Below are 288358 nucleotides of genomic sequence, written 5' to 3'. Positions count from 1 at the left end.
TTCTTCATTCAAATCTTGTGGGTGACATGCGTTTGAGCCCTTTGATTTGATTCCTGGGGGACACACACACTAAAAGGGTTGTCATTATCTAGGATTTTGTTTCATTTTCTGTGAATTTAAGGCATCACTGAAATAGACTGTGTTTCTAGCCATGGGATGATGTCATCACATGCACACAGCATTGGATGAAGTAGACTTGGAGAGATATAAAAGGCTCAAGAAAATGACTTTCTTGATCCCCATCCAGTTGAGTGTTTTGGGCTGAGCCCTGAAGGTTGATAATTTCTTGTCTAAGTGATTTGAGAAAAAATAACAAGAAATTGCCACAAGCCACAGGCAAATTTTATTGGTCTTTCCTTTTGGAAATTAAGTTTGCTACTTCAGATCTACAGCTGCATACAAGAAGAAGTTATGGCAAGGACTAAAAACCCAGGAAATTCTTTTAAAAGCCCACATCCAATTCCCGACTCTTTCTCTTACACCCTACTACAAGTTATTGAAATCCCTGAACCTGGATTTCCACATCTATATAATGGGAATAAAAACACCATTCTTGATGAAAAGATAAACATTATTTTCCATTTGAACAAGTGAAATTGAGCTGTGTCTCAGAATGCACCATTGCTTTCCATATTCCATGTTAATGCTTGGGACCCATCTACTGCTTAGGGCTACTTTAGACTACAGTAGATGAATACTTGGTCATGTCCTGTCACACCTTCACAATCCAGTGTGCTGCTGTAGTCACATAGTCCTTTTGTTCCAATCCCTCTTTCTGAACCCAAATTTGGAAGCCTCAGGACTGAGAATTCAGGAATTTAATGTGGGGAAATCATGGCATAGGAAAGGTAAATTTCTTTGATGTATTACCTAATTATCTCACATGTCTGCTATGAAAACATAACTATTACAAGTACTTCAAAGCATAAGTCCCATAGCAAATATTAAGTGAACTCATTTGGGGCTAAGGGAAAGACTCAAAATATATTTACAGTAAATATAAAATAAAATTTATAGTTAATTAAAAACATTTCATCATGGTTAAGTAGAATCAATTTTTTTCGTCACAGTGGTAACTTTTTAAAAGTATATTTGTAATCTAAGACATGCTAGATTCAATGAAATTTGGCACTTGCAGCAGGGTTAGATGAAAAAAAATTAAAAGTCAATACAAATGAAGAAGATGATAAATGACTCTGTAAGGAATCAGTTGAACATAAGAAAACCACACTAGGTATTTTAACCAGAAAGGGATTTACTGGGATATGGAGAGGAAGCTCTAAAGAGTGACTCTCAGAACACCCTGTAGCACTGGACTGTGGAGATATGTGCTACCTCTGTAACAGTCAGAAGGCTTGGAAATCAAGATGTCATCTCTGCAACCACTAACTCCAAAAATATTCTGGTTTTTTTTTTTAATGGAAGTTTGTTTTTTTTTTACGATTTATTTATTTATGCATACAAGAGTTGGAGTACAGGTCGGAGATGCAGGGGGTGAGAGGATTCACAAGAGACAGAGTGGAGAACAGAACAGGCAGACTGACTGAAATACACTGTTGAGGGGAGCAGCGGGCTAGACAGGAGAAGTCTGCTGCACCATGTGGGTTGCTCCCTGGCAGGACAGGGATTGAACTTGCGCTGCAGAGGCTAAGGGTTCCTTCATAGTGCGGTGCTTAACCGCTTGCGCCACCAGGGAGGCCCCCCACCCAAATATACTGTTTTAATGACAATCCAGGGATCAGAAAACTACCATTAAAATCACTCACTTTAGAGGTGGTCACATACCAGATAAACAGAAGGTTCATACCCCATGACCTGCTTCTGCACAACCCCACAGCTAATAGAGGGTCATAGAAATTTGTACTAACATTAAAATCAAAACTACATTTAAAGGCATTTTTGCAGCCAAGGATGCAAGTGTGGTTTAGGCTTGGCTGGCTGGGTGTACTCCCATGAAATATAAAGGGAGAAAGTAACAGCAGTCACTGCCTCTATGACCACGCTTACTAGCAAAACTCCAGAGAAGCAGTGGAAAGCCAACCTCAGATTCATTTTCTCCCTTTGTATTCCGCGGGAGTACAACTAACTAGCCAAACCTAAGGCACACTTAGATTCTTGACTGCAAAAAAGTCTTTAAATGTAGTTTTTATTTTTCCAATATCTGAATATAGGAGGTATCCTAAGATAAGGGAGGAACAAATGGAAAGGGACAATTCAGAGGATTTAGTGAGTAGCAAGACACTTTGTCTCCCTCTCAGCCTTAAAATGAGAAAAGCTACACAACAGTATTCTTAAATCCAACTAAGAAGTGAAATATAAAGGATATTTATCACGTACATGTTCAAGGTGACAGCCCATCTCCAGAGAAAAGAGACCAATGACTGTTTTAATTTGGACATCGTGGTGAGACAAGAAGTATAGAATAGATGGAATAAAGAGACATTTTCCAAATTCTAGGAAACCATTAGCAACCACAGGGTGGCTAGACTCCCCAGAACAAATCTAGAACTACATTTCAACACTTTCCTACAAATGTTCACTGATGAACAGAGTGGCATATCAGAGAGGAGAGGTGGGAAGAGAGAGTTCGAAGAAATTCCTCTGAGGCACTCTGCCCACACCTAGTTCAGCTTGAAGCCTGTTAAAAGCTGGATGATAGTCAGGAGTAATATCTCCAAAGCACTCCAGGTCTTACTATGAAAGACTTTGTCAAAGTGCAGAGTGTCAGGGTGGAGAGAGATCTCCCATAACACATAAAGCCAAGGGCGGAACTATAGAACAAATAGCATTCCCAGTGACTCACAAGCAACACTGGATTATAACAGAGAGAAAAATTCCCATGTCTGGTAAAGCCAACTATTCTTAAGCACAGAAAAATATAGAAAGCATGACTGTGGCTCAAGTCTTAAGCTCTACAGAATGAGAAGTGTAATCTCTCCGTCAAAATATTTGAAGCTAGTGGTGAACTGGTGAATTTCCAATTCAATTGGAATTAAGTTGACGGCCCCACCCTTTCCCAGTAAGGGCATGCCATTTCCTAGTGGTAAATTTAATTGACTTTAATTTCTGCTTTTGTATACAATTCCCAGCATACAATAAAAAATTTACAGGTGGGAGAAAAATGCAGCCCATGATCCAGAGAGGAAAAAGACAACAGAAGCAAACCTAGAGATAGCCTGAAATTTTCCATTATCAGAGATTTTAAAATAAGTATGATAAATATGAGAGAATAAAGAAGGAAAAGTAGTCGATGTAGATCAGCAGATGGAGAATGTCTGTGGAGTCCTGGAAACAAAAAGATAGAAATACTAGATATAGAAAAATATGTCAAAAATGAAGAAATATTTAGTGGTAGACTTAGAAGCAGATTGAACATAGTAGGCAAAAGGGTCAGTAAACTTGAAAACAAACAAATAAAAAAGACAGTCCATAAATCATAGAAACAATAGTAGAAAATTCAGGTGAGAAGAGGTCCACATTGGAGATAGAGTTTTGAATGACTGAGTCAGCACTGTGAGCATAGGTGGGTCCATGTAGTCACAGCTGGAACACAAGGAAGACAACAGTCACCTGACAGAAGACGTAAAGATGTCAGTGAAGGGGACTGAGAAAGAGTGATGAAAATAAGAAATAACCAGAACAAAATGGTGCCGCAAAATTGTGTCATCGAAACCATGAGCTAAGAGTCTTCATGGTGCCAAGTGCTGCAGAACAATCAAGAAAGTGGAGACTGGGCCTCCCTAGTGGCACAAGGGATTAAGCATCAGCACTATGAAGCAATCTGCAGCTACTGAAGCATGAGTTCAATCCCTGGCTAGGGAGGTGACCCACATGAGACAGTAGGCCTCTCCTGTCTTGCCAGTTGCTCCCCTAAGCAGTGTATTTCAGTTAATCCATCTGTTCTGCTCCCCATTCTGTCTCTGATGAATCCTCTCACCACCACCCCCCCCCACACCACCGGCCTGCACCCCAGCTCTTGTTGCATAAATAAATCTTTAAAAAAAAAAAAAAGAACAGCTAAGATTGACAATGTCATTGTGTTGTCTACGAGACAGCATCAGGAGAAGGCCGCTGGCACGTACTGTCTTGTCAGAAAATTCTGTTAAGAGGTGGGTAAATTCAGAAAGTTCTGGCTTTAAATCCTGGTTGAGGTCCTTATTTTCTGGGTGACCTAATTCACTTAACCTGTTTAGATGGCAGTTTCCCCACCTGTGAAATAAAAACACACCAATTACACATAACTCTTAAGAGACATTTGTAAAATGACGGGTGTTAAAGTGCTTATATTTTATGATCAATATAAATTAGTGGTAGTAGTATTCTCAGAATTATGGCTTTATAAGACAAGTAGCATTACAGCTACCAAAGAGCTCACAGTACAAAAACCTTCGTCTTAATTTTAAAAAGTGGGCATGTTTTTAGCCCTGATGTTTGTAGAATAGGTTATAACTGATAAAGTATAGTCCTAGAAGATATAGAAAAGATGAAATCAAGAGCATAGGCAACAAATTCAATTCTATTTTTAAAGAGTAAAATTGACAAATGTGTTTATATGAGAGAGATATGGGGTGGGAGTAGCGTCCAAAAGAAGAGATAATGGAAGGCAAGTGAGTTCTCATCCAGTCAGTGAAAATATAGAGAATGTCAGCTTAAAGTTTCCCATGGAACCAATCTATATGAGGTATTAAAATGTCACTGGAGAAAATTACTTTTACTTGAAAATTCTCTCAAAGAGAGACTGAAGTATTATATTGTATATTGTAGATGATAGAGGGCAAATTTGATTGCTTCTTGAGGTGGGGAAAAGTGAGATCCTCCCTTCAACTAGCAAGACTCATGCTCAAGTAATAACAATAAAAGATTACCAAGCTACTTTTAAGAAGGGAGGCAGGCTCTGATTACCTCCAAAGTTGCTGCTTGGCTAAGTGGGGTGTGCAACTCTGAGGTCATATCTGAACTGACTGGATTATCAAGGAAAACTGGGCTTGACACCAACTTCTCCTTCCTCTTTAAAAATTATCTAAACAACACTGGTTTGAAGGCACCAACCTACCAGCCTGGGTGGGCTTTTCAAATCTTGGCCTCCCTTAGGAACGTAAATGATCTAGTGAGGATCCAGCTGATGGGGAGTGGGCTAGGGTGCTTGAAGAGATTGGTGGGGGTGATGATCGTTTCTATGAAAAAACTGACACAAATAGGTAGGGCAGATAGAAACTGTACAGGGGCCTGATGGAATGAGATGAAAGGGAAGGATAGCGTGATTAGACTTCTCAACATCTGTCCATACCTCCTACCTTTTCTTTAATGTCTCCCATTTTGCCAACTCTTTTTGCTTACTTTCTTTAAAACTTCTCTGCCTTTCCTCTTTCTTGATTCTTTCCCCATCTTGCTCACAGTTAGCCTTTACCTTAGTGCTCACTGTTCCCCCATAGTAGGGCTTCACTGAGCTCTGCAGGGGAAGTCCCGCTTCATGACCATGTGGGGGGGATGGACACTGCACTTTCCATTGCATAGCAGGAGCATTTGAGGGGCGGAGGATCAGGGATGACATATACATTCCAATTTAAAACCAAAAAGTGGAATCCAAAGTATTCAAATATGAGTCCTTTTCATGCATACTTAATTTTGCAGTAGAGAACTATAATCAGTCCTCTAATAGACTTCCCTTATCATAGCCTCCTCAGCTCGTCCACATACTAAGGAAAGCAGTTTGCTTTAAATATGCATATTCAAGCCAGAGTATTAACTTCAAAATAAGATGTTTCCCAGGAATAATAACTGTTGGAGTTAATGACCGGTAGCATCGTTTGGTCCATCAGCTCCTCCTGACTGGATAATGCTCCCTTAGGAAATGCCTAGTGTCTCAATCATTATTGACTAATTACTCCAGCTTTCTTGGATTCTTCTGTGTTTTGTGACATCACACCTTCAACAGCTGTGTTTGGTTATCCACTAACCAAATGCTGTTGTCTAATTTCAGAACCTTCTAGACTAATATTGAATGATGCTCTAGTTTACTTTCACATAATTACCAACAAAAAATGGAATGAGAATATATCTTAAAGTGCCACTTCCCACACAATGCTGGCTTGCTTTCTAAGATAACTATTTACCGGCTCTGGGATATGAAACAAGTCAATTAACTTCTTTGGAGCTTCATCTCCTCATCTGTAAAATAAGGATAATAATAGCAGCTGCTAACATTGGAATTGTGTAAGAATTAAAAGACAATGCAGAGAAGGCATACAGGATGTGCACAATAAACAAGCAGTCAGTAATTGGTAACTCCTATTTACTGTTTTCTTTGCAGCAAAAGCAGAGGGATGCATATCATTTGTAGAGAAAACATTGTGCTATTTACATGCTTACATTAAGACCACCATTTGGGGTTCTTTTTCCTACAACAAATCCTAAAGATGTTTTTAAAGCACTCATGGCTCCTTAGTTTGCACTGGGAATATAAAAAAGGAAGTGGAGGAGAGTCAGAACAGACAGCTTTTCTCAATCATTTTTTGTATATACGAGCTCTCAGCCAGCTGTGAATGTTATGGCCTCTATTATAATAATGATACTAGAAATGGATGACAGATTCCACTTGATTATGGCCTTTACTATTTTGCTTCCACGAATTATTCCATGCTCTTATCCAAAACACATTAGAACATAAGTAAGATATTGTTGCCCCATTTAGCAGAAAAGAGAAGAGAAACCAAGACTTGGTTTACCTAAACTCAGACTGCAATGAGATCATATGACCTTGAACTCTTTTCTCGTCCTTGCTCCACCCTTGCTTCCAATATAAGCAGGCCCATGGGAACTGTCAGAACCCCAGCCCATTTGCATGTTAAAAAGACATTGAAGTAAAGGAGCAAAGAAAAGAGAGTGAAGATATGCAAAATTGGGTACCTCTACCAAATTATTCCTCTTTTCTTTTTCAATAACCACCAAATGAGGCCACTGAAAATAGCGACCCACGCAAATGAGAAACCGTGAGGTCAAGTGTCCGATATGTTTTCAGATACCAATTTTCAGATGAAAGAATTTAAATTGACTGATGTTGACTTAGAGGTAGCAAGCCCATTAGGATTTGTGCTGGCAGAGAAACCAGCTACCTGAGGGCCTCTGTGCCAGCCCAGGGATGGCATTCCACTGAGTGGATATAAGTTATATAGCAATGGCTCTGTGGGGATGCAGCCTTGAGAGTGATGGTGTCCTTCAGAGTGGAGGGTTGTCATCTGTTCAGGTGCTTCCAGAATCCCTCTCCTCCCCATCTCTCATGCCACTCACTTTTCCTCCCTGAATTAGTGCCTAGAAGCTGAAAAGTAAGAGTTAATCTTACCTTATTTAATGTGATCTGTTATGTGACCATGGTCTGTTATGTGACCATTATAAGTCCATGGTCCGTGCATTTTTTTTTAATTTTCAAAATCTTAAACACTCTAATAGGGTTCTTTTTTGGATAAGAATGATCCAATGCTTTTAAGCAAAAGATCCTTGCTGCTTATAAATGCTAGCTGAAATCACACAAGGGTAGTGAGTTATAAATGTGAAAATGTGAAAGTAATAGACTTTTGATGGAACCACAGAGCTGTTTATACTTTTTTGAAATCAGTGGAACAAAAATATACAGCTCCCAGTTGTTATAAATAAACCCACGATAATTTACCCTTAGGATATCATTTCAACATTTTTAAGCCAATGCATTGAGGGAAAACATATTATGAAATTTTTATGTGTTAATAACAAAATAGTGGCATTATTAGTTTCACTGAAATATATGAATATAGCTGTTCATTTAGAGTTTACTCCATCTCTAAGTATCAGGTAGGGTCACAAAAGAAATATTTGGTAGTAAGAGCCTTGATTCCCATTTCAATTTCTGTATGGAACTCCTGATGACTTGAAAGAAAAGTGCAATTGAAATGGGAAAATGAGGTTTGGTCCCAATAATGTCTGGAGAATTGTGCAGCATGAAATTTCAAAAAGTTAAAAGCATATCATTTCTACCATAAATATTTGGGAAAATCAGGATCCAGCTTACTTGCCTTAGAAAGAAAGAAGGCCTTGAAAAGATGTGCTGTCAGGAGGAGTTTTGTATTGCTTATCAAAGTGATTTCATAGTTAGCCTTGCCACGCTGAACATGCCCTTCACTGAGAAATACCAGCCCAGGAACAAACTCATTTCCGATAAAGCTGATGCAGCTGTTTGATGCACAGAAGAGCTCATAAGGATTCCAGAAGCAGGAGTAGTGTTTATTCAGTGTACTGGCAGAAAAAAACCTTTCCTTTGAAAGCTCAGATCACACAATGAGATTTACTAACAAGCCATGGTGACACCAGAAGCTGGAAAGATCAAAATACAGAGATGTGACTATAACAGGCCCAACAAACCAGATTGTGGCACACACAGGATGTGTACATTTCTACCATGCATCCATCTTGTGGCCCACTGAACTCAGCCTTTTCCATTTGACAATAATGGATAAATATTCTGTGAGGAAATGGCTGCTTCCCTGTCATGAAAAGGAAACAATTGTGTATTCACCACCTCAACTGTGACTTTTTTCCATGCCTTGACAAAAAATCCAAACAAAGCCAAGGAATTAACTTAGAGGAACATGTTCTAGTCCACATAGCAGTCATGAGATGAAAGTTCTGGATCCGGGCCCTCTCCGAGTGAATTGACCATCTGCCTTGAATGACCACACCAACTATCTCCCTGGAGCTTGAAATTTAGCACCGTCAACCTGATTTTTCAAATTAACCATTGGGCTGCAGTTCCCTAAATAACAGTGTGCTTTGTACAGAATCGACATTTGGGATTGAGATGAGGAAGCAGACATCTCTCTCAAGTAGCAAGTCCTTTCTCTTTCTGGCAATATAGCACAAGTTGAAAGGAAGTCGTAAGAGTTGCCTTCCTTGGCTGGTGCACAGAACTCGGAGGAGCAGATGCCAAACTGGGGGCCAACCTTTATGGACCAAGCCCTGCTTATCCCTAATCTGTGCCTGCAGGCCCCTGCAACAAAGAATTGGACGCTTTCTAAGTAGAAGACTGTCCTAGCTGGCAGAAAGCAGGCTGGCAGCATTGGGGAGCAGAAGCTGCATCCTATCTGCTCTCAAAAGCAGTGACTTATTGCCAATTAACTCCCTATCCAGCAATGTAAGATGTGAACCAGAACTGCAAAACGTAGAAAGAGACACAAAGCACATTGTTGGGAGGACATTTGAAGACATTAACCTTTACAAAACAAGAAGAAAAAAAAGAAAGAAAGAAAGGGGAGAAAAGCTTCCTTGACTGTAAGCCCTGGAAAACTAATTTACTCTGGAAAATTAGTCACTTTGGAAAGAGAGTCCTTTTTCAAATCAGCCTAAATACCACCTCTCTGGGGCCAATTTAAACTTCATTTTTACCATGACTGAGACTGTGACTTTGATTCTGGCTGTGAAAATTTTGCTTAAAATCTAAGGCAGAGGATGTGAATGGATACAACAGTATGGGATTTAATACTAAGATTTAAACCCTTGAACAAAAACTCTCCCCACGGGGAGAGAAATTAATTGGCTAGTTATTTGAGGACTCCACAAAAGTATTAAGAAGGGAGGATCAAAAGAAAGGAAAAGAGAGCATCTTAACAAAGCAATATCCCAAAAGCTAGAATAAATACTAGAAAAAATAAGAACAAAAACAGAAATAAAAGTAATTCACATTTAAAAATGTTTTACCTAAGAGTCACCTTCAGCAATCACTTCTGTACACTTGGTCATCTTCAGGCCTTTCTTGCCTGGAGTTCCCCAGAGATTTAAGTCCTAAAGCATCTTAGGGGATGTTATTGGAGAATTAACTTTTCTCCTTGGCATCTGTAATACTATTTATATGTCATTCTTTGAAAAAGGAAGTATTGACTCAAGTGATTTTCTAATTTTCCTAGGTTCAAATGAGGAACTCTTTCTAAACTGTAACAGTCCTCTGTGTGTGTGTGTGTGTGCAGCCAATATATGTATATCATATACTTGTATATAATACATATAGGATAAATATATATATATATCCTCCCCAGTAACAATAAACAAACAAACAAAAAAAGCCACACTCTCTTTCAACCCATTGTCTTGAACTCCCCTCTATTCCTGTCTCTCCTCCCCTTTAAGGTTCCCTCTTCCCCTGACCCGGGCAGTCTGTCCATCCAGGGTTGTCTCTCTGTTCCTCCATTGCCTGCAACACCCTTGGCTTATCTGTACTTTTTGCTCTCATCATTGCATTGTAATCAGCTCTTGATGGTCCCTTTTCCTTCTTCCTTGAGTTCACTGAAAGTACATTAGTTTTTTTAACTCCCAGTGAACTGATTTGGTTTCTAAAATCAATGGTGCTCCAAAGCATCTACTGCTTGATTTAAAACAATTTCATTGATGTCCCCAACCTAAAAATGTCAATGAAACCAAAGTCGTAATCTCTCTCAATATTCCAAACATTTAATTATCTTTATTATCTGTAAAATAGCTGTGGAATTGTACTCCACATACTCTTGAAATTCCTTGAGAGACTTTCTGGTACACAGTGAATGAATGAATGAAAAATTAAATGAAAGGAGAAAATATATAGAAGGAAATATGAAAAATATTAGATAAATATATTGTGTCCTAAGTATTTCAAAGCCATTTCAGTAAAATCTGAGACTATGAACAAAGCTTCTTTGCTTCATATTTTTGTAATTTCTTTTCTTTATAATTTTTCTTTATAAATTTTTAGTTTATAATTTTTTAGAAATATTTCTGTCTGATAAGACATCAAGTTCCTTTATAGCTTGGGCATGTAATAGATTAATTAGTATCCCCAGAATTCTGTGCACATATTTGTAAAGACCTTTTGTCTTCTGGATTCAGTAAGTATATCACTAAATTGAAATGAATATAAATTCTCTTTTAGAAACAATGTATTGAATAACTTCACACATAAAGAGTCTTTACCACCAAAGATATCCTCAAATAATACTTGCTGTTTTGGTCATTATAACTAATGTTACATCTACAAAATATAAATTAGTTCTAATTTTTTTTAAACTATAACTCCAGTACATTATACATTTAAAAATCCTTCCAATGCTTTTTTAAATAGAGGAGACAAAATTAACAGAAAATGAATGGAAAGATAATAAGGAAGGCAAAATGACTCCTAATAGGAAATGTTTCAAATGACACGTTAAGAAATTTTGCCTTAATTTAATAGAAAGCAGGGAGCAGGAGGGGTGAAGGACTGTATTAAAAGACTTCTTAACTGTGGTTTGCATTATATATGTGCCTACATGCAAGAGAACTAGAAAAGTTCACCTATAATATCTTAAGAATATCATTTGGTTCTGCAGAAATCACAGAGTCTATCTGGAAACACAGACATGGAAATAGGCTAATTTGAGGCCCCAGCACACCCACTGGCTAGCTAACTTCAAAAGTCATTCTTCTCTCTGCCACTATAGTCTCCCATCTCTATGACAGGGGTAATAATAAAATCTGCCTCAGGGGATTATTGTGGGCATTAACTGAGATAATACATGTAAAACACTGCCCAGTGACTAGTATATATAGAAGCAGGCAAATGGTAGCAATGAATATCATTGCAGGGACATGATATTTGAAAACTATATTTATATCAAATAGAGGATTAAATTCAGAGGAAATCAGGATGTTTATTGTAGGAGGTTCACTGTTAATTTCCCCCCAAATGTTCATTTCTCGCTTCCTGTCCCCTCAAAGTCTGTCTCTTCTATGAGCCAGCAAAACTTGAGAGAATAAAACTTGGAATGGAAGGCTTTATTTCATGAAATCCCAACCAAAAATTAGCTCTAAGCATTCCTAAAAGGGAAAATGATGGGAAAGCAAAACAAAACAAAAATCAAAATGGCAGACCTGCCCAGAACACAGGATGTTTGCATAAAAGTGAAGCCCAGCAAAGTCCACACCACCTTCCATTGGGCCCTGGCCCTTGTGCTCTAGGGTTGGCACCCAGGGATGTGTGCCCCTCACCACCCAGCAGGGAGACCAGATGGCACAGCAGGAGACTTCATTTCTGAGCACAAATGATTTTGTAAATCAGCAGATGAAAGCTTGGAAGCAAGCACAGCTTCCTAACAGGATTACACCACCGATCTCTGATCCACAGGTCAAAATAAATATCTACAAAAAGCTACTACCCCACGTGTACCCACAGAAACATCGTCTCGTTTGCAGAACACACCGGGGAAGCATTAGAAAGGAAAACTGCAGATTAAAAGAGAGAGTGTGCGCAGGAAATGGGGAGCACATATAGAAATGGTGTTGGCGTTATGTCTCACTCCGTGCTGAAAGCGCTGGAGGAAGGAATTCTTTAAGGAAATATTTACTGAGCGTTCATCACAAGGTACACAGGTTTCCTTAGGTAGCCTGCAGAGGTGAACAGACACCTCTGCCTTCATGGCACCTGAATTCTGGATGAGGGATGGAACAACTCCAAGGCAAATAAGCAAATGTATAAATAATATCAGATGGGGAGATCTCTGAAGATTATGGGAAATGAAAATAGTACACTCACTTTGGAAGACAATCTGGCGGTTTCTTACAAAACTAAACATAATCTTATCACACAACACAGCAATTGTGTGCCTTGATATTTTCCCAAAGGAGCTGAAAATGTGTGCTCACACAAAACCTGCACACAGATGTTTATAACAGTTTTATTCCTAGTTGCCAGAAATTGGGAACAACCAAGGTATCATTTAGCAGGTGAATGGATAAAGAAACAGCAGTACATCCAGATAATAGAATACTCTTTGGTGCAAATAAGAAATGAGCTAGCAAGCTATAGAAAGATTTGGAGGAAACTTGAAGTCAAGTTACTAAGTGAAAGATGACACTTTGAAAGGGCTACATACTCTAAGATTCCAATTATATGACATTCTGGAAAAGGAAAACTCTCGAGACAATAAAACAAACAAACAATAACAACAACAACAACAAAAGCAGTGGTAGCTGGGGAGCTTACACAGGGAAAGAGATGCATGTAATTGAATGGGTGGAGCACAGAGGAATTTTAGGGCTGTGCCAGCCCTCTGTATGTGCTGCATAATGGTGAATACAAATCATTAGTATGTACAGTAAGAGTTAACCCTAATGTAAACTATGCATTTTGGGTAATTATGAGTTTTAACTTAGGTTCTTTATTAGTAATAAATGTCCCCCTCTTTAGCACGGGGCATGTCGAAATCTCTACACCTTTGTCTTGATTTTGCTGTGAACATACATTGTTTGGGAAATTAAAGTCTTTCCAAAAAAGTAAGATTAAGGGGAGAGGTGTGGGAATCATCAGTACTTGCTCAGTAGTCAGTGCTTAGAATTGAGACCATCTAGTGTGTTGATAAAGAAACATCAAAGAAAGGATTGTGGTGAGGAAGAAGGGAGATAAGAAGGGTGTGTCACAAAGATGAGCAGAAGTCTTTTAGAAGGAGGGGCTCCCCTATTCCTCAGGCCTGAGCCTAAGGGCCTGGCCAGGCACACAGCTGCCTACAGGCTGTGTTGCTGGATGAGTCAATTTCATGAACCCCATCCAAATCAGAATCCTCTTCTACATCCCCTTCTCACCCAACACTTAAAAGCTTTGAATACAGTTTTAAGTAATGGTAGCTGCAGCACCTTTTGGTCATCAAATCTACAGGCAAAAGAAAACAGAAGAAGTGGGGAAGTGAGAGGTCAAAAATTCGATTTCTAGAAGTTCAGGTATCCAAGCACTTTCTCTCTATCAGGACACCTGTTACTTATATTAGTGGTATGTTCTCTATATTTGGAGTCATGGCTTTTCTTATATAATATATATTATATATAATATGTGTATAATATAATATATAATACCATATATTATTTTATTACTGTATTACTAGGTATTATATAGTAATATAATAATATTACATTGTTATATTTATTATAACTATAATATGTTATATAATATTAAATTATATATTAAATATTATAATTATTATAATAATTATAATAATAACGGTAATTATAATAATAAAGGTAATAGCGTATTTACTACATGCCATGTTCTCTGATAAGCACTTCCTAAGGATTTTTTAAAATTTCATCTCTGACCCCAAAACCTCATTTACCTTCTCATGTTACAGATAAAAATATTGAAATATAAAGAGATGAAGTAATTTATACAAGATGAAAAAACTAGTAAGAAAGGGAAGTGAGCTTCTAAGCTAGGTTCCAGAAGTACCACTTAGTCAAGTAATATTGCAAGGAGGTATCCAAGAGAAACCAGTGCTTCAAAAGTTAAAAAAAAAAATAAGCATACAGCCCCACTAAATCAACCAGCTCCTTGATAAGTTTTGTCCCTGAGCATAATGGATATGTGTCAGGAAGTGGATTAGAGATGAATGTATTTAATAATTAGATGTAAAAACTCTCTACAGCTTGAAGTAAATGATACTGTGTAGACATTAGACTCCTGCTTAACTAAAAAGGAAAATGTCTTAATTTGTAAAGATGTGAAAAATATTAAAGTTAAAGCAGACAACAGCAGATTTAAAGACAATGTTACGGGACCTCCTCAATCGTGCAGTTCAATTGAGCACAGCGCTGTGAGGCTGTCCGCAGCTTCTGCAGCGCAGGTATGATCCCAGCCAGCAGGGGAGATACCCACATGGCACAGCAGACCTCTCCTGTCTCACCTGCTGCTCCCCTCAGCAGTGTATTTCAGTTAGTCTATCTATTCTGTTCCCCACTCTGTCTCTGGTGAATCCTCTCACCCTCCTTCACATCTGGCCTGTACCCCACTCAATTCTTGTATGCATGAGTAAATAAATCTTTTTTAAAAAATAAAGACATCATTATGACTTGAGAAGCAGCTGGCTGGCAGGTGAACGCTGGCACAGAAGTCAGCTGAAAGCAGGTCAGGGGCTAATAGGCTGCCTTTCACCTCCACTGCTGAGCTATCAGTGTGCCCAGCACACACCTGGCAAGGGAGCCCTATGCTTCACAGGCAGGTAGGAATCCCAGAAAAGAGAAATATGGTATAAACACTGCAGGAACTCCAGTTGTCCCCAGACTTCTAAAAAGAATGCTTTAAAAGGAAACTGATGTGTCTGTAAAGATGTCTTTGATGTGCAAATCACGTAGTGTTTCGCCTATACACATCACCCAAAGCAGTGATAGTGAAGGCAAAGATAAACAGCTGGGACTATATCAAATTAAAGAGCTTTTGCACAGCAAAAGAGACAATAACAAAAACAAAGAGAAACCCCACCAACTGGGAGAACATTTTTGCACCCAACACTAATGATAAAGGACTGATCACAAAAATCTGCAAAGAGCTGATGAGACTCAACAACAACAAAGAAAATAATCCAGTCAAAAAATGGGCAGAAGAGCTTAAAAGAAACTTCTCTGAAGAGGAAATGCAAATGGCCAACAGGCATATGAAAAAATGTTCACCATCACTTGTCATCAGGGAAATGCAAATCAAAACTACCATGAGATACCATCTTACACCAGTGAGAATGGCACATATTAAAAAAACTAGCAACAACAAATGTTGGCGAGGGTGTGGAGAAAAAGGAACTCTTCTGCACTGTTGGTGGGAGTGCAAACTGGTCCAACCACTGTGGAAAGCTGTGTGGAGATTTCTGGACCTACTAAACATAGAGCTTCCATATGACCCAACAATTCCACTCCTAGGTATTTACCCAAAGGACACAGAAACATCAATTCCAAAGAACACCTGCACCCCTATGTTTATAGCAGCACTGTTTACAATAGCTAAGCTTTGGAAACAACCCAAATGCCCAAAAATAGATGACTGGATCAAGAAGATGTGGTACATATATACCATGGAATATTACTCAGCATTCAAAAAAGATAAACACATGCAATTTGCTACAACATGGATGGCGCTGGAAGGGATCATGCTCAGCGAAATAAGCCAAAAAGAAAAAGAAAAATACCGGATGGTCTCACTCATAGCAGGAATCTAGAAAACTTAAATAAGGGACCAGGAAAATGAATAACTATAAGAAAGTGAAAATCAAAATCAACAAAAAACTATGAACCAGAGACACTTTTAGGGGGGCGGGGGCGGGAGGGGAGGGATTGGGGTCAGAATGGGGGGCTGCAATTGTATGGGGAATATAACAATAAAATTTATAAAAAAAAAAATAAAAAAAAAATAAAAGTTAAAAAAAAAATAAAAAAATAAAAGGAAACTGAGCAAGTGCATTCAGGAAACCAGATCAGTGGGTGATAAACTGTAAAGTCTCTGTATCTTGACCTACTGGAACAGGAGAAACTGGTGGAGGGCAGGTTTTCTTAACAACAAACCAGCTTGCCCTGGAGAGATAGCTCTGGGATTCCATTTGAACCAGTATGATCTGTCTTATTTAAAAGATGTTTCCACAACCTGAGATGTTTTCTCATGTGCCGGAAAACAGAGAGTAGGTCAGGAAGCCGTGGTGTATATACACAATGGAATACTACTCAGCTATAAAAAAAGAGAAAAACTCATGCCATTTGTGACAACTTGGATGGAACTGAAGGGGAGAAAGACAAATACAGCATGGTGTCACTGGCATGTGGAGTATAGAGAAAGAAAACAAAGGATCAGACTAAACCAAGCCAATAATGACACTAGAAATCTAATTGCAGAATTGAGGCAACCAGAGGACAGGGAGGGGCGAGTCACAGGGGCAAGAAGGGAGCACAATGGACTATGGCAGAGGACTGACTGTGGGTGGTTTGATGGTGGGTGGGGTGTGGTAACAACAGCTGAAGGGAGGGATCCTATACCTCTAAATCATGTGTGCTACTGCAAACCAATGTTACCTCAATTAAAAAAAAAATAAAGTAAAAGGTATTTCCAGAAAATCCCTTTATACTTCCTCTCATGTAAATCTTAAAACCCAGAGGTACTGTCTGGCTTCCTCTTTCCAAGCAAAGTCTACCTGTAACTGCTAAACCTGCCTGCTTTGACAGGTTACATACAATGTTTTATTAAGCACTTGATAGTATACAATGCATTTTCCCAGACATTAGGATGTTTAATCCTCTCCATTACCTTGTGAGTTAATCCTTGCCCTACTTTATAGATAAAGAAACTAAGGCCTGAGATCATCTGACTCTAGACCAGAACTCAGACCAAAGCTTCCTCTAGCTACAGGTAACTCTGGTCTTATTAAGGAAAAATTACCATTTAACGATGCATGCCAGTTTTCAGTCCTTGTAGGAAAAATGATCTGATTAGATAGTTCTTTCCACAAGTAACATGAGGCTGCCACAGAGAAGCAGATCACGGAGAGAGAAAAGAGATAAAGCCTGACAAATGTACAAAGAACAGGGCAGGAAAAGAGACAATTTGGAAGCTAAGAGAAATTGGAACAAACTTTCTCAACATGAATTTGATTTGGCATGAGGCCTCTGACCCTTTCACATTCAATCTCTTAAGGCTCTCTTTGTATTTTTCCGTTGTACTGACTGCTCACTCCTTCCCCATCTGAGTCCCTGATGCTTGATTTTAGTGATTTACCAAAAACTGGCAATAAAAGGTGTTTGTGCGCTATGTCGTTTAGAATATAAGGAATGGTTGATTATTAGAATTACAGGAGCAGAGAGCACTGATTGCAGCAGCAGCAGCAAGCATTGACCCCTGCAGAGAGCTGCTCTCTGGGTCATTGGACCACACTTTGAGGAGGGGATAGGGGTGGGAGATAGCCACTAACCTCTTGAGAAAAATAACACGTTATGAGCTCTCAGTGAAAAACCAGGAGTGATTTTACTGCAATAAAACATCTCAAAATTGGAATAAACCTGCACAAATTCAAAGTTGCAGCCATGAAATAGAATCAGACCACAGTGCATTTACTTTCTCAGAGACAACTAATGAATATAGGGTGGACTTTCACGGTTTAAAATTCTATCACTGTTTTGCAAATGGTAGTAGAACACCATTTTCAGAGGAGCATGTGGGGTGGGGTGGGGTGAGGAAACAGCCATGATTAATGCTTTAGTAAATGTGGAATTCCACCTGCGGGCATGCTGTGTTGTAAACCATGAATTCATGTTCATGGAAAAATGTAGCAAAAGTTAGCAATGGCTGAATGAAGTTAGGGCTTTTTTAAAAGCTGGATCTGTATGGCAATATTTTCATCAATCAAAAGGTATATGCTAATAGCTGTAAGATTTAAAATCACCAAGTGATACCGATTCTTGACAACTCCATTAATTGTTTCAAATGACATCTAATTTGATAACAAGTCTTGGCAATAAAAATAATCAATACTCAAACATAGCAGTTATAGTTTTGTTACTAATATGCAAAATTGTTAATATTTCAGCAAACTCTAGCAGGTCCTTGACTAAGGTCATTTCACTATAACTATGATTGGAATAAATGGTTTCCCAGTTGGGGCCACTGTCTGGATGGCGTTGCCCCACTCTCCCCACAGTGGGGGAAACTCGGGGGCCATTTCCTCCTATGTGTGCATCGTCCCAATCTGAGTGAGTATGGCGGGGTGTGTGCCCGTGATGGAGGGGCATCCTCCTTGTACACTGGGATTCTGGAATAATCTGGCTACCTGAGATCCTGAACTGGAGTTGGAAAATGAATAAATGAATGGGATGGAGGGAAATGAATGAATGAATACAAATTATTACTTAATATTAGAAGTGTTTTAGGTCTTTCTTTAGAAGGTTGGTGATGATTTTATGAACAGAAATATACCACAAGAGTTCAACTCTCATTTATCTGGATTAGCCTGTGGTAAACTGATCTCATCTGTTGTTTGTCTTAAAGTGGCGGCTTCCAAGACTCTACTGAAGATATTAAGTGAGGACTTACTATACTGGAGAAATGAGGCTAGGAGTTCCCCCTTGCTTTAGCACTATATGCTCAGCTCCCGCATGTTAAAATCCCACTTATACTGTCGCTGCCACCCCTCAGCCTCTGGCTATAATGGTGGGGCTATAGGCACCTACCTAGTCATTTGAATTAACTCATTCATTCTATTTTTTTAAAAAAGATGTATTTATTTATGCATACAATAGCTGGGGTACAGGACAGAGAGGCAGGGGGTGAGAGAATTCACCAGAGACAGAGTGGGGAGCAGAACAGCAGATTGACTGAAATCCACTGCTGAGGGGAGCAGTGGGTGAGACAGGAGAGGTCTGCTGCGCCATGTGGGTCACCTCCCTGGCCAGGGATCCAACTTGTGCTGCAGTAGCTGTAGATAGCTTCATAGTGCTGTGCTTAACCCCTTGCACCTCCAGGGAGACCCCTTTATTTTCTTAAGTTCTTTTTTTTTTACTTCATTATTAATTTTTGGACGGTCTATGATTTCTCCCTTCAAGTGTAGTCCCCATAGTTCCCCCATCACCACAGCTCCTGTGATCATCACCAAAATCCCTTGTGCTCTTCCCTCCCCTGTTTTGACTGCTTCACCTCCTATATGCTTAAGATCGATGGACAACTTGAGAGTTTGTCTTTTTCCTAACCCTTTACTTGATTTCTCTCTATTCTGAATGTAAGTGAAACCCATCCAATAATTATCTTTTTCCTTCTGACTTATTTTGCTTCACATAATTCCTTCCAGCTCCACCCATATTGCAAAAATGGCATGAATTTATCTTTTATGATTGCTGAGTAGTATTCCATTGTTTATATATACCACATCTTCTTGATCTAGTCATCTGCTCTGGGGCATTTATAATAGGCTGTTTCCCTATCTTGGCTATTGTAAATAGAGCTGCAATAAACATAGGAGTTTGGAATTACTTTCAAATTAGTGTTTGTTTTTTGTGTTCTCTGGGTAGATTCCTAGGAGTGGCATCCCTGAGTCATGTGATAGATACAGATATAGTGTGTTGAGTGTCCTCCTCACTTATTTCCATAGTGACTGAATAGTTTACATTCCCACTAGTGCTGTAAGAGCTCCTTTTTCAGCACATACTTGCCAGTACTTGTTTCTGGTTTTGTTTTGCCTTTTTAAGTCATTCTCACAATTGTGAGGTGCTATCTCATTGCGGTTTTGATTTGTATTTCCCTCTCAATATGTGATGCTGAACATTATTTCATATGCCTGTTGGCTGTTTGCATTTCTTCCTTAGAGAAGTATCTGTTTAACTCTTCTGCTCATTTTTTGATTGGGTTGTTTGCTTTGCTTTGTTGAGTTGAGTGAGTTCTTCCCAGGTCTACAATGTCAGTCCCTTATCAGATGTATGGTGTGTAAATATTGACTCCCATTCGGTAGTGTGTCTCTTTGTTCTGGTTGCTGTGTCTTTAGCTGTTAGAAGCTTTATAGTTTGATGGAGTCCCAGCTGTTGACATTCTCCTTTGGGTAAACTATAGCATAGCAGTTTAGAGGATGCAAAACACTTTTACCCTCATGAACACTGAGAATGGTAGGTAGAACATGTAATGTCAGGGAAATTTCACAGGGAAGGAAAACAATAAGACATTCAGTGATTTTTCCAGTATTCAATATCCAACAGATAAGTGATGCAAGAGGACCCGCCTCTAAACCCTGATGCATTCCGTTTGTCTCTAGAAGTCTCATTTTTTCGGTAAATCCTTAATATTCCAAGTGATTGTATTACACAATTCTAGCAATTTTAGCATTTTCACCTCAAAAACACTTGATTTGATATTTTACAGCGATGTCATCACTTATGGATGCCTCACTTAATACTTCTTAGGCCTATTGTGCAGCTGTTTGACAACCCTGCTTTATCGCTTTCCCTGGCCTGTCACACATCCTGCAGACCTACTTCTTGCAATGTACATGCGTGAATGGTTGATTGGACTCTGTGTTCAAAAGAAGCTAAATAATGAAATATGACATACAAAGGAGGTCAAGATAACCAAACAAACTCACATTGCATCGTTTGCAGATTGTTGCCTGTGTTAATTTTCCTGCATAAAGGTACAGCATGAAGGTCATTGGGAACAGGAATCATGCTCAGCCATGTCAGCTCACTCTGCTTGCTTTCCTCAAAAATGACAGCTACATGAAAGCTGTCAATCTGGGGGTAGAGCGAGCCTCTGAAAAGGGACAAGTGGGTGAATGATGTGAAAGAATATATGAGGGCGGGGTAGCTTTTAACTCTTCAGGTTTTAATTTTCCCTTAACTGTTGATTCACTCCTTGGCACACAGTCGGCAACTTCCTCCTTTTATGATTTGCTCAAAGGTTCAAGAATCATATTGAGTTGTTTGAAAATATCACATATTTTTTCTGCTTTTCAAACAAAAATGGGTCATGACTTTTCCAACAACCCAATAAAATTCCTTCAGTGGACTTTGGGTTTCAATTTCTGAGTCTGGCAAAAGAAAAAAAATTGTTTTAAGTACAGACTATTTTTGAAAAAAAGACTCATTAAAGATTGTCATTAATTATCTATTTCCTTGTTAGGGATTACCATTAAATGTTCCTAATTTCTGCATGATAGGGGAAATGGTTTTATTTTGAGGTATCTATAAATATTTAACACTTTTCTGATTTCCCATTGCCTTACTCTAATTAGTAAATTTAGATTATAATGGATACAAAACATTTCCATAAGTATTACATATATTTTACCAGCAGATGCTATCCACCATACCACAAGATAGTCTTTGTTTTCTTTTTCACCTTTTGACTTTATGCTGAGAGGCCAAACTATTGTTAAAACAATGAGACAAGTACTGGTTCCACTGGAAATAAAATTAACATAATACTTGTAAGACAAATGAGTCACTAAATGTTCTGCTACAGAGACAACTCAAGAGTACTTGTATTAAGCAAATAGTCAAATTATATAAAATACCTGTATTACCTAAAACTCTGTTTTCTCCTATAAGCCTAGAAGGTGAGTGCTAATACTCTGGCTACTCAGGCTGTTAAGCAGAGAGTGCTTTACCAGGTCACTGACCAGAAGGTGAGTCACCCCTTAGACACGCACTCTCTCACACACACACACACACACACACACACACACACATGCACACCCCAGCTTGATGAAGTGAAGCCAGCCAGCAAACTGCGAGGACTGGCTGGCACCTGAGTGTACTTGGGGTCATCCTGCACTCACTGATGGTACATTTCTTCTCACCTCCTCTTAAAGTGATTGGTAGCAGCAGCCCTCCTGCCCGCCTGTGCCAATGCAGGTGTGTGTGTCTCTTCACCCAACCTCCCTTTGCAAAGCAGCAGAGGTAGCTCTCCTCCCAAGACTGCCCTCCTGCCACCATGCAGGCCTCTCTTTTAACAAACCTGTCCCTTTTTGGAGGCAGCTCTTTCTGCCTATGTCTGTGCAAGTGTCCCTTATTCTTCTCTCCCTTTTTATAATAAAACTGCCCTTTTGGATATTAAAAAATAAAAAAATAAAGTGATTGGTAAACACATTTTAGGTCTCATTCTGGCTTACAAGAGCCAGGAAGGCAGGACCCAAGTCTAAATCATATCTGTGACCCCATACCAAAGCTTAATGTCTTGTCCCCGGTCTATGATGAGCAAATATCTGTGGACTGACAAGCTTCACATAAAGAACTCCTCTTTCAGGGTGACTCCTCTGTACCCACATTTGCCAGTGGGAAGTTTGGGGAGTCACTGTAGTGTTATCTCACTTGGAAAAACCCTTGTGAATAGGAGATGCAACATCCTTAAATAAAGGGAGACGGTGTCTGTTTTTATCTCCATATTTCTCCCTTTCCCTTACAGGGAGACAGTGAGGGTAAGTTTTTTTTCCTGTGATCTGGGTTACTTGTTGACATCAAGAAAGCCAAGAACACTGGCGCACAAAGGAGGAGACTTACACATTTCCCAGGAGATCTGCTGGATTCGCAGTGACTTAGCCAATGTTAAGTGTGGAGCTCATTTGTTTTCTATTTTAAATCTACTAAAAATAAGGTTTCATATTTTATCCATGTTGTTTCCTCAAAATCATAGATACAAGAGGTCAAATTCCAGTCTTTAATGCACACGCACAGTTACTGTTAGATTCATCAGGAGTTGTGTGTACGCATATAACAACTGAATTTGCTACCACAGAATATTTCTTGACTTTATGCTACCTTTGTGCATGTCTTAAATATTACTCAAGGAGAACAAATGGTTCGAATATAAAACATGAAGAAAAGGAACTAAAAATATAAATCCACGGTCAAGTATTTGTAGAACAAATTTACCGCTCAGTCACAGATAAAGTTGAATATCCCTTTTGTTTTGCAGTCTTCTTAGAGCCTAGGAAATCTTTTTATTGCATTGCTTTTCATGGATGTAACATTGGTTTACAACACTGTTATGATTTAGAGGCACACAGTCATACCTGTTTAGATATGTTACCACATCTACCACCACAGCCCTCATGATCTTCCACCACGGAACTCCTCCCCCTTTGCTTCCTGCCTCCATTCTCTCCTTCAGTTAGCTCCAATTCTACAGTCAGATTTTTATAGTTTGTTTTGGTGTGCTTTTGTCAGTTCTTTTGCATTGTTTGCTTTTTTTTAACATTCCACATATGAGTGAGATAATCCAGAATTAGTCTTCATTCTTTTGACTTATTTAGCTTAATATAATCTCCTCTAGCTAGTCCCATCCATATTGTTATAAATGAAAAGAGTTTATCTTTTTTATAGCTGAGTAGTATTCCATCCAGAAATACACACACACACACACACATTTACCACATCTTCTTAATTCACTCACCAGTCATTGGGCACTTAGGTTATTTCTATAGTTTGGCTCTTATAATGCTGCAGTGAATATAGAAGTTATATATTCCTTCAAATTAGTGTTTCTACATTCTTCAGATAGATATCTGGGAGTGGAGTTTTTAGATCACATAGTAGATAAGTTTTTAGCATTTTGAGATATTGTCTTACTGTTTTCTATAGGGGTTGGACCAGTCTACATTATCACTAACAGTGTAAGAGTTTTCCTTTTTCAACAGCACTTCTTGTTTCTGGTATTTTAACATGGGCCATTTTCACAGGTGAGATGAGAATGATATCTCATTTTGATTTTGATTTGCATTTAGGAAATTAATCGTATATAATCTTGTTAAAAAGCAAAGGATTTGCTGAGACTTCTGGGGAAAAATTACTTTAAGTTAGGAATAAAAAATACTCCCTCTATAGCATGTACACTTGACACATAATACCAGTCTTTTCTGTTGAACCTTAGAATCCTAACATAGCGCTCTAAGAAATCACTAGTTAAACATTTACCTGGGTTGGGCCTCCCCAGTGGCACAGTGGTTGAGCACTGGGCTGTGAAGCTGTTCGCAGCCTCTGCAGTGCTGGTTCGATCCCTGGCCACTGGTGAGGGTCCCACATGGTGTGCAGACCTCTCCTGCTGTGCCCGCTGCTCCCCTCAGCAGTGTACTTCATCAGTCTGCCTGTTCTGCTCCCTGCTCTGGCTCTGGTGAATTCTCTCACCCTCCCGCGCTTCTGACTGTACCCAGTGCTGGTATAAACAAATAAATAAATCTTAAAAAAAATTATCTGAATGCTTAAGATAAAACCTATGGAAACCCTATACTGTCAAAGTATTAACAAATAAATTAATAAATAAAAATATGAAACCTATTTGCTATTTTTGTTCTAAACCAACCTTTAGTCTCTTTGAATCAGAAACACTTGTGAAAATTCAAGAAAAAATCAACTTATCCAGAAAAATTCATATAAACAAAACAGGTTCTGTACCCCTTCAGGAAGTTTGGGCTTCCTTCCCAGCTAATTTATTAATCTTTTTGAGATACATTAAATCACGGGAATAATGCCCTAGACCCTGAATTTTCTACGAAAATTCAGGAAATAATGGACAGCCTGCATCATGACAAGGACTTGACTGTTCACTTTCTTCCTCAAATCCCCTCTCTTCCCCCCCTTCCAAAATATATATGTACAGACAGTATATTTATATTATTTAATATTTAATGAGTATTCATCTATTTATTATTATGTAGTATTTATCTTATGTATTTGCCTAAATACCTAAAATTTACAACAGTTTCTTTCTAAGTCATGACCAGTCAAAGTATGAGTCAAATTCTCCAAAATGGGAGTATCTGAGCATTGATATTTTCTGAACCTCCTCCAGAGTCTCATCGGGGTGGAGGAAACTATGTGGGTGGAACATACAGTGTGTTTGTGACTTTAGAACGGTAATTGTAAATGATTAGTAATTGTAAATTACCATTCTGATCTGTAAATGATCAGAACTGTAATTGTAAATACTCTTCATGGATATTAAAGATCTAATTTCTCATTGTTTAAAATGCTATTTAGTGTTGTTTCTTCAAAAATGCAAAGTAAGTGTTACCTGGATTCAGTTTTGTCATTTAAAAGTATCACATGTGCTCTGAGAAAATTCAACTGTTTGCATCTTGAGACTTTCATAAGACCTCAGACCATGTCCTTGATACAGAGGTGCTAATTAAGCCATTGGTAATTTATAGACTAACAAGCAAGCTGAGAGTCTATAACAAGCAGATGCAATAGCGTTAGATTATTAGAATATGAATTCTGCCCTGCTGGTTCAATCAAATACTGATGTTCTTCCTTATTACTAGTTTCTTGACCAAAGTACCCTGGTAAGTTTCATCTCTATTAAATTTTATATGATGTGCAAATATACTAAGTTTTTAGGTTCCTATTAAAAACCTGACCTTGTTATTTATTGGGTATCCCCCAAAATATTCAGTCTCAGTCATATATTCTATTTTTATTTCTTTTTCAGTGTCTTTCTTTATCCTTCCTCACTCCAATTATTCTTTGTAATCCCTCTTTCTGTTCTAAGGAGAGTCTCTCTCTCTCTCTTTTTTCCATAAGTTTTGTTCTTCCACGAAAGCAAGACAAATGACAATATGGCAGGACAAAATTCACTATGATTATTGAAATCCCCTTTCCCACTTCCAACTCCCTGTACGTTTCTTTTGACCTCTTCAACCCTTTGAAATTGTTTCCATTTCCTGACAGGTAATCCCTTTGGCATGAGGAAGGAACAACACAAGAGAATCCAGAGATTCTTAAATCCAGAGATGTTTTAAAATTAATATTTGATCCCAGATAAATTTTTAAACAATTCTAGTGGAGAGCATAGTATTAAAAACCAAAGCATATGTGATTTAAGAGCCAGATATTTTTTTCCTTTGGAAAGAGAGAGAAGAAGTTTACTGAATTATAAATATTTGACTTTGCAAATCCAAGGACAAAGATTTAAGTTGCCAGGCTAAATTTTATATTAAAACAATGCAGAAAGATTTAAGAGCAACTTCCCTCTACAAAAATAAGATAAAATTGGGAGGACGTGAAATAAAGATAGACATATGGACCAATGGATTAGAATTGAGTCCAAAAATAAATCCATAAATCCATAACCAACTGATGTGGGACAGAAGTGCCAAGTCCATTGGAAGTAGTCTCCTTAACAAATGGTGCTGGAACAACTCACTTTTAACTTGTAAAAGATTGATATTGACCCTCTGTCATGCCATATGCAAAAATTAACACACATTGAGTTGATGACTAAATGTCAAGCTAAAAATAATAAAATTATTTCAGGAAAATATAGGGTAAATCTATGACTTTGAATTTGGCGAAGTATTTCTGTGATTGTAACAGAGAAGACAGGTATGAGAATTTGTCCATCATGTCTGGCATGCTATCTTGGATGGGTATCAGTGACCAAAAGCCAATGGACATTGCAATTCTCTATGGAAGCCAGCATGCACATATGCCTACCCATTGAATCAGACCCCTTTCCCGATGCCAAGTCCTTCTCCCTTTATCTAATGACAATGCACAAACATTTTTCTTCTATTTTTGGAAGAGGAGTAGAACAGAGTGGGTAAGGAGACACCTGAATTTAACCAAACATCCAAAATGCTTGAAATGGTAAAATAAACTAATCTCCTCCTGGAAAAGACAATTTCAACCATAGCACTGAGAAAAGCCTAGGCTTGCCAGATAAATGTTGTTGTTGAAGAACAGTTAAGAGTTTTATTTTGAAAATATATTTTTGTACGATTTTTTTAATTGAGATAATGTTGGTTTACAACACTGTGTATGACTGCGAGGTACAGGTTCACACCGCTTCAGATATGTGTTACCGCACCACATCTACCACCAAAACACTCATAATCCTCCACCACAGTCCATTAGGCATCATCCTCTCCTTTCACTTCCTTTTCCTCTGCTGGCTTCAATTCTACAGTCAGATTTGCAATACGTTCCTCTCTTTTTGTTTTACCTGTGGAAATATTGTGAGATGTGACACAGATCTTTGCAGGATTATGAGATTTCAGAAATCAGAGGGGGACAGATGGGCAAATTGTTCCGAGGCTTGATTGTCTCTCATTTCCAATTGGACCTGCATGACTGGGACTCAGCACCTAGGGCTACAATTCGGCAGAGAGGAAGGCTTTTGGCCAGAGAGCCAGGAGAACCATGTACCACCTTTCTAAAAAGGCTGCTGTTATTCCTTTCTCCTTTCCTTCTCATAGGGAAGCTCTTCCTACTTTCATGCCTTAGCCAACTAGGAAAAATACTGAATCAAAGGAGACCTTCAGGAAAACAGTGCTTCCAGCTTAGAGAGGTAAGAACGTCACCAAACTGGCTTCCCACATGACAGTCTCATGCTGCGGACAGAAGATGATACAGATCACACGTTGCCCCGTGTGTGGCGGTACACATCTAGAAATGGAGATTCTGGCCAGGTATTCCCAACCCCAGTTTCTTGAGGGGATAATATCTGGAATTTTGGGGGGAGGGAAAAGAGAAGAGCTTGCTTTGCAGGGGGAAGAAGGTTAGCAGAGTTAAATGTGGAGAGAGAAAAATCTGTGAAAACCGTGACATTCCTATCTAGCATTTGGCTGATTGTCCTACAAACTTTTGCCCATTGAAACACTTGGCACCCGTTTCCTTGGTGGAGAGATAGAGCTGAGAACTTAATTGTCCACTGAGTTTGTAAAGAGATTTTGGAACTCAGAGCAAAAACAATCATTCTGAAAGTCGAGATGTTTTTAATTTGCAAAAATCAAGCATTTCTAAAAAAAGAAATGGTCTTTAATTATCCAGAGCTTGGCTAGAAATAAATACATACATAAATAAGCAAACAAACATAAAGAACCACAATCTTAAATGACCCATAAAATAAAGGTTGGAAAGACATTTGTCTCTTCTGTTTTCCAAGCTCCAAAAAGGAAAAAGATTTCTGGGTGAGTGGAGGAAAATGTTCAGAAATGAAGGGGAAAAAAATTAAGTTTTGTATGGTTCTCTAAGAAGAGAGTCCGGGCCTCCCTGGTGGCGCAGCGGTTGAGCGCTGGGTTGCGAAGCTTCCCGCAGACTCTATGGCGCCGGTTCGATCCCCGGCTGCTCCCCGGCCACTGGAGGAGGGTCCCACATGGCGCGAGACCTCTCCTGCCGCCCGCTGCTCCCCTCAGCAGTGTACTTCTGTCCTTCTGCCTGTTCTGCTCCCCGCTCTGGCTCTGGTGAATTCTCTCACCCTCCCGCGCTTCTGACTGTACCCAGTGCTTGTATAAATAAATAAATAAAAATAAATCTTAAATAAATAAAGTTGAATTGATTATATCTATAAAAAAAAAAAAAAAAAAAAAGAAGAGAGTCCTTCCCAGGACCTCAAAAAAGCTTAGCTTATGAGAGGGGCAAAAGAACTGTCAGATACGTTTGCTAGTATGGTAGAAATAAGAAGGCGTGTGCCTCGTATCCCCAAAATGTAACCTAGAGAGGCTTCAGAATCCACGAAGGAGACACCATCTATCCAACATGGCTCCAGAGCAGTAAAATGGCCACTGCTGACTAAGCCAAATAGATGGAAGAGACTACAAGCTGGCTGAACACGTCTTGACACCCCTTGAGTATAGTCAGGAACAGTTAGCAAGCCCACAAGGAGGAAGAAGGGAATGGGTCTTGCAGTTTAAGAGAGGAAACTTTCAGGGCATGTGGACTGGAAACCAGGAAGTGGGCACATCATGAGCAGCAAGAGGACCATATGACCGGGACATTGACAGAGCATACGTCCCTCAGCATTTAAGTCCATGTCCTGCTGAGCAGCTCCATTAATAATCTTGATGGATTAAACACAGTACATTAAGAAAAAGTAAGAAAAACCCTGATTTGACTGTGTATATGAATAGAATATTCATTAATTATCATTAATTAGTACTTTGACCAAATTTACCTGCATGTGAACAAATTTACTTCCAGCTGACAGCAATGTACCTCATGAAAACAGTCAGACTTTGTAGAATTCTTGTTTTTCCCTACAAAATTTCCACCCATTGCATGTGACTTCTAACCCTAATTATATTTCAGCTGAGATCATGCTTGGATGATTTTGCTCAGCATTTTGTGTAGGCCTCCACTTGCATAGTCAAACTTGCAATCTCTTGGCCTACTTCCCCAAGTGGCTAAATATGTCGATTGTGTTTGAATTCCACTCATTCAATTTTATGAGCTACAAACTAAAAGAGTTAGCCAGGGCATTGCAGTTGGGTTTAGATTTTTTTGAGTAAAGATATCACACTGTGGCTAAGAAAGTGTATGTGGTGGGTAGGGCAAAGTCCTTCCCAGGCAAGCTTAGGAGACAAGCACCGTGTTTCTTTTTGCTGTTTTTCAAACATTGCTATATTGTCTAACACAATAAAATTGTATATTTTAGCTGCTCAATTAATAGTTATATATGGAATTGGATTGAAAGAAATAGAATTTACATGAATTGGTACAATTCATTTTATAAATTGGTATAAATATGGCTTGTTTTTATTTTTTGTCATACAACTAGTTTTGGTGAATAATTTATCTTCCACAAGCTCGTCAAATGAGTAAATGATATGTAGGAAGTAAAATACTGAATATAACTACAGTGTGGGGGAGGGGAGCTTCACTTGACTCCCCCTAACAATCTATGAATGACTGCTATATTGTCTAAGCAGGTTGGTTCATTGACATTCTTTCCTTCTTTGAGCACTCAGATTTTTGAGTTTCTTGAGATGTGCTTAACATTCAGACATGGCTGTGGTAGTAGGCAAAAGAATATAGCTTTGGAGCCCCTGTGTTGAAGGTCTGCTTCATTCATAGCAAGGGATCCAGAAAGTTGCTCAATGTCTTCACGTTTTGGGCTCTTTATGTATAAAACAGGAATAATAGTACTACCTCATTAGGTTGTTGAAGATATTTAATTAGAGTAAATTTTTTTAAAGATGTATTTATTTATGCATATAAGAGCTGGGGTGTAGGCCAGAGATGCAGGGGGTGAGAGGATTCACCAGAGACAGAGTGGGGAAAAGAACAGGCAGACTGACTGAAATACACTGCTGAGGGGAGTAGCGGGCAAGACAGGAGAGGCCTGCTGCACCATGTGGGTATTTCCCTGGACAGGAATCGAATTGTGCTGCAGTGGCTGCAGATTGCTTCATAGTGCTGAGACTTAACCCTCGCGCCACCAGGGAGGCCTAAGGTAAATTTTTTTTTTCATTCTTATCTCTTTCAAGCAAGGTAGCCATTCAATAGCTGCAGGCTCTTAATGATTTAAATATGCAAAAATACAATGATCAGCTGTTATTCTTTAAATGCCTTGGGCATAAAGGTTTGACTCCCATACCATTTCTTGAATCCATGATGTGAAAAAAAAGGCATCTTTTCCTCTTATTATATATGATATTCTATAATATATTTCTACACCTACAGTGTACTATAGCTAAAAGGGATGTGTTGATATTTCCGGTAATTACTAGGCATTCCCAAAGGCATACAGAAATCATTATTCATCACATTGTCATCAAGCAGTCATTCATCCAGCATGTCTCTGTCTGTCTGGGTGCCATGCTGTGCCTCAGAAGCGAACAGATGGGCTCCCTGTCCTCCAGTGGCTTCAAATGAAAACGCCCAGCACCGCACAACTGCACACAGAAACAACTGAACAAACACTGAAGGAATAAACAAATTTAAAAACAAAATTAGTGGGAAGCGTATTAGCAACATGTGAGCATAGGGCTCTGCAAAGGGAGGTTATCTTGTAAGTAGGTCAGCTTGTAAGAAATAAAACATCTTAGTATTCCTTCCATTGGTTTAGAAAATATACGAGGAACAAAACCTGTGTGATTTGACTCTACTGAACTCCCTTTAATCTCTACATTTCAGTTCCAAATACATTATGGATATTTAAGAAACACATAAAGAAATATTAAAGAGTCAGCCATACTGCTCGATCACGAATCATTTAGGAATGCATCTTGGGTTTTATATCTTTTTTTCTGGGAAAGTGTTGAAAACTATGTAAAGCATTATACCAATATAAAACATTATTATTTTTATTATTTCATGAAATTCAGCAATCTAAATGCACATGCCAGGGGCTAAGAAAGGTTTTACAATCCAGAAACAGCCACAGATGCTATTATTGCCTGCTTCTTTGCATGCATATCTCTGAGGCTGGCCTCATTTCTTGAATGTGGCAGCTATATAATGGCAAAGAGACTATATTAAATGTAAAGCTCATTCAGTTCTCCAGATGTTCTTGTTACATGACCTCAAACAATGGAGTAATCGATTGATTAACTGAACTTCCCTTTGTATTTGAATTTTTTCATTATGTGTCACAGATTTACATTCAATCTGGCAGTTGCATCAGCACTTTACTCTTTGCAGGAATTTGATGTTGTCCACTTATGCTGAAATGGTAGTGTGACAATGTCACATTTGGCTAGATGCCTGTTTGGAACATAAAGATCACCAAAAACTGCATTTTTCTCATTGGTTTATTTCCTTTGATAGCTGTCCACCATTTTTCAGGCAACCTAAAACTAGAAATGGATTCATTGATTCATCTTTCTCCCACAGTTCCTGTGATGGATTAGGGTTCCATCCCCAGGTAACCATTGTGTATACATTGTCCTCTTTTAAATCACATCATCTCTACACTTTTCTTTGGCTTTATAATTTTAAGAAGTAGTTTCTTGTAGCATTTTAAAGTATAAACTATAAAGTCAGATCAATCAATGGCTTCTAACTGGACTCCACCACTGATTTACTATGGAATAAGTAGTATTCTCATCTATAAAAAGGGGGTTAGCATTGTTGTAGTAATTAATGTATGTTTAAGGGTTAGAATGTATCGAGCCCAAAATAAGCACTACATATGGGTTAGCCCTTAAATTCTCTTTTATTGCCATCCTCCTTCCTGAATTCAATTGCATCTCCAAAACAAATCTGACCGTGCTTTCCAGCTGAGAAACCCGTGAAGGCTACTTCTGTCTATAATGCCATTCAAACTTTTTACCTTCCCACCCCAAGGTACATTCTTGTCTTCTCCCAACACATCCCCTTTGCTTCAGTCCTTCACCATATTTTATATTCCCATGCACTTCGTGTCTCCTAGGGTTGCTCACATTATTCCACTTGATTAAAACACCCTTTCTTATTCTCTCCCCAGCCATAGTTAATGCTTCTTCAAGGCTCTAATCAAATGGCAAGTTATTAGTGAAATCTCTTGAAACAACCCAAGGGGAAAGAATTGTTCCCACGTGCGCTCTGCATAGGATCTTCTTCTAGCCAGTGTGGGACCATCCTTTTATAGAATCCTGTCATTTAGTTTGTGAAACTTTTTACCATTAGGTTAGTAGTTCTTGGTGACAAGGATTATGCCTCGTGATCTTTCTAGATGGACAGTCTAGAATAGTACCTACAAATTTTAGAAGTCGAATAAATACATTCACTATCACATGGAGTAGGCATTTGGTGAATGAGTAACAATGCCTATCAGAAATTCCCTTCTTTCACGAGATTCAAGGTGAACTGTAATTCCTTAAAAAAAAAAAAAACCTTTCCATCTTCCTCAGCTCAAATGACTTCACCCACTTTGAATTTCTCTATTATTTATTCTATCTGTCATTCACCTGACATTTATAATATATTTCATTGTGATTTTGATTGCTTTTTTTCATGTATCTCTAACTCAGATGTCAGATAGAGACTCTCTACCATTAGATCCATCTAACTGTATCTCAAACCCCACCCCTGCCAGTCTTTAATATCACATGAGTGTGGTAAAACATTGGGGGTGAGGGACAAAGGGAGAACTTTTATGTCCATAGCCATTTCAGCTCTGAAAATTTCCTCTGTGCAATTAATTCAGTGTAAAGATCATCTTTCACTCCTATATTTGCTGTTCCTGTTCTGACCCTGGTCAATCTAGAAGTGGAACTCAGCCCTTCCCCTGATGTCTACAAAATAAAACCAGCCAATGATAATAAGCAAGTAAACCCCACTGATATAAAATTTTAAGTAAATCATAGACTTAACCAAAAGTTTGGAAAACAGAAGAGATTTCTATTACAATCACAGAAATATCTAGCAAGTTGCTACTTTTTATACCATATTTGTTTTTTAAACACACACATAGAGGATGTATATACCAGATCTGCATTGAACAGTCATCACTAAAATAACTGGGGAATCAGAGCAGCGGTCTCTATCACAACAATCCAACAAAACCAATGCAATTAAAATTAAAATGCAGGGGTACATTTTAGGGTTTCCCTGGCCACTTCATCCTGTGTAACATCCTAGATTTCCTTCACTTCATTGACTTCTTTCTCTCTCCTTTCACGCAATATCTCTATCATCCTCAGTTCCTCACACCTTCCTTTTGGAAAACCTGCTATAAACTCCTTCTTTCTTTCTTTTTTTCATTCTTTCTTTTTTTTAATAGAACAATTCAAATGCTCCTCATCCTTATTCTTAAAATCCCTATCAGGCCTACATTTGCAGATGCAAATCTACCAAATAAGATGGCCTCTCATTTAATAGGATTTATTTTCCTTAGGAAACTACTGGGTTTTAGCCCAAGATTTGGTTTTCTTCCTATATCAGTGCTCTTTGTTCTGATTAGGTTGTAAATCCTTTCAAGATCAAGACAAACTTAATATACTCTGATCATTCAAAATTTAGTATCTGTAAAATTATTCATTCATCTAGTCAGCAAATGTTTACTGAGCAGCTGCTATGTGCAAGGCATTATGAAAGAAACAATCATCACTCTTGGCCTCAAGATGTTCCCAGGAAGAGAGTAGACACATTTGAACAGACTCACATTGTACCTTGGAAAATGCAATCAATTTCAGTGCAGACTTGATTCTGTGGCACCACGAAGGGGAGTCTCCTAGTTCTCAGCCTTGTCTCCTCTCCCACGTTTCTGAGTGTCTTTCTATCCTCCACACAAAAACAGTCTTTCTTCGCACTGGAAATGCTTTCATTCCATGGAAGTGAGAGGGTGAGACGCCCCATTCTCCCTTGAAAGGTAAAGCAGAATAGAAGTGTGGTGGAACATGGGAATTTTCCAAAAGACCTTTAAACACAAGTAATTTTCATCAACCTGCTCAGGAGTGTGCCCTTTGAGAATCAAGGGTGTAAAACTTTTAAGACAATTAGAGAACAATTTTTCAAAATCGCATTAATTCTACACACTGAGGTGAGCTGGGCATCTCTGTAAGTTCCAGCAATGAGTGAATGCATCTGCATGGCTATTCCCATGCCACTTGCTTAGCTCCCTAGCAGAAAGGCATAAACAACTCACTGCAGGTCTGTTTGTAATGGCAGTGTAATGAGGTCCCTGGGGGTCCTGAGCCGAAAATGACTTGAGATATCTCTTGGAGAATATACTCCAGTTGCTGTGAGTTGGTTTGCCTTTATGCAATGCTCAGATGAGAAGACAAAATCATTTCATAGTGATTTTTTTTTTCCAAATGGGAGTATAGTCATTTGGCTATTTTTAGATCAGTGTTCTAAATTCTAATTACCGTTTTATTATATCTTTTTCAAATAGAACCAGGCATATGTTGCAAGTTATTTGTTAAATCCTGTCTCAAACAAACAGTAACAACAACAAAAAACAACCCTGCAGCAATAAGCATATATTCTCCAGAGAACACTTTACCTTCAGTCTGAAATTACCTGATAAAACCATCCAACTCATCCAAGCAGAGATTTGTTTCTTTTTAGAATATATTCCTCTGCTTTATGGAGTAGAGATCAGAAGAGAGACTAGAGTAGAAATTGCCACCGAAACCCAGAAACCCTTTTGACCATTAAAAGAGGAAACAAGATACAAATAGCAAAAATTCTTTTCCTTGAAAGAATGTAAGAAGCTGCAGGTCCTCTTTACATACATTAATCTGTGCTGGAGACATCTCAGGCCCTCTGCTAGGTTTTCTAACTGACCATCTACATGTACTAGCTCAAAGAACAAGAAGCACCAAGATAAATTTAGTGGTACATATATGTATGGACAGTTACTCATTAATGCATACCCAATTCTTATACAGCCAAAGCTACACTTAAATTTTATTATAAATATTAATAATTGCTCTAAAATATGCAGCCCCTTCAGTCTATGCTATACGTAGACACTGAAGTGAAGAAGTGAATCAATTTTGTGAGCAGCCCAGCCATTGAAGGACTTTTATCTGCTATAACCAGATGAAAGGAAGAGAAAAACATATCTTACTGTTTGCTCTCCCTGGAATGTTTACCCAACTCTCTGCCCTGAGTTTCACCTATTTTTTGGAAGTAGGTGAAAATTAGCATTTAGGGAGAAGTAGGTGAAATAAGGTATAGCTTGTTTCTAAGCAAAGAACACTTTGCAAGCTCCACCCTAATTTGAGTATCTCTGGACCTTGGTCATGACCTCACATATTGCAGTGAATTCTAGGCAGAGCTTCAGACCAAGCTGAAATAGTAAAAAGCAGAGTCCAGGTCCCCAAACATAACTTCCCACTAGTCTAAATAAGCTGTTTTCCTCTGCCTGCCCTGCCCACAACAGAAAACAAACACAATGCATATCACCCAGTTCCCATGAGGGGCTCCATTCTTCAAGGGAACAAGCTGTCACCCAGTTACTGTGCTACAAGATACAAACAGGTCTCGGAGGGGGGCGGAGCAACATGGCGGCGAGGAGACGCTGCGAGTAAGATCTCCCATTAAAAAAAGTTAATAGGGAGGAAAAGCGGCAGGTCCCAGTGAGAACTGGGACACGGAAGATAAACGGACGACTCCAGCAAACTGCCCGAAGAAGAAAGTTGCCATAAAAGAGGACGAGAAGGGAGGGAAGCGCAGAACCCTGCTCCCCTCCCCCGCCCACAGAGGCGGCACTCTCCGACCGGCAGAGACGAGGGAAACAACAAACCAAAACGCCCAACAAGAAAAACGGATGCAGCAGGCGGGACTGTGAGTGGAAAGGAACTATTTCAGCCACCACACCCCGTGAACGGGAGCTGAGGCGAACCCTGCAGGATCCGCCGCGGAGGTGAGCTCCACGCGCCATTAAAGAGAGCCCCGCCCACCAGGAGGAGACCAGCACCAGCACACAGCCCCGGCCGCCCGGTAAGCTTGCGCGAAAGCGGCGCTCGGATTGCAGCTGCCCAGGCCCCTGCGCCTGCGACCTAGGCTTGCGGGGAGACGGCGGAGGCCCTCCCTGAGTGAGCAGGAACAAGGTGCCCAGGCAGGGGAGCGGGATTCAAAAGGCGCCATTCCCGCGCCACTGATTTGGGCTACAGCCCGCGTCCTGGAACTGAGGGCTTTGGAACTGAGACCGGGGCGGAGGCCCTCCCTGAGTGAGCAGGAACAAGGCGCCCAGGCAGGGGAGCGGGATTCAAAAGGCGCCATTCCCGCGCCACTGATCTGGGCTACAGCCCACGTCCTGGAACTGAGGGCTTTGGAACTGAGACCGGGGCGGAGGCCCTCCCTGAGTGAGCAGGAACAAGGCGCCCAGGCAGGGGAGCTGGATTCAAAAGGCGCCATTCCCGCGCCACTGATCTGGGCTACAGCCCACGTCCTGGAACTGAGGGCTTTGGAACTGAGACCCGGGGCACGAAATTAGGGGCGTGGGTTCCCCACGACGGTGGGGCACAAGGCAGACACAGCACCCCAAAGCCGTTGAGGTGTACCCTACCATCCCCGCTCTGCTCCCTGTCCCACGGGGTGGAAAATCAGCTCCCCAAGGGCTCTAGGAGAGATCTCTGGTGCCACCTAGCGACTTGACCCCAGCACAGGCTGCCCAGGCCCCTGCCCAGGCCCCTTCAGTAGCCAGCACAGGCTACTGAAGGAGCTAGTGGCCAGCTGGGGAGTTAGCCCACACCGGGCCCCTTCTGAACAAGTAGTCTGAGCCCACAGGGAGAGCGAGCACCCACAGCCGGGGCAGACCAGGCGCGCAGAATAGTGTGCCTGAGACCAGAAGCGCAGGGAGTGTGTCCCACATCACCATTTTAGAACAGGGACATTTCTTCAGTAAAGACTACCTGCAGAAGGCTTCCTCAGGAGCCAGAGGTGAGCGGGGGAAGTTCGCCCACGCCAGACCCCCTCTGGCCTGCAGTCCAAGCCCAGAGGGGAGCAGGAACCCACCGCCGGGGCAGACCAGGCGCACAGGGGAGTGTGTCCCCACATCGGCATTTTAGAACAGGGACCTTTCTCCAGTAAAGGCTGCTTGAAACTGACAGATGACTCCTGGAAGAACCAGAGGGGAACAGAGAAGCCCACCCAAGATGCCGGCCAGTCCCAACAACACAGTGTCCCAACGCATACGGCAAATTAGAAAACAGACAGTAGGGAGGAGAAGAACCACACGCAACCTAGCAACTCTCCAGAGAAAAAGCACACCACAAAAAGAAAGCCAGCCCCCAGATTGCAACGACAATAACTTGGAAGAATTTCTGAGCCTTCCAGAAAGAGAATTTAAAATTGCCGTGATTAAAAAACTGACAGAAGTCATAAAGGAAAACAATGATAAGGGAAAAATAATCAACGATCAGAAGAATGCAATTGAGTCCCTAGAGAGGGAAAACAATGGTCAGAAGAAAGAAATTGAGTCCCTAAAGAGGGAAGTAAAAGAAATGCAGGAGATCAAAGAATTAATGGAAGAACTAAAGAATTCTGGGAAAAGCAATGAAAGCAGAATAGATGAAATGGAAGAACGAATAAGTAATCTTGAAGACACAGAAATAAAAAGAACCAAAACAGAAAAGGAAAGAGAAGTACGAAGGAAAAAGAACGAAGAAAGACTTCGGGAACTATCTGACTCCATGAGGAAAGGAAATATAAGAGTTATAGGAATACCAGAAGGAGAGGAGAGAGATGTAGGAACAGAGAAAATATTCAAAGAGATAATTGAAGAGAACTTCCCAAATGTGAAGAAGGAGCTGAAAATTGATATACAAGAAGCAAGAAGAACACCAAACTTCCACGACGAAAGGAAAAATACAGCAAGACACATAATAGTAAAGCTCCCAAGAATCCAGGACAAGGAAAAAATAATGAAGCTGGCAAGAGGGAAGAAACAGATAACATTCAAAGGAAAACCAATCAGGCTGACATCAGACTTCTCCGAAGAAACACTTCGGGCAAGGAGAGAGTGGAGGGACATAGTCAACAGACTCCAAGAAAACAGATGCCAACCAAGAATACTCTATCCCGCAAAGCTCTCCTTCCTCTTTGAAGAAAGAATATGGACCTTCCCAGACAAACAGAAACTCCGGAATTTCATTGCAACTAAACCCCCACTCCAAAAAATACTACAAGGAGTCCTAAAGCCAGAACCTCAGAGCGACGAATAACAATGAAAGAAGGCCAAAAAAAAAAAAGTTATTAAAAGAATAAATAAATAAAATCAAAGGAAAGACAAACACAATGGCAAATACAGATGTTAACATATCAATATTAACTCTAAATGTAAATGGACTAAACTCTTCAATAAAAAGACACAGAGTTTCAGCCTGGATTAAGAAACAAAACCCAACCTTTTGCTGTCTCCAGGAAACACATTTAGCTACAAAAGATAAAAATAGGCTCAAAGTTAAAGGATGGAAAACAATCCTACAAGCAAATGGACCAAAAAAGAAAGCAGGAACAGCTATACTTATATCAGATAAAACAGATTTCAAACTCAAAAAGATAAAAAGAGACCCCAATGGTCACTACATTATGATCAAGGGGACAATACTTCAAGAAGAAATAACACTCATTAACATATACTCACCAAACGAAGGAGCACCAAAATATATCAGACAACTGTTGTCCTCTCTGAAAACAGACATCAGAGAAAACACATACGTAGTGGGAGACTTCAACACACCACTATCAACAATGGATAGATCAACAAGACAAAAAATAAGTAAAGAAACCAAAGCTCTAAATAAAGACCTAGAGCAATTGGGCTTAACAGACATCTATAGAACACTAAACCCCAAAAAAACGGAGTACACATTTTTCTCAAGCGCACACGGATCATTCTCCAGGATCGATCACATACTGGGGCACAAGACAAACATCAACAGATACACCAAGATTGAAATCATATCAACCATCTTTTCTGACCATGAAGGCATCAAACTAGAAATAAACCATAAAAAGAAGGCAAGGAACTTTCCTACCTCATGGAGATTAAAAACCACACTACTGGAAGACCATTGGACTAATGAGGAGATCAAAGAAGAAATTAAAAAATTTTTTGAATTGAACGACAAGGAGGACACCAATATCCTAAATGTATGGGATGCAGCAAAAGCAGTAATAAGAGGAAAATATATAGCAATAGAAGCTCACATCAAGAAACAAGAAAGAACACAAAGAAACAACCTAATCTCGAAGCTCAAAGATCTAGAAAAAGAACAACAAAAAAACCCCAAAACCAGTAGAAGAAAAGAAATAATAAAAACCAAAGCAGAAATAAATGAAATTGAAACTAAAAAAACAATCCAAAAGATCAATGAAACCAAGAGCTGGTTCTTTGAAAAAATCAATAAAATAGACAAACCCCTAGCCAGGCTCACAAAGGAAAAAAGGGAGAAAGCACAAATAAACAGGATCATCAATGAAAGAGGAGAAATCACAACGGACACAGCAGAAATCAAAAGAATAATCAGTAACTACTATGAACAGTTATATGGAAACAAGTTCAACAATCTAGAGGAGATGGACAAATTCCTACAACTCTACAATCACCCAAAGCTAGATAAAGAAGAAATAGAACACCTAAACAGACCAATTACAATTAGCGAAATTGAAATGGTAATCAAAAACCTCCCCAAAAACAAAAGCCCAGGACCTGATGGATTTACAAATGAATTCTACCAAACATTCAGAGACGAATTAGTGCCTATCCTTCACAAACTCTTCCAAAAAATTGAGAAGGAAGGGACAATACCAAACACGTTCTATGAAGCCAACATTACACTAATACCAAAACCGAACAAGGACAACACAAAAAAGGAAAACTACAGGCCAATCTCCCTAATGAACACTGATGCAAAAATCCTCAATAAAATTTTAGCCATCAGAATCCAACAATGTATCCATAAGATAATTCACCACGACCAAGTTGGATTCATTCCAGGGGCACAAGGATGGTTTAACATCCGAAAATCAATCAACGTTATCCAACACATCAACAAAAAGAAATATAAAAACCATATGATAATATCAATAGATGCTGAGAAAGCTTTCGACAAAGTGCAACACCCATTCATGATAAAAGCCCTTGAAATTCTTGGGATACAAGGAACATACCTCAACATCATAAAGGCCATCTATGACAAGCCAACAGCCAGTATCATTCTCAATGGTGAAAAGCTGAAAGCAATTCCATTAAGATCTGGAACAAGACAAGGATGTCCACTCTCACCATTGCTTTTCAATATAATACTGGAAGTCCTAGCCAGGGCAATAAGACAAGAGAAAGACATCCAAGGAATCCAAATCAGAAAAGAAGAAGTCAAACTATCACTATTTGCAGACGATATGATATTATACATAGAGAACCCCAAAAACTCCACAGAAAAGCTAATTCAACTCATCAATCAGTTCAGTAAAGTGGCAGGATACAAAATCAACACGCAAAAGTCAGTAGCCTTCCTATACACAAACAATAAATCTGAAGAAGAAGAAATCAAAAAGACCATCCCTTTTGTTATTGAAACAAAAAAAATCAAATATTTGGGAATAAATCTAACAAAAGAGGTAAAGGACCTATACAAAGAAAACTATAAAACACTGTTAAAAGAAATAGAAGAAGACACAAAGAAATGGAGAGACATCCCCTGCTCATGGATTGGAAGAATAAACATTATTAAAATGGCCATCCTTCCAAAAGCAATATACAGATTCAATGCTATTCCAATCAAAATTTCAATGGCATTCTTCAAAGAAATAGAACAATTATTGATGAAATTCATATGGAATCACAAAAAACCCCGAATAGCCAAAGCTCTCCTGAAAAAAAAAGAAGGGAATGGAGGCATCAGACTCCCAGACTTCAAACTATACTACAAAGCCATAATCATCAAAACTGCATGGTATTGGAACAAGAACAGACATACAGACCAATGGAATCGAATAGAAAATCCAGAAATAAACCCACAGATTTATGGTCAACTAATCTTTGACAAAGGAGCAAAGACTATGCATTGGAGCAAAGAAAGTTTGTTCAATAAATGGTGCTGGGAAAACTGGGTCGCTACATGCAAAAGAATGAAGCTTGACCACCACCTCACACCATACACAAAAATCAACTCAAAATGGATTAAAGAACTAGACATAAGACCTGAAACCATAAAATATATAGAAGGAAATATAGGCGAAACACTACGTGATTTGCACATCAAAGACATCTTTACAGACACATCACCCAAAGCAGTGATAGTGAAGGCAAAGATAAACAGCTGGGACTATATCAAATTAAAGAGCTTTTGCACAGCAAAAGAGACAATAACAAAAACAAAGAGAAACCCCACCAACTGGGAGAACATTTTTGCACCCAACACTAATGATAAAGGACTGATCACAAAAATCTGCAAAGAGCTGATGAGACTCAACAACAACAAAGAAAATAATCCAGTCAAAAAATGGGCAGAAGAGCTTAAAAGAAACTTCTCTGAAGAGGAAATGCGAATGGCCAACAGGCATATGAAAAAATGTTCAACATCACTTGTCATCAGAGAAATGCAAATCAAAACTACCATGAGATACCATCTTACACCAGTGAGAATGGCACATATTAAAAAAACTAGCAACAACAAATGTTGGCGAGGGTGTGGAGAAAAAGGAACTCTTCTGCACTGTTGGTGGGAGTGCAAACTGGTCCAACCACTGTGGAAAGCTGTGTGGAGATTTCTGGACCTACTAAACATAGAGCTTCCATATGACCCAGCAATTCCACTCCTAGGTATTTACCCAAAGGACACAGAAACATCAATTCCAAAGAACACCTGCACCCCTATGTTTATAGCAGCACTGTTTACAATAGCTAAGCTTTGGAAACAACCCAAATGCCCAAAAATAGATGACTGGATCAAGAAGATGTGGTACATATATACCATGGAATATTACTCAGCATTCAAAAAAGATAAACACATGCAATTTGCTGCAACATGGATGGCACTGGAAGGGATCATGCTCAGCGAAATAAGCCAAAAAGAAAAAGAAAAATACCGGATGGTCTCACTCATAGCAGGAATCTAGAAAACTTAAATAAGGGACCAGGAAAATGAATAACTATAAGAAAGTGAAAATCAAAATCAACAAAAAACTATGAACCAGAGACACTTGTAGGGGGGCGGGGGCGGGAGGGGAGGGATTGGGGTCAGAATGGGGAGCTGCAATTGTATGGGGAATATAACAATAAAATTTATAAAAAAAAAAAAATAAAAAAAAAAAAAAACAGGTCTCAAATATGATAGGATGGGGGTGAGAGTTCTCATTCCTATAATATCAGAGAAAATAAAACATCTTCCAGTACTAATGACAGCTTAAATTTATTTTCTGCTATATGACTGGCACTTAGCACTTATTTTGTTAGTTTATTGAAACCATAAAACAACCCCATAAGGGAGGTACTATTGTTGGTATTCAATTCCATGTTCAAAAATCATGGAGCTAAATGTGTCTTGAAATTGGATTTTTTTTTTTCAAATTTTAGAAAGGGATATATAAGGCACAGAATTCACAGGTCATGGAGAAGCAACCCTGTATTCAAAAAGTTAATGACTTATAGTGACTCCAAATATTCATGTAAGTTTGAAAAATAGATTCCATAAATAGCTCATCATAATACAAATCAGGTCCGATTTTCCAGCCCATGAGTTCATATTAAATTTACAAAATCTTAAAATTTTCAAAGCCTTTGGATTTTTGAGTTTGTGGGTAAGAGACTAGCCATGTAGGAATCACCCCTGCATAAGTATGGAAGCCAAAGCAGGGGAAGGTTAAGGTCTCAAGTTCTCCTTGGTCCAACAAGAAAAGAGCAGTGGATCCTAGATACGAACTCACAGACACCAGACACTAAAATTTTAACTCCCAGTTGATAGAGTCACCAGCGAGTAGCCATTCACTCAGTTTATTTATTAAACTACTACTAAACTACAGAGACCAGCAATATAGCAATGAGCAAGAGGACAAGACCCACTTTTCTGGAACTCATACTTCAGTAAGGACAAATACAAATATGTAGTATCTTTCAGAGGTGAGCACTAGAGGCCCATGGTGACTACACTTCAGGCCTGGTGTTTCTATCCCCAGGTATAAACTATAACCCAGTTATCCTCAGGCAATAGGGATCAAACAGCATGGTTTGCTCCTCAGTACCCTAGAAAAACTAAAATGGTCAAAGGGCATTCTCTGCAATTTATAAAGCAAAGCTAAGGATGAATCCTTCTCCTGGGCAATGACTTCCAGTGCACCAGACCAAGGTTGCAAACCATGGAAGCAGATGCTGTTGATAAGATGCAATAGTGAGACAAGTCACTCACCATGCCTTGATTCCCAGAGTGTATATTCTAGCTATAGAGAAATGGCACAAACATTATTAAGTATGAGGTATACTTAGCTTCCAATGGGATAGCACTAAACATCACAGAATGTCGTTTTCCCGCTGACACTGTAACTCAACTTTCAGTAGGTCTTTCTACTGTTCTGTCGGTTTAGCTACTTTTACAAGTGTGAAGACCAGTGAATTTCATGGACCAGTGCTCATTGTGGTACTTCTTTAACTATAAACTAAGTTTCTTGCTTCAAGGTGATATAAGGAGCACTATGCATGTTGTGACTTTTCAATGGTAGATGGTAGTCCTGAAAGAAGAAATGTGGGAAGGGAAGGCAAATCTGTAAGCAGAATATGACTCCTGTGAATGTGGCTTCCCCCTCCATGATGGTAGGAAACTAACAAATTATCAACTTAACGCTGAGTTGCTAACTGCTCCCCACCCCCACCCCCCAAGAACGGGATGATATTGAGGACAAAGTGTTGGCCTATGCTGTAGACAGGGCGGACATTCAGCAATAGAAGTAATCAAATTTGAGTTGGTAAGGGGGAAGGAAGTTCTCCTGTTGGGCTTATACATAACATCTATCCCTAGTGCCTTGTCCATTTTGTAAATGAGTCTTTTGAGCAAGGACCATGTTGGCTGGTAAATGAAGCTGATATTTATATCCTAAGTATCTTGCCACCTCAGTACTCAGAACCTATGCTGCTTGGTTGTTTACTCTTTTCCGTATATTCTTGACACAAACCTTCTAATTCTCTCTTTCTAAGACCCTGATCAGTCTTTCAACCTGTTTGCAAGCCCAGGACAATGCAGATTTACACTTCAGGCTGCCTTTCCCTCCAAGGGGAGGCGACCACCAGACATGCTGTAAACTTCTGCCTATTAGGGTGTTTCCCTTCACCACTGATTGTAAAAACATTTTAGCTCTCCACTACCAGCTGGTACCCATATATTGTTATATATAATCACAGGAAAACCAGGCTTTCTATTTCTCCTCCACTGTTAATTGGTCCTAGGGAACTCCCCAATAGAACATGTGAATGAGTTGAAGAAGGTTGGTAAAAAAGAAAATGATGATACCACGAGAGCTGGAGCCCCCTTTTCATTAAATCTCTGTGTCTTCTGGATCTGCTCAGACCCAGATCCACTTTTATGTACTGATGGACTGTTGCATGCAATTTATATGGTAGATCAGAAAACACCTAGACCATGAGGCTTCCTTAGTTTTTATGGTCACTTGTATTATCAGAGTCAGCTAGTCCATTTCTTTTGAGAATTCCGAAGCAAAACAATTGACTTCTCACACAGAGAATATTGACAATGGAAAAGGTCATAGCTTCATTCTAAAATCCCAGGGTTTGAGATCCAATATACACTGATCCTACTATTGAAGTTTACAAAGGCCATATATGCATCAATGATCATTAAGTCCAATTGATAAGGCAGTTCACAACTTAAAACCACTACAGAGATCTCTTTAGATTTCTGCTCAAAAATTGCAGCCTTCTGAGCAAAGCAAAGTGCCATTGGATAAATAAATCACAGTGACATGCACAAAGGTAGTCCACATTGCCTCAAAAATCCAAAGAGACCTATCTAACATGATTTTTTTATGGCAGGTAGTTCTTTGTTTCTATGCTCCAGAGCATTAGAATTCTAGCAACTCATCAAATGGCAGAACCTCAGAACCTTGAGTTTTCTGTGGATTTACCTCCCACCAACAGGTTCCCATATGTCTTATTAAGATGTATAAGTCATTTGCTACTTTTCCTTCACCAGACCTAATTATCAAAATGCCATCACTGGAATGAATTGGTATAATGTCCTGTAGGACATCAAAATGATAAAAGTGCCTCCAGTATATTATAATACAGAGCAAGAGAGTTGACATAGTCCATTGAGAGTGTACTCTAGGCCCTGCCATAAAAATAAAAATCATTCTGATCTTATCATTGGTTGTAGGATTTTTTTTTTTGATAGATCAGTAGCTGTAAACCAAGATGGGGATTATGTTTACTTGCTCCTGGAAACATACTATATAACTGAATTGCAGCTACACTGGTGTAAGTATTTAAATTTGTGATCACCCACTGACATTTTCCAACCAGCTTTCAGTTCAACCACATTGGTCAAATAATTTGGACTATAACTCCAATCTTTACAGTTATGCCTAGGGAGTTTGCATTGCTCTTTGTTTACTATTTTGGTCTGGTTAGAGGACTGGAGATCTCCCTGGTTAGGGAGAAGGAAACTAAGTTAAATTATAGGAAGAAAATGCAATCAACCTAATTTGGAATGAGGGAAATTCTACAAGACCAGTTTTTCACCAGATGTTATAAAAAGTAGGGAGGGATATCATTTATAGATTAAAAAAAAGACTTGAAATATATCAACTAAATAGAATGTAGGGAGTTTAGGCACCAATTCAAATAAATCATCAAAAAAAATTGTTCTGAGTGTAATTGGGGAAATCTGAACATGGAGTGTGTAGTAGGTAATTTTAAGGAATTATTTTTAATTTTTTAGCTGTGATAATGCTGCAGTAATGTTAAAAAGAAAAAAGCCCTTATCTATTGGATGTACAACATGAGATATTTATAGATGACACCTATGGGCACCCCATTTTCAGGGATGGGGAAAAGTACTTTTGTGGTTACATAAAACAATACAGGCAGAATATAGATAATTGTTGAAGGTGGAGGATAAGTACCTGGGTTTTAATATAACCATTCTCTCTACTGCTCTATGTGTTTGAAATTCTCACATAACTTGTTAAAATAAAAAACACAGAAGACTCCATCTACCTTACCTACTCAAGCCCCCATACAGACCAGCAGGTCACAATGGTATATTGGGTATTTAGTGATCAATTCAATCCACGGTCAGTATCTTGTAACATATTGAAGGTTTGGAAAATTCCCTTTCCCAATACACAATTGTCCTATAATAGCATTTGGGTAACAGAAAAATATTTACAATATTTTTGTGGCTGTGTTACAGGACACTCCCTAACCTCTTAATCACCCCTCCAATTCTAAACTGGCTCAAGTCTAGAGTTAACGATAGCCTGAGAATTTTCCTATAGTGAATCCAGTCACGTTTTTGCCCATTTTCCACCCTCTACCTTCTCTTCTGATAACCTTAATTCTACAGGGTTTGTTATTGAACTGGTTTAGATTTACCCTTGTTTTGTTTCCTTATAGTCCACATAAAAGTGAAACAATGGTGGTGCAGTGGTTGAGCGCTTGTCTGCGAAGCTGTCCACAGCCTCTGCAGCGCCGGTTCGATCCCCGGCAGCCAGCAAGGGTCCCACATGGCTCACAGACCTCTCCTGCCACGCCCGCTGCTCCCTTCAGCAGTGTACTTCATCACTCTGCCTGTTCTGCTCCCCGCTCTGGCTCTGGTGAGTTCTCTCACTTTCCCACGCTTCTGACTGTTCCCAGTGCTTGTATAAATAAATAAACAAAAACTTTTTTTAAAAAAAGTGAAACAATGCCATATTTGTCTTTCTTCTTCTCTTAAGTGCTCTCTAGTTTTCTGCCCAGCAAAAAAGAAGTGAAAATCTTGCCATTTGGACAATATGTATGTAAGAGAAATAAGTCAGAGAAAGACCAACTCCTTATGAGTTTACTCATATGTGGAATACAAAGAAACAGAGCAAAGGAACAACAAAACAAAAGCAAGCTCTAAGATACAGAGAACAGACTGGTGGCCACCAGAAGAAAAGAGGATTTGGAGTGGGTGAATTCTATGATGGTGGATGGAAATGAGGCTTCTGGTGGTGATCATGGTGTCTACAGCATATGCAGGTGTTGAATTAGAATACTGTATTCCTGAAAAACACTGGTAGCAATTTTTGTCTACTCACTGTTTCCCCTCAAAGTGAATTTACAAGCTTTTCCCTGTGCTTTGCTATGATTTAACTCTCCTTATGGGTCTGGAGGCCTGTGGGTGAGTCTAGAAGAATAGAGATTCCCTGGCCAGGCAACTGCCTCTGGGAATATCATTGAATGGCTCAGTGGAAAAAAAAACAAAGCGTTCTTTTCTAAGACTGGGCAGAAGGGATTATTTTCAGTAGCAAAGGAGATTTAGAGTGATTTGGAGATTCAAACTGTGTCTATCTTTAGCCTCAAAATCCTCTTCTCAACCAATGCTCTAACCTTACACAAGTTACTTACTTTTAAAGGTTGTATGCTTAACTAGAGTTATAATTCTGCAACCAAGCAATCCAATTTTAGCTTTGACCCTTTGTCATGTCTGCTCTGCAGCTGTAGGCAATAAGGAATTCTCTTAAGGCTCCCTGCAGCCTTTCTGGCTGTTCCCATTTGTTTTGAGTTGAAGGTAAAGCAATGTAGTTTTATGAAAGCTCTGAACAGTGAGAAGTAAGTAAAGTCCCCCAAATATTTGTCATCATCGTCACAACATCAGGGAGTACAACAGCCAGTGGTCTTCCAAAGGCCTGCCCTCTCTCTCTCCATCTCACACTACCACTAAGGGAATGGAGTGAATTAAATGCGGGTCATGATGCCTCAGCAGGTCACCCATTGCTGTGTCTTGTGTTCCCAGCCATGGAGGTTGTCCATGAATTTGCTCACTATAACAGTAACCCAATCTGAGAATTCCATCCCTAGGGCTATGCTTGGTCCTAATGAAATCAGACTGGGGCTCCAGTGCTTAGCCCCAGTGCACTGCTTGAAAGCAATGCAAGCAACTCTCAAAATGCTATAAAATGTATTTTATTTCCTGACACCAGTGGCCCCACTGGGGCTCAGGCTGCAGGCAGAGGCCAGCAGTGATGGCGGATGACAGTGGTTCCTCTATCACGCCATCCCAGGGCATGCAGCTCTTAGGCCCCCACAGGGCCAGCTCCAATACTGTGACTCCCTCCAGCTGCAGGCAGTGGAGAGCCCATAGACTCGGTGCCTGGATCGTGGAATGGATTGATGAGGTGCAAACTAAGAACTGATGGATAAATGGTCAAATCAGCCACAGGATTGAAACTTGCCCAATAAGACTGGCAGGTGGGTTGCTGGGAAGAGGAGATAAGGCAGGGTAGAAGTCAGTTTGGGAACACATTGGCTTGCTCACTGGATTCTCAGACTTGCTTGGACTGAACTGCCGTGGACTGGATGCCTACACACCTGCATGGCTGTGCTCACTGAGTCTTGGTCAACATAGTTCTTGAGATGCTCTTGAATGGACACTTGCTCACTCAGACTGGATGCTCTCAGATGCATCAAGCAGCCAACCTCGAAGGAAGAGACCCTGTAAAGCTTAACAGAGAAGCCAAGAAACTTCACAGGGAAGCCAAAGAGCTTCCCAGAGACTGGCCTGGATATAGCTGCTTCTGGCCTGCTACTGACATCACCTAAAAGGAACACCAGAACTCAGGCCTGGTGTCTCAAAGAGCTGTTTGTTGTTGTTTTGGGCCAACAATTCACAAAGTGCTGTAATGCTAGTGACTGGCAGTGGGCCAGCTCTACTGGCCAGTGCTGACCAGAACCGCTGACAGGTGATGGCACTCTGTCCGTGTCACCTCTGGGAACTGTTAATTGTCTGGCAGCATCATCTTTTGATGCTGCCACCTTCACTGCTGTCTGGTCCAGCATCTGACACTGTCCTCCCTGACCTTTGGACTGTTGCACTGGGCTGCTGTGGGGTCATCTCAGCAGCCCCTGCCTGTGAGTGCCTCCAGCTGTGATGAGTTGGTGCCTGGCCCACAGCTTGCCAGCTACCAGGAGCTCCAGGTCCTCGTTGATGGGACAACACTGTTTTAGATAAGCGGCCTTTTGTTTGGGACTTCTGGACTCCATAGGCACTATCTGGGGTAAGATAGCCAGCCACTTGTGGCCTCGAGAGCTCCTTGTTTCTCCTGCTTGTTAAATGAACCCCATTGTTGTTGTTTCCTGAGACTGAGTGGCCTTGCAATGGTGAGTGTGGGTGAAGAAACCACAGTGACCTGCGTCCTTTTGGGCACTGTCCTTTGAGGCTATAGCCCCCTCTAGCCCTGGTTCACTGATAACTAATCAGAATCCTGGCAGGCAACACCCAGATATGTCACATGTAGAGATTTCAATAGAGAGACTGCTCAGATAGTCAGGGTTAAAGGACGAACAAAGTCTGGAGATAAGGGGAGAAGAGAGCAGTGAAATACCATCACTGGGGGAGGTGAAGAGGGAGCACTGTCACCAGAGTCCAGTGAGAGCTGGAGCTGAGAGGGGGATTGTAAAGGGCAGGAACAGGCCACAGTGCAGGTTTTCTAGGATCCCATGCAGACCGGGTGAAGGAGGAGTCAGAGTTCTCAATGGTTTTTTGCAGGTCTTTTATTGGGGTTCAGCGGGTATGTGGCAGGCAGTGGTGCTGGTGGGGGCGGGAGGCTGGCAGTCCTCCCAGCCCCCAGCAAATCTTCACTCTATCTGGGCTCTCTGGCCTTCTCTGCTTCTGCTTCGGGCTTCTTCTCTTTCAGCTTCTGCTGCTTCTACTGGCGTCCCCGTGACGCCACCCTTAAAAGCACAGTCTTAGTCCAGGTGTACCCACTCCAGGTGCCCGCCATCAGGCATGCATTCAGAATCACAGGGGTCCCTCATCTATCCTGATGGCGGGAGGGCAGAAAAGCCTGATTTTTTACCTTACCCTACAGGGATATCCCGTAGTGCTCACGGAGAGTGCAGCTGGGAGAAAGCAAGGGACAAGGCGCCCTCTCTCCTACTCGTCTGATTTCCTGCAAACACCTTCCAGCTGGAAGACTGTGGACAAGGGAGCCCGATGATGCAGAGTGGAGTCAGCTGCTAGGGTACAGACCGAGGGCCCAGAGCAGGCATGGAGTGAGCAACAAGCAATAAACAGCACAGGTGTCCCTCTCTTAAGAAGCAGACATGAGCACGGTTGTCTGCTCAGTCTCAGCAAGTGGGAAAAGTGGAATTCAACTGAAACCCTCTGCCTACAGAACCTCAATTCTCACCTGCTGCCCTACACAGAGCCTCAGACAGTTACTTCCGAATATCAGAATTCTGATGAGAGATCACAATCAGCTTCTTGAGAGTCAAATAGGAGGTGATTGGGGAATACAGGACAGGAGATGAGTGGTGAGTGGGGAAATCAATATATGGGAAATAGGTGGGAAACACAGCTAGGAGGGAAATGCTATGAATATGATCAATTTCACAACAGTAATACAAACAACCGGCTTGCGGAGTTAGAGGCAGAAAACAGTGCACTAATTGCCTCATTTTTTTTCATGGGTAATCAACGCAGAGGAAAATGATAAGAACTAAAATATACTGTTTTTTTTTTTTTGAGTATAGAAGTGAGCATATTTTTCAAATGTTATACACCTTTTAAAATCTTTGCCTCCCCAATTTGTCCTGGGTCAAAAAAAAAAAAAAGGTGAGATGTTGTCATCATTGTGTTTCTATCCTTTTCTGAACTCCTGTGTCCATTTGTTTTGTCCCAATGCATCTCTGTTATACTTTCTGCTTCTTATACTCAATCTACCTTGACACTGCAATAAAGGAAAGCTCAAAGAATAAGTTGAGCATTAAGAAAAGTTTTTATTTGCAATGTTTGGAGGGGAGTCTAATCTCCAGGAGAACTGGATTTCTTGAATAAAGGATGTCGCCAATATTTCAAGGCAGAAAATACACAATTATAGCTGATCTGTTCATTAGTTCCACGAAAGAGGATTTTCCTTCCCATGATTATTGTGTGTCTGCAGGAACTGCTGCACATCTTCAGGTGTCAGAGACAACCTTGCTCTCAAAGAGTGAGCAACTGCCAAGAAAGGACCTTGAGGCTCAGTTTCTAGGGGTCTAGGAGGTGTACCTGCTCTTGTTTCCTTGTGCTTCACCTCAGATAGGAGGGTTTTTCTTCTGATAATGGTACAGGATGAATAGATCTCACAGTGGTTGCCTGGCTATGTTTTTCGGTTTTGGTTTCTCTTTTTGGTATTTGCTGCCATATTCCAAATGTAATTTGAAACAGTCACGTCCATTTGGGTTTTTCCCCTTCATTATTCTTTTTATTTACTTTTGCACAGAAGAACTGGGGTGTAGGCCAGAGTTGCAGGGGATCAAAGAGTTAACCAGAGACAGAGTGGGGAGCAGAACAGGCAGACTGACTGAAATACACTGCTGAGGGGAGCCGCAGGCGAGACAGGAGAGGTCTGCTCCCTGGCCAGGGATCAAACTCAGGCTATTTTGCAGCAGGGAGGGCTGATGTGTGATAGTGCTGAGTCTTAACCCATAGGCCACCAGGGAGGCCTTTCTCTTTATTATTCTTAACATTTGCCTCCTTGTCTCATTTAACACTTTTGGCTTGATGGACTGATGCTACATCAGGACTCGGTCTTTTCTTGCTTTGCCTTCCCCTTCTGTTTTGTTGCCTGCCACTTAAACTTGCTGAATTACTTTGTTTTGAATATGTGTCTTGTAGAGAGCATTTGGGTTGGTTTTTCTTCCACTCTGGAAACCAATTTTGGACAGGTGGGCTTATATAGAATGATATAAGTGGAATAATGTGATGGATAAATTCAGTCTTAATTTTGTCATGCATTTCTCTTTTCTAGTTGTAATGCTTCCTTGCTCTCTTTGGTTATTGGCCGGTGGGAGTTGGTACTCAGTGGTGAAAAGATATAAGATATAAGATATAAGTAAAATCTAGAGGGAAAAATAAACCCGATAAACACCCCTACCCTTGAATTTCATTTAACATTTTTTAGACGTAACTAGACACTGCAGTGAAGGGAGAGCAAGAAATAAGAGCTAAATGTGAAAGACAGCAGGAGGAAGGTTTTTTTTTTTTATTTCCAGATATCACAGTCCTTGAAAACCCAGGTGAACCAACTAAAAAGTAGTAGAAATAATTAGACAATTCATTAATGTGTGTCTGGTTATTAAATAAATATGCAATAAATCCACTGTTTAAATGTAAACAACAAAAGAAAAATATATATAATAAGAATAAAGATGACAATAACAGCAGCAACTTAAAATGTAAAATATTGAGAAATTAACAAGAAAAAATAAGACCTATGCAAGGAAAACATTAAAACATCACTGAGGAACATTGTAAAGACAAATTCATTGTAATACAGCTCTTGTTCTTGGGTAAAAGATACAATAGTGCAAAACAGCTCTGATTCCTAAATTGATCTAAAAATTCCATGTAGTCACGTTTATAATATAATTAAAATTATTTTTTGAAACTTAACAATATTGATGGTAATCAGGAAAAACATGCTTTAAAAAATCCTTACAAAGAATAATAAGGTGAAATTAGCCCTTCCAAACATATGGGGTTGTTATGCTAAATTAATTTGATCGTTTTACCAATAGACAATAACACTGGGTCTAATCAAGGCCCATAGGCATGTGAGAATAGTGTGACTCTAATGGTGACATTTGCAGCAATAAATGGTGTCTATACAGTTTGAAAAAGTTATTTGGAAAATAGTTAAAAGCTGGATGCCAACTTTTATGCTCTATTATTTCCGGTAGGTCAAAACTTTAAAAAAAAAAATTAAAGCATAAAATAGAATAGACTGCAAAATCCAGGGACATTCCTTGTACATACAGGGAAGATACAGGAAATGAGGTAGTTCCTGTCTAAACATTTTGTAATTTTTATTATTTCCTTTCTGATTTCTGAGTAATTTAATAGTGAATTTTTAGGTTTCCAAATAGATTTTTAAAGTTATCTTTTCTTGTTTCTAATCTAATAGCACTTTGTTAAGAAGTCTAGTCTCTCTGATGTGAATCTTTTAAGCTTTATAGAGATTCCTTTCTGCTATGACTTGATTCATAGACAGCTTTTATAAATGTTCAATGTAAATTGAAGAGAATGTCTGCTCTTTTAAATAGTGGGTGCAAGATTTTATGGCCATATGAGTACACTCATCTATATAGATCAACAACACCAATTGTGTTGTTCAACTTTTCTATGTGTCACTCATCTATATAGATCAACAACACCAATTGTGTTGTTCAGCTTTTCTATGTGTCAATTTTTAGCAAGAGTAGTCTGCTTCTAATTGAGGCATATAGGAATAATCTAATATAATTATAGATTTGTCAAATATCTTCTTTTTTTTAAATGTGAAGTGAGCTTGATTACTATGATAGCTATAAAAACCCAATTCTGGAAACAATCCAGAAAGGCAAACAGTCAAATAAATTGTGGTAAAGCCAATCAGCAATAAACAATAATGATATTTTATATATATATATAAAAATACATACATACATACATATATATAAATATAAATTATAAAAATATAAAAATATAAAATATATATATATATATAAAATGACAATGACTCAACAAAAAAACAGCAAAAGTTGTAAAGAAAAGTGAACCCAAGAGTTGGGCTTGGGATACAGAAAACAATGAGAACAGAAATCAATAAAATATGTTATTTGACACAAGCATTTAACACAAATGTAACTATTTGAAAAGATGAAACTAAAATTTTTAAAGACAAGATGGAGGGAATTGCTTTGGTTTTCGTTAGGTAGCTAAGGATAGCCAGGAGGAGAAGTGCTGATAGTGTTTAAAAAATAAAGATAAGTTTTCTAGCTGGTAAGCAATTACAGAGATGGGAGCTGTCATTTCTAAATTAATAGAAGTGAGGAAAATAAAAATACTATCCATCATTAATATCCATAATTAATACTTACACGTATGAATTTATGTATATATGCCATTTTATTTTTTCCTTTTTGCTTATCTTTTTTCATGATTGCTCTTTGGTGTTCTTTTCTGCCTTGCGTTGCATCTATAATATTTTTATTTTCCTCACTTCTGTTAATTTAGAAATGACAGCTCACATCTCTGTAATTTCTAACCAGCTAGAAAACTTATCTTTATTTTTTAAACAAAATCAGCACTTCTCTGCCTGGCTATCCTTAGCTACCTAACGAAAACCAAAGCAATCCCCCCCATCTTGTCTTTAAAAATTTTAGTTTCATCTTTTCGAATAGTTACATTTGTGTTAAATGCTTGTGTCAAATAACATATTTTATCGATTTCTGTTCTCATTGTTTTCTATGTCCCATGCCTAATTCTTGGGTTCACTTTTCTTTTACAACTTTTGCTGGATTTTTGTTGAGTCATTGGCATAATTAACTCTCTTAGCCCATGTATGCCAGAAACATCTGTATTTGCCTCTCCTTCGCTCACCCACCAAAGCAGTGAACTTGCTGTGGTTGTCCATACTCCACTGAGTGTATCTGGCCTCTTCTCAGCAGGAGCATTAATGCCCCACTGGGAACCAGGAGGCCAATCTTCCCATGCCTCCCACACCACCCTACTTTATGTTTGTGCCATTTCTGCTGGATGGCCATATCCATCTTGTTTATAACTCAGCAATGCCTTTTTGCTTTCTTCTCTTATCATTCATTGTAGTGCATTTGGTAAGGAGGGGCAGGGCTATTTGAAACGGATTCACTCTGCGATCTTAAATGGAATCCCTTCCTCCCATTTCAAACTTTATTTTCATGAAAGTTATTCATTCTGAAGTATTTATTTGTTGCTTAGATTATAACTTTGAATAGGTTAACTTTGAATAAGTTAACTGTATATTTTCGGTATATCTCATAAATAGCAAATAGCTGAACATTTTATTTTTTTTTTAAAGATTTAATTATTTATGCATACAAGAACAGAAGTACAGGCCAGAGGTGTGGGGTGGGGGAGCGTGGGGATGTGTGTGAGAGGCTTCACCAGAGACAGAGTGGGGAACAGAGCAGGCAGATTGACTGAAATACACTGCTGAGGGGAGCAGCAGGTGAGTCAGGAGAGGTCTGCTGCGCCATGTGGGTAGCTCCCTGGCAGGGAATCAAACTCGAGGTGCACTGGCTGCGGACAGCTTCATAGTTTGCGCCACCAGGGAGGCCCATGTGTACCATTTTGTTTTTTGTTCTTCACACAGATTTTTTTTTTCTGATGTTCACACGGATTTTTTCCTGGTAAACTCTAATTATATTAAATTATTTAAAAATATATTTGATAAATCAGGAATGTTACATTTTCTTATTATTAAATTCAAGTTCTGTCTAAGCTAATGGAAATTTAAACCAGTGAACTATTCATTCTAACAAGGATTAGAGGAGGATTCACAATGAAACTTTTGATCCGTATCCTAAAAGTTGAATACAAGTTTGCCATACTAATAAATGAGAGAAGTTCATAGGGATAAGTATAGGCCGCAGATATAATCTGTATTGTAAAGAGTTTCAAAATATGAGCAGATCTTTTGTTTGATTTTTATAGATGTACCATTGGTGTATACATGCACACACATAAAGACAAATGCTGGATGATATCACTCATATGTGGAATATTAAGAAATGAGCAAATATTTTAAAACCAAGAAACATGAATAAAAATCAGGATTTCTAGCTCCTAGCAGAGTAAAAGGTAAGATTTTTTTTTTTTTTGGTGGGACCCTCACTGGTGGCCAGGGATCAAACTGGCACTGCTGAGGCTGCAGGAAGCCTCACAACCCAGCGCTCAACCGCTGCGCCACCAGGGGAGGCCTGTAAAAGGTAAGATTTTTAAGAAAACGGGGCCCAGCCTTCCAGCATCCCCACAAGCCTGGAGCTGAGTAATTTTGCCCCTTTCAGGTGGGTGTGAGCCATTTTACCGGAGGTGCTTCTCTCCCTGGCCCCATCTGCTTATCCTGTAGGCATGTGTGCAGCCCCTACAGAAAGTCTTGGAGATATTGAAGGTGCCTGATGCATTTAGAAAAGGTTTTTAAGCAGGCAAGTGGTATGACTTTGATTTTCAGTTTCACAGACCAACTTTGGTGAATGGGGATGGGTGGGCAGGAAGAAGAGGGAATAGTATGAAAGCAGAGAAAGCAATTAGGAGACAGCTTCAGAAGTCCAGGAGAAGAATGACAAAGTGCAAAACTAATCAGTAACAGCAGGAGTGCAGGGGAGGATAGGGATGTTTTAGAAATAGAATCAAAAGAATTGCAAATGGATGAAATACCATTTGTGAGGGAAAATATGTCAAAGATGTTTCAAATATTTCTAGCTTTAGGGACTATGTGTTGCCATCAACTAAGACATGGATTCAAAAGAAAGTGAAAATATGTTGTTGGTTTTTGTGGTTTTTTTATTCTGCAGGAGGAGGGGTAATTGTTTTATTTGTGACCTCTTTGAATCAGAGGTTGGATCTAGATTATCTTTGTGTTCCCAGCTTCTAGCACATGTCCTGAAAGGGGTTCAGTAAGTAAATGCTGAATTGAACTCAATTAAGCTTATTGATCTTTACTTGTTTGAGGGAAGGTCGTGCAGGTGGAAATGTCCAGAAGTCAATTTGTCATTTTAGAGCTCACGAGAAAGGTTAAAGTTGGAAGTAAATTTGGGCCTTGTCAGCATATTTACTTTTTTGACTTATCTCCATGAGCTGTATTTTATTAAGGCATACTTATCAATAGTATATCTTGATTAATAGGTTTATAATTTTGTTTATTTTATGATTACTCCATGTGCTCAATATGTTGCAATAATGAGGAGATATTGATATTCTGTCTCCTTTCCTGTGCCTTTAGCATTATATAAATATAAGTATCCCATAAATTTTCTTTCACTAGAAGATATTTGAAATAGACTATAAAATGACAGCAAATCTAATTTCTTATAGAATCATCAATGTGAAGTTATTTAAGAACAAATATACAGCTCTCACATGACTAAAGTTTCAGAAAGCAATTAATTTCAGGAAAATAAGAACACACAAAATGACAAACAATGTTCTAAGCAAACGTTGATTGTTCACTCAAAGTTAGTGATGTTTTATTACACAATATGTTTTATTGTGTTTAATCAAGTAGTCATTGTCTAACTTGTAAGCTTTTAGCTTAAATTTGCTATATTGAGGGAACAGAGAAATACAGTCTCCATTTTTAAGGGTGCCATCCACATCCTCTCCTAAGTTTATCTTCCCACTTTAAAAAGTCAGTAAGTGGGTAAAAAAACAAAAAAGAAAAACAGGTGCACTGCTTCTTGCACTTTCCTGTGGTTGTCATCATCTCTTTCGTTTGTTTCCTGGGGCACTTGGTAATTCAACACTTAAAAGACCTCGAGGGATCCTGACCTCATAACTCTGCCATGTTCCCTGCCTGGAGACACCGCTGAGTCGTTACCTTGGTGACCACTGTCAAAGTGAGCACTACCCAGAGTCAAGCACAAAAAAGAATTATAAGGTGGAGAAGCAGGAAGTCACAGGGGTGTTCTTTTCTGTTTCCTAATTGGTTTTTTTTTTCTCCCCTTACTTTTCATTGACAAAAGCGGAGAATTAAAAAAAAAGTGGAATGTGATTTCCCCATGCACCTGTTGTTACCCAGTGACAAAACCCTTCCACTCGGGGCTCTGCTTGCTCATATATTCCACCATCTGCTTCCTCCCTTCCCCACAGCAATGAGAATATTTTGAGGCAAATCATTGCTTCAAATAATTCAGTATGTATCTCATAAAGATAAGAATTCTTTTTCAAACATAATCAGAATTTCACTATTCTTGCCCCTCAAAAGAAAGTCATCAAAAATATTTTAATTTCTCTTATTGTATAATACATGCATGTTTGTTTTTAACATTGGGTTGAATATGAATCTTTGAACAAGATCTACACATTCCATTTGTTTCATAGATCCTTTATCACTTTTAATTTATAGGTCCCTCCTCACTCCTTTCCTTCCAAGCAATTTAATTTTTTTTAATTTATTTATTTATTTATTTATACAAGCACTGGGTACAGTCAGAAGCGCAGGAGGGTGAGAGAATTCACCAGAGCCAGAGCAGGGAACAGAACAGGCAGACTGATGAAATACACTGCTGAGGGGAGCAGCGTACACAGCAGGTAAGGTCTGCGCGCCATGTGGGACCCTGGCCTGGCGGCCGGGGATCGAACTGGCGCTGCAGAGGCTGCAGGCAGCTTTGCAACCCAGTGCTCAACCGCTGCACCACCAGGGGAGGCCCACCAAGCAATTTAATTTTTAAAGAAACCATAGAATGTATTCCTGCAGAGTTCATCATACTCTAAGATTTTGCTACTGCATCTCTGTCTTGTATGTAACATGTTCCTGTTATTTATAATTAGATCTGGAAGTGTGATTTCATTTAGGGTCAACTTTTTGGTAGAATGTTTCTAAAGGCACATATTGTATAATATTTCATAGTCTCTCTTTCACTGATGTCAAAGGGCCATCAATGGCCAACACCTAGTTCCATTATTTCGTGGGGGGATTAAGATATGGTGATATCACTCCTTTGTCATCTCGTAGCTGGCACACTCTATGGTCAGAAATCCTTCATCAACTCTGTGGCTATCCTGAAGGCAGTTTAAATGGTGACACAAACAAATGGTTCTTTTCTGTTGTATACCAGTTTTCAGAATAAGTGGATTCCCTCTTCCCTAACATTTTTCCCCTAGGATCCATCAAAAATTAATTTTTTTTTCTATATCACTTTGTACTCATGGACTTTAATGTGATGTCTATATTGATAAGTTCCTCTTACTACCTCTGGCCGGTTGGAGCCTTTTCATGTTAGCTCCTATGTCTTTTGGACAGAACATCAGTAGTCTGTTGATTTCCTTACTCTTTGGCATAACAAATTATATTATCTAGTATATTTCCCAATCTGAACCAAGAGCCAGACACTTCTCCAAAATCCTCTGTCTTCCCTCCAACAGAATATTATGAGGCCAGGCTTTTGGGCATAGTCTGATTTCAACTACTGTAAGTGTTAGAAATGCCAGCTGCAGTAGATGTATTTTGGTCCTCGAACATGCTTCTTGCTAACATAATTTTATACCTATTCCCTCTGCCCTGGGCACTCTTTTCCCCTCTTCACCTACATTTTTATCCCCTTACTCGTCTTTTATATTTCAGCTCAAAATTCACTATCCAGTCTTTTGCCAGGTTTTTGCAACTTCTTCACATGATCAATATCCCTTTCTACCTGCCCTCAAAGAGCACTTATCCTTCAATATACTTAGTGTTCTTGATGACACAATTTTTTATGTAATACTAATTTCTATGCTAGACTAGAGTAACTATGAGGATAGGAATCATATTGGTTTCGCTTATTGTCATATTTTGAGTGACAAGCCAATGACTGGCATAGAGAAATACTCTGTAGGGGTGAATTATTAATAGCACCACCTCACTGACTCATGTCTGCCCAAAGCCCCAGATGATGACCTTATTTATTATAAGATCTTTGCCAGGGTTCTTAGTTAAGATGTAGTCAAGGTGATGAGTATGGGCCCTAAATCCAATGAGGAATCCAGAGGAATACAATCACTGTTATCCCCAGAGGAATAACATTTGGGAGGATGGGCAGATGGGACAGAGTGTGGAATGCTGCAGTGCCAGGTCAAGAAGTATGGAGAATAGCCAAGAACCACTAGAAGGTTGGAGAACCACTAGAGGCTAGAAAAAGCAGGGAAAGAGACTTATCTAGAGCTTTCAAAGGGGATCGCATTTCTCACACTCCAATATCAGACTAGAAGCATCTAGTACACTGTTGGAATAAATTGGTATTGTTTTAATTCACTCGTCTTCTGGTACTATGTTGTGGCAGTACCAGAAAACTAATACAATGGATATGATTATATTGTAAGACTGAATTAGAAAGAGTGATTGCTTTAAAAATCAGTGTGTCATGGAATATAATTAAACTGGTGTATCAAATTACCATGTATTGGGTGCCCCAGACACAAAGGCAGTGCTTCTTTTCCCCCGGTCCCATAGAGTCCACCTCCCCCTGGAGTCCACCTCCCCCTGTTTCCCTGATCTTCATGTTGGAGAACTCTCTCTCGGTGCTTAGCAATAACTGGCTGATGAAGAATACAGTTATCAGAGTGTACAGTGAAGCATAAAGATTCCTGTTCAGGAAAGAATGGGTAGATGGAAAGGCTGTTTGAAGCTTCTAGGAAAGTGATATTACTTGTAGATGCACAAAGGAGGCAAATGCCAAGGAAAAGTGGAACTTTGAAACAGAATTATGGGAATCCCTGATGACTCAAAGTTGCCATCAGCCTTTCAGCTTGACATCATCATCTTAATGAGACCCTCCCAGATACATTTGGTCACTGACCTGCTATTACAATATTTGTCATCCCTCTCTACAGTCATACTCTCCTAGTTTCTTAGTCAAGAAAATAATATTTCCTTTCTCAAAACCTCTCTTGTTTCCTTTGAAATTCAACTGCTCACTTGCTGTGTTGTTATATAAGAAAATCTATTATTCAAAATACACTAAACAGCTAAATTTTAATGTTGATGAAATCACTTCCGTAAGTGAAGGGCTTACTTTGTGAGGTTTACCAAGCAACTCAAACTAAAATAACCTCTTCTAAATGTTACAAAAACAGAAAAGATAGCATTTAACCTAGAAATTTTGTACAACTACAAAGTTTCATCAGATTTTAAGTAAACGCCTTACTTGGTTAACACAAAGTACTGAATTGCATCTCTTGTTTTAAAGAATTGAAACTAAAGGTTTTCTGGGCAAATTGTCACCAGTGAACCCACCTCAGGAATTCTACTTTAGGTCATACTTGCATGATTGAAAGATTAGCTTCATGTGGTAAAAACACTACTCAATTTGAATTCATAAGACCTGGATTTGAGCCTTGGGTCAGCTACTTCTAAGCTGTGCAAAATTGGACTGGCCACTTACCAGGGTTAAATAGGAAGGAAAGTTAAGTCAGAGTCTAAGGACGGTGCTTGATACACAGTGGACTTTTAAAAACTGCACATGGGTGGGCATGCTGTCTAATTCCATCTGGAGAGTAATTAATGATTAAGAGGAATGGGCTGTGCATTCCAACAGAACCAGGCTCCAATTCAGATTCTGTCACTGACTTTAAGGTTGGACCAATTGAGGGTGGCAGACAGGGGGAGGGAAGGACTCTCAACTTAGTCTCAGCTTCCTCTTCTGTAAAGAGGGAGAGTCAGTTCCTACTGCATAGGATTCTTGCAAACATTAAAATTGTACTCCATAAGAAGAACTTAACTGAGTGTCTGGCACATTGTAAGTGTTCAGTGAACATGTTGGTTACTATTATTATTCATGCTACTTAATGTCTCAGCAAGATGCTTTAGTGATTTCAAGTTTGGGCATGTTTTTGATACTAAGATATTGAAATAAAATATTATTTGGGTTACCTTGTCTATAATGAAATTCAAATTAATCTGAACTAGCCACAGGATAAACCCTGATATTTAAAATTATGATAGATATTAGCAAAAATAAAGCATAATAAAAAGTATCAAAATACTTCATCTCAAGAATGTGACATAGGGAAGATCCATCCAACCTGTATACTTTATAGTACTTACAAAGCACAATTTATGGGAAGATTCATAAAAAGCAGAGGCGTGCTCTGATACATATTCATTTTATTATTCTGAGACATTGGGAAATGATTTTCTCCCAAACTTCAGAACACGATATTTCGATGTTCAATATTCACCCATTAGAGATTCAGTCCTTCAACCTAAAAACATTCCCTCAGAGGAAGAGATCAGGTATGAATATCTAAGTGCAAATGAGGTTATCAGAAGCACTCCAAAAAGAGAACATGGATTTGCAATATCCTGGAAACAGAAAGGGTAATTATCCACCAGGGGGGAAAAAAAAGGTGAACAGATGCTGTGAAGATAAACTTTACTTTCTCCCCAATTAACGCTGCCTCCAACATTGGCAGGGGGAAATCAAGAAACTTTTATATAAGAATGGCTTTTATTTTAGAGCAAAGTCATATGTGTTCTTGCCTTGTGTCATTGTAAGAAACAGATATGATTAAAAGATCCCAAAGGCTCTAGGCTATTTTTTTTTTTCAGATTTTGTCAATGATCCAGACACTTGTGATATTTGCATAAAAGAACATGATACTGCTATAGAAAACTGTCCTATCAAAAACGTTTTTGTAATATCCATTATAGAGCTATGATTTTACTAAGGTTGACACAATGACATGACAAACTTAAAATCACCTATTTTTACTCTTTGCTTACACATAAAGTAATATAAAAAATGCATCAGATTGGCAGATCTGTCTTTTGGCAGCCAAAAACACAGCTTTAAAAAAGTATAATTATGAAATCACTCAAAATATATTTTGTCATGTAGTGTGGCAGGTAAATAATGGCTGTTTTAATGTGAGAATTATTTTAGTACCTGGTTATGCAAATAGTGATTTTTGTTCAAGTGAAGGTTAAGCTCTGAGAGGCAATGGTTAATGTCCCCTGACAAAAGTCTTTTTTCTCATAAAGGGCGTGTAAGTTTTTGAGTACCTAGAACAATGGACTTCTTTGAAAGGATTAGAAAGCTTCAAAAGAAACACACTTTTTTTAAATTCCAATACATAAAAGCATCCAGCAAATTATAAATATCTCCACATTGTCTACTTTCTCCTTGATTTGTCATATTTTCTTCTGCATGTGTGCGTTTAAGTGGACATACTTATGTGATGGAGACAGACAGAGGGAGAAAGAAACATTCTTCAAACCTCAGCACTCATAGAGTCCTGATACAGAGACTTTATAACAGCTAATGAGGGGTCTTTGTAGGTCTGGGAGTCCTCTAAATTATGGTTTTTTCACCCTTATCTCACAGAGTCTAACTGAACCAACTGCCTTATGATGAAATCTTTGAAGTAAGTACTCAAACATGTATCCTAGATATTTATAGTCAATTATGTCCAACACTTCATAGTTCTAGCTTCTAAACCCCAAAAAGGGCATCATTAAGCTGACCTTGAAAGTTTTCTTTGAACTTCACTTTAAATATCTACTTCAAATTTTAGATAAGTTTCCCAAGGTTGCCCAGTTTTGAAGTGACTGCACACCTCATAAACAGAAGCCTGGTCATTTTCTTGACCTTTCACAGGGGGAAAAAGGATTCCCTCCTCTCTTTAGAGTGAGAAGCACTCTGATAAGAGACACTTGTGCAATTTTCTTACATTGTTTTCAGTTCTAATTGAAACTAGGAAATGCAGGGAAGTGTGATAATGAAAATAACAGGATCAGGGGAGTGTGGAAATTAACGGACTTTTTTTCTCTGCAAAAGTCCATAAAAACACACTAGCTGAAGCTTGGTGTATGATTTCTGGATAACATGCGAGAAGAGAGGTAGCACAGCTGAGACCATGAAACCAACATGGGAGTGTGCGTCAGTCATCTCCCTGAGACTTGAGGTAGGAATGCTGCTTGAGATCAAGCCCAAGGCTGGCCCAAAGGCCAAAATGCAAGGATGGGCCTTGTGCAGATAGCCGTGACTCAGTGAAGACAGCTGTGACTCAGTGCAGACAGCTGTGGGTATCATGGGTCCATACAGGAGTGTGCAGCAAAGTGCCAACATTATAGAACAATCAAAAAATAGCCATCAGGATGTGGTTATTTATGCTTTACTCTAACCCTGAGTAATGGGTATCACTGAGCCTCTTCCGTCCTGGAGAGCAGAGCTTCTTTGTTAATGACTGCACTAATTATTATAATTGTGGAAACCTCTTCCCTACCATCAGAAATTTCAAAATTGACCCAGAAAGATAGGAAGTAGATAGATTTGTATCTACACACACTAGACTCTTTAAATACCTTGAAGAATTTCCTCTCTAGTCTCAGGTCCTAGAACAATGAGTAACACATAGCATGACCTCAATGAGTGTTACCATACAGAGTGGTGGCTAAAGGCACAAAGTCTGGAGTTGGGCTATATAGATCTGTATTCTTGTACCCCTACTTATTAGCTGTGTAATCTTGGGCAAGTTTCTTCACCTCTCTGTGCTTCAGTGTCCTCACCTGTAAAATGCAGTTGATAATAGTTTCTATTTCTTAGAGTTACCATGAGGTTTTAAGTGTATTATTACATGTAAATTGCCCAGAATAGTGCCTGCTACTACTCTAGCTGCTGTATATACTTGCAGTTATCATTGTTATGCTAACGATAATGCCTCCTCTGTGCCTCTAGCGCTAACCTTAGAAATTACCTTCCTGTGTGAAAACAAGCTCTCTGCCACATGTCCAATGCCTACTACCCCCCCAGATACTTATATAGCATCATTTTTATATCCAATTATAGATTGTGATGACAGTTACTACTTTGATTGTAGTTTTTATTTCAAGAAAATTTGGTGCAGAAGAGTTTGCCAAGTGCCTCTGCTATAGTTTCCAACAGACAAAGTCAAGTCTTTTTGGCTGTTTTGTAAGAATCATCTGAAAATGATTAGAACTTTGACATTTCTGCTGCATTCCAGAAAATAACAGTTTCTAGATTATTAGTTGAATTTACTTCTGGCACTGTCAAACCCTTAGAATTTTTTGGTACCAAATTAGTCTACTCAAGAATAAATAAGCCTATTCAGTCTGAAAATCAGTAAATAATACCTTTAATTTGCTGGATTACTGGATTTGGCAGGATAATAATTGTGTCATGAAATTGACACTACAAAATAAAAAATCATTATTACTATTAAAAAAAAAGGTAAGAATAATCCAACAACTGAGCTGCAGAAAGAAAAAAAAAAAACTGTCTGCCAGGAAATAGTTTCTGCCACAAAATGAGAAGCCAAGACATTGCTTTTGGCCTGGGTGTGAACAGGAGCAATTCTCTCTTGCAAATTGCCCTCATTGCAGTGAAATGATAATATCTCCACCTGTGCAGCAATTCTTTCCACCAACAGTTTCCATAAGCAGTGTGAAAACCGCATCTGACATCTCCTTCGTAAACAGTGCTAGTGGATGAGCTAACAGTCATCCCAAATGGAGTATGTGCCAGGCTCATTTTTTCATGGCAACAGGACTATCAACTGATGTTTGAACTATATCTGGTCCTGATGTCATTCTAAAATGCTGAGGCAACAGCAGCTCTCTTCTCTGAAAGGTGATAATTGTTGCTAAATTCAGTTAACAAATGTCATATAAAGAATCCTTTCCCCCCCTTGTTTCCTAACATCCACAATGAGAGTTTAAAAGGAAGGAGGGTCAAAGGTCATATCTAGAAGACTAGGCACAGGTTTCTGCAGCCAGAGTGAGAGGGGAAGGAGGATGGTTAATGAATCAAGGATACCTGCTCAGTCTGTGAGTTTGCCTTCCCTACTGCAAATTGGGTTCCCATCAGCAGATTTGCCTCTCCATCTCAGCCTCAAATTCCTCAACAACAACAAAACCAACAAAATCTATCTGGTTGTTACCAGAATTGGACAAAATCCATAATGATCTAACACACAGTATACACCCAACGGATAAAAGATTCCATTAAAATTATCTTGCAAAAAGACTATTTCTTGGACTTTGACATGGAGCAGAAACTTCAGGGTTCTTTTGAGAAAGAGGACTGAAATCAAGGTAGAATAGACTTCAAAAGGTAAAATAAAATGATCTGGAGTCTGGGGATGACCAGCACACAATGGCCCTGGACTTACAGGGAGGCTGTAAGTCTGGACCCAGAGTCTCTAGATGAGGAGTGAGACTGTCACAAGGAATGCAGGCTAATGGGCCACACGACTCTCCTGTGCTCTCCTGTCTTCATTACACTCTTCTCTCTCCTGTTACCCAAATCATTGCAAGAGGAGGAAACTATTAAACCTAATGCTATAGTTGTTCAGTATTCTGGGGAGGCTTGCAACAGGGCTCTTCTTACTGCACACTTCCTGACAGCTCTCATACCATCACCATTATGCTTGCAGACTCTGTTTATGATTCCTTAAAATATCGAGAATGTCAAATGCCTGGAGCGAGCTTGTGCCTCCAGTGTGATTACCTGAGGCATATTCTATATTTGGATGGGAAAGAGAAGAATTTTTCTAATTATTTACTTTATAGATTGCTATAGTTACAGCATCCATGTCCACCCTCTGAGATTGAGACATGGAATTAATAATTCACAAAACACTATGGGGGAGGAAACCTTACATATGCATCTCAAATTCAAAAACTGTAAGAGAAATGTAGGGGCATGCAGTAAGTAGCAAAGCACTCTACTTGAAACATGAGTCACAGAGCACTCTCCCCGGAATAAGGAGCACAATAAGGAGACAGTTCTCTACCCATCCACTCCTCCCCAATAATACCCAGGAGGACAGAGTTTAGTAGTGCCTCAGGCAGAGAGGATGAGGCAAGAGAAAGGATTATTTTTCTTCTATTTTCTATCTTGGTTAAGCTCCAAGAGAAAGTAAGCTTCTAGGGCAAGCAGGGAATGAACCTGCACAGAGGTTTTATTTCACCTTTTTTAAATTAGATCAAATAAAGCTTTTACCAGAAAATGTCCTGGCAATGTATCTACAGCTGAAAGATTGGCAAATTCATCTCATTTCAGCCAGGCACCCACTCCCCTTGCCCATCTCAATGAATGCCCAGGGAAAGGACAGAGAGCTGCCACACAGTTGACTCAACCCTATTTTTTGAAATGAACACTTATGCAAAAACAGACTCATCAAAATACAAGCACTGGACATGTCTGTAGTGCGCTAGATGTCACTGTTTCTTGCTTGTGTCCCCCTAATGCAGGCCTTCATTTTCATCTCATCATCAGGAGACCAGATTGCAGCCAAATAATTTAGCATGCAGCATGCCTTCATGTAGTAGTTAAGAGCATAGGATCTGACCAGAGGCAACATTAAGAACAAACCATGAATTGGACATCTTCAAAATTAAAAACCTGTGTGCAACAGAGGGCACTATCAGCACAGTGGAAGAAAACACAGAGAATGGGGGGAAAGATTTGCAAATCCCATATCTGATAAGGGGTTACTATCCAGAGTGCAGAAGAATCCCAACTCAACAAAACAACACTATGTAAAAGTGGGTAAAGGGTTTGGATAGACATTTGTCCAAAGAAGATTCACAAATGGTCGCTAACACATGAAAATACCCTCAACATCATTAATCAGTCACCAGAGAAATGTAAAAACTATGATGAGCCATTAGAATGGCTACTAGAGAAACAAAAAGATGACTGCAAGGATGTGGAGAAATTGGACACTTGTGTAGTGCACGTAGGAATGTTAAATAGTGCCACCACCATGGAAAATAGCATGAAATTGGGCCTCCCTGGTGGCGCAGGTGGTTGAGAGCAGTGCTGTGAAGCTGTCCGCAGCCTCTGCAGCAGAGGTTTGATCCCGGCCGGCTCGGGAAATGCCCACATGGCATGGCAGACCTCTTCTGTCTTGCCCGCTGCTCCCCTCAGCAGTGTATTTCAGTCAGTCTGCCTGTTCTGTTCCTAGCTCAGTCTCTGGTGAATCTTCTCACCCTCCCCCACATCTGGCCTGTACCCCAGTTCTTGTATGCGTAAATAAAATAAATAAATCTTTAAAAAAAGAAAGGAAACAGCATGAAGTTCCTCAAAAAATTACATGTATTACTATTATCAGTTGTAGTAATTCATAGCTGGTATATACCCACAAATATTGAAAGCAGAGTCTCATATATATTTGAACACCCTTGTTCGCACCAACATTATTCACAATAACCAAAAGGTAGAAGTAATCTAAGAATCTACAGATGGAAGAATCAACAAAATACAATGCAATATTATCTGTCCCTATAAAGTAAGGAAATTCTGACATGTTACTCACATGTGTATAACTTGAAGACTTTGCAAAGTTAAATTAATCACATTCAGAAGGACATGTACTGTATGAGTCCATTGATGTGAAATATCTACAATAGTCAAACTCATAGAGACAGAAAATAGAGTGGTGATTGCCAGAGGCTACAGGGGAGGGGAAATGAAGCATTCTTGTTTAACGGGCATGGAGGATCAGTCTAGGCCCATGAAAAATGTGATGGAAAAAGAAGTGATGGCTGCACAACAATGTGATCTTAACACCACTGAACAGTACACTTCAAAATGCTCCAGATGCAAAATTTATATGGAATTATAGAAATAAAAATATAAAAGAAAATTTATACTTATATTCAGTAAATAAGAAAATGAGCACAGAGAAAAAAGATCACAAGTTCCAGAGTCAAAGTGTCACGGCCATACCCCGATACCCCAACCCCCGCGCCTCCCCCATGCTAGCAGTAGGACTTGAGACTCAGGCTGTCTGTGCCTCAGTTTTCTCATCTATAAAATGCAATAGTCTGAGGGTTTACTTCATAGATTACTCTGAAGTTTGGGAGTGAAATAAATATTAAAATAATGTGTATAACATGTTAGCTATTATTATTACTACTTTGGCATGGATGCTGAAATCTTCTTTGATGCCCTGAAGAAATATTTCTTCCTTGTCCACATCCCCCTAGAACGCATGCTGTATATTAAATACTTACTGATTCATATATTCATCCACAAAGATGAACCACTAGTATTGGCTGTTTTTCCAACACATTGTAAATTAATATTGATCCATTCATATTCTTGACTAAGCCTCTTTGAACCAAAGATATGCATTTATAGACAGCTCGCTAATGTCGAAGTATTATATCGAGAAGGACATGTACTTAACCTCACTATGTTCCAAGGCCAAGAAGGTAATATGATCTTCCCCTTGCTATTATGTTATTCTAACCAACCAATAGAAACAGCCACAGAATACAAAACCACATAATTGTTTGGAACACCACCATCTAAAGGAAGATTTAAACTAAGTTAAATGGTTGGTAAAATCCCTGAGTCCCAGAAGTTCATATCTTCTTAGATCTTTACAGATAACTGAAAGGAGACTGAGGTATAAAGGGGCCTCAACATACTATAAATATAATATATATATTACACAAAATATATAATAAACTCTGGCCTAGATGAGGACAGGGATCACTTTTAGGTATATCTGAGGATGTTGGGTTTGAGTTGACAGTGTAAGATATTTTAGGATTGCTAATTCTATTTTAAAATATTTTAAAATAAAACCATTTATCCCCAAAATGCTGTAATTAAAGATTGATGTCCATTCTCAAAAATAGGGAGTGATTTCTGAAACACACAGCATTTCACATGCTTTTCCTAAGGTGAATGTTTTAAAAGCTTAGGTTGATGCTGTCTTCTAAAAATCATCTATTAGAGTGAGAGAAAATTCACTTAATTGTTTATTTCTCCAACACTTTGAGTGACTATTTCCCCCTAGATATCTTTTTTCAGAACCCATACCCTAAAGCTTCATAATTCCATTAAATCAGCGCACAGCTGGGCAATTCTTTCTTTGCTCACATTATGGTGATCCCCAGGGAATTTATGTAAATCTATGGAAATTCATTTTAAAGCTAGTACTCTAAGAGAGAGGATGCATCCTCATTAAGTAAATGATTATATCTACAAACAAGCTAAAAGCAACATGCTGGAGAGCTAAATTAAACTTTCCATCAGGAAAACGAAATCATTCACTTTCACATATAGGCTTTACCTAAATGCCTCCAAATTATAAGATAAAAAGATTTTGATGCCATCCAAACAGATATAAAGGAAAGTGTAACTGAGCCACCATTTTAGGGTAGCCCACCTTTCTTCTGGTATCATGACCCAATTCCACTTTGGGTAATGCTATGAGAAGGGGCTCAGTCTTCTAATTTATGGGCTAAAGATTTCTTCTGTAAGACAGACAAGAAATGAACTTCCTTAGATCTTCAGATGGTCCCCAGGTCAACTCCAAGACCTTGATGAGACCAGAGGGTCTGAAGCTCAAGATCAGATATTGTGTCCTGGAAAGAACAGGCTCTATAGTTAGATTACCTGCTCTTTCGTCTACTAGCTGAGTAAATTACCCAGATTTCACAGTGTCAGTCTTCTTATCAGTCAATTAGGGATAATCATTCTTGATAGTATAATGAATTTTTAATAAGATAAACTAGTAAAACCCTTATCCCAATGCCTAGAACATGGATTGGCTTTCTTATCCCAAAAGATGAAGTCTAAGAGGTGAGGTATATAAATGAGGAACTAACCAGTTAACTGAAAGGGAAAGGAAGAAATTCCTCCACTTAAAAAAGTTTTGTATCTCAAACAACTATGGTGTCTTCCCATTGTAATAGACTTGCTTCTCTTTCCTACTGTGGGAAAGAAAGACTCAGGCAATCCATGGGAACATTGACTCAGCATATCATTTCTATTCTTTTTTAAAGATTTATTTTTATTTATTTATGCATACAAGAACTGGGGTATAGGCCAGAGGTATGGGGGGTGAGAGAATTCACCAGAGACAGAGTGGGGAGCAGAACAGTCAGATCTACTGAAATGCACTGCTGAGGGGAGCAGCAGGCGAGGCAGGAGAGGTCTGCTGTGCTGTGTGGGTCAGTTACCTGGGTGGGGGTTGAACTCAGGCCGTAGTGGTGACAGCCTGAGGCTTAACCTCTAGGCCACCAGGGAAGGCCTCCATTTCTATTCTTAAGCCATTCCACATTTATTCCTTTTTGGCATAGACCCTCTGATATCTCAGAGTTCTATGCAAGTTGCATCTTGGTTTTAAAGTCAGAATTAAAAGTGAAAAACTCAGAGTCAATTTACACTTGAAAAGGTATAACATGAGAACAGTCTTTCAGTAAATCTATCATAGACCATTTTCTATTCATTATTGAAACTACTGATTCTTCCATTGAATCCAAGTAGACCAGCTGGCTTGAGTTTAGCATTCATGTTATCTCAAAAAAAATCACATGTATATTCTGATACTGGATTCATATTCTATGAGCAAAATGCTTGTAATTCAAAATAACTGGACCTGAGACCAAGTGAGGAAAAGGCGATTTGCAAGCCCATGCATACACTGAGTGGCCTTACTAGTGGCATTGTTTGCAATATATATTTTTAAAAATATTTTCTTATTTTGCAAAGCAATACGATTGGTATTTGCATATGTTTAATATGCTTTAATTAAATACAAGCATAGATTAAATGCAAACTTGGTACTATAACACATTTTGCTTTTCTGTTACTGAAATAAGATGCAATCAATGATGAACCCCACCAGCTTAGCCACAATTGAGAACCAATAACTCTACCCCTCAAGGAAAAAAATCAGAGGCACATTCACATTTCAAAGAATTTAGACAAAGCTTTGGCCCACAGGCATAATCAAGTCACTACTACCATTCATCTAGACCCTGAGTCATATCTGTCTAACTTTTATTTGTTGAGCTCTCTTTCTTTGTCTCTAAATGTGTGGGTTCTGTCTGTCCCATTTACAACACCTCTTCAAACTTCTTTTATTTCTGCAGGAAAAGCAATCCAAGCCAGGGAAATGTTCCCTAACTATAGCAACAGATTTTGATCCAACAAACTTGAAATACCTAATCTTTCTAATCCATCTCAAGATCTATATTTTGTTTTCCTATCACCCACTGTTCCTTCCACTTAACTCTTCCCCTATGTCGCCTTTATTTTTCATAAGGAAGTAGAATGAAAAATTTTAAATCAATGACAATAAATGCCTATGGGCCACATGCCATTTTTAATATTCACTCCATTTTAAGAAAGTGTGCAAAGACTTCTGGCATGGCACATCTAAGATAAAACTAGCTGCGTTATGCTATAATATGAATAAAATAAAACTACTCATTTTCTGAAAAATGAAAAAACAGTTGTTTTTAGACTCTTAATTTTTTTTTAAAGATTTATTTATTTATTTATTTATACAAGCACTGGGTATAGTCAGAAGCTCAGGAGAGTGAGAGAATTCACCAGAGCCAGAGCAGGGAACAGAACAGGCAGACTGACAAAATATACTGCTGAGGGGAGCAGTGAGCATGGCAGGAGAGGTCTGCGCGCCATGTGGGACCCTCGCCAGTGGCCAGGGATCGAACCAGCACTGCAGAGACTGTGGGCAGCTTTGCAGCCCAGCGCTCAACCACTGTGCCACCAGGGGAGGCCATATACTCTTAATTTTTAATTTCTATTTTAAACATAAAATATCTAAAATGTTAACATATAATTTTACAATAATAATACAGGTGCAGAGAAATTTGCTCTGAATTTTGTTGTAAACATTTTATAAAGAAATAGTTTTCAGGGCCTCCCTGGTGGCACAAGGGGTTAAGACGCAAGCTATGAAGCTAGCTGTGGCTACTGCAGCATGAGTTCAATCCCCAGCCAGGGAGCTACCCACATGGTGCAGCAGATCTCTCCTGCTTACCAAATGCTCCCCTCAGCAGTGTATTTCAGTCAGTCTGCCTGTTCTGTTCCCCACTCTCTCTCTGGTGAATCCTCTCACCTCCCCCCCACACACATCCCTCTGGCCTGTACCCCAGTTCTTGTATGCATAAATAAATAAATCTTTAAAAATAAAAAGAAATAGCTTGAAATTAAAATTTCAACTTGAGTCATTAAATCCACACTCTTCCACAAAGACCCTCCTACTCCTTCAACCCTAACTCCTCACTGTCTCCTCTGCATTCCTTTTCACGTGTTGGTGCTTGGATAATGATATTAATACATGATATCTGGTATTGCAAATTGATACATATTTATTTCCTTCATTTGATGATAAAACTTCTTGCTTAGCTTTATATCACCAATGGAGACATTAACTCAGTTCTTTGCAGCAATAGAAGAGCCTCAATAGTTAACCACTGGGCATTATTTAAATTATTATTTGAAAGTTTGGAACTTAGGAGACACCCCTTTGCCTCCTCCACCCCTATTCAATCCCTTGGAGCCTTAACTAGATATGTCCATCATTGCTTTCTAAACCAACCCCTCTAATGTACCAATTCACAATCTCTCAGCCTGTGTGTCTTCTGTTTCAACTCCTGCTGCAATCACCAACTCTGCATGATTTAAAATTATTTCATTTGGGCAGAATTTGACATTTCCATACTTCAAGGTCATGCCATGGACCTTTCACCAACCCAAGACTTCCTTGTTGACATTGAGGTTTGAGTGATCTTGCTTAGTACCCACAAAAACACAGTCTAGAATTTCAGGGGAGTTAAGTTCCAGTGAAGCAAACTTCTACTCAACAACTGAAAGAAAACAGATAAATGCTTCTCCTTTTCCCTTCAACCCTCTCTGTTCTTGAGTTGTAACTGATGTGAATTTTCAGAGGACCATCTTATAAGGTGAAATAGCATGAAGCAACGCTGTCCAGTACTTCCCTCTCTCTGTTCACTTTATACTCTCTTCTACCTCCTTTAATAAAAACAGCCACATAAAATCTTACATCAGACTCTGCTTTTTGGAGCACTCAGGCTAAAACACCTGCCCACATCACAGCCCTTGCTGAGGTGACAAGGCCGAGTGTACCAGATAACCCTCCCACTTTTCAGGCAAGTAGTCATGTAATTCAAAGCTTGCCAAGCCACTGGCTAAGATGGTAAGCACGACTGAACTTGGTTGGAAAGATGAGCTAAACAAATAGTAGCTCACTAGGAAACTGGGCAATAAAAAGTAAGAGCTGAAATTACTTAACAGACTATGATAAGAAAAGAGAAGGTAGCATAGCACCAGGGCACCTGTGATGGTCTGACAGCTCAATTCAGTGGGGGAGGAAGAAGAACTGTGTCCATTCATTTGTCAATATACCCAGGGCCTGGTATATTGTCTACCACTTAGGAGGAGCAGGAGATCATTTTTGCTAAATGAAAAATGACACTTTTCTCTCACTTTCTTCCTTGATTTTCACTTCTCTGTACTCAATTCTTCTCCTGCAGTCACAGACAAGACTGCCTCAACCCCATCCACACCAGTCTCTTCTACTCCAGTACATTCAGTTACCAATGAACCAGACCTTAAACTTATCATCTCACTTAACTACCCATCTTCAGAAGCCTCCCTGAAAAACCTCACCCTCATCATTATATGTCCTATCCTCGGCCATCTAGCAACACTTCATTACTGGGCATCCTGTGCTCCCTCATCAGTTCTTCTCTAGCACAAGTCCTCACTCTCTTTCTGACCTTCCTGCTTCATGTCTCTCTATCCAGCCAGAAGCACATAGTTAATTACCATTATAAATAGTTCTATTTCCATATTTAATCCTCTCACAATACACATACAGGAACAAATTTACCTTCCCAACATTAACAGGCCATACTAACTGTTTTCCTTATTGCTGTTCCTGAACTAACAAGCACAGCTGGAGAGCATATCTAACTATAATTGGATGTTTCATTCAATTAAAATTATAACTCTTTTTCTCTTACACCCCATGATCTTGTATCTATCACTTTAACAATTTCTCTTTCTGTAGAGAAATATCTGGCAAGTGGTGAAACCTCAGGTCTTTTTCCCTTTCTCCTTAACCTCTAAGAGTTCATGAGTGCAGAGCTGTTTCACATATGACCTTTTCCTCTGTATGAATATATTGTTATTTCATGACCATTGTGCATGACCTTTTGCCTGGTCTATTATTTTTCCTTGCCTCCCCACATGTCCATTATACATGTGTGTGCTTGTATGAACCTAGTGGTAGAAGGGATTTAAGCTCTTTACCAAAGAAGTCGTGGAGCCATGCAAATCAGGGGGTATGTCTACATGATAGGCATTCATCTAACTCTGAACTACCATATCCAAGTTTCAACTCTGACTCAGTCAAGACTCCTGGTCAAGTAATTCAGTGACCTCCTACACTGCGTTACAAGCCTTTTAAACATTTTAACCTTAAAAATAACTCCACAAATCTCATCTTATCATCTGTAGTTAGACATGAGAGAAAACTGAGATCCAAAGAAGGTTGAGTCAGTTTCCATAGGTCTCACAGTTAATGCTTGACAGAGTCACTATGAGAACCAAAGTTTTCTTATCTCAAATGATACTCTTTCCAGAATAATGTAAAGACACTAAGCAACTTCTTTTTATTTTCAATGTTATAAAAATAATATTAAGCCCTCAGGAGTACATCCTTGTGTTATTATTAGTAGCATTAACATGATCAGTTTTTGGCATGTTTCTTCCTTCTCTTTCCAACTCCTTCTATTACTGTCTCTCATAGAATAGCTTTTCTTTCCAACTCATAATCATCATATTTTCCTCACATGTCTGGTTAGTTGAGAAAGGTTTCTGTATGGCTTTCTGATCCAGTTAAGTGTGAGTCTTCTCCAACAGTTTTCAATGTATGGTTTTTTCCTTCAAATTTGATCACATTAGTGTTTTTGGTAAATACAACATTGTGTCTCCCCTCCTGATTAATACATCAATAGTTAATACAGCTTCATCTTTTATGCTGTTTTTCACTAGAATGTCACCTAAAACACAATTTATGAACTTCAAATTTGAGGATCACTACTCCATCAACTCTGCATTCCTGAAACTATGGAAAAAACCCAAAAAACAGTATAAGGTAAACTATGTAGCTATGTTATAAAATATGGAAAGTTTTCTAGAAAAGACAGAAAATAGCTTCTATAAAATAACATTTCTTTTTTTTAAAGATTTATTTATTTATTTGTACAAGAACCGGGGTACAGGCCAGATGTGTGGGAGGGTGAGAGGATTCACCAGAGACAGAGCAGGAAACAGAACAGGTAGACTGATGAAATACACTGCTGAGGGGAGCATCAGGTGAGACAGGAGAGGTCTGCCGTGCCATATAATACCCTCATCAGCCGACTGGGATCAAACCTGCACTGCAGAGGCCGCGGACACTCTCACAGCGCTGCACTCAACCGCCTGTGCCACCAGGGGAGGCCCTATAAAATAACACTTCTAACACAAAAAAGATTATATGGAGTAGATAAGGAATGCCCCTATATGCTTCAGCTATCTTCAATAATTCTTCAACTTATAGCCAATCTTATAACATATATATACCCCATCCCATCTGAGTTTTTCTGAAGCAAAGCATACATAAATATCTGTATCTCTGTAATTGTTTATAACTTTTTATCATAACTATAGTACTTCTATATATCTTTTAAAATATATTAAAATTCATGAACTATAGTCAATGTATAAATTTGCTTGATTATCTCATATGTCATCTTAGTTCAACATAGATCAGATTAAGGGAAATAGTTACCACAATTCAGTCAGCTATCAAAGGGTTGGAGAAATAAGTATGTACAGATAGCTTGGATGACAAGATACTAAGATTAAAAAATGTCTAGTTGTTGAGTAAACTACACATCATGAAAATGTTCCCCAGACGAAAGGAAGACAGGGATGTACTAGACTGAGTGACAGGGGGAGAGAGAGAGGGAGCCCGAGACCATGAATTGGAACTGGAGAGGAGAGAAGTAAAGAAAAATAGGCAAAATCTGGCACTACTTTGAGTGAAATGCTGTTCCTGGGGCTCTAAGCCTTGGTCTGCCTCAAGGTTAGGTGAATAGAACTGAAACTCCATTTGGATAAGGACTAAGATGGGGAACAAATGGGTCTAAGATAGTAGTAACCAGAGAACCCAGATGAGCAAACTCACTCTTGTTTAGAAGAAAACATTTTCCATTACAACCAAAAAGATTCCCATATATTATGAAATCATCATTAGAAATTGATTAAACTTACAAGAAGACCACCCTAAATGTTAAGTCATCAGAAAAAATAACGTATTTAGACTCCTCAATAGCATCAAATTGTAGAATTACAAGATACAAAATATTAAATAATCTAAATAAAATATTGAAAGAAATAAATGATAAATTAAAAAAAGCAAGTAGGCAAGATGAAATTCTTTTTATTTATTTTTTATTGCAGTGATATTTGTTTACAGCAATATATGTGATCCAGAGGCATAGGATCATACCTTTTCAGATGTGTCACCACTAAGGTACCCACAATCCTCCACCATATTTCACTGTGATTTCCTCCCACTTTGCATTAAAAAATCAGGCAATTGTTTTTAAAATGAATTTTTCAGAATAAAAATACATGACTGAAATAGGAAATTTTCTGAATAAGAACACTAACAACTTAGATATGGGTGAAGAGAGAACTTGGAATTGGAAGATTGAGCTAAAGAAATTACAGACTGAAACAGAGAAAAACGTAATACAATATATGAAAAGATATATAAATAAGCAAATGAGACGATCTCATAAAGTAACAATAGAAAGAATGGAAAGATTATAATTAAAGGCAAAATTTAAGAATTTCCTAGAATAGATGTAAGATTCTGAAAAGATATTTGAAAGTTATTCTACACAAATCATAGTAGAGGTGCAGAGCACTACAGCTTATGAGAAAATCTAAACAGTAATAAGATGGAAGAGATTGGACCTCCCCTGGTGGCCCAGTGGTTCAGCACTGGGCCGCCAGGCTGCCTGCAGCCTCTGCAGCACCAGTTCGATCCCCAGCCACTGGCGAGGGTCCCACATGGCGCACAGAACTCTCCTGTCACCCCTGCTGCATCCCTCAGCAGTGTACTTTGTCAGTCTGCCTGTTCTGTTTCCCGCTCTGGCTCTGGTGAGTTCTCTCACCCTCCCGCGCTTCTGATTGTACCCAGTGCTTGTATAAATAAATAAATAAATATTTTTTAAAAAATGGAAGAGATTATCTGCAAAAAAAATTAGAATTACAGTTGCATATGTGTATGTATATGTTTGTGTGTGTGTATATATATATATGTTTTCTACATTCTCTATATATTCTACTTTCTCTGTCCACAACACAACTAAATATACAATCCCTTTAAGGAAATCAATTTTTAATATCTTCTTATAAAATATTTCTAACATAAAAGATTATATGGAGTAGATATGGAATTCTCCTTTATCCTTCAGCTATCTTCAATAATTATTCAAATCATAACCAATCTTATAGCATCTCTACACCCCATCCCATCTGAAATTTTCTGAAGCAAATCATACATAAATATTTCTAACTCAATAACTATTTGTAACTTTTTATAATAACCATAGGAATACTATATATCTTTTAAAATATAAAATTTCTGAAATATCCAGACAATATTCAAATTTCCTCAATTATCACATATGTCATCTTAGTTTGTTCTAGTTGGACTCCACAAAAAAATCAAAGATTGCATTTGATTGCTATATCTTTCAAGTCCCAAGTAGGTATATTAAGATTCCTTATGATTGAAATCTTAAAGCCACACATCCAGACAACTCATAGGTCAGAAAAGTTATGATAATAGAACACTGAAAATACTTGCAACTGAATTAAGAACAAAATACCAATAAAGCTACAACTTGAGATAAAGCAAAGTAATAATTTTAGAATTCAATACTTTTACTAAAAGGAAAAATGGTAAAAATGGATTAAACATCCAACTTCAAAACAGGAAGGAGGAAATGATAGACACAAGGAAAGAAAACATAAAGGAAAGAATAGATTATTGAAATATAAAACTAATATATCACACAAAGTCAACAAGATGGAATAAACATAACCCCAATTCTTTGACACTCATTCCATTGATAGGAGGAGACTGTTTTTCCTCTGCATGAATCTTTGTACTATGTCTACTCTGATAAGAGTAGAGGAGAAGTGGAGTTTTGCTAGTTCTATATCTATCCCTAGGAGGACTTAATATTTCCACTTCCAGTTTCTTGTACATTCTTTAACACCCCAATCTACAATGTAAGAAGTCAATACACAATTGGAGAGGTTAGGTAGCGAGGCCCCTTCTACATAGAGGAAACTATGAGAACTTATCACTGCATTTCCTTTCCCAGGGATTAGCAGGTGGGGGAAGCTCCATGTGCTAATAAAGCACAAAGATGATGCAGGCAAAATACCTCAATTCTTGACCCACAAAATAATAATAAAAAGGTAATAAAATCATGGGTTTTTTTTTAAGCCAATATGTTTTGAGGATAGTTGTCCTACAGCAAAAGATAATGAGAATAACAACAACAAAAACCCAAAGGTTGGTTCTTTGAAAAGCCTAATTAAATATGTCTCTAATTTCGTGATATTTGCAAAGGAAGGAAAAAGAGACACAAATAAAATATTAGAAAACACATTAAGAAGAAATGGACTATATAGCGGGAAGGAGACATGGGATTAAAGCCAGCAGGCAATAGAAGGACAGTCTGATGCGTAGAACAAATGTTTGGTTGTGGTGTGGATTCTTCCCCCAATTAACTTGGGGGAGTTATTTAAGTCTATCAGACCTCAATTTGATAAAAAGTAAGAGTAAAAAAAGTAAAGTTTCTTCTAGAGGCACGATTTCTTGACATTACAGTTTTCAGTGTACATTTAGTCTCTGGTATTTAGAAAGACTGTTCTTAGAATATGGTGGACTATAAGGAGGGCACAAAGTAGAGTTCAGGAGGTAACTAACCAGTACTGATAAGACAAAAAAGGTAAGTGAATGCTAATCTGCATTTTAAAAAAATTTACCATGTATACTCAGAACTTTTCATATCAATAGTCTACAAAAATCGATGAATAAATTCATAAAACCACAAAAAAAGCATTTATATATGAACTATATCATCTCATAAAATCCTAATATAAAATAAATATCACATTAGCAAGCTCAATAGATTCAATGCCTATATGAAAGAATTTTTATTCTTATGCGTTCTATAAAACACAGCAAGTTAAATTCTTATTTTTGGAAGATTTCCCAAGATTTTGAAACTCGTATAAATGGCTTATGCCCCAATAACTCCATTGAACTTAAGTACCTACCAAAAGTATGACCACAAAGTCTACCTTACCCTACATTTTACGAAAGTAACTTGACGTTTTCCTAAGACTTCATAAATTATGTCTTTTTAGGAGTATTTAACATGAAATTTAACTAATGAAATTTTATAGCATGTTACATATTTACTGGTATTTTGGAATGATTTTGAATCATATGGCTAAAGTGGTTGGAAAGGTTTAGAGTTCTATCAAAATGTTCTAGCTTGTTACCTGAGATAAAATAAAAAAATACATCATGTTTGCATTTTAATTTCTGGCGAGAAATGTATTAGTTTAAATGATTTTGCAAATTCCAAAATATTTATATATCAATTCTGAAATATGGTGTATAATTCAAAAGCTAGACCAATTGAGATATTAACTGGTTATAGGATCCAGTGGAAAGATTAGGCCAATCTAAAAAATATATCAATGAACAAAACCATTTCACTTATTCTGTTGTTTTCTTACCAGAATTAACATTGCATGGTAGAATTAAAAAAAAATTTGATTTAATGTACATAATTTAAACATACCAAGCATTTTACCCATTAATAGATACAGATTAATCTTTCACTTTGAACATATAAAAACATTTTAAAACAGATGTAGCTATATGACATTTATGTAAAATTTCTCTATACTTTTACTAAAATTAAGATTGATACATCATCTTTTCCTTTACCTATTAACTATTTGAAAAAAAATTAAAAACCCTAACCAGATTTTTTTTATTGCAAAGTGTCCTCTTTATCCTCTGTGAGCTAGTTAAAAACCTACTACAAAGCATTAGTAATTCCTTTCTTTCCAAGTTATTTTAGGGTGCTATAGCTTTATTAAGATGTCCACCAAATGCTACAACACTAAATACTGATTTTTCTTTTCTATATCTATACCACAGATAGGAGATTTCTTGCTTCAAACCTCAGTGCATCCAAGTAAACACAATTACTCAAAACAAGGCAACAAGTGAGAATCAGGGTTAAAATAAGAACTCAGACAATCTGACTCACAATGCAGCATTCAACCCCCTATAACTTGCTGTTTTTCTTTGTCCTCTTTGCTGTGAACCAAGATACTTGTTCTTTAAGCAGGTTGTTTCTGCTGCAAATCCAGTTGCTACTGCATTATGCAATGAAGTCAGAAGCCTGAGCTTGTGACATCAATATAGGTTGCTATGGTAACTCTTTCCATAAGTATTACAGGTTCATTGTAGGCTCAAAAAAAGAGGACTTTAGCAGAGTAGCAAAATAGCTGACTTCATTCAGCCTAAATTACAACAATAATTGGTGCAAACCTGTTTTACACTGGCTGTAACTGATACAGCATTTTATGTTTATGTTTCATGTCATTATTGGCATTTTTCTTTTATTTCATTTTTCTAATATATACATATTTTTAATGAAAATTCTCCAATAATAGTGGAAATAACATTACCACTGATCTTTTGGTACAACGAATCCATGTGATGCAGGCAGCCATCTCCCTTACCATAACTAATTATTCCACGCATTGTGTCAATCCAGAAGTAAAGTATTATTCTGTGTCATGAGTTATGAATCAGCACATAATAGCATGATTTCAATATAGTTTCCCATTACAGGAATTTTTAAAAGGTGCCACAGAGATGCATATATGAAAGTCATTTTTAGATAAGAAATTTTTCCAACAAATGTATTTACTTTTAACAAAACAGCATCAAAGATCACCTTTTTACTACACATCTTCATCCTTATCCCCCTGGAATATTTTTGCCAACGCCTCCGTTTAAATGGTTACATATATCTCCCTGTATAGGAGATATTTGGAAAAATTCTTTCATCATCACATTTTTTAAAGATTTATTTATTTATGCATACAAGAGCTGGGGTGTAGGCCAGAGTTTCAGGGGTAGGGGGAAGGGGTTAGAGGATACACCAAAGACAGTGGGGAGCAGCACAGGCAGACTGACTGAAATACACTGCTGAGGGGAGCAGCTAGAGAGGCTGGAGAGATCTGCTGCACCCTGTGGGTCAGCTCCTTGGCTGAGGATCGAACTCGTGCTGCAGTAGCTGCAGTTTGCTTCATAGTGCTGACGTTTAACCCCTTCGCCATCAGGGTATATTTTATTTTTTTAATTTTTTTAAAGATTTATTTTTATTTATATAAGAACTGAGGTACAGGCCAGAGGCAGGAGGGTGAGAGGATTCACCAGAGACAGAGTGGGGAACAGAACAGGCAGATGGATAGAAGACACTGCTGAGGGTAGCAGTGGGCGAGGCAGGAGGGGTCTGCCTGCCATGTGGGTATCTCCCTGGCTGGCCGGGAATCGAACCCGCAATGCAGAGGCTGGGGACAGCTTCACATCGCTGCGCTCAACTTGCTGTGCCACTGGGGAGGCCCATCATCATATATTTTAACATGAATTTGAAGCACATGACAGAAAAGTTATAAAGACTTAATTCCTTTCTTCCATTGCTATCTTTTTTTTTAAGGTATCTTTAAGGTCAAGTGTGAGACTCTTACTTCAAGTCTGCAAGCAAGCTTGAACCAGGCATTGGGATTAAAAAGTTCTGGGCATTAGATACAAAGACATAGTCCTTTTCATGAGAAGCTCACATTGGTAACAGCAGTAGCAACATTAACAAATAATATTCACTGAATACATGCAATGGTCAGGTCCTATGCTAAATGCTTTATATCCATTATCTCATTTAATCCTCAAAACAATACAGTGACAGGGGAAGGACCCTTATCCCCAATTTTAAAGACAAGCGAACTGAAACTCAGAGGGGCAAAATTGCTTCCCTGCAGTCATCAAGGTACAATAGGAACTCGGCTGGCATTTGAATTTAAAGTGAACTGAATACAAATTTTTATATGATATCTTACCAGAAATTAAGGGTAATTTCCTGATACTCGCTATGGTAAAAACTGAGAACTGCATCATAATCCACTGAGCAAGGATTCCTTGGTATAGAATTCACTCAGGCAGAAAGCAGAAAGCAGTCTTCAGGTTGACTTCAGAAATACATCTGATGAGTAAGTTCTCGGTTTTCATAATGCTCAGCAATTCAGAACGTGTTTACCCACAGGCACTTTTCTTCCTTTAGGTTATAAATGAAAATATTGCTCCAGAATATTGGTTCTATAACTTTTCTAAGACAGTTGCATTGATATTCTAATCTGCTCCAAGCTACTCTACTGTCTCAGGTATAGCTCAGATAAGTATAGTAACACTTTAATCTACATAGCATATTTCAGCTTAAAAATCATTCTAAATATTCACGTATTGAGCACATATTTATTGAGGGACTATTATGAGTCAGGCATTGTGCTAAATGTTGAGTATGAAATTATAGGGAAAAAAAATGAAATGGTCCCCAAATCCAAGAACTATACATGTGTCACTTAAAGATAAGGTTATGTTTTGAGAGATGTGTTAATTATTAAGTGGTTTTATCATTGTGAAAATATCATAGAGTGTACTTACACAAACCTAATCTATGTTATTTTCATATATGTATTTTGTCCTTGACTGAAATGGACTACAGTGCATGATACAAATATAAATATATATATGTAAACAGCTTATCTTGTATTACCCCAAATTTAAAGTATAGAGTCTTGACCGCATGTTAAAAGTAAATAGGTAGATGTTCTCTAAATCAACACTCAGCACTCATCAAATGTTTATTGGGCACATGTAAATAAACAAGGTCAATTCAGGAAAGACTATGAAAGTGCTTCCAAGAAGATAAATAAACTAAGTGTAACCTGGGGTGATGCTTTAATTTGTGGTCTGGAAAGGTCTCTGATGAAATGGAGACCTGCTGAAGCCATATACAAACTAAACTATTCCTTCATAAATGCAGTTCCAAGATCAGCTTTCCCATAAAAGTTATTTAGTTTTATTTGTTGTTTTGACATTTTGTGTATTTTATTTTTTAATCTTCAATATTTTCTGCCATGAGAAGGACTGCATGATAGAAATGGCTTCTTTATGTGAAACACTTCGATTAATTTTGATTCACTGGATTTTCTGAAAACCTCTACAATCAATGGAATGCAGAACACCCAAGTGTATCATGATTTTGAATCTCAGTGCACACAGCAACCCCAAATGTGACTGGTGACCCAAATTAACTCCCTCACAGAATATATATGTAAGGGATATTTACACTTTATGTCCAGATGTCAATCTTTTTTTTTTAAGATTTGTTTTATTTATGCAATCACTGGGGTACAGGCCAGATGTGCGGGAGGGTGAGAGGATTCACCAGAGACAGAGCGGGGAACAGAACAGGCAGAATGACCAAAATACACTGCTAAGGAGAGCAGAGGGCGAGACAAGAGAGGTCTGCTGCGCCATGTGGGTTGCTCCGTGGGCCAGCAGGGACCGAACCAACACTGCAGAGGCTGAAGACAGCTTCACAGCGCTGAGCTCAACCGTCTGTGCCACCAGGGGTCCTGTTGTTTTTTTTATTCAGTCTTTTTTTCACTCTCTCCCAATCCAACGTTCCTTTCTTTCTACCACATTTTCCTTTTTCTTTTCTCTCCTGTACTCTTTTGCTCCATTAGCCTCCATTTTAGGGTCTTTCTCACTCTCCTTCAAGCCTTATTGCTCCTCTCAGCAACATTTTCCTTGATTTCTTTTAAAATGTGCTTACCTGGCCTTTCATGCCCAGTGAATCTCTGTTCTGATACTTACCCTCTTTCTCTTAAAGTAAATATCTGGATTGTTTATGAAATTTAAGATACTGTTTTACATTTGCTTATCTAAAGTATTTAATGCATTGCTTAGTTTTTTCCTTTGAGTTTTCTTTCTGTGACCCTCAAAAAAAAAATGCTATCCCAGATACATAATATGTAAATATTTAAATATTTTGCATTATTTTAATCTCCTGAATGTGTATGAACTCTAAACCACAATGTTATATTTTATATTTTGAGGAAGTATAGGCAGCATTTAGAAATGAATCTTATCTCTGATCTTTTTAGAAACAGCGTTTCAGATTTTATATATAGTAGAAGTCAACTTTCTCTATTTCATGCTTTTTGCTGGAATTTCATTGATGTGTTCCAAAAACTTTCTCTATAGTAATAATATACAATTATCTCTGCTTTGTTTTAAAGTCATCTTAATAGGATTTTTATTAAAAATTTGAAAGCTTAATATATCCATAATCAGGCACACTGAAAATACTTATTTTGAGCTATAACTTTATAAAGTACTCTTTCTTACAATGGAATAAATTAATATTAATTAATACATAAGGTAACACATTCTAGTGAGTTATTTCTAAATTTAGTTAAGATCTTTTCAATGAAACTATAAATTTGAAACTATCCACAAACTCAAGGAATGAATTAAATGACTCTAAGATGAGAAAGACCAATGTTATTTTTCTAATGAAACAAAAATTTAAATAATGTCAGATAGGGCTCACTGTAAAGGTATTTCATTCCTTTATAGTCTCATTTCACTAAGATGCTATAATGTTGCCTGTTAACCTGTTAAAATATTCACTGATAAGAAAAATCATCAAACTGATGAAATTCTATTATCTTAAGAAGATTCTGCTACTGAGAAGATGTTGTTGGGTTATCACCCTTTGTTTGTTCATATTGAGTGTCCCAACGGAGGTGATATTTTGACCTGATACCCTAAACAAGAATTTTTTTTTTCTCTCAAAACAGAGTGTAATGATACCTTCTAAACTTAAGGACAAGCAGGGCCATTGTCTGGGACAAATTACTTCAAAGAAGAAATTTTGGGTATGAAGAGAGTAGAGGTGAGACGAGAGGACCAGCTGAGTCCTTAACATGGGACAGGGTCCTCTCTGCAACATCATCCACTGGGTACTTATTTTACTTCAAAGGGTAATTTCGAAGAGTAATTTTAGGACAGACTGAAGGGTTAAACAAAATCAGATTATTTTTCTCGTTTTCTCAGGAATAAAAGCTCCTAAGTCCCTCCACTTCACTTTGCTGACATGCCTTCTTTTGTCTCCCTTCCCTCAAGACAAAAATAGGAATTATGAGACCAATGCCATAGTGTTGTTGTGGGGGTTAAGTTGATTAATTCATTTAAAGAGATTGGTCATTCAATTCACGTTAGCTATTGACATTGCTGCTGCTGCTGCTGTTACTGTACCAAATGTAGTTAAGGTTCTACTTACATCGCTGTGGGACTTAATAGAATCCATAAATCTGAACTCTGTAAGTAACCTAAATGCTAGGGATAGCCAATTTACATATTTTTCTTCATGTCATTGTCAGACACCTTTAATTAAGCATACCTTCATCCATTTCTAAATACCCAGTAAAAAGAAAGACTTATATGTCTAATTATTTTAGGCAACTATTTTTTGCAAATGATTTAAGAAATACAGAAGAAAAATTCAAGTTAATGCTCATGGTTTTCAGAAAACAACCAACCTGAGAACTATTATCATCCATGGGAGAGTCATTCAGAAATTATGGGATTTACATTGCAGAACAGATTAAGGAGAATTTTGCCATTTTAGCGAATTGTTTGCAAAGTGACCGACTTAATATCCTTCTCTGCACCATGGCGAATCTCCCTCCTACTAGAACTGGGTGCAGTGTAACTTGCTTTGGCTGATGGAATCAAGTAGCAGAGTGAGAGGTGTTTTTATTAATCAGGCTTCACCAGAAAACAGAACTGATATGTTTTTATATTGTATAAAATTATATTAATAGAGTATTAAAATAATACACTAATATTATCATAGCATATTATAATATAGAATAATATGTACATATATAGTTATAATTTAATATATCATACTATTATAATATTAGTTATTATTTATAAAATCCATTGGTTCTATTTTTCTGGAGAGCCTTGATTAATACAATCCCTTGTATTCCTTTACATCATATTTATTTCTCTATATATAGGTAGGTAGATAGGTAGGCAGATAGGTAGAGATACAAAGATACATAGAGACATATAGATATTCTATGAGAAAGATTTGCAATAAGTAATTGACTTGTGATTATAGAGACTGAGAAGTTTCATGATCACATATAAGCTGGAGACCCAGGTGAGTTGTTTTACTATTCAGGTCTCCATTGGATTGGATGAGGATCACTCACATCAGGGAGAACAATCTACTTCATTCAGTTTATCAATTCAAATTCTGGTCTCATTCACAACATGCTTGAGAGATGAGAATAATGTTTAACTAAATCTTGGGACCTGTAGCCTTGTCCAGTTGACACATAAACCAACCAATACACTGCTAGTATCATGGGCTTAAACCCTTTTGCTGCCAATGTCTTCTATAATGTGAACAAGACCAAGATAAACTTCCATCTGCATATCTTCTTTGGAGAAATACCTATTCAAATCCTTTTCCATATTTTAATTGGCATACTTGTCCTTTTATTATTGACTTACAAGAGTACTTTATATTTCTAGATCTTTATTGTATGATATGCAAATGATTTCACCCATTTTTTGGGTATTTTTTAAATGTCTTTTGAAGCACATTTTTAATTTTGATGACTTTTTTTTTGATGAAGTTCAATGTATCTATTTTTTTCCCACATTGAGCATGTTTTTTCATATTTTTAAACCTAATGCTTAAACTAAGGTCATGACTGTTTACTCTGAGGTTTTACAATTTTATCATTTAGCTCTTGCTTATAGAGTTGATCCAATTTGAGTTAACATTTGTAGATGGTATGAGGCAGGGTCCAACTTCACGTTTTTGTATTTGAATTTTCAAATTCCTGGCATTATTTGTTGAAAATGCTCTTCTTTCCCTTTAATTGGATTATCTTGGCATACTTGTCAAAAGTCAATTAACTGTATATGTATGAATTTATTTCTGGACTTTCAGGGTAAATATTATGTGATTTATATGTCTATCCTTATGCCAGAATCACAATGTCTTGATTAATATAGGTTTGTAGTAAGTTTTGAAATCAGGACATGAGTCCTCCAACTTTGTTTTACTTTTTCAAGATTGTTTTGTCTGAGTACCTTGTATTTCCATGAGAATTTAGGATTAATCTGTGTATTTCTGAAGAAATAGGAGTTGGATTTTTCACAGAGATTGCATTAAATCTCTAGATCAATGGTGGGGGAGGGTTATTCATAATATTAAGTCTTCCAACCCATGAATAAAAGATGTCTTCCTATAAAAAAAAAAGATTTTATTTATTTTTGCATAGAAGAACTGGGGTATAGGCCAGAACTGTGGAGCATGAAAGGATTCGCCAGAGACAGAGTAGGGAGCAGAACAGGCAGATCTATTGAAATACACTGCTGAGGGGAGCAGGGGACAAGATGTGAGAGCTCTGCTGCACCAGGTGTGTTAGCTCCCTGGCCCGGAATAGAACTCAGGCTGCTACATAGGGCTGTTGTTTTGGTAGCACTGATATTTAACCCCTAGGTAACCAGGGGTGCCCTGTCTTCCTTTTTTTAGATATTCTTTGATTTTAATCAACATTTTGAGGTTTTAAGTCTTGCATTTATTTGGATAAATTTGCTCTTAAGTATTCCTTTCATCTATAATGTATAGAGTACAATTAATTTTGCTTATTGACCTTTGCTGAACTCTTTTACTAGTGCTGATACTGTGTGTGTGTGTATGTATATTCTTAGTGCCTTAATTATAATATAATGTTAATTGCACATAGAAATATTTTTACTTTTTTCCAAACTGGATGCATTTTATTTCTCTTACTGGACTAGCTGCCCTCGCTTGAATGTCCAGTTACAAGCTGAATAGAAGTAGTAAGACACATGAAGTGCCTTGTTCTTGGTCTTAGAGGGAAAGCACCTAGTTCTCCACCTTAGCTAAGATATTAGCTGCATTAGCTGAGGAAGATCCCTTCCTTTAGGTTGAAGAAGTTACCTTTAATTTCTAGTTTACTGAGTGTTTTTCATTTGTTTATTCTCTATGTGTAATTCAAAGTTTAAATTTTATTTTAAGATGCCATCAGTGTGAGGACCACTGTTGTGGCACTTTCCTAAGAGCATTAAACTATGAAGTGATCGTTTTCTGTTGAGGGGAGAGGATGTCCTGAACGAATGCCACAAACTCGGGTTTTAAGGACTCCACCCCCACCCCAGACCAAAAAGATTCAAGGCACCAAGGACTAGAAATCCCATAATGTCATCACCACCAAAGGGAATATGATGTCAGTGTGTGCTATTAATTTAGCCATTGAACGACCACAGGTTCTTGTCCCATAAAGCCATAAAACGGAATTTGCAGACATATTAGATAAGTAAGCAGAGAGAAACAAACTTGTTTAAGAAAGTAGAGTTTATTTAGAGGAAGAAAGCAAAGACTCCCATGGGCAAGGAAGCCATTGTGGGCCCATGTCTAGGAGGATTTAAGCCCTTTTTTCCCCTCTGTTCTAAAATCTCATCATCCTAATTTGTGAGTGGCTCTCTCCCAGTGGCCATACTCCTGGGCAGGTGTGTCCAGCTTCCATCTCAGTCCAGTTCTTATCTTAATCTTTCTTTCACTGCCCCTGTCCAAGTTCTCTTATAATTTACTGCCCTCATTAGCCCTCCTGGATTTCTCTGTCCTTTTCTCAGAAGTCTCTTTAACTCTCCCAAAGTCCCTGTCTGTGCTATGCCCGAAGTTGCCTACTTAATGCTAGCTTGCGCTGGGACTCAGAAGGATTGCTGGGAACTGAGGGTGGAGTTAAGCAGCCAGGCTTGGTAGGTATATAACCAGAGACAGGTGGACCTTGGGGGTGCTTGTTTGCTATTGAATTGATAAACTGGTCAGACTCATTTTCCAATTTCTCTCTCTTTCTCCCTGGGTTATTCCTTTCTTCATTTCCCCTCTTTGAAAATAAACCCTTTGTTAACCTTTTTGTGTGTGCCTGCAGTTGAGTCTCATTACAAGTCCCTTTTAAGTGCACAGGTGAGGACCCATACTCAGGCCAACCCATTTCACATTGGGGTTGCCCTGTAACACTTCCACTTTTGATCAACAAGTAATGTAAGGAGGGGATCCTGGAGGAAAATTTGCGGTGGTGGTTATTGAGTGTTTTACCCTGAAATGGTGTAGGATTTTACCAAGTGTTTATTTTGTTTTGTTTCTTTGTCTACTGAGACTTTTTTTTTTTCCTTACTCTCTCATGGTGGTGTATTAAGTGGATTGATTTTCATATGTTGAAACACACCTTGCAATCAATCCTGTGATGAATTTTACATCATACTGCTATATACTTTTTATATCTTTTGGATTTGACTTGCTAGTGTTTTGTTATGATGTTAGCATTTCTATTCGTGAGGGGTATTGATCTGCTGTTTGCTTTTCCTATCATGATTTTGTCTGGCTTTGGCGTCAGGATATACTGGCCTCGCAGAATGAATTGAGCAGTATTTTTGCTGGATTTTTGTTGTGTTTTTTTGTTTGTTTGTTTGTTTGTTTTTGAGGGAGTGGGGAAAGTTGGGGAGGTTTGTGAAGGATTAGTGTTGATAATTCTTTAAATATTTGGTAGATATCACCTGTTGTTTGTTTAAGGATGGTTTCTAAACTGATTATGCAGTCTCTATTCTTTGTCATATGTAGTCACTGAAATCTTTACTCACTTTAGTGATCAGTTAATGCTTAGTCAAAAACTCTTTAAATACTTGGAATGAAAAGTCTCCCAGTCTTTATCAAGAATTGTGTGTGCATGTTGGAGCTTAACTACAACATCCAGTTTACAACTCTGCCTTAACCTCCAATTCTTGCTCATGTAGAGCTTCAAGGTCAATGAGAGGAAGGGCTTTAGCCCTTCTCAAATTCTTCCTTAGAAGGTACAAAGCACTATACAGGCAGAGGAACTTCTAGATTCTAGGGACTATACCACAGCTTTCCAGAGTACCCATGGATACCTCATTCCTGAATTTTTCCTTTCAAACTTTTTGATTAGTCTGTATTTTCCCAACTGAACCATCACCTCGGGCATTGTGAATTTAAAACACTTGTTTGTAAGTGTTTTCCATAATTGCCCCCTAGGGAAGGCCTTTTGCTTTGGGCAAGTTTGAATCAGATCAAATAAAGGCAGGCCCTTCCTGTAAGGTCATCCCTGGAGCTAAGTAACACATTAAAAGATACCAGTTCTTTGGGAAAGAGCTTTTAAAAAGCTCCAGCCCTGCTCTGTTCCCTCAACTATTGAGAATATGTATGTATTTTTAAAATTACAGACCTCTGCTGAGCAAGGAAGTGAAAGATCTGCATTGCTATTCTTATCAAAATTCACTAGTTCTTCTTGAATAAATGCTTCCTGGGTTGCTGTGAGTCTTTGGTTAATTTCCTGAGTGCCCCAAAAAATGGATTCTGAGTTGCCAGTTTTGCTGTTCTTGTTATTGCTTTTATAAAGGGATACATTTTTTATATCATTTTCACTATATGTCATTATTAGTAGTAATTAACTTTACCAAAAGTAAACTGATACAGTACAGTTAGTTCACTAATATTGACCAGCAATTTTATGAAAAACCCAATCTTGCATAATGACAGAGGAGAAATATATAGTAAAATAAACATACAAACAAAAGCAAATAAAGGATTTCAACCTTTTAACTATAAAACATGACTGCAGGTAATGATATAGGAATATCTTCTGCAAATATGAAGAATAATTAAGTGTAACAACACAGGTCCTGGGTTACTACTTAAGAGAAACATTATTCAAGGTAGCTTGAAGATCTAAGAGAATAAATCACAATTTTTTTAAATTAGAATAACAAATTATAAAATGTATCTGATAAATGAAGAATAAATTCTACTTGTAAAGTGAACTCATCACAATGAAAACAAAGGTTCTTTATTAGAAACAGACTGCCTAAGAATATTAAACGCACTTTGTACTTAAATTCTCACCAAGGATGATTGATGATAGAGGAAGAAACTAAGAAGAAACATATTTTTGTGACTGTACTTTTATTTGCTGACACTACAAAAACCAAATCTCTACTACACAAAAAATGAGTTCATAATGGAAAAATACCAAAGTATCTAAATTTGTCTGTATACTATACTCAGGAAATATTTTATGGGAAAACAAAGTTGATTTGCTAATGACTGTACTGGTATCTTTGCATTTTCTTTCATCTATAAAGGAGTTTTATTTTTAAATCCAATTTTCTCTAACTGAAATGAGATGTTTCTTAAATCATATTTTTCATATTCATCTCCACAGCGATCGATGAAGTAGATGAGATAAATAAAACTATCTGGGAGGCACAGGATTCCAAATCAAATGATAAAGTATGTCTTAAAATGACATGGACTAAGTGCTCTTTCAGTTGTATCATTCATTGTTAAAAGATGTATAGTTAAAAGGCCACCTTAATATGGTATATTTTGGGACCCAGACAAGTAAAACGTTTAGTTAATGATTGTGCATCATTATAGAGGGCAATTTAGAAGTGTATACAGAGGCAAGCCCTTCCAACAGTTATCAGGAACCCCAGATAATACTGAGAGGGTGACCATCATTCTGCAAATTACATACTTGCTCTAAAAAGCTAGTCTTCCCTCTAAAAGTTTGCCTGTCAGGGTTAATCCTTAATCTCTCAGTTATCCTAGCTCCTATTGTAATTACAGTAATTTCTATACAAATGAACATTCTATTGTCCACTAATAGTTTTATGTATATTTCATTTAGAGCACATGCTCCTGGAGTTCTTAAATTTCTGTATTACCCTTTTTCTCCTCTTCTCGACTTCTTTATTTATATAGCCCTGCGTTTCATCCAGGTCTTTGTTGGCCAAGAAATGTCCTAAGTCTTCCCTCTACTGTAACAATTCAAGTGCCTTTGAAACCTTAAGGCCTTTCCTAATAATTTTTTTAAAAATCAGTTTTACACTAATTCTTGTTTTTTCACGAATTGTGTTTATTTATGTAAGGTAGGTCTACATCTGTGGGTCTGCTCTGGAGGTTATAGGTTCAAACCTCTCCAAATGCATACATTCACAGCCCAACAATCCTCCACCATGACACAAGTTTGGTCCTATCCAAATATAATTTTATAATATCCTCTTGTTTCTCATTTAAAAAATCTCATTGTCCAACCTTATATCTGTAGAGGGTCATCTGTCTTACAGTCTTCATTATCTAGTCACTGACATATGGATTCCACCCCAACTATTCTACTAAAACAATTTATATTTTACAGACTTTTTTTCAAATGAAACTTGAAACGGTTGACTGCCCTGCTTTATAAAACACTCTTTTTTTGGCTTCCTTAATACTGTTCCTCATAGTTTTTCTTCTGCTTCTCTGGATCATGCTTCTCAGCCCTCTCCTCAAATCCATTTCATATTCTTATTCCTCATATGCTTCCTTTCCCCACAGATCTGCTTGTGGCTCTTCTCTTTCCTGTATACACTCTCCATGGGTGGTCTCGTCCACTCCCTGAGCTACAAACACAACTAAATTTATGATTCCCAAATAATCTTCAGCCAGTTTCCTCCAGAGCTTCACATCTCCTTATCTAACTGTCCTTCGAGTATCTCCATTTGTGTGTCTGACAGAATATAATACATCTAGAATAGAAGTCAATCTTAATCTCATAATTTCTACTTCTCCTTGGTACCCCACACCAATAACTGGTGCCATAGCAGATGTAGTTGAGTGACTACCCAAAATCCATCCTTGCTCTTTTCTCCTTCCTAATAAAACCCCAATTTCATTCCAATTTCTCTCCTCCTCGATGAGTCCCCTCAGCTCTAGGCCTGGTGTGTCCTGGTTGGTTAAAACCATTTTAACCAATAATGGTAGAATTTTTTCCTGGCCTGTGAGTGGGTTTGCATGGAAATGTGATAAATTTCTGGTCAGTGAGACTTGAGCAAAAGTCTGCTGGGGTACTTCTGGGAAAGTTCTCTCACTCTTCATAAGAGACACAAAAAGAAACTGCCCCATTGCTGCTAGTGACTGTTGTTGGCCTGGGACTGACATCTGAAACATTTATGGGCACCTTGTGTTTCCAACTGGAGCTACCTTGAAAACAAAGGCATGACAGAAGAATTGAAAGAATGTTAGAAAACAGAGCTAAAGTTTCAATCCCTGGGCCACACTTCTCTTGAAATATGGTTACAAAATCAGTGCTTCTTATCAGAGTCACCTGAAAGACTTCTAAAATAGACAGTGCTCAACCTCAGTCCTAACCCCAGAGGTTTAAGATTAAGTAATTCTAGAGTGGGGTTAGAAAATATCTGTCTCTTATAACTTTGCAGGTGACTGCTGTCCAAGGAGTATACACTTTGAGAACCACTGGGTTCAATCATTGACCTTGGATTTTCTACAACTTGCTAAAAGCAATGCACTCCATTGTCAAAATCTTGCATCTCATTCTAAACTCTCCACACCTGAAATCTATGGTGAAATGTTATTCATTCCACCTTCTAAATATTTCTCATGCTTTATGATTTTTTTCCAGAATGTCATCATCTTTCCTTGGATTATGCCAACAAATCACCTGGTCCTTTACTCCCACTCTCTTGGCAGTTCACTTTGCCAACAGGGGAAGCTTTCAAAAATAGGAATTTCGTTGTTTCTCATTTGCTTAAGACTTCACTGGCACTCTCTGAGTCTGTTAGAAAATAGTGCAAGGTCTGTACCTTGAGCAGGAACCCTTCGCCCACACACTTGAGACACAGTCTTTGTGACTCCATGTCTCATACTTACCAGCTCCCACCGAATGTCTTCCAGTTCTTTGGGTCCTCTCTACTCCCTGTACCCTTCTGTAGACTTTTTTTGTTCTCTTCCATTCCACCTTCTTTTTTTTTTTTTTTGAATTACACGTATTTATCTCAAACTAAACATTTTGTTGAGATATTCCTTTCTGAAGAATTCTCCCTTCATCTTCCAAACATGAAGACACCTGTTTGCTCTCAGGTACACTCTACCTCCCTACAGCAGCTCTTCTTTTCAGGTGTTGTCTTTACCTCTCTCCTTGTCTGTACAGTTTGGAGGATCAGAGACCATATCTGCCTCAGCCTCTGCTCATATCCCTCATTGAACACTTAGGGCCACCTTGTTATCATTATTACCATTATCTCTATGTCACCCTCCTCCTCACCTAACAGACAGACACTGAGTGAAGGACCATACACATTTAATATTCTAGTGACCATATTTGCCCAGGAGAAATGAGGTTCAGAAAGATCAAGTAATTCACTCAATGGGTCAGTAAGGAGAAAGCAGGATTTGAGCCCCAGGGAATCTAAATCCATAACTCACACCCTATAATTCTCCTTCTGATAACAGTATAACAGCATCTTATTTACTTATAGAAAACAGCTCCTCTGTACTCATTCATTCCCCACCATCCATCTCCTGAGGTTTCATTTTTGTACTTTAACACATCACCCCCTTCCAATACACCTGTGGACAGTGGCCAATGGCAACAGGCTTTATGGCAGTTTTCCAGAGAGACACCAAGCCTTTACTGGTTCTGTGCCCAGTTTTCCCTACCATGCCTTCACCTTCTCTGGGGGATCACTGTCCAATGACCCTTTTAATGACAGAAGGAAGAATTGACATACATTGGAAAGAGCATGTAAATACATGTGCCTCAAACAAATTCAGAAAGCACAAGGTTTGAAGAGCAAATAAGTATCAAAACAAGTATAAATGTGTTCTTGAAGTTTGATAAATTAATAAAACAAATTGAAAATATGCAGAAAAGTGATTTGGAAATATGAAAATGAGAAATGCAACCATTCATAAAGCAGAAGGCCCACCTCCAGGCCACTCAGACACTAGCAGTGGTCATTTCCCCACCCCCCATCTGTCATTTCCCCACCCCCCCCATCTCCTGGGCACAAGGACCATGTTCCATCCCTGGTCCCCAACATCAAGAACAGTTCCTGACATGACAGAGGTGTTCAAAAAAAAATTAAGGTGGCTTTACATATAATGTAATGAAAATATTTCTATCACAGGATTTTTTTCTCTCTTAGCAAAACATTTGGGGAAAAAATTCAGTTGAATAATTTTTTAAATAGAACTTTAATCTGCCTGACCAGATTAGTATCTCAGGACTGAAATACAAAGCTCAATTGTCCTTTAGTCTGTCATCACCAGTTCTTGGAAGCAGAGAGATTCACATAAACTGTCATCCGGACTCATCTGTCACCCAAATCTCATGTTGTTGTCATGCATGGCCCCTCCTAGCTTGGAGTAGAAGTCCCTCATGCCTCAAGCAACTCTTTTCACTTGAGGGAAACCTGTATTCAACCTCTCATGTTACACACAGGTGGTCATCGTAACACCATTCAATATTGTCCAGTGACAAGACCACAAAGCCCTTCATATAAAGGAGCAGAGCTAAGAGGCAAGGTGAAGGGCAGACCCCCCTCCAGGATCTGACTGCGATCACACATTCTAATTCCTCCTCCAGGAAGTGGCTGCCCCCAAGAACACAGGCTCAGCCTACTGGAGGAATTTATTCCTGAGATTGATGAAATTTTTCTAGTTGGTACTATAATGAGTAGACTCAAAATTAAGACTTCCAGAGAAAAGAACGTCTTGAAGATTGTTTGAACTATGTTACTGAAATTCTTTGTAATGCATGGTGACTCAACTTTGTTTGTTCATTGCAAACATAAACAGAGCTGATTTTTAAGGGTGTGCCTGGTTAAACATATTTTATACACCCTCTATATTAAGACTAACACCCGGTGAGAAGCTGCAGTTTATTTTGTGTAGAGTGTTTAATTTTCACATAGAATAGAAATTGAGAAAGAGTTAAATAAGGTTGACAGATGCCAGCTCATGAATGTTCTCTGTCTAGTTACAGCATTTTTGCCATATGTGAAATTATGGGACATTGGACGAAACTAAAATGGGGTCACATGATTAGAGGACAGTTGCTAATTTGACCATTGCTAATTTCCTAATTTTGATGCTTGTACTGTGGTTACATTGTACATCTACTACTCTATGTAGAGGATTTGGAGGTACAGGAAAAGAAGTGCAACAACTATCCCAGGTTGCCAACAAGGCAACAAGAAGGACACTGGTAGGTGTCAAAGATGATGAAAACAACCAAGTACAATGCCATAAAGACAAAACACCAGACATGAATCTGTAGCTCTCAATATTTTCTTCAAAAATGACATTGACCTTCATGCTTACTCTTGAAGATTTACAGATGTCTCAATGCAAGTTACTGTGAGTTCGATGTTATCTCACTGTTTTCTCCTCTATGGAATGAACATTGGGAGGAGCAGGAGTTGCCACAGTCTAGTATTAGTTTTGAATTCAATTTTCAAAGGTAAATGAGTCACCATCTTGAGGCTGTCATCTCTACCTAATTCATCTCTCTAAAACAGTGTGTTTTATCTCTGAATAGTTTAATAAATTTTGAGTAGGGCTAGTTTTTATACGATAGTATGACCACTCTCCCACTACGGGTGGGAAGTATCCCCTCCACTAAAAAGTGCTTCTTGCCCACTCTTTCAAAAAACAGCAGCCACAGCCCTGACTTGTTGCAGCAATTTGGGGTTCTAAAGCTTGCCACTTTCTCAGCTGCGCTTTCCATATGGACCAATAACACTGTGACACTAGACTCACAGACAGTTCTCAAGTTCAACTTTCATTCTTCCACAATTATGGAGTGTGAAGGTGGTGAGAGAAATGGTTTCTGAAGATGCTTGCAGTCAAGTGGAGGAAAATAAGCGCGGGCAAACTCTAACCTCCATACATGTAATACAGAAGTCTAGCATCTTCCTCTCCCCCCACCACAGGAATCAGAATTTCCCATCTTTCCTCTTCTTACTGGCTTGTGAGAGAATCCCTTCTTCCCATTCACCCCCAGCAACCCCAGTTCACAAGCACAGGAGGTGCCATTTCTCATAATGGAAAAATGAACTTAGGGGCCAGGCAGATGCCCAAGGCAGGTGTACTTAACTTCCTTAAGTCTATTCCCACATTATGAATCTGGGCAAGCAAAACTAGCACCTCGGTCGGAGACTAGATTAAATATAATTGTGCACATGAAAGTACTTACCCTCAAAACATCCTCCCAAGGAAAGCAGTGGGCAAACAAAAAGGAACTGATGATGACAGGAGAGGGAAGAGGAAGGGAAGATTAAAGATCTTGCTCTTCCATCATCACTTCAGCACTCCCAACCGCCAGCTGTTCATCTTTCACTTGGGCAGCAGAGAAAAGTCTCTCTGCTTCTTGTCTGCCCTTCCAGCATCAGCCTTAGAAAAACCTCAGGCAGCCTCTCCAGGTTCCTTTCAGATTGCTGCACCCCAGAGAGAGCAGGCTCTCTCAACTGGGGCTGATACTAATCTCCTTCCTGGGGATTTACAGACCTAGGAATCAGCATCTCAGAATACATCCCTTATCCCAGCACCCTCCAGTGCTGGACTGCAAGTGTAGTTCAGGGCAATGAGAAGATTGCTCTTTATTTCCTATCAAGCCTCCCAGAGTCTGGACTCTCATGTGCTCCAGCCCTCATGCTATTAATAAACAAATCATGAAATTATTAGCCACCTTACCACACATACTCTGGAGAACACTGAACTGTTTCCCTCATGAGATTGTCATAAGGAATCTATTAGGTGACATGTAAAAATAGGTTAACAAAATATAGTAAGCAATGAAACAATAGGTGTTGTCACTAAAGAAGTTACTAAAATTAAAGGATAGACACAAAGTCTGTGAAAGGGATCCCGTGAGTCTACTTGTTGCTTGAAATTGCCTCTAAATACTTTCTAAATTCTCTGAATACCTTAAAAGACTTTTGAAATGGGGAAGAGTTTCTGAATTGCGAAAGGCCTGTTTTTCTAAAGTATAAAAGATTGTTCTATCACATAATATTTGAATTATATTTCTTAAGTCGGTAGGTGTTAGAATGCATTTTTGACAATTTGGCATAAATGTCCAAACCGAGCATTGGAGTTCAAACTATTTTCAGGATAATTTGATCAATCATTTCTTAAAACCTCATAATCTAACCAAAAGGCCAATTGACCTATAGAATAACATCATCAAAGTAGAGGGTCTAATTGGATCATTTAAGCCCAATACGGGACGTTGGACTAGACTGTTGATACCACATACTATAAACTGTTCATTTTACATTTAATGCATTACTTTTTAAAATTTCCTACAGTAATTCTTAAATCCATTATCAAAATGAATTAGCACCTTTTGTACTGCATTATTTTTTCTTTTCTTTTATTAATCAAATTTTATTGATTTCCCATTCATTTCCTTAACTATGTATTTTATGTAAGTGTACAGCTTCACACCTTGACAGGTACACATACTTAACAGGTATCACCCACCCAAATCCCAGTGTCTCTACACTATCACAATACCCCTATCTCCCCCCCAATCCCCCGCCTCCTCCCCCCTGGTAGTCACCATATTTTTACAAAGTCTAAGAATTAGTTTTGTTATTTTGCCAGTTTATTTCCTTTGTTTATGAATATTCCACAAACAAGTCCAAAAATAGACAAAAGACCTTAATAGACCCTTCTCCATAGAAGACATAGATGGCCTACATATGTATGGGGAAAAAATGCTCAAAATCGGGCCTCCCCGGTGGCGCAGCGGTTGAGCGCTGGGTTGCGAAGCTGTGCGCAGCCTCTGCAGCGCCGGTTCGATTCCCGGCTGCTCCCCGGCCGCCAGAGGAGGGTCCCACATGGCGCGCAGACCTCTCCTGCCGCCCGCTGCTCCCCTCAGCAGTGTACTTCAGTCCTTCTGCCTGCTCTGCTCCCCGCTCTGGCTCTGGTGAATTCTCTCACCCTCCCGCGCTTCTGACTGTACCCAGTGCATGTATAAACAAAACAAACAAATAAATAAATAAAAATAAAACATGCCTCTAAAAAATAAATAAATAAATAAAAATAAAAAAAAATTTAAAAAAATGCTCAAAATCATTTATTATAAAGGAAATATTATTTTATTTAATGTTAATATTTTCAGTTCTACCTATTCTGCCTAATTTTCATAAAATTAAAGGGTTATAACCCTTAGTTTTTGGCTTTTTTGGGGGTCTAAATATGGAAGTTCAATTTATTCAAGTAATATAGGGTGGGTGAGTTTTTTAAACAAATTTATTTTCCTTTACATGTTCTCTGCAGGCTAGCCAAGAAAATTTATAAATAATCCACCAAGTCACATTACAAGTCATTTGATTACTGGCTGGCATGTAGAGCAACTGCATGAAGATGCAGTTTTAAAAATTAAATGCTGAGTTCATAGCACAGACATACAAGGCAAATCTGTATAAACAAGAATCCTGTGATTTTACCATGAGGCTATTTGTCTTGTTTATTTCCAACTTCTAGCACAATGTGTGATCATAGCAGTGAATTAATAAATATTTGCTTAACATATTTTGATAAAATAAATAGAAATGTCCAGAGAAAACAACTAGACCAGAGTGTGAGCTGAGGTAAGCTTTCTTCTTTGCTCAGTTTTTCTTTTATTTCCTAGGAGTCAGAAATGAGTTCTGCACAGCTAGCAATTCCCTTACAGCAAATTTCCCAGTAAGTCAGAATCTACTTAATATGTTGCATGGCAAAGTCACTGGTAATGGTAGTTAGAAAGCATTTTGATCAGCCAGACACAGACCACAACATTTTTGAAAGGGATATGAAGTAAGGTGAGTCCTTCACAATAGGCTCTTACCCCACAGAACTATTTCTCATAACGGTTTCCAGGAATGAACTATCACCAAGAAAGAATAAGTCAAATGTGACCACTTTACAAACTGAGCTGTTTTTATATTTTGATAGTGTTTATGTAATAAACACTTTATAACACTAACTCTTCTCCATAAGACTAAAATATGGATACTTAAATGTTTCCTTTTCTAGACAAAATGCAAAATTGAAGCTAAGAATCCATACCAATTGTGGGGCTAATTCACCTAATAGCTTGTACATTCCTCAATTTCCTGCCATCTCCCCAAAATGTGTTATAAACCAAAATCAATTTTCAGCCTTAATTCCATTATAAATCTGGAAGATGTAATGGAGGGAAATGACAGATTTTAATTAAAAACAAAAATATAGACACTACCTGAATGTCACTGTTTATTATTTTTTATATATATTTTACATACTACATACACTCTTTATTTTTAACTTAAGTGGATGGTTCTATGTTCTGAGGTCCATAGGAAACACAGCCAATAAATGTTATCATGATCCAGTGACAACCAGAAGCTGGAGAAGTCAGAAGACTTTGGCCACACTGGTCTAGACAGGAAACACCAGGTGGAAGGCTCTTCCAACCTTTGAAAATGTTGGTGCAAGAAGAAAAAGTTTCAAAAAATAACTGAGGTAAAAGGCTCAAAGATCTTAGAGGTGAGAGAAAGGAATACGAAAAGGCTGGTTAAGGAGAATGAGATAACAGCACTGGAGAAAACAGAGGAAAATTGAAGATAAATGCGTCATTCTACAGAGAAATTCTTGGGAAGACAAGAATCCTACCTCCTATTTGGCAGGTAGTTTCCTACAACTCTCCTAGTGTATCTTTGTTTTTGTTTTTTAAAGATTTATTTATTTATGCATACAAGAACTGGGTGTAAGCCACAGGTGTGGGGGGTAAAAGGATTTACCAGAGAGAGTGGGGAGCAGAGCAGGCTGATCTACTGAAATACACTGCTGAGGGGAGCAGCGGGAGAGACAGAAGAGGTCTGCTGCGTCATCTGGGCTGCTCCCTAGCCAGCTGTGGATCAAATTCGTGATATGGTGGCTGGCAGTAGCCTGATAGCACTGTCTTTAATACCTGTGCCACCAGGGAGGCCCTCTCCTAGTGTGTCTTTGAATGCCCAAGGGCTTCTCATGCCCAAAGGCTTTTTTTAGCTTCTCATGATCACTTCCCAAGCCCTTACAGCCCCTGTTTACTTCATTCCAGATATTATCCTAACCCAGAACCCTCAGTATCAAGCATCATCATTAATTTATGTAAAAATAATACTCTCCCTGAGCATTTCTAAGTTTAGGAGCAATCTAGTGATGAGCTGAATTATTGAGTATGTTTGATAGATAAATGAATGAAGAAAAGAAATCCAACTACATTCTCTTCTGCCATTTTGCTGGTTTCCTCCTATCTTCCTACCTTCTTTCCAGGACCAGAAATTCAAGATCCATTCTATCTCACACAGAGCAACTCACCAATGTCACTGAAAGTTTTGCACCAGCAATAATTAGCCTCTGAGTTTTGGGGAAAACGAGGAACTTTGTAGAGGCCGACTTTCTACCAACAATCGTCAATGCTTTCTTCAATACATAGTAGAATAATATGAATATCAATCATGTTTTCACTCAGTATTATAATTCTTAGGGAACTTAAGTAGTGATTGAGATCTTATTTTTTAAGAATTGTTTATGAATATGAAAAGTTTATGTTAGTCATAAAACTATATTGTAACAATTTTAATTTATTTTATTTAATATTTTAAGTAATTATATAACATTTTTATAAGTCATATATATTTACATTCCTATAATTTCTTTAGAAAATAAGCTAAATAATATCTGATTAGTAAGATATGGATGATTATAATTAGTAAGATATGGAAAAGTTTATGTTAGTCATAAAACTATATTGTAACAATTTTAATTTATTTTATTTAATATTTTAAGTAATTATATAACATTTTTATAAGTCATATATATTTACATTCCTATAATTTCTTTAGAAAATAAGCTAAATAATATCTGATTAGTAAGATATGGATGATTATAATTTTTTCCTTTATTCTTTTGTATAAATGTTTTACCACAAAGAGGAATTGCTTTTAAAATCAGAAAGAAAGACATAAATCATTCTAGAAAATATCATAAGGTCATATTCTGTAAAACTGTTTTTATATTAAAGTGATACCTGGTTAGTTTGAGTTACAGCAAGCAAGTGAGAGCATTGTGAATCTTCTTTTAAATGCGAAATAAATACTTCACTTGTCCTTGAAACCCAAGCAATTTGATTCTTTGAGACACCTTGAATTTGGTTTCTCCTTGGGGAACCAACCCTTTTCAGAATTGAAGTCATACCCTTATGAAATTAATACAGTAGATTAAAGGAAAGAGAAAAAGAGAAAGAAAATCTTAATGTATGAATGAGATATACAGTTGCATATCTTTTTTAAAGTCTTTCAATACAAAATTTTCATTATGAAGGATTTAAACAAGGTGTTTACTTATGAGATTTGATTCAATCCTTGAAAGTTAGATAAAAATGACAAAATTCTACCTAAAGGTCATCTTTTCAAAACATTACTTTTTAGATGCAGGCTGTATTCTTGCAGTCATAGATCTATATATATATTAGTCTTTTCTAATGAATTTCCCAAGTATTAGTGGTGCAATCATCAACCACAACTTCTCTTCCTATCTCTCACATGAAGACCCAATGTACTCTACCTAAATGCCTAGCTAATATGTAAGTGACTGGCCTGATATCTTTAACTTTTAAATTAAACATATTCATGATATAAAACTGCCATTGATTTGTTTAGTCACACATTCAACAAATGTATACATGCATCTAATATGTTAGGCACTGTGTTGGGCTCTGACAATAATGAAATAAATAAGGAAAGTCTCTGCCCTGAAGTATTTCTAGGGAAGACACTCAAGACATTGGTAGAAAACCAAAGCTACACAGCTGATTCTTCACCTTGATTCCTTAGTTACAATTAATGTTTACCTGATACTGATTGATACTGATTGAATAAATCATTCCCAATTTGTTTATTGTTTTTTTTTCTACCTTCCTTCCTTTCTTTCTGTAAACTCTACCTATACCAGGCAGTATGTTACCCACTAGCCATTGTGGTTAATGAGCAGGTGAAATGTGGCTAACCCAAGTTGAAGTGTAGGGTAAGTGTAAAATAGAAACTTCATTTCAAAGACAGCACAAAAAGTGCAAAATATCTCATTAATAATTGTTTACATTCATTGCCTGTTGGAATGATAATATTTTATGATAGTGGATTGAATAGAAGAAATAATAAAAGTTAATTTCACCTGCTTTTTACTTATTGTAAGGAAGCCAATTCAATATTTTTTAATTATTTATGTGCATTATATTCCAGCACATGTATATTAGCACATGTCCACAGGCACTAAAGGCACTCTGTTACTCTGGGAAAAACTAGAGAAGACTACAACTTCTCAAAGCATATTTGTATAAAACATTAGGAAATATGCTTTCATTTCAGTGGTCAGTTATGAAGGTTGGTCTATGTGTATAAGATACACTGTTCAGCAAAACAACAAAAAGAAAGAATTGTGTATCAGCACTAATTGTTTGGTATATACTGTGACTTTTTTTAAAAGATTTATTTATTTATACATACCCGAACTGGGGTACAGGCCAGAGTTGTGGGGAGTGAGAGGATTCACGAGAGACAGAGTGGGGAACAGAACATGCAGATCAACTGAAATACACTGCTGAGGGGAGCAGCAGGCGAGTCAAGAAAGGTCTGCTGCACCATGTGGGTAGCTCCCTGGCTGGGGATTGAACTTGTGCTGCAGTGGCTGCCATGAGCTTCATAGGTTGTATCTTTACCCCTTGTGCCACCAGGGAGGGCCTATATTGTGATCATTATAAACAACAGCCCAACTAGTGATTTACCTCCAACTTTATCTTTGGGGATTAGATGGGAAAGAAGCTTTTTTTTTGCATTGGTAACTTATTTCATATTTTTGAAAACAAAAACTTTATTTATAAAACTCATCAACAGATCTTTCTTAAATATAAATTTGACATACATCTAGACATGTAGTTATACTATAGAAAAAATTCTTATTATATACCCAATGACCAAGAAAAACAGTAAGAATGAAATATTGCTTCTATTTCTTCTTAAGAATTGAATACATCAAATTCCCTTCTATTTGCTGTGATTCAGAGTTAGTATACTTAGTTTCCAAGTTAAATATATGGAGATCAATGGAATGTCAGTAGAATTTTTAAAAGACTCACACAGTACATAAAAAAGATATTTTTAGCAAGACAGTTATTAGAATAATATCTTTTTTGATTAAAGGTATTTAATTTTGGTAGAAATTACCAAAATTTTATTTTTTAAATAAAAAATTTGGTAGGACTTACATTATACTTTTCTAAATAATGTATCTTACTGTCTTCATTTACAATGTATACCATACATAAAATACCCCACATTACCATTCCAATGACCATTTTTATAGTGACATGACTATAATATAATAAAGGTATTTTTCTATTTTTCTAATAATTTTGAATGTAATAAGAGGTTAAGCAACACACTCCTAGATATATCTGACCAGAATCCAGTCATAAACAAGTCTCACCTTAAATTATTTTGAAAGAACCATAATAGCATGCAATATAATATAGGCCCATACCTCCAAAGCAAAAAAAAAAAACTACACTTAAAAGAAAAAATATATGTACACTTTTTGTCTGATGAAATCATTATCTTTCATATTAGATGACAGTGAATAGATTATTCTTTGTTTTTACAACACATTCCCTCACCTTCCTTGCTGAGAATTCCTAAACTTACAATTCTCATCTCTGTGATATGGCCATTGAAAGGTTCATTAAAATGTTGCCTTCATTAGATATGTCCTGCTTCCATAGCTTTCTCCAGGACATTTTATATCCTCTATTGATTTTTTTACATCCTGCATCTTCTTTATTTTCTTATTTAAAACTTCCATTTCTAGGGCCTCCCTAGTGTGACAAGGGGTTAAGCACAGCACTGTGAAGCTATCAGCAGCCCCTGTAGCATGAGTTTGATCCCCAGCTGGTCAGGGAGCTACCCACATGGCGCAGCAGACTTCTTCTGTCTCTCCTGTTGCTCCCCTCAGCAGTGTGTTTTGGTCAGTCTGCCTGTTCTGTTTCTCACTCTGTCTCTGGTGAATCCTCTCACCCCCTTGCCACACCTCTGGCCAGTACCCTAGTTCTTGTATGCATAAATAAATAAAAATATTTTTTAATTCCATTTCTATCTTGTGCTCATTAATTTTCGCAGGACATTCATTTGTTCTTTGAGTTTTCCTCTATGTCTTTGAACTTTTTGTGTTTTCTCCCATTTCATTGAATTTTCCATACTATGGAAATTTTGAACTCTGATAGGAAGATAAAATCTTTTTAGGCATTTAGAAGGTGAAGTTACTGTTTATAAATAAAAATTCAGAATCTCTCCCTAGAAGATGCAGTTCAAGGAAGAATGACCCAATCTCTTCCCAAATCTCACACACACACACATACACACACACACACACAGACTTTTGCCCCCAAAGTCTTTCTCCCTCTGCCTTCAACCCTTGGAACTAAGAATAAAATCAGAAGGCTTCCTTTACTTCTTTTATATAATATAATAGTAACAAGTAACATGTTTCAATCTTCAGCTTGTTTTGTTGCTCTGGAGTAAGTTTTGAAGATCTGTCCAACTTTAGGATTGTCCTTCAAAAATGTATTGATACCATTACATATGAGAGAGTGAATATACAACCTGACAATGGCCAGATTATATATGAACATGAAACTCTGACCCACCATCTGCAGCAGCGCACCCAAGAAACCAACACATTCACAGCAGTAACCAGTCCACAAAGTCAGACTATCTCCCAATCAGATGTAGGAAGTCAGGCATTACTCTATCAACTGGTCCAGGAAACCAAGCAATACGCCTTGTTAACCATTGATCCAAAATGACAAAGACTTGATTAATAAATGATTAGCTTCCCTAATCTGTCTTCACTTCCAACTTAGGGTGAACCAGAGAAAGCCAAATATGCACCTTTAGCCAAACAGCTTCCCTACATGAACAGTCTCTACTCAGGGTGCCCCTAAGCAGTCCCTTTTTTTCAGTATAAAGCATTCACGCTCCTCTGCATGTCTTTGAGTCTCTGCCAAAAAAGCAAGTGACAGTGGCTGGCTCTTCTGCCATAACAAGCTCTGAATAAATAGACTTTGCTGGTTCTCATTTGGTTGGTCTTTGTTTATTTCCACATGCAGCAGGCAATGATAGTTTTCATGCTTAATATCATTTATTGTAATGAAGCAGTTGGCAAATTTAGCTGTAACATATGTTTGGTTAATTTGTATTTATTTATAATTTGCTAAATTATGTAAATTATTTAATAATTATTTAATATCTTATTAAAATTTCACTTGGACTTGTTTCCTTCATAGAATTAGCTGTCACCTTAGTAAAAATGAAGTTTAGACTGCTTGAGGAAAATATTCACAAAGTTTTATTTATTCATGTTAACAGTTAGCAATAAAAGCAAATGTTTGATTATAATTTATGCCATAAATGATAGATTTGTGAGTTTTGCACATAAAAATGAGTCATCACCAAAGTGTTTTATATAGTGAAAAACAGTACTCATAGCTGTAGAGCCTTTTTATATAATTTGCTTAACAAAAGAATGTTAAATCTAAATATATAATTGATTTTATTTCTGCAAAAGCGTTTGGTAAGTGGAAGAAACCAGCATGATATCTATAGTAGAAAGTAATTCAACTTAGGTTGAAATGTGATATGACTTCCCAGATATCTCAGTCCTGATAGTAAGCTGTTTATAAGGTCCGTGACATGAAAATATTTTAAAATTCAAACCATGAATCAGAAGAAGCCATTTTGAAAACATAAACAACTGGTAAATTCTAATTCTAGTGTTTTCTGTTTTCTGCAGATAGTAGCAAAGCCATTTCCAAATTGCAGCAATCTGTCTCTCCTTCATTTAATGCCTATGTTCCCCAGCTTTCCAAATCTCTGCCAAATTAATTTCTCCAATCATTTTCTTCTCCCATTTTATCAGTATGCCTCAAGATGTAGAAATGAGCTATCTACATGAGAATCAACAAAAGGTGCTTGTCAAAATGCAGATTCTTGGGCTGTTTCCCAGAGCTGCTTCATCAGAATCAGGTAGTGGAGGAACATATATTTTCACAACCTACACACATGGAAGTTGAAAATTACTGTTTTGTGCAAGTATCTACCTCAGAAATCTCATGAACTCTCTTGGATTCACAGATCATGTAATATAGCAAAGGCAGCACAATCTATATTTTCTTTTCCTTCATTTTCTTTTGAAATTCAATTGACTTTTCTAGCTTCTGATAAAAAATATTTATTAGCTGACTCACTGTCAATCCACAGCCTGGAAGAATAAAATCAGACTAGTTATGTATGTTGCAAAAGAAGCTCCTCCCTTTCTTCTATTAGTGTCACCATCAGTCTCCTAGTTACCAGCTATTTAGAATTTTTTAATGAGTCATATTTGATCTTTGCACTCACATCATAAATCCAAATAGTGACTAATCATGTGGTTTCTCCCTTCTTAAAGCTTCTGACAGTCATTCTATTTTAAGTCAATAATTGTTGTCTGAGTACCTACTATGTGCTAGGAAATTAAGATATAAAGATTAACCAGATATCTGATCCATGCTTGAGATACTTACAGTCTAGCTAGCCTGAAAGACCAATCAATAAATAAACATTTGTTCTAAATTCTATGTCAAAAGTGATAGCACACACAGATAGTGAACTAATTAATGGTTCCTAGAGGAAATGGAGCAGAGAGAAGGCAATGTTTAAGCTGCTATTTTCTGAAGGCTATGTCTGCACCAAGCAGATAGCTTGGAAAAGGAAATTTAAGAGAGTAAACAACAGGAACAAGAACACAAGGCTATGAAAGTGAGTTGGACGGAATAGTTCTTCCCTGGAATGTGCTCAGTAGTGACTGTGATGAAGCCAGAAAAGGTGGGCTGTGCCCAAGTTATAAAGTGTCTTGTGTGACATGGCACAGCATTTGGACTTTTTTCTGTAGTCATTGAAAGTTATGACAGGGTTTAGTTTTCTTTTTTTTTTTAAATTAAATCATTATATTTATCATAAATAAAGAATTTTAAAAGTATTATTTTTAAAAGTATATAATAATACAATATTATCTGGTAATATTATTACCAGACTTAAGATATACTCAGTGTGCTCTCTTTCTCTTCCAGTCTCTCCATTCCCAAGTTCTGCTCCCCTTGGGCATCTACTTTTCATGCTTGAAACTGCAACTTTAGTATTTCCACCTATATTTCAAAATGACAAACCACTGAAGAAATTTCAGAGTGAACTCAAGAAATATTAGTATCACTGAGTCTTTCCTTTTGGCTGATCTCTTTTGCAAAGAGAAATTCTCTGGCCTCCTGTGCAAGGGCACAGCTGGGTAGTCAAGTAGAAGGAGACCCAGCTTCAGTATTAGGCTCTGACTCAGTTGTCTGAGGGTCTAGTGCTTGACTTTTCCTCGGACAGCAGAGTATGCCCAGGAGACTTCCTGCAATTGATCTGACATTACAGCAATTATTATCAACTGTCACTGCTTTAATTTCACCTTAATACTTTGAAGATCCCAAATTAGCTAGATTCTCTATAGCAACTGAACCTGGTTTCTGTCAGACAGATGAGGAAACTAAGTAGAGCTGGTGTGAGGGTAAATGTTGGTGAATATTGAAGTCTTTTGTTGCAGAGGCCAGCCATTTACTGTCCATGGGTCGAATCCAGTTTACTGCCCATTTGTGTACAGCTCATGATAGAAGAACGGTTTCCTTTTTACATAACCAAAAGTGACCTAAAGGTGAACAATATTTCATGATGCATTAAAGTATATGAATTCCAATTTGTCCATATATAACATTTCATTGAAATCTTACTACGTTCATTTTTTACATATTATTTATGGATGCTTTGATGCTAAACCCAAGAACTCAGTAATTGGGATAAAACCACGGGGTTTACAAAGGCTAAAGTATTTACTATCTGACTCTGGTTACAGAAAAATCTCACTCATCTTCATTGTAAAAAGGTTAAAGCAACACGAAGAGCATCAAGGGAATGAATGAAGGCCAAGCAGGCTGGTCAAAGGAAACACCCAGCTCCCTAGTAGAGAAATTGGAAGGAAGGAAAGAAAGATGTTTTCTGTCTCTAGGTCTTTCTTCAATTCTTCTGGCTTATATTAGGCCACAGAGCATTAAACCACAGTAATTTTAAATTGGTAATACTTCTGCCTCAGCTTTCCATCTCAGCTACCAACTTCATCTTCTCCTACATCAGCATTTTCTCTTCCATTTACCAACATATCTTTATGTGATCTGCTCCTGTATAAATGCTGAACTCCTGGTGGTTTAAAATGAGAGAGAAAATGTCTTCTGCTCCCTTGAATTCAAGACCATGACAGTGCCCTTCTCATAGGCGCTCATAAATATTGAAGGTGATGATTGTCTGCTAGGCATTATCTGCATTTTTCTTTGTCAGGAGAAAAAATTAAATTCATACGAGAAAACATTGCCATTTTCTAAGCACAACAAGGTAGTCTGATGGCATTGAACATATTAAATGAGTAACAGTCCAAGAGTTTGGAAAATGCCAATAAAACACATGTTCTTGGAACAGTCAGAGAAAACACATCTCAAACATTCCATCTTCATACATTTAAAATCAGCTGGAAAACTTTTGAATAATGAATTAAAAGTTGAGAAGAGATTTTTAAATGAGAATGAGCAAAGACATAGAGTGAAAAGAAAAGAAAAGAAAATCCAGAAATAATTGTAGCCAATGTCACCTGTGTTTCTAAATTCACCCAGGATTCTGGGGAGTGAACTACAGTTTTCATTTAATGCAATAAGACACCCATTTGTCAGGGTTAGCCTTTTCCCTCATGCATCTTCACTGTGACTTTGTTGATACAAATTGCTCTCATTAGGGCATTAACAGGCTACTGGCTGGTAGTCTCATTGGAACCTGTTGCAATAGTTCAGTGCACAAGTGGTCAAGATGCTGTTAAATGTGGTTTAACATTGGGAAGGAAAGGAAGCAGGCTTATAAACAAGTGCTTACAGTAGCCATATGAATGGAAATTCTGGAACCTTAAAACATCATACATGACACACCTTTTCATCTATATATACAAAGAAAGCCTTACTATATTTGGCTTTAAAACATTTCTCTAATGTGACTAATTTGGGGGAAATTTGGAAGAAAGGAGGAAAAAAGTGCAACATGGGCTGAAAGATTTGCCAAACAGAATGCAAGATAACTTCAAAGACTTGGAGACAGACTTTGAGGAATGATAGGAAGGGAACAACAAACTGGCAATTTTTCACAAAGTGAAATAATGAATACTTTAAAACCTCATCATCGCTTCTGCTTTGGAGATATTTCTCCTAGCGTGGGTCACAGATAACGTCAAGGACAGCATAGATGTAGGATGTTTGCTACTTTGCTAGTCATTTTGGAAATGCAAATAACAATTTCTTCAGTTTATATCAGTAACCACAATGCACAAACTGAGAAGCCTCCCTCTCCATAATGACTTTGAATATCCCTCGTTGTATCAACCCTGTGCCAGGTTTTACATTATAATAATGAAGCTGAGAACCTGGCACGCAGAAGACAGTTACTGAGGAAGTATCTTCCAAATGAACCCACCAATGAACCAGTCACTAAAAAGCTGGAGATTTGGGTGCATAGCTGCAGAAATCCTGACCGTGCAGCAAAGCATAGAGTTTGTGTATATTTTGAGGACGGCGAACATTCTAAAGAGAATCCAAAGCAGATTCAAGTATAGAATTCTGTATGGGAAAGTTCTCGGTGAACACATTTCTAATCGTGATAAAAATATCAGCAGCACATTAGAGGAACACATTTGTTCATGTCTAATCCAGCAGACATTACCAAATTAGTGTCTGTTCTTGTGGTTATTCTGATGGTTCCTGTTTATGGGAGAATCAATGATTTCATCCTTTCAGAGGGAGAGTTTGGAGATATAACCTTAGAATCTTTTTCCTGTCTTTCGGCTAAAATTTTGATCTTCTTTGGTAGAGCATATATTGGCATGGGAAATATATTCTCTTTGTCTTTTTATAGTGTAAATTATGCCCAGAATTTGGGAAATACTCTACTTTACATGAAAGTTGAGTAGCTTGCTTGAGGGAATGTATAAAACTAGGGAAAGACCAGAATTATTTGCCCTGAGGTTTTAATCTGTCCCTTAGTCCTTGTGCTCAGAACTGTTTCCTATATTTACCTTCAACTCCTTACAGTTTCCACCAGGAATAAATGCCCTTCTAGCCAATGAAAGCACTCCTCTTAAATTCCCTTTTATGTAATCATTGTTTTGTTTCCAATACTCTTGAAAACAAGGTTTTTGTTCTAGTATCACAAAATCATATGTCTGTAGGGACAAAATAATGTGGAATGAATAAGATGGGGCCAATGGGAAGTGACCCTCAGCCCCAGTTTCAGGGGAACACAAATGATGGGAACTGTGGAAAACTGGAAACAGAGGCCCAATGTGGAAGTTCCAATTTTCTTTTTAATTTGTATTTATTTTTGTGTAAAAGAAATGGGGTATGGGCCAGAGGAGGTAAGAGGATTCACCAGAGACAGAGTTGGGGGTGGGGGGACAGGCAGAACAGGCAGATCTACTGAAATACACTGCTGAGGGGAGCAACTGGCGAGACAGGAGAGGTCTGCAGCGCCATGTGGGTTAGCTCCCTGGCCCTGGCTGACTAATGATGCAGAGATTCTAAACTACTCTGGAGATGTTTTTCCTAGCATGGGTCACAGACAACGTCAAGGACAGCATAGATGTAGGATGTTTGCTACTTTGTGAGTAGTGGTGATAGCAGTGATAGCACTAAGCCTTAAACCCTAGGTCACAAGAAAGGCCCTGAAGCTCCAATTTTCTGAAAGAATGAAAATTCAGATTTGTATATATGACTTGAAATTTTGTGTGTGTGTGTGTGGTTTTTTTTTTTTTTTTTAGTAACTAATTAAAATGTAAATCATCCAGGGCAAAACCACAGACAAACCAGTGCCTGTGGGCTGTGTGTCCTAGAGGAACAGCTCAGTTCCTTTTTATCTTGTCAAACTGAGCAGCTGGGGGCATTTCACTCCCTGTTTGCACTGACTTCTAATGTATCAGCAATCAGCCTCATGAAAGAAAAAGCCAGGAATGTTTTCAGTAATGCCAACACAGGTGGACTTGAGCAACCTCCTGGGATCCAACTGATCTTTGGATGAAAGGTGGTGTTTATATTAGTTAGGAACACTGGCTCTGGTTGTTCTCAGGTTGCCTGGAATTGCATTCTGGCTCTTACATTCACCAACTTTGTAACCTGGGACAAGGGATGTCATTTCTTAGTTTCACATCTGTAAAATGGAGATGATGACAGTCATATAGTTTTATATTTATGTAAATATTATATATATATCAATACATATTGTATGTATATAATAGTTGCACATTTCAATATCTATTATATGCTAATATATGTATAAACATACATATATATACATAGCACTTAAAACAAGATCTATTAGTCTTCACAAACCATAGCAGCTGTTGGCACATCTATCTCACAGCAGACAGCTATGGACACCATAAGTGGCCTCAGAAAACTTTTTTCTTCAGTCAGAACAGGTGGGAGAATCAAGCTCACTGTGGTAAATTCCCACTATTTTGTCCTTAGCACCAGATGCCATCATTTCTTGGAAATGTCATAATTGCATATTTCAATGAGGGAAAAATCCAGCAAGTTTTTGAAATCCTAAAAATACTAGCAATTAATAGTATGTCAAGCTATCTTTTCACATTTCCTTTTTGCAGAGATCATCCATCTTAAAGTCAGGGACATTCTGTTCCAGAGTTGGAAGGCAGAAAAATCAAAGGACTTTGATTTTCTACTTTCATGGGTTGATGAAGCATGAAAATTATTGACAGATGCTTGAAGTAGATATAGGTTGCATGCTATTTCATTCAAGTTAGTTTGCACAGCAAATGATCCTGAAAGCTTCTATTTTTTTTTAAGTAGCCCAAATTTGTTTGAATATCGAGAAATAGAGAAAATAGATCTCATGACATCTTACCTATTTTACTGAAATAATAATATACTTTTGTAAATAACGAATGATGCAAATCCATTTGCTATGGCCTCAGCTCACAGTGAAATGCAAAATGTACTCTGCTCTTTAAAGATCTCATAACTTTCTTTTTTACTTTCTGTATCCCTTCAAAAAACAAACAGCAAATAAAATTGTCACATCTACCAGGCTTTGATTCTACCAAATTCTCTGTCCCCAAGGTAGGAGAAGAAAATTGAGTATGTTCAAAAATAACTCTGATTGAATATATTAAGATTGAGAAGAGCATCTACTTGTGCTCCAGTCTCATAAAGCATTGTTAGGCAGTGGCCTCATGCTTATATGAACTTCAATCTAGAAGGCAAGAAAAACAGACACACAGAATCATAAGATGGGAAGGCACATTAGAATAGTAAGTCCACATACCACCACCACCACCCTCTGTTTCACAAGGAAGAACCCAAGCTCAGAGAGATGTAAGGTATTAAATATGCACCTGGCGAAATAGGGGCTAGAAGCCAAGCCTAATATTGTTGGTTGAGTAAAATATTTTTTCTATTCTGAATTGTATCTATAAACTATTAGGAGCATATTAAAATGAGAGGTGCCAATCTTACAACATAAACTAGTATTTCTCTCCTAATGGTTTCTAAATTCACAGTTTTTTCTTTCAAATATGATAGGTACACAACAAGCATCAAAATCACCTGAAGTCTACAAAAACTAGATTCCCAAAACCACCCCAGAATTTGGGAGAATGCAGTTTTAATACACAATTCAGGGGACTATTTCAAACAATAGTTTGAGAACCCTGATATCTAGGATCTGTTATTGGTGCTAATACAGTGTAATTATTGGAAAAGCATTGCTACTTAATGTATTAAATTTTGATATACTTTCAAAACTCAAACATACATGGATTTAAGGAATTGTTGCTTTACAAATTCTAACTGTGCTTTCACATACATGCACTAAGTGATTTCTCATATGGCTGCTTTCTTATCTGATGAGTCTTACTCAGAAGTAAGTGAAAACACTTAGCTTATATTCTGTGGAAGGAGTTGTATTTTATTGCACTTAAAACAGAAATACAGTTAGTATTTAATCCCATTGTGTTTCTGAAAGGAGACTGTACCTACAGGTGAGGACATTGCAGACAAAATAACAGCACAGGAACTATCAGTTAAAGGTATTGTTTTTGTAACACACCATTTTCCTTTTATTAATTCTTTAGTCTAAAAATTATAACTAAAAGTGTGTATTAATATAAGTTAGAGTTTAAATTGTATATAAAATTTTGAAATATAAGAACTTTCAAAATGCATTAAACTAGGAAATGGTGTTTCAAATATAGAAGATCCAAGACAAACTTCTAGAATTCTAACTTAAGTTTGGCTTTCTTCCTTGTCCGTCAGTCACTATTTCCCATCAGTATCTTTCAGTACAAACCTGGCACTCTGTGTACTATGTGGGTGAATTGGGCTTTTTTTGAGAGTCTATTTTAAGATCAAAAAATCTGTTTTAATTTAAAACAGTAATGTTTGGCAAAACCTCAGGACACATGCCTAATGTTTCACTATGAAGGGGCTATTTCTTCTTGTTTTCTGAGCATAAATATAATATTATATTGTTGTATTATTATTTTGTGCAATATCTCTGCCTGTTAAGTTGCTAGTAGGCATAGTTCATTAGTACTGTGCCATACCAAACTGGATTTGGTTTCTCAATGACAGGTATTCCTTTTAGTCAACTGGGAACCCTATACTATATTCATGATATTTCATTTATAGGTAATTATGAATGCAATCAGTACAATAGTCAAATTAATTTAACAATTAGATTTAGTATTCTAGGAATATAAAGTCTAGCAAGGTGAAGAATGTTCAAATCATCCTTCTAAACTGTTGCCAGTTCATTTAAGATAAAAAATATCCATCATATTTATCGTGCACAAATTTTTCACTACTTTTCCATTGTATTTCTTACATTGACATATAAAGTTATATTCATATCTAGTAATGTTCATACATTTTATTCACCATTATATGAGAGCATGGATTGGATTTCAATGATAGTTTTCTGTAAATATTTGTTAAAAGACTTTAAATAAACTAGGTAAGATTTGTTAAATGTTTCCTAAATTCATATTAGATTGGATCGACAATGATTCATCAAAACAGTGATTAAAATATCTTGCATCCAAAATTTTGTTAGAAAAGGAAGAAGACAGAAATACCATCTGAGTGACTGATATTTAATAGGAATTAACGACCAATTGTAACCACCTCCCAGGAGATAAATGCCAAGAACCAGACAGACCCTTCCATATCTGGAGTGTTATAGGAATACAAAGAGATGACTTGCTGTGAAACTCTACACCTGGGACTACATTTCTACAGCTGACCAGTTTCACAGTTTTATCAGTAATCTTTCTCTAAGTGCATTCTGGGTCAAAGAGCAGAACTAATGTTGAAGTCTAAACTTAACATTCTTCAGTCCCTTATTTTGTGCCAGATGTTGTGCTAAATTCTGCATAATCCCATTTGCTTGTACAATTATTAAATCCCAGTCTGGAGTTGAGGAAACCAAGAACCTGTGTTCCTGATAATTGTGCCATAAAATTGGAAACATCACTTTTATTTTTTTTGAAAAATATTTTGGTTTATCCTTTAATATTTGATTGCAATTCTTTTTTTTCCCCTAAAAATATTACCTATGTGCTTTTCTCTCTCTCTTAAGTGTGCATGCGCACACACACACACATAGATATAGATATATGCTACCATTTCACAGACAAATAATATGTCTCCCAGAGGTCAAAATGTAGATATATGTATCTTTCTGGGAATGAGAAATAATCCTTTTTTTATGCAGACAAATAGATTTACTATCAGCATAAGATCCTTGGAATGAGAAATCACTCTAGTCAAACCCAGTTAATATTCTACTGTAGAATATTTATAAGGTCTTGTATATAAACCCTTAGTATTTTCAAAGCAGATATTTGATTATTACAACTTCAAGATAAGCAGGAAAGGGATTACAATCCTTACATTAGAGATGAGATAATCAAAAGGAGGGAAATTTCAGTCAACTGAGTTAGCGAAGATTATCTGGTTAAATAATAGCAGAACTTTGTCTAGAACCTTGGGCTTCTGATGATTCATTTATTGTTTTTCTACTAGATGTCCCTGAAGTAAGAAAACCTGCTGGTCATTCAATCTTTATATATCCCAACTTTTATGATTTTGTTAATTTTTCCAGAAGTGAACAGCTGCCTATGGAATACAAACTGAGCTGAGAGAAAAAAGATAGAAAGATACAAACCTAAGCTGTAATAAGCTCCAAACCACATCAACAACCACACACAAAAAAATTGGCCTTGAATCCTTAAAAGTTTTGCTGAGACTGACCTTCAGAAGTCTAATTCTTTAATTCATAATTTATCTAATGAGAGCATTTGAAACACAACACTTTTACAGCTACTTGCATTTGCTTTTCTATGCTGGCTGTATAAAGAATTAATTTGGGAATGACCACTGCTGAGTTTCTGGATTGAATAAGTATAAGAATTGTTATTCTTAATCAAAACTATCAATTTCATGGTGCAGCAGACCTCTCCAATCTCACCCGCTGTTCCCCTCAGCAGTGTATTTCAGTAGATCTGCCTGTTCTGCTCCCCACTATGTCTCTGGTGACTCCTCTCACCCTCCGCACCTTTGGCTTACCCCCAGTTCTTGTATGCATCAATAAATAAAAATAAATCTTTACAAAAGTATCAATTTCAGCTAGTTTTAAATTTAAAAAATGTATAAATGTAAGACCAACATCATAATTCATATACACTTGTTTTATTAACACTGTCATCTGTGTTTTTATTATTTATTATAAATTCATAGTTAAAAAGTCAAAGTACTATGAGAATATGTTTCTTGCTTTTCTATCTTTGACAGAGATTTTCTTTAAGTGTAATTTACAGAGATTTTTGAATGAATGTATTCAAGTTCAAATTCACTGGATAGGTGTTCTCTTGCTCAGTCTGGTTGAATGGCTTTTTGCCATTTCTCTCAGAATGAATTCTATTCTCTTTTCTTATAATAAATAAGCATTTTTTCAATTTATTATTCCTGTTTTTCTATATTGTCTGTGGTTTTGCATCTGTAGAATATTTCCCCCACCCTTTTGCCTTTCTGCATGAATTCTAGCACTGAGTTTTCATACTTTACAAGTATAGCACCTGCATTAATCGGTCATAGTTTTATCTCTTATTTCAAATTTTTAATAGATAAAAGCCACTTCAGCCCAATCTTTGGGTATGTTTCAATCAGATAGACAGGGTCAAGATTCATAGTAAACAATGCCACTAACGCCCACCAAGTAGGAATGAAAAGCTCCCTGTGAAAGAAGAATGGGCCAGGCAAATGCCCAAAATATTTCTACTGTTAATAAATATTTATAAGCATCATCTCATTTGGCACAATAAAGGAAAACACACAGAACATGCACATAAACTCAACCAGAAAGAATCACCGGAAGTTTCGAGAGGAGGTAACATATGAGTTGACACTTGAAGAATGACTATATAAGACATTTTTCAGTAAATTATTCATTTAAAAAAAATTTTAAAAGTGGTTCTTTTTTCTTACATTGATGTTAATTTTTGGACAATATGTGATTTCTCCCCTGAGGTGTAGACACTGTACCTCTCCCACTACGGAAGCACCTGTAGTCCATTGCCATAGTCTCCGTGCTCCTCCCCCATATAGTTTTCACCCCTCCCCCACATTGGTTTCACACCTCGGCTACCCACATTATCCTCCCTTCCCGGATGCCTCATATCTACTTCAGCTTTCAAGGTCTATCTTTGTCACTGTTTGAGTTTTTTATATTCCACATATAATAAGACAAAGGATAACAACCAGGCATTTAAAGCAACAGAATCAACCCATACTAAGATAAGAAGTAAAAATGAGTTTAGGATCTTGAGTGAATTATAGGTATTTCAATGTGAATAAAGGTATTTCAGTATGAAAAGAACAAGAGATAAACTGGAGAGTTAGATAAGGACCAGGTTACAGGTATCAGTCAAGTTCACTAAAGAATGTTAGTTTATCATAGAGTCAATTCTAATTCTTTAAGGAATTTTATGAAGAGATGTGAAGATGCTAATAATAGTATTTACAGTAGGTAACATTCTTGCCATTTACTATATGGTACCATGCTAAATGGTTGACAGGCATTATCCCACCTAATATTCATAAAACACTCCTTTAGATATATACTGTTAGTATTTATTTCTCATATAAGATCATTAAACTACAAAGTATTAAGAACATAGGAAGAATGAATTTGAGAGGGAGAAGGATTAGAAACAGAAATTCCAGCTTAGGGTGCTGCATTAATCCTTGCCTGAGAAGACTAGGGTTAATCTAAAGCACAGGCAGCAGAATGGAAAGAAAGAGCAGGCGGGCAAGCAAGCACTAATGGAGTCAGAACAAAGATATCATTCAGATTAGACATGGACAAAAAGAAAAAACAGTAGTAAAGAATAATTCAAATTTTCTTGTATTGTTCTTTTGGGAAAACAAATTATTTCTCCTTAAAAGGAGAAAAAAAACAGATAAGAAATGTATTGGATTTGAGGCACCTCTGAGATGGAAAAATAGAAATACATAGTGAGCAGCTGAATATATGGGTAAGGTGCCCAAGAGAGATACTGAAAATATAATTTCTCCATCCATAAGAAGGTGTTTCTTACTTACATGAAATTCGGGAAAGGTATTTCAGTTTGGTGGGTTACTCATGGCCCCAGTTTGATAGCATCTTTTCATGTTTAACATGTGGTTTCTCTAGTCTCTGTACTTGGAGAAGAGAGTGAAGTTTGAGGCCAGAAACTCCCTCTTTTGCAAGTGAGAAAGAAATTGCTTCTATTTCCTCTAATCATATTGCCCATTATAGAACCACTACATGTTCATGCCTACTGCAGTGGGGCTAGGAAATACAATCCCTATCATTGTTGACACAAAACAGTTAAAATTCTGTTATTGTGGGAAGATTATTATATTTATTATTATAAAAGGGTAATAGTTTGAGAGTTTCAAACCATGGAAGTAAGATTAGTTTACCTAGGAAGAATGTTAAAAGCAAGAAGAAAATATGGTCAAGAATGGTTCTGACATGTTAGCAGTCCTTTTCAGGCTACATAAGAGCCACAAGGAACTTCTAGATTTCCTTGTCTTTTTGTAAATTTTGAGTTACAAAGCTTGTCCCCACACCCTGCCCCAATTTTAGCATTTGGTAACCTAAGTCTGGAGGATGTTCTTCATGATATAAAATACTATGATAAGAAATGACCCCAAGGCCTCCCTAGTAGCTTAGGGCTTAAGTCTCAGCACTATCACTGCTGTGGCCTGAGTTGGATCCCTGGCCATGGAGCTAACCCAATGGCGCAGCAAGAAATCTCCTCTTTCACCCGCTGCTCCCCTTAGCAGTGTATTTCAGTAAATCCGCCTGTTCTGCTTCCCACTCTGTTTCTGGTGAATCCTCTCACTCCCCGCATTCTGGCCTACACCTGAGTTCTTCTATGTAAAATTGAAAAAAAAAAAAAATCAAGTGACCCCAATTCCAGTCACTATTCCAGAGCTATCATCCTTTCCACCAATGTGCGTTTCTGAACTGTCAAATGAATAGGCCTAAAATCAAATATACCTCAAGAGCAGTGAGCACCCCTACTACCCAGATCTTTGTTTCTAAATATTTCACACTAAAAGGAGCCAGAAATCCTTTAGAGAAATGGCAGAGTCCATGTCTGGAAAAGGGAAATAAGAAAAGGAAACTGTAATTTTGTGTTGTTTAAAAAAAAATTAAAAAGTGCCAAAATAATAATAGGGACATGGGCCTCCCTGGTGGCGCAGCAGTTGAGCGCTGGGCTGCAAAGCTGCCCACAGCCTCTGCAGCACCGGTTCGATCCCCAGCCTCTGGTGAGGGTCCCACATGTCATGCAGACCTCTCCTGCCGCCCGCTGCTCCCCTCAGCAGTGTACTTCGTCAGTCTGCCTGTTCGGTTCCCCATTCTGGCTCTGGTGAATTCTCTCACCCTCTCACGCATCTGGCCTATTCCCTGGTTGTAGTATAAATAAATAAATAAATCTTTAAAAAAATAAAAAAAATAAAGTTTAAAAAAATAATAGGGACATGTCAAAAAGGACATAGGATTTGGCTTAAAGGATACTAAAAACAGTGGATAAATGTTGAGGAGCAAGAACAGATTTGCATAGTTTCAAAATAATCTCCCACAAATTACTAATTAATTATAAAAAGAAAAATATTAACTTTATAATAGATTAACCTAGCAAACACAGATTTATTTGTTATCAAGGTTAGCATCACTAATAAATAGGCAACCTGACATTATATACTTCCTGACAATGTGTCTTGACAAAGACAATCACTTCTCTATCATTATAATGAAAAATACAAAACCTGAAGCATCAAGATATCTAAACTGAAGGATATTATAACAAGTTATAAATTTTAATCTTTAAAATATTAAGATCATGAAAGAAAAAAGCTGAGCAGTATATAAAAGGAAAGGAAACTGAAAAACCTGACCATGAACACAATCTGTGATTCTGGATTGTGTCCTGGACAAGAAAAAAATCTGTATTATTATATATTGTTGAAACAATTTGTGAAATTTGAATAGAAACTATGAACTAGAATAATTTTTATCACAGTTACATTTCCTGCTTTTGATAGAAATTGCTTTTGTTATGAATAAGATAGTCCTAAGGAAATACATGTTGAAGTATTTGTGCTTAAAAAGTGGGAGGAGAGAGAGAGAGAGAGAGAGAGAGAGAGAAGTGCAAAATGTTATGAACTGTTGAATCTGGAAGAGTATATAATAGTCCTTTGTGATAGTTCTTACAACTCTTCTGTAAGCAAGGAATTGCATCAAAATTGGAAACTGAAAGTAAAAGTTTTTAATCTGACCCCAAGCTTTCATTAATAGATCATTTTCTGAATATGGTAAATGCACCCAGTGTAAGAAAACACAGCTTTAATTCATTAACAAGAAGATTCCATCTGCTTTGTACAAAAAAAAAATGGAAAAGTTTATAAAGTCTTTGTTAGCATTAATTTTGTACTGTTGTCTAATGTATCTCATGCTTTAACCTGTACTAGGGAAATCCTCCCATGCAGCAATCATCTGAGTAGTAGCTTTCAATAATGAAATTTCAAAGAGCACGAAAAATAGAAAACTAGATTTTAAAAAACCACTGTTTTAGGACACTAAGTGTAATCTAAAATAAGCTAAAAATAGGCTATAGGTGTCATACCATATTGGGCAGTCTCACCTGTGAGATGTATGTATGAACCACAGCTCACATCCTGTGCTAAAGGGAGAATTCTCAGCAGAGTGCTCCAGCCTTAGAGTTATCATTCAACTCCATTAGTCACTAGGTGAATTTTAAAATACTGTGTATATTAACATATTTATATTCCTAACAAGAACCCTACAAATAAAATACTATTATCCCAAATTTAGAGATAAAGAAATCAAAGCAGAAAGATGTTGATTAATTTTCTCAAGTTCAGACTGCCCATAATTACTTGAGCTGTGACTTAAGCCCTATAGCACCACCAAAGATGATGCCTTTTATCCTTTGTTCTTCCTACTGTTGTATAAATGGCATAAAGACTACAAAAGCTCCACAAAAGCACTATATGTGGTTGGTAGGAGAAGTATCACATTGAGACCCTATGTCTAGCCTCTCAGCATTGCTCTGCTAGAATTCTACCCTTAAGAAATAATCAACATTGCAAGATTGCAAATCAAAATTTATGTCCAATAATCATTCATAATGGCAGTCTATCTATCTGTCTGCCTGCCTGTCTACCTATCTAAAACAACATAAATATCCAATAGTAGAAACCAGTTAAATAAACCATGGCAGATATAAAGGGATATTAACTCTTTCACCCAATTTTAATAGTCATAAGAAGGTGAATACTATATAAGATTTCATAAAAGACAAACAACAGAATATAGAATTATTTAAGCAGTATGATTCAAATGCACTTACTGGGCCTGCCTGATGATGCAGGGGGTTCAGTCTCAGCACTATGAAGCTTATATTATTAAAACCAAACATTCCATATACTGACTCTTACTAGGTTGATATGATGCCAACTATAGAGAAGGTAACCCTGCCAAACCAACAACTGTCTTAAAATCAGGCTTTGCCTGGGCCTCTCTGGTGGCATAAGGATTAAAGTCTCAATGCTATCAAGCTATCAGCAGCCACTACAGCATGAGTTCAATCCCCAGCCAGGGAGCTGACTAACATGGCCCAGCAGACCTCTCCTGTCTCAGTCATTGGTCCCCTCAGCAGTGTATTTCAGTATATCTGCCTGTTTTGCTCCCCACTCTGTCTCTGGTGAATCCTCTCAACCCTCCCCTGCACCTCTGGCCTATACCCCAGCTCTTGTATGCATAAATAAACAAACTTTAAAAAAATACACTTACTACATAATATTATATGTGTGTGTGTGTCTGTGTGTGTATTCCCACATACATAGAAAAAGATTAAAAGAAAATATATCAACATGCTAACGTGGACCTCCCTGGTGGCACAAGGGATTGAGACACAACCTATGAAGCTATCCACAGCCACTGCAGCACGAGTTTGATCCCCAGGCAGGGAGCTACCCACATGGCCCAGCAGACCTCTCCTGTCTTGCCTGCTGCTCCCCTCAGCAGTGTATTTCAGTCAATCTGCCTGTTCTGTTCCCCACTCTGTCTCTGGTGAATCCTCTTACCCCATCACCTCTGGCCTGCACCCCAGTTCTTTTATGCGTAAATAAATCTTTAAAAAAAAGGCTAACATTTATCTCTGCATATTGCAGTTTATTTAGGTTTACACTTGTGTATCTATATTCAGAACTTTATATTAGTCTTAGTTATTTGTATAATTTTAAAAAGGCATTAAGTAGTTACACACAAGCAGCATTTGAAAAGATAAAAAGGAAAGTAGTAGGCAAGTCAACCCAAGAGAGAAACCTGGGAGATAGACAGATGAGGGGGTGGGGGGGAAGTAATTGTGTTTCCTAGATGACATCAGACTTGAGACTAAGAGAGAGAAAAGAAAGAATGCATGTTCCGAGCAGGATTGGTGGTAGAGGGATATTGTTTCCTGTTTCTGGAAATTGACTGCAAGGCAAGTACCAAAGGTAAGCTGAAGATTTTAGCAGGATGGCTTGAGGAGGGAAACAGTTAACATTTTATCCTGGGGACAGGGAGTGAAGAGACATCAAGAACTTTGAATAAGGATGTGACATGATATTTCTTTGAGAAAAATAATCCTTAGCACCGAGGAGAGATTCTGTACTAAAGAAAGTAACTCAATATTGTAATGATCTAAGTGAAAATAATGAGGACTCAGTCTAGGCTGCATGGGGCGATGGGAGGGGAAGAGAGAGGATACAGAACAAGAGCTACTGAGAAGGTAGAATCCTGGGGCTTGGTGTCCAGTTGAATGTGGTGTCAGAGGAAAAAAACTCTTGAATGATTGCCCAGGCCACTGGGCCCAGTCACCAAACGTAGTACTTCTGAGAAAGAGAACAGAGCAGAAGGATCATGGTCCAGAGAGGGGGGTGAGCAGCTTCCTTTTAGGCCTGCCCTGTGAAGAGTAGACCTGTGTTTGCATCCCCGTGGAAATGCTCAGATGTCAGCTGGATGTCTGGATGGTTTCTTTCTCACTGGCAGAGACGAACTGTTCTCTTCAGCAGTTGTTGCTCCCTGTATTTGTTATATGGACACATCAGAAGCCCAGGTCAGAGGGAAATGGCTTGTGAGCCCAGAGCTGGTCTTCACCGGCCTCAGGGAAAGAAGCACCTCAGCCAAGGAGAGCAATTTTCTCTCTCAGGCTTTCTCTCTCTTTGCTGTCAGGCTGCTTTTCTGGAAAATGCCAGGAAGACAGCACTCACATCTTCTCTCTGAACAGGAGGGTGCTTAGTGAATGTCCTTGTGCATTCTGAGGACAAAAATGAGCTGGATATGCATGCAGTGAGCATTTTAAAACATCTAATTAAGAAAAACAAAGAAACCATTAGCTATCTAGCTTTATTAGCATCAAAAAACATGTATTAATAATAAAACTAGATGAAGCAGTCCATAAGAATGGAAGGCATACCATAAAAATTTGTAAGCTCTGTCTATCATCCAAGAGATTATTTAGAGAACAGAATTTCAAATATATATTTTTTAAAGATTTATTTATGTATACAAGCACTGGGTGCAGTCAGAAGTGCGGGAGGGTGAGATAATTCATCAGAGCCAGAGCAGGGAGCAGAGAAGGCAGAAGGACCACAGTACACTGCTGAGGGGAGCAGCGGGGTGGCAGGAAAGGTCTGCACGCCATGTGGGACCCTCGCGGTAGCCGGGGATCGAACTGGCACTGCAGAGGCTGCGGGCAGCTTTGCAGCCCAGCCCTCAACCGCTGTGCCACGAGGGGAGGCTCCAGAATTTCAAATATTAAGGAACAAATGGACATAAGTAGCTCCCCTCTGGCATAAAGCGATTAAACATGAACAAATACATAAATGTCCAACTATAGAGTTTGAAGAATGATAACCTCAGTCACATACTAAGGCAAAATAAAACACAGAAACAACCTCCTCTCTTTCAAATCACTAGGAAAAACTTCATCAAGGACACAAAAGTTTAGCTATGTATAGCATAATTAGTTTGGATTTCTGGATCTCTAAGAACTTGCCATATAAAAGAACCAGACTGGAAATGGTTTATAGGAAGAAGGGGGATCATATGTCAGTTTGCTTTGGAGAGACAATATGTTGAATGTTATAGGTAAAGGGTGGAGATCATAGTGAACTTTCAGTAGGAAACCATTGTGATTACTACTGGTAAAAGGTCTGCACACAATAACAGTACTTGCTAAATTGAACGATGTAAATTATGAGTGCATGCAAAACCATCCCCTATTGTAGCTTATTACACAGAAGCAAATTTGGAGGACATCATAGTTTTATTATGTATTCTTCCCAGGCTTAAGTGAAATGTTAATTCTATTGTTGTAAGTTTCCAGTTTTCAAGGATAATGACAATGGGCATAAGCATGCATATTTTAGGAATTAAAAATACATTTCTGTTTCAGGTGAGATAAACAAGGTGCATGAGAAGGGTAACTCTTGAACAACAAAGAAATTGCTTCTATCCAAATATCCTTAGTTATTAAAAAGAGACAAGAAGAATCCAAATTATTGTCAATGCTATGATATTTCTGTCACAAAATGTTGGTGCAAAGAGCACATTTATAGCAGTCACCATTCTTTACCACTGGCTAGAATTTTTTTTTATGCAAACATTAATAATGATGCTTATTTTTTAAAAATACCCAAATGAAGGAAGTGGTTTGACTTTGTTAATGAATAACTCAGAAGGACAACATACAATTGTCATTTTGAATTGAGTACATTTTAAAATCATACTCATCTGACCGAGGAGAGATTCATTTCTCATAGACATTGCCTGCCAAATAATAACAAAAATAAAAGCAATAATAAATTATTTTAACTGAGTGCTTACTATATACAAGGCATTGTTCTAATTGTTTTTCTTGGGCTGAGTAATTTTAACCCTACATCCCTGTAGATACCCTACATGACAAAAGTCAGTGCTGTCTACAGTATTAGAGCCTGCAATTTTTCTGTGTTTTGAGTTTCTGTAATATGCTTTGAGTATTTTTTAAAGATTTATTTATTTATGCATGCAAGAGCTGGGATGTAGGCCAGAGGCACAGGAGGGTAAGAGGATTCACCAGAGACAGAGTGGGGTGCAGAACAGGTGGATCTACTGAAATACGCTGCTGAGGGGAGCAGCTGGGGAGACAGAAGAGGTCTGCTGCCCCATGTGGGTTATCTCCCTGGCCCGGGATCGAACTCATGCTACAGTGGCTGGGGACCGCTTCATAGTGTTGAGACTTAACCACTTGCGCCACCAGGGAGGTCCTGTTTTGAGTGTTAACAGAGTATACAGTATAAAATATTCAATTCTTGAATTCAGATACTTAAAAAGCAATTTATATATAGTGTTACATTGTGTTAATTGGACTTTAACATTTTTCATAAGATGATTTCGCTAATAGAAGGAAACTTTAGATCTGAGTAAGATTTGGCCCAGAATGAAAATTTATAAGAAAAAGAAGAGAATGGGGCCTCCCCAGTGGCGCAGCGGTTGAGCGCTGGGTTGCAAAGCTGCCCGCGGCCTCTGTGACGCCAGTTCGATCCCCAGCTGCTCCCCTCAGCAGTGTACTTCGGTCCTTCTGCCTGCTCTGCTCCCCGCTCTGGCTCTGGTGAATTCTCTCACCCTCCCGCACTTCTGACTGTACCCAGTGCACGTATAAACAAAACAAATGAATAAATAAATAAAAAACATGCCTCTATTAAAAAAAAAGAAAAAGAAAAAGAAGGGAATGGGTGAAATCTGACAGATGGGAACTGATTTTTAAAATAAAGTCAAAACAGGTTATGTTCCTCTCAAATCCTGTTTAGATGTTTTATAATTTAGGCTATTTGCAAAGACAGTATGGTATAGAAGAAGGGATTCTGGACATAGGATCCAAACACATGAGTGTTTACCTTTGTGCCATCATTTATAGGCTGTGTGACAAGTTATTCTTCTCTGAACTTTATGTTCTCAGCCCTAAAAAGGGGGCAATAGTATTGTTGTGAGTATTAAATGAATAATTGAATTTTTAAATTTGTAAAATGCAATACAAATGAAAGTTATTGGCTGTATTATTTTCAGATTCAGTCACTGGATATTAGTCTTCCTTCTCTTGATCTTTTTTTGTTGTTGTTGTTGGCATAATAAAGTATCTTGACATCAGCTGAAAACTCAGTTATGCACAGCTTTTGAAATTCATAAGTAGAAAGACAATTAGATGACAGAGAATGTGTTTCTGAGCCTAAGGCAGAACTAAATTGCTGAGCCCACATTTCAACACCTACAAACTTGGGTCACCAAGTTTGAAATCAATAAACTCCTACAGCACGCCCACCCCCAGCTCATGGTTATCATGGTATCTCTCCAAACAAGGGATAAACCTAAACTGAGAATCAGACACACGCTAACAACAGATAGTGCAAATGACTAGCTTATTAAATCTGTATTGTGGTAAGAGATGGGCTGTTTTCTGATCCCAGTATATGAACCTTGAAGTTTCAGTTAACTACTGGTCTAATTCTAATCCTCATTACTACGCCATGGTGAACTTAGCTATAAGAGAGATTTGACATGGCACTATGGCAACTAGGGGAAGGGGAAGTGGCCAGTTTATGCTGTGCCTCTTAGCTACAGTGACAGTTGCTGGAATCAGAAAAATATTGTAAGTTGTACCCAAAGGAATGCAAGGTGAGAAGCAGGAACAACAGTAAGAATAACCAAATGTACCCACTGGGGCCACAGTGAAAGACTGAGTCAAAATCTAGGGTGAAATTGGAAAGGGGGATTGATCAATGAGGGTAGGACTTGACAGTTGATGGAGAATCAGGCCAACAACTTTTGGTTTCCTTTGTTGGCACCCAGAATACATCCACTAACCGAGGGTATAATAAAAGAGGATATAAGTAGAGTGGAGATACTGTTTATGTGTTGAATAAACACACACGCATTGCAATAAATAATTACAGAATGTTTGACGATGGGGGCTTGAGCAACAGGCTCATCACACGGATGTCTCTGTGACCACCAGCTGTGGTCAGTTGAATCTTCTAGATCTTTAGATGGTGAGCAATTATGAATGCAGAGAACATTTCGAAATTACTGAATTAAAAGTCAGTAATAAAAAAATCAATAAAAAGTCCAACAAAAAATGTCACAAAAACAGGGATAATAAGATAGTTGGAAGAAGGATATTAGTTCCAGTACTTGGGTAGAAAATCAACTGAAAACTTTAAACAAGTGAATTGAAGTGAAATATAATGAACACCTGAGAAAAAGATAACTGCCCCCTGGTGAATGGTGAGTTAAAATGGTGAATTAAACCTGGGAGGAAAGACAAAGTCAAGGTGAATTAACAGAATATTTTCTACCAATAGTGCTTATAACTTTAATTCAGAATCTTGACATTTTCATTGGTAAGGTATAGTCATAAATTCTAAGCATCTCCACAAGGTACAAAATATATAGAAATGTGGCAAAATGTTTTAAAATAATACTTCAAGGGCTAGTCTTTTAGAAATGCAATGAAGACAGAAATTGAAGAGTGGAGAAAAACAAATAGTGATCATTTGTTATAAATGTTGAGCTTTATTCCTCTTGACACCTTTCCTAGATTAAATGAGAGGGAAATATTAAAGATCAGAGGGACCATTTAAGGAAATATTTTTAGAGGAGCATAGATTCAGCTTTACTATAAGGAGATCCTAGGTGGATTCTCTTCCAAAATTGAGGACGCTGATTATTTATGTAGGAGGGTCTTGGTCTGTTCACAGCCTTGAGTCCTTGACTTTGGATGTCAATAATTTTTCCCCTAAAGGGACTATTTTCAAAATATAGAAGAGAGAATTATGTTAAATACAGGTAACTAAGTCTCAGTTATTTTATGATAATATTTTAAAATAAAAGGAAAGACTTCTCTTTAGAATTTATAAAAACTTATGCCAAGGTAACAATTTTGCAAGGATGTTGAACATAATATAGTATTGCTATGTTAATCAGACAGGAGAGGAGATAAGCTAGGGCTAGATATAAATGTGAGGAGTACTTTGCCTTGCCCCTCCTTCCTCAGATGGAGTGGTGGGTAGGGAAAGCACATCACAGGCATCTCTCCTTCTGCGGGTAGATGACTCCTTTGTCCTCTGGCTCCCTTTAAGTTACAGGATCCACATTAGAAAACTTATGCTTTTTCTTCTAAGTAAGGTCCAGGGGACTCCAAGTTTTACAGAAAAGGAAGAGCCCCTCCCCGCATGTAATGCTATAGCCAATGGATTAAAACACAGCATGACAGTGAGTCTGAGAAAGTTGGAAAAACACCCTCTGCCCCTGCTTGGGTCTTACAACTGGACAAAGGGATGTCACACTGGAAGGATATGGCCTGAGTATTCTGCACTAGAAATCTGTTGAGCTTGTGGCTGCATTTCAGCATACTGTCCCCTGCAGGGAGTCCACTAGAGTTCTCTCTGCCCTTTAAAGGATTGTGATTTATTACCTGTGCTGAGGATCTGAAAAGTCAAACCAAAGCTGAGAAGTCACCCTCCCCTCTCGCCCACCATGGCAGCAGCAGCATTGCAAGTGGGGCCCAAAAAGAAACCCTCTTGAAATAGTGGTGTTTAAAGCCTGGAATAATCGAAAAAGTCCAGTTTACCTGATAGGATGAGACTCCTTTTCTACATAGAGTTAAAAAAAAAAAAAGGTGGGCCTCATGTCAGAAAATAATTTCACTATTTGAAGGCAAAGAGGGCTTCATGTCTCGCACACTGGGAACTTGGTGCCTGCCTCTATAATAATAATGTTTCAAATCTGCTCTTTGGGGGATCTTTGTCCTTCTCCCAAATATGCTCCTGGATAATTATTTGGCTGCTACTGAAGCAGTAATATGAGTTGTAGAGCAGCCAAGCAAATCTCGGATCCTATGTTTGTTAATTGGACATAACAGTTCATACTCAGGAGCAGGAGGCAAAATGGGCTTTACTCTGCCAGAATTGTTTTGGCTTCTATTTTTTGGTGAACCACATTCTCTCTCTCCAAGTTCTCTAACCCTTAAAGCTAATTTCCTGCTGAATAGTACCTTAATTCTCCACTCAGGTATAAGAAACACTCATTTCACTCTACCTAAAAACGCCCAGGCTTTCTGTGGGAGGAGATGAGGGTTTTCATTTAGACAGAACTTCATATTCTTTAAAACTCAATCAGTTTCAAATTAAAATGAGTAAATATTAATATTCATTCACAAGTGTCTAGAAGTAATAAACATTAGACAATACCATTCTGGATTTTAATTTTTCATTTTAAATACTCTATAAATAAAAATAATAGCTTACAAATCAAATTACTGAGAGAAACAGGTGAGTAAGTGATACAATTGTAGGATGAATTAAACTAGAATAATTTTAGCTCTTAAATTATATAAATGGATCGCCTCTGCCTGATCTCTGTAGTGGGTGCTTAGATTATTAGGGTATGTTTGGGAAAGGTGGAAATCAATTAAATTGTATCTTCAAATGATTCCTGAAGATTTCAAATTTTCCCTCTATCTACAAAGTGGGAAGCAGAGAGGGCATCCCCTTTTGGCGCAGCGGTTGAGCGCTGGGCTAGGAGGCTGCCTGCAGCCTCTGCAGCACCAGTTCATTCCCCGGCCGCTGGCAAGGGACCCACAAAGTTTGAAGCAGAGAAAAGGCCATCAATGGGAAATTAATCTGGTCATTTGGAACTTTGAACAAGTCAAAGGTTTATGCTTTAAAGAGTATTTATATTTTTTCTGAATGAGACTAAGGTGTAACAACAGTTAACAAACAAAATTTACATTTCTATTACTTTTTATAGGCTTTTTATTTTTAGATTTTTTTTGCATTTACTATTCTATTTGATCCTAAAAGCGTGTCTTTCAATTTTATGATGGGATATTTATAACGTGAGGGGTTAAGTGACATGCTAAAGGGTTATTTTGGCTTCTATGAGAAGCCTGAAGGAACACCTGCCTCCTGACACAAGGGTCATTGGTTCATTCTTCCTCCACCAACTCTCTATGCCCCAGGGACACAGCTGACAAGAAAACAAAGTTCCTTACAAATTATGTCTAGTGTTTCAGGTAGTGACACCATATCTAGGTATTATCTATGGAGAAATCAGGCAGAGTAAAGTGTTGGGTGGGGGTGGAAAGTGCATGATTGTGTGTGCACACACAGGAGGTGGGGAGTTGTGAAATGGATCGAATTTTATGGCAAAAAGTCAAGGAAGGTCATGCTGATAAGGTGACATTTGTGGCAAATGGGCAGGGACATGAAGGAAATGTGGGAGTGGATTATACAAATGCCAGGGTAAAGAGAAGTGCTGGCCAAGGACTAGACTAATTTGGCCCACTACCTGTTCTCATAAATAAACTTTTATTGGAACACAGGCTGTCCAGTTATTAATGTATTGTCTATGGCTCTCCTGAAGTGTGTAATTCGCACTGCATTGTAATTCATACTACACCAGCAGTGTGGCGTGATGGTGCGTATGGTAGTATGTAGTCCATAAAGCTGAAACTATTTGGCCCTTTAAAGAAAGAGTTTGCTGGGCCTCCCTGGTGGTGCAAGGGGTTAAGCGCTGCTGTGAAGCAATCCACAGCCTCTGCAGCATGAGTTTGATCCCCAACCAGCAAGGGAGAAACCCACATGGTGAGGCAGACATCTCCTGTCTCACCTGCTGCTCCCCTCAGCAGTGTATTTCAGTATATCTGCTTGTTCTGCTCCCCACTATTTCTGGAGAATCTTCTCACCCCCATACCTCTGGCCTGCACCCCTGCTCTTGTATGCATAAATAAATAAATCTTTAAAAAAATAGTTTGCTGACCCCAGGGTCATGCATAGGTGAACGACCAACACAAAGCCGTAAGGTTCAATTGTGCTTACAGTGTTCTAGGAATAGCAAGACAAGAAGTGGGCCATGATGGAAAGAATGGAAGCCAGTGAGAGCAGATGCTGCAGACCCTTAAAAGGTGCTTGTAAAGAACTTCAATCTTAGACTGGGAGAGGAAACTACTAAAGGAGGTTGAGTCCAGAACATGGATATTCTGACTTACCTTTTAATTGATCCCTCTTTTTGGAATAGATGAGGAAGTGTTAGTTTGTAATTACCTGGATTAAAAATTATTCTGGTTTGGACTACTGTATGAAGGTGGAAATTGTGAGAATTTGGGATTTACTGATGAACTTGAAATTGAGCTGTGTTGGGGTGAGGGGTAAAGGAGGAATTATGATGGTCCAAATTTACTCTGTGGCTTTGAATATATGAGAGAATATTAACAAAGGAAGATAAATTATGGGAGGTCTAAGGTATAGACTGTAATTGGCAGTACAGAATTTAATTAGGGCATTGAATTTTAGATGCATTTTGGATATTCAAGTGGAAGTATCAAACATGCATGAATCAAATCTGGAGTTCAGGAGAAAAGTTTGAAATGGATGCACAAATTTGGGAGTCATCAACACTTACCTAACACTTAAATGGCAAGAACAGAAGAAAATCCCAGAGAGTGGCTATAGACATCACAGTGCATGACTTGAATAGCTGCTGTTTAATGTCCATAGATGGGGCACGTCTTGAACTAGGGACTTTATACTTTTGGTCGCTAATGTTTCAACACTCTAGTTAGGTCTTTGTACACACAAGGAAATGAAAACATAAATGTTAAGTCACTTGTCTGATGCTGCTTCGCTGGTCACAGAGTCCAGGTTTTGACTGTCTAAAGGGTCACACCCTGTCAATTCTGCCCTGACTTAAGACATAGAATCACGAGAGAGAGAAAGTAAGTGCTTCATATTTGAATAAAGAAGCAGTGGAATTGGCCAAGTCGGCTGCACAATGACACCAACTTTCTCACCAGATGGGCGCCTCTGCTCCCAGTCAACTGCCGTGAGACTCTTCCTCAAGGAAACCACAGGCTGGTGGATCATGATAACACTGTCATGAAACTTCCCCTCAATTTCCTGAATTTAGCAAGCACTTTCATCATGAGTAAGCAGAACATTTCTAGTTTAAGGGCAGATTAAGAGGCAGCCACTGTGAGGAATTTATGCATCAATGTCATATACTGCATTTTGGGCAAATGACAGATCTCAGAGGTTAAGGTCCTGACAGGACACTGGACAAAGCCTTTATTAAAGCGCGGGTGAGAAGCTCGTGAGTGCAAACTGAATATGAGCCATTTGAAACAGCACAGAAACAGAGAATATAACAGAGAATATAACTGGAGGTGACCCTCCAGTGTCACCAAAATCCTTCTCGGGTTGATTCCCCCTCACAGGTGTGTCGATGGGAGTAAAAGTGTTTTGGTTGACTGAGCGTCTGAAACTACTTTGCTTCCACTGGCCATTTGAAGGTTCCATCATTTCCAACTGTGAAGCAAAGAAAAGCCTCTCCTTCTTTTCCTCCTACAAGCCTAACCTGAAAGAATTCCCACTAATTTTAACACTACAGAAACCTAAAGAAACTGAGCACCCTATGCTGAAGGGTGAACAGGAGCTAAAGTGCATATAAATGTGAGAAACTCTACTTACCTCCACATGAAGCCACACCTTGAGGTTACACCCTCTTTATGATTATGAGGAAACCAGGAAAGGGAAGCTGTATTTCAGGCCTGTTGAACAAGATTAAGTCTTGGTGGAAATATTTGGGTCATGCTGGCCTGGATGAAACGCAGAGGGAGTAGTCAGAAGTTTTGGATGAATGATAGGGAATTGAGTGAGTCTAGTGTCTTCCCTTAAACACCCTTCCTGTTTCCCAAGCCCAAGTGTTGCTTCCTAGAGGCCCATCCTTTGGGACAAGGTGCATGGTGATGAACACAAATCCAATGGGAGAGTGTTGCTAAGGAGGGATTTAAATGAAATAGGGTAATGATTCCCAGGAGAATAAAAGATGCCTTTGGCATTGGTTATTGTCTTTCCTTTTAGGGGGTTTGCTTCCTATTACTTTATCTTATTGAGTGTCACCACCAAACTGTATCATGTTTGTATTCTCCAGAAGCACTAGTCACACACAGTAGGCATAAAGCAAATGTTTGTGGGATGGAATAATAATGATCACCCTGCTGACAGATAAACACAAACACCAGGGTTCAGATCCTTGATTTTCCATTTTGGGAGCTACACAGGCAGTTTTTCCTCTGCTGTATAGACTCCAGTCATTTGGTGTTCCCAACATCATGATTTATCGAACCTGATGTATGTCTGGACCAGGAACAAACTGGAACTGCTCTATCAACATGTAAAATGTTTCTGGATTATTCTAGCCCTATACCCCCAACACCAATTTTTTTGATTAGATGAGGATATTAGCTGAGTGTTAGAGAGGAGGGGGTATATAGTGCTACATGAGAAAGCACTTAGAGAAGAAAGCTCTGGGAGGTCTTAGGAGGGGAAGTTGGGGAAAGTGAGAAAGCCATCTAGCAAAGGACGGGCTTCTAAGGGGCTGTTTGCAAAATTGCTATGAGGTGGGGATGAGTGGGAATAAGGTTGTTGAAAAATAAAGGAGAGAATCCTTGGGAAATTTTCCTATGTTATAGGTTTTCTTATCCTTCAATGTTTATCTTAAGAAACCATTCAGAAAGATCGAAATTGTTCGCTAAGGTTTTGGGAGCTACGGGTATGTGTGTATGTTAGTGTGCTGAGAATAAAACAACTCAGTTTTATTTGATGAATGTTCAATATCTTGTTGGCTGTATGTTCAATATCTCATTTTACTAGCATTTTATTTTACTAACATGTTAATAGACTAGTTAATAGAAACTCTACCTTGAAAATAACATGACCAAAGGAATTTATGTTGTGCCAATGTTCATAGTGCACGAATAGTGCTGTGGCTACTGGAAGTAGAATTGACACTGTGGGTGTGTGAAAAGAGAATAATAGAATGTTATAAAAAGAGCAGTTGAGACAACCTTCTAAATAAAACCTCCAAGAGGCCATGACTCTCCATGTATTTTACTGTTAGTACAACTTCTGGGCTATAAAGGGAGAGTGTATTGGTTCCCATTTTCTGACATTCAGGTTTTTGTTTTGATCCTTTTTGATTTCTGCTATGGTAGCCCTGAGGGCTGATTAGAAAGACAAGAGACTAGGCATTCAAAAAGCCCTATAGCCAGGTGACGAAGGTGTGACACAGTTCTGTGTCTCACCTCAGAGACTGCTTCAGTCAGTGAGCCTCCATTGGCACTGTCTTGCATCAGACAGACAATTTTCAGTGTCCAGGTTTCTGTCAGTCTGCTAGCATTTAGTTATTGACCTATCTGCTATGATTAGTGTTTAATTAAAAAAAAAGTGTGACCTGGAAATTTCCTCAGAATCATACTGTCCCCTAAGGAAATACTTGTTTAGAAATATTTTTATATACAACTCACTCTCTCTCTCTATATATATATACATATATACACATATATATGTATGTATATATACATATATACATACATATATATGTGTATATATGTATATATGTGTATATGTGTATACACATATATGTATACACATACTCAATATATACACATATATACACATATATGTACATATATACATATATATGTATGTGTACACATATATGTATGTATATATATTTATATGCAAAAATATTTCATATACACCTTTTTATTTTGTCTCTTTAATTTGGAAGAGAACTGGCGGTAGTTGGGGTGTAGAAGGAGCAGAAGGAAGAGCGGGTGGGGCTGAAACAAAATATTAATTTTAACTGTGTTTCAGAGTTTCAGAGCTTATTCAGTTACCATGGCATATTAACTGGAAGTAATTACACAAAGTATAATCAAAGACAAAAGTTTTCTCTAGCTCTTTAGTCCACAATCAAAATTTAAATCAGAATATAAAGTTTATTTGGAAAGCAAAACTACCCCTTTGGTAAAAGTGTAGCCAAGTTCTCAAAATATTTACAACAATATTTAAACCAAAAATAAGAGACTGGAATTAAAAATACCTAAAAATACCGGGGCCTCCCTGGTGGCACAAGGGGTTAAGACGCAACCCATGAATCTATCTGCAGCCACTGCAGCATGAATTCGATCCCCAGCCAGGGAGCTACCCACATGGCACAGCAGACCTCTCTTGGCTTGCCCGCTGCTCCCCTCAGCAGTGTGTTTCGGTCAACCTGCCTGTTCTGTCCCCCCCCTCTGTCTCTGGTGGATCCTCTCACACACACCCCACACCTCTGGCCTGTACCCCAGTTCTTGTATGCATAAATAAATCTTTAAAAAATACTGGGAGCATTATGCCTTATCTCAAATATTGTTCACATTGTAGAAATATTGTTCCCATAACAGACATAGCTTTTGAAATTTATGAGAATTTATTGATGAACGTCTGATTGCCTAGTTTCTAAATTTTAAAAATCTGACAGTATTTTTCACTCCCATACATTAATGACTCATATTTTACATTTAAGTATTCACTTGGTTTGATTAGTTATGTTTTGCATTTCTGGAATTCTCTCTTCACTTGAACTTACTGATCTATGTCTAGGTATTTTTGTCTACAGTCTAGTGATACTCTTACAAATAATATTAAATAGTGATTGAGCAATCTATGGAATAATGAAGGTTCATGAATATGTGCTTAATCTGTTTTTCTAGAAAGGTCAGAACTTGATAAAGATCACAAAGTAGTGGATCCTATTTGTTCCCAGACAAGGCTTGTTTATTTAGTTGATGATATTTGTAAAGTCCACTCAGGTACAAATAGTAACTGGAAACTACCCAGGAGTCATAAATGTGGAAATTAAATTGCAACACCAGTGTTCTAAGTGCTCAGGCCCAAAATTGGGCATTATCCTGGCTACTTTTCTTTTGTTGATTTCCCCTATAACATCAGCAAATCCTCTTGGGTCTACCATTAAAGTATAATCCAGAATCTGAATACTTTCCCACTGCAACCACCCCGAAATCATTCTTGTCAAAACCTCCTTGTTAGATTATTTTTAGAGCTGCTTAACTATGGGGACAATTATGAGTAGAAGATAAAAATGATCATGAAGGGTGACTCTACTACCTCTACACTCTTGTACATTTGGGGAAAGAGTGTGTCCAAATTTATGTAAGAATATTGGATTATAAGAACCAGAAACCCATTTATACTCATTTATACAAAGAAAGAAAAGTATAGTGAGATTTCATAAGGAATAAGTACGGGGAACTGGAAAGTCAGGAGTGGAGACTCTACTTTCTGCCTCCCTAGTGTCACTTCCTTGAATTGGTGAGTCTTCTCCATTTTTCTGTTTTCCAACTAAGTTTGGGCACTTTCAGCTTCCATCCTAGCTCTAAAAGACATCCTGCTTCAGACTATATAGTATCTTAATGATTCAATTCAAATTCTCAGAAGCAGGTGCTTCAGGTATCTGCCTCTGATCCAATGAGTTTGGACCTGGGCACATGGACACCTGTTCAAAACACAGCCCCAGTATTTCAGTAGCAGGTAGAGGACCCATTCTGAAAAGAGGACCTGAGCTAGGTAGATTAGCTAATTAACGTCTCTGTTGCAATTTACAAATAATTTAAATTCAAGATTCTGTAGTGAATAAATATTGTCATGAACACATCCTTCGGGACTCAACAAACTATAAGTCAATATAAATTAATGCTAGCAGATAAAGTAAAATTTGAATACCTTCCAAAAAATTCTGTCAGTAATGTAATTTTTCATTAAAATATTTATTTTCAGTTTATTCCTCTCAATCAGCAACCAGATGCCCCTGTGAGACCAATAGGAGAACCCTCATTAGCCTTTAAGCCAAATAATAGGGCAGTTTCAGAAAAATTTATAAATAAGTAATGAATTTCCTTTCCTTTTTAATGTTGATTCTTGTTTTCCTTTTAATTTTCATTGTATTGAGTATTGTTTAGAATTGTCCCTATTCAGTAAAATATAATATAGGTATAAGTTACATTATCATCTCCTGGGCCATTCTTCAATAAGCCAGTAAGAAAGAATTCCTTTTCTTTTTTTTTCTTTTTTTTTTTAATTTTCTAGAGGCATGTCTTATTTATTTATCTATTTGTTTGTTTGTTTGTTTGGTTTATACATGCACTGGGTACAGTCAGAAGCCGGGAGGGTGAGAGAATTCACCAGAGCCAGAGCAGGGAGCAGAACAAGCAGAAGGACCGAAGTACACTGCTGAGGGGAGCAGCGGGCGGCAGGAGAGGTCTGCGCGCCATGTGGGACCCTCCTCTGGTGGCCGGGGAGCAGCCGGGGATCGAACCGGCGCCGCAGAGGCTGCGGGCAGCTTCGCAACCCAGCGCCCAACCGCTGCGCCACCTGGGAGGCCCAAGAATTCCTTTTCTTGACCAAAATTAGAGAGCTATTGAGTTGCTTGGCATCAATATATTGATTCATTCATTAGGACAAAACAAACTGTGTTAAGAGTTTATTATGCATAAGTTTTAAAATAAATGACATAAAAGATTGCATTCCTGATTTTATTATAAACTTAAAATTTCTAATTTTCATTTAAACTCTTAAATATTCTATCTTAATTTTAAAAGTCAATCGATGAATTGAAACTGACTTACAAGAAATATCATGAGCTTGAGGATCCATTATTTTATTTTGCTATTTTAAAGATAAATATTTTAGACCACTGTTACTTTTTATCTACCAGAATTTTGGATATGTCTTTATCTCCCTGGATTTGGAGAGTATAGATTACTAATCCTAAATCAAACATCTATAAGCAGACCACATTCATGTTAATTCCACGTGTCCTTTATGAGCCAAAGTTTTGGGAGTGCCAGAATGACTTTATTATCTGTTGAGAGGGATGAGGTATGGAAATCAAAATGAAAATTTGATAGTCAAAAATAGGTGACCTGCTTAAGTTGGTGATCTCTTGAAGTCCTTTTTACCTCATGGTTCCCTGAACAGGAAAACTGACATTTTTTGGAATGATAACCAGTGCAGCGTAAACTTCACTCTCTCCCCCCAACCCCCACTTGTTTATCCTCACTAAGACATTAACCCCAGGAAGAAAGTAATATTAATTTCATTTTACTCATGAAGACAAGGGTCTTCATATTACCAAGAGCTTGATTGCGATTCATGTCTCCCACACAACAGAGCCTAGGATTTCCCCACTATACCAGAGGGCCACTCAGCAAGAAATTGTTTCTTCTTCAAAGAGTTTTATAATTCAATGATGACAAATTATCCAATATGTTAAAGTCAACCTACATGGGAAGTTGCACCACAAATTTTGTGGGGAAGAAACTTGTTTTGCAATGCTGCCCTATGGAGACATTTCTGTTTTCAAAAACCTCTCCAGATAATTCTAATGCTTCCTCTCCACACACCACCCAAGGCTCTTCTTACTCCTCTTCACAAGGTCAACTCCAACTCATCGGAGATCAACTAGTATTCCAAACTCTAGCCTTTCCCTGGCCTGTTAAATTACCCTCTTCAATCCTTGCACTTGATTCCATCAATGAACTCATCACAAGGTATCACAAATACTTTTTTTTATATGGGTGTTACCCTTTAGCTTGTGGGTTTAAGAAAGTCTTCAAGTGTGTCTTATTGTCCTTTGCACCCACTGTATTAACTGAGTAATTCAATAAATATTAAACCGCAAGACAATTGCCTGGGTTCCAAAGGTTAAACCCTCGCTTTGAACGCGGAAGCTCCACGCAGAACGACGTTTCCCGAGGAGGCCTCTAGGCATCCCGTGTGGTTAGTTTGCTGTGCTTGACAGCCCGCCACGTCCCTCAATGGGGTGGCGAGCGTGTCCCGGCTTGGGGCAGACAGCGGCCTATCACAAAGGGGAGGCGGGCGCTTCTGATTTCTCTTCGGAACTGGCAAACCCTGTGTAGCTCGTCTCAGACTCTTCACAGGACGTTCAGGGCGGGGACTTTTCTGCCCAGGAGAGTGTCTCCCCACCCCACGCAGCGCCCCACAAAGAAGAATCTGTTTTTATGTGTTTTCAGTTTCCTCCTCCTTGTTCAGCAAGTGCCTCTGCTGCCCACCTCTCCTTACTGGACCTCTGCTGCCCACCTCTCCTTGTTGGTGGGTGGTGTGTTTGTGTGTTTGTGTATGTGTGTGTGTGTGGGGGGGGGTTCCCCGCAGAAGGCACCTCTATCTTTTCGAACTTGTGCCAGACTTGGCTTCAAGCATCCAAGTGAGTTTGTGTCAGCGAAGCAGCGAAAGCTGGACCCCCAAACATCCTACCCTCTTTCCCCCTGCAGAGGGGAGAAGCTACCGGGCGTAATCGGCATTTCGGGGTGATTTCAGGCTCTGAGAATGAGTGGCAGCGCCGTGTTTACTTCCACCCTCGCTCCCGCCCCAGCCCCACCCACCCAGCGTGCAGACGGACTCCAGGGATGGCGTGGCCCTGCCCGGGGTGGACACCTGCCCGGGAGTGCGTCCTCCGGCAGCCTCGTCACTGGAGCAGCTCCCGCCCTGGCCACGCTCCTCACCCCACCAGCAGCACCCGCTTCAGGAAAATGCATCTGCACCCCGCATTCCCCCCTACCCCCGGCTCATCTCCTTTCCTAGTACCTTTCTACGTCTGCATCCTTTTGCCACCGACATACTCGTTGCTTAGCCTCTGTTTTCCAAAAACCAAGTACAAATCACTCCAAAACAACGTACATCAATAAAGCAACAACAATAACACTGCCACCGGCAGCCGGGAGCGTGCTGCTCCTGCAAGGGTGAGAGCAGAAAGCCCCGCTTTACAGCGCGATTTTGCAATAAAGCTTCCCTGCTGCTTGTGAGCCGTCAGGCTGCCACTGTCCCAGCTGCAGGAGAAGCAGCTGCACGCCCCGGCAGGGCGACTGGGGTGGAAGACACTGAGCCCTGCTGTGGGGTTTCGCAGCGGGTAATTGAAGCCCGGGCTCGGGGAGGGGGGGGGGGCGCGCATGCGCACGCGCCGCCGCCGGCTCCGCCGAGGCCCAGCTGCCGCCACCGCCGCGGCGGGCGCTGTAACGCGGCTGCTGCTGCCGCTCGGCGGGCGTTGGAGCCGAGCGCCGGGCGCCCCGTCAGGCGAGCGGGAGCGGCGGCGAGGGCGGCCGGGCCGCCGGCGGAGGAGCGAGCGGGCGAGGCGGCGAGCGCGGGGCCGGCCGGGCGCCGGCGTGCGATGCCGGGCGGGCGGCGGCGCTGAGCGCGGGGAGGCCGAGCGGCCGCGGAGCGGGGGAGCCGCGACCCCGGAGGCGGCGGCTGAGGCGGCTGAGGCGACCCGGAGACGGCGGCTGAGGCGGCTGAGGCGACCCGGAGGCGGCGGCTGAGGCGACCCGGAGGCGGCGGCTGAGGCGGCTGAGGCGGCGGCTGGGCTGAGGCGGCGCCGGCGGGGGCAGCGGGCGCCGGGCGCCGCGGGGCCGGGGCGGGCGCGGGCGGCGGGGCCGCGGGCCATGGACGCGGCGGCGTTGGCGGCGGCGGCGGGGGCGCGGGCGGGCCGGGGCGGCGGCGCGGCGCTCGCGCAGCGGGCGGCCAGGTGAGGCTGGGCGCGCGCTCCGGGCGCCGCCGCCAGTCCTGGGCCGCCGGGCCGGGCCGGGCAGCGGCGTCGCCGTCCGGGCTCCGGGGCCGCCCGCGGGGTCTCCGCCGGGATCGTCTCGCCGCGCGCCGCGCCCCTTCCCCCCCTCGCGCGGCGGGGCCCCCAGGAAGCCGCCCCGCGGGGCGCGGGCGCCGCGACGCCATGAGGAAATTCAACATCAGGAAGGTGCTGGACGGCCTGACCGCCGGCTCGTCCTCCGCCGCGCAGCAGCAGCAGCACCCGGCGGGGCCGCGGGAGCCCGAGGTGCAGGAGACGCTCCAGGCCGAGCACTTCCAGCTCTGCAGGGTGAGCGCCCCGGGCCCGCGGGGGGCGGGGGCGCGGGCCCCCGGCTGAGGGCGCCCCGCTGCGGCCGGCCGGGCCGGGCCGTCTGGGGGCGGACATCACCCGAGTCCCCCTCGGCCGGGCCCGCCCCTGAGGGTCCCTCGCGGGGCGCCGGACGGTCCCGCCGCCGTGCTCCCCACAGTCCCGAAACCCCGATCCTCGGGCGGGCTCGTGGAGCCGCCGACTTGGAAGCTGCCTGCGGAATCGGCGTCCGGGGACAGTTGTTTATCGGGGCGCAAACCTGTGCCAGGCGTTTGCTCATCCCTTGCCCTTAGACGGGGGTACGAGGCTGCCTTGAGCTGCTCCGCCAGATTCCCTCGTGTTGCCAGAGTTTGAGTTATAGAAAACCCCAAAACTCTGCTGTGTAGCGAATATGTGATTTATAAATATGAGAAGGGAAATTGCATTGAGGCTTATTCTTTTAGTGGTTGGTTGGTTGGTTGTTTTTTTTTTTTTTTTTTTTCATTATCAAGGCACTCGGTAAACTTGAATTCCTTTCTGTGATTAGATGGAAGGGAATCTTTGTATTTCATGTTATTGAGTTTCATGTCTTGTACTTTCTTGCTTTTTTTCCTGGAATCAACTCCGAATTGGAAAAGTTTTCAATCAATAAATATTTATAGAGATGTAAAAAAAAAAAAAATGTGTCAGGCTGGAGGTAGAAAAAGGCAGGGTGCTTCTGGCATTGTGTTTCGTGAAAAAGTTCACGCGGGCCTTTTTGCCCCTCAGTGGCACGACCGTGGTCCCAGCGGAGTGGAGAGAGAAAGAATGATGCAGCGAATCGACTCACCAGCTGCTGCATGAGACACAAACTTGTCTTGGTCCTGATCTCTGCCTGAGAAATGTCGTGCGTTCTTATGTCAGGACTTTCTGAAAGTGTGTGTGTGTCCACTTTGCTTTTTGACTGGCTGCCCTGACATTGTTGAGGATTGAATAGCAAAAATGCGCAATGAAAGGGCGAACTTATTTTCGTTTCGTTACAGTTGCAAAACAGGGTAGATATTTTGACAATTGCTTCCCTGAATCCTTTACTAAAGTACGGCTGCTTATCCTTACTAGTACTCGCCTTTAGCATCGAAATAATGATGCAGTTTCACTTGGAATAAAGCACGAATTGCATATTGAAATGAACGCACCAGTTGAGTTATTTATTTATTCTTTTTGACCACTAGGAACAACTGATTTGATCTGGGACATAATAGTATAGGATATTAGTCAGACACTGATAAGCATTAGAGAATGCTAGTATGATAAAGAGGCAGAAGATAAAGTGTTACACTGAAGGGTGGATTTTTTTTTTTCTTTTCATTTCTGCCTCCTGGAATCACTTGTTTGTTCATGTAGATTACTTGGATTTTTCTTTTCTTTTTTTTTTCCCTTAAAGTGATAAGTACATGTATCTGTGTTTTGTATCAGTTACAGTTGTTTCAAAATTTGAATGCTCGTATTGACTTTCTGTTTTTTAAATTTTGCTTCTACTTTGGTTGCTGTGATGCCACTTGCCTGTGCCTAGACTGTTCGCCATGGATTTCCCTATCAACCCTCAGCCCTGGCCTTTGATCCTGTACAGAAGATCCTGGCAGTGGGGACTCAGACTGGTGCTTTAAGGCTGTATCCTTTCGTGTACTTTTACTTTATTATTATTTTTTTTAACTTTGTATTCTCGGTAGTCCTGTTTTGCTGATTAGTTCTTTTTCCTGTTTAATTCCAAAGATAATGGTATAATCAGGTGAATATGTGCGATTATGGAGTGTTGGCTTTTTCATTGATTTTATTTAGGTTATATGTTTTATTTAGGCTATATGTTTTTATTTAGGTTATATGTTGATGTGATGTTGATCAGTTTTCAATTTATATTAACTAACCATGTATCCACACAGAGGTCTAAAGTTTTGGTATAGTAACTTTGTAAGGAGCTAGAAGATTTTAGATCTGCTTACACTGTTGAGTGAGATATGTTAAAGATGAAGTTTAAAGACTGTAGTACTGGGCATTTGTTAATTGCTTTTTAAAATAACTGTCATGGTATATGTTGAACTTATGACCTATTCTAATGAATTAGAGGTTAAATTTAAATCTGGTTATTTCTGACATCCATCTAGAAAGTCATTGGCAGAAGACAAATTTAGTTAAAAATTTATGTAAATAATTATGAAGCATTCATATTTATACAAATTTTAGAGCTTTTTCTTTCAGGCACATGAATAAGTGTACTCCTCATATGTTTTTCCTTTTAGAATATTATTTATATATACAAACTTAGGTTTTATTTATGTATACAAACCCTGTGGTATTAGTATAGGGAAAATTATTTTTCCTGCTTATGCCTAAATTATAACAATTTGGTCATGGTATTCTTTCAAATACATACTTTTCAAGCTCATTCTTTTGATCTGAATAATGGAGAATACTTCTCGTTAATTTTTTTTAAGCTACTTAACGTGAAATAACATTGTGTTTGCTTTATTGTGACATTTAACCATACTTGAATACACTTATTTTTCAACATAAGATTTTAAAAGAAAGAAATTTATTTATCTGTAGGCCATCTGCTTCCTACATTTTATTGAGATAGTGTGTCAGTAATAAAAAGAAAAAAAATCACTAAATGATCTCAGTAGACATTAATACTGTCAAAAAACAAAAACAACAAAAACTAGATAGGGAAGCTTTACCCTTCACATGTACGATTTTCTGGCTTCTAAAATGGGGGAGTGGGGCCTGCATTTTCTAGTAATCTTTTAAAATCTTCATTTCAAATAATTACTATGTGGTTTCAGAGTGCGCCTAAAATTTGATTTATGGATTAGAGTGCTGTCCTCACAATGCTAATATAAGTTTTCATATGGGTCATTGAATTGTGTTATTTGGTGAAGTCTGTCACTAACCACCAATACCAATTAGTGGACTCAAACCTATTAAAGTGGTAGAATCTGAGTAGCTGCAATCTGAATCTGAATTTCTAAGACTATGTGTCTTTTGCCCAAATTTCTAGACAGTTGATACTATAGTATCCTTTGGCTTCAATTTAAATATTTTTATTCCTAAACCCATTGATCACTACCGCTAGGATCCCTATTTTGTCTTTGTAAAGATGGCAATAAAGTTAATTTTGTCAGTGTGGGTACTCAGTGATCAGCGTAACTCTGTGGTGACAAGACTAATGCATTGTTAGATTTAGAACTATTTGAAACTGAAAGCAGAGTTTCTTGTTGCTAACAAGAATTTCATTACTGGACTAAGAAGTTGAAATAGATCTTTTTTAGATTATTTTGTTTTTGTTTTAAGTGGACCTAATATTTACTATTTTTCTAGTATAGTCTGTTTTGTTGCAGTATATAATTTTTTTTTATCTTTTAACCACCATTCTGGTCCTTATATAATTTAATGTAAGTAAATATCACCAGCTAGCTTGATTTTTATAAAACCAGATACTTTTCTTAGACCAGACTTTTAACTCTAATGCATTTGATTAATTAGCAAGTTGACACAAAGGGAGGAGTTAAAATGTTAGCCCTAATGCCAATCGCCAGATAAGAGCCATATCACTTATATATATCACTCATGTATCACATATATGACATCTGTTGGTACATTATTTTTATAATTAAATACTATAAATGAAAGTGAACTGGTAGTGACAGTTCACAATTCTAAATTTCTTCTTAGTCCCTCTCACTATATTTAGAATGAAGGAAAACTTATTTACCAATTCTATTTCTACTTTCCCTTTTTTATGAGATTATATCAACATTCCAAAGTGATAAATTAGTTTGCCTGCCAGTAATTCCACCTAATCATTCCTTCTGTTCAAGTAGCAAATGAGCTTACAAGCTTTGTTTATTATGGCTTTGATTCATATAAAGTGATCGGACCTTTTTGTTTTCATCTAATGTTCTCCACATATGTGATTTAAGGTGTTTCTCTGTTCTTTGTTCTTTTCAAAATGAGATACCTAAAATTTATAGGTTTTAATTTCAGAATTCCATATGGTTTAACATGTAGAGTTTTTACAAGTCTACTTTGTCATCCTTTCTCTTTTATATTATTCCATGTTACAGTTGGTTTCTTTTGGTCTTTTTCTTTATCCTCTTCTGTTAGATTCATGTAATCTTTGTCTTAAAAGATGTGTTTAGAGTAGAAATATACTTCTAGATAAAAAGTCTTTTCTTTCATTTAACCGCAGAGTACAAAGAAGGAGTCGTTTTTGAATGGAATTGGGCTTTTAGAACTCTTAAGTGCACCTGTGATTTGACTAATAGGATGTCTTAATTGTTAGAAGATGATACTAAGTTTATTGGTCCACTTGGAGGTTAAAACAAAACAAAGTATATACACTGGTGGGAAAGTTACATCTGATATCTTATGCTTGAACAAGAATTATTGAAAATCTGAGAATTTGAATAATGTACCAATGAGGAGACAAGATAAATTTAATATGTTTACTGTATTAATGAATGGCAGGGGACTGATGAAATTATTATATTCATGCTTTACACTCATCCTTCTTGGTTTCTTGAAAGAATAAGAAGTTGGAGTATACTTATTGATAGGAAGCAGGAAAGCAATTTTATGTACCAAGTTATATGTTGGTGATGTAATTGAATTATCTAATTTCTTACCTCTTTGCCATATATTAAGGTAGTTATTTTGCATAATCTTGTCTAGAGATTAGAACTTGGAATAAATTATTCTCATATGGATGAGAGGGCAGGAAGAGTCTAACTGAAGAATAAAGGCCTTTCTGGTAATGCTGTATAGACCTTGTGTCTAGACTCCTGGTTTATAGTATAAAAATTTTGTGTTCTTTCATACTGTGTTGTAAACATGAGCTACCCTGATCTTATTTGTAAGGTATTTCTGTTAGCATAGTGAGGTCACTTTCCGTATAAGCATTTCAAGTACTAGGCAGAAAAATGGAATTCTAAATTTACTGAATTTTTGTAAAGTTTGAGTTTTTCTTATAATTATCAACATTTTTAAAGAACCTCATTTATCTTTTTGAGTTGAGGGAAATATAGCTTAATCGACAGTCTCAGCTTTGATAAGGCATGAACTGTCTTAAATGGCAGTGTAATGTTGCTGAAGGCAGATTTATGAAACAAAGTTTGTACCTCAGAGTTCATCTAACTAGCACATTAAGTGTCGACATTAGATTATAAATTGTACCTGAATTCTACTTCTTGTCTTGCCACTAAATAATTATATGTCCTTGAATTTATGTTTTTTCTTCTAAAATAAAGGATCTGTATTTAGATAATTTTTTCAAGAAACAGTTCTGTGTGTCCAGGTAATTATTTATGTTCTAGGTGAGTATATAAAAGAAATGAAGATATGATCCATACCTTCATAAAGTTTTCATTCCTAACTAAAGGACTGAATTAGATAAATTTCAGTTGAAATTGCAGATATACTCAGAGTCAACTTACTTTGCACAGAGTCATATTTATAGGTAAATTATTTGGATTTGATGGCATTTCTATGCTTAATATGTAAGAGTCACATGCCCAAGAGGAAGGAGTGGGAAAATCACTCTAAGTGAGTAATGTGGATGAAAGCAGAGGAATGGGAATTGCATGGTAGTCTGGAGGCATTCTCAAGACCTGATTGGAATAGTCACCTGAATTAGGGGCAGTAATAAGAAGCCCATTGTTGGAGAACGTGACTTTTAACCTGAGCTGTCTGTGTTATTCAGTGAGGACTCATTATAGTCATATAAGGAGATGCTGACAGGAGAAAATGTGATTTTTTAGGATGGTTAATGGTCATGAATGAAAAGAATAGACCAAATGAATAGACCAACTTTAAAGGTAACTATTAATCCATATAGGTAATACGGTGTATCCATCACAGTGGTAGATTGGGAACTAGAAAGGGACTTGATTCCTTTGTATAAAATCTTAGAGGGAATAAAGAAAAAATAGTAATGAAAATTTGCACATTCTTCCACAGAGGCAAATTATAAGAGAGTAATGGAAAGCTTGTATAAGAGGATAGTAGAGTAATTTGAATTTGGAATTTTGTCATCTTTTACTCTGCTCTTACCGCCATTTTGAATGCATAGCCTAGACTTCTTATTTTAGCATGACAATTTGATACTGCTTTTACATTTGAGTTCCTTTTGGCTAGGTCTTTGGTGATTTCCTGGACATTGTTATTGAGGCACCTTAATGTCACTATTATTTGTTTGACTTTGTCCATTTATTCTTGGTCAGTGTTTCTCAAATAGTGATAGCATTTTGTGCTGCGTGGTTCTGTGGATTTGTCCAGCAAACTGTAGACCTAGTGTTAGTGTTTCCTCTGATGTCAGTGTAAGAACCCAAACAAACCTACACACTTTCAGGTGCCCCTGGTTGAGAACTATTGCATTTAGCCCAAGTTCTTTGCGAGTTAAGTTAGAATAATAATCCCATCTAACTTACAAAGTTGCTGTCAGAATTAATACAATAATGTATAAGAATCAAATGCAGTATGTGTATGTGTAGCTTTAAATCTGTGACAGGCACTGTTTTGATAGTTATGTATGATATTATTAAAATGAAAGTTTTTATTGCTTTAATGTAAAGGTTCTTCATTTTATTTTAACAAATACTTGCTAAGAGGCAGCCAGGTACCAGGTACTGTTTCAGATGGCCTTAATGTCATTTATTTTTATAACTGATTCAATCTTTGAAGAAAAGGTCTTGAAACACACTGTTTTTCTTTTTAAGTGTGTCTTTAAAATGCTTGTGTTCTCAGCCACAAATTTGCAGAATTACTTTTTAGATACAGTAAGATAATATATGTGAAAGTTTATTATACACAGTAGGTCATAAATGATAGTTTAATGATCTTGCACTTGTAAGATACCATTGGAATGTTTGAATTTCTGCTTATTATTTTTAGTTTATAAAAATGAATTGCAATATTGGAAAAAGATTTAGAAATAGATTTTTTTGTTCAAAGTAATTAAACAATGGACCAAAAATTTTATTTAGTCATTTTCCCTGTCACCATGACATTTTGTTTATAAAAAAGTTCATAGAAGAATTATAGTCATTTGGCCCTCTACCTGTAGAGGAGAAACGAGGAATTTTGAAATACTGTTTCTTTCCAGCTCTCACCTTTTCATTTAGGAGAGCTTAAAGAAAAGGGTGAATGAGTGCTCTGTCAGCTGGAGGTTGTGATTCTCAGCATGAACTACTGCAGCAGGAGAAACAGGTACATTTTCTTTAGAAACAACAAACAGAAATGGGTGTCTGCCTAGAAGCAGTTATTTTGCATTAAATTTCTTTTGGAAGAAAAGAAGGTGTGATAGAAACTGAATGGAATTGAAAGGGATACGTTTAGTATGGCATCAAGTCTCTGCTTGGGAAGCCTTTCTGTTCTTAATAAGGTGGATTTTTATTTCTATTTTGTATTATCTGTTTTCCATCTTTATTTTTAGTATAATTTGCTTTTAAAATTACACCCTGACTTTGCTATCCTGGAGGAGAAGGTAAAGGAATGTTGGAAGAATTACCTTTATCATTATAAGATACATGTGTTCTAGAATGCAGACCAATTTTGGTGAGTCAATTGAAATCTCTGGGCTTTAATTTCCTTTCTTATAAAATGCAGATTTTTAGGGTACATGATTTCCAATAGTCCTTCCAACTCAAGGATGATAGCATTTCTTTTCCTGTGGTGGACTTGGGAATGCCCTGGACCATCTCTGTCTAGAGTGTTCTTATGATCGAGAATAAAGTCCTTTTGCTCTGTTTCTCTTGACTGCATTCATAGTCCAAGTCAGTAGACTGCGTGAGTGCAAAAGCTTTTGTTTACATAAAGAACCAGGAAAAAGCACAGGAGTAACAGTCTTTGTTGTCGAAACAGCAGCTCAGGTTGAATAGTAAGATACTAAGATTTTTTTTAATTTTTGTATAACTGATCAGGTCTGTTTATGGTGTAGGAAATTTGGGGCATTTTTAAAATACTATCAAAAAGTTTCCTTTCTTGGGTGTTAATGTCAGGATATAAAATTAAGATGAAATTACTTAAATATTACTGTACCTGATTACATGATCTTAGCTGATTTTTCTTTAGAGATTTAGAATAGAGACTATCTTCCTTGAATTACTGATATGTAATTGGAATACTATATTTGGTAACTAGAGAATAATTTAGAATAATAATAACTGAATAGAACAGTAATAACTAAATATTTGGATTATTTAGTGGGCATCACTAAATAAAAGAAAGCTTTGGTTTTCTTCATTTGATTTTAACGTCATGTATTGAAAAATGACAAGTTGTTTACAAGAACAAAATTAAAAATGAGAATCAGGGTTGATTTGTTTTACGTTTAAAATGCAAGCCTTCTGTCCTGTTTTAGTAAATTATTATCAGAAGGTAAACTCAGTATCTTTGGAGTGCAGATTAATAAAATGGTTTTAGTTTGACGTAAACAGATGCCTATCTACTTAAGAATGTAAAAATGTCATAGAAAGGAACATGTATTACCATGTATAACATGGTACCATGTTACCATGTATAAACATTTTACAATGTATTACCTTTTAGTTTAGAAAGCCTTTTAATTAAGATAGGGTTTAAATGTGTTCTAGAACTACAAAACTTCTTGGGAAACAAAACAGAGTGATTGTTTTGATTTTTTTAAAGCTTTATTTATTCATGTATACAAGAACCTGGGTATAGGCCAGATGTGCAGGAGGGTGAGAGGATTCACCAGAGACAGAGCTGGGAACAGAACAGGCAGATCTACTGAAATACACTGCTGAGGGGAGCAGTGGGTGAGACAAGAGAGGTCTGCTGTGTCCTGTGTGTATCTCCCCAGCTGGCCAGGATCAAACCTGCCCTGCAGAGGCTGCTGACAGCTTCACGGCGCTGTGCTCATCCGCCTGCGCCACCACAGAGGCCGATTGTTTTGATTTTTATGAAAAAAAACTAAGAGAGTTTATCAAATTATAATCATAACAGACTGCCAAAAGGTACTCAATATATTTCCTTTAGTCACATGTGATATAAATCATTCTAAGGAGAAGGAATAGTACCTTCTCATTTAATTATGCACATTTCTTCTTATAAAGACATTTAAGCATCTATATAGTAGACAATTACAAAATCAAGTAGGGGCCCTATGGATTCTTAAATGTTAATTTTTCTACTAAAGATTGCAAGATGGGTAGTGAAAATTTAGCTCTGTTATTATTTTGTTCTTTAATTTGAACCCATTTTTAATTTTTTTTTATAAAAGATTTATTTATGCAAGAACCAGGGTACATGCTAGATATGCAGGAGGGTGAGGGGATTCACCAGAGACAGAGCGGGAAACAGAACAGGCAGACTGACTGAAATACACTGCTGAGGGGAGCAGCAGGTGAGACAGGAAAGGTCTGCTGTGCCATGTGGGTATCTCCCAGCCTGCCGGGATTGAACCTGCACTGCAGAGGCTGCAGACAGCTTCTTGGTGCTGCACTCAACCGCCTGTGCCACCAGGGAGGCCTCCCATTTTTAATTTTTATTTGCAGCAGTAAAAGATAAAAACAAGTTGGTTATCTTCCATTTGTCATATTATTTTTACCATTTGAAGAATTAAATATCGAGCAGTAACGTAATTTCAAATGTAGCAGCCTCAGTTGTTTTACTCTCACATTCTCTTGTATTTCATTTTAAAGGAATTTTGGATACCAATTCTGTTTACTGTGTAACTTTTTCCCTTTTTCTTTTTGCATTGTGGGTGGAAGGTAGACTGAGAATGGGTGAATTACAGGAAGGAATTAATGACAGCATTTATGCCTTACTGCTCAGTGTTCCACAGTGGGCCGTGTGTTCAGGGATTCTTTTAAGATTGAGCACTTTTTTCCCTGTTAAAATAATTCTTAAAGCCCAGGGCCTTTGTCTTAGTGAACTATTTGTCTGGTTTAATCCACTCCCACTTCCAACTCAGGTAGTCCCCTATTTTTAAAGTCAGCATTTAAAAATTGAAATTTCTGCATTACCATTCTTTAAATATCATGTCAACATTAAAGGTCTAAATATAGACCTTTTGGGGCCTCCCCGGTGGTGCAGTGGTTGAGCGCTGGGTTGCGAAGCTGCCCGTAGCCTTTGCAGTGCCGGTTCGATCCCTGGCTGCTCCCTGGCCGCTCCCTGGCCACCAGAAAAGGGTCCCACATGGCGCACAGACCTCTCCTGCCGCCCGCTGCTCCCCTCAGCAGTGTACTTTGGTCCTTCTGCCTGCTCTGCTCCTGGCTCTGACTCTGGTGAATTCTCTCACCCTCCCGTGCTTCTGACTGTACCCAGTGCTTGTATAATAAATAAATCTTTTAAAAAAAATAAATAAAATTAGACTTTTTGGACATTATAATCTTGAGTGGTGCCTTCATTTAAGATGCTGTCAGAAACATTACAGCGTATGAGACGTTGCAATACAATTTAAAAGCAAGGCAAATGAGAATCAACCATTGCTTCTGCCGTATCAAGTCCAGAAATTAGACAGTAACTAGGGTACAATTATAAAATCAAAACAGAAAGAACATGCAGATTCTTAGATGATCAACTTAATATGTTTTCTACTAAAGATTACACAGAAGATGGATATGTATATGCCCTGTGTGTGCCTTTAAAGCAGTGAGATCTAAATCTTCAATTTAGGAGTCAGCAGATTTTTTTCTGTAAAGGCTTAGATAGAAAATATTTTGTCTGTATAGTCTTTGACACAACTGCTCAACTCTGCTGATGAAGCCCCAAAGCTGCCACAGACAATACATAAAGGAATGAATGTAGATGTAGTTCACTGTAACTTTATAAACCAGAGAATGGGACTAGATTTGACACTAAAACCTAGATTGTCAGCCCCTGTTCTGGTTTGGCTGTGTGTGTGGAGTAGAATGCTCAAGAATGAATTATTAACATTTTTCTGGTTTCATAAATTATATGTGCGTTTGTTTAAATTTACCTTTTCAGTCATAAACAGAAGCACATTTGAAAATAATTTTTAATGATACATAGTATATCTTTTAAATTAAGTTATATTTTAGAAGTAGCTTTTGATCTTGTGATAGAGACATTTTATTTTTGTGAATTATTAGTATGGTAATGAAGTGAATTATTAGTATGGTGAATTATTAGTATGGTAGATGTCCATTGGGGGTAATTCAGTGATCAGTGTTATTGACATATTCAGCTTGTTTGAGACTTTTGCTTGCTAACTTCATTAAAACAAAGTTCATATTAAACTGTGAGTTTTAGTTTGTGCACGCACTACAATAATAGTTTATAAAAAATAAATTTTTCTAGCTGTGTATGTATATTATATATAATTTAATAAAGGAATTGTTACCTTTAAAAATTATAATTGCATTTGCAACCTTCCCCTAATTTTTTCTTAGTATTTCCCATTAATATATACAGTTAGATTAATACTTACAAGTGAATATAAACATTTTACTAAAATATTGGGATTTCCTAGATATGTGCAAATTTTGATTAAAAAACAACTCATTTTCATCTGTGGAAGAAACAATTTGAAAGTTTTAAAAACGAAACTATCTCATAAGCCTCTGAGAAGCAAGTCCAGGTGCATAGTAATTTTTTTTTAGTTAGATATGTTGCATGCCCCTTCTTAGAAAGAATTCACAAAGTTCTTTAATTGGAAACTGAAATGAATTTTTCCTGTTGCCCGCTGTTTGCATCAGTTTCTGGTAGTAGTAAATGTAGATGTAATTTTATTTAGTAAATAAGCCTTATTTCTACTTGATTCCATTCTCCAACTGTTAGTCTCCAGCTGTTAATCCTTTTGGAAGCAGTTACATAACACAAATAAATAGAAATGGTGATGTGTGGAGCATATTTTTTATTTTTATTGGTGCTCTGATTTAAAAATGAATTGATCTAGAATAACTTAGATTTCCATAAAATGAGGGAGAATATAAAGACTTTTTTTAAAAGATTGATTTTATTTATGCATAAAAGAACTGGGGTGTAGGCCTGAGGTGCAGAGGTGAAGATTCACCAGAGACAGAGTAGGAAGCAGAACAGGTAGATTTACTGAAATATACTGCTGAGGGGAATGGCAGGTGGCACAGGAGAGGTCTGCTGTACCATGTGGAGAGCACTGACACTTAAGCCCTACGTCACCAGGGAGGCCCCATAGAATGTAAAGACTTCTAGCTAAAAGTTAGCTAATATTTTTGGTTTGTTAATCTTCATTTGAAAATTAAGATTTGCTTAACACATGTTGTTTGCAGAATGTGCAGTCTTGGAAATTATTTGGTAGTTACTGTTTAATAAGGTCTTGTTTTTTAAAGTAGGGATATTTATATAATAGTTTTGGTCCTGTTTCCTTTTCATTAAGTGCTGTTTAGAACTTTTGAAGCTGTTCCTGGTGAGGTTGTCTGTTGAGTGATTACCTACTCTTTCTTGAAAGTACATAATCTCTTCTTGTAATACCAGTGCCTCTGTTTTTCACAGCATTACTCTGCCAAAACTGACTATAAATCTAGTGGCATCAGCTATTGCAGTACTTTCTGCTAAATTGTTTTCCTTTTGTCTATTCTTTTTTGTCTTCTGAAAAAGAAGTAGTGTTGAAATGGTTTTCCTTTTGTTTTGTCTTTGTACTGTATTTTTCTCAATGTTTTATATGTTTCTCTTAAAATTCACTGTACTCAGGAAAGTACTTAGCCATTAAATGTCTGAGAATCAATGCTGGGGTAAAAAAATCACTCTTCTTGAGGGCCTCCCTGGTGGCGCAGGCAACGGTTGAACGCAGTGCTGTGAAGCTGTCCGCAGCCTCTGCAGTTGGGTTCCATCTCCGCAGGCCTCAGAGCAACACACAGGGCCAGCAGACCTCTCCCGACTCGCCTGCTGCTCCCCTCAGCAGTATATTTTGTCATTCTGCCTGTTCTGTTCCCCACTCTGTCTCTGGTGAATCCTCTTGCCCTCCACACCTCTGGCCTGTGCCCCAGTTCTTGTATAAATAAAAATAAATCTTTAAAAAAATCACTCTTCTTGATATGCAAGAATGTATGTTTCTTCTTGTTCATTTAACCTTGACCACTCTTATTTATGAAGTTATTTCATAGTAGATTGAGCAGGTGTTTCTCTTAAAAGTATATTTACATATCAAAAGCCATTAAAAAAAATTGCCTGTGGTAATAAATATAATTCATTTTGACCTCTTCAGAGATAAACCTAACACTAAAACTATGGTAATAAGAATGAATATTTTCAACCACTTGTTTTGTTTATGATAATAAATTTGTTTATGATAATAATTTTGTTTATGATAATAAAAAATTCTCATTCAGATTAATAGCGCAAGAGGCAAGTAGAAGTCTGTTTCAACCCAGTTTATACTATAATTATATATTAGTCTAGATACTGCAATTTTTTTTTTTTTGGTGTTTGTTTCATTCATATTAAAAGAAAGTGGTTGACTGACAACTTTTGAAATACTGATAGGAGTTTATTATAAAATGTTTGCAGTCATGTTGAGTTGGTTTTAAATGTGATGTTTGTATCTTTCATAGTTACTTTTGTCTTTTTATTAAGTTTTTATTACCGAATAGTGCATGTTATCGTTTTGCTTAGGTAGCAATTTAGTAGAATGTTAGAATTGTAAGTCAACAGTAAAATTAAGTATTTCCACTCATGTAGTAATGAGTCTGTGACTAGCTTCATTTCTTAATGTATTAATTTTAAAATAGATTTTATTTTTTAAAGCAGCTTTATGTTCATAGCAAAATTGAACAGAAGTTACAGAGATTTCTCATGTACCCCTCTCCCTGCTCAGCATAGCTATCCCCAATATCAATATTCCTCACTAGAAAAGTATAACAAGTGGTACTTGTTATAATTGGTGAATCTGCATTGATACTTGACAATCATCCCAAGTTCATATTTTACACTAGGTTTCACCCTTGGCATTGTAGATACTATGGGTTTTAACCACCGTTGTGATATATGGTATTGTTTCACTGTCCTCAAAATTCTTAGTGTTCTGCCTGTTAATTCCTCCCTCCCCCTATTCCTGGCAACCACTAACCTTTTTGCTGTCTCCATAATTTTATGTTTTCCAGAATGTCATTTGTAATTGGAATCATACAGTTTGTAGCCCTTTTAGAGTAGCTTCGTTTACTTAATTACATGTATTTAAATTTCCTCTATCTTTTTATGGCTGATAGCTCATTTCATCTTTTTAGCGCTAAATAACATTCCCTTCTCTGTATATACCACAGTTTATCCTTACACTTACTAATAGACATATTGACTGCTTCCAATTTTGGCCATTATGAAAAAAGTAGTTTTAAATATCTATGTATGTGTTTTGTGTAGATGTATTTTTCCATTCTTTTCAGTAAATATAAGGAGTACAGTTACTGGATCTTCTGCCAAAGAATCTTCCAAACTAGTCATACCATTTTACATTTCCACCAATAGTGAATAAGAGTTCCTGTTGCTCCACATTATCCTAAGCATTTGATGATGTCATTTCTAAATTTGGGCCATTCTAATAAATTTATAATGGCATCTCTTTATTGTTCTGATTTACATTTCCTCAAAGACCTACTATGATATATAGTTTTTTATATGCTTATTTGCCATCTGTATTTCTTCTGTGAGGTATTTGGCCCACTTTTTATGTTTTTATTTTCCTTTTTCTTATTCTTTATATGTTTTGAATAATATGTTTTCAGATAAGTCTTTTTACTTTTATTTTCTCCAAGTCTGTCTTGTCTTCTCATTCTTTTGATTATTATATTTTGAGCAGAAGTTTTTAATTTTAATCAAGTACAGCTTATCAGTTGTTGCTGTCATGGATTGTACATTGGTGCACATTAAAAAGTCATCACCACACACAAGATCATCTAGGTTATTTTTTCCTTTAGGGACCTCCCCTGTCATGTTCCATCCCCCTAGAGTTGCTGATAGTCAGTCTAGTTGCTTTAAGCTTTCAGCAATTCATTTATTTTAGTTTAGGTTTTTCTCCCTCTGCTGTGATTCCTGCTGAGGTTTCTCCTGGTTGGTTTGTTTTTAAATTGTGATTCTCTGTATTCACTTGTTGGTCTCTACAAATTTGGGGACAGCGGTTTATCTTCTGTCCCCTCACTTCTCATAGATCTACAAAGAGCTGTTTTAGTTTGATCAGTTTTTTCCTTGTTAGACAAGAGAGGTGATTTTTAGGTTTCTCTTGTGCTGGACCAGAAACTGGAGTCTGTATCAGTTTTACAGTTGAAAAGAATACATTATCTTCAAAAAGAGGGTTTTAAAATTGATGTTTGTCAGGACATGAAACTACTAGATAGGGGTACTCTACTATAAAAAATGTAAATGTTTGATAATGGCTTTGTAATGCAAATATATTCATAGGTCACAAAATGAAATTTTCTTCACTGTATTAAACTTTGGTAAATTTTTATTAAATTCTTGTTTTGAGTATATTCTTATCAGGTTGATTAGAGAACTAATTCATATAGAAGTAGCAAGTTATTAGAACTTTGGGAAGTAAGATCTATGATGAGAAATTAAGGAAATCCATGGTTATTTGATTTGAAGAAAGGGAGTCAGAAAAATTTTAAAAATCATACATTTTATGGAAGATAATGCTTTAATTATACTTATATATGCAATGTTTTCCAGGTTTTTTCCAACCATAGCTATATAGTTCAATCATATGTAGAGGTGAATAAAAACCAAGGCATACAAACATGTGCTTGGATTTCTTCTCTTGAGATTCTGACTCAGTGACTCTGGTATGGGGCTTGACGCCTATGACTTTTTGTTTTTAAATTTCTATGTATGCTTATAATGTAGACCAGAATTGAGAGAGATACTGGCTAAATGTTTATTTAACAAGTTGGGTAGCAGTATTTTTAGTGAGGCAGATGGTGGATAAGAAACATGTTCAATACAGTAAAGAAGATGCCTTTGTAAAGAAATCATAGCATCTTGCGATTTGTAGTATAGCCATGAGGAAACAGGCTGATGCTTTGTTCTATTCTACCATAGCTTTCCGAAACAGGGCTATGAAACAGACACACTTACTGCTTATGAAAATGGAAAGGAACTAGAGCTCCAGGTTTGTGCCGTAGTGTTTTCTCAGCTGTATAACATAAGGACCAGCAATAAAAAAGGATGATATAGTCCAATGATGAAGTTTAAATGTATAATCTTAAATATGCAGGTGATCTTTACACTGATCAGGTTAAGAAGACACATGAAGTATACCACAGATGAGAAAAACCTCAGTATACATAGGTTGTTGTAGTTATCACAGATCATTTTACATATTTCTACATTTCCCTGGCAATTTACTACTTGAGAAATCTTATAGGTTATATTATCTTGAGTAGAATAAATGTATGATGCACTGCCCCTTTTGTTGACTTGGTTTATTCCTCATAACAGTGTAGAAAAATAAGTGAAACAAAGCTTTCAGATACTAAGTAACTTCTTGTTTATGTTCATAGGAAATAAATGATAGAGTTGGCCTGACACTAAGGCTTAGTCTCTTTACATTTTAAGAATGTTTCATTTTACATTGATTTAAAATGTTACATTTTAAGAATGTTTGACCATATTATGGTGGTGTTTAGATTTTAACTTTGTTACTGAAATCTCTTCAAGATTTATGCTGTTTAAAAATTACCCACCACCCTTTATTGACATAGAATGCTTTATTCACATAGAATAGTAAGCCATTTCAAGCAGCAACGTTTTGAAGGCTTACTGAGATACTTGAAGAGTTGTATGTTACTGTTTACTGAAGATGTAAGCATGTATTAAAAGAAATGGTAGCAGAAGTTAGTGGAGGATTGGAAATCTTCAAGGTTTCTGATGCATTAAAATTATACTCTTGGGTTTACTTTTATTGCTGTGGTATAAGGGAGCAGTTTTTTGGTTTGTTAGTGGAATATCTGCTCAAAGAAATACTTTCTCAGACTATCATATAATTTAAATGTATAATACTGTAGAATAATTCACTGGTTATTTTTAAGTTCATGAAAAATAAAGTCATCCATATTCTTATCTGTAAACTTTGCACACTGTAAATGTGTTTTCCAAAACTGCATACAATATCAAAGTTCTCCACTTGCTTTCCATTTTGTATGTACTCCAATCTTCCATTCCTAAGTTGGAAATTGAGGATGTCACTGTTGGAGTGGTTGGAATAATGCCAGTACTTTCTTTGTTTTTTCTTTCATTGATAGGAATTGATGAACAGATTCTCTGAGAAGATATAAAATATTTAAAAATCTTAATGTATTAAGTGTATCAGTCTTGATGTTACACATTCTTCATAAAAGTAGAGGTTGTCAAAATACATACATAATACACAGTGGTAGTGACAGCAGTGAAAACTTGCTTAGGAGTTATACTTTTAGAACTTAATGCTGACTGATGTCCCATCGCCTGCCACTTTTACTATTTTTTTTTAAAACTATTGTACTTTGCTGACAGTACAGTAGAAATCCCAGAAGGAAGAATAAACAATAAGAGGAATTATTGCTATGATTGTAATACTCGCCTAATCAGCGATTGGAAGATTAAACAAATAGACTGGTAGCGGACATTCATGAAATTTTTAGACTCTGGTCCAGTCCCCTAATAGAGGCAGTAGTTTTTACTTTACTACTATGCTTTTTGCTGTATTCCTAAAACATAAGCTAAATTTAAGCCTAACAGTATATATCTACCTAAGCACATCTCTTAGGTTTTAAAACTCATTTTTCATTCATTTATAACTATTTATTGATAGTCTGCTATGCATCAAACACTGCTCCAGGTACTTGGGGCAAAGGGAGAAGATTGCTTTGTCTCTGTTACATAAGATTCTTTTTTTTTTTAAAGATTATTTATGCATACAAGAATTGGGGTACAGGCTAGAGGTGTGCAGGGATGAGAGGATTCACCAGAGACAGAGTGGGGAACAGAACAGGCAGACTGACTGAAATACACTGCTGAGGGGAACAGTGGGTGAGACAGGAGAGGTCTGCTGCTCAATGTGGGTAGCTCCCTGGCTGGGGATCGAACTCATGCTGCAGAGGCTGCAGATAGCTTCAGAGGTTGTGTCTTACCCCCTTGCGCCACCAGGGAGGCCCCTCTGTTACATAAGATTCTTTAAAGTCTAGGTACCTTATATGGAAGTTTTTCAAAAATCATCTTAGTCACAGATGGAAGCTTTTGAGGAAACAAGAAATTATATATAAAACCGAAATATCAATAGGACTGTTTCCTAAGTAAGGAGGAAAACACAGGAAAGGTATTAACGTAGAATAGCCTCAGATGGCTATTGCATTTCCACATGGAATGATGTCTGTGGAAATGTTTGGAACATTTTTTCTTTTTTCTCTTTTCTCAGCTTTATTGAGGTATGATTAACAAGTGAAAATACTTAAGGTTTGCAACATGGGGTTTTGATATACATATACATTATAAAGTGATTACCATAATCAAACTAATTAACATATCATCCTCTCACAAATTTAACATTCATTGTGTGGCTGGAGGGAAGAGCACAAAGGACTGGGGAGATGGATCACGGATCTATGGTGGTGGGAGAACGAGGGGCTACACTTGAAGAGAGAAGTAATTTTTTCTTTACAAGATAAATTCTTGCCTATAAAATGAATACAGACTTTACTGCTTGTGTTGCTTTGATGTTTCTCTGCTGGACTTTAAAATTTTCGAGGATCGGAACTGTGCTTTATATTCCTGGTGCCAATTGGAGTTCTCAGTTAAGAAAAATTGAATGGGTTAAGCAAACATAGTTAAGGAATACCATTCTGTGGCTTGCTAGCTAGCTTTACCTCTCAGGAGCTACAAAATGGGAAACCTGAGAAATACAACGTTTAGTTTACAAGACTCTAATCTGCCTTTTATTATTGCCACCCAAATCTGTTGAATAAGGAAAGAAGATAGAGTTGGAAAGAAATCTATGGTTGTGGAGAAGGGAGATATATTAGGCAAGTGTTCAATTTCTCAGATTATAAGGTAGTATGAAATCAAGGTATTCCTGTGATGTGGATCTAGAGAGTTGCTGTTGATTTCATTTTACTAGCACTGATTTTTTTTTTAAAGATTTATTTATTCATGCATATAAGCAAAGGGGTACAGGCCAAATGTGTGGGTGGGTGAGAGGATCCACCAGAGACAGAGTGGGGAACAGAACAGGCAGACTGACGAAATACACTGCTGAGGGGAGCAGCGGGCAAGACCTCACCATGTGCGTATTTTCCTGTGGGTATTGAACCATTTCGCCATGTGGGTATTGAACCTGACTTGCAGAGGCTGCGGACACCTTCACAGCGCTGTGCTCAACTGCCTGCGCCACCAGGGGAGGCCCAGCACTGATGGTTTTTGTAAGTCAGAGGATTATAGTACTAGAATGAATAATAGATTTTTGTTGTATGCTAGATTTTTTGCTTTAAAACACATTAGAAGGAGCTAAATTTGTAAAGATAAGTGGTTTGTAGATTAAATAGTACAGAGGGGATTATGAAAACTCATAATTTCATCAGTATGTTTTAGATTTTTTTTTATTAATTAATTAATTTATTTATTTATTTATACAAGCACTGGGTACAGTCAGAAGCGTGGGAGGGTGAGAGAATTCACCAGAGGCAGAGCGGGGAGCAGAGCAGGCAGAAGGACTGAAGTACACTGCTGAGGGGAGCAGCGGGCGGCAGGAGAGGTCTGCGCGCCATGTGGGACCCTCCTCTGATGGCCGGGGAGCAGCCGGGGATTGAACCGGCGCCGCAGAGGCCGCGGGCAGCTTCGCAACCCAGCGCTCAACCGCTGCGCCAGCGGGGAGGCCCATCAGTATGTTTTAAGGATAACATTTTAAAGTTATCAGATGGAAATACACATGATCATAATTTATAAAGGGAAAGACTTTTCCTAGAATTTTATTTACATGTATTTCTAAAACCGTAGTATTTCTCTAGATGATGAAAATTCTTACTTGTTTAGGAGAGCACTGTATTTTCTTTGTTGTTTCTCATCTGTTAAATTCTTCCCGTGTTTAAATCTTGGATGAAATAAAATTTCTTAAATTGTATGTAGGGTAAATGTAGATAAGGAGTTTACTTGAAAAATACTGTATTATAGTCTTCATTTTTCTTTTTAGTATGTTTTTCATTTGGATTGCTAAATAATTACAGTCATAAACTGCTTAGGAAAATTTTAAGATTTATTTTTTATTTATGTATGCAAGATCTGGGGTGTAGGCCAAAGGTGCAGGGGGTGAAAGGATTCACCAGAGAGAGTGGGGAGCAGAATAGGCAGATCCACTGAAATATACTGTTGAGGGGAGCAGTTGGAGAGACAGGAGAGGTCTGTTGCACCAGTTGGGTCAGCTCCCTGGCCCAGGATCCAATTCAGGCAGCAGTGGCTGGTAATAGCTTCATAGTGCTGAGACTTTAACCCTGTGCCTCCAGGGAGGATCCTGCTTAGGAAAGATATTTTAAAATTCCATACAAAACAAGTATATTTAAGACTATAATGCTTTTGAACTTACTTTCTTTAATAGTCATTTTTTTTGCCTTAAATTCAGTCTTATTTGTGCCTGTTATTTTCATTCATAAGAACTGATTTTAAAAACAGCTTGAGGTGTTTTTTAATACTATAAAATTCAAATGTTCAAAGTATACAGTTCTTTTCATTTAAGCAATCGTCACTTTTAAATTTCATAATATTCTCTTTGCTGTGCTAAGAAACATCATGCCCTTTAGCTTTCTGTTCCCATTGTTCTCTCTACCCAGACCTTCACAGCCACTTACCGCTTCTATTTCTATGGATTTGTCTAATCTATACATTTTATATAAATGGAATAATGTAATTTATAGTCTTTTATCACTGGCTTTATTTAGCATATTTTCAGAGTTTATCTGTAGTGTGTTATGTATTACTAGTTTATTTCTTTTTAAGATGCATATTCCATTGTATGAATATATTGCTGAATTTATTCAGTGATGAGTTGATGGGTATTTGGATTTTCTTATTTTGGCTATTATGAATAAAGCTACTGTGAACGTTATGTAGAAGTTCTGTGTGTGTTTTTATTTCTCTTGTTTAAATTCCTATGAGTGAAATTGCTGAGTCACTGCAACTTTATTTTAACACAGACTACTTGCCAATCCATTTTTTCCCAAAGATTGTGTCATTTTATGTCTTAACAACAATAATTCATTTCTAATATCTCCACATCCATACCAACCCTTGTTATTGTCTGTTTTTTATTATAACCAGAAGATGTGAAGTGATATTTCATTGAGTTTTGTCTTATACTTCCCTAATGACTAATAATGATGAGCATCCTTTTTTTGTAGTTGTGGATTATTTGCATATTTTCTTTTGAGAAATGTCTGTTCATATTCTTGCCCCATTTTTGATTTGGGTTGTTTTTTGTTGTACAGTTATAAAAGTTCTTTATTAAACCCTCATAAGATGTATGATTCACAAATATTTTCTGCTATTCTGTGGATTGTCTTTTCACTTTGGTTTTAGTTTTGTTAAAGTCCAATTTAGTATTTTTTTTTTTTTTTTGTGGCTTGTGATTTTGGTGTTACATGAAATAAACCATGACCTTATCTGAGGCAATAAAGATTTACTCAGGTTTTCTTCTAAGACATTTATAGCTTTAGCTCTTTACATTTATATTTCTATTCTATTTTGAGCTAAATTTTGTTTATAGTGTGAGATGGGGTTTAAATGCATTCTCTTCCCAGTGGGTATCCACTTCTTATCACCATTTGTTGAAAAGCCTTCTGACTTCACTGAATTTTGATACTTTTGTCAAAGTCAGTTATCATATATATTTCTCTTCTAAGACATTCCATTGAGCTGTATGTCTAATTTTACGATAATACCACACTGTCTTGACTACAGCAACATTCTAGTAAGTTCTGAAACTGGCAAGTATGAGTCCTCTAACTTTGTTCTTTCTCAAATCTATTCTGGTGATGCGGGATCCCTTGTGTCTCCATATGAAGTTTAAAATCAGCTTGTCAGTTTATCTGCAAATAACTGAATTCTGATATTGAATTGAGGTAATTGTATAGATCATTTGATGAATATTGCTATCTTCACACTATTAGGTATTCTATTTCATGAATATGAAATGTCTTTCCATTTAATTTAAATTGTGTTTCAACAGTGTTTTATAGTTATTGATGTACAAACCTTGAATTACTTGGGATAAATTTATTCTGAAGTATTTTGCTCTTTGTGATGTTACTATAAATGATTTCTTAATTTACTTTACATATTGTTTATTGCCTGTGCTTGGATATACAATTGATTGTTGCATATTAATTTTATATTGTGCAAACTTACTGGACTCCTTTATTTATTCAATAGTTCTTTAGTGGATTCATTAGAATTTTTTATATACAAGATCATGTCATCTGTGACAAGAGATAGTTTTATTTTTTCTTTTCTATTCTGACACTTTATACTTCTTTCACTTGCTTGTTTTGCTTGTCTGGACTCTCCTATATAATGTCATGGAAATGGTGAGAATGGACATCCTGTCTTTTCCTTGAGTATAGCAGGAATCCTTTCAGTTTTCAGCATAAAGTATGATGTTTGCTGTGGGTTTTTCTTTTATACACCTTGTTAGGTTGAGGATGTTCCCTTTTCTTTGTTTTATCATGAAAGGGTGTTGAATTTTGTGAAAGATCTTTTCTGTCTCCATTGAAATGATTGTGGGGTTTTTCTCCTTTACTCGTCAAATATGGTGTTTGATTCTGTGAGCTCTTTGAAGAGAGGAGTTGTTTACTTATTTTAATATCTTTAATTTTGTAAGGTCTGTTCCACTTAGATTACTGTAGTCTCTAAAATATTTTGGTCAGTCATCTTACATATGGAGACATTGGTAAGGAAGCCATCTCAAAATTTCATTTAAAATTAGACTATTCCAGTTTTTCTTACTCTACTGAGCCATAGCACTTCATTTTTAAACTTAATATTATTGATTATCATGAACTAACAATCTAGAAAATTTTTTTGATTGGCATATTGTTTATGCTTAATTGGTTTTGTGGTGTTACCTCCTATTGAAAGTTGTCTTCTGTCTAGTTTTGTAGCATTAGACTTCATTATATATTTCTAAGCAAAATATTCATTATAAATGTTTCCCCTGTGTTCATCTCCAGTTTTTGTTTTTCTTTTTTTTTGATTTATTTATTTATACAAGCACTGGGTACAGTCAGAAGCGCGGGAGGGTGAGAGAATTCACCAGAGTGAAAGCGGGGAGCAGAACAGACAGACCGACGAAACACACTGCTGAGGGGAGCAGCGGGCGCCGCAGGACAGGTCTGCGCGCCATGTGGGACCCTCGCCAGCTGCCGGGGATTGAACCAGCGCTGCAGAGGCTGTGGACAGGTTCACAGCCCAGTGCTCAACCGCTGTGCCACCGGGGAGGCCTTGGGCCAAGTATTTAAAATATATTTTATCTTTGTTTTGTAGATTGTTTTTTAAATACATTTCCTTTTTTTTTCCCCCTTGAAGGAACAGTTTGTCTTATTTCTTTTAGGCCTATAATTTCTTGTGACTCCTGATTATCTGCTGAAGTTATCTAATCAAATTGATGTGTAATAAACCAAACTAATTCTTGACCTCAGTAAATAGCCTGTATCTAATATCAGGTCATCAGAATATTTATTAGTCTATTATTTAATTTACTAATTTCTATAAAATGCCCCCATTACCCTGAATTCCTTAATGGAACTAATAACAGCTTCGGTCGTCCTGGAGTAGAATGTTATTGCCAGCACGACAGCGGGGCTGCAGTGATCCAGCTCCAGTTCCTGATTAACGAGGTCAGTGAGTTGCTTTCATCTTTCCTGCCTGTATATGAAATATGGCGACTTCTCATACATTTCATTCAGATTTCTTGTATTGAAATGTTTGAGGGAAAATACTGCTTACAGATCAGACACTGTAGCTACTCTAAGACTACATCATGGGCAGCTACATAAAGTTTAACAGAACAGTGTTACAAATAGGTAAACCATTCCTTTTTTGATTAAAGGTGCTGCATTTTATTTCAAAATCTTGAAAGTTGTAACATAAAATATGACATATAAAAATCTATATTAATTTTTTTTTAAATATTGAACTTGTAAATACTAGAATGAACTATTCTATTGTTTTGAAAAATAACCAGGAACCAAAATCCACTAGAAACTGGTTACTGTCCAAAATTTCTTCTGTGTCACTTATTGGTTGCAGTAATTGATGATCCCTTTCTTTTTGAAAGAGTATACAGTATGGAAAGAGCTAGAGAAAATACCATTTTATCAGCAGAAGAAGCAATGTTTTTGTAGGTTTTAAAAGCTTAGCAGCTGTGAGAATGGATGTTTACCACAAGTTGTGACTGGCAGGAAAAACTGGTTATAGAATGAAGAAAGAAAAGTCACTACAAAAAGTTACTCTCTTTAAATATGAGGAGTTTGTGGACATTATTTTTGCCCCTAAGGCCTTGGGATCCATGGAATAAATTCCTAAATGTGTATGCAAGAAAAAATTGTCAATATCTTTGACTTTGGATAAATGCTTATTTGCAGTCATAAGAGAGGTATTATGGTTGTTCAGAATTAAAGATGATAATATGAAAAATCCAGTGAAACTGTAATCCAAATAACATGTCTCAATGTCAGAGAAAATGTTTCTTAAAAATGTCATTATTCTGTATAGAACTCTTATATTAGGCATTGTAAATGCTAGAAACAAAAAAAAAAATCACAATATGAAACTATATGAGGACTTGAATATTTTCCTGTCTGAACTTTTTTTTATGGGTGGATAGAATCAGAGTAAGTTTTAAAATAAGGAGATCTGGTGTACTCTTTTCTCACCACACACGCACGCACGCACACGCGCCCACACACCACCCCTTATGTAATAGCAGTATATTATCAAACCAGGAGAATGACATCAGTACATTACTATTAACCAGATTGCAGACTTACTTAGATTTCACCAATTTCTTCATGCATTCATATGTGTGTATTTAGTTTTTGCAAATTTATCACATGCTTAAATTATGCTACCAAGAACAGTATACAATTTGATAGATCATCTGGATAAAAGAATTCCCCTCTCCCTAATTCCTGGCAATGTTAACATATACTTCATCTTTATACTTGTATTAAGATTATTTTTTAGACCAATAAACAAGTCAGTGTAAATAACATATTGCAAATTGATTACCCTATACACCTAAATTTTAGAAATTTTAATATATGTGTTATTAATCATATTATCAGATTCTTTTCTCTTTAGTACACTTCATCATAGAATTCTTTGAAATGACTTTTATTTTACAAACTTAAATATTACATTTAATACTTTAAATGGTGTTGGTTTTTGAAAAAGTGCTTAACAAAATATGAATATTTAAATGGGATGACTATGGAAATTTGACAGTTGGGAGTAGCCATTTGTTTTCCATTCTGGAAATCTTTGTATAGGTAAGGAGACCCTCCATAGAAGGAGGTCAACTGTTACTGTCATTTTGACTCTATATCGTAACTTACTCCTTGAGATTTTGAGATGGGACATACCTCTTGAGAAGATGACAGGGTCTGAAACTACGGTGAAAATCAGAATGAAGAGTACAAATCTTTGATATGCTGAATATTTTGAGTTGTAATCCTTTAAAATAATATAATAAGAGGATGCTTTCTAGTGAAAAGGAGAATATGTGAGTTTCATGTAGTTCTGCTTTCCAATAGTCATGTTTCAGCAATATGAGTTACACAGTAGAATAGACCACACAGCATTTTGAAGGTGAAATATACTGGAGAGGTCATTTAATGTAAATTCTGTCTTCAGAGTTGTTTTAATCCTCTTGTATAAATGAGAAGCTCTCATGTTTTAAAAGAAGGAGATTCAAAGATTCCTCATAACAATCTCTATAAAGCATTGGAATTACAAATCTTTTTTGAAATTAATATAAGTTCTTTGTGTTACATCTATGGTCTTATTCTCTTAGTGTACATGAAATATATCTAACGCTTTTAAGGGAAAACATTCATAAGTTTTAATAAATCACCCTTAGTCTGGAGATTCTTAATCTGTTCACACATCAGAATCACCTCTATTTTTTTTCTAAGATTTATTTATTTATGCATACAAGAATTGGGGTACAAGCCAGAGGTGTGGGGGGTGAGAGGATTCACCAGAGACAAAGTGCAGAGCAGAACAGGCAGATGTACTGAAATACACTGCTGAGGGGAGCAGTAGGCAAGTCAGGAGAGGTCTGCTGCGCCATGTGGGTCACCTCCCTGGCCTGGGATCGAACTCATGCTGCAGTGGCTACGGATAGCTTCATAGTGCTGAGACTTAACCCCTTGTGCCACCAGGGAGGCCTCACCCCTGACAATTTTTGATTACACACCTACACAGGTTCTTACTCAGAAAGTTCTTATTTATCATGTCTGTGGTGAATACCCGTGTGATTCTGATGTTCTGCCAGATATTTTCTACTCCATACTTAATAATACTTAGTATTGTCAGATGTTTCAGCTTTCTAAATTATAGTTTTTTAAACCTTTGGACATTGTGAAGTTACAGTGTGCTGAATGATGTCTTGGTGTCATTCCAGTAGTAGAATTATCATCAGGCCACAGTACATGCATAAGGATTTGTTGTTAAACCAGATAAAATGGGAGTTTTTCATATCATATTTTACTTTGTTAAGGAAATATATATTATAATCACCAAGTTCTTTACCATCTCACCTTTAATTTTACATTGCTAGATATCAACCATAATACCCCACTGTTTTCCAGTGTACATTTAATTTTAAGATATTAAATTATGCCTTTAAATTTGAAGACATTAAAATACTTTTTACACACATGTGTGCGCGCGCGCACACACACACACGCTGTTTACATCTGCTGTTCAGAATTTGGGTGAAGCTTGTGTTTCCTTAAATGTATTGTCAGGAAGTTTTAAATTTGGAAAGGAGACTTTTTGACAACCCTTTAGTAATTTATAACTGTAAAAATGTATTTTATGTGAAATATACTTTATTTTTAAGGGAGCTCTTGTGAGTGCCTTGGCTGATGACACCTTACATTTATGGAATTTACGTCAAAAGAGACCTGCCATACTACATTCACTTAAATTTTGCAGAGAAAGGTAAGAATTCTCTCATTTATCCTATATGTAGGATATTTTCTATTCTATTTTGAAACATTTTCTTTGAATTTTGTTATTTTAAATTATTTTTTGTGTATGATTTTATTCACAGTTAAAATTCAAAAGCCTCAAAGGATATATAGTAAAAACCAAGTTTCCTTTCTTTCCAGATCTAATTTCTCTCCTAACCATCTAAATTTTTTTTGTGTCATTTTAGAAATAATTGCTGTTTGTGTGTGTGTATATATATATATGCAAAAATACTTCTGTGTAGCCTCCTCCTTTTTTGCATAAGACAGAAGGCATTAATTAATCTTTCTGTAACTTGTTTTCAGTAAACAATATATCAGTTTTTTTTAATTCTACTAAAAATACACATAACGTAAAATTTGCTATCATAACCAATTTTAAGTATTTAGTTCAGTAATGTTATGTGACCTTGTAATATAAATATTTTTGGATGAATATAAATATTTGAACATAAATATTTTTGGCTTCACTTTTGTGGTGTGTTAAAAAAAGTATACACATTGGAGTCTCGAGACTTGGATTAATTCTGTGAACCTGGGTCATTATTTCATTTCTTTATGTGTTGGCTTTCTAAGCTCTTCTAACAGTTTCCTGCATGAGTCATACAATTATTACTTTCACATATTAAAATAACTTTATCCTCTTATTCCCAATTACTCTATAGGTAGTTATAGAATGCCTATAATGTGCCCATCTCATAATACTGAACATGTATTTGTAAATAGGACACTTGGCTTTGCCATTAGGGTGTTATTCAAAAGTAAGACAAGTTTTGTTTTTCAGGTACCCTGTGAATGATACGTGTTCACGCTAAATAGATATGTGTCTTGGTCTCCATGGAATGATTTAGAGTTGAGGGATAAACTTAAGAATGTTCTCCTAAGTTAACATTCAACTTAACACTAATTACCAGTTTCAGTTCTTGCCTTAGCTGGTTATTTACTCTAACATTGTGCTTTTCTTTTTCACTGTTGTGAGTAAGAGTGCAGACTGTGGAGATAAACTGCCTATGTTGAGGCTTAGTTTATAACTCAGGCATTTTTAGTTATATATGTTTTGTTATTATTATCTCACAAGAACCCTAGATGTGCACATTATAAAGTTAATAGGTTTAAAACAAGTAATAACTATCAAGCACTTGGAACAGTGTATAGCATATAGGAATCACCTATATAGATAATTGTTAAAGACATGCTTTCTTAAGGTGATGGTATAGATCACAAGTTACAAAATTAACTAAACCAGAGATTTTAATTAGCTAATCTTTATAAAAGCAACTGATAGAAAAGGGATATTGTTATAGCCAATGACATTAGCTATATCAAATTATTTAAATTATGGACAGTTCTGAACTTGATATTAACACTAGCTACTTTCTCCGACTTTAAGCATTATATATTTTAAGACTTTATATGCGTAGGTCATTTTAGGAAATGACACAATCTAAAAGTGTTTTTTAATTCTTAGCTAAAGAAATGTTTTGGGTTGCTGCCATACTATGTCACAGACCATGTAACTTAAACAATAGAAATTTATTTCCTCATAGTTCTGGATGTTAGAAATTTGACATCAAGATGTTCGTTTTTTTATGACTTGCCCTTTTGGCTTGTACATGGCTATCTTCTTTGTACCCCTCTTCTCTCTGTGTGTATCTGTCCTAATTTTCTCATAAGGACATCAGTTCTATTGGAGTTAGTCCTACATATTGACTTTATTTTACCTAAATTACCTATGTAACATTAATTATATATGTATGTAAAGCTACTTGTTTTTCTTTGAGCACTATATAATTTATTTCCAGGAATCTGATGTACAGCTCTTTCTTTTTTTCTTTTAAGATTTATTTATTTATACAAGAACTGGGGTACAGACAAGAGGCATGGGAGGGTGAGAGAATTCACCAGAAACAGAGAGGGATGCAGAACAGGCAGACCGACCAAAAGCACTGCTGAGGGGAGCAGCGGGCGAGACAGCAGAGGTCTGCTGTGCCATGTGGGTATCTCCCTGGCTGGCCAGGAGTCGAACCCGTGCTGCAGAGGCTGTAAGCAGTTTCACAGCGCTGTGCTCAACCTGCTGTGCCATTGGGGAGGCCCTGATTTATAGTTCTTTCATTTGTGACAGATGTGTCTATTAGCTTTAGAGAAAAAAAATAAGCCTGCATTCTAAACCAGTGTTTGTAAAACACAGTATGACTTGAATACTTAGTAATAAATATTTCATCCTAACATTTATTAATGGAGAATTAATGTCCAAAAGTCTTCTTAAGAAAAAAGAAAACTATTTGACAAGTGGAGTAATTCTTCAGATAGCAAAGCAGGAGAGTTGTAACTATAAGGTGCTTCAGGAGCTGACTGCTGCCCTAGCATCAGATTTTCTTAGTATAAATAAATGCTTATAGAAATAAAAACTAACGTATCCTTTTAATATAATTTTATTATATGCTTTTATTATAATTTTATGTAAATAGTTTGCTTTGCATATTTATGAGATATCTAATTTGCTCAGTATGCACATTAACAGGGCATAGCTTTAAAAACAATATTTGGGTAGGGCCTCCCTGGTGGCGCAGTGGTTGAGCACTGGGTTGCGAAGCTGCCCGCAGCCTCTGCAGTGCCGGTTCGATCCCTGGTTGCCGAGTGAGGGTCCCACATGGCTCGCAGACCTCTCCTGCCGCCCGCTGCTCCCCTCAGCAGTGTATTCATCAGTCTGCCTGTTCTCCCCGCTCTGGCTCTGGTGAATTCTCTCACCCTCCCACACTTCTGACTGTACCCAGTGCTTGTATGAATGAATAAAATAAATCTTTAAAAAAACAAAAAAGAATATTTTGTAGATAGATACCAGCCCTCAAAAACCTATATAGGTCTCGCAAAGGTTTGAATTAATTAACTACCCTTATTTAATAAGAAAATGAAATCATAATATTGGAGCAAATTAGAGACCTAGAATTACAGTTTTTGTGGTAATTCATCATACTGGCAAAATATTTTTCTTTGAAAGCAGCTTAATGAAAATTGTACAAGCATTAGAAATGATAGTGGCTTGGAAAGATGAAATTCAGGACTAGTGCACAGGAACAGAATGTTGTCCAGACCTGTTAGGAAGGCAGACAAAAATGTACTACTGTGGACCTAATTATGATCCACAAGGAGAATTGATTGGTGATAAGGAAAAGATGTGTCACCTAGGGGATTTTAAGTGTAGAGCACCACACCCTAGGACAGATTATAAGAAAGAGTCTCTAGAAATGGAAGAGAATTGCAATTTGCTGTATCTCAAGACTGTAAGAGAAAGATGGTCAGGAAGTGTCAGATAACTTAGAAAAAAGTAATCCATAATAACTAAGAAATTCTGACAACAAATTTGAAGATACTTTCAAAGATAATATTGGTCTAGTTGCACAAGGTCTAGGGCCTCAATGTACTCAGGTAGAAAAGGAATGGGATGTGCCTCCCCGGTGGCGCAGCGGTTGAGCACTGGGTTGCAATGCTGCCCGCAGCCTCTGCCGTGCCAGTTCGATCCCCAACTGCTCCCCGGCCACCGGAGGAGGGTCCTGCATGGCAAGCAGACCTCTCCTGCCGCCCGCTGCTCCCCTCAGCTCCCCACGGTCCTTCTGCCTGCTCTGCTCCCTGCTTTGGCTCTGGTGAATTCTTTCACCCTCCCGTGCTTCTGACTGTACCCAGTGCTTGTATAAATAAATAAATAAATAAATAAATCTTTAAAAAAAAAAAAGAAAAGGAATGGGATGTTTGATCAAAAGTAAATGTAAGAGTAATTTAGCTCTACTAATTGTGTGAGAGCACCAGTGAACTAAGCCTTGTGAAAACTCATAGACAAAATACTGAATGAAACTTCATTTTTACAGTTAGGGTAAGAAAACTAAGTAGATTAATGGTAAAATTAGGGCATATATAATTGCTCTTACTGCATTAATGCAGTACAGGCTCAGACAAATCTTGTCTCAGGTGGCTGAAAAAATTAACTTCTGTGCAATTATTAGTTGGTCTATGAGTAACAGGGTGGGAATAGTGCTTCATGCTTGGAAATGAAAAAGAATACAATTTAGGGGCCTCCCCTGGTGGCGCAGCAGTTGAGCGCCGACAGCGAGGGTCCCACAAAAAAAAAATACAATTTAGAAGATATGTTTAAAATACATATTAACAGAGTTCAGTTGACAAAACATTGGTGCTTTCTCTGTGCCAGAGATTATAGTAGGTGTTGTTGATAACAAAGGTGAATAATAAAATGCTTGAATAGCTTGCTTTCGCGCAGAAGCCCAGACATTTAATAATCATTATAGAATATGGGTGTCATTTTAGAAGTTTGTTAAAAACTCATGATAGAATAATAAATTCAATCTTTTTCAATTTTATTTTTTTAAATAATAGTGACTTCTTTTACAAGGGAATTCACACTAAAACTATAACCACGTACATGGACACTAATGAAACTTCTCAGCATCTACTGATGGGCTTTTTAAGTGTTATAATCACTTTGGGAAAGATTTTTGCAGTGTTCACCTACTTCATGATCTAATAGCTTCACTCCTAACCGTGCTTGTGTAGTAGGCATAACTCGAGACTGGTTTTGAGATTTTTGCTCCGTGGTGTATATATACTTACTCCTCCACATTCAAATCAAACTCATCTAGGGGAAGACAGTTTGTAGATATAACTGAGGTCCCAGTTAGTTCACCCTAAGATAGGGAGATTTTCCTCGGTAGGCCTGAATCAAGTGGACATTTGAAAGGGACTGAACTTGGGCCTCCCAAGCGCAGCGGGTTGAGCACAGCGCTGTGAAGCTGTCCACAGCCTCTCTAGCGTGGGTTCAATTCCCGGCTGGCCAGGGAGATACCAACATGGCGCGGCAGACCTCTCTTGCCTTGCCTGCTGCTCCCCTCAGCAGTGCTTTCGGTCGGTCTGCCTGTTCTGCTCCCCACTCTGTCTCTGGTGACTCCTCTCACCCTCCCATGCCTCTGATCTGTACCCCAGTTCTTGTATAAAAATAAATTAATCTTTAAAAAAAGAGAGAGAGGGCCTCCCCTGGTGGCACAGCGGTTGAGCGCTGGGTTGCAAGTCTGCCCGCAGCCTCTGCAGTGCCAGTTCGATCCCTGGCCACCGGTGAGGGTCCCACAAAAAAAAAAAAGAAAGAAATAGATGATGCCTTAAAATAAATGAATGAATGAATGAATGAATGAATGAATGAATGAATGAATAAATAAATGGGACTGAACTTTTCCTGGCAAAAGGTTCAAGATCTGAGAGGCTTCCAGTGTGGGAGATTCAGTCTGACAACCCCAAGAAGCTGAATTCTACTAGTAACCTGAAATGACTTGAGAGATGATTCTCCCCAAGAGCCTTTAGAAAGGGACTCAGGGAGGCAGCCTGGCTGATAGCTGGATTTAATCCTCCTGAGACCCTGAGTGGAGAACTCAGTCATGCTGTGCCTGGACTTCTACCTACAGAAACTGATAGACGGGTCTTGCCCTAAGCCATTACATTTGTTGTAATTTGTTATGCAGTAACAAAAAAAAATAATAAAAGATAATGGTATCTGGAAGAATGTTAAAAAATCATCCAAATAAATTTGAAGACAGACTTTATTCAATGATTCATGAATTGGGCAGTATCCCATTTAGCAAGTGGAAAGGCACTTAGGAGGATTTGCACAAAATGGAAGGTTTTTATAATCCTTTTAAAATTTTGGGACAAGGTTATTAACAAAAGAAAGTATTTCAGCAAAGCCACTTTCCCATAGGAAAAGACAAGAAGTCTTATGCAGCTTACCTGTTAGTGCTAACTAGGAAATTCCAGATAAATTCATTTAAAATTCCACTGGGGGAGAGACTGAAACTGCCATTATGTTAGGTGTTATGTCTGGTGGGATTTGACATAAGCGACTCCACTTTGAACCTGTTGTTTCACTTCATTACTCTAACAGTAACCCCCAAAATGTGGAAATTGCTTTGGAACTTGGTAGTTAGAAGAATTTTAAAGAGCATAATGGAAAAGCCTAAATTGCCTTGAACTGGCTGTTTGTAGGACTCTGGACTTGACTACAGCAATGAGAGCTGAGAAGGGAAAGAGGGACATGTTGGTGGAAACTGATGGTTTCTTCTTTTGTATCAGAAAACTTTACAGAAGTTCTTTTGTGCAGTGTCTTAAGTGATTACTTGTGTATTTAGCTATACTATATGTAAGTGATTGATTTAGATATTTAGCTGAGGAGATTTTCAAGGAAAGGAGTGATCTGACCTTTTCTTGCTATTTCATTTACTGTAAAAAGCAAGAGGAAAGAAATAAACTAAAGGAAGAATTATTAGAGATACTGGATGATTTGGAAAATGCTCATCCTTATTCAGCTGGCTCAATCAGAGAGTTTGCTTCTGTAAATGTGGGCTAGCTAAAGAGATTGTGACTCTACAACTTCTTACTAAAAATCTCCTGAAGACCAAAATGTTTTTGTCTGTACTTCATCACACCAAGAGCTCTTAAAGAGAATGAGGCTGTGTGTCCCACAGACCTTCTCAACCAAACCAGAGCACCTATAGAAGAAAATATTGTCATCCTATAGCATCTAAGTTTTACCACATAAAGATGGAATTACCCCAGAAAAATTTGTGGGTGTGACTATTTACAAAGGAGAAAAGCTCATTTTTGGTTTTGGACCCAGCAATTTCTTGACATTATACAGTAGTGATAACTTGGCCAGGGTGCCCTGAAAGAGCAGAGAGAGTACAAAATGATAGGGTGCTGCTGCCACATCAGGTTGATGAAAACTCAGCTGCACACAAGGGCTACCTTTCATGTAAAGAAGGATGATTAAAAGGGCTAAGAGCTGAGATCCACAGAGGCTGTCAGACCCTGAAATCTAATTAAGAGTAATCCAGTATTTCCCCAACTTGATTTCAAAACCATATGGACCAGTAACTCTTTTTTACCTCCTACTTTCCCCTATTTTGAATTTCCTGGTAGTGTTGAGGACAGATCATTTGTCTCTTTAATTTCATATGTCCGCAGTTGGATGGCATTGTACCCACAAGTTTTATTCAATGGGTTGCACTCAAGACTCTGGTCTGCAACGAATTTAAATAATGATATTTCAGTGAGATTGTGGACTTCCATTAATATTGTAATTGGTCAAGAATGGTAAATTTTAGAAAGGGTTAATCTTTGGGAAGGGCAGACTATTAGAGGCATAATTCTAAGTCCCTAAGATTCATGTCTCATTGAATACATACACCTCCTAATTATTCAGTCTTTTCTAATAAGGTACTAGTTTGTTCATGACTCACTTTTACTTATCTTTAAAGTCTCATTGTCATTTCTTTTATAGGTTTTTCTGTAAACTCCCCAATCTAGGTTTATGCCTATTTCATATTGTCCCTTATTCCATGCTCTTTCCCACAAATAGTATTTATTGTGTTTATTGTAGTTGCCTTGCTGCATTGCAATCGCCATCAGAATATGAACTATTTTCTTTTATCGTTTTATTTCTAGTAGCAGTCTCAATGCCTACCATATAAAAGTATTTATTGACTGACTGACTGGTACCTTATTGACTCTGTAGAAACTAGAGGAACCTCTCATTTCTAGAAGGCATGGCCCCACATGGACAGTATTGGTTACCTTGGAGAGAGTTTCTAAGAGGGAGAGTCTTAAAACAAACAAACCAAAAAAAATGCAAGCGTATTTACTCCAAGCTAATTCGGTATATGATCTTTATTCTTCCCATTAATGTATCCAAAATCCATTAATAGTATTATCCTTGAAGCATTATTTGGCCATTGGCCCATAGCAAGGCTTTTAAATTTTTTCTTTTTTATAAAAAAGAGAGAGTTGGGAGAATTAAGAGCTTGCACTGGATTTCCTTTTTCTACAACCTGCATCCCTGGGTGGCACAACAGACTTACATTCTAATAACTTGTCAGTAATTTCAAGATGGTTTGGTTTTTTTACTTTTTTGCCTTATTGTATTAGCAAGAATTTCCAGAACAGTGTTCAGTGATAATATTGATAGCAAGTATGTTTTTCTTAATTCTATGTTTGATAATACAGTTTTTTAGGGCATTACTGTTAAGATAAGTAGGGTGTTGGGTTGACAGAATTTTGTTTTCCCTTAAGAGTTGGTGTCAATTATGGAAGTTAAATTTTTATTGAGTCCAATTTTAGATTTACATGTGGCTTTTCACCTCCATCTGTTACATAGACGAGGTGTGTTTAAACAGCATACACAAAAAAGCACAAACTATATAGGAAAGGATTAAAAGTTCTACATGACACACCATAATTAAGAGAAAAAAGCATCCCCTGGGTATAGATGAGAAGCTAATATTTAAAATAATTTGTACAATATTCTATATTTAAAAAAAAACCCACCTAAAAATCCTCTTGTCTTATTTGTGTATTTTATGAGCATAAAAAAATATGAATATGGAAGTAGATGTTGTTTCAGGCTGTTAGTATGACTTATGGAGAGAGTGAATTTTAGAGGAGAGATACACATAATTAAAAAAAACTAATAAAATCATTTGAAAGAAGTTTGCATAAGTGCACAAATCATCATAATGTATGTGTGATACAGAAACAGATCAAGAGAAAGTAAGAAACTTCTTTATTAATAAAAGAGATAAAAGCCTTAGACTGGAAGATATTTAGAGTATACCTATCTAATGAAGTATAATAAGGACATTCTGTTATAAAATTCGAAAGAAAGTGTAGTTAAGAGGAGCTGGGAAGTACCAGGTTACTTTTGTTTATCATAGCATTTCTAAGACAAACACACTAGTGCCCTCATTCCTCAAGGTAAGATCACTACAACAGAATTTTAAGAAACCCTGTACAACAGGGAATAGTTTTTTTCAGATGGTATTATTGCTTCTATATTTGATATTCACTGTTACACTTACTGATACTTAGTTGAAATTCAGGTTTTGTTTTTTTTTTGATAGTCATTTTAAGGTTTCAGTTCCATAAGAAAGGTTAAATCATGACTTATTTGGGCATAATTCCAAAAGATTTTAAATGTTTATGAAAATTGAGATTAATTAATAAAGAATATACTAAACTAATACAAATGTAAATTGACCTTCAAAGATCCCTGAAGATTACTTTTCTAAACATTTATTATACTGCTGGGTTATACAGTGATGAAATTTTTACTGCAGTAGCTATGACAGTTATCAAAAGATATATGAGATTACAAATAGAAAGGAAATTTTCCAAATGGATTTATAAATTGCTTTTAGCCAGCACTGCTGTTTTTTAAAAATACATTTCCATGCTCATTAATGCAAACTTAGATAGCAGTAGGAGAGTCTAGTGGCAATTGTCAGTTTCAACTTTCTAGCACCTGCACTATGGGAAGGCATATGGGAGGATGTAGAAGAGCATGCTGAGTAACAGATGACCAGATCCAAGTTTCTATCTCTGCCCACTTTCCTAGATGAAGCATTATGGGAGTAGAGAGAAAGACCATTAAGTCTTTCTTCAAGTAAAACAATGATGTGATGATGTGATCTCACTTGGTTTTGATAAGTGTTGCAGTAGATTGGCATTGATTTGGCCACAAGTGATAATGGTTTAAATTAGTCCCAGGCCAGGACACTGGAAAGGGAATAAGTCTGATTGATATGTTAATTATCATAATAAATCATCACACTTTATATCATTCGTTTGCTAAACATTTATTGAGTACTTACTAGGAGCAAGATAGTGTGATATTTGCTGATATTATAAAAGTGATGATGTATTTCCTGTCATTTTTTTGCTGATTTAATGATGAGATAGGCATGTAGATGAACTTATTCCTCTGTATTTTTGAGGATTAAATTTTAAAGTTGTGGTCATCCATGTTATTTTTATGCCCTTATTTATGGATGATTTGATTTAACATTATTTAGAAAGCTGTGCATGTTCTTCTCTCAAAAAAAATGGGTAACCATAAAACCTTGGAAATTTAGTGCTTGTTGATTGTTTTATATGTCATAATATTGTTTGACAGACTGTTGCTAAGACTATGCAGTGAGTAGGATATATGTGTATCACTCCCTAACATTTAATAGTTTTTTTTTTCAAGTCCTTTTAAGGAAATACAAAAATTATATCTTCATTATAACACTTTGTATACAAGAAGTGTGTTTAAGTCCAGTATAATGCAGTTTATTTAGTGAGATACTGATATTTATATTACTAATACATCTGTTCCAATGAGACTCTTTTTTTCCTTTGACTCAGTGTATATATTTTAAGGTACCTTTTCAGTCTCAACTAGGCTTACAGTATTACAATATATAACCTTATTAGTGTTTACTAAGTTTTATTGTTTTTCTTTGATTCTTATGTATATGTGAAAATTACTATTTTAATTATAACCTCATGCTTCAATAATGTCAGCACATTAACCTAACTTGGCCTCTTGGCATCAGTATAAACTGGAGTCATTTATCTATTATCATTAATGATCTATGTCACCTAAGAATAAGTTAATCTTTATAATAAAAGTATTTAGAAAGCAATAATCATGAATTCGGTTTCAGTCCAAGTAGTATCTTAACTTCATGGCACATATACTGCTTGTATTTCAAAAAAGCCTCGTTGGGTAATTTTAACAGCTCTAGAAATGTAAGAATTTGTTTTCCTGCATGTTTTTATAGGGTTTCTTTTTCATTTTTTAACTATAAAGATTTTAGTTGAATGGATTATATTATATGCAGATTGATTTGCTATGGTTACATATCATGGCATCCTGAAACTCAGGTCAAAATAACAACCATTTTGTTTGCTCATATTTCTGTGGGTCAGCAACTTTGGGCTCAGCAGGAGTGTAGTCACTCATTCAACTGTAGTTGTTTAGCTGCTTACTTGTGGTGGACTCTCTAAACTGCCTTTATGTGTAGTCTGGTGGTTGGAGCTTCCAGTGGGCTGGGCCAGTGTCTTGAACAGGTTAGTCTGCACTTCATCACAAAACATCTGGGATCCAAAAGCATAGGGAGGCCAAGTTTAATGTGCAAGTAGTTTCCAAATCTCTGCTTGTGACACAATTGCTAATGTTCCATTGGTTGATAGAAGTCAAATGAGCAATCCTAGTTTCCGGAGACCAATCCTAGTTTGGGGAGACCAAACAGGGTTGACACAGCAATGGAGATGAGACAGCTAGGGCTTTTTATTATCGTAATTTGACACATATGATATTTAGTTCTTGAAACTATCTATTTTTTAGTGTTTTTTCAGGTCTGTTATCAGAATTACTTAAAATCGGTTTGTCTCAAGGCTAGTGTCATTTGTTTCATGACACTTTTTTTTTTTTAAGATTTATTTATTTTTATACAAGAACCGGGGTATAGGCCAAGTGCGTGGGAGGATGAGAGGATTCAAGAGACAAAGCAGGGAACAGAACAGGCAGACTGAGATAAATACACTGCTGAGGGGACCAGCGGGCGAGACAAGAGAGGTCTGCTTCGCCCTGCGGGATTCTCGCCAGCCAGCCGGGATCGAATCCACCCTGGCAGAGGCTGCGGACAGCTTCACAGTGCGGCACTCAACTGCCTGCGCCACCAGGGAGGTCCTGTTTCATTACACTTTTAATGAAAAATAAATTTTCTGTCGTGAATCACTTAGTCACTAAGTCATAACAACTAATCTCTCTTCTGTATGTTTATACAGATATACACACATGTATACATAGGTATACACACCTCACACATATAGGTGTGTATATATATAGCTTTAAGTGCTTTACCACACATTATTGCTTTTAAGTAATAATAAGTACAATTTCCCATCAATTTGTTATGTAAAAACTTGCATACTTTATTCTTTAAACTTTCAACAAAGATGGCTAAGATTCTTATTCTGTAAATGAGGAAATAAGGTCATGTTTATATAACAAATTGAAAGAACACACCTATAGTTCAGTTTATCTCAATCACCAATTTTACATGTTTTAAACCGAGCAACTAATTAAATTAAGAATATTGAGATTCTTAGTAAGGAATGTTGATTTTCTTTTCTAGTAATATGTTTTGGGAACCACATTTTTTTTGGCCGTTCCCCAATTCACTAGCTTTGTATTTATTAGGTTGAAACATGGAATTTTAGTTTTCTAGCTTCTCAGATTTCTATGTGTTCAGAGCAGTTTGTTGCTAGTTAAGAAATTTTCAAGTCAGTTGTGATAAAAGCCATTTGACTTTCGTTCTCTCAGTGCACTTATAATGAGTGTAGTTATAGAGCAGAATAATTTTTAATTTGGTGGTCCTTTGTACAAATATACTCTGATGATTTGAATTTTTTTTAACAATTGTGTAAGACACATTTTAGGGACCACATTAAAGTCTTGTACCAAAATAAGTGAATATTTTAGCTGTTTCACTTCTATAAAAATATGAAGATGTTTAAAATTCTCAGCAATATAATGCTCATTTATTTATAATTGATAGAGGAAAAAAATCTTACAGTGGTAGGTGATATTCAGAAAGTGAGTATATACATTTTCTGTCTTTATTCATTTCTTTAAATATTTGAGAAACATCTATAGTATACCGTTGCTATGCTAGGAACTGAAAATATTGGAGGATATATCCAAAATCTCTGCCCATTAGGTTGAAATTTTGTAAATATTTTTAAAATGATTCTGGTAGTATTAAAATCCAAGATATGTAGAGCCAAAAGAAATCTGAAGAGGATTTTCCACTTTTACGACAAAAGCCGGAAAGCGCGGCTGGCGTGCAGCGCGGGTTTGCAGCTGCGTGGAGCTGGTCGCGAGGTGCCAGGCAGTCAGCTAACATGAAGATGACAGATTTGGAGATCTATGAAATCAGAGCCGGCTTTCACAGAGGACTGCTAGCTGCTTCCCTTCTCTATCCAAATGAGCATTCGTTCCAAGCCCTGTGCTAGGTGCCACGAGAGATGGAGACGCAATCAAGACACTACCAGCCACTCAGAGCAATCTGCTTGGAGGTGTAGACAGATCTTCGTAAAATACAGAGAACTTTGATTTTTTGTGAGTTTCCAAAATCAACTTTAAAGCTTACGCCCTCTTGGAGAAAAACATCCTTTCCAAAAAAAAAAATAGTCATCAGAAGGGGGCGGAGCAACATGGCGGCGAGGAGACGCTGCGAGTAAGATCTCCCATTAAAAAAAGTTAATAGGGAGGAAAAGCGGCAGGTCCCAGTGAGAACTGGGACACGGAAGATAAACGGACGACTCCAGCAAACTGCCCGAAGAAGAAAGTTGCCATAAAAGAGGACGAGAAGGGAGGGAAGCGCAGAACCCTGCTCCCCTCCCCCGCCCACAGAGGCGGCACTCTCCGACCGGCAGAGAGGAGGGAAACAACAAACCAAAACGCCCAACAAGAAAAACGGACGCAGCAAGTGGGACTGTGAGTGGAAAGGAACTATTTCAGCCACCACACCCCGTGAACGGGAGCTGAGGTGAACCCTGCAGGATCCGCCGCGGAGGTGAGCTCCAGGCGCCATTAAAGAGAGCCCCGCCCACCAGGAGGAGACCAGCACCAGCACACAGCCCCAGCCGCCCGGTAAGCTTGCGCGAAAGCGGCGCTCGGATTGCAGCTGCCCAGGTCCCCGCGCCTGCGACCTAGGCTTGCGGGGAGACAGCGGAGGCCCTCCCTGAGTGAGCAGGAACAAGTCGCCCAGGCAGGGGAGCGGGATTCAAAAGGCGCCATTCCCGCGCCACTGATCTGGGCTACAGCCTGCGTCCTGGAACTGAGGTCTTTGGAACTGAGACCCTGGGCACGAAATTAGGGGGAGACGGCGGAGGCCCTCCCTGAGTGAGCAGGAACAAGGCGCCCAGGCAGGGGAGCGGGATTCAAAAGGCGCCATTCCCGCGCCACTGATCTGGGCTACAGCCCGCGTCCTGGAACTGAGGGCTTTGGAACTGAGACCCAGGGCACGAAATTAGGGGCGTGGGTTCCCCACAACGGTGGGGCACAAGGCAGACACAGCACCCCAAAGCCATTGAGGTGTACCCTACCATCCCCGCTCTGCTCCCTGTCCCACGGGGTGGAAAATCTGCTCCCCAAGGGCTCTAGGAGAGATCTCTGGCGCCACCTAGCGACTTGACCCCAGCACAGGCTCCTGAAGGAGCTAGTGGCCAGCTGGGGAGTTAGCCCACACCGGGCCCCTTCCGAACAAGTAGTCTGAGCCCACAGAGAGAGCGAGCACCCACAGCTGGGGCAGACCAGGCGCGCAGAAGAGTGTGCCTGAGACCAGAAGCGCAGGGAGTGTGTCCCACATCACCATTTTAGAACAGGGACATTTCTTCAGTAAAGACTACCTGCAGAAGGCTTCCTCAGGAGCCAGAGGTGAGCGGGGGAAGTTCGCCCACGCCAGACCCCCTCTGGCCTGCAGTCCAAGCCCAGAGGGGAGCAGGAACCCACCGCCGGGGCAGACCAGGCACACAGGGGAGTGTGTCCCCACATCGGCATTTTAGAACAGGGACCTTTCTCCAGTAAATGCTGCTTGAAACTGACAGATGACTCCTGGAAGAACCAGAGGGGAACAGAGAAGCCCACCCAAGATGCCGGCCAGTCCCAACAACACAGTGTCCCAACGCATACGGCAAATTAGAAAACAGACAGTAGGGAGGAGAAGAACCACACGCAACCTAGCAACTCTCCAGAGAAAAAGCACACCACAAAAAGAAAGCCAGCCCCCAGATTGCAACGACAATAACTTGGAAGAATTTCTGAGCCTTCCAGAAAGAGAATTTAAAATTGCCGTGATTAAAAAACTGACAGAAGTCATAAAGGAAAACAATGATAAGGGAAAAATAATCAACGATCAGAAGAATGCAATTGAGTCCCTAGAGAGGGAAAACAATGGTCAGAAGAAAGAAATTGAGTCCCTAAAGAGGGAAGTAAAAGAAATGCAGGAGATCAAAGAATTAATGGAAGAACTAAAGAATTCTGGGAAAAGCAATGAAAGCGGAATAGATGAAATGGAAGAACGAATAAGTAATCTTGAAGACACAGAAATAAAAAGAACCAAAACAGAAAAGGAAAGAGAAGTACGAAGGAAAAAGAACGAAGAAAGACTTCGGGAACTATCTGACTCCATGAGGAAAGGAAATATAAGAGTTATAGGAATACCAGAAGGAGAGGAGAGAGATGTAGGAACAGAGAAAATATTCAAAGAGATAATTGAAGAGAACTTCCCAAATGTGAAGAAGGAGCTGAAAATTGATATACAAGAAGCAAGAAGAACACCAAACTTCCACGACGAAAGAAAAAATACAGCAAGACACATAATAGTAAAGCTCCCAAGAATCCAGGACAAGGAAAAAATAATGAAGCTGGCAAGAGGGAAGAAACAGATAACATTCAAAGGAAAACCAATCAGGCTGACATCAGACTTCTCCGAAGAAACACTACGGGCAAGGAGAGAGTGGAGGGACATAGTCAACAGACTCCAAGAAAACAGATGCCAACCAAGAATACTCTATCCCGCAAAGCTCTCCTTCCTCTTTGAAGAAAGAATATGGACCTTCCCAGACAAACAGAAACTCCGGAATTTCATTGCAACTAAACCCCCACTCCAAAAAATACTACAAGGAGTCCTAAAGCCAGAACCTCAGAGCGACGAATAACAATGAAAGAAGGCCAAAAAAAAAAAAAAAGTTATTAAAAGAATAAATAAATAAAATCAAAGGAAAGACAAACACAATGGCAAATACAGATGTTAACATATCAATATTAACTCTAAATGTAAATGGACTAAACTCTTCAATAAAAAGACACAGAGTTGCAGCCTGGATTAAGAAACAAAACCCAACCTTTTGCTGTCTCCAGGAAACACATTTAGCTACAAAAGATAAAAATAGACTCAAAGTTAAAGGATGGAAAACAATCCTACAAGCAAATGGACCAAAAAAGAAAGCAGGAACAGCTATACTTATATCAGATAAAACAGATTTCAAACTCAAAAAGATAAAAAGAGACCCCAATGGTCACTACATTATGATCAAGGGGACAATACTTCAAGAAGAAATAACACTCATTAACATATACTCACCAAACGAAGGAGCACCAAAATATATCAGACAACTGTTGTCCTCTCTGAAAACAGACATCAGAGAAAACACATACGTAGTGGGAGACTTCAACACACCACTATCAACAATGGATAGATCAACAAGACAAAAAATAAGTAAAGAAACCAAAGCTCTAAATAAAGACCTAGAGCAATTGGGCTTAACAGACATCTATAGAACACTAAACCCCAAAAAAACGGAGTACACATTTTTCTCAAGCGCACATGGATCATTCTCCAGGATCGATCACATACTGGGGCACAAGACAAACATCAACAGATACACCAAGATTGAAATCATATCAACCATCTTTTCTGACCATGAAGGCATCAAACTAGAAATAAACCATAAAAAGAAGGCAAGGAACTTTCCTACCTCATGGAGATTAAAAACCACACTACTGGAAGACCATTGGACTAATGAGGAGATCAAAGAAGAAATTAAAAAATTTTTTGAATTGAACGACAAGGAGGACACCAATATCCTAAATGTATGGGATGCAGCAAAAGCAGTAATAAGAGGAAAATATATAGCAATAGAAGCTCACATCAAGAAACAAGAAAGAACGCAAAGAAACAACCTAATCTCGAAGCTCAAAGATCTAGAAAAAGAACAACAAAAAAACCCCAAAACCAGTAGAAGAAAAGAAATAATAAAAATCAAAGCAGAAATAAATGAAATTGAAACTAAAAAAACAATCCAAAAGATCAATGAAACCAAGAGCTGGTTCTTTGAAAAAATCAATAAAATAGACAAACCCCTAGCCAGGCTCACAAAAGAAAAAAGGGAGAAAGCACAAATAAACAGGATCATCAATGAAAGAGGAGAAATCACAACGGACACAGCAGAAATCAAAAGAATAATCAGTAACTACTATGAACAGTTATATGGAAACAAGTTTAACAATCTAGAGGAGATGGACAAATTCCTACAACTCTACAATCACCCAAAGCTAGATAAAGAAGAAATAGAACACCTAAACAGACCAATTACAATTAGCGAAATTGAAATGGTAATCAAAAACCTCCCCAAAAACAAAAGCCCAGGACCTGATGGATTTACAAATGAATTCTACCAAACATTCAGAGACGAATTAGTGCCTATCCTTCACAAACTCTTCCAAAAAATTGAGAAGGAAGGGACAATACCAAACACGTTTTATGAAGCCAACATTACACTAATACCAAAACCGAACAAGGACAACACAAAAAAGGAAAACTACAGACCAATCTCCCTAATGAACACTGATGCAAAAATCCTCAATAAGATTTTAGCTATCAGAATCCAACAATGTATCCATAAGATAATTCACCACGACCAAGTTGGATTCATTCCAGGGGCACAAGGATGGTTTAACATCCGAAAATCAATCAACGTTATCCAACACATCAACAAAAAGAAATATAAAAACCATATGATAATATCAATAGATGCTGAGAAAGCTTTCGACAAAGTGCAACACCCATTCATGATAAAAGCCCTTGAAATTCTTGGGATACAAGGAACATACCTCAACATCATAAAGGCCATCTATGACAAGCCAACAGCCAGTATCATTCTCAATGGTGAAAAGCTGAAAGCAATTCCATTAAGATCTGGAACAAGACAAGGATGTCCACTCTCACCATTGCTTTTCAATATAATACTGGAAGTCCTAGCCAGGGCAATAAGACAAGAGAAAGACATCCAAGGAATCCAAATAGGAAAAGAAGAAGTCAAACTATCACTATTTGCAGACGATATGATATTATACATAGAGAACCCCAAAAACTCCACAGAAAAGCTAATTCAACTCATCAATCAGTTCAGTAAAGTGGCAGGATACAAAATCAACACGCAAAAGTCAGTAGCCTTCCTATACACAAACAATAAATCTGAAGAAGAAGAAATCAAAAAGACCATCCCTTTTGTTATTGAAACAAAAAAAATCAAATATTTGGGAATAAATCTAACAAAAGAGGTAAAGGACCTATACAAAGAAAACTATAAAACACTGTTAAAAGAAATAGAAGAAGACACAAAGAAATGGAGAGACATCCCCTGCTCATGGATTGGAAGAATAAACATTATTAAAATGGCCATCCTTCCAAAAGCAATATACCGATTCAATGCTATTCCAATCAAAATTTCAATGTCATTCTTCAAAGAAATAGAACAATTATTGATGAAATTCATATGGAATCACAAAAAACCCCGAATAGCCAAAGCTCTCCTGAAAAAAAAAGAAGGGAATGGAGGCATCAGACTCCCAGACTTCAAACTATACTACAAAGCCATAATCATCAAAACTGCATGGTATTGGAACAAGAACAGACATACAGACCAATGGAATCGAATAGAAAATCCAGAAATAAACCCACATATTTATGGTCAACTAATCTTTGACAAAGGAGCAAAGAATATGCATTGGAGCAAAGAAAGTTTGTTCAATAAATGGTGCTGGGAAAACTGGGTCGCTACATGCAAAAGAATGAAGCTTGACCACCACCTCACACCATACACAAAAATCAACTCAAAATGGATTAAAGAACTAGACATAAGACCTGAAACCATAAAATATATAGAAGGAAATATAGGCGAAACACTACGTGATTTGCACATCAAAGACATCTTTACAGACACATCACCCAAAGCAGTGATAGTGAAGGCAAAGATAAACAGCTGGGACTACATCAAATTAAAGAGCTTTTGCACAGCAAAAGAGACAATAACAAAAACAAAGAGAAACCCCACCAACTGGGAGAACATTTTTGCACCCAACACTAATGATAAAGGACTGATCACAAAAATCTGCAAAGAGCTGATGAGACTCAACAACAACAAAGAAAATAATCCAGTCAAAAAATGGGCAGAAGAGCTAAAAAGAAACTTCTCTGAAGAGGAAATGCAAATGGCCAACAGGCATATGAAAAAATGTTCAACATCACTTGTCATCAGGGAAATGCAAATCAAAACTACCATGAGATACCATCTTACACCAGTGAGAATGGCACATATTAAAAAAACTAGCAACAACAAATGTTGGCGAGGGTGTGGAGAAAAAGGAACTCTTCTGCACTGTTGGTGGGAGTGCAAACTGGTCCAACCACTGTGGAAAGCTGTGTGGAGATTTCTGGACCTACTAAACATAGAGCTTCCATATGATCCAGCAATTCCACTCCTAGGTATTTACCCAAAGGACACAGAAACATCAATTCCAAAGAACACCTGCACCCCTATGTTTATAGCAGCACTGTTTACAATAGCTAAGCTTTGGAAACAACCCAAATGCCCAAAAATAGATGACTGGATCAAGAAGATGTGGTACATATATACCATGGAATATTACTCAGCATTCAAAAAAGATAAACACATGCAATTTGCTGCAACATGGATGGCGCTGGAAGGGATCATGCTCAGCGAAATAAGCCAAAAAGAAAAAGAAAAATACCGGATGGTCTCACTCATAGCAGGAATCTAGAAAACTTAAATAAGGGACCAGGAAAATGAATAACTATAAGAAAGTGAAAATCAAAATCAACAAAAAACTATGAACCAGAGACACTTTTAGGGGGGCGGGGGCGGGAGGGGAGGGATTGGGGTCAGAATGAGGGGCTGCAATTGTATGGGGAATATAACAATAAAATTTATAAAAAAAAAAAAAAAAAAAATCCAAGATATGTAATATAAGAAAGTTAGTAGCTATTGTTTTTGTAGAGTAAATAAAGAAGTGAAAAATAGTGGTTAAATATTTCTGATTTTTTTTTCTGATTTTGGTTAACCTGTCATTAGTTTGCCTTACTGATTTTGAAATATTTTGGAAAAATATTTCAAAGTAGTTAGCTCTATTCATGTTTTAGTTTAAGGCATTTTTCAACGGAAATAGTGGGCATTTTTTAAATGTTTATTACTTTGTTCATTTTGTAGCTGGCATACAATTGCTACTTTCATTTCACATAGTTGAAATTTGACTTCTAATTGGTAGACTGTAACAGTATTAATAATTAGCTAACACTTACTGAACAACTTACCTATTCCATTTCCCATTTTAAGCATCTACCATGATTTTTTGTCTTATTTGCTCCTCAGCATAACACTGTGAGGTAGATGTGCTTTACTGCCTAGAAACTGAGACTGAAAGATCGAGAGGTTTATGGAAGGTCACATGCTACAGCCATGGAGCTGGAAGTGAACCCCACCCAGAGCTCCAGAGCTTGTATCTATTGATTCAGAATGACAATCTGTTTTCATAATCTCTAAACCCACTAATCTCTGAAATCAAAAAACTATAGAACAGCTTTAACAAACATAATTGACATAGACTAAACTGTACGTATTTAAGTGTACAATTTCTAAGATTTGATGCATTTGTATACCCATGAAGCCATCATCACCTCAATCAAGATAATGGACCTACCCATCACCCCAGATGTTTTCTTATGATAATCCCTTTTCTGTTACTAACCTGGACTCCACAATCTCCAGGCAACTGTTGATATGTCTCTGTTACAGAAGATTAGTTTGCATTTCTATTGCATATAAATTGTAATAGAATGGAATCATTAAAGATGTCATTTTTGTCTAGCTTCTTTCAATTATGAATATGTTGAGATTCAACAGTGCTACTGTATGTTTATTCCTTTTTTCTATTGAATAGGTTTTTTAGGTATATACCAACATTTGTTTTCCATTTATCTGTTGGGAGACATTGGATTGTTTCCAGTTTGGGGCTATCACAACATTTGTATACAAGTTTTCTATAGATTTGTTTTTCTTTTATTTGGGTAAATCTGTAGGAATGTAATGGGGCAGTAAGTAATTGCAAAGTTAAAACAGCTAGATAAAATAGTGTATTTGAAAGTTGCTAGAAAAGTGAACTTTAAAAATTCTCATTACAAGAAAAACTTGTGACTGTGAAGTGATGGATGATAACTAGACTTACTGTTGTGATCGTTTTGCAATATATACACATATTGAATCTTATTGTATACCTGAAACTAATATAATTCAATATGACAATTATGTTGTAATTAAAAAAATAAACTGCCATAAATAATAGATGGAAAACATCCTGAGTGTTTACCCTCATATTAAGTAGTATCCAAAGTATGTATTGTATGCCTTTCAAAAATGAAAAATTCTAAATTCAGGGCCTTAGTGGACTCAGAGTTTTCAGAAAGGTACTGTGAACTTAGAGCCTTGTGAAGTAATAAGTACTATGAAATGTTTTTTGTTTTTTTAGAAAGGCAATGCTGTCATATAAAACTCAATAGAAAATACAGATGATGAACCTTAAGTTATTAGACAATGAATATTACCTCAAGGCAATAGTGAAACCATGAGTTGCATGTACATTTATGTGATAAGTGTTTGCATCTTTAAAATTGTCTCATGAAACTGTTTTAATGGGAATAGCAAATGTTCGATACGCTGTATCTTGCCTACCTAGTTCTGTATTGACAATTCAGAGTAATAATTATCATTGTGTATTATTTGAAGCTATTCTTTTGAAATTTCAAATACTTCATTCTTTGACAGACTATATAATAGATAGTCTATGGGAAAATGAGCACTATATGATTCCTATATGCTGTTCAAAGGACGGTATAGGTTCTGATCTTTAACCCTGAAATCAAATGAGCTGATACAGAAAATATTAAAATTGTTGGAATTATAGTAAAGTTTAACACATGCATATAAATTACTATAATTTGTTAGTGAAGCCCTTTCATATCATCAGGAAATAGAAGAGATACATGTTTCAGTAACTGTCACTGCCATTCCCTAGGCTTACAAATTAGTGAGGAAGGCAGGCTGTAACCCTCTTACAAGGTTGACCTAATGGAGATACAAAGTATTTGGGTATCAGTATCAGTGAGGTGCTACTGCACTGAATTTTGAAGTGAAGAGCAATGAGTAGGAGGAGTGTTTTCCCTAAAAGAAATAGAGCAGAGAAACTGAAATTAGTTATGTTGGATAACTCCTGAGAAATAAGGGTAGTACCAGGGATATTGTGGATATTGGACTGATAGTTTGTAGGTGAAAGGCTAAATTTGTGATGTATACAAAGTAATAGTGGATGACATAGCCAGATTTTAAACACATACTAACTTCATTCTATCTTACCATGCTGTTTACTATAAGCCCTATATTCAATGTGAGTTGAATTAGCATAATTGAGTATTAATCGCAATGAATAGATAAATTTGATGGTTGATATTCCTAAGTTATATATATATGTCATGATTTACCCACTAATATAATTAATAAAATTTACTAGATGGTTTTCTAATTTGCTTTTTGGGTGTGTTTCTCTTGCAGGGTTACTTTTTGCCATCTGCCTTTCCAGAGTAAGTGGCTATATGTGGGCACTGAACGAGGCAATATTCATATTGTCAACGTGGAGTCCTTCACACTCTCAGGCTACGTCATTATGTGGAATAAAGCCATTGAACTGTGAGTTTGAGCAAATATTCCATATCTGAAGCTATAAGTGCTCTAAGTGATAATAAGTACATAATAATTAATCATAAATCTATGTAATTAAATTTATGTCATTATTGGTCTTTTTTAAGTATTACTCTATTTACAGTTTGTAAATGTAATTGCATTACATATAGTATGTATGTAGATGTACACACGTGTGTATATGATCACATGTATATTAAAATGAACTGTAATGAAGCAATTCTTATTGGGTGAAAAACACTCCAGTGTTTCTTTTATATTCTAATTATTTTATTTTAAATGCTAGTCATTCCCCACTAAATAGATTTCATGATCCCCTTATGGGTTGCCACCAATGCTGGGAAAACACTGATCTAAGTCACCATTTGATTTTACAATCAGTGTAAATAAATGCTTGTGAAAGTTAAGAAGAATTAAATTGGCAGTTAATTTTGCTTATTTTTGATATTTAAAAGTAACAACAACAAAAACTGGGTTGAATTATAGGACCCTAAGCATCTTCAGTCCTAAATTCTCACTATTAGAATATTATATTCATATCTTTCCTTTTTCTCTGCTTTTTTAGTTATACTATTTAGATATAAAGACCAGCATTTAAGGACATTGGCAATATTCATTTTCAATGTTTCTTTTTGCTTTTATTTTTAAACAAATAGTTCTGCTTTGCACTCTACAGAATTTGCACATGGGATAAATTTGTGACATCTCCTTTTTTTCCCCCAAATTCTGTTAATTTTTCTATTCATATGAGGAGCTGTATAATTTTGAGGGTACAGCTTCACAGTCCTGCATATGCAGGTGCTTCACTTGTCCTCCACCAGAGCTCCAGTGGAGACCAGTCATCCTGGGTGGCACTTCTCTTATGTGATATTTGTGTACAGCTGTGATAGTGTAGTAAGCCTGGCTTTCCTCCCTGTGGCAGGCACATTGTCATCTCCTCTCAGTCCTTTGGCACAAGATGTGGGTTTCTGTCTTCTGTTCTTTGAGCTGATCCTACAGTAGCTACTAGTGGATATGTCTGGTGTAGGTGTTTTTATGATTTCACAAGTGACTCATGAAGTAAACTTGTCTCTCAAGCCTCAGGAAGATGCTCATTCCTACTGTATTAGGTATCGATTTCATCCACATTCCAATCTAAATGAATGTTTTTCTAAGCAAGAACAGGTGGCATTACTTCCATTAATTTTTTTGAAACAATTTTTCCTATTTTGGTGTGATGAATGGAACTTGATGAGATGCTCCAGTTGCAGACTAGAATTGAGAAAACTAAGATTGCGATAATTTAGATAGTGCTTTATTAAAAAATATTAACTGAGAGTTTTACCATGGGAATGTATTTTCTCTTCTAAAATACTAATAGAAGAATTTTTTTCTATACAGAAACTGCACTTAATTGTAAATTTTGCTGACTGATGTCAGTACTAGAGCCACATTAAGAACTGCTGATCTGTTATTAATCACTTATTGGAATATTTTCATTATTTACAAATGTGTCTTTGTTTTCTGTTAATATAATTATAGTAGATACTTAGTTTTACTGAAATTGTAATTAAAAAAATCTTTTTTTCTTTTTAGATCATCTAAATCTCACCCAGGACCCGTTGTCCATATAAGTGATAATCCCATGGATGAGGGAAAGGTAGAATTTTTCCTCAAATATTTATTTTACTTTGGTATTTTTAAATATGCAAACTATTCCAGGATACACTTGCTTAGCAAAGTTGTAACTACTAACAAAGTTTTATTTCATAAGTACTTAATGAGGCATTTACACATTTCGAAGAAAAAAATGAAAAGAACTCAAATAATCTAATTTTAAGGAACAAAAACCCTAAACAAGTAAAATTTGCTAAATACATTTACAGGTTATTATTTTTTGCTTATTCAGAATATTTCCCCTGATTTTCTGATAAAACCGAAAAAACTTTTCTTTTGGTTTTGAATTCCTTTTAATACTACAGTTATACAAATTTTGTAGCACATATTACATAATGATTTATTTTAAATTTGTCTCTGTATAGCATCACCCCGAAGTGTTCATTAATAGATTAAGGTATAGATTTTTTTAAATATTAATTTTTTATATTCTGAAACAGTTTCATACAGTTATTGCCTAGCTTTTTATAAACTTTAGGTTCATCAATATAGTTAAAAATAACAAAATTTCTCTTTCCCTGACTTTCTATTTCCTACTTTAAACCAACTTTTCACATAGTTCTATTTAATAATACCTTTTTAACCTATATCATTTTGTGGTATTAGCCTAATACCAAAATGTTCATCACTATCAGAAATCAGTGAAATGAAATGTCTGGATTATGTGAAAGAGTTTATCTAGGTTTTCTCTTTCCTTGGTTAGTGAGCATGGTTAAGCCTCTACATTGCTCCAACTGATCTCTTATCTGCCACTGGAAAAACAAAAGGGTAAATTTGCTGTTTGCATTTAACTTATCATCACACAATTGTATGTATTTAAGAGAAATTTTAAGTGAAGCAAGTTACAATAACCTATATCTCCTCATTTTTTTGATACAAGGCAACTTGTTTAAAAGCCAAGCGTTGTGTGGAAGGCACAGTGGGAGAATTGAAAACTCCCTTCCTTGTCACTTGAAGTTAGTCTCTAAGGTTTTTCCATCCTTCCCTTACAGTGTCTCTTTTCTATTCAATCTCATTATGACCACTGTAGTTCTAGGCATTCTAACCCATTCTAGAGTAATTTCCATAGGAGTCTTTCTAGAGTACCTTTTTAAATTTACTCTTCTGTTCAGAAGCTTTCAATGATTCTGTAGTATCTAACATTTCAGGAAAAATGCAGCCCTAGATTCCAGTGTCTTAGGACATCTTTACCTAACTGCTATATTGAAGCAAGAGTTACTGTTTCCCAAATGTGAGCTCTTCTTCACTGCAGACATGTCTTGTTTATGTGAGTCCCTCTGGTAGGAATTCTTTCTCACTATTCCCTCTGCTGAATTCCTACCAACATTCTAAAGCTCAGATTTTAAAAATATATTTATATATTTATTTCATTGATCTTTCCTGATATCTGTGACAGAATATGCTGTTTCCTCCGAATTCATTAGCACCTTAGTGGTACACTTTTATTGCCTTGTATTATTTAATAGAAATGTGTGCATGTCTTAACTCCCCTCAATCTGATCTGAGCACAAAAATAATATTGATGTAGGCTTGTAATTCCCATATCATACAATATATAATAAAGTAGTCATTATAATATAATATAGTAAAATATATATAAATAGTACGCCCTCAATATATACTTGATTTATTAAGTAAATAAATAATAACTGCTTATATCATTCTCATTTTTTGAAACCTGATATTATGTTAGTCTTCTTAATTTCCAGCTAATATCATTCAAACATTTTTGAGATTTTAGGGTACTAGAATAGATTATATTATTTAATCTTTGATTTCTAACAGAAAATTCCACTTATACTACAACAATGACTGTTTATTTCTAAATATATCTGTGACATTTTGTCACAAAAGAAAGATAAGCCAAGTTTCTTATGGGTGGATGCCACCATATTAAGCAAAGGTCTTGGCTAAGGAAACTTAGGCATTAGTGTAAAATTATTGATCATAATTGATATTATGATATAATATAACTACTGCTTTTGTGTCAGACCCAACTGGTCAGTTTATATGCAGTATTTTATTTTACTTTCCCAGCAAATTTTAAGTTAGATATCATCCCTGTTTTACAGATGATGAGGTACAGAAATTTGATGAGATATGTTTCAGAAGTACAAAGCTAGATATTGGTGGAGCTGGAATTTTGAACACTGATTTTTCTGATTTCAATCCCAGAGTACTCACTCCTGTTGTCTTATATTTCCTGCCTAACATATAGATCAGTGATTGATGTTTCAGAGAGCTGCATTCATGTACAATAAACCTACTAATACTTTTAGAGAGAAAAAAGGAAACTACTCACCAATGTATTATCTTTTCTGAGTTATAAAAGATTCTAATAGGAATAAGTATTGATAGGATTATCTAAACTGAAATAGACTAACTCTTATGGGCACAGATTTCTAACATTTTTAGGATGTTACAGCTAGCTAGGGGTTAAAGTTCATTATAATGCTCTGATTTATTTCAGTCTGTATGGGTAAAATTATTTCCCATACAACTAAGAGGCAGATCAAAGCATAATGCTTTGGTTGTCTTCATCCTAAGCTCTACAGTGTTGTTTACACTAAATCTTTACTACATCTTGTCCTTACCATCTCTCTTCTTATCACTGAAGTTCCTTTTACTTCCTCCAACTGAAAATGCCATGTCGCATGTCTAAAATATTTGAAAGAACAGGGAAATGGAAAAGGAAATAACACTTTTCCCCAGGAATATATATCCCAGATTGGAAAAGAGGAGTTGAGTTCCAACTTATGAAATGTTTACAAATATGCAGTTGTACCTTTAGACTTAAAGCAGATAAATGATAATAGTTCTCAACAAATAAATGTTTCATATAATATTTCTAGATAATGTGCATTTTGTTTTATTACAGCTTTTGATTGGCTTTGAATCTGGAACAGTGGTGTTATGGGACCTCAAATCAAAGAAAGCTGACTATAGATACACCTATGATGAGGTAATGATACTACTTTCACAAATCAAGGCTGTTGTTCATTCCTTATTTCAGAGCACCTTCTCTAATAACTGGATTGGTGATTTTAGCTTAGGCAACCATTGTAACTGCAATAATACAAAAATTTTTTAAAATTTCTAATATTTTCACATAGCTCTAAGATACAAAATCTCTTTCACCCCTCTGTCATTTTGCCACCCTATTCCCTTACCCAAGGTTCTAAATGTTCTCAGTTTCTCATTTATTTCTCCTGGAATATTCTTGCATTGTAAGCAAGTTAATAAATTCTATATTTTAAACAAATGATTGTTTGTATATAAATCTATAGTTTGCTTGTTTTAAGACCTAAAGATTGATTGCAGTTGACTGATAGATAAGTCCTTTAAGTCTCTTTGAAACTATAGGCATCGCCTCTCACTCTGCTTCCCTTCCTTACCTCGTTCCTTTTTTCTTTTTTCCATTTACTTGTTGAAGGTAGAGTCTCCCAAAGGTAGGATTTTCTGGATGCTTTCCTATTATTTTTAACAGCTTTTTCTTTTGCCCTCAAATTTCCAATAAAATGCATAGTTTATGGAGGCCTGATCAAATTCAGATTTTTCATTTTTAGCAAGACTGCTTCATGGATGATGCTGTTGATCAGGTGGAAAGTTAGTTTTCTTTGTGAAGTTTAAAGGTCACTGATATTCAAGACCTGTATCTATTAGTGCATAACAGTTGTTCTAATTCTATAATTCCTTGTCTGTTACTTAGGACACTTTAGCTGAAAAAAGTGATATAGTTCTGGCAGAATAAATGCTCGATCCTTTTATTTCAGTATTTAATCTAGAGGGTTGTTCTCTAGTAACCTAAATGGTGACCAATTTGCGCTTGTTTTTATTTCACTATGTGCGCATAGATTTAAACATATTTGGTATACTTCAGTCCCTTGAAGTTATTATTCTTACTCATTTTTCATTCATCAGTCTTAAGTGAGTGAACATCTTCTAATTGGTTCTTGAGTCCTTTGGTGATAACGGTCTTGGATAGTGTTCTTGCTATTTGCTGTAACAAATATATCTACTCATCTACGTATTTCTGTCTCAAACTTAGGATAAGACCATTTTCCATGAAACTGTGGGTGGTTTTTTTTTTTTTCAGTGTGAAATGGTATCTGGTAACTTCAATTTGGATACTACTAGTGTTCATGAATTCCAATTCAGTGAGCAAATCTAGAGCTAGGACATGTGTAAGTGTTTTTTGTTTGTTTGTTTGTTTGTTTGCTTGTTTTTTTTTCCAGATAAAATATGTCTTCGAAATCATGATTTCAATTACTTAACCAGCAATAATTTGAATACTTTATAAATGTATACATATCTTCATAAGCATGAAAGAGAAGTTCCTTGATTTTCAAAGTTGCATATACTTTTTTAAAAAAACTTTTCAATTAGTAAGCATTCTCTAGTTCACTAATCATCTTGAGGCATGAGAAAGAGGATAGCCAGTAGTTTCTACAGAAATATGAAAGACCGGCGAAAAGATATTCACTGATGCCAGTGAATTCCACAACTTAGGTGAAATGTACAGATTCCTTGAAAGACACAAAATTCCTTGAAAGTACAAAACCTCAATACAGAAACAATAGTTAAAAGTAAGTTGCTCTATATTTTGTAGAGAAATTGAATTTTCAATGAAAATATTTGACACAAAGAAATAGTCTAAGAGGTCTTGCTCATGAACTTTATCAACGCAAATAAAATTTATCAAAACAGGTACATTATTTGAAGACCTGCCCTACTAAAAAGAGAAAATTTGAAATATTTTGAAAATACTTAAGAAATTTCCATGTAGGTTTTACTTTTAAAGTAAATGAGGGTATTGTCAGTTTAGGCCCATTTGGCGAAAAAATGTAACCATTTGAAATCTTTAACTAGAGAGAAAATCTATAGTTAATATCTTAGTTGTAATAATTTTATCAAGTTACAAAATTTATTATTCAATAATTATCTTGTTAATTTACAAAACTTTGATGTTGTTTCCATTCTATAGTAGAATTAATAAAGAAATACATGTTAAAATGCTAGGGCCAAACAGGCATATGAAAAAATGTTCAGCATTGCTTGTAATCAGGGAAATACAAATCAAAACTACAATGAGATACCATTTTACACCAGTGAGAATGGCACATGTTAAAAAAACTAGCAAAAGCAAATGTTGGCGAGGTTGTGGAGAAAAAGCAACGCTCCTGCATTGGTGGGAGTACAGACTGGTCCAACCACTATTAAGAGCTGTGTGGAGATTTCTTGACCTACTAAACATAGAGCTTCCATATGATCCAGCAATTCCACTCCTAGGTATTTACCCAGATGACACAGAAACATTAATTCCAAAGAACACCTGCACCCCTATGTTTATAGCAGCACTATTTACAATAGCTAAGCTATGGAAACAACCCAAATGCCCAAAAATAGATGACTGGATCAAGAAGATGTGGTACATATACACAATGGAATATTACTCAACAATCAAAAAAGATAAACACATGCAGTTTGCAGCAACATGGTTGGAGCTAGAAGGGATCATGCTCAGTGAAATAAGTCAGAAAGAAAAAGAAAAATACCAGATGGTCTCACTCATAGCAGGAATTTAGAAAACCTAAATAAGGGACCAGGAAAAAGACTAATTAATACAAAGTAAAAATCAAAATCAACAAGCAACAATAAACAGGAGACACACTACTGGGGGCGGGGAGGGTAGGAGCAGGGAGAGGAAGGATTAGGGTAAAAATAAGGGGGGGTGCAATTGTATGGGGAATATAACCAAAATGAAAATGCATGCATTATGCAAAAATGAAAAATGATGTAAGAATTAAATAACATACTAAAAAAAATACAATTTAGTGTATACAAGAAGTTATTTATTCAGTGCTCTGAGCCCTTCTTTTTGTTTTTTGATTACCTGAAAATGATAAAAACAAAACAGAGTATTTCTAGCATTTGCTTTTCATATATTTATAAGAATTATAATTTAAATTAAAATCTATGTTAATTTTTCTCATTTTATTATGTTGACTTTAAGGGCTTTAGCAAAGGTATATAATTACATTAGGAATCAATGTTGATTTTAAGTAGAATATGAAGATTAATATTATACAATTAATTTTGGTGTAAGTGCTGAAAGATGTTTATTTGTATATGCATAATGGGAGAGCAGCTGAACTAAAGCTTTATATACAACTTTTACTCTGAAGTGATTCTAATAATGATTAGTTAGCAAAAAACCAGTTGGTAGAGAATTTAATTTCCCTGCTATTCTGAGTTAGTATAAAATTAGATAGGTAAATCACTAGCCTGTTTTAATCACTAGCCTGTTTTCTTCTAGAAAATTATTCTTCAAGATGCCTCTTATCTAATAAGAATAGCACAAAGCATTGTATATACTACTTTTGCCAAAACCTAGTAATTAGACACTATGCTTTGCTTTAAATGTATCAGAGTAGGCAGTGCTTTTTGTTTTTTTAACTTTATCAAGACACAAATACTAATGTCAGCCTCTTAGTCCATTAACTGCCTCGTGAAGTTTATTATGGTTATGATTTCTTGTCAGACACTATCATTTAAGGAAACTGGAATTGTATGTTCTCTTTGTGGCTTTTACCAATAGCTGTATAACCCCCCATCTTCCTTTTTCTATTTTTTTCTACCCTGACTTCATCTTGTCTGCATAACAATTGTGTATCCCTTATTAGATTCTTATGTTTTACTTATTGTGCTCTTGATGTTTCTTCCTAGTCTCTTATTCATCTTTATCTATAATTTTTCATTTTGTAAAGATCAAGGAACCTTTTAAGAACGTCCCTGAAATTTTATATATCTTCTTGGCAAAGTAAATGTACCAACTTATTCACAAAATTCCTCAGCCTCAACTTATGCTTTGTATTTCTTATCTCTTATCTTCTCCCATGAATTTTTCACGTTTGCATTTTACCCACATCTGATTATGAGCATGTGACAGATTTGGTGAGTGAAATTTGATCTTCCCACTTTGTTTACATCCATTTCTACTTTATTTTCCCAAGAAGACTAAAGAAGTTGTATAATTGCATGTATATAGTTTATATAATATATATTATACACATGTACTATTTATATACACATAACACTGCATATAAACTAAAACATATATATGTGATAATACTTACATATGTACATATAATCTTGTGTAGCCTATATGTATTAAAACAAAGATGATCAAGGGAAAAAATGAGGCCTTGTATCAAGTTGTATTTAGAAAGTTGCAGAAATGATAGGAAAAAAAGGTGTATGTTATTGCATGTAAAAGTTCATATTTGCTTATTCCTTTTGTGGAGTTTCTGTTACTTCTTTGTCTCTGCTATTCAGAATAATTGGAAATGACTGGTTCCTATAATTTGTATTTTGAAATGCTTGCTAATTTAATATTCTCTTGAAAGATTTTTAAACAGGGATGTATGTTGTTTTCTTCAAGCAAAGTTGAAGTATTAGTTTTCTATATAACATTTTTATGTATCTGATACATACTCATATGTGATAAGATTAGGATGTTTTATTTATAGATTGCAGATACCAGTATAGACTTATATTTCCCTTAAACTATTTAAATAGCTTTGCATATAGCTTCTTAGCACTACTGACATTTTCCAAAAATAATTCAATCTATTAAGGCTACTAAGGGATTGCTTATTATAAGATTGAGTTTCTTCATTGTCATATGTATATTTTGGAATAAGTTTGTCACTCCTTCAAGATTTTACTTAGAATTTGTTAGAGATATTTTGAACTTAAGATACTGTGTTAAATAGTGGCATATAGAAATACAGTTGATTGTGTTTATCCATCATCACTTAAAGTTTTTAATCTGATTCATAATACCATTTTATTGAACTTCAATTTTAAACATATGAAGAACCCAGATAATGGGCGTTGAATGAGGTGATAGCAAATGTTGATTTTGTACATAAGTAAGCAAAGTTCTTAAGTTTTAGTTGTGTGGTTTTGATGTCCCACTTTGCAGTTCTGAAATTCCAGTAGGGCAATTTTTAGAGTCAATTGACCACAACTAGAAGGGTATCAACTTGGGTTAAAAGTATTTAAATAGGAGTAAAGTAATTTAAAGGATAGTGATTTTTTCTTAAAATATTTTATAGACAGAATGATTACTATTAGGACAAAAATTTATAGGGTAACTTTACTTTGGTCATATGAAATGTTTTCAGATAATTTTTATATGGTTCAAAAGCACAAAATAAATTTTGGTCAACTGAGAGGCCCTTCAAATCTAAAACATAGCCTCAATAATTATTGTGACAAATAGACATGTTTTGAAGCTCAACCAGAGATAGTTTTAATTCATCTTAATTCCAAGACTACATTTTTATCTTAGAATTTTTGTTACTTTTGAAAATTTGCTCTAATTTACCAATGCAGCTAGTTTTTTCAGTGAGATATGGTTGTAATTACTAAGCAATTTATAAACATAAAGTATAGCTTATTCTTAAAAAAACTCAAAGATTAATTTTGTTTTTCTAAACTTGTATAGAAAACATATTATTATATTTTCCTTATGCTGGTTTAAGGAGTAAGTAGTAGAATTAAATGTGCTAATATCAAATTAAATTTCATTTGTATTGCCAGAGAATTATGGAAATAGAAAGCTAGCATATTGACTTTATCTTGAGAGATATAAAAAAGTTTAAAACGAAGATGAATTACAATACTAGTTATAAATAGCTTGGTACCTAAATAAATTGTTGTGTTTAAGGTGGAATTCTTTACCCTTCTTCTCTAGGCTATCCACTCTGTTGCTTGGCATCATGAAGGGAAGCAATTTATATGCAGTCATTCAGATGGCACCTTGACTATATGGAATGTGAGGTCCCCTACTAAGCCTGTACAGACAATCACGCCACATGGTAAGAATGTATCACTTTTGAACATTAAATCTTCATGAACAGAAGACATTTTGAGTTTGCATTTGAATTTCTATGTTTTTGAGGAGAAGGATTTTTTTTTCCACTTTGAAGGAATTAAAAATATTTACATAATAGAGAAATAATATCTAACAGTCATGTAATAAAGTTTGTAATTATATTTACAGTTGAAATTGCATATTTGAACTTTGAGAAATTCAGTTATCGTCTGAATGTTGTTTCTCTAGTAGTTCAAAGTGTAATATTTGTGACTAATGTAGGACTTAGAGTTTCTGCCATTTTAAAGTTGCTAATGTATTTATAAGTGTTTGAAGTACTTGGAACTCTATATTAAGTAATTTTGTACATTAAATTATTGTTTTGAGTATCCCCAAGATTAACCAGGGTTTAATGATTCACTAGGAAGCCTTATAGAACTCAGAAAAGGATACAGAACAAAATCAATAAAGGGAAAAGGCGTCTGGGTTGAAGACTGGGTAGAAGGAGGCTCAAGCTTCTGAGAGTCCCAGTGGAGTCCTCCCAATAGGGCACGTTAATTCTTCTAGAGATGAGTGAAATTTGTCTACCAGGAAGCACCCTTGAGTCCAGGAGTTCATTTTTTACTGGAGTCAGTCTGTAAGCAGGCACCATCTGTTTTATCACATGCCAAAACCTCAGACTCTCAGAAGGAAAGCAGAGTTTATCATGAAATGCATTGTTTGTACGTACAACACAGGCCCAGTGTGCCACCTCTATTGGCCTGGGAATGGTGGGACTTTCTTGAAAGCCAAGTACTCAGATGCCAGCCAAGAATTAACCTTCTTAGCCACCCTTTCTAAGGATAGCAATTTGAGACCTTCTTCAGTTTTGTTTTTTTTTTTTTTTCTTTGCACAAGGAGTAACTACAAAACTTCCAAGGTTTTATTAGGGTATATATTAACAGATTATGAAGACCTTTGAATTTTGCATCAAACCTAGGAATTTGTACTTTCTCATTAATCTGCATTTTTCAAACTTATTGTAAGAGATTTATTTTTTTTTTAAGATTTATTTATTTATGCCTACAAGACTTGGGGTACAGACCAGAGATGCGGGGGGGAGAGGATTCACCAGAGACAGAGTGATGAGCAGAACAGGTAGACTGAAACACACTGCTGAGGGAAGCTGCGGGCGAGACAGGAAAGTTCTCCTTCACCATGTGGGTTGCTCTCTGGACAGCCAGGGATCGAACTCATGCTGCAGAGGCTGCGGGTTCCTTCATAGTGCAGTGCTTAACCCCTTGAGCCACCAAGGAGGCCTGTAAGAGATTCTTTACCAACAAATTTAGCTAAATAAAAAGAACATTCTTTCAATTGGCAATATATTGGCAGGTACCCCTTTTAAGTATTGCTAATATTTCATTGTTTACTTTACAATACAAATGCCTACTTTTTTTTTAAGAAAAATGATGCATTCTGAATTATTGCACTATAGGAAGTAAAACAAAATAAAAAACTTATTTTATCTATCTGTAGTATTGTGGGTTTGTAGGTCTGTTTGTTTTCTCATAAAAATAATTATTAAAGCTGCATATTGTAGTATGTTTCACCATTGCTTTGTGGTAGAGGTCATCTTCTGGAAAAGCACTTATTTTGAATATGTTACAGATATATCTATGCATCCATAAGACAGTCCTTATGATAGTAGGTTGCAGTTTTCCTTAAAGTATTTTTTTCTTTTATTAGTACCTAGCTCACAAATATTGGCAATATTCCTTAGAATTCCCATAAATACTAGATTTCCCAGACCCACTGAAACATTTGAATCCAGAAAATCAAAAAGGAAGATTAGTTTTAAAACCATTAATTTCAAATCTAGAAGAAAATGAAATTAGTATTGAAGATTATAAAAATATATACAAATATTTGTTTGGCAGTTGAGGATTATCTAATTTTTTTTCTTTTTTTGTAGTTTTTTTTTTTCTTTTGAACCATTTGAGATAAGTTGTTTGCATAGTGCCCATTCACCCACAAATACCCCAGTATCTGTTTCTTACAAACAAGAGCATTGTCTTATATCACCAAGTTTTGTGTTTTGTCAGAAGTGTCTATAGGTAGATTAGATTTAATTGTAATGTTCTTCAGTCTTTTTCAAACTAGGACAATTTTTGACTTTTTTAAACAATACATTTTGAAGATTTTAGAAGATGCCTCAATTTGGCTTTGTCGGATGTTTCTTCATGATCAGAGTCAGATTTGCACATTTGCAGTAGGACTGTCCCAAAAGGATTGATGTGTTGTCTTGGCACTCTTTCAAGGGGAACTTTTGTTGATTGGTCCTGCATCCATGACGCTTTCTACCTTGATCCTTTGATTTAGCTTCTGCCTGCTAGGTCTCTATTATAATGTTATTCTTTCACCCTTTGAAATTAGTAAGTATTTCTGTTTATATTTTCGGTCAGTATTTTGATTTGGAGGACATATTTTGAAACTCTATAAACATACTATTTCTCATCACATTTTTATATTCTGGTTTTACCACTTGTTGGTTGATGTTTTTTTAGCAGACTTAATTACTGTGAGGATTGCCAAATGGTGATTTTTCTGGTTAGTCTTAATCCCTTTTTTTATATAAAAAGCTTAAGTCCTTGAGAGCAGACTTTTAGAAGTGTCATAAATAAGTTTCTACAGTTTGTAGTATCTTAGCAAGTAAGGATCCTTAGATAAAATTATTTTTAAACAAACCAAAGAATATTTTATTTAACTTGGTTTTTCAAAATTAGAACTCAAATAAAATATAAATGGAATAAATTTTTCCTGTGGCAAATGTTAAAAAGTTGGATGACATAGCATATTATAGTGATCTAATAATGGAGATGATCAGAAGTACCCTTTATATATAAAATATGAATTATTTTTCAACAGCAGTAATGTTCAATCCTTCATGCCACTAGTAGGTAACTTAAAGTTAAATTTATGTTGATAGCTGAGTTCAGTAAGAAAACTAAGTACTTTTTAATATATTGAAGTACAAAAATGCCATAAATATATATACCATATTTTTCATATATAATATTTTCATTCTAAATATGTGCTGTGATCGATTGAAATTTAGGATTTTTTTCTTCATTACTGTCTTCTCTTGTGGTCTCTTGATCTTTTTAGCAAATAGTTATGCTAAATTTAATGTACTAGACTTAAAATTTTCTCGATTTTAGGTTTTTTGTTTTTAAGTATTTAAGCCCATCTAGTAGTTCAGTGACTCTTTCTGAAAAGGCACTCATAAGCATTGCCTTCATGGCCAGGGGACCCAGACTTCTACTAGTCCTTTATGATGATGATGATGATGTTTAGTGTTATGTTGTTTATTATTAAGAATAACTTAGGATGTCCTTGAAGAATCTTTTCAAAAGGTATAATATTGCAGCAACTTAGCAGAGGCATTTGAAGCCAGAATACTTGTGGTTAAACAACCTGGTTCAGTAGTTTCTAGCTCTGTGATCCTTGGGAAGTCAGTTAATATTTCTGAACTTTAGCATTCTCATTTATAAGTAGAGGTCATAACTAAATTTATTACAGTTTTGTAATTGTTGTGTGGGGATTATTTTTATTTATTCATTCAACAATTGTTGGGTCCACAATCACAAAAACAGTGTGATAAACACTGTTCTACATTCTGGATCAAATAAGCCAAAAGAAAGTGAAAATAACTAGAAATCTGATGTGTTATACATATGTGATTATAGTAAATATAAACATGGATATGTTTTTTATTGGTAGTGTAGAGCCAAAACGTTTTTAGATTAGTGTTCCCTGAAGTATATTTCACAAACACTAATTTGTCTTATGTTAAGCAGTTGTTTGATGAAAAAATAATTTATAATACAATTACTATTCTTAGTTTCATCATATGTAAAGTAGAATTGAACATAGTGATTTTTTTAATGTATATTTTTATTTTCCCCTTCTTTACACAAAAGTTTGCGTGATGGCCAGTTTTTCACAACTTGCTCTGTTAATTAACCAAGTGACTTCTGAAGGTATAAAGTTATGTGACTGTGTAGAAATTAAGCAGAATTGGGTTCAGACTACTGACTGCAGTTATTTTATCTTGGTAAGCCATAATAATTTTTTTTTAAAGATTTATTTATTTATTTATTTATTTATTTATTTATTTATTTATTTATTTATTTATTTATTTATACAAGCACTGGGTACAGTCAGAAGCGCGGGAGGGCGAGAGAATTCACCAGAGCCAGAGCGGGGAGCAGAGCAGGCAGAAGGACCGAAGTACACTGCTGAGGGGAGCAGCGGGCTGCAGGAGAGGTCTGCGCACCATGTGGGACCCTCCTCTGTTGGCCAGGGAGCAGCCAGGGATCAAACCGGCGCCGCAGAGGCTGCGGGCAGCTTCGTAACCCAGCACTCAACCACTGCACCACCGGGGCAGCCCCATAATAAATTTTACATATCTACATGGTGTGCCTAAAAGATGAGCTCTGCTTTTTTTTCTCTTTGGCCTATTCCTCTCCTTTGGCAGAGAGGCTTCATTGTTTAGTCAGCAAGAACGTTGATAGTCCTGGCATGACTCACATGTTTATTCTGAAGCAGTCATCATGGGTAAGCAGTTTGCTAGCCCAGGATGCCCAGAGTTGCCTCTGTGACTGTGCTGGGAGAGAACAGGCGGGGAAGGGAGATGTGATGTAGAGTGAGCTTACATGACTGTTACTTTTACAGAATAAAGTGATTCTCAATGAAAATGGAGATGTTAAATGGTCAAAATAAATAGGTGTCTGTAATAGGGAATAACATTTAAAAATGAGATCTGGAGCTTCTTTGTCAGTACAGTCTGTCTACTTATCAAGAAATAAACCAAGATTGGGGAAGTTTTATTCTATTGAGGGTTACTTGAAGTAAAATATCAACGTTCCATATAAGTAAAAGTTAGTATAATATTTTATGGATGTAGCATACAGAAAATCATATTCATCTTCTAAAATTCACTTTAACAGAAGTATTCAATAAATAATAAAACCACACTTCAGTTCTTCATATAGTTCATATAGTTCATTACAAAGTTTTTCTATTTTTTATTCTTGAAAGACTTACCGGTCTACACAGCGTGTACTCAAATAATGCTTTTATTTAAAGATAAAGGATACAGTAAAGCGGGAGAAAGAGAATGAGGCAGGCATTCTGAAAGATACCCCATTTGCAAACTTTCATGAACACTGTCAACACAAGGATTATGCTGAGTCTCCACCTACCACCAAAATTGACTTCTGAGGAAGTAAAAGAAAAAACTATTAGAGCTTAAACAAGCACATCATAAATCCCACCAACTGGTCCATGAGTTGAATACTAAAGTCTAGAGGCCTCCAAATTGAGCAGTAAATTGGCTGTATCTCCACACACAAATGAAAGAACACACCCACTCCCATTTCAGACTAGTGGTATTAACAATATGATTTTTAAGTTTGAATTACTTTCTTTCTGGAATGTCACTGTTCAGTAGAAATACAATATGGACTGCATGTAAAACTTTAAATTTACCAGTAATGGGCCTCCTCTGGTGGCTCAGCAGTTGAGCTCTGGGTTGCGAAGCTGCCCGCAGCCTCTGCAGCACCCGGTTCGATCCCTGGCCACCGGTGAGGGTCCCACATGGCACTGGCACGACAGACCTCTCCTGCCGCGCCCGCTGCTCCCCTCAGCAGTGTATTTCGTCGGTCTGCCTGCTCTGTTCCCCACTCTGTCTCTGGTGAATTCTCTCACCCTCCCGTGCTTCTGAATGTACCCAGTGCATGTATAAATAAATAAATAAATAAATAAATAAATAAATAAATAAATAAATAAATAAATAAATCTTTTTTAAAAAGAAATAAATTTACCAGTAATATAAATACTAATAACCATAAAAAGAACAAGTAAAATTAATTTTAATAATAAATTTTATTTAATCCAAAGATATGTAAAGCTTTGTCATTTCAACAGGTCATCAATATTTAATTGAGATATTTCATATTCTTTTTGTTTTGTTTGTGCTCTCTAAATCTAGTATGTGTTTCATACTTTCAACACATCCTGACATGAACTGACCTCATTCCTGCACCCAGTCTTGTCATTTGAGGCTGTCTTAATGGATAGTCAGCTATAGGCTTAAGAATACACCTGCTGTGTAACTGCATTCTAATATGTGTTCTGTGTTCTAATGGCAAAACTAAAAACTTAGGAAGAATTTGGTTTTTTGTCAGTGATTCTCATTTTTTTAAATGCATCTTTACTCATTCATTCAGTTGGCTTTTATTGAGTACCTCCTATGTTCTAGAAACTAAGTAATGGAAATATATTGCCTTGAAGAAATTATAGTCATATAATGAAAAGGATCTATAAACTGATAATTAAAATACTTTATAAATATTGAAAAATGCATACATCATATGTGAAAACAGGTAGTGAGTCTTTGAATGGAGGGTGTAGGAGAATTGTACAAATTCAGGTTATTGAGCTTGGTCTTTTTTTTTTTAAAGATTTATTTATGTATACCAGAGCTGGGGTACAGGCCAGAGATATGGGGGGTGAGAGGATTCACCAGAGATAGAGAACAGAGTAGGGAACAGAACAGGCAGACTGGCTGAAATACACTGCTGAGGGGAGCAGCGGGCGAGACAGGAGAGGTCTGCTGTGCCATGTGGGTTGCTCCCTTGCCAGCCAGGGATTGAACTTGTGCTGCAGAGCCTTTGGATTGCTTCACAGTGTGATGCTTAACCCCTTATATGAGCTTGGTCTTAAAATGATTAGTGGAGAGTCATGAGATAAAGAAAGCAAGGTTATTTTAGTTAGAATATACAAAATCACAATCAAATGTGGAATTGACCACTCCTTTTGTAATTAGCAGTTTACAATTGCAAGGTACAAAGACATAGTCAAAAGCAGTTTAAAAAATGGCAATAGTTTAATATGACCAAAGTTTAAAATTCTTCTGGGAAAGTAGTAAGAAACAGAAACACAATCACATGTGGAGGCAAGAATATACATCCTATTTTGCTAAAGAGTTTTCACTTCATGATGGAGACCTAGTGAGTGATATTATAAGAAACATGAACTTTATATTTTGCAAATACTGCTCTCATAGTAGACATCACATGACCTGGGGCAGAAAAGGTAGGTCAAGTAGGAAGCTGTTACATCAGTAAGCAATAAATAATGAAGATTGCAGTTGTGGCTGGAAATAGGAAGAAAGTAAATATACATGAATAAAATTGTGGAATTAGAATCAACAGGACTTAAACCAATTTTTTTGTGGCTGGGAGGTTTATGGGAATGGAAGAGCAAGTAAGAGTAAAGAAGAATCAGATGTGACATGGAAGTTTATGTATTTTTTTAAGACCACCAGTTCTCTTTCAACAACTTGCCAACACAGTTCACGGAAGATGAGAGAATGAATGTTAATTTTCTGTTTGTATCTTTCACAAATGAGTGAAATCATGTGGTGTTTATCTTTGCCCATCTGACTTATTTCACTTATACACCTGAAATCTTTATAATGTTACTTTATAAGCCAATATTACTTCAATATAGTGATGGATTTTTTAAATTTGGGAAAAATCTATACAATATCTTATATTTATGGTAAGAAAAAATAGAACACGCACAGTTTTGCTACTCAGTTGACTTAGCACTTAATAAAATGATACCTAGTGGTGAAATCCAGTGGTTCTCCAAACATCCTTTAGTTTATATGTGCTTCATGACATCGTAGCTAGTTCTTTATCACTTAATTTGTTATAGAAAATGGTTATTCTAGGATTATAGATGAATAAATTAACCTTTCTGGAACACAAATAATAACCAGTAATATAATTTAAAAAACCTGAGTTTTAAAAAATAAGTGTATGGATCAAAAGTTACTTTCTAAACAAAATTAAGAAAGATACTCCAAAAGCTGCAATATTTTCGATTTACGAGGATAACGAAACTACTTTGTCATTATCCTTGGAGGGTGTGAAAGAAAATTTATGAAGAAATAAAAATCAAATTGGCTTTGAACTTGATTATAAATTCAAATGCTAGACTCTATAGAGCAATATTAAAAGACTATTGAACAAGACAGAGTTAATTTTGTACCTAGCCAGGTTTTATGCAAGATAGATAAACTGACACTAGTAAAGCTTCAGTAAATATACCACCCAATATGTTTAAAATTGTTCCAGCCACTGAAAGGTTGGGGATGAATATTGAAGTAAGTTAAATTGCTAACTGAGTAGTTGTTTTGTTCATAAAACAAAATGCATATGACAAAGTTTTTCACATCAAATGTAAGATTTGAGTCTGTAAACGCAATCTATATCGGTCTGGCACTCCCCTTTGGAGCTTTGGGTGGTAGAAGCATAAAGCTCTGATGTTGCCCTTCTTCAGAGCAAATAATTATTCTTTTCTGCAAGGGTGTGTAACTCTGAACAGATTGTAATAGAGATTAAAACTTTTAATTTCTTGTACAGCTTGAAGGACTACATTTTAGATTTGAGCCTCCTTTTTTCCACACCTAACTTATTTTCTCAATTCGCTCTCCCAGTTCCCCGACTCAGACCCTTAGGTCCAGTATGGTTTATCTCTATCACTGGTCATTTCTTGATTCTTACATATAGGCATGCTGTAGGTTCAAGATTGTAATACATCGTCATCTCTTTAGAAAGGGAGAAGGAGATGATCCTCTAGGAACTCAAGCTAAGACTGAATTAGATGCTGCAATGCTACTTGATATGTGTGTAATCATAAAACTTTAATGAATAAAGGTGACATTTCATGTCAGTGGAGAAAGCTGTGGTGGTTCAATAAATAGTGCTGGCAGGCACAGACCTATGTCACAACTCAGCAGACGGCACACTTTAAATAGATATACTTTATTGCCTGGCAGTTCCAGCTCTATGAAACTATAAAAATTCTGCTGAGATGACTGACAATTTATTAGAGGAAAAATACCTTCCCTGCACCAAAATATATTTCAGAGAACAGATAATTAAATCTAATAAATGAAACTATAAAGCAGTTACAAGAAATTGAAAAATATGCAAAAATATTGGCATGATTATGGTGTAGGAAGAACTTTCTAAGCTTGAAACCACAAAAGGAAAGGACAAAAAGAAGGCAGGTTTTTTCATACGTGTGCATATATCTTTACACATAACTGGAGTGATATCATACCTACCCTTTCTCCCTCCACCTGTTTCAATACCCAGTCCCCTTTCCTGCCCCACCAGCTAAGCTATGTCAGGAGTCTTGCAGGTTTTCTTGCAAAATAAATATATTTCTAAAAGCATATGAATTAACACATATGCAAATGTAAACATATAAGAGTTTCTTTTTGAACAATGTTTTACATAATTTTTTTTTGTCTTCTTGCATCATGTTTTTACCCTCCATACATAGGAAAATTTCCCATATCATCTGGCATAGCTTTAATTCCTTTGTTTTAATGGCTGTGTAATAACCCACTATTACACAGTTTTTTTACAGTTTATTCTGCCATTCTGAGTAAATGGGGATTCACTTTGTTTTCAGTTCTTGATCACTATGAATTATGCTCCATTACCATTCTGTATAATTTCTTTAGGAATTGTTCATTTGGTTTCTGTGGAATAAATGCTTAAGCTTAGAATTGCTATTCCTCAATATTGAAGAGTTTCATTAATTATTTCCATTTTTAATAAATGTTCTCAAACTCCTTTCTAAAAAGTCTCTATCCTTTGATGCATTTTTAACATTCATGTATGAGTATTAGCATTCCTGACAATAGTAGGTAATATAGCTTGTTTTACCTTCTGCCATTTTCCCTTTTTCCCCCCCAAATTTTCTCTTTATTCAGGGTCTCAAAGTTGGCCGTTGATAGTGACGAGGGCCTTTTCCTTTCCCTGGTTTTTCCTAAGAAAGACATATACAGCCTTGAACATGTGTGTAGCTTTTTAGACACCTTAGGGGTATGTCTAGTCCTTCCAAATTTTCCTTTAAATTACTGTCCAGCCTCTTAGTTGATACAACTGAGATCATTGCCTTAGACAGCTACCATAGTTTCAGAATGTCATTATTTTTGTGATGCCCTGGAGGATAGGGCTTTTGTCTCCCTGAGCTGATGTTTATGTTAAAAGATATTACTGTAGTGTCTTGGGAAGTTTTCCAGGAGTGCAAGTTGGGACAAAATAGTGATTGTGCTCTGGGGAAGTTGGTTTTTACAGTCTTCTCTTTTAACTGATACTACTGTCTTTCTGGAATACAGTTCTACTCAATTACCCCTTTTCTAGGAATTAACCCTGAGGAAAGTCATTCATTAGTTACTGAGATCCACTATTTGCCAAACAATGTTTGTGATCAAGGATACATCAGTAGAAAATACATAAATACTTAAATAATCTTTGTTTTCATGGAGTTTACATTCTTGTTGGTGAGGCAAACAACAAAAATATAAAGTATATTAGAATGAGATAGACACTATGGGGAGATAAAAGTTAGGAAAGAGGAAGATAAATGTAGTCAGGGTGTATGGTTAGGTCACTAAGAATAAGATAATGGTTAGAATGATTAATCCCTAACAAATGGGAATAAATGTTTATTTCCTTTTTTCTGAGTTGTTTCTATAATAGAGATATAGAACTAGTCAACAGAAATTGGCATTTAAAAATAGTTTAAATTTTTCGACAGTGAATGTATGGTCAATTTTATAGATCCTGATATATTTTAGCAGTATCTTGACCATTAGCATTGATATATTTTGTTTTGGGAAAATAAAGATTATTAGCACAGGATTTACTATTGCAGCTTGTCATACTTGAGTGAAACTTTGACATAAATTTATCTTTCTCAAGTTTAGATATTCTAAAACTTAAATTCATTTAGCTAATTTTCATTGTTTTGTTTAACTGCAGTTAAGAACTTTGGAAAGTCTATCAAATTCTATTACTAGAATTCTGTTGCACAAATGTCATTGCTAAGTTACTCATTTACTTTTTGGCACTGACGTTCTTATCATTTTAAATATTTTGTATTAAATACTTACATCGAAATCGCTTTTAAATGTGTCATGGTAGATTTCATTATATTTCACTTTTGTTTTATGAACTATAAATGTAAAAATTTAGAGTAACTTAGAATTTTAGAATTTAATACAGGAAAATATATTTTAGGAAAACAGTTAAAGGATGGGAAGAAGCCAGAACCGTGCAAACCTATCCTCAAGGTGGAGTTCAAAACGACTAGATCTGGGTAAGGTTTTACTTCATTGGCAATATTTATTGTGCATGATTACTCAACTAGCACTGAAGGCTATTTTATCATTATTGTTGAAGGACTGCTTTGGAATGGTCTAGTTCAGTCTTAAATTTTATGCTTCTTTATTTATTGAAATAACTAAAATTGGTAAACAGGATAAGATTCTCATGTTCTCTGTCTGTAGCAGTTTGGTTATATATTTTGGAAAGTTTGAATTATTATTTTTTTATGAAATTTTAGCTTTTCTCTTAGTCTTTAGTAATGATTATATTTATTTACTTGTGAACAAGAAGCAATGAAAAAAAGATTTTCATTTAACCTGTTCATCCTGTATGTGTTAATAAAGCTATGTGTGTTCTTCAAAAGTAAAACCTCACCGTAAGGATATTTAGCAATTACAAAAAGAGAGTTAGTTTAATATTAGCAGAAGTTTGTCAGTTGTATTTGGAGACAATGATTGCCAGTACATGAATTTGGTATGAAAATTAAATTGTTTTTGCCATTCTTACATCTTTTATATATTTTTGTATGTGTAACATGTTATATCTAAAAATATAGGAAACATAATGTTTCTCTGAAAGTTGTGCATATCTTTAACTTTGAAAGGAGCCCTTTTATGTATGCTGTAATTCCCTAGGGAAAAAATGTGTGATTGTATTTACTGTAGCTGTGTCAGAAGAGTGAATTTAGATGGCATAAGTCGTCTCTTAACCCAGCAGCACTAGCCAAAACTTGTTACAAATACAAACTCTCAGACTTTACTCTAGACCTTGACTCAGAATCTTTGTGAATAGAGGTCGCTGATTTGTGTGTTAACAGAAATTTTGATGTACACTAAAGTTTAGAAACAGTACACTTTTCTTATATACCAGTTTATAACCACTGGTTATTGTAACTGACTTATTTCCCTTTTTAATGTATTCTTCTCCCAATCTAAGTCAACTCCACCATTTTCTTGTTTGCAAAAAAAAGACACTAGGCTGAAGATAAGATTGATGCTATTTTTCCTTGATCAATTTTAGCCTTCCTGTGGGATCTAACAGAGATACTGTTTTTAGACAGTAGGTTGAATGTACTTAAAGAGCAGTAGCATCTGTTTAATTTACTTTAACAGCCCTTACTCTGCATCACAACTTTTCACCTCTTCATGCTTGTTCCTTCATTTATGACATAGATATAATATTAATAATAGATCAAAATATTATTGTAAGTAATTAAATGCTTATTTAAAACACTACACAGTAATTTGCATAATGTTCTAAAAATGGTTACTGTTGTTTTTATTTGGATACTTCATACCACCAATTGATTTTTATTTACTATATTTGTCCCATGGCAAAGAGTGTAAATAGGAAAAGCATGCAGCAAAGAAAAAAAAAATTAGAAGCTGAGGTGGGAATGAAGCCCACCCAGAAAAAAACTAATTTGTAAGAGAACATTATTAATGTCAATCCAAATATAAGCCACAAAGTTGGGACATTTAAAAAGGAAAGTTAGTGAATTCACAATAGAAAACATAGGTTTGGAAAGAGACACTGGAAATGAAAAGGAATGATTTCTTAGGATGAAATCAAAGTACAAATAGAAAAATGAGACTTCTGGAACTTGACAGGAGTGACCCAGATACCTTAAGCACTTGGTAGGTGTTTGTTGAATGGGTGAATCATAGCACTAGTCCAACTTTATTTGCATAGTTATTGTTGAATGATGTAGGAGGCAGAAAATTCTTCAGCATAAACCTCATTTATACATTAAGTGAGAGAGTATAGTGACATAATACGGAAATGACATTAAAAATTGGCAAACTTTATACGCGCGCGCGCGTGCACACACGCACACAAAAATTGGCAAACTTTTTTCCATAGGAAAAATACATTCTTTTTAAGAAAATTTAATAAGTCATAATTATTATATTACATTAATCTCATTTTAGTACTGTTTATTCTGTGAAGTGGTTTTGGAAGTATCTAGGTTTCTTTGAAATATATCACATTAAATGAAATCATTATAAGAGAAGCATATTACCTATAATTCCAACATTCTAAAATATTTTTGCCTGTTTTGTTTTTCAGGCATATATCCATTTCCACATAATTATATTCTTAGAGCCATATTCAGCTGGTGGTTTTTTTTCCTATTTTTAACATATCTAATGTAATACTAGTTTCTATTAGTTTATTATTTTTTAGTTGTTTATAAGGACTGTATCATTTATTCAAATATTCCCTCCCTACTGTTGATTTATAGACAATCAGGTTTTGAATACTGGAGAAAAAATACAGTTATGATTATATTTTAATTTTTTATACTTAGTACAATAGTAGAAATCTTCTGTTGAATTCTTTACAGTAAATTTCCAGTGGTGAAATTTTGAAGATAAATTTTTTTTGGATCTTGACAAGTTGACATGCTGCTTTTTGAAATTATATGTGTGTAATTTAAAGAACTGAGTATCAAATGAAACAATTTCACCAGTTTCATCACTGTGGGATAACTTTTATTAGTTCACAACTTTAAACATCAGCATTTATGCTTTGGAGTGATCTTAAATTCTGTAACCAAAATATGAACTCCTAAATGACTGCTGTTACTGGAAAGACAGCCCACTGAGATAATAGGGGGGTGAAGTTACATTTGTTTATGTCTGCATGTGAAGCCGCAGTGATTCATAGAAACATTCCAATTTAATTTTTTGCAAGCAGTCATCCAGCTAAAGCATTTAGTTTGTCAGGGACCAGAATTTATTCATTTGCTTTTCTGTGAATCTAGAAATTATCTGATGAACTTAACAAAATTAGTGTGTTAGGTGTAGATATTTACTTGGTAACAATTCTCTTCTATTTCAGAAACTCTAAAATGGAATTAAAACTCTTGTAGATTTTGAATATTATTTATAAAAAGATAATTTTATTTCAAACCTATTTGTTTACAAGGTTGTTACTTATTTGTTAAAAGCTGTTCAGGTGTCCCCTTCTTATATGGCTTCTACTGTTTCTGTTTTTTACTACTTTTCATACAATTGAAGTTCATTCTGAGCTTTCCCACAATTTCTTCCTTTACAGCCATACCTTCTTTACCATATAAATTGGTTCTCTGACACATCTTTAAAGTGTTGTGAATTGTTGATCAATACATAGACTGATTGGTTCACTGATTGTTCTAGTGCCTTTAACTTGGCTGCTTATAACACGTCTTGGTATCAGCTTGTATGATTAAGATTATATGTTTCTAGAAAACAGGAATCAAATTTATGCAAGATTGTCTGCAGTAAATTATTTTGAAAATTATGTGGTGTTCTCTCATAGGCAACTTTGAAATCACGCTTGTAGCTCTGTGAATCTCACAGACAGACCATTTAATGAATATAAATTAATTCTACTTGGCAAAGACTACATTCAAATTTTTAGATTTCTTTTTGATATAGTGCCTATTTGTTATATAAAGTCTCTTCTTTGTGTTGACACCAGAAAGAGCTCAAAGTAATGAGCTAATATGAATTGCGTGTGTCTTTAGAAATCTCATGCATCCTAAACCCACCTGTATTTTAAAACTGTGATACACTATAATATGTCTTTTTTGGGTCAAATTTATGTGGTTAGGATAGGTTTACCAAACTCACTATGTTTACTTCTTGACTTATTTTTTGGTACTTAATATTTGTTTTGCTTTCTGGTTTAACTTCAGCAGTACAATAGATGCTCTATCCTGCAAAGCACAGGTAGAGAAAAGTTGTGTTGCCATTGATATGGCAGCTTCATCATAGTAGCTTTTGGTAGGACTATCAGACTTTACTAGCTGCAAGAAAACACTATATTTTCAGTTTATGGGGTAGTTAAACAAATTTCTGCCTCAAAAGCAGGGAATGTGTTTTGAGATTTTTTTCCCCCTATACTGATAGGGGGCTTTAGAATATTTAGGGCTTTAGAATTCATGGAGTCTTCTTGGGCCTTTATTGTCAAATTGTGACTTGTTATCCAGTCATCTAAGTGGTAATTTCAAGTGTTAGAGACCTGATATGAAATAAATTGTAAATTCTCAAGTAATTAGTAGAGACTTTAAAAATTTGACTAGTTGAAGGGAAATTCTGATCTTCCTCACTACAATAATGGTCAAAAGATCCTAATTTGGAGAAGAAACTATTTCTTTTCATGGTACTAATAGAATCCCTTTTAATAAATATAAACCTATCATTTTACCTTTGTTGGATTAAATGCCTTTTATATAATCTATTATAAAGTTATAAGTTTTATTAAAATAAAAATTTGCTATTACAGATTTTCTTTTTGTAGGCTTAATTTTTAGGTTTATACTAATAGCCCACATCAAGTATCAGGACTCTTTGCATGCCTAATTACTAAGATTCCCTTAATGAAAAGAAATTTTGTATATGTGGGTATTATCTATTGATATTTACCATATATCAATAAATCAAGAAATAAAGACTAAAATTTTAAAACTATTTACAAATTAAAAACTAATACCTCTTGCATATTAACATTTTTTCTGTTTCTAAAAAAATAGTGAGATAGTAGAATTGCTTTATTTTACAAATATTTGTAGAGGTTAGTATAATATAGTGCAACTGGAGTCTCACATCTGCTTCTACAGACTGTTGTGTCATATTCTTTTTTTTTTTTTTTAAGATTTATTTATTTACTTATGCAAGCACTGGGTACAGTCAGAAGCGCAGGAAGGTGAGAGAATTCACCAGAGCCAGAGTGGGAGCAGAACAGGCAGAGTGACAAAGTACACTGAGGGGAGCAGCGGGCAGCAGGAGAGGTCTGCGTTCCATGCGGGACCCTCGCCGGCAGCCGGGGATGGAACCGGCGCTGGAGAGGCTGCAGCCCAGCACTCAACCTCTCAACCCAGCGCTCAACTGCTGCACCACCAGGGGAGGCTGTGTCATACTCTTTTAATTAAAGTATATTTAAAAAATCCAGCCTTACAAAGATATGTGGTTGGACTTAAAAATGATAATTATTCTTTGATACTATGCTAAAACTTGGTAAGTGGTAGTCTTTTAAAGATTACTTGTCATGTGGATTCTGACTCCGTATCAGTAAAGTTTTTGTTCTGTTTCTTAAAAATCCACAGGTCTGTCTGCACTCTCAGTAATTTTTACCCTCGTATACTTTCATAGCATCGTGACTCTGGTCATTTGGAAAACACTCATTTAGTATTTAGATCAGTCAGATCATCTAGCATTGACACATTTCACTTTAATATGTTTGGATATTGTTAATATCAATACTGATCTCATCAGTAAAGTCTTTCAAGCATGGGGAAGCTGTGAAGCTCAATATAGAGGGTAAAAACTTTCTAAACTCTGATTTTTTAACCTGAAAACACAGATTTTATAATGTAAACTATATTCATTTTTTTAAATAGTAGACTTCAAAGTTTGTTAGTCATCCTTTCAGCAAAAATAGCAGATAGTTCATTTTATAACTTAAGCAATTATACAAGTGCTTTTCTAGAAATAACTGTTGAAGTCAATATTCAGAAGGGTTTGATATATATTTTCCAGTTTCTCAGCACAACATTAAAAACTCTTATCTAAGGTCAAATTTCAAAATTAGTCATTTTACTGCCTCATCAAGGACTTCTTCAAGTGGAAGAGAAATAAAACCTCTAACACATGGCAGTGAAGAAGACTGACTAAGACAGTTTAGTGCTGCTGCTTTGACTTAATACTGAGATTCTAGCAGCTTTTATTCACCCACTCTTACTTTTGTGCCATCATTGCAAAATCAGCACGTGGAAAACGCAGGTATTGTCTTAATATGTAATGAAAACGGTTTTGACTTCACTGGTCTTTTGCAAATGTCCTGGGAATCCCAGACACCACCCTCTGATCATCACTTTTTATACCACATGACAATTTTGAAGAGCTTTACAAAACTGCCTTTGAAGTTTGCGCATTTTTGGTATCTAAAAGGCTGTGGTTAAATCCAATTACCAGACAATTAAACAAAGCAATAATCACATGAATAAAACTTTTTACATTAAATAAGATTTTAACATTTTGTGCAAATACTGTAATACACACACCCACTCTATCAACTGTATATTATTATTAAATTTGTCATTAAAGAAATAGGAACTTGTCTGAACATGTTCTTTTTTTCTCCCCTCCACTTCTCCCCAAATATCTATATCAGTAAAGGGGAATTAGGGTTAGTCACTAGTGAAACATGGTCTGGCAGTGGTTCCCCTAGTTCCAGAAGATTCTCTTAAAATTGACAAAGATAACAGACGTGATCTAGAAAGCTATTGTAATATGTCATCATTATTTTAGAAAAATAAGTCTCTTTCTGAGAATGTACTTTGTACTGAGCACTTAATAAGCATTTTATATAGTATGCCATTTAATTTTTATACTAATTCTAAGAGGTGTATATAATTAAAGAGAAAATTGAGGCTTACATAATTAAAATTAAAAGAAGTTTCCCAATTCTCATAGATAAAACAAATAGAAGCAGAATTTGAGCACAGATGTCTACTTCCAAACAAACCCCTTATGCTTTTTTTATCCTGAACTCACTACTTCATAATAATTGTTTATCCTTGGCTACCCTGCTATTTCCCTGTTCACTTAAAAAGAAATGAAAATTTCACTAAGCTCATCACTAAGTATTAGTTCTCATTTTGTCAGAGGGGATCTTGGATCAGCCTTTCCACCTAGCCACGCATAGAAGGATAGAGTTCTGTAATTTCTGATTGAACTCTACAGGATACAAGGGCCTTTGCAGCAAGCTCCTCAGTGACAATCTCATCTACCCTCCCTTCCTCCAGCATGATAAAGTCAAGTAGTGTTATTCAAGCCCTCAACTTTTTGTGTTCTCAACTAGAGCTGCTCAATGTGTGATGTATGAGTGTTTCCAGTGTGATAAGTGTCTTGAGATAAAAAAAAAGTACTAACAAAGAAGAGTATAGAAACTCTAATGACATGGACATTGCACAGAATCTACATACACATTTAGTTGTTTTTTTCCCCCAAAAGCAACTGTTTTTTAAAAATAGTTCTTGACCACAGATAGTTTGAGAAGCATTGTTCAAAACTATAAAATCATATGATTAGAAGAGTGCTCTTAATTTTATTTTAATTTTACTCCCAGGCCCTTAAACATTCAGATTTTTGAAGCCCTCATTTTTGATTATTCTATTTTGGCTTAATAATTGAAAAAACTTAGCAGTAGGAATTCATGATTACTTTTTGAGTATGCTTCATGGTTTGTTTTCCATTCTAACCATGCATGCAAATGAATCCTTTATAATAATTGACACACAATGTACAAAATCTAAACTTTTAAGTTTTATGTGAAAAAAGGACATTAGACACTGAGATTTTGGTTGTGTAGATTATTGTTAGATTATTCATAGCAGATAATATGAATTAAGCCTCAGGAATTTGAATCATCATAGTTGTAAAATCAATTTATAATAATAAAAATAATTATTTATATATGTGTGCCTTTGGGACTCAATCTAAGCACTCAGATTAGAATGGTAAAAATAAAATATTTGTTACTTGGTAGTTTTTAAGAGATAAGACGCAATTATACTTGCCAAAAAGATAATAATGAGGTGTACCCTCTGAAATAGAATGTCTCTCTATATCTAGTTAATACCTGGGAGTATAGAGGTAAAATATCTGTGGTCTGAAGGCGCTCACAGTGTAAAAGAGAAGTAGACAAACAGTGAAAATTCCTTTGGTAAATGCTGAAAAGTGGTATGTACAGGATGTAGGATGATGTACCAAACTCAGGGTGGATCATAAGGATAGATTTTTCTGAGATGATGATTGAACTGAGTTTTTTTTAGTTCCTCAGATATCCCAAGTTCATTGCTGACTTGGGGCCTTTGCAATGATTACTCCAGCAGCCTGGAATGTACGTCTTTCCCCCAAACCCAACATCGTTCAGTAGTTGACTGTTCTTCCTTCTCGACCAAGTTCACCTGTTATCATTAGGGTCTTTCCAGACCTCTTTAATCCCTCATTCACAGTAACCCTATCACTACCTTGTTTGATTTTCTTCATACTACTTATCACAATATGTTTGTCTCTCTACAGTAGAAATAGAGTACTCTTTTATTCTCGGGAATATAGGTGTTCAGTAAATATTTGAGTGAGTTAAAGGTAGTGTTATAGAACTGCTACAGAATTGAACAAATAGATAATACTTAAGACTTTCTGGAAAGAAGTGCCGCTTCTAAGAATGATTCATACTGAAACCCATCTTCAGCCAGACTTCCTGTCAAGACCTGCCTGGTGAGATTCATCAGAAGCAGAAAGCATGTATGTTTCACTGAAGTATCTGGCTTCTTAAAAAAATCCAATCAAAATTATAAATACACCAAACCTTTTACATCTTAACCTGGATATCTTAAAAATGAATGTCTTGGGTAATATCCAGTATATCAGTGATTAGAATTATGCTTAAAATTGTAGAAGAAAAATTATTGCCTCTTTGATAAAGAAAATAAAATTTTCCACTTCTGTAATTCACTTAACCTCCTTGAAATAATCTAGGTTTCCTAGAACTTTCACTATAATTCCCATTCCAACAAAACTTTGAATTTTTATTGTTTTTAATGTCTAGAACTAAATTAGTATCTTTGTTAATGTGTTTATGACTAATTTCTTGTAAGATGTTCATTTCATTAATATTTACTCTACAAGCTGATGGCTCATAGGTTGTATTATTCCTGCCTGGAAAACTTAAATGATTTTTTAAAAATAGCACCAAAAATTAGAGAAAAAAAAAAAAGGTGGCATGGAGGAGAATGCCCACTAAATTTATGGGAGAAAGTTAACTTGGTGAGTTTTAAATAACAAAGTACTATGCACACAAAAAAGTTTACATTATTTTATATATTTAAATAGGTAAAATGCTTAATAAAACCAACTAATATTTTATATTTACTTATAAATGACATACCTCTTGTACTACTACCCTATGAAAGTTTAGCAAAATTGTTCTTGTTTTAGGTAAGAGTAAGTAAAATTTAGAAATTTCAATGTTTCTGTATATCACAAAAAGGGAAATTTTCATAGTGAGTGATAAGGACCTATTATTGTAATAATAGGTAGTTCTTACTAAGAGTATACCATGTGCCAGGCATTGACCCATTGCTTTGTGTGTTTAATGTAATAATTTTCTGGGAGTTGATACTTATCACTGTATCTCCATTTTATAGTTTTAGAAACGAGGCACAGAGAAATTAAGCACCAAGATCACATAGAAAATTAAGCCAAAAGTCATATTTAAATGCAGGCAGTTTAGTTCCAGAGATAGTACTTTTTAACCATTATACATTATTACATATTGCTTATACTAGATATGAAGACTCTTTATTAAGAGTTAGGTAAATGGGATAGGGACTCATTGTGAACAGTTAACGAGGAGGGAGATAAATATATACTGGCCTAGGGTAAGCATCAAGAAAATATCTTATGAAGAGTTTGAGAAAAATCCATGTATAGAATATATTAAATCATCTGTCTAATGTACCAGAAACAACTTCCAGGCCAACAAATGGGGAGACATATGGCAGATCAGGAGCTTACTTCCTTAGAATGCAAAGAACTTTTACAAAAAAATTAGAAGAGGGTTATTAGTCCAACAAATACAGGAATAAGAAAACATAGATAGGCAAGCAAAGATATAATATACAGACTAAAAGATATGAAAAGATATTTGGAATGCAGTTTTAAAGTGTGCTTAGTTACATTTAATTATGGTAAATAGTATAGGGAGTTAGTGGACTAACTGTGTAGAACAGGCAAGTTGGCTGCTGACAGATGTGCTTGGAAGCTATGGTTTGAAGCTAGGATTCCAGGAGAGACTTAAGGACTCCAAAAATTATCTAAGTGATGATTTTCCCAAGGGCATTTTGTAGCTGGTATATTTGTTGATGCATCAATAAGAAGTTATTTCATTACATACACTGGTTGCCTTATGGCATTGATTCACCTTGGAACCTCTATTGAGAAGGCCTGGCCATTAGGATTGGAAATGAAAACAGTGCATTCACGAGACTTATCAGCAAAAACCCAGAGAGAATTCTGAACAGTTGTGTGATAGGATAAAGGAAAAAGATTAAGGGACCAAATTAAGTCTGAAAATCAGATGTGGTCAATGTTCATTCTTATTAAAGGTTAATTTTCAGGAATTTTCCCAGGTTTTTGCTAATGCAATTTAGATATCCACATGCAGGTATTTATTAAGTTATGCATAAAAATGTCAGCATTTAAACATTTATTTCACTAAATAAAAATTCATGATGTAACAAGAAAATCATTAGTCTCGGGCCTCCCCAGTGGCACAGCGGTTGAGCACTGGGTTGTGAAGCTGCCCGCCACTGCAGCGCCGGTTCGATCCCCGGCTGCTCCCCAGCCACCAAAGGAGGGTCCCACATGACCTGCAGACCTCTCCTGCTGCCCACTGCTCCCCTCAGCAGTGTACTTCGGTCCTTCTGCCTGCTCTGCTCCCCGCTCTGGCTCTGGTGAATTCTCTCACCCTCCTGAACTTCTGACTGTACCCAGTGCTTGTACGTATAAATAAATAAATAAAATCTTTAAAAAAAAAAAAAAAAAAGAAAATCATTAGTCTCTATCTTGCTTTTTATAATCCTAAGTATATATTTTTTATTTTCAGGGAACCTTTTATTATTTTATCAGGAGGTTTGTCATATGATACTGTAGGAAGAAGACCTTGCTTAACAGTTATGCATGGGAAAAGTACTGCTGTGCTAGAAATGGACTATTCAATTGTTGATTTCCTAACGTTATGTGAAACACCATACCCAAATGGTAAGCTCTGCACCTTAAAGACTTGTTCTCTACAGATAACTGTTACTCAGTATGAAGACCTATGATATCTAAGTATTTTCCTCATCCTGTTGTGTCAGGTCTTCTGGAGGAGAGGTGCATCTTCATAACTTTGGAGACTTTATTTAAAAGTTAATTTTGATGAATAAGCTGTATCTGTGTACTATTACATATTAGTAGTAAATACCTTTGAAACATTTTAAAGTTCTGTGAAATACTTGGTATTTGTCAGCCTTCTCCAGAGAAAGAGAGTCGGGGTGGAGGGGGTAGATAATTATTTTAGGAAATGGCTCACTCAGTTTGGAAGCTGATAATTCTCAAACTTATAGATAAGGCCTGCAGGCAGAATATTCTGGAAAGAGTTGATGTGGTAGTCTTGAGTGGATTCTGCAGCCTGGCAACTCACAAGTTTCTACACTTCAGGCTGAGGCAGAATTACTTCTTTTTCAGGAAACCTGGGGCTTTGCTCCTCAGGCCTATACCTGATTGGATGAAGTCCACAATATTATGCAGGACAATCTGTTTCACTACTGATTCACTTATTATTCACATCTAAAATATACCTTCGTAGCAGCATCTAAGCTGATGTTTAACCAAACAACTGGACACCAGTAGCAAAGAAAAGTTGACACATAAAGTTAACCATCACAACTATCGGGTATTATTTTAAGAGGAATTTAAATCCAGACCTTTTTTATTTCATTTGAAGCCCATTTAGACATAAAGATATAATACATTTTATAATTAAAAGGAACATATAAAATAACCCCAAAAAGTTTATAATATTACAGTAATACTCCATTGGGTTCTTAAGAGAGCCAATAATGAGAATTGTTTTTGTGTGTATTCAGATTTAAATGTTGAGTTTTTGTCCTGTTTGCCTTAGAATTTGTAATACTATCAATGTTACTGTTAACTTTATCTTGTTCACCATTACAAAACTGAAATAATTTTGCATGGTTTATTATGTACATGTATCTCATTTAAAACATACTATTTGTAAGTTGTATGAAATACAAGATCAAAATTTTAACATGTGAGGGATGGAGCAAAATTCAATAAAAGGCATGCAAGAAATGTTTGTTATTTAACTTGCTGTTCTCTTCCATATTTAAAACTACTGTTCATGCATTGTTTTGCTATTTCAGATTTTCAAGAACCATATGCTGTGGTGGTTCTTCTAGAAAAGGATTTAGTACTTATAGACCTTGCACAAAATGGGTAAGAAATAAAATTTGGTGAGCGACTATATAAGTATGTGATAAAAAGTTTCCTTTTACTTTGTTTGTCTGTTTCTTCCCTTTGAAAATGCTGTATTTATATCCATAACCTGTACCTCTTTTGAGAGCTCCAGAAACATTTCTAAGTACCTGCCTGCCAGATTTCTTTACTATGTTGTTGATCATATAGATCAAAATTTTTTTAAGTTAAAATTTGCTGAATTTCTGAAATTTCTTATGATTCAACCAAACACTTGGATATATTGTGGGCACACAAAATCATGTCCGAAATTGATCACTTCACGGTGACCTCCAGATAAGCTCTTGCTGTTCTCTACCCATACCAACTGTTGTGTTATGAGTACCATTGCCTGCACCAGTCTTGTTCCTTTCCTCTTTAAACCTCTACGGTTCTCTCTTGTGTCTTATTTAGAAATACCTTCTCAGTTGGCTATTTTGAACAGTATTGAAAGTTTGGGTGCGTTTCCAACCTGATGTCTCACTCTCTTCCCACAGGTGCTTTATTCTCTAGAAAAACTGAACTCTATGTTAAACAAGCATTACACTTCCAGGGCTTTCTTATGGCTTCGAACAAGGAAAACAATCCACTGCCCTCAAGAATCCACATAACTTTAAGAGAGAGCCTTTTCCTTTTTCAGCATTTCCTATTCTCTCTTCACCAGCTATCCTATCTGTAAATTCCTACCAACTCCTTTGCAGAGCACACACACACCTTCTTCCCCAGGAGATACTTGGCAGTGGCTGTGCAGATGTGTTTTTTAATGAGGGAAGCTTGCTGCTGGCATCTAGTGGCAGACAACAGGCATGCTGCTAAGCATTGATAGTATACATAGATCCATTTCCAAACAGAATGATCTGGTCTAAGATGTGAATGGTACTGAGAATGGGAAAGCCTAAAATATTAGGTGAACAGTACTAGTTGCCTTATTTTAAGGTATTCCTAAATTCATATCAACTTAGTATATATTACCTGTCACAATAGTTTTTTTTTTCTTTTTTAGAATAATATGGTCATTATGAAAGAAAGATATTTAAAAGCATTATTTCTACATGCAAGTCCTAGAAAAATTTGTTCTTAATATTATTTTCTTTTAATTTTTTCCTTAGGTAAATTTTTAAATAATGACACTTTTACACATGGTCTGTACTGAGATACATACTTAAGTCAGAGAAAATATTTTACAAGTTATCTTTGACTCAGCATTTTGTTTAGCAAATGTATCACTTAAATGTGTAGTAATAATGGAATTACTGAGCTAAGGAAATACCTGTTTTAAAGTGCAAAAAGTTGCCTGGTGTTTTTGTAATGCATGTTTCATTTGTGTTTTGCTTCCTGGCTTTTATGTGCTTAAAAAGGCAGTGGTGACAGCTGGGTTCAGTCTGAAGTCTGGAAACGGCTTTTCTAAAAGTCTTCTCTGATTTTCAATTATTGCAGTTCTAGACTTAATCTGTGCATCTAATATTTGCATAGTTGACACTTTGATCTGTTCAGATGTTTTTAGGCAGTTTCTGCGTTTCCGTACATTTTTACGTAACCATTCCCAATTTTAAAGGCTTTAAATCAGAAAAGAAATCTCATTGCATATTTATTGAAGATTTAATTTTATGGATTCGAAGTCTTTTTGTGTTTTATTTAATAAAATAATTTCATAGCTGGAAAACGTGTTAAGAATTTTGTGTACATAATCACTAAAATAAGCATTTCTAGATTAACTAATGTAACTAGACATTACTTCATAGAGCAAAAAGGAAGAATTTTGATAATGATTTATAGGTAAAAGGATGAAATATTTATTAAATGAGAACTTTATAGCTTAATGGTAAAGACTTTAGGTCAAATTGTTATTGGTTGCTAGCTGGTATGCTTTTGGCAAATTACTCTCTAAGCCATTGTTCTTCACTAAATTGGTTACATCATAAGTTTGGTGCAAGAAGTAAATGAGATAAAGAAATATATATAATACTTAGTCTAAGCGGCTCATGGTGTGTAGTTTTAATTGAAGCTTTTTTATTTACTATTCTAATTGAACAACTTTCATTATAAAACATGCCATTTTAAACAGTTGCATAAATTAATATGTGGTTTAATATGTATAATTTCTAAAATTCTGCAATGTAGAATATTGTGTCCTTAAAGAACATACTGTCCTAAAATATAAATTTAGGTAAAATATTACATAGACCTTTAAAGAATATTAACTTTGTACTATTCAAAAATTAAATTTTTCTCATTCCAAGGCTGTAAATTATTTTCATTATTATTTTAATCATAGTTTATAATTCATTAAATTAATATTTTTTCCTTTTGTTAAAGATATCCTATATTTGAAAATCCCTATCCTTTGAGTATACATGAGTCCCCTGTTACATGTTGCGAATATTTTGCTGACTGTCCTGTGGACCTCATTCCTGCACTTTATTCTGTTGGAGCAAGACAGAAACGTCAAGGTTACAGCAAAAAGGTATTGAACATGAGTTTTAGTATTTAATGTTGAATTTTAGAATTTTATTTTGATTTCGTTAGAGTGTTTGATAATGATACCTTTTCTAGAGAAAATACGTAGAAAATCCTTTTTTGAGGGGCCTCCCCTGTGGCGCAGTGGTTGAGCGCTGGGTTGCAAAGCTGCCCACAGCCTCTGCAGCGCCAGTTCAATCCCCGGCCGCCAGGTGAGGGTCCCACATGGCAGGCAGACCTCTCCTGCCGCCTGCTGCTCCCTTCAACAGTGTACTTTGTCAGTCTGCCTGTTCTGCTCTCTGCTCTGTCTCTGGTGAATTCTCTTACCCTCCCGCGCTTCTGACTGTGCCCAGTGCTTGAATGAATGAATAAATAAAAAATTAATTAATTAATTAATTAAGAAAATCCTTTTTTGGAGCCAAATATGTTGTTTATTATTGTGATACGTGTGTACGTAGACACACATGTACGTATATATACATATATACACACATGCACACGTGTAGTATGACTAAAATTTGTATATGATTTATACAAATCATATTCGTCTTTTCTTACAGGAATGGCCCATCAATGGAGGTAATTGGGGCTTGGGTGCACAGAGTTATCCAGAAATAATTATTACAGGGTAAGTAAAAGTCTGTTTTCACTGAATAAATAAGCTAGTATGATTACGATTACGTGAACATTAATTAATTGTGTAGATAATGCTTTCCTTTATGCTCTTACATAATGAGAAGTAAGTTTTTGTGAAGAGCCTGCCAATTTACTGCAATTTTCTTCCTATCTTTTAAGATATCAATATATTTCAGTGAAAGGAAGAAAAAGTTTAGTTTTTCTTTTTTTCACCTTCATAATATTCTCAACTTGTTTGCTTTTCATAGACATGCTGATGGGTCAGTTAAGTTCTGGGATGCTTCTGCAAGTAAGTATTTTGAATGTTGTTTTATATTACAAAACCATTTTATACAACCATGTTTTGTAATAATTGCATAATCAACATTTAATTTGAAATTTGGAAATCATAAATTTAATACTGTATCAAGTATAAGTTTACTATTTTAAAAGACTAAAGATGCTCTTAAGGATACTAAATTGTAATTTGGTATAATTTTCAACAGAAGTACACAAATCCTTTCTTCAAATTACTTCAAACCTTCACTTTTTAATTTAGCTAGAAGCAGGAATATGCCTCAAATCAACAGAAATTTCTCAAATAATTTTAATATCTGATACTTCATTGATGTCACAAAAGTTTGTCTTTGTGAAATATATATGGTTGTTATATAAAACAAAAAAGCAAAGAATGCTTAGAATGACTAATGTTTGCAAATATGCATAGCAAGCTCTCAGGGAAAATCCAGTAACTCAGGATATATTGTTTCATCATGTAAAAAGTATCAATAATATTTGTGCCTTTTGGGGGAAAATATGTATAAAATCATTTTAGAAAGCAAAATGTTATTTCTTGAATGATATTTTTACATTTTTCCCAAAATCTTTTGATGCTGATTTTTTTCAAATTCTCTGAATTTGTCATGATTGTAATTTTGTTAATGACTACAATGAATACCTCTTGTTTAATAAAACAATGAATATATTGTCTAAAAGTACAATAGAGAGATGTAGTAATGAACTATGAGTCAAAATACTGATATCTTCCTCTCTGCGTGACTGATTAAATATTACCTTACATTTGATCTTTTTGTATTAAAATACCTAACGTTTCTTCTAGTAACTCTGCAAGTATTATATAAACTAAAGACATCTAAAGTATTTGAAAAATCAAGAAATAAAGATGACAGGCCGAACACAGACATTGTAGATGAGGATCCGTATGCCATTCAGATCATCTCCTGGTGTCCAGAAAGCAGAATGCTGTGCATAGCCGGAGTTTCAGCTCATGTCATTATCTATAGATTCAGCAAACAAGAAGTCATTACAGAAGTCATTCCGGTAATAACCTCTCAATTATTTTCAGTGTCAGATGTTGAAGAGAGGGCTATTTGCTGTCAGTTCTGTCTAGAGTGTTTGAAAACCTCAGTATTTGTATTACTGCCATTTACCTTTTGTGAAAATAATTTATTGTGTATATCTTTGTGCTGAACAGTTAAATCCTTAAGTGCATTATATGTTTTATTGGGAAAGCTAATATGAGTGTACTCTAATTTTTTAACATAAATTCTAAAATGATGCACACATTTTTACAGACTGAGTCAGAAACATTTTCTTTGCTAAATACATTAGAAATTTTGCTAAATGTTTACCTTAAAAATGTCCTTTCTGGGCCTCCCCGGTAGCGAGGTGGTTGAGCGTTGGGTTGAGAGGCTGCCCGCAGCCTCTGCACCGCGGGTTCGATCCCCGTCCACCGGGCTAGGGTCCCACATGGTGCGCAGACCTCTCCTACTGCCCGCTGCTCACCTCAGCAGTGTACTTCAGTCCTTCTGCCTGTTCTGCTCCCTGCTCTGTCTCTGGTGAATTCTCTCACCCTCCCACGCTTCTGACTGTACCCAGTGCTTGTATGAATAAATAAATCTTTAAAAAAAATGTCCTTTCCATTGAAATATATTTGTATAGAAACTATAGTAAAATGAGTGATAATTATTAGGAGTAGGTAAACTGTCTTATTTTTACAACAGATGCTTGAAGTTCGATTATTATACGAGATAAATGATGTGGAATCCCCAGAGGGCGAACAGGCACCACCTTTGCCCACACCAGTAGGAGGTGCCAATCCTCAGCCTATTCCTCCTCAGTCTCATCCATCTACCAGTAGCAGTTCATCTGATGGGCTTCGTGATAATGTCCCTTGTTTAAAGTGAGTTATTAAAAATACGGATGTTTTGGTTATTATCTTTCAATTTAGATATAAATAGTAAATATTAATAAAACTGCAGCAACATTTTCCATTTTGACAGATTGAAATGGTATAAGAACATTTCTTTCTGTGTCTTATTGTGGTTGCCCATCTCATTTTCTGTGGCATTATGGGGAGAATATAACTGCTTTCCAATATTTTATCCTTAAAATACTAAGGTTTGATCTCCACACATATTGGTAGACCAGCTTGATTTTTTCATCTTTTTATAGCTAAATCCATCAATATTTTAAGTCTTGATTTATATGTACATAAAATTTGTATTTAGACTGCTTTCTACTACTCTGAATTTTTTTTCCATTTTAGAAAGTATCTTTTTGTGTGTGTGTGAATCTTCTCTGGCATCACAATATCATTATTTAAGTAACTTTTTTGTAGCATCGCAAATTTGAATATATCTTGCTTTTATACAAAATAAGGTTTATCTTTTCAGTTCAGTTTGTTTTATTGAGTAGTAAGGGTATAAGCTTTATTTGTGGCAGAGAAATGAAATATCTGTGAGTAAAGACTTAAATTGTTAAAAAATTTCATAAGACTGATTAAAGGTGTTAATTACATTTATAGAGATATCAGTTAAAGGCTGAAAAGTTTTGGAAAATGTCAGAGATTCAAAAGAACAGTTGAGGGCAAAAGTCAGACATAGGTTCAACAGAGAGGGAGGAAGTGTGGTAAGAGAATTGTCATTTGCTAAAAGTAGCAGATTTATTGTTTTGCTTTAGGTCTGCTAAAATCACTTTTAATGGTAGTTTGACAATTGCTATGGAGAATGTTTGTATAATCAAAAGTGCATTTACTTAAAAGATAAGGCAGACCATTTTTTAATATCACAATCATTTAAGAATATACAGGATAAAAATCTTCTTTATATGTTTGTATAAATTTAAAATTGTGTGTTCTTTGTCAGTATTTCTTCAAACAGGGATGATTGGTTCCTCAGGACGCAGTACCTAGAGACATTTTACAATAGTTGTCACATTGGGCTCCTGGTGTGTAGAGGCCAGGGATGAAGCTAAATGTCCTGAATTGCTCGGGGTGCATCCCACAACAAAGTTCAAAATGTCAGTGGTGCTAAGGATGAGAAACTGTGATTGGATCTAAGCAAATATAGCCCTTAAGAATAAGCAGTTACAGGGCCTCCCCTGGTGGCGCAGCGGTTGAGCGCTGGGCTGCAACGAGGCTGCTCGTAGCCTCTGCAGCGCCGGTTCATTCCCCCGGCTGCCGGCAAGGGTCCCACCAAAAAAAAAAAAAAAAAAGAATAAGCAGTTATATTTCTCAGAAGGTCTTGTCTTCTGTCTCTGCCTTTGCCATTCTCTTATGTACAGGCACCACAACACTCAGTTGCTCCAGTTCTGTACACATCCAGCGAGAATAAGACTTGGAGATACAGAACGATACATTCTTCACTGTTGTTACTTATTCAGTACTACTTTAAAAGAAATTTGCAGAATTTCCAATGCATTTTCTTGTGATTTCAATATGTATTTTTCCAGATTTTGGTGAAATTTAAGTTTAAAGCATATAAAGTACAATTTGTCTCTGAAGTTTATTTTGGTAACAGGTTTTTGAGATTTTTGTCTAAAATCCACACGTTCCTAGTCACTTTTTTTTTTTTTTAATCACAGACAGTGTGAATTACACCTTATTTTTTTTTTTGCCTTTTGAATAGTGTTCAGGTAAGTGCAGTTATTTATTACCTTCACAATGTTTTAATTCACAGTCTCAAAAGCCAATTTTTGAAAAGTCAAGTATAAGCCATATTGACGTTAAGATAAATAATACTGAGATTTTGTTTTTCCTGCAAAATCCCTTTTACATAATTGTTTCAAAGAGACATTTTTCAAGCAGCTATTTTACTTACCCCTTTACAAGTAGCATTTTATGTTATTAATTATATTAGTTGTACTTTCTAAGGTATTTGTCCAAACACCGAGACATACACATTTTTGAAACTATGGAGCCACCAAACATTTTGACGTTTAGAATACATTCGTACAAATTACAGAGATTTTCACAAAGGTTCATTAACCCCTTAGCTTAAAAAAAGTACAAATTAATTTACATGTGTTCAAGATATTAAAATAACTTGCATGTAACCATTATAGACATAAAACATAACACCCACCATTCCCCATGTTTTATTTTTAAAATCTAACAGTCTTTTTTTTATCTGGTTTCTATTTCTTTCTTTTTTTTTTTTGGCCAATTGGGGATTGTAGCAGATTTAGCTGACTTATTTTTGCTTAAGGTTTTTTTTTTTTTTTTTCACAATAACTAAGAATATCGTAAGTTTTCTGTTCTTTGTCACTTAAGTCTTAAGTATGCTCATATATGCCCTTCTAAAATTATCCCTGAATGCCTGTTTCTCCTCTTGAGAAACTAAATCTTAAATGCACATTAAGTATGCCAGAAGGAGGGCGGACAGAGAATAGCACAGCCTTCAGCCTTTGTCAACACAGGCTGTCTCTGGGTAAAGATGAAATGTTACTTGGTCTTTATTTATGCCTCTTGAGAGGAACAACTGCCAACTGCACCTGATAAGTAGGTGTTTTCATGAGAAAACACTGTAAACTTCTGTCCCACCAGAGTAAGGTTCTGAGTGTATCACCCTGCAGACCCTGTACAAGAAGAAGTGACTGTACTCAGTTCATACAAGAACACCCTCTGACTCATGGTCACCCTGAATGCAGACAACATGCTGATTCTTTCCTCACCTGCAGTTAGTCTAGCAGATGTGTCAGCAAAAGCTCATGTGTCATAGCCCTCACTAGCAGTACCAACAAAATGATTTAAAGGGTTTGTATACCGAATTTGGTGTCAAGAGATTTGACATCGAGGAGCCTTCTGCTGCCTTCCTCATATACTGTCACCCTAAGGCAGAAGCCTAAAGAATTGATGATGTAAAAAGGCTTTTTATGTTTTATAAGAACCAGTTATTAGAGACTCTGTGTAATCAAATATATTCTCACCTAAAAGACACAATGGTTTATTTTTTCATAATAAATGTAGTCATGCACACAAATAAGTTGCTTACACTTTTTTAAAAAAAGTTATGTTCCAGATCCTCTTAAAGTTTACTGATACAGGTATTGCAATTGCTGTACTGTGCAGTAACTTGATATCTTAGAAAGTACTCTCATGAAATCCTTCTAACTTCCCTAACATGCTTAGAATATGTTTAAGTTTTACTCAGTTTAAGTGAGGTGTGAGAATACATTTAACTGTTCATGAGCAGTTGACTTGAAGACCCAACAATCACCCTAGATTTTAGTCTTTCAATGTGGGTTTCTTCTTATTTTGTTTGAATATTTTGCAAATGCAGTATTTTTTTAGCACTATTGAGCAATTATGGAGGAAAGATTCTTTGCAAAAAAAAAAAAAAATCCACTCAAGGTCAGTGGTTTTTTAATGGTAAAAGTGGTCACACACAAAAATAAACTCACTTTTGTTTTTAGCCAGTATTTATTTGATCACCATATTTTCAAGTTTCAAGTCTACTTTTCTAACTTGAATTTTTCTTATATTTTTCCCTCTTCTTAATTCCTTGACTGCCACTTCTTTTCATCCTTTTTCCCATTCCTCTTCCTTCCAGTCGACTTCTTTCTCTCTTCCCTGCTATTCCCCCATTCTCCGTGGAACTTACATATATGATTTCTTACTTTTGTTATTTATGTACGTATTCTGTCTCCCAACTAGATTAAGTGCTTCTAGAAGATAGGATTCTGGTTTTCACAGTTTGTATTTCTAGCTTAATTATATATATATTTTTTTTTCATGTAGTTATGCATGATTTTATAATTGCATAGACTAATGACAATTGACAAATGTTAAATGATAACATGTTTTCCTTTATTACAGAGTTAAAAATTCTCCACTTAAGCAGTCTCCAGGTTATCAAACAGAACTAGTTATTCAGTTGGTATGGGTAGGTGGAGAGCCACCACAACAAATAACTAGCCTGGCAGTCAATTCTTCCTATGGATTGTAAGTATAATTTATGTGTTTCTCAGTCTTCATAGTATTCCATACATTGTTTTATTTTTAAAAATAGAAAGGAGGGCCTCCCCTGGTGGCACAGGCGGTTGAGTGCCGCGCTGTGAAGCTGTCTGCAACCTCTGCAGCACAGGTTTGATCCCAACCGGCTGGCCGGCGAGGGTCCCACATAGCGCAGCAGACCTCTCCTGTCTCGCTTGCTGCTCCCCTCAGCAGTGTATTTCATCAGTCTGCCTGTTCTGTTCCTCACTCTGTCTCTGGTGAATCCTCTCACCCTCCCACACATATGGCCGTAATGTACCCCAGTTCTTGTATAAATAAATAAATCTTTAAAAAAAAATAGAAAGGATAATCCTTATTATAGTATCATTTAAAAAGTTGTATATAACTTTAATTTCAGACCAAATTCAATTTTTGTTTGGAACAATTCTGTTTGGAATAATTTACTCTGGATATGCATATATACTATTTGTTGATGTATTGTTAATCTCTTACGGATCAATTAGTTGTTTAATAATAAGATAAAAGTTTAGGGGAAGGAAATTCTATGGGGACTCAATCTGAGGGGGTGGAGGGAAGCAAATATTGTCTAAAAAATGTAAAAAATGATAAATGTTAAAATAAAAAAATCAAAAAAAAACAAAGATAAAAGTTTAAAGTCTGTATATCCTCTCCTGGCTATAGAGTTAGAAATAAATTCGTTATTAATAGTCAGTATAATACAGGGCTAACAATATCAACCCAGAAGACTGTGTTCTAAACTGATTTGTAAATGCTGAACCAGATTTATATAGTTGTTTTTTTTTCCTAATTCCTAAGTTAAATTGCATAAATTATAAAGACATAGTCACAGTTAATAAAGTATTCTACTACAAATTTATTTATCAGTTTAGGCCTTTAAGTATATAGTGTTAACAGTACATAATTTATATTATAAATTAGTCTTCTAAAGTATTTAATTTTTGTTTCTTTTAAATACTCACATAGTCCCTCTATACCTTTTGTTTTTCAATTCTTGACATTAAATCTTAAAAGAATAACATTGCTACATTGCTTTATTCATAGTTGCGTGGTTTGTAGTTCCTGATTCATAGTTGAGTACTCAAAAGTGAGACCTCCAAGATTATGCTTCTCCTAACTGAGGGATTACTAAAACTTCCCTCAAGATATAATCCCCTACTTCCTTAGTAGAAAGGAATGTCTTCCCCTGAGAGACTCAGAATCTCGCTGCAGAAAAAATAGACTTCATGTCATTAGTGTGAGGGATTTGTATCTCTCTGGTCAAATTTCAGCTCCTATATAATGATACTCATTTATAGTCTTTGTCAATAAATACTATATCAGGAGATCTATTCTACCATGAAAAGGCATGCATAATGTGTATTTCCACATCCGGAATAATCTTTTGTTTCAAAGACTCATCATACTTCTGCTTTAGCCTGGCAGACTACAGTAAATTTTCCTCTAACTATTCATTTGTACTAAAAGACTTGCTTTTTTCTTATTCCCAGGGTAGTTTTTGGCAATTGTAATGGCATTGCTTTAGTGGACTACTTGCAGAAGGCTGTACTCCTCAACCTGGGCACTATTGAGTTATATGGCTCTAATGATCCTTACCGGAGAGAACCCCGGTCTCCACGTAAATCTCGACAACCTTCAGGAGGTAAAAAGAAAGATTATTCTGAGCTTCAGGATTTCTATAACTGCTTAGTTTCTTCTGTAAATATAAATACAATTGGTGAATTGTTTTTCTGATTTAGTCTATGTATGTATGGGCTAAAAGGCATGTGACTGAGTTTTTGTTTTGTATTACTAGTTTTTTTTTGTTTTTAATATTGTAGGATTTTATGTAATAATGGAAAAGAGTCACAATATCAAACTTTAGTGAAGTTTTAACAGAAAAATTTGTCTCACATTATTACAAAATGAAAGTTAATTTCCAATTTTTCTCCCTTTATTAATTGATAGTGTGAAAACAATAATTCATTGTTCTAACTATTTAATTCAAAAGACTGTGTTTCCCGAGTGAAAAAAAAAATTAGGTGCAATAGTAAATTTGAATAGTATGAAAATATGGTGTCCTCAAGATAGCCTTGATACAGTGCAAACCCAGATACACTGTGAATGGTCTATATCATTCTCTGTGTTTGTCAGATAATTAATCTTAATTGTAAAAGTATTAACATTAATAGGTTATAGAACACATGTATAGTTAGCTGTTGATACCAGTATTCCTTATTTAAAAAGAAAATGAATAAAAAATAATAAAAAAAAAAAAACAACTTCATGCCACAGGTGGCAAGGGCACTGGCTCTCCGGCACTGGGTATGGTAAGGAGTGCTCCCCCAGCAACCAGCCTGGGCTCCAGTCCCCCAGGACCTGTGCAGGGACTGAGGGGAGCACTGGCTTGGGCAGACTTAACCCATTAACAGAATGCCAATGTGCAGGGGAGCACGGAAAAGTTCTGGTCTGTACCTCCTGCAATTCTCCCCGAGGTTCATTTTCACTTGTTTTCAGGATGTGATTAGCTCATCCTACCTGTATCACAACTCATGAAAGAAGAGGAGAAAGAGATGGGATATAGACCTTACTCTCACCGTGGCTGGCTAGTTGAATTTTTTTTTTTTTTCATTTCTCATCATATGTGATCATTTTGTCATGTGATAGATATCTTCAGAAATTGTTGTCCCAATCATGCCATTCTAGTATCTTCGTTTCCTTTTCTTTCTTTGGCTTCTCACTGCTTCACTGAGGTGCGCTGATTATGACTTCTTGCATGTGCAGCTTTTCTGGCTTATATTTTGAATTTGTGGAAAAATGTCATTCTTTTTTTACTTTTTTAAGTAAGTTATTTTTCCATGTCAATAAAGTCATAACATGTTTATTTTTTGTCTGTAGAAATAGTTTTTTCCTCATTTATTTTGAAAAGATATTAATGAAAACATTTCTATATCTAAGTATATACATAGTATTAGAAAGTTAGTACACTGTCATGATAATAATGAAGTTTTTGGAGGAATGGGTAAATACTTTGTTTTACACAAAATTGTACTAAAAAATTTATTTCTCCTAAAATTAGTTCATGACTTTTTTCCCTTAATACCTCATTGTAGTTTACATAAATTTGCTAACAATTAAATATCCTACATTTATTCAAAGATAGAACCAATTTTACTATTGGTATACCTAAGGTTAAGAGATTTACCTATTGTTATTATGCCCAATTTGACAATATTTAGGATTTCATTTGAAATGGAAATAAAAAGAAAGTTACTTTTATTTGTTTTTCTTTTTTTTAACTTTTTTACTTTTTTTATTTTTTGCATCATTGTTCATTTTTAAACAATATTTGCTTCCTCCCACCCCCTCAGGTGTAGTCCCCTTAGAGTTTCCTTCACCAATACACCTGTGCACCCATGCACCATCACCTCAGTCCCCTGTGCTCCTCCCTCCTCCTCTGATCCCTCTCTCTCCTCCTCCCCTGCAGTATGTCTCTGATTTATAATTGTCTGTTAAAAAGAAAGTTACTTTTAAATATGTGTAACATGTGAAGTATATTTATACTGTAATTCTACAACATTTTTATATTTCAAATAAAATTAAATGTGGAACAATTGGCACTAAAATTTTTGAGTTGCTTTGATATAAAAATAATATTCCTACTAAGGTATGTATTTTATAACGTGTCCTTGAAGTGTAGTTCAAATTGTTCAGCTTTTTTTTTTAATAGATCAATTAGTGGACAAAAAATTTTGCTATTAATGGATACTACATTTTCATAAAATCAGGTGTGAAGTTGTAAGAAAAACATTACTGTTTGCTTTAATGTTTTATAGTTCTGTTAAAGTTGAACTGTTGACTAAAGTATATACAATGTTTTCATAGTAAACATTATGAAACTACAACAGGACAAGTAGTGATAAAATATTTCAACTGCCTGTTTATCTGCTGAAAGTCTAGTTCTACTGCAAGTGAAACCTAAATAATGTATGTCATCTTTTCACTCAATGAAGGGCAGACACATCAAGGGAAATTTCTATGCTGAATATAATTCTAAACCCCAAATGAAATATAACCAGTGATATGAAAGTGATGAACACGTGAGAAACAGCAGTTATAAAGAAGGTTATTAGAGGCATAAAGCTGTATCTAGACTATGGGAAAGAACCTTTCATAAGTTATGAAGAGGAGGCTCTAAAAATGAAGGTTTTTTTTTCGGTTATACAATTACTTTCAATATTTCTCTTTGGGAAGTATGACAATTAATAGAGAATGGCTAGAATCTAAGCCATTAAGTTAGTAAGATAGAAAAAGCAATAATTAAAAGATAACAAGAGTACCCAGGTGATGAAGGTCAGCTATCTTACTTATCAGTACAGTTAACATACAAATTGTAGAATGATTTGCTGGGTAACTGATATGCCCTAAATGTTTCTTCCTAGGCTATTTTAAGAATGGAAATTATATTACATAGTACTTTTTTATAGTGTTTATTAGCAGATGATAAAATACTAAAGACTTAAAATTTCAGAATTAGTTATTTTTATGCAGTGCTAGACACATTGTGATACTGGAGTATATTAGCATTACTCTGTAAAGACTGGCTAGCTCAGTGTTCTCTCAAGGAAACATTGATTTTCACATAAACACATATTTTCCTAGAGGTTACCTACAAACCTTTCATTTTATCAGTCATTTTAGAACTATAATAACTAGGGTTTTTTAAGAACCTTTAGTTTAATGAAAGGTTTATAAAAAGTAATAAACATAACTGGTTTTTACTCAACTTCCTACCCATTGAAGACAAATAATATGTAACTCAAAATAGAAAATTTCTTATAAGCCCAGTTAAATTCTAAGTGTTCTCTGGAAATGTTCCTGCAGAAGACAACGTGTTTGTCACCCAAGGACTAGGAGAGCAGATACTGGTCATGTGCGCATTTTTCAGTGTGATGCCTCAGTCCTCAGGCCTAGATATATTGATGTGGTTTTTTATTTCTAATTTTTAAAGAATTAATAGTAATTCTTTTCATTTGTCATGACTTTCAGTTCTTGTCTACAGCATAAAATACCTTGCTATGGTTTCTCCTAAGAAGTTAACGCCATCCTATAAGATAGATTGATTTTATATAATGTATGTATCTGTGGGGGGGGGTGTGTGTGTGAAAAGAAGTATCTTTTTAGAACTCTTTACAAGGTGTGATGGTATAATTTATGAGAGATAAAACCCTACAAGATGAGTAGTGTATGCTATTTTAAATACTGCAAATTTAGAGAAACAATATTTCTTAATTATTCAGAATATAAGAGAGATATTTGAGACATACCTAGGGGAAATCACTTTCAGTTTGAGTTTTGGGGTCCTTTGATGTAAATATGACCAAATTATTGCAGCTATTCTCCTGCAAGAGAATATCCAATGATTGAATAAGAAGTCTATCACACTCCTTCAAGGTACTGGTTTTAACAAAGTCCTACATTATGCCTAATGTTCTTGAAGGATAGCAAATTACCTGTCTTGGAATTTGTTTTTTAACTAGTAAATGTTGTATTAGTTTGAGATATTTTAATCTAAATATGCTTTTATGTTCTTATCTCAAAACTAATAAGCAGAGTATCAATGTTAGCAAGTGTTGAATTAATCTGCTTTTTTTTCTTTTAATGCATGCCAGTGAAATGTGTACTCTAAGTAGGAGATAAAACTGCACTTATATAAATGTGTGTTTTGATTTGGTTTTGGGTTTTGTTTTTTAGCAGGTTTGTGTGATATTAGTGAAGGAACTGTTGTCCCAGAGGATCGCTGCAAATCTCCTACTTCTGGTAATTTTTTATTTTATCAGTAGTTATAATTCTACAAAGCCCAATGTAGCATATTAGTATTTCTTTCTGGAGATAAACGTTTTAAGTACATTCACAGGGAACTTTTTTTTCTACAAGGATTTTTGTGTGATATATTTATTCTTGTTGCATTCTCATTAAGTGAAAAGAAATACAGTTTGTGCTAGATAAAAATCTACAATTATATTATTGCCTGTTAAAGAATCCTAAAACTATTTAGTTAACTTTCTAATATTTATACTTTTTATGGAAAATATATTTTTCTCCTTAATTTTAGATCAAATGGTTTAGTTCTCTATAATTTTATCTCCACTTTAGGCATGCTGGCATTATCCAGAAAATGGGATTCTAACCCTTAAGTAATGTCTATTTAAGTGTTATAAAAGATCATTAGCACTTATAATCTAATGGTGATTCTACATAACTAGAATAATTGTAGATTAGTTTTGTTTGCAGTTTTTGATCCAAGTAACATCTGATGTAATTTTATAACTTTCTTAAAGCAGTTCTCTTGTCCAAAAATAGGTCTTTATATGACTTATGTATATATTGATCAGAAGAACATACTTTCCAGTGGCTTTTGAAACCCCTTAAAATTAAAGAGGTTGCCAAATTCATTATTTTTTAGTAGATCGAAATTTTGGTAATCTTTACACAGGTTTTGATCCTACCATAAATAGTTTTGTTACATCAAAAACAATTAAGAATGGCAAATATTGGAGAAGTGCATTTTACTTTTATTCATTCAGATTTCAAAGCTTTTGTTAGATCTGGAAGCTTTTCTTATGAAAATTGCATTTTCCTGATAATATACTAATCATTTCTTTAAATGCATCTCTGGTTTTTGTAAATTTCATATTTATGTACACTCATTAAACTAATAAAACATAAGGAGCCATGAGCACTAATTAACAACTTAAATCTGAACATTTGTAGACTAAAGTTTGAATGAATAATATGGAGCAAGTAAGTATATTTTTCATCACGCAAGAGTAGAGACTTACTTCTGAACTAGGAATTTAGAATTATAGTATCTTTCAGTTATTGCTACTGTTCCTTCAATTATTTACAGTGTTGTCCTGAGCACCTCACCTTCCCTTAATGCCATGTGAATGCAGTTGTCAGTGTGTTAAGGCTGTGACCCAGACTGAATCATTTGAACATATATTATCTTTTAAATTAAATGGCCATCAAAAATATTTTAACAAGATTTAGCCCAAATAAATTAATATTCCTTTTTATTGTCAGCCAAGCTTTCATTAAGTATATAGACTTAGAAATTTGGAATAAACTAAATGAGGTAATTATAGATAAGTTTATTTAATCCTAAATGCATAAATGTAAAAAGTACATGAAAGTAAAATCTCTTCAAATTTTTTCTTCTCAATATTGAACAAACTCAATTTCAGGTCAACGTTGTCAAATATTTTACACTCTTTGGTCCACAAGAAAAGACAGTACGATGTAACATGCAAAACTTTATATGACACTCGGTCTTTCATTGTTTCTCACTGAGCTCGAAATGCAAAATAAAACTTGTGAGGTCAGAAATCATTGATAAATCACAAATTCTTATCTTCAAATATAAAACTCTTAGTTTATTTAGTTTTTATTATACCCTGAAAGATATAAGAATTCTCCAGAGATCTGTATTCATTTGCATATTAGTAAATACTACTTTGACCAAAAAACAGTTCAGACTTTAATAGACAGTAATAGCATGAAACATGTCATGCTGAAAACTAAAAGCATTACAATAGAAATTGGAATAAAATTGTGGAAGACTATCCTTTTGATCCTATGTTCTTATAGCTTATTTGTACTTTTATATGTGTCCATTTAGTTAACTGTTAACTATTAAATAAAATGATTAATAGTAATTTTAGCTATCTGTCATAGGCCAGTTGCGTTACTCTTTGCACGTTTATGACTTTTTGCCTTCAGTTCTTTTAGCATTCTAATAAGAAAGTAAAGGAATGATTTATTAATCATTGTCATCAACACAAGCAAATTCTAATTTAGGATGGTTAAAAAAGAAAAATGGATGGGGTGTGTGTGAAGTGAGTCTGAAGAGCCACCAGGAGAGCATGCTATTAAAGCTATGGGAAATAGTAATTTAATTAGTAACCTCAGATATTTTCTGCAGTGCAAGGAGAAATGAGTAATAACAATATAAATTAATAAAATCAGTTTAGCTAATAGAAAACAATGTTTGTATTTGAGGAAGAAGAAATATGCTTAAGTGGGTTGGAAGTTCAAATGAGCCCCTTTATAAATGCTAAGATGAGGACCAAATAAAAAATGGTCATATGCTCTTTATCAGAATCAATGTGTTTACTCAGTAGAACAGGTTATCAGTGAAGAGAAACTTTTTGAAAAGCTTTTAAATGCCATAATCAAGGTATGTGTTCGCAAAAGTATAGCTAATTAAAGCTGTATTCAAAAATCATCCTGAGGAAATCCAGGTAGTTAATATACTTTGTCCTTTCCATTTGTTTATAAAGAAACCAACAGTCTCTTTGAAATAGAAAATTAGTTCTGCCCCGTCCTGAATTAACAGTTATTTCTGCCATTTCCTTTTAATCTTTATTTCAAAAAACTCATTGCTTCACTAAATATCTTAGTAAATGTTGGAAATTATTCTGTTCTGCATCCAAAAAAAGATACACCCACATACACTATAAATGTTAAAATGACAAAAATATTTGTTAGGTTATTTCAAATTGAAAAAAGTCCAGGACCACACAGACTGTAATATAAATGTTGAGTTCAGGAATTGACATGTACTTTAGGAAAAACAAAAAGCTGTCTATAGTGCCTGTGTTTATTTAGTCATAGTGATGTGGTTAAATATACGCAAGTAGGATTGCTAAAAACCTCTTTGGAACTTTTCAGTAAACTTTCACATAAGTCATGAAAGCTAGTGGTGGGCATTTTCCATGAGAGGAAAAATAAATATCCTGGTTTTATTTATATTTACAGCTTATGTTGCTTGTTTATATGTTGAAAATGCTAAGCATTTTTATAACTATATTCATGTTTAGAGTTATTATCCTGGTATCTTTAATATGAAACATATTGAAACAAGTAATGATAAATTTTTGCATATTTGTGTTGCTGTTTAACACCAGGGATGAGTGATATTTTAAGATCTATATAACCTATTATCTTTAAATATGAACTATGATGAAGAAAAATACCTATTTCTAATCCTGAAAATGTTACTGAGCTCAATATTACTTATGTGATATTTTTGATAAAGAATTTTTCAAGAATTTATGCCTTTAGCAAAAATAACTTGGTATTTAAAACATAAGCTTTTAAGACTATTGTGGAAGTAATTGAAATTCTACCAATGGTGGCCTGTTTGATCTGATCTGAGAAGAGACTTCAATGGGTATTTTCATCTGGTCAAAGAAAGAATGATTTTGATGGTGGGAGAGGAAAAACCAAATTTTGACCTTATTCATTAAGATTTTATTGGGATAAAACAAGAAAAAGAGCACATGAAAATCTTATTTACTTCAGCTTGTTTTAGGTATTTGCTTCTAGCCAAAAAGCTTTATATATTTAGCAAATATTTACTTAGAGATTCCTACATGCAGAGCACTCCACTGAATGCAAAGGGATGAAAGATGAGTCAGTCAACTTTTCTGTTAAGTCCTGTGGCAAAGGTCATGTATGTATAAACTTAAGACAGTATATATTGAGTGGTTAACATCATAAAAGAAGTGTACAGATAAAGTGTTGTGGGAATTCAAAGGAGGGGGAATGATTTATATTTCGGGAGAATGAAACATTTAATGGATGTGTTATCACTCATGTGCTATGAAAAATAGATAATTTGACTAGTAAAAGTTAGCAACTAGAATACTAAGGACTACATTTATAGTGAAACTTTTGTGTTAAAAATTAAAGGAATACTATGAAAATTTAGAAATACTTTTAAATTTAGGTAATGGGCAAATAAAATCTTAATTATAAGATATTAACTTACTAGAAGTCACAACTAAAATAAAATTTAATATCACCTCATTAAATCTAAATAATATTTAAAGCATCTAAAATTGTAATTATTATCCTCTGTATTTTAAAGATCTCTGTAGTACAGAGCAGAATTTATATATGATTTTAAACTTCGTATCAAGAAAGCTAACTCTAAAATTAATTTACAGTATAGTATAATACTTGTACTATACTGTATATTCACAGTATAGTGCTTATACAGGAATCTTGTTCTAGATAAACCGTCTTTTCATTTTCCTAGGAGACAGTTAATTAAATGCTACTTGTATTTTTATCTGTTTTATGACATATAAAAGAATTTGCCAAATGGTTAGAACTTAAGGAAAAATTGGTTAATATTTATATATACTACAGATTGCTAGTCTTATAAAAATTGCTTATAAGAATTGTTAATGAGATATATGAGATTTCATTGTGAACAGTAGTCTAGAAACTTGTTTTAAAGGTTACCAGATTATTGTGTTTGATCTTTTCCATGTGACAACTCTGTGTTTGTGACTGACAATGTGCCTGTTCCTTCCGTTGTCTTCGTTTGTGTAGGTTCTTCATCACCACACAATTCAGATGATGAACAAAAAATGAATAATTTTATAGAAAAGGGTATAGTATCTTATTTTAAAGTATTTTCTTTTATTTATATTTAATTCATTTAGTTTACTTTGAATAGATTTTTGACATTTTATATCAAAATATTATTTTCAGTGAAGACCAAAAGCAGAAAATTTTCCAAGATGGTAGCCAGTGATATAGGTAGGAAATAGAAATTTCTATTTTGTTTCTAATCCTTGCTTTACGCAATGCTAACTCAACATCAAAAAATAATCTAATGCATTGCATCATATATATTAATTTATATTCCTATGCTAAACAATAATCTTTCGGGTTATGTTTCTTCTAAATTCATTGGGGCAATAATTATTAAAAATCAGTTAAATTGGGGATGCAGTTCTTCCTCTGACTTCCAGTGTGAATTGTTCTAATTTTTATTTTTGCTTTATTTTAAAATAAAACTGGGTTCAATTTATGCCACAAATAGTATAGGTTTTATACTCCCAATTTTTTAAATAATATTTTTCTTTATAGTTTTATTTGTTTTTTTTTTTACTATTATCTCTCTTCATATTTTCAAGCCCACAAATTTCAAGGAAATGGTTTCATATGAGACGGTCTCTTTTAGTGTATAATCTGTACTGCCCTTGACTTAATGGAACTTTCATACAACTCTCCTCCCAATAAAAATGAGTGATAAAAATATTTTCTATCAATCCTCTTGATTGTTATTATGAGTATTTTTTTTTTTTTTAATGAATTACTCAGCCCAAGGTTCTCAAACTTTTAAGCCTGGGAGACAAAATATGTAATTGGGAATATAACTGAATTCGGGTTTTTGGTCATAAACACCTCAATGTTCTATGAAGATTTTTCAAGACTTAAAAAATACCATTTTACTTAAAGAATAAATGTATTCTTTAATTTAAATCCATACTTTTTGTTATGCAGTTATTACTAATTTTCCAAAATTTACTGCCACACATTCCTTGACTTGTATATATTAGATGAACTCTAGAAGGCTGGAATTTTCAATTTTTTTTTTTCCTTTTCTCAACTAAGCTTAATATATAGTAAAGTTAAGTTTCTTAGAAGTAACACCCATATTGTCTTCATGTTGTAAATTGAACCCTGTTTAGTCATATTAACATTGGCTGACTGTTATAAGCATTTCTTGTCTTTTTTTTTAAATAAGTTTTTTTTTTTTTTTTTCCCTTGGGCTAAGGGCTCTCCTCCTTTAAAGAGAATCAATTATTTGCCTCTTTGTAATTGTGGGGTATTTAGTGATTCAGCTGGTAATGGTTAAATCACCTTAATTATGTACTAGTACTTTTACATAATAGTTTTTCAACAAATTTCTTTTGTAATTTATTTTATCTTAATAATACTTTATTCTTCTACTATAGAATGTGAAGCATTAAAGGGACTTTTATACCTATAATTTGACATAGAACTTTTAAAATGTAATTAGCTAGGGTTTTTACCTTCCATGGAAAGGACTTTATATATAATTAAATTTTTTGAATTATTTCTCTGATTGATTTTTTCATTCTGAATTTTATTGACTTTGTTAAATGCATTGACTAGCTTCCCATATTTTTCAGTGTTTTGAATAGAATATACACGAAATATATCTGAACTTGAATATTTAAAAGACTTCAGTTAACAGATTTACTATGAGTGAGAATGTTGTTGAAAGGATAATTCTGTTTTGTGTATAATGTTATTTGGTTTTGGTTGGTATCTGTTAGTGTGTCACTTCTTGTAGTTTTTAGTTTACTACATTTACAGTTGAGTTTACAATACTGAATAGGTTTCAGGTGTACCTCAATGACTGTGTAAATCACACCACACCCCCTACCAAATGTCCAGTCACCATTCTCCACCAGTCACTCTGTGCCCTTTACCTTTGCCAGCCCCCATAACCCTTCCCCCATCCCAGTAACTACCATTCCATTGTGAAGGTGTTGGGATTTGTTTTTGTTTTGTTTGTTCTTCGTTTGCTTTGTTTCTTTATATTCCGCAATGAGTGAAATCATACAGTGATAATATTCTTCCTTCTCACTTGTTTCACATGTTTTGCAAATGGCAAGATTTCCTCTTGTCTCATAGCTGAGTTGTATTCCACTGTGTGTATAAACCACATCTTTTCTTCCTCTCATCTGCTGTTGGGCACTTAGGTTGTTGCTATGTCTTGGTGAGTTTAAATTGCGCTGCAGTGAACATTGGAGTGCATATATTTTTTTGAATTAGTGTTTTCATATTTTTCACTTACATGCCCAGAAGTGTGGTTACTGCATCATATAGCAGTTCTATTTTTAATTTTTTGAGGAACCTTCATACTGTTTTCCATAGTGACTGAACAAAAGTACATTCCCACCAGCAGTGTACAAGGGTTCCTTTTTCTCCACAGCCTCACCAACACTTGCTGTTTTATATAATAACCATTCTCACCAGTTGAGATGAAATCTCATTATATTTTTTACTTTCATTTCCCTTATAATAATTTTTATTCCCAAATCTATCTCAGAATATGTAATTGGGAAAGTTCATGTCTCAATTTTTCTTGACTCAGTGGAGGCAGCCCTATGTGAAACTGTAAAGTTTTTTCAGTTTAATAAAAAACACATCAATTTATCTCCCTATTTTAGTATCTAGTTTTGTAGTAAAACTTAGCATAACGTATGCTATTGAAAAACATAAAATGTCATTGAAACGTTGGGAAAAAAATTGTAGAAATCCTGAAGGCCTGTTAAAACTGGCATTTTCCATTTGACACTTATGGCGTCAAGTGTGCTGGGATTGTTTGACATTTTAAGTTACGATGTTTCCTTTCATCAGTGCTATGCTTGTCCCGAACCTCATGAAAGTATCAATTCTTTCTGTTCAATCTATCAAGATTTATAACTTCAGTTTTACTTCCTTGTATAGAGGCCTAAGAAAGGAAGGTATAAGAATTTAGCCAAGGGCCTCCCTGGTGGCACAGGGATTAAAGTCTCAGTACTGTCAAGCTATCACCAGCTATTGGGCATACCCCAGCCAATGAACTACCCACATGGTGCAGCAGACCTCTCCTGCCTCGCCTGCAGCTCCCCTCAGCAGTGTATTTCAGTGTATCCGCTCCCCACTCTGTCGCTGGTGAATCCTCTCAACCCCCACATCTCTGGCCTACACCCAGTTCTTGTATGCATAAATAAACAAAATAAATCTTAAAAAAAAAAACAATAATAATAATTAAGCCAACATTGACTCTGGTAAAAGAGCCGCTTGTGTGGAAGGCCAGCTCCCTTAGTTCTGAAACTTTGTTCCTAAATTTTACCTGTTGTTTGAAAATTAATGCTGCGGTGTCACATTAGGGAGAAGAAACAGTGCAAGTCACCATTCACATTTTAATACTCTAGCCCAGGTATGAAAAATCAACCCCCTCCTTGTTTTTGGTTGTTTTTTTTTTTTTTTTTTTTTTTAAGATTTATTTATTTATTTATTTATACAAGCACTGGGTACAGTCAGAAGCGCGGGAGGGTGAGAGAATTCACCAGAGCCACAGCGAGGCGGGTGGCAGGAGAGGTCTGCGCCATGTGGGACCCTCCTCCGGTGGCTGGGGAGCAGCTGGGGATCAAACCAGCGCTGCAGAGGCTGCAGGCAGCTTCGCAACCCGGTGCTCAACTGCTGCGCCACCTGGAAGGCCCCTTCCTTGTTTTTTAAATGTCCAATAGTACGGCTGAGATAGCTGAGACAATGCAATTTTTTTTTTTTTAATGTAACTAGCAATTACAATATCCTGGCGCTGTGCTGGTCCTTTGTAAATAATTTTTCTCATTAAATTGATTTAGTAACTTCAGTGATCAATTTACTATTATTTTCCTATGTAACGGGTGAGGAAACAGAGTAAGTTATGGTTATATAGCTAGCACATAACAGCACTAGTGTTCATAGTCAAGTAATCCAACTCCAGTTTGTCTTATTCAACATTGTCTTGTATTACCTTGTAAGAAAATTGACTGTTATTTCCTGATTTACAAGTAACTCAAATAAATGGTACTAAAAGTAACTTCCTTGTTCTTAGTGCATAAGAACAGTCGCATAAAAAAGACGAAACGTAGTCTTGTGTGTTTAACAGCAAAAATCTAACATAATCCCTAAAGAAAGCTATATGCATGTAATACATAGTGATTTGTTTTTCCTGTTCATATGCTTAATTTTTTTTTTAGTAAAACCTTCATGACCAGTATTTCCAAAATCTGCACACTTACTTAATGTTAGTAATTTCTATAAATTACTTAGAAAATAAGATTGGTTATTAATGTTTTATTTGCTCACTATTTCTATTTTGTAAAACTTTGAAAGTACAAAATTCTGTAAGGCTTTTTGGAACTCTAGGGTTGTATAAGAAACAACCCTAATATTTTAAGAAAATATTAGTGAAATTTGTCATGATATCCTTATTAATAAGCTATGGTTCACATACTGGCACTGTTCAGTAGATTTTTAAACTATATGATTCATCTTTCCTAAAGGTTGTTTTGTTTCATTATAATTCTTTTTCATGCTGAAATTAGATTTCTAGCTGGATAAAGTAGTTATAACCCTGCCTTTGTCCTATTTTGACTATTAATTTTTATACAAAAAAGAATGATTACCCAATTGATGACATAAGCTGGGAGGGGCACTTGGAGGAGGGGGGTGGGGATTGATACTACAAAATAAAAACAGATCGAATGAGTGCTGGGCCAAGCTGGAAATACAACTTAGTTTCAAGGGTCCCTCCTCAGTTCTACACAGTATACTAAATATTTCTCATTTGATATTTGTTCATAGAGGGGGTGTTATACCTGCAGGACTCTTTTATCCTTCAAATTCTGAGTTACTGTTTACTTGGGTATAATGATTGATTTTCTTTCTTGGCAAAAACTGAAGTACTTTTTGAAGTCAATATAAATTAAGGTAATGTTCGTTAGTCCAGGTGCTTTTCTCATTCATCCCCTTTTACTATAGGAGTTCCAGTGATTTCTTTTTTAGATGAAAATGTTCTAGCACAACTTATTCTATCTGTGTCATTATATTCTAATTCACTAGCTCATTAGCTCACACTATTGTAAAGCAGCTCTCTCAACAGCTGTATTTCCACCATGTGTGTTAGTGCTCATGTTTGGTGACCTCTTTTTCTTGTGATATATCTCCAATTCTTTTCTATATATAAATTGAAAAATAAGTTCTCAGAGGCCCATTAGGAGTTAATGTGAATGAAAAGGTAGGTGTCTAATTAAAATTCTGCATTACAAAATTATTCTAATTCATTTTAATACTGAAAATAGTACTGATATTCCCCAATATTCAACCCAAAATGTAGTTGTAATGTATATTGTAGTTCATCTTTGTATTTAGTCCATACTATAGTTAAAGAATAGAAGCCTGTCATGAAAATAAAGATGAGTCAAGTGTTCAATAATGCCATTTTTACAGGTATTTTCAGAATTTTCTATTTTGAGAATTTATTACCCTTAATTGATCAGGAACTAAATTCCCTAGTTAAGTACTTTAAAACCATCATACAAGTCTGATTTCCTCTGATGAATCCTTTGTTTTTCAGCATGACTCGAATCTGAAGTGTATAGCATATTGCATTTTCACGTTCTTGTTTCGATTTCTGAATGTATTTTCTGTCAAGTTTCATAATAAATTCTTCCCAGCAAAATCTGTTTGTTATGTATCACAGTACTTTCCATGTGTACACTTACCTCTCTACAGAATTGTAATTTTTTTTTAAGATTTATTTTATTTATTTATACAAGCACTGTGTACAGTCAGAAGTGCAGGAGGGTGAGAGAATTCACCAGAGCCAGAGCGAAGAGCAGAACAGGCAGACTGACGAAGTACACTGCTGAGGGGAGCAGCGGGCGGCAGGAGAGGTCTGCACGCCATGTGGGACCTTCGCCCAGCGGCCGGGGATTGAACCGGCGCTGCCGAGGCTGCAGGCAGCTTCGCAACCCAGTGCTCAACTGCTGCGCCACCGGGGAGGCCCAGAATTGTAATTTCTTATATTAGAAGGATGGCAATAATCTTTCTAGAAATAAGTTGTTCTTTGCCTTTCTAACATAAGATTAGTCTGTCTGAAGTTAAATTACCAAAGCTTCTTTGTCAGCTGTTGTTAGAGCAGAGCTAGAAATGTAGCAGTTTATGTTCTGCCATCACTTGTGCTCACTTGCTAAGGCTTCCAGATTGGGCAAATTATACAACAGAAATTTTTTTTCTCTTGAATGGTTCTGGAGACCAAAGCTCCAAAATCAAGGTGTTGCCAGACGCCTCTCTCCTTGGCTTGCAACTGCTACACTCACCCTGTGCACTCACTGTGCCTGTTGTACACATCCTTCTATCTGTCCAGATTTCCTCTCTTATGAGGCCAATCAGAGTGGATTAAGGCCCACCCTGCTGACCTCATTTTAACTTAAATCTCCTCTTAAAAGACCATTTCTCTAAAAAATACCAGGTTCTCTTTAAGGATTTCCTCCATTTCAAGTAATGGATATGTGTTCTGTGAGTATTTCCAAAAGTCTTCATTTTCTGTTAACAGTTCTGTATTTAATTTGCTCTGTTTCATTTGTGAAGAAATTCATTTGCTTTCTATAGAAGTAAAATTCAAATGACAGTTTTCATTCATTTATGCATTCATTGCCACAGTTACTGAACATATGGTAAATGCTAGACACAAATATAAATGCAGTATTTTGCAAGATAAATTTTCTTCCAAACTCATGGAATTTGCATTCTAGCATGGGAAATTGACATTAATATTAATTCTAGGGACTGTTATGATGTGTTATAGAGATTTTATTTCTTGGTCCCATGTTTCCCCTCCCTTGAGATCACCTATAAGCTGATTTTGTCTTTTTACTATTCTGATTGTTTTAATAGGCATACATTTCAACATTATCCTAATAAAGAGGGGCATTGCATTTCTGCATATGATGAGAAAAGAAATAGTCACTTTATGCTAATTATTAAACCTCTCAGTATAAACAAAGATAGTTTGATTTTTTTGACATCTTATACTGTCATAATAAGTCCTTTTTTATTATTGACATGCTGTTATAAAAGTCATGTTCTAAAAAGCAAAAATTACGCTTCTGTTTTTCTTTTTTTGAACAAACCTTCTTTAGGAAAAACAAAAAGATGGGAACATGGTAAAAAAAAATGCAAATCATTTAATTTCAAAGAAGCAATAAGAACCTCAATAATTAAGAAATTCTTCAAAGATATCTTCAGTTGTAAAGAATTAAAAAGTATCCACTTTGTCAAAGTGTTTATGGTATCGTGGTCTGAGCCTCTTGTCACCTTGAGATTTGCTTCTTCTGAACATGCCACATAATTCCTTGTTATTAAAATGGCTGTTGCAGACATGATTATTGTGATCAGATGCAGTAGCCTCATTACTGCTACTAAGCAGATGCAGCTCTGTACTGCTTACTCAGCCCACCAGTGTGATGCCCTCACTCAGATTTATAAGAAGAGAGATTTACAGCCTGCCGAGATGTTCCTTTGAAACCAGTTCTCCTCTGATTGAAGAAACTTCTTTACTATCATTCCCATTTCTGCTGTGTGGCTAGGATAGAACAAGAAAACTAGTTTATACTCTCCGGTGATAAAGGATTTCAAAGTGGGGAAGATACGGAAGGCAGGGGGCAAGAGTTGAAGAACATACAGTTAAAGAAGAGAAAAGCAGACAATTTGTCTTCTGAGAACTCATTCAAGTAATATGATTTGATTTGAAAGTCTCAATGGAACTGAGTAACTTCAAAGCAAGAGAAGAATCTTTCTATGTACAGTGAAATTAGCTGACAAGATAATTGAGTTGGCAAGTTCATCAGAAGTGAATCTATAAGTATCAGAAAATCATCAGATAATGTCTGCAACTGCTTCCTTACCTATCAAAGTACAAGCTGTAAGCTAGGCAGCTTGACTAGATAGACTCCAGAAATGGATCTGCCACTTGTGGGCTGCTTGTCAAGAGTATTGACTAAACAAAACTCAAAAACAAGTATATTCCCCTGAAGTAGTCACACATAAATGAATCTATGCAGTTTAAATTTCAATTTTAGACCTTAGATTTGGGGCTTAGCTTCCCACAGAGGAAAACTGTAAAACTAGTCCAGATATATGAGACTCTTCTTTCTAGTCCTTGAGCAACTGGCAGTCCAGGACTGTCATCTTTGAGAAAAAGGGAAAGGATGGACACTACAACTTCCCCAGCTTCTGCCAGAGAATACTTTACTGTTCAGTGAAGGAAGGGTAGAACCCCAGTGTTCTCATTAACCTAAGGAGGCAAAGACTGGAGTGCTAGAGTGACTGGAATTTGTGGGGCAGGGTGCTAGAGAGGAGGGAACTGCTCAAAGGGAATTCTTTGAAGACTGGGATTCAACCCAGTTCCTTCCAGTAGGGTTGGGTTGTCTATTAACTGAGCAAGATTCCACAAGACCTAATAGTAATCATGTATTGCAAGGCTGAGAGCTGAGCATGATGCCAGCAGCCTGCAACCCTAGAATATGTTGCTGGTATAGACCTTGGTACTCACATTGGTCATTCTATTGCTATCCCAAAAAAGCAATTAATCAAGAGTAAGGATCATGTCTTAGTTTAAAAGCCATACCTTAGCACTAAGTTCAAACTAACTAGAACCATGCTAATGGATAAAATCAAAAGGATGCACCTAATTGGCAGAACAGAACAATCTTATTAAGGTTAATAATATAACTTTGCTATAATCCAGACTCCATTCAACATATTATCGACAACACCAGCATTTAATCAGAGTCTAAAATATTCAACATAAAAAGTGAGAAAGTGTAATGCAAAATAAGAATAAAATTAACAGAAACAGACCGGAAGTTGACAGTTATTGAAATTAGCAACCAATGACTTTTAAGCAGCTGCTATAATGTATTCAAATACTAAAGAGAAAAGATTATCATCATGAGTGTACAAATGGAGAATATTAAAGAAAATAGAAATTTTATAATGAGTGAAATATAAATTCTACTACTAAAAAGTTAAATTAATGAAAGGCTAAACTTGCTGAGTGGATTTAGCATCCCTAGATGGAGGCTACAGAGGAAAAGGAAATGAAACCTGAAGACAGTATTTTTTATCTGTCTTCTGAAGTTTGACTTTAGAAGACCTTGTACTGGCAATATATATGCAGATACTTGTATTGATATGTGTGTGTATGAAAGTTGGAAAACAATAACTTCATGTAAATAAATGTGTACCCATTAAAATGTAGTAATAGTTGATAAGAGAAAATGTAATAGTGGGAGAAAAGCACTATGCAGATTTGATTATTAGTTACTCTCAACTATATAAATAAAAATGGCCTTTAAAATATGACTGGCAGGAAATATGCAAATATGTTGTCTCTTGATTAGGTTATTTTTAATGATCTTATTTTTTCTCCATATTATCCTAATTTCCTGTAAAGAGCACATAATTCAAAAATTAAAGGGAAAATGCACATATATGGGAGGAAGGACATTTGCCCAATAAATATTTAAGAGGTAGTTAATTGTTCCTCTGTCCCAGTCCTTATATCTACTTGTAAGAAAAATTTTGCTCTACTTATCAAAACTCTTAGTTTTTGTATTTTTTATATTGATAGCTATAATTTATACAAAATAACAAAAGTTAATCTTCACACATTTAAAGATCTATAATCAAGGAGGTTGCTTAAAAATATATCCAAGTGTAACAGTAATGTGACTGAAATGTCTACCCTTTGAATATTGAGTTGGTGGTGGGGTGTGGGTTTCCAGTTACAAAGTGTTTCAAGCAGAAATAATAGACTCCATAATGAAATCATTTTGTGATATTTAAATTAAGGCACTGTTTTAGAAAATCTAGTGGCTTGTGTGTAATTTCAACCTTCAGTGTTATGATAAAGTGGCAAAATTAGACAAACTAAAAAAATCACTTGAAAGCTGGTTCATTGTATTTAGTTTTCTATATGATAAGGAAAGTTAGTAATAGAAAAAAAAATTATGGGAGGATAAGTTAAATTTTTAAATATTTGAGAAGTTATATAAAGAAATTTCTAGTAGCTATCTTTTTTTTAAGAATTGGGATACAGGCCAGAGGTGTGAGGGGTGAGAGTATTCACCACAGACAGAGTAGGGAATAGAACAGGCAGACTGACTGAAATACAATGCTGATGGAAGCAGCAGGTGAGACAGGAGAGGTCTGCTGTGCCATGTGGGCAGCTCCCTGGCCAGCCAGGGATGAAACTCATGCTGCAGAGGCTACAGATAGCTTCACAATGCTGTGCTTAACCCTTGTGCCACCTGGGAGGCCCCTCTAGTGGCTATCTTAAGACACATTAATGAGTGATAAGCTTGATGTGGCTTTTAAATCATAGAGGATATTTCTATTTTTATGGTTAGTTATATATTGAATTTAGTTTTAGAAATGATCTTTAAGAGTTTAAATTTAAAGTGTGCATTCCATCATGTACTTTTGCCCTGAAGATTTTTTTCCATTTTCTTGTTTTACCTACTTGGAATATGCTAGAATTAGAATAGAACAGTGGGCTAGTTATAAATATTAATAACATTTTATAGCTTCCAGTTGATTAATTTCATATTGCGTTTGTTTACACTTGTCATTTACTGTTAACATAAATTATAATTAACATTTTTCAAAGCCATACTTTATGTTTAGTATTATGCTCAGTACTTTGCTTACCTCATCTTATTTAGTCTTCGCAACTGGCCTTATTATCTAGACTCCTTTTACACGTGAGGTAATTTGCTCTTTGGAGAGGCAAAGTGATTTTCCTAAGGTTGCACACTTAGTAGTTTAAGTGGATTCATACGCAGATTTAATCAATCTAGAATAGAAACTTGGTCACAAAAATATTTATGTACTTCCTGTGTATACATACTGAGTTTGATGACTTAGTCTTAGTTCCTACACTGAAGTTGCTTTTAGTCTAGAGAACTTGCTGTGCAAAGTGTGATCCACAACCTGCAGCATCAGTATCTCCTGGGAGCTTGTTATAAGTGCAGGCTCTCAGACTCCAGTTCAGGAACACAGAGTTGGAATATGCATTTTAACAAGACCTCCCAGGTGGTTTGTATATATTCAAGTTTGAGAAGCACTGGGCCTAAAGTCTTAGAATAACTTGATCAGATCAGACTAGTGGGATCCTAGAGAGGTGTCCAAATCATCTGACTCTGAAAGTGCCTTTAGAATGCACCAGAATGATTTTCTACTTCACCTAGCATGTACATTGTTTAAATATTATTTGTCAGTCTGTGTACATTGCATCTGTAATAGTTTGGTGAAATCCTCTGAATTCTTTCAAAGGTGCTTACTATTGCATTTTAGAGGATGGTTTGGGGGTATAGAATCTTCTAATTTTAAGGTAATTAGATATCGAATACAGCAGCAACCATGTATATGAGATCAGTCAAATTTCATTCGACTACTTTGGTTCTGCATTACTTTTTATCTTTTAAATGAGATTAAGTCTGCATGAAAATGGAATGAGACAGATTCTTACATTAGATTCTTTTTTTTTAAACAATGTTCAAATATACAACTTTTCTCATATTTGAAGTTTGAAGTTGTATCACTTTTATTGAGGTAACATTGGTTTACATCACTATAGATGGTTTTTAGGTTTTTTTTTAAAAGATGCTTCTTAGATTAATGAAGCTTAGAAGTGAAAACTTGATTTTTTCATATTCCTCGCCAACTAATTTGCTTTAATGCCTTTTTTCCTAACACTGAATTTGTCATTTTTTTAGATATGGAAGTTATGTTACTATGACTGGATTTCTCTTTGTTTATCCAGCGCCCTTATGGGACTAGCAGGGTCTGTGCTTTAAATATCTACTAACAGTTCAAAGTTTAACCTGATACACACATTCTTTGATTAACAAATGTTTTTCAGAATTTCCTGAAGGAAGTTCTATTCTTTTACGCATGCATACCACTAACACTATAGTTAAACAACTCGACTTTAAATCACTTTCTCAATTAAGGCAATAACTAATTTTGAGGATGGAAAGTGAATTCCAATAAGTTAATATGTATACTTTTAAAAATACTGTAATAATAAATAGAAATTGAAAAATCCTATACTTTGCATTTTTGTTAAATACTGTAGTTTTAGAATCAGCATAACTTTGAAGGTTTTATTTTTTTTTACCAAAATGTAGAGATGTTAATTTATATCAAGAAATGTTTGAGCCAAGTATTTTTATGATGTAACCAGGTACTTTAATTTGATTGTAGATCTAGGTTTGTCCCATATTCTATGTATTTACTTTAAAAGATAAGCCAAATAGATATGAAAACGAGGAACTATAAGATTGTACTGCATCACTACCAAGACTAAGTCTTAAGTCTCTACTGTCCTTCCGTGCAATATCTTCCTTTGAGAAGTGACCGCTTTTCTTAGAAAGCCCAAACCTTTCCTGTGAATCTAAGAAATACTTAACAGTTTAAAAGCCTTTCTTGAAGAACTTCAAAAACACACACAATACACTAAGTAAGTACAAACATTTTAAAAAATTGAAAATAATATTTACTGTCCTCCAATAACATTATCAGTCATATTTTCATTTTTTTAAAGATTTATTTATACAAGAACTGAGGTACAGGCCAGAGGTGTCGGGGGGGGCGGTGAGAGGATTCACCAGAGACAGAGTGGGGAGCAGAACAGGCAGATGTACTAAAGTACACTGCTGAGAAGCAGTGGGCGAGTCAGGAGAGGTCTGCTGCACCATGTGGGTAGCTTCCTGGCTGGAGATCAAACTAGTGCTGTAGTGGCTGCAGATAGCTTCATAGGTTGCGTCTTAACTCCTTGCGCCATCAGGGAGGACCCCATATTTTCATTGTTAACATGCAAATTTAATAATGAAAGTTTTCGCTTCTATCTTGATAAGTATGAGCAAATATTCTACAGAAACTTAAAAATGCATTTTATTTTTCAGCAAAGATGTCAAGGAAGTTAAGCTTGCCTACTGACCTAAAGCCTGATTTAGGTAAGTAAAATAAAAGTCATTAATTAAATAAGCTCCCTTTAATGGGAAAACAAGGAAATCAAATAATTTTTACTATAGGCTACAATTTCATCTGAAATCAAATTTTTCTTGATAAAATTTTATTGATTTGCTTTTGATTTATAATACTATATAATTTTCAGAAGTATAGCTCATACCTCTGTATATGTACTAACCACCAAAGTTCTAGTGCCATTTCTATTATTGGATGGAAATCAAATTTAAAATGATGAAGATGATTGCAAATTAATAGCTTTTAGAATCCCATCTGAAAATTATAAAAGGCAATTATAAATTCAAGCAAACCAAAATAACACATCTCCTCAGTTCTTTCATACTTTATACCTAAACAGTATTTAGTTTCAGATTAAAATCTGTGTAATTTTAGATTAATTTCTATTAAAAGATGTTATATCCCGGGCCTCCCCTTGTGGCACAGCGGTTGAGCGCTAGGTTGCGAGGCTGCTCGCAGCCTCTGCCCCACCAGTTCAATCCCCGGCCACCAGCGAGGGTCCCACCAAAAAAAAAAAAAAAATATGTTATATCTCAGTTAACTATCTAAAAACTTTTTTATAAATATGTAATTTCAAAACATTACTTATTTTCTTTATTCCAATGAATCTCAAAAATTGTTATTAATTTTTGGTGGTAAGTTGGGAAATTTTTTTCTATAACACTTTCTATGTAACTGATCTGTTATGAAAGCAGAGTGAATATATTCACACATTCTTTTTGCTTTGTATCCAACTCAAAAAGACTCCCTTGCATCCTAGGATAGAAACAAGTGACATTTTAATAGACATTTTAATTTATAAAAATAAATTCATTTAATACAAACAAAGCAAGGTTTCTTTTTTAAACTCCTTTTTATTTAATTTCACAAATTACTGTTGCTTTTAATTGAATGAGAAGTGTAATTTTGTAAAGATTTCACCCACTTGTCACTTAGAAGCAACTGATTTTCTCCCTTGCATTTGCTCACCCACCTCATCTCACTATTCTTGAAACTTGTTGACTGTCTTTTGATGCATAGTATAAACTTGGGTATTGGTTCACTTTGCTATACTAATTTTAGCATTTCCAAATCATAGTCTTATCTCAGTTATTCTGATAAAAAGTATGCAATTATGAGTAAGTAGGCATAATTTTTTCCTCTGCAATCAATAAAAGGGTCCATTCCTGACAATAGGAAAGCCAATTCAGTAGAAAGTCCTTTAGTATCACTGATATAAGAGAACAGGAATTAGTTCTAGAATGTATAATAACATATTTTGATTAGGGCATAGTTCCCTTCACTATAAAATCAGAAGATGCCATTTGAACCCAACTGTATCTGAGGCTCAGTTTTTCCCATCAAGTGCATCCAGAGTTTTCATCAAACTCTCGAAGAAGCCCATAATATCAATAACATTAAATACTGCTAGTAAAACTTATTTCATATCTTTTAGTATCTTAAAATTCTAAAAGAACACATGTACAGAACTTTTAAGATTAATAGAATTGCCAATTACTAAATTAGAAAATCAGTAAAAAAAAAATTCACACATGTAAATTATGTAATTTAAGTATGCAGTTCATGCTTTTATAGATCATGTTTATTTATGTTTTACCTTGTCTGCCTATGTATTAGAATGTCCTAAGCCAATCATAACTTTGATTCACATAGATCTTGAAGGAATCTCCATGTTACCAAAGTAATTTCCCTTTAAGTCATCATGACGCTGAATTATTTTTTGATAGAAATTCTTAACTGGCAGTTATTTCACATTGACGGTGAGCAATCAGAAATAAAATTAGATTGAAAGACTCAAATTGCCAGATGTTGCTAAAGCAGCTGAGGCTGTTGGACTGTCGTGCAGTTTTGGAAGCTTTTGTGAATAAAATTTACTTTTGCTTATGAAGAAGTTATGCAGCTTTGTACTTTGACCATAGTTTCATCATTCCAGATTCTGTGAGTCACAGGCTAGGAACCTTGGGTATGGTAATATTGTTAGAGATCTTGCTAGAAAGACTACATGTTGAAGGATTTGTTTGTTTGGTATCTAAAGGTTGAACTTTAAAACTTATTAATAACCAAAACCTTCTACCCATATGCTGTTGCTGATTTGACTAGCCCATATCTGTCTAAAGCTTTATTTGCCTTGGACATGGGCTCAAATCCAATTCTTCCATGACCTTTGTCCTTGGCAATGAACTTACCCTTTCTAAACCTGTATTTTACTATTTTTTATATTATTAATGATGATACTTTTCCGGGTTATTATATGTGTTAAATAAATGTTAAATGAAAGTATTTGGTATTGTCTGACACATAGTAGGATTTACATAGTGATAGCCATTTTTATTTCTGATCTTTATACTAGAGTTAAAATTTCTATTCCATTTGTTTAGCCGACCCAATTCCTAAAATTCAAGATACAAATACCCACAACATATAATTTAATAGCAGTAAGTGGCAGTTGTAGTTCTTGAAATGCTGAATATTCTAACTTGCTTTTCAACAGATTTAGTCAGATAAAATAAGCAGCCTTACTGTGTAAGTCCAGATTTAATTCTGATTAATTTCTCAAATTGATCTAACCTTTGGAGTTTCTTTGGTAATCTAAATTTATAGATAAGTAATATAATAAAATGCAGTTGTAGTTTATAAATTTCATATAGTTAAGTCAATCCATTAAATTAAAATCCTTTAGTTAACCTGTGGTTAATACTAATATTTGAAGTATAGATTGTTGTGAATTTTAATAGGTACATCAGTAAGTTTTTAATAATTACTAAGCTAATTTACACTGAAATGCATATTTATTAAATCGTGTATCATAAATTTCCAGTTTTATCACTAGGTCACAACTGAAATATATGTATTTTATTTGTGTGTTTTATTTAAGAAGCAAATATTTTCTCATTGAAAAATTATTTTAAAACTTCTGTTATTGTTGGAAGTGATAAAGAGTTAATATTTGGAATCAGTGTCGTATTACACATTTATCCAGTAATAGCTGTTCTTTATGCATAATCATAAAGACTACACACAATCTCTAATAGGAAATGCAATCTGGCAAAAGAAACACATTTTCAGAAACTGTAGTTGAATGTGACCCATGCTGTTGTTACATATAGTAGCTTTATTATTTTCAGTGCCTAGTTACAAACAAATTAGTTTGCATATAATTATTATTGGGGGGGTAGTATTTTCCAATATATGAAACTAAATTGGATACAGAGAGCTTTTTGAGGTATATTGGTGGGATTTAATTACACCTTTTCATTTAGTAAAATACAATTAATTTAGAAGACTGGAATATGTTTTACTTTTCACAACGTTGTGGTCATTTCTTTTCATGATATAATTGAAAGTATGTGATTTAAGGAAAACTTACTAGATATGAATCTTAGATGCTACTAAAAAAATTAGTATAATCTAGTGGTACAGCAGAAACCTACTGGTTTAAGATACGCTCATCTATATGTCTATCTTCAGCAGATAATATATCAGTATTTTTACATGCAAGGCACCATGCTAAATTCCTCAGGGCATCAAAATAACATAGCTCGAAAAGCATAGTCACTTTAAAGCAACACTGATAACAAGTCAGAAATATCTGCACAACAAATGTACTATTTGTGCCATGCAAGAGATAAAAAGCTGTAGGGGTTCAAAAAAGAAAAACTATGGCTGTAAGAATCTGGTTAAACTTCATAAATAAGCTATTACCTGAAATGAAAAATAAATATTGTCTATAGGTAGAGAAAAGGGTGAGCTCTCCTGAGACCAGGGCATGAATCAGAAAGAAAATCACAGGCAAACCCTAAAAGGGAAGTGCAGGGTATATATGAAGAAGAGTGAGTGGTTTTTGTTTGCATCCAACAGTGAAGTGTGAAGCAGACAGAATTGGAAGATAAGGCAAGGAAGGTATATAGAAGATAAGGCAAGGAAGGTATATTGAAGATATTTTGTAGTCATACAAACTTGCGTATGATTATAAGCATGATAAAATAGGTAAAGAGGACCCCCTGAGGATTTTTAAAGTAGAGGTTATAGATTTATAGCCATCTCTTATGAAATATAATTGAGTTATGAGAGTGAAGGTAGGGAGATCACTTGTGCAGTAATCAACATGAAGGATGATGAAGGCCTGAACATAGGCTAAGAGAAAGGAAGAAAATAGAACATTGGAACAGAATAACTCAGAGCCTGATGTCCTATCAGGTGTATGTAAGGTAAAAGGTAAAAACTGAAACTGCAGCTCATTTTAAGTGTTGTTCCCTAGGAGAACCAGAAGGCCATTAAATTGTGCCATTGGAAGAATTAAATGCTTTTGGGCAAATGATATGTTTTGATTTTGCATACTCAGACATAACAGGGAGAAAATTCCAATAAGCATTTGGAAATACTATTTCAAGAGAAAAGAGGCTAGAGCTTCAGACAGACCTGATATTGGCCACAGACAAAAAAGTAGCTAAAGAAAAGAGGATGTATTAATATAATTTATAAGTATCCCTATCATTACAAGTAGAGCCTGGTAAAGGAAATATACCTGGTATCAAGTTAAGTATGAGGCAGATACCAGTTAATGATGAAAAATATGAATAACACCTTAGGTTTTTAGGTGAAATATAATTAATGAGAAACAAAATCTTTCATACTGGACAAATTTTGGGGAAAAAAGAAAAATGGTACATCACCATCAATGTGAAGGTAGAATCAGAGTACTTCTAAATGCATCTTTTAAAGTGCAGAGAATTGAAAATGCCCACCTTTTTCTAGTTCTACCCCATCATGAATTGTATTACCAAAAGAAACAGCAGCTATGAAAAAAAGTGGTAAAAGCTAAGATTAGAAAACAGCCAGTAGACTGACAGAGCTGCACCAAAACCACAAAGATCACACTCCCAAAAATTCACTGTAGTACACCCAGCTCAGTTCTGAGGAAAGTGATTTGTCCATTTGTATTTTATATTCAATTAAAAGGAAATTAAAATTAAGTCTACAGTAGATGTTGCTTTTTGCAGACTCTGACCAAGCTTATAGCAAAAATGAAATGTGATAATCTGTGATTTACATAATCCACAACATTTTTAATCATTTCAGATGTAAAAGATAATTCCTTCAGCCGGTCACGAAGTTCAAGTGTAACCAGCATTGATAAAGAATCTCGAGAAGCTATCTCTGCCCTTCATTTCTGTGAAACTTTTACTCGAAAAGCAGATTCGTCCCCGTCCCCGTGTCTGTGGGTTGGTACCACCTTGGGAACAGTGCTTGTCATTGCGTTGAACCTTCCGCCAGGAGGAGAGCAGAGGCTTCTTCAGCCGGTGATTGTGTCCCCCAGTGGTATGTATGCTCTGGTGCTGCACTTACAATAAAGGCTTGTTTACTTGAACTTAATAGAAACCTGTGCTTTTCATTTTTTAATAGATCTGAAAATTCTAAAATGTAACCTAATTGGGTATAGTTGTATGTTTTTAATGAAAAATGCATGAAATAAGATTTTAGATTATTTTTCACTTATATAACATTTAGGTTTTGTATTTTTTTTAACTCTGGAATCATGTCTAAAATGGGAAAAAGTTCTAATAATGCATTCCAGGATACCTTTTTTTTATTGAAACAGCCTTGCATTCTAACATTATAAAAGTTTCAGGTGTGTATTGTTGAGAGTCAACATGTGTACATACCATATTAAGTTCACCATTAAAAGTCCAATTCTTTTTATTTATTTATTTATTTAAATTTTATTTTTTTATATTCCCCATACAATTATAACCCCCTTATTTTGACCCCAAGCCCTCCTTTCCCCGCCCCCCACCCACCATAGAGTGTCTCTGGTTCATAGTTATTTGTTGATTGTTTCTCCTGGTCCCTTATTTAAGTTTTCTAGATTCCTGCTATGAGTGAGACCATCTGGTATTTTTCTTTTTCTTTCTGGCTTATTTCGCTGAGCATGATCCCTTCCAGCTCCATCCATGTTGCTGTAAATTGCATGTGTTTGTCTTTTTTGAATGCTGAGTAATATTCCATGGTGTATATGTACCACATCTTCTTGATCCAGTCATCTGTTTTTTGGGCATTTGGGTTGTTTCCAAAGCTTAGCTATTGTAAATAGTGCTGCTATAAACATAGGGGTGCAGGTGCTCTAAAAGTCCAATTCTTAACTTCACCATCCATTTGTCTATTTGCTTAAAGTTCTGTAAGTTAGTGGATGATACACATTTAGGGAGGAAACAAAAAAGTGTATTTTTTTAAAAAGATTTGTTTATACAAGCACTGGGTACAGTCAGAAGCGAAGGAGGGTGAGAGAATTCACCAGAGCCAGAGTGAGGAACAGAACAGGCAGACTGACGAAATACACTGCCAAGGGGAGCTGCGGGAATGGCAGGAGAGGTCTTCGCACCATTGGGACCCTCGCCGGTGGCGCGGGATCGAGCCGGCACTGCAGAGGCTGCAGACAGCTTTGCAGCCCAGCGCTCAACCACTGCGCCACCAGAGGCCCAAAAGTGTATTTTTAAAAAGTATACACTTGGCTATTTTTAAACTTTAAATGTTAAGCTTTAAAATAGACTATTTTCTTACTTGAAATATTAAGGGAAAGTAACTTGAAAGTAAATTTTGAGGTTGAATTTTAGCAAATATATATACAGTCTGTTGGGTCTGGAAATAATTGAGAATTCTGGTGTCTGTTATTAATTTATAGCTGAACTAGGTAGAAAAATTTGATTTTGCTTATAAATGTGTTCTTATTATATAGTAGGTTTCACCAGTACCCTACTTTTTTTTACCAAAAGTTAAAAAGAATCAAGTGAAATTAATTTTAACCACATTTTATTTAGCCTAAACTGCTATCATTTTGCAAGTTATTGGTATTTTTAAATTATTGAGATATTTTACTCAATAAAATATGAAATGGTGTAACTCTTGTTGCCATCCACTTGCAGTCATACTTGGCGGTAGTGAACGCACCAGGTGTGAGAAAAGACATTGTTCTAGATGCCCCAACTTTTATTTCTTTGGCAGCACTTACCTATTTGGGACATGTAATGCTCTTTCCGAATTCAAATAATGAAGTTTGTATCCTGTCAGTAAGTCATTATATCATTTCAGTTCAGTCTACATATTTTTGAGTGTCTATCATGTGTCTAAGTTGGAATAAACATATTTACCTTGTGGATTAATGTGCCTGTTATCTACTGAATTTACCTATTTTAGGAACTATATTAAGGTTAAAAGGGGCAATCCTGAGAATGGCATTCCTGGATACTACAGGCTGCTTAGTGCCTCCTGCATATGAACCCTGGAGAGAACCCAACGTTCCTGAAGAAAAAGATGAAAAGGAGAAATTGAAAAAACGAAGGCCTGTCTCCGTATCTCCCTCCTCTTCTCAGGAAATTAGTGAAAATCAGTATGCAGTGATATGTTCTGAAAAGCAAGCAAAAGTAATCTCACTGCCAACTCAGAACTGTGCTTATAAGCAAAATATTACAGAGACCTCATTTGTGCTGCGTGGAGATATTGTAACATTGAGCAATAGTATCTGCCTTGCCTGTTTCTGTGCCAATGGACATATTATGACTTTCAGGTAGAATTACATTTTTTTAAATACAGATACTGCATGTCCTCCCCAAAACATGTAACCGAATTACATTTGTTTTCAAATAGATGTTTTTATTTGTTTATAGTCTTATACACTGAGGATTTATTTTCATTCAAGTAATATAATAAGCAAGTACATGGTAAATACAAATCAGTTGTTATCTTCTACTCAAGTAAACGAAATCATAAGGTTTATAACATCCCTGCCATTTTGCCTTCTATAAAACTTTGTTCAAGAGTAAAATCTAACTTGTTTATTATTAACCAGTCTTTAATTTTTTCCCTCAAGTTTGCCAAGTTTAAGACCTCTATTGGATATGTACTACTTGCCTCTTACCAACATGCGGATAGCCAGAACTTTCTGCTTCACCAACAATGGACAAGCATCATATCTCGTTTCACCTACAGAAATCCAGAGACTGACTTATAGTCAAGAGACCTGTGAAAACCTTCAGGTAATAACAGAAATATTACTATTATTCAGACATAAAAATTTTTTAAGGACCCTTATATTGTCCATCCCTTATACTCATGGGATATCAGCCCACTTGGGATATCCAAGACCTTTTAGTAAGACTTTTAGGTATCTCGTGGGCTTTTAATTATGATTTCAGAGAGTTTTTAATTCCAGTTTTACTGCAGTGATAGAAATTTAAATATAAGCGTATCAGTGTACTTCAGCATCGTAAAACAAAACAAAACTCTCTTGTGCAGTGTTAATGGTTATTTCTGCTCATTTATATTCTGGTTGGAAAGACAACATTAATATGGGTACATCTAAAAGTAAAATCTTTGGACATCCTCTATTAACTTTATCCCAGCCCTGAAGGAGAAATTCTAAAAGTATATATGCTTCAGCCCCAGCTATAATAATGTGATACCAGGGTACAGCAAGAATTCCTTACCTGGAACCGTTACTGTATCTTACCAAATCTAGTTCGCTTTAAAGGGCAGAAATATAGTTGCAAAGTTTTTTCTATATTTTGCTTCTATAGCTTTTCAAGGCTTCCTTATAAATAACATTTCTATCATTCTTCTTGTAGAAATTCTTCTTTCCTCTTTTATGTGTTATGTACAAAGTCAGTAATTGTTACCAACCTTTCTTTTCTCCTGATTTATATCAATTCTGTGCTCTGAAGAATATTGACAGTAATTTTATAAAAAAATCTGATAATGTAGAAGGAAGTCATGCTATCTTCTTACCAGATTTCTGAAGTTCTATGTGAATGTTGATATAATTCTCTACTAAGCATTTGTTTATGAAAAAGGAAGTTGGTATGTCTTTTTATATTACTGATTTTCTGACTCAGTTGAAGGTTATAATTCCAAACGGTATCCTCATTACACTAGACTTTTCAACTTGCTAGTGTTTTTTCTTCTTTCTAATGTAGGAAGAACCTGAATTATTAATCCAGTTACCAATTCTTGATAATAAGATTTATGTGAAATTTTTGTCATGAAGATTAAAAATCCTACTGTTGAAGCAGGAATATCATCTTTGCTGGAAATGTATTACAAGTAAAGTAACAAGTTAGTTGGCTAAGTTGGTATGATCTTTTGAAATGTGCTCATTATTAATTATTTGTGAATCTCAACAGGTAATATTGTAAGCTTGTTAAAGAGTTTACAGTGATGCATTTATGAATTATAGCTTAACAATTATAGTTTAACAATTGTAATTTGTTCTGATTTTAAAGGAAATGTTGGGTGAACTCTTCACTCCTGTAGAAACACCTGAAGCACCAAACAGGGGATTCTTTAAAGGCTTATTTGGAGGTGGTGCACAATCTCTTGATAGAGAAGAACTATGTAAGTTGATTTATTTAATTTGCATTGTATACCTATAAAACAAATGTTCAGTAATACAAAGTTTTCTTGCATGTATTTACACATTCTTTCTCTTTATCACAACAATTACTATATCCATCTTAAAGCAAAATACATAATTTTCTGTCACTCTAGCCCAATTCAGGGGAATATTTTACTCAGGAAACCATGAACCTTAAGACTTTTCCATTCTGGTAGAGTTCCCAGTGCCTGGCACTGAAAATGTTCTCTAAAGGAAGATAAGATACTCAACAAAAACAAATGAAAATGTTCTATAAAGGAAGATAAGATACTCCAAGTTTTCAAATTATTTCTATAAATAATTTTTGAAGTATATAGTCATTGATAACAAGGAACAGTAGCAATCAACACCATGTTTAAAAAAAAAAAAAAGAAAAAAGAAAAGCCCAAGCAGAATTACAGGCACCTCAAATATTAGAATTATCAGAAACAGGCTATAAAATAATTTTGCATATTATGTTCAAGAGACTAAGTGCCATACCTCAACATTTTAAAAATCAATACTGCATATGTGATAAAAACTAAAATGAAATTCTAAAATCATAAGATTCAAAGACCAAAATTGAAAACTCAGTGGATGAATTTAACCACAAATTAGGCATAGGTAAAGAAAGAAATAATTGCATTATTTAAAGATAGGTCAGAATAAATCATCCAGAATGCAGCACAAAGGAAAAAAAAATGTAAAATACTGAGAAGATGAAAGTAATAAAGTTTATAATGTAAGATCTCACATATGTTTAAACCAACTCAAGAAGAAAATATGAATGAATATGAAGATTCAGTATATAAAGAAATCTGCTGCAAATTTTCAGACTTGATACAAGATACAAATTCAAGAAGCCTAATGAAATTTAGTTTTTTTTAAATCACAGCTAGTTATAATATGTGAAAATACAGTTTACCAAAACCAAATAGAGAATTCTAAGGTGGCTAGAGAAAATGATGGATACCTTTTAACAACTTGTGAGTTGGTACCTCACTTTTCAATGGTCATCAAAGATAGTAGGATAATCTGCTATACTTTAATAGTACTTAATCTAGAATTCTATACTCAAAGAAAATATCACTCAAGAATGAGACTTGTTCTCTTCAGTGGGGTTGGTAAAACTGAACTGCTACTACCTCACACCATGCAGAAAGATCATCTCAAAGTGGATAAAAGACTTGAATGTAAGACCTGAAGCCCTACAATTTATAGAAGAAAACAGGCAAAACACTCCATGACATACATTTGAGAAACATCTTTAAAGACTCATCCACTGAAGCAAAGAAAATGAAGGAAAAGATTACAGCTGGGACTACAGCAAACAAAAAGCTTCTGTCCAGCAAAAGAGACAATAACCAAGGCAAAAAGACACTCCACAGAGCAGAGTGGGAGTAAATATTTGCACTCCACAAAACTGATAAGGAACTGATATCAGAGATCTACAAAGAGCTTACACAACTCAACAAAAACAAAATAAAGAATCTAGTCAAAAAGTGGGGAGAAGAGTTAAAAAGAGACTTCTCCAAAGAGAACATGCAGATGGCCAACAGGCACATAAACAAATGTTCAACATCACTTATAATCAGGGAAATACAAATCAAAACCCCAATGAGAGAATCACTACACACAGGTAAAATGGCCCATTTTATAAAAACTAACAACAAATATGGGGGTATGGAGAAAAAGGAACCCTCCTTAATTGCTTGGTGGGAGTGCAAACTTGTCCAACCACTATGGAAAGCTGTGTGGAGGTTCCTCAGACTACTAAAAATGTAGCTACCATTTGACCCAGCAATTTCACTCCAAGGGATCACTCCAAGGAATCTACTCCAAGGGACACAAAAACATTATTTCAAAAGGAAACCTGCACCCCTATGGTCATTGCAGCACTGTTGACAATAGTTAAAATATGAAAACAACCTAAATGCCCTAAAACAGATGATTGGATCAAGAAGATATAGTCTATTTATATCAAGAAGATATAGTCTGTTTACACAATGGAGTACTGCTCAGCTATCAAAAAAGATAAATTTATGCCATTTGCAATGATATGGCTGGAGCTGGAAGTGATTATGTTAATGAACTAACTCAGAAAGTAAAAGAAAAATAACAGATGGTTTCACTTATAAGAGGAACATAGGGAAACCATACAAGGGATCAGGAAAAAAAAAAAGACAAAACCAGCATGCAAACTAACTTGGAGATATTCAGCAGGGGCGGGGGAGGGAAAGGGATCAAAATAAGGGAGGAAAGAGCACAGGAGTCTATGGTGAAAGTTCACGGGTGTCTTGTTGGTGGGAATTTTATGGGGACACCACATCACAACACCTGAGAGGAGAAATCAAACATTGTACAAAAATTAACAATGATGCAAAAAATATTAAATACGACATTTTTTTTAAATGAGCCATGGTTATACAAATGAACGATAAATAAGCCTTGTCACCAAACTGAGGGGAACGCAAAAGGATGTACTTTTAGATAGAGGCAAAATAATCTTGATGCACTATCAAAAATACAGGAAACAATGACTCGGAAAGAAAGTTATAAATATATGCTTCATTATAATCATTACAATCCTATAAACTGTAAAACAAAGTCACATAACCATACATACACACAAATAAAAAAAAAATCCTAAAAAATCACATAAATCAAGGGTACAAAAGGGTAAATGGACTTGATAGAATTAAATGTTCCAGTTAAAGGTGCCTCGTTACCACAGTAAGTAGTGTGTGTTAGTCTCATAAATGTTCCACTTAAAAGACAGAGATCATCAGACTAGATTAAATGGATATATAGAAATTCCATGGGGAAAATAGAAAATTATAAATCTCTTGGAAGAAATCACAGTCCCTGATAGAATACTTCCCCCCTTTTCTGTGGGGGATACATTCCATGACCCCCAGCATATGTCTGAAACCACAGGTACTACTAAACCACATATACATTATCTATGTGTATGTCTAGATATTTTTTTCCTGTATACCTATGACAAAGTTTAATTTATAAATACAGCACAGTAACAGATTAACAACAATAGTAAATTAGCAGAGTAGTAATAAAAAGAACAGTTATGACAACATACAGTAAAAGATGACTGTGGTCTCTCAAAATAGTATATATAATATTTTTGGAAGCAGTTGATCACAGGTAACTGAAATCACAGATTTTGGTTGGGACTACTATAAATCAAGGGATATACCACATTCATACAGAAGAAGGTTCAATAAAAGATATTAGTTCTCCCAACACTGCAATATGCATGTATGTTTGTGTGTATGTGTATAAACATATACATAAACTTTTAAGTCCTTATCAAAGTCCCCCCCCAAAATTTTGTTACTGATTCTATTTAATTTTGTTAATGATTCTATTTGTAGTTATAGAGGTCCTGACTAGAGCAATTCAGCAAGCAAAGGAAATAAACAGCATGTAGATTGGAATGGGAGAAGATGACATCATTTTTTTTTAAGGTTTATTCATTTATTCATACAAGAACCAGGGTACAGGCCAGATGCACAGGAGGGTGAGAGGCTTCACCAGAGACAGGGTGGGGAACAGAACAGGCAGACTGATGAAATACACTGCTGAGGGGAGCAGTGGGCAAGACAGGAGAGGTCTGCTTTGCCATGTGGGACCCTCGCTGGCCAGCCAGTATTGAACCGTCACTGCAGAAGCTGCCGACAGCTTCACAGCGCGGCGCTCAACCGCCTGTGCCACCAGGGGAGGCCCATGACATAATCTTTTATATAGAAAATCTAAAGGAATAAAAGAAAAACCATTATAACCAATGAACAAGTTCAGCAAGAACATTGGATACAAGATTGATATAATCAGTTGCATCTCTCTATAACCCTAGCAGTGAACAATCTGAAAAATTAAGAGAACAATTCCATTTATAATAACATCAAAAAATAGGAATAACTGAAAAATAGAAGTATAAAGAATTTACTAAAAATGTGAAAATGTCATTTAAAGTTTAAATGTCATTTAAATTTATTTAAAAATAAATAAAAGAATCAACATGCCATGTTCATTGATTGGAAGGAAGACTTAAAATCAAAATGGCAACACTCTCCAAATTGATCTACACATATTCAATACAATCCCTGTCAAAATCCCAGCTAGTTTTTTACAGACAGGAACAGGCTGTTCCTAAGATTTATTTGGCAATGCTGTATGCTGAGGGAAGCATCAGTCTTTAATAGGACTTAAGACTTTTGTGGTACTGTAGGTGTTAGGTAATCAGGATTATAGGAAAGGAAGTAATGATTTCCTGAGATCTTTTGAAGGGAAATTTTGATCTATTTGATAACTGACTAGATAAATGGGAGAAATGCAGGAATGTAACATCTACAACTTCTAGAGACTGAAAGAGAATACTCAATAAATTCTTCATTTCCCTTTATTTCTTGCTTAGGCATAGTATTTTTTAAGTCAGAGATAGCATGAAGGAAATTAATTTAAATAGATAATTAAATTAGATCTTTCTGTCATAATTTTAAATATCTTTAAGATAACTTTTTTTTATATATTTAAGAGTAATGTTTACTGTTATGTAAATTGGTATCAGCATGCTCTTTAATACATTTCACAAATAATTACCAGCCTCTTTTTTGCACAAGTCCTGCTATCAGAACTAGTATGGCATGGAATACTTACTGTTGTGTGTTGTGTTTTTGCATGTTTAAGAAAGTATCTAAAATTAAAACCATCATAATAAAAGTAAAGATTGTATTAATCTCAAAGTGTGAAATATTTTAATTATATTATCATAAAATCTAAAAATTGGGTTTTAATATTAAGATGTCGGATTTTATTTTAATAAAATTTTCATTTTTTGAGTTAATCTTTATCAAATCCATTCAGTTGGAGAATCCGCCTCTGGAAAGGCTTCAAGGAGTCTTGCACAGCATATCCCAGGCCCTGGAGGCATTGAAGGTGTGAAAGGAGCAGCCTCTGGAGTTGTTGGTGAACTAGCACGAGCCAGGCTGGCACTAGATGAAAGAGGGCAGAAGCTTAGTGACCTGGAAGAAAGAACCGCAGCTATGTTATCCAGTGCAGACTCATTTTCTAAACATGCTCATGAGGTATGGCCACAAAAGAAATATTAAAAAATAAACCCTAAGTAAAGCAACTATAAAAATTGTTGTATGTGTGTAGGTACTGTATTTCTACATGGGAGTTTTCTGTACCCTTGGTACAGTTGCAAATTCCTGATTTTTGCTGCCAGGGGGAAACATTACATGAAGAGATTTGTACATTTTGAAAGAATCTGTGTAACAAAACCAGCGAGTGCATCTATTTTTTTTTTTTTTTTTTTTTTTTGGTGGGACCCTCACCAGCGGCTGGGGAAGGAACCAGTGCTGCAGAGGCTGCAGGCAGCCTCGCAGCCCAGTGCTCAACCACTGCGCCACCAGGGGAGGCCCTGCATCTATTTCTTAAGGAATGCAGTAACACATCTAATTTTTCCCTAAATGCCTCAGATTCTACTGCCAGCTTCGCCTAGCAAAGGAAAAATATACCTCTCTTGATTCTTTAGGTAGATCTAGGTAACTAAAATTGGCAAATATTTTTATTCAAATAAATGATACTCTGTGGACCAATTCATACAGAGGAATAGTTGCAAGATACATTTTTTTGCAACAGATTCATCTTGATGAACTAGGAAGTAATGATGAAGCTTAAAAACAGATGTTATAAAGTCAGGACCCCTACCTTGTCCTTTTACAAAGATGCTTTATTTTCCGCATATATACTTAAGCAGCTAAATAGAATACCCATTCTTCATAAAGATCTGCTGTTGGCTTTATGCTTTATACTAGGCTCCTGTTTCACACATGTAGTTCCAAGCCTTCCCTGAGGACACTTTGGATCTGTTATTTGAAGAATCCATATTAAGTTTATTTTATTTTGGAATACCCAATTTATCTGTAATAGCTCTTCTTTAACTCTTTCAGTCAAAATTCACTTTGTCCTTGCTTGAGAATAAATCCATTAAAGAGGTAACCTGACCTGGGAGATACTTATCTGGGATTTCAGAGTTTGAGATCCTCTGTAAGTACTAGATTAATACATGCTTGAGATATAGGCTAGTGATATTTTTTTTAATTCTTTTTTTAAAAGATTTATTTATTTATTATAAAATAAATTTATTTATTTATTTATTATACAAGGACTGGGCACAGTCAGAAGCGCGGGAGGGTGAGAGAATTCACCAGAGCCAGAGCAGGGAGCAGAACAGGCAGACTGACAAAGTACACTGCTGAGGGGAGCAGCAGGCAGCAGGAGAGGTCTCCGCGCCATGTGGGACCCTCGCTGGCGGCTGGGGATCGAACTGGCACTGCAGAGGCTGTAAGCAGCTTCGCAGCACAGCGCTCAACCACTGCACCACCAGGGAGGCCCACTAGTGATATTTTTGTTGGCATAACACTGTAACTGCTGCTGATTGCTAAAGCATGTGACATTTCAGCAATTTCAGGATATAGCTGCAATCTAAAGTATTTAGCAAAGAGCTCAATTTCAAATTGATAGCTTTTCCCTTATACCAGTTCTTGAGCCATATTTGAAAGTCTAAGGAAGACAATACCCTGAAGTGGTTAAAATCATAGGTTCTTCATTCAGACTGTGACTATTCATATCCTTGTGTTACCTTGGGTGTCCCCTATAAGCCTCAGTTTCTTCATTTATAAAATGCAGAGAATAATAACATGTATATCATAGAGTTATTATGAGAACCAGCTGAGATCTTGTAGGATAGAGTGTCATTGATAGATACAGTGCCTGACTTCAGAGCAAGTGCTCGGTAAATTCTGGATGGCAGTAGTAGTAGAATTTTCAATCTTTCTTTCCCCAGATTCTTAAGCATTGTTTTTAGTTAAAATTAGCTGAAATTTATCTCATTAGTAGATTATTAACTTAGGTCACCAAAGAGTACAATGAACTAAAATTTCATTATGTCACATCTCTTAAGAAATGTAAAAACCACGTAGGCAGTTCTTAATCGTTTTGATCTTTTTTGCCTCTGAATGGAGTAGTAGTTGTTGTTTTTAAACGAGGTAACATTGGTATACAGCACTATATCTGATTAAGAGGTGTGGGGTGATCCTGCTTCAGATATATTTTGCCAGAGCCACAACCAGGGCTCTCTCTTCCTCCACTATCATCCATTGGACCCCAGTACACTATCCTCAGTCACTGCTTTCAATGTAGATGGATTTGAAATAAGCAACATGCATACTGTTTCAGAATGATGTAATGAATTAGAAAAATATAGACACCAGTTATATAAATATAGTTGTCTGGTATTTTCAAACCATGTTTTTTGTGTTTCTCTTGTTTAGATGATGTTGAAATACAAAGATAAGAAGTGGTACCAGTTCTGATGACCAGAAATACAACTAAGTCCCTCTTCAGCCTGAAGGAAAATTTTTTTTTCCTTTTTTATTTTATTGATTCAATTTAGGAAAGTTAACATAAAGGATATTCATCACTGGATACTGTTCTTTCCTAGCACAATCATGCACTGTTTTACCTCAGTCATGTGGTGGCTTTAACCGAGCAGTGTCAGACACTCACTGGAGCTCACTCATGATGTGTGCCTGCTCTGAGGTGACAGTTCAGGAACTAAGCAGCTCATGCATTACAGATGAAGAAACAGAGGGACATTGAGGAGGCGTGGCAGGGACTATTCCTGGATCATTCCCATATAAAGCTTTCATATGCCAAAAGATTCTGTGCTGTCGTATCTGCCATCAGTGTTTGACCTTTTTCAGGGAGAGGCAATAAGTCAGAAATCTGCAACTGAAACAGTTGTCCGTGGCATTGACTGAATTATAAACAGCTGTCTTGGACTTAACCCTCCCTTAAACTGACTGGTCATCAGTATCATTAGTGAAAAAGAAACTGTTGGTTACCATATCTTTAGACAGATAAGTTGAATGGTGGGCTTTAAATAATAAAAACATACACATAGTTGACTTGTGTATGGGCTATTCTTGGATTCTTGTTATTGTATACTTGTGTTTAGTCCATATTTTGTCAAAAGCAAAACAAGGTGATACATCACTTTTCATTGAAAAGAAAAGTGTAGAGCATGACTGAACTGCTCATCTTCCTGGAAGTTTCCATGTAGTGGCTATGAAGTGTGGAAAGTGAGAAAAACCTCCATTGTGGTGAGGAGAATATTTCAGTGTACTTTGTCCTTCTCATTAATTCAGCGAAAGGTGGATTTGACCAAAATAGTTACTGGTTAAATTTGTAGAAATGTTGAAATTGGCTGTTTTCAATTTTGCTTGAATTTTTATAAAATGTTTAACCAAATGTACCTTTGCATTATTTGATTAAAATTGCTAAAATAATTGTTTCATTATTTCAGTAATTGCTCAGCTCCCTTTTTAAAATGCCCTTTATTCGCTAACAGTTCCAGTACACTCAGGTGATGAGTCAATTAAATCTTAGTGCACATGCTGTCGCATGGAAAATTACAAGCATCTGTTGTCAATAATTATCTATGTAAGAGTCTAGTCTGATGACCTACAAAATATTTTCTGTAGAAATAATAAATCTGTATATGTCCTGTATAAAAGTCAAAAGAAAAGAAAAATATGTACATTTTGATAACTAAAGTTTTTCTGTATTGGCGTATAATGCAAGCGACACCATCAATGGATAATGGATGACGGGTTCCTAGACTAGCGTTGCAGACAGGCGTTGGTAGACCTGGAAGTAAGTACCTCATAACGCAGGCTCATCTGAGATGATTATTAATCTTAATGCAACAAGAGAAGAGCAAAGTAGAAGCATTACAATTAATATCAATGAAATTTAAATACTTTCTTCTATAAAAGTTGTTTAAAGCTGTTTTCTTTATTCATGAGATAATCAGAGCACAAATTGATAGCAAACATGTTGTTTTTCCCTTCCATATGATCATTAATGGTATATTAGAGAGCTAGAACACCCTAATTTCATTGCAGTTTGTAATGCATCTTTTCCTCTGTAATCTTTTCATTAATAAAGTTTTTATGTTTACATTTTATAATGTGCACTACAGGAGAATAAAGTTTACATTAAAATTTACTTTAAATGTCATTGAAAGGGACAAAATATATGTAATAGAGATAATTAAATCAAAAGAAATATTTGTTTGTCAAATATTTGTTAAATCAAAAGAAATATGTTTTCAAAGTTTTTAATTTGTAGGAAGTACCTATGAATACCACTTCTCTTCAATTAAAGTCACTGTATGAACATTCAGCAATTTATAAATTGCTTAATTTGTGTCATCTAGTAAATCCATTGTTCCATGGTATGTCACAAGAAGTATTAGACCCTTTTTTTAAAGGTACAGTTTGTGGAAGTCATCAATAACATCAGCAGTTAGGATTTGAAGTTGAGATGCACTAAGTAAATAACATACTGGTCAATTCCCCATTCATGTAGAAGGGCATATTTGCTCCATTTATTTAATTCGGTGAGGCTATTTTTGTGTTAATTGTATATCAACATCATTTTTACTGTCATTTTTTCTATTGTATATAAAATGAACCAGTCTTGTAATTATTTTCAAATGGAGAAATAGATGCATTTAACTGAGATGGATTTTCTAAGAAAGTCTTAAATCAATATTTTGAGTTATTTAGTTTCCTTTTTAAATTAACCTGAAAATTATGCACAAAATAGAAACATACTTAGGATAAGAAAGCTTGAACTATTTTTGAGAATAGGAAATAAGCTTCTTGGAATTATACTTGATTCAGTCTGTAGATAAAGAGACAGTCTGCAGTAATAACCCAGGGAATTTATTGTAATCTTTCAAAGATAACATCTCTATTTTTTTTCTTTTTAAACAGAAAAGTTAATAAGTCACCAGCAAGCCAAGATTTCAGGAAAGCAAACCAAAAAAAGTCAGAAAGTATCAGAAAAAGAAAAGATTTCTGTGTGCTTCCTTCATATCCTCAAACATTATTCTTTGTCATTTTGGTCTTTGGGCCTAAAATCATTGACGTATTCACTGATTTTAGCTGTTTGTCAGTAGGAAGTTGTTTCCCTTTATTTAGCAGGCACCAAGTTCATTTCATTCTTCAAATGAAAAGCCATAAGTGATTTGCTTAGAAAGTTGTTTGAAATCTGACATTGCGACAAATTCTGTACATTGCGTCCTTTGGATTCGTCATCTTAATCTCCTTGGTTTGCATCTCATTTGTACAAAGTGTTTTCCAGAAACGGTTAAAGATATAACTGAGCTAATATTGACTTTTACGTTTTTATGGATGTGAAAAAATGCTGCTACTTGTCTGTTATAATATGTGTAGGACAGTACAATTTAAGCACAGTGCTTTAAAGAAAGAAGCATTTTTTTAGCTTAGAACTTCTTAATTATAGGTTCTTCTGAAGTTATTTCATGTAGATCTATGAGTGTTTTAAACAAGTCTGAAAGTGTTACATACTTTTAGGTTACAGGGAGTGGTGGAAAGGCAGCTTGGGAGAGAAAAAACACGTGGAAGATGTGGAGTTCAAAGTTTTACCCTGAATTCTGTATTCCATACATGTTCTGCTTAAGGCATTTGTCATGTGACTAGAAAAGCTATATCCAAAGGCAAAATTTTTCGTGGCAAAGATTTATTTTACATTTTAACTTTCAGGATTTTGTTGGTTTTTGCAAAATAAAGAGCACTGAACTTTAAACTTGAATTTTTTCTGCACTTTTTTAGGTAAAGAAAACTTTATTATTTAATCCACATTTCTCAGTTCAAGTGATGCATATGTATAAAACACCAAAATCATAAATATGCTGCTAGCTGTACCTTAAACAATTAAACTGATCAGTTTTAAAACCTTAAAGAGGGTTTTATATAGTTTTCAAAGATAAAATATTAAATCATTTGCTGTCTGTTTCAGTGTTCTAAGTCTTAAATTATTGTGACACTTTCAGATTTGTTTTAAGATCATACAGTAACATGTTATATTTATACATACTGCTAGAGAATATACTTTTAGTTTTAAAATGGGATTTTTATAAATGTATTTAATTTTAAATATGGTGAACTTGTTAAGTTTAAGTCGAAGTACTTAAAAAGTATGTATATTATCCATACAAAAAATTGTTTTATGCTTATAATAAGAAATATTGGTATCTCATATCGAGATACAGTTAATTTAAAAAAATACATCATTCAAAAGTCTTCACACGTGACAGGAGGATATCATTACTATAGTTTAAAAGAACCCTCTATTGAGCGTTTTCAAATATTAAATTTATTTTGGGGACTATGCCCACATTAATTGCAAGATTTTTCTCAATAGTTGCAGCTTGCTGTTGGATGCCTACCTTAACTATTGTTTTAAAAAATATATATATATATATTTAAAATAGTTTTCCAGGTATTTTCTTCTACCTTTTTTAAAAATAAATTTCCAAAAATGAAAACAGAGTTTATGTATTTTTGTCAATGAAGGTTTTTATTTTGTAGTTTATAGAATTTGTTCCTTATCAGTTTGCTACTTGATCAATATTCCTAGACTTTTTAATCTGTATTTACTTTGGAAAAAAGAACAATCCTCTGTCTTAAATGTCCTCCCTTTGTTCTTTTTCTTTTTGAATGTTCTCTTGAATTGAAATTTAGACCCATAAATTATTTTTCTCATTTGAAAATGAATGTGATAATACTGTTTACAGCTTTTGTTAATTTGTTCTCAACACTGTTTCATTTCTTGTAAAGTGCTACAGGGATTTATTTTCCTGTGGATGTTCATGATCTTTACTACCACAGAAGTAAATGTTCTGTGAACAGAAAATAGTTGTGCAAGAACAACAAAAATTGGAGGAAAAACTTTAACCTACCTTTAATCTACCTTTAGCAGAATTAAGCTAAATTAATTGGTCTTACTGACATCCCAGTGATCAGGATTATAACATTCCCTTTTTCAGTTAGCATATCAATCTTTATTTGGCACAATTCATTGACAAAATGATTACAGTAGTCCACAGCTACATGTAAGTGCTTCTTTTGTTTTACTCTACATCAGAAAAATCATGAATGTTGGTCTTGCCAGTGTTTTGCAGTGCGGCTCATGGTTTAAAATTTCATGGTGTGTGAGATGTAAATAAATCAGTATTAACTCATTGTAGGTTATTTGGCTCAAATGGGTATAGGCTAATGTCAGTGGAATCATTTATTTAGAAGTTTCACTTTTTTATATTTTTGCTGTTTTTTGTGTTTAAACTTCAACAGAATACAATGTAAGGAAGTTGAAAACAGACACCCATGGAAAGCAATGCAAAGAGGGTAAATCATGTTTTAAATTTTTTATTTTTTTTTGTAAATAGTACTGTGAGTCTTTAGGTGTGCTAACATGGTAGTTAGAAGCAGGAAAACATTTTGCTTTCTAGTTAATACTATTGGTTCATTGTGAATGCATCACCAGGAACAATATGCAAAAGAGCAAGATTAAGTTTTTCTAACATTGTCCATATTGGGAGCAAGCATGCTTGGTGTAGAACTTTAGCTTGTGTATACCTTAAACTGTAGATGCAGGTAGTTTTCAGTTGCTGCACATTTTTTTAAAACTTAGTCCAGTAATGATCTCATCGGTAATTACTGGAATATGCATTTTAAATACGGTTAAAAAAAAATCTGTGTACTGTTTCATTTAAAACAAAAACAAAACAAAAAGCACTATTGCAAACACTGAAAAATGTGTTGAACTTTGTAGTTATTTTGCATTCCTGTACTTTACAAACTGTCACCACAGCAAAAGGTTTAAAATTAGGTAATGAAATATTTTTGTAAATAAATACCGTTAAGCTGGTATTTTAAAAATGTATTATAAATTAATGTTTCTGGATAATGTTCATATATATGTATATGAATGTCTCTTTATGCTGAAGGGCTCTGATTGGGCAAAATAAAATACTCTAATTTCTCCTGGAAGTAAACAAGCCCCTTTTTCTGGAAAAGTTGTTTCAATTTTTTCTCGGAATTGTGAAATTAACCCATTAGTTTAAGCAAATAGATAAAATAGATTTCTATACTTGCAAAGGGAACGTCCAAGTTAATACGGTAATTGAAGTAAGATAAATTACGTTTTTAACTCTCTTGGCGATTTGCTAAAGTCATCAGGTCCTGCATAGGGAGGGGAGTGCAGAAGCGGGAGGTGACAAGGCACTAGGATCCAGCTGTGATAAGTTCTCAACCTGCAGGGTATGGAGTCCCCATGGCATCTTGTCAAAATGCTGATTCAGATTCTGGACACACGTGAGATGGGCCCCGATTCTACCCAAGCTCTCAGGTAAAACTTACACTACTGGTCTGAGGGACATACTTTAAGTAACAAGGCTGTAGATAATTTCTGTAATTGGCATTTTGCTAGTTAACACTGTATTAGTGCCCAACTGTTGGTGCCAAAATGGAACTGCACGTTAATGGATTTAAAATAATATAACTCATAGGAGACCAAACTACTTGTGCAGTATTGTTTTCATTGTCTTTCAGAATAAAGGATGGTCATTCTCTTACTGAATCAGTAGGTTTATTTGGCTTTGAGTCCCATAATCTTACTATCCACGTGGTGGCAGTCATGTCTCACTGTCTGAACCTTTACTAACAAGCGCTTCCAGTATGCTGTCACAAGGCAAGTACAGACTGCAGTGGTTCATTGTTACACTTTTTAACTAGGAAATTATTAAAATGTTAGATACAGAAAAGACATCTTCCTAAATTGTTAGGAAGTGATGTAGATTATTTGGTAAAGTGATCTGGTTATTACCAAAAGAAACTTTCTTATTCCTCCAGGAAAATTAAGTAAGGTGATAAAATTTTTAAATCTTAAAAAAATTAAAGATGGTCTCCATTATATCTGTTTATTGGTTTTTTAAGCAACCTTAATTAGGGTGTTCCTGTATAAATTATAGCGTCATCCACCATTTTGTTATTTTTATTCTTTCAAAGATTTATTTATTTATACATATAAGAATTGGTATAGGCCAGAGGTGTGGGGGGTGAGAGTGTAACAGGGTGGTCCCCAGGAAAGGGGGAGTTTCCAGGTTTCCTGCCCCATCCAAGGGAGGGTGGAGCTGAGCAGGGAGAGAAGAAGCTACAGAGGAGACTGAGGAAGGAAGGAAGCAGGATGGAGAGCCAGGAGGAGACCTGGAGGAGGCACATGGAATGGAGAGACGTGAAGAAACTGTGCTTGCCTTTTGGTCGTGGACTGGGTGACATAGATGTGGGTGAGACCCGTGGGGAGGTGACAATGGCAACTTTTATCTTGATTTTGATTTTGCTCTTTTCCTTCTGGGCTTGTCTGGTTGTTTCTGACCCTTTTCTGTGGGTCCCCACTGGAAGATGCTTTGGACTGTGGCAGGCCTTGGGGCCTTGCTCTGGGCTGATCCCATGTGGATGGACTTTTACCCACGAGGGGACGGGTAACTTTGGGTGCTTCATTTAGAAACTAGATTCTTTGCCTTTCCTGTATTGTTTCCTAGTTTTATTAAAGTTCCTTCCCATTAAAGTCTCATATGTTTTGTGTTGATGCGGCAGATGGCAGAACCCATTTAGAATAGGCAGGTTTGTGGGGTTTGGGCTGCCCCTCTCCCTGCCCTGTAACAAGAGGATTCACCAGAGACAGATTGGGGAGTAGAACAGGCAGATCTACTGAAATACACTGGTGAGGGGAGCAGCGGGTGAGACAGGAGAGGTCTGCTGCGCCATCCATGTGGGCAGCTCCCTGGCCGGGGATCAAACTCATGCTGCAGTGGCTGTGGATAGCTTCATAGTGCTGCGCATAACCCCTTGTGCCACCAGGGAGGCCCTCATCCACCATTTTAGGTAGAAATAACTGTACTTGTCATTGTATCTATTCATAGTCTATAGGAAGACTGATTTTCTTCCTTTAAAGACAGTATCATTGCTATGTCATACTTTTTTCAGTGTGTGTACAAATGTGATATTTTGAAGAGGAAAGACTTCTCTAAGTCATTTAATTTTATTGACCATCAATGTATAAGTATTCACTCACAATGAAAATATTCTACCCTTTAGTTTTAGTCAGATTATATAATTTTATCCTATTTTGCAAAGTAAAACCCCATAGTTTTTTTATTGCTTTCAAACACATTAAAATACACTTAATTTTTAAGTTTCAGAATTTATTGGCATTGCAAAGAAAAGAAGTCTGAGGGCTTTTTTAAAATACCAAACTCAAGTCCTTAATTTTTTTGTCTGTTGCAAATTTCTGTCATCCATGGAAGACCTAATATACTACTGTTCCACAGATCCTGAGGGACAGTTAACCAGCAATATTACTATTTAAAAGTGAGTGAGTGTGCGTCTGACCCATATAGGATGCCCCTTTGTGCCTCTCTTCCTGATAGTTTACCTCTTGAATCTTTCTTCCCTTTCCTTCCTCAACAGCTCTCCCCTTTTGTCTTTACAACTACCTCCACCCCTCCAGTTCTGCTCCTTTCCCCAGTGCTGCCTGCCCCTCCCTGATCATTTAACCTTCAGCAATTCTTAGTTAACCAAGCACTCGTCTTTGTTAAGGGGTGTGGAATACTGTAATTGCTTATGTTTGTGAAGCTGTTAGGGGGAAAGGATCCATTTTAGAGCTGGGTTGCCCTGTAACAAAGCCCCTTCTAAATGTTGGGTGGATTTATAAATAATTGGGATAAGCAATAATTCCATATTCCTTGTTACAATCTCCACACACCCAAAATCCCTGCAGATAGTAACAATTTATCACACATGGATAAAGACCTGTGCTGGGGAAGAGATATTTACAGTGTGAGCACTGAAAGAGAATGCTGTGATGGATAAGCTTGCATTTCCCAGGCCCATGGTGTTTAACCAGATGACTAGTTCACTTTCAAGATCAAAGAGTCCAAGAAATCCTTAGCAGTGTATGGGTGTAAAAGACTGCATTTCAGAAAGCATAACCCCTTATGCTATTTGGCAATAGGTGGCTGTAGATGGCATTAGTCTAAGCAAATGTAAGCATTCAGAATCCTGGAAACCTTGCTTATACACATTGCTGAGCTCACCCTTCAGGGATTCTGCTCCAGACCGCTAGTGTGGGGCTGGAGAAATCTAGTGCAGCAGATTCCCAGAGGATGCTGATCCTGCTGGTCCACTAGGGCAGCAGCCATGAGCCCGCATCCCCTTAAATCACAGATACTTTGGATGCTTATTATTTAATGATAATATGTTCCTACATATATTTTTAAATATCCTAATTACCCAGAGTCATCAAATATAATTATAACTTGTACAAATACATTTCATATGTCAATCCTAAGGTTACACACTAGAAAAACTGTTAGGGAGAAATGATGTCCTGAGCTAATCCCATACAGGCTTTGTGGACTCCACTCCCAGTCCAGACTAAAGCCATCAAGACATTGGGAAAGATAAATCCCATCACCACCAAAGGGAAGGTGGCTGGGACCTGAAGGTGGAGTTAAGCAGCCAGGTTGGGTATAAAAACCAAACACGTGGGCCTTGGGGGGGCTCGCAGTCGCTCGCCTCCTGGCTTCACGGCTCCTGGCTGGCGGGCAGCTCTCAGAGTGCCATTTTGGGATTCCTGATCGGCGGATCGGGTAGGACTCATTTAAAACTTTGTCTCCCACTTTTCTCCCTGAGCTGTCCATTTCCTCATTTCCCCTTCCCTTGTAAATAAACCTTTATTAACCTTTCGCGTGTGCCTGCAGTAGAGCATTGACAAGTCCTTTTAACCGCGGGTGAGGACCCACAGTCAGGCACCCCGTTTTGTATCAGGGCTGCTCTACAACAAAACCAAACAAAATCCCTAGAAATTTCCAAATCTTCTATAGGGTGAACCCTCCTCCTGACTTCCCCCCACCCCCACATGACCACTGGCCCAGGGAGGACAAGCAGTAGATGATACCATTTTCCGTAAGTGTTTAAAGGGGCTGTCAAATATATGCTCATAAATGCTGTGCCATGGATGGAGGATCAGGATAGAAAAGCTGGAAAAGAGGCTCCACAAGATCAGAAACCTGGCTCACACAATGCCAAGAGCTGGGTGTGCGGTGGAAGGGATTAACATAGCCATTGACCCAGCTACAGGAGCTAAGATCCTTAGGCGCCAATGCCTAGAGCACAAAGCATAAGACCCAAGCAGGTATCAGACTGCTTTAGGGAATGTCAGGAGTGCAGACCTGAAAGTGAAGATATGGAGATTGAGGGCCATTGTAGAATTCTGGCCCTTTTCAAATTCTACATAATTTATGCAAAGTCAACAACAAACAAAACACTCCGTGAAGGAGTGAGCCCCTCCCAAAGAGTAGACTGTCTCAGTGCAGTCTCTGCACTGCTACGGGCAGCAATCCTTCTGCCCACCTGTGCTTTTGAGGAGCTCTTTTTACCAACTCTGTCCCTCTGCAGGCCAGTGGCCTTCCTGCCTGCCCGTGACCTGTGACCTTGCCAGGGCTTCTCCTCAATGACCTCCCTCAGCAGGGGCAGCTCTCCTCAAGGCCGCCCGCCTGCAACCATGCAGGCCTCTCTCGGCAAACCTGACCCTTTCCTTTCTGGGCAGCTCTTCCTGCCCACTTGTGTCTATGCAAGTGTCCTTATTCTTCTCTCCCTTTTATAATAAGCCTGCCCTTTTGGATAGAACTAATGTCTCTGTGTCATTGGGAAAGTCGCCGGGAGCCGCTGAAAGGGGAGCTCTGGTGAAATCTTTCCCAGATTGAACCCAAGGACCCCACTCTCCAAACCCAACAACTCCAAAAAACGACATCACCATCATTAGACATAAGTGTGTAAAAAAAAAATGCCTTTTTTTTTTTCTATTTACCACCAGTGTGACCTTAAATCACTTTACCTCTTAAACACTTGTTTCCCTCGAGTATTCAATAGAAATAAAAGCAGCACCAATTTTATTAGATTGCCTTAAGGATTCCATGTAATCACATAGCTGACATAACTCAGCAGTGATGCCTCATTGTCAGCGTACAAACTTGAACGTGGCTTCTGTAGGGAAGATCCTTTAACTCCTTGCTCCATGATACATGTGGCTATAGCAGATCAGACTCCTCATGCCTCAGTTTCCTGCTATGTAAAGTGGGAATGATTCATAAGTGCTCGGGCTGGTTTCTGAAGCGCACAGCTGTCCATTAGGGAAGAGGCACTGATAGACATGGCATTACTGGTTCTACTAACAAATGTCTGCTAAGACATTCCCTGGTTATCAAGAAGTAAATTACATGATGGGGTGTAAGATTGATGAAATGTAGTAATAAGCACCCAAATGTTTGCCATTATTCAGGGAACTAAGACATGACATTCCCTTGTGCCCACTCATAACTGTTGGGGTTTTGTGGAGTGAGTGCAGGGTCCTTGGGTTCATTCTGGGAAAGGTTCTGCCAGAGCTCCCGTTTCAGCAGTACAAGGCGAGTTCCCCAGGTGAGTTTCTCCACGAGACAGAGACATTAGTTATATTTAAAGAGCAGGTTTGTTAGGTAAAGGAAAAAGGAACAGGTTTGCTAAAAGAGGCCTGCATGGTTGCAGGCAGACGGCCTTACAGGTCATGGGAAGGCAGAAAGCTGCAGCCTTGCAGAGGGAGAGAGAGTTGGTGGGAAGAGGCACCTGCATAGTCACAGGCCGGCAGTGGGAGAGCTGCCCTGAGCCTGTGCAGAGACTGCACTGATCTAGTCCTCTTCTCTTTGGGAGGGGTCACTCCTCCTTGGAGTGACTGCTTGTTGCTGATGTTGGGTAACAGGCAAAACTTAGGGACCAGAGATTCCAGGGTGGACCCAATCTCCATATCTTTACCCTCAGGCCTGTGCTCCACTCTGTAGAGCAGTCAGACCCTGCTTGGGTCTCATGCCTCGTGATAAGGCCCTGGTGCCTAAGGGTCATGACCTCTACAGCTGGGTTAATGGTCATGTTATTCCCCTAGACCCCCACCTCCTTGTGTGAGTCGGGTGTTTCTCCTGGGAGGCCTCCTTTGCAGTTTTTCTATTCTTGTCCTCCACAGGCAATCCTAAGTCATCCACCTTGAAGCACAGGCAAGAACTTCCAAAAATGTGCTGCTTTTGAGCCACCAGGTCTCAATCCTGTTGTTATAGGGCAGGGAGAGGGGCACCCCAGACCCCAAGACTGCCTGCTCTAAATAGGTTCTGCCATCCATCACATCAACACAAAACATATGAGACTTTAATGAAAAGGAACTTTAATACAATTAGGAAACAATACAGGAAAGGCCAAAAATATGGTTTCTAAATCAAGCACCTAAAGTTACCTAAGCTCCCTCCCCCCTTTTACCCAGAGTGTAACAGGGTGGTCCCCAGGAAAGGGGGAGGTTCCCTGCCCCACCCAAGGGAGGGTGGAGCTGAGCAGGAAGAGGAGAAGCTGCAGAAGAGACTGAGGAAGGAAGCAGGATGGAGCCAGGAGACCTGGAGGAGGCACATGGAGCCTAGAGACACGTGAAGAAACTGCGCTTGTCTTGTGGTCGTGGACTGGGTGACACAGATGTGGGTGAGACCCGTGGGGAGGTGACCATGGCAGCTTTTATCTTGATGTTGATTTTGCTCTTTTCCTTCCGGGCTTGTCTGGTTATTTCTGACCCTTTGCTGTGGGTCCCCACTGGAAGATGCTTTAGACTTGTGGCAGGCTTTGGGGCTTTGCTCTGGGCCAATCCCATTTGGATGGACTTTTACCCACGAGGGGACGGGTAACTTTGGGTGCTTCATTTAGAAACTAGACTCTTTGCCTTACCTGTATTGTTTCCTAGTTGTATTAAAGTTCCTTCCCATTAAAGTCTCCTATGTTTTGTGTTGATGCGGCGGATGGCAGAACCCATTTAGAATAGGCAGGTTTGCGGGGTTTGGGCTGCCCCTCTCCCTGTCCTATAACAAGAGCAAGGCCCAAGAGCCTGCCTCA

General features: G+C 36.5%; 1 protein-coding gene across 4 annotated transcripts; it reads left to right on the top strand.

Moving 5' to 3' along the window:
* Positions 1 to 142559: 142559 nt before the first annotated feature.
* On the top strand, positions 142560 to 275842 carry STXBP5 (syntaxin binding protein 5; the record flags this gene model as incomplete). 4 transcript variants are annotated; one of them, XM_084228553.1, is made up of 28 exons in its annotated part: positions 142560 to 142703; positions 144253 to 144350; positions 166459 to 166540; positions 169771 to 169871; positions 192245 to 192379; positions 193967 to 194030; positions 196926 to 197009; positions 202809 to 202940; positions 214087 to 214157; positions 224825 to 224979; positions 226146 to 226218; positions 228553 to 228700; positions 229254 to 229321; positions 229578 to 229618; positions 230429 to 230649; positions 231333 to 231511; positions 235427 to 235552; positions 237073 to 237224; positions 241316 to 241381; positions 245966 to 246025; positions 246128 to 246175; positions 258961 to 259011; positions 264122 to 264361; positions 266234 to 266603; positions 266907 to 267072; positions 268315 to 268426; positions 273327 to 273547; positions 275801 to 275842. In XM_084228553.1, 28 exons carry the CDS (start codon positions 142560 to 142562, stop codon positions 275840 to 275842), a joined length of 3450 nt encoding a protein of 1149 aa, XP_084084679.1. The 4 variants fall into 4 exon arrangements, with proteins under 4 accessions (XP_084084679.1, XP_084084680.1, XP_084084681.1 ...); XM_084228554.1 differs by lacking the exon at positions 246128 to 246175; XM_084228555.1 differs by lacking the exons at positions 245966 to 246025; positions 246128 to 246175.
* Positions 275843 to 288358: the final 12516 nt, after the last annotated feature.

The sequence above is a fragment of the Talpa europaea genome, assembly GCF_964194135.1.
Source record: "Talpa europaea genome assembly, chromosome: 2".
In the NCBI taxonomy this organism is placed as follows: Eukaryota; Metazoa; Chordata; class Mammalia; order Eulipotyphla; family Talpidae; genus Talpa; species Talpa europaea.
The sequence above is the reverse complement of the archived record's forward strand: the minus strand, read 5'-3'. Positions and strand labels throughout refer to the sequence as shown.